Source organism: Triturus cristatus, chromosome 2_2 (assembly GCF_964204655.1).
Source record: "Triturus cristatus chromosome 2_2, aTriCri1.1, whole genome shotgun sequence".
NCBI lineage: Eukaryota > Metazoa > Chordata > Amphibia > Caudata > Salamandridae > Triturus > Triturus cristatus.
In genome coordinates, this window is record NC_140582.1 from 1249319585 (window position 1) to 1249607317 (window position 287733).

General features: G+C 50.0%; 1 protein-coding gene across 1 annotated transcript; it reads left to right on the forward strand.

The window, feature by feature from the left end:
• The first annotated feature begins 506 nt into the window (after nucleotides 1–506).
• On the forward strand, nucleotides 507–164455 carry C2_2H2orf81 (chromosome 2_2 C2orf81 homolog). Its single transcript, XM_085642948.1, has 4 exons — nucleotides 507–551; nucleotides 65318–65548; nucleotides 98844–99062; nucleotides 161698–164455. The coding sequence occupies exons 1-4, from the start codon at nucleotides 507–509 to the stop codon at nucleotides 162775–162777; spliced, it is 1575 nt and encodes a 524-aa protein (XP_085499074.1). The 3' UTR covers nucleotides 162778–164455.
• The last annotated feature ends 123278 nt before the right edge of the window (nucleotides 164456–287733 follow it).

Below are 287733 nucleotides of genomic sequence, written 5' to 3' on the forward strand. Positions count from 1 at the left end.
AGATGTCCCCAGGTCAGACACGAGGTGAGCCAGTGGTTGGATGGATGCATGCTTTCAGACCTGGTACAAAGAGAACTTCGACATGGGTGGAGCCACTAGAGCAGACTAGAGGTGAGCTAGTGGGTGGATGCTTTCAGTCCTGAGAGAAAGAGAACTAAGGCGTGGGTGGATGCAACCAGAGCAGGCTGAAAGTGAGATGATGGATGGATGGATGGATAGATGGATGCTTTCAGAAGAGGTACAAAGAGAACTAGTGGATGGTAGCTCTCACCAGAGCAGGCTGGAGGTGAGCTAGTGGGTGGATGCTTTCAGACCAGCTACAAAGTGAGGTAGGGGGTGGTGGATTCTATCAGACCTGGTGGGGAGAGAGTTAGGGGATGGGTGCATGCTATCTGAGCTCCCTGTATGCTCTGCCCTCAGGACCAGGAGGCAGCACATGGTGATGGATTGCTTTCTTTGTAACATCTTTCTCTCCTCACATCTGTTTCCCACATACTTTCCTAGCCATGAATAAGTCACCAGTGTCTAATCGATCAGCACGGATTGCCCAGGTGAGTCGCTATCAAGCAGTTGAGAGAATTAGAGGATGAGGATGTGTGGAAGAAAAGGCCCGTGTATCATGGCTGGCACCAGTATCCATTAGTGCTTCGATGACATGTCATGGCTGGAGTCATTCAGTTTCTGGTAATAACTCAGTGGACCACAAGCCATGACACCTGCCGGTGTCCAGTAACACCTCAGTGGACCACGTGTCACAGCTGGCACAAGTCTGTGTCCAGTAGCATCTCAATGGACCACATGTCATGGGTGGCACAAGCCTGTGTCCAGTAACACCTAAGTGGACCACATGTCATGGCTGGCACCAGGTGGTGTCCAGTAACATCTCAGTGGACCACATGTCATGGATGACACCAGCCGGTGTCTGGTAACGTCTCAGTGGACCATGTGTCATGGCTGGCACCAGTCAGTGTCCGGTAACATCTCAGTGGACCACAGGTCATGGCTGGCATCAGCCGGTGTCCAGTAACATCTCAGTGGACCTCATGTCATGGCTGGCACCAGCCGGTGTCCAGTAACATCTCAATGGACCACATGTCACGGCTGGCACCCACCGGTGTCCAGTAATGTCTCAGTGGACCACATGTCACGGCTGGCACCAGCCGGTGTCTGGTAATGTCTCAGTGGATCACATGTCACGGCTGGCACCAGCCGGTGTTTGGTAACATCTCACACCAGCCGGTGTCCAGTATAATGTCAGTGGACTACATGGCATGGCTGGCACCAGTCAATGTCCAGTAGCATCTCAATGGACCACATGTCATGGGTGGCACAAGCCTGTGTCCAGTAACACCTAAGTGGACCACATGTCATGGCTGGCACCAGGTGGTGTCCAGTAACATCTCAGTGGACCACATGTCATGGATGACACCAGCCGGTGTCTGGTAACCTCTCAGTGGACCATGTGTCATGACTGGCACCAGCCGGTGCCCAGTAACACCTCAGTGGACCACATGTCATGACTGGCACCAGCCGGTGTCCGGTAACATCTCAATGGACCACATGTCATGACTGGCACCAGCTGGTGTCCAGTAACACCTCAGTGGATCACATGTCATGTCTGGCAACATATAGTGTCTGGTAACATCTCAGTTGACAACAGGTCATAGCTGGCACCAGTCAGTGTCCACTAACATCTCAATGGACCACAGGTCATGGCTGGCACCAGTCAGGGTCTGGTAACATCTCAATGGACCACATGTCATGACTGACACCCTCTGGTGTTCAGTAACACCTCAGTGGACCACATGTCATGGATGGCACCAGCTGGTGTCCGGTAACATCTCAGTGGACCACATGTCATGGCTGGCACCAGCCGATGTCCAGTAACATCTCAATGGACCACATGTCATGACTGGCACCAGCTGGTGTCCATTAACACCTCAGTGGACCACATGTCATGGATGGCTCCAGCCGGTGTCTGAAAACATCTCAGTGGATTGTCCGGTAACACCTCAGTGGACCACATGTCATGGATGGCACCAGCTGGTGTTGGTAACACCTCAGTGGACCACATGTCATGGATGGCACCATCTGGTGTCCAGTAACATCTCAGTGGACCACAGGTCTTGGCTGGCAACAGCCGGTGTCTGGAAACATCTCAGTGGACCACATGTCTTTGCTGGTGCCAGCCAGTGAACAGTAACGTCTCAGTGACCATGCCCATGCCCCTCACAAGGTCTCTCACTCATGCACAATTCCCCCTGGCTTGGTCATCCAACTGAAGTCTCTGTTAGAAGGTAGTGTGGGAGGTGAATGGTCACAATGCTTATTTTTAGTCTGTATATTTCTTACCATCAGGGTCATTCTTTTGCAATAAATCTCCAGGAGCATGGTACTTAGTAAGATATGTGCAGTGTGTCAAGACCAGGCTGCCCAGTGTTGGTGACACCCGGGTAGTGTCCTCCAAATGTGGAAACCTGTGCTGTTGATTCCCACTTGACTAAGGTCTGAGAAAAATACATACCGGATCCCTTTAAAAGCTATGACAGTCTATCACTCTTTAGAGTAGCAACATTCCACAGGCCTGGTACATGAAGAAAAAAAAGATTTGTCAAAGCCAATAGTTCAAGCTTTTTTTTTTTTTTACAGTGAAAAGCTTTTTTATGCTGTGCTGTATGGTGTTCAGTGAGAGGAGGGATGACATTGGGGCTGAGACTTGAAAGCATGAGGCGACAACATGTGCTCAAGCTTGGGGTGGTGGTTACTGACAGATGAGCAAACCTTAAAACTGATCACCCTGTTACCCCCCCCTGGACATGGTGGCACGATACGCCTAATTGCCCACTCCCGCCAAAAAAAACAGCATCAAAAAAACTAAATGTTAGTGTCACAGAAATACCATGGCCCCAATGTAGAGGCAGCAAACCAGCATCATAAGTAAGAGGGTGCAGGAAGAGGGAGGATTTGAATTTAAAATCTGCGGGGCATCCTTACGTTTCTTCCTAGCGTGAAATACATGGTGCTGGAAGAAGCTGCTACTGTGGCCAACTCCTCCCATCTTAACGTAAGACATAGTTAAACATCGTTTTTTTGGAACCAGTCAAAAGATGCACACTGTTTATTTTTATTTTTAAAACTCACATTTGCAGAAGTAATTGTGGTGTTAAAAGGATTTTGTTCTATGAACAGAAGAAAAAAGGTAACATAAGGAATGGTTTATGTATTTGGTTTTGCTTGTTTGTTGCATTAAGTCAACCAGTGATCAGTGCATCGTAGGACTTAGGCGACATTACTGACCATCCTTGTACCAAGACGGTGACGAGATCATGAGAACAATGTTGTCCATGGCTCCTGGGTGTGTCAATGCATGGCTACCCGGAGACAGATCACTTGCGGTCCACTAATGACCCTTCCATTCATTCCTTTGTTGTCCAGCTTCCCTCTGGGAAGAGGACCCACTCTGTGCACCTCCATCTTAGCCCAGCCTCGAGGAAGCAGCAGAAACAGTGAAGGAAAGAGCAATACCTTGAAAAAACGACAGTGAATCAAAGAAGGTCCATCGTAAAGCGGAACAAGAGTAAAGTGCAGGCCATATTGAGTCTGTGTCTCCGATTAAAGGGATGTGGGCTGAATGGGTGACACCGGCAGTCTTGGTTGGACAGCCTGTGGTCCAAGGTTCACATCACCATCTTAGCTTTCTTTAAGTAACAAGCCTCAGGGTGGGGCAGTAAAGGAGATATCGCGAGGGTGGGAGGAGGAAGTGAGAGGGTTAGAAGAAAGTTAATCCATGGGAGAAGTGGAGATGGCTAGAGAGGAGGGACAGTAACTGGGAGAATGAGAAGCAGGGTACACCACAGGAAAATGGTCAGTACATAAGAGAGAGAGGAGTCCTAATACTTGACAAAACACCAGATGCTAGAGAGGAAGGTCAGAAAATGTAGAAATAGATGGCCAGAGAAGAAATAAGAATAAAAGGAAGATAATCAGCTAGCCAAGTAGGAGGAAGAGGTGGACAGAATGTAAGTACAGCCAAAGGGTGACAGAGAGGAAGGGTTGCCAAGGAGTGCGAACAAGACCTAAATGAGGGGCAGTCAATGATGGGGAACAGGGAGATGGAAGGGCGGGAGCAGAGAGATAAAGGGGTGAGAATCATTTATTATTGGCAGAGATGAATCATGGGGCTGTGGAGGTAACAGTGAGTAGATGGAAAGAGAGGGAATTTAGTGGTTGAAAAGATTCATTGGGGGGCTGCAGGGCAGGAGAAGAGGTCAAGGGGCAGCCTACCGTCTTTCTCTCCTGATCGACCAGTCGTGTGATGAGTATGAGGTGTTTGTATTGGGTAGGATTTGTTACAAGATAGTATATTCTACCCAAGCCGTGCCCTCGCTGGGTTGTATGCAGGCTGCGAGGGAATCCTTAGCTGGTAACCTACCCGCGAAGAGATGAAACAGGGAGCACAACCACCCTCAGAATAGGTGAGGACCACAATAGATCCTGGCCTATCCATAGGTGAAGCTGGAGAGGTGAGTCTTGAGTTCGGAGGAGAATCACAACATTGCAGAAGGTCCTGGGAGACATGTCTCCATTGGGTCTAGTAGAATGTATGGCGAGGACGTCTGCTGCAGAACCTAGGCTGCAGGCCGTTGGTAGTTTGTAGCTCCTTGGAACTGTGTTTGGTATGATGCATAGAGTCTTGAACTGCGTCCTCTTTTTATCAGCAGCTAGTGGACATCTTCAGGGCGGTAATTGTTTGAATGTATCACTGGAGGCCAGCCGCAGCCCATGCAGGTAAGAGCGGTGGGGCCGGGTGGCGAGGGGGATTTCCACAGACTACGAGGGAAAATTAAATAATAATGACTTTTCCCTCGTCGCCAGCTGTCAAACTACCGCACACCCCCCCCCCCCCCCCCCCCCGCCCCGCAGCTCATGCATGCATGGGCCACGGCTATTGGAGGCCATTTCGAGCCTTCCACATTATCCTGGACTCTGAAGTGTGGAGAGTTGTTTGCCTTGTTCATAGGTCTGAAATGGTATCTCAGCTCAGTATTCTGAGCAGGGGCTTGTTTCTACAAAGAAGACCCCTATAGCAGACAGCCATGATAGAATGCATTTCTGGTGAGTGCATTTATTGACTGGACGCAGAAGGGTTGCCTTCTAAGAGGTACACCAAGTTGCAAACGTTTTGTGCTGGTCAGATAGGTGAAATCTCATAGGTTTGGAGAGTTGAAAGGAAGATGTAGGGTCGAAGGGGCTCAACATCAACATTTTGGACTTTCATCCTTTCAGGCAGAGACAGTACTGATGCATCCATTGTTGGATGGGTTCTAGACCGGCCGCCACCTGATGATTGTCAACAGACCCCTCGTGAAGGGCGTCTTCTGCGTACATCCTATAAAAATTCTGGAAAAGGCTGTCAGCAAGTCTCTGTCGAGTTATCTTGAAGACAACCATCTATTGGACAGGGATCAGTTTGGTTTCCGCCCAGGTCATGGGACGGAAACTGCTTTGGCAACCGTGTTGGATAATCTGCGAATGCGAGCCGACAATGTTAACTCTTCGGTTGTTAGTGCTACTGGATATGTCGGCCGCATTCGACACGGTAAGCCACGCAGTGCTGATAGGAAGGATGGAGAGACTGGATGTTAAAGGTCGTGCCCTGAAATGGCTGCAATCGTACTTGTCAGAAAGACAACAGTTTGTAATCATGACACCGTTCGCCTCTCCCAAGTCTTCGGTATGTCACGGAGTGCCTCCGGGTTCGGCAATAAGCCCCATCCTCTACAATATATACCTACGCCCTTTGATTCCCATTATAAAATCATATGGGATTGATTTGGTCGACTATGCTAATGACACCCAACTGGTGTTTTCCCTGGAAGGGAAGCACGCGGTGACTATGGACACCTTCCAGGAATGCATGCGTCGGGTTTCTGGCTGGCTTAAAGTAAACTCTTTGCAGCTCAATGGGGGGAAAATGGAGATGGTATATTGCTCTGCTGCTAGAATGACACAGCTCCTACTGTGTGAGTTTAGACTCACCCCGGAGGATGACCCCCTGGTCCCAGTCAAAACAGTACGTAACCTGGGTGTCTTGGTTGATGAAAATCTTCAAATGATGTCACAGGCTAATAAAACGATCAGTGTGTGCTTTGCCCTGCTAAAAGCGCTTCGGCAGATTCTACCACTTCTACCCAGTGAGGCTAGACCCCTGGTGGTGAGGAGCATAATTCTGTGCAGACTGGACTATTGCAACTCCTTGTATTTGGGTGCTCCTCATTATATACTGCAGGGGCTGCAAAGAGTCCAGTCTATAGCAGCTAAGCTGGCACTTAACAGGCAGCGCAGCTCCTCTACCACAATGGCTCTGAGAGATCTTCACTAGCTGCCCATTAGGGACAGTCTGCTGTAAATCTCTATGCATTGTATATAGAGCATTGCATAGCATGGGCCCTCTATCTATGCAAGAGAGATTTACCTGGTATAAGCCTACTAGACACCTTCGCTCCTCTAGCGTAAATCTGGTAACAACTACTAGATTTAAGAAATCGAGGATGGGAGGCAGGGCCTTCGGTACAGCAGCATCACGCCTCTGGAAGGAGCTACCCCAGAGCATCAGACAAGCGAACTCTTTGCTCGGTTTCAGAAAGAGTTTGAAGACCTGGCTATTTCCCAGGAATGAGAGCAATGCTCCTCGCTAATATTCAGGCCCGTTTCTGTTGACTCCATCTGTCTAGGTTAAAGCGTCAGGATACCCGTAGGGTGACAGTCTGCGCTATATAAGTGTGCAATACAATACAATGCAATGCAATACATGTGACAGCTGATGGTGCAGAGTGATGATGTAGGCCAGAAACTCCACAAATATGTCAAAAAGGACTTGGGGGAGATCTAACGTTTAGGGGTGCTACAAGTTAAAAAGACGGTTTTAGAGTGCATTGTGCTAAATCTAGCCTGGTGTGTGTGGTTATCCAAGGAAGAGGTTTCCAGCTTATGACTGCCCCCCCCCCCCATTACTTTTATCTCTACCAATGAGTCCAACAGCCCTCTGTAGTAGGCTTCAGTTGAGTAGGATACGGGTCAGACACGCAACCAGTGTCTCAAACAGCTAGGAGTTCAGCCTTGGTGTTAAGTAGTTGAGGAGGCCATTGGGCGCCAGTCATCTGAAGAGCTGTGTGATGACTCTGTTTGACTCAGTGACTCAGTTTCACAATTGCACTGTGCTTTCTGTGTCCTCTGGTAGTATCGAACTAGCACTTGGAAGGCTCAGTTTAAAATTGAAGCTATAGAAAGCGATGGAAGAGACCATTACAAAGAAAGAAACTCCAGCAAGAACGTCTACAGCTTGAAAATGAGAGATAAGTCCAAGAGCAGCAGATGAGACAGGAGGAGAGGGTCAGAGAGAAAGAGCTGAGGCAGAAAGAGAAAGACAGTGCTGCCAAACTTAGGAAGTTAGAGGTGGAAAGAGCTGGGGTAGGATTCATCGAAGTACCAAGCACTGCACTTGAGAAGAATAACCACTGTATCCGAACCCTAGGAACAATTGCACACTAGCAGCTGACGTAATCGTATGGATTGATGGCTTTGAGTTGGCATGGGTCATAAAGAACTTAAGTAAGGTGGAGAAAATGTTACTCCACTATTTACATAACAACTAGCGTGTAATAAATTTGTGACGGATTGTATGACAGTAACAGAACCACCTATGAATGCATGAAGGATGCTGCTGTGATTGACATTTGTGGACTAAAGCCTAAGACTAAGAGTGCAGAGAAGGTGACGGGTGTGAACTGGGAGACATTTATGCAGAACATCCATAAGAGTATGAGGGCGAGTATAGGAAAGATGGTATCCACTTTTGACAGCTTCTTTAATTGGCTATTAGTTGAACACCTTTGGGGCATTTATCCAGTACGGCAGCGTTAATATCTAGCTAATGACAGATCCCGGATCCAGAGGAACGTCCAGCACATGCTGTTATCTGAGTAATAATCCAGATAGGTCAGAAGAAGCGAGGTGGTCAGATGGTGAGTACCTTCCAGCAGTTGCAAGTTTCAAAGAGTAACCTAAGTTGTTCCCAGGTGACTCCACAAGGGGAAAAGCTTACATTGAATGGATGTGTTTCAGATGGTGACATGGCTAGGAATAATGTATGTGACCAAGGGGCGTCTCAGACCGAATTGAGGATGGTTGTTACAGCTGTGCGGCACCAGGCCACATGAACAGTAGCTGTGCTAGCATGCCTCACACACTGCATGTGATGAGACTACTTTTGGTCTGGTTGACAGAGAGCTGCTCAGACGTAGGGCTGGCATCTGTAGATGCCTGTGAGGGCATGAGGGAAATCAAACCTAAAGTGCCTCCCAAGACCCAGGACTCTCTGGAACCTGCATGGGTTTATGGTACCAAGAATGGCTGGCATGCAAGACACTGGTGCTCATCAGATTATTCTTGGTGCATGTATAGTAATCTTGTCCAAGGTTATTCTTGGTGTCTCCCGTCATGGCTTCTGGTGACTGGTGCAGGTTTTTATTACACGGTTACCAATGCAGAACTACCGACCGATGCCTAGGCCTAACTGCTCAGTATGGGCTGCCTGCTGTGGAATGGAGCAGTGCAGGGTGTCCCGGGGCACAGGCTTTCACCAGAGCAGACTGAGAGACGAAGAAGCCTCCACTCTGAGAGTCGGTGTCTCTGGGGAGGTCTAGTGATACGCTGCCGTCTGAGAAACTGATCTCTTTGGAGGAGGAGAAGCAGCTGACAGCAGCAGACCTGGTACTAAACCTGGTAACCTACCAGAATTCCAGGAGGTGCTTGAAGCTGAAGGCCTTGGCATGCCTGAGTTTGAGAAAGCTCAATCAAAATGTCATCCTCTGGGAGAGTTCTGCCAGAATGCCTGAACACTAACCCAAAGATAGGAAGTTAGAAGCTGGCCTCTGTGTAGTGAGCCCTCCGGTTCAAAATCTGAAGCCAGTAGAAGCTTGCTAGTTACCCTTGATGCACCAGAACATCATTTGCACGTGTCCCTTCAGGATACTTTGTCTGGATGAGTTGTGGTTAAAAGGACTAAGCAGAGTGTTTACCTCTGATTTCTGTTGGACTGACTCTTGCCTTGCATATCCTACTTGTCAGTTAAGTGGCAAGTCTGAAGGTCAGACCGGCACACCACCAATACCACTGCCAGTGGTCGTTCCTTCGAAGACTGATTGATAAAGTCACTCCCCTGATCCTCCTATGAGTTCTGAAAATAAACATATCTTAGTGGGCGTAGAAGTGCAACAAGATATCTAGCTGCAGTTCCATTGCAGAGGACAACTTCCCCGGCAGCAGCCAGCGCTCTGACTGGCATCCTTTTAAGATTTAGATCCCTCAAAGAAGAGCTTTCTGACCATGGAAGAAACTTCATTTGGACCTACTTGAAGGCCATTTGGGCAGAGGTTCGTGTAAATCACAATGTTTCCATGTGGAATCACCCAGACATGAATGAACTGGTTGAAAGCTCCAATAACATTTTCAAGAGCTTGATGGGTCCTTTGGAGCAACCATTGAGCAGAAAGAGGGACGTCCTCCTGCCATACTTTTCACATATCAGGAAGTGCCACAGAAGGGTATGAGTTTGTGCCCTTTTCAACTTTTGTATGGGCAACATTCTCATAACCCCCTCACTTTGTGGACGGACAGCTAAGAAGGAAACCCAAAGTCCTCCAAAAATGACCTGGTTGAATGGCCTTTGCGCAGGATTGCACTGCTGATACACAAAGTCGTAAGGAACTTTCAGGCAAACCAGGAGCTACTGATGAAATTGTATGACTGGAAAATGAAACTGATTGTGTACCAGGTACAACAATTGGACCCTTATTTATTTTTTAGGTGGTTTAGAAAGAGCTTATTGTCATCTCATGATAGAGTTGCAGTCCTGAGTTATACAAACAAGGACAAAAATGTGGGTGTGGAAGATAACCAGACCATAAATGTTCATACAAGTGGGTTGGGCTTCACTCCAACATCCTTTGATCATAGCCCCTAAGCAGACAATGAGTCTTTCTTTGAATGTGTGTTTTTCAGATCTTTTATGAGTTGTCTGTAGTTCCATTTAGCTTGTAGTTTTCAGTCCAAAGCTTGTCACTCTTTTGTACCTAAGACTTCAAAGGCTTACGACGGGTGAACGGGCATATGTGATGACACTGTCAGTAGGTTCCTAGTGGGGATGTGGGGTTGTGATAGCTTTTGAAGGTAGGCCTTATGGATGATGCAGAGTGCCTTGAATTCAATACTCGCACCCACCTGAGCACTTTTAGAGCCGCAAAGATATTTGTGTAGAGGCACATCTTAGCAGCTTGGTTTGGAGTATTTTGAGCCTCTTGCCCAAGCACTTTGACAGCCCTGTACATATCAGATTACAGCATCCTTTCCACATCAAAACAAGGCATCTTGCAAGTTCAGCTCAGTGAGATGTTTGCATGAAAGAGAGGACTGTATAAAGTAAGGAGAGTTGCATGTTGACCCTCCTGTCTCTAAGGTGTTGATTTAAGGAGTGAAAGACAGCCTTGAGTCAAAGATGATGGTCTGGTTTCATGCTATCTGAGTGGTTAGAGGGGCAGGACCTAGGCTAGAAGGCCACTGAGATGGTAGCGATGTGGTGTCTTGTCTTTCTAGGATTAGAGTTTCTGCTTTAGCACCGTCTAAGCCAAAAATATTTGTTTCGTCCATAGTTATATGCCATCTAGGCCCTCAGTGATGGTATAATGGCCCTCCAAATTGTTCTCCAGGAAGGTGTAGATCTGTGCGCCAACAGTATACATCTGGAAGTGATTCAATCAATCAGGGATTTATAGAGCGCGTCAAATCACCTGTGAGGGTCTCAAGGAGCTGGAGTAGCTAACTACTTTGTGGTGATTTGTACATTTGAACAGCTAGGTCTTGAGTCCTTTCCTGAAATCCAGTAGCAGTTGGGGCAGTCTAGAGGTGCAGGGGAAGGTCGTTCCAAGCTGTGGCTACCGGGTGTGGGAAGGAACGTCCCCCGCTGTTGACTCGGCAGATCCGGAGGATGCCTGCGAGGAAGAGGGAGGCGGATCGTAGGTGTCTGGTTGGTTGATGGAAAAGGTCATGCATTTGTTGATGTATGCAGGTCCATCGTTGTGCGGGGCTTCGTATATGTGGTCAGCATCTTGAACTGGCATCTCTTCTGGATTGGGAGCCAGTGAATCTTCTTGAAATGCTGTGTGATGTGGATCCGCCTGGTGAGGTCGAGTGTGAGTCTTGCCGCTTAGTTTTGTGTTGTCCGTATTATCTTCAGGAGGCTGAATGTAGCCCAGATAAGGGCAACATTTGAACAGAATCAGAAAAAGATGGTGGAGCCTTTTGCACCACTGCAGAGACATTTACAAGTATGGACTCTGGAGAAACATGATCACTTGCCGAGTATGACCATGAAATATTGAACCCGTTCATTTTAGAGTGATACTCAATCTGTTGCCCAGTCTGGACAGCAATAGGTTATGATTGCCTGGGGCATATGGTGCAAGGGATACTGGCATCATGATAATTAATGCTTACATTCAACCGAACCAGACAATCAAGGCAGCAAAGGAACTGTGCCACTTTTTGGAAGTATGTATAGTCGAAGGGCCCACAACTGACCTTATTCTTACTCGGGACCTAAACTTCAACTTAATGGGTTCCTCCTCGGGTGAAGAAGTGTCACTCCAAAATACAATCTGGAACATTCCACCGCAAGGGAAACCACAAATAGGTAAACAGACTAAGGCCGGACAGTTGGTTCTGGAAGAACTGGAACATCTTAACTTAAGAGCAATAAATGGAAGATCCGCAGGGGATAACCCTTCTGCAGCAACACATAGCTCAACAAGAACGAATACAATACTGGACTACACCTTCATCTCCCTAGATCTGTTTAATCAAATTACTTCGTTCCAGCTGGGCGACAAAGGTGATAGGGACCATCGGCCTCAAGAATTTGAGCTCAGAACAATCATCCCTATGTTTGAACGCTCTTCGGCTCCTCAAGGATCAGAATTCACCATCAACCTTAAAAGAATTAAGTTTATGCAAGCCACAGATAGCAGGATGGTGGAAATCACAAAACAGCACTTTGAATCGAGGCTCGGATCAGGTGAAGTTGGGAAATGGGAGAACTTCACCACAACTATGGCAGTATATTCAACCAGTATCAAAGCACCAACTCAACAGAGATCTAGGAGCGTGAAGCCTATGTCATAAACTGCCAAAAAAGAAATCAAGCTCACAAAAAATTCCATCTATCGATCATTGAGACAACTTCGCTGTAATCCAAATAATAAAATACAACTACTACAAAAGCAAAAGGCGCTGTTGAGAAAACAAAAACAGGGCTCAATTAGATCTGCAGGGGACAATCTCTGGGCAAAATTACATGGCGATATTAAACAAGGTAACAGCGCCAGTTTCTAGAGAACCATAAATCAATTAATCCGTCCTGCCCACGAGGGAATCTCTTCTAACATTTCAGAGGAATTATGGGTAAATCATTTAAGGTCCCATTTCCACCAAGATACTCAGTTCAGGGTTTGGGGTCAAGATACTCAAAATGTATCAGAAGGTGAAATAACCACCAATGCCTGGGCTGTAAGTAACCATACAGTACTTGGGAAACTAGAAGGACATTTACCAACAGAGGACCGGTCGAGGAGCCAAATTAGTACCATCACACAGCAGATAGGGAAGGGAAGGGAAGGAGAGAAGGGGCTCCTGGCCCAAATGGAATACCGCCAGCCCTTTATAAACAAGAGGCAAACTTTTGGGCAGAAGCACTGGAACCACTCTTCAGAGAACTAAGGATGTTGAACATTCTGCCGTGCTTCTAGAGAGGATCAATTATCTCACCAATTTATAAGACAGGTGAAAAGTCAATACCATAGAACTATTGGCTAGTGGCCCTAATGGACAATGAGGCAAAATTCTTGGCTGGAATGTTACTTGGGAACTTCTGGCACGGGCTAACGAGAAATCTGCAATCCCATTAAATCAGACTGGATTCACAAAATCAGTCGGGACAACCACAGATATACTTACTATGGCAATGCTTATGGATAAGGCTGAATCTGCAAAGATGCCCCTACAACTATGCTTAATAGATTATAAGGCAGCCTTAGACCATGTGAATCGCTACAGCCCATGGTCCAAATTGCACAGCTGGGGGTTGCCACAGCCCCTATTAAACCTGCTGATCAATCTGCACACTGATACATGGGTTCAGATAAAGCTGGATGAGGGGTCACTCCTGTCAAGACGCATACCAGCGGAAAAAGGGCTTAAACAAGGATGTGTTTTAGCACCCACGCTATTTAATTTATTTCTAGCGGACCTTGTCCCGCTCCTAAATAATTGTACCTCACACACCCGAAAACTAGGAGGCATATTATTGCCATGTCTCCTATATTCGGAAAACATAGCCCTGATCAGCTAAACGCAAGTAGGGTTACAACATCTTTTAAAAGTTACACAGGACTTTTCTAAAGTAAATGGTTTAACGATAAATCTGGAAAAAACAAGAACCATGATGGTCAGCAAAAAAAGGAAAAATCAGTTGCTTGGTTCTGGGGAAAGACTCGAATTGAGGACACTTTGGAATATAAATATCTTGGTGTGAAGATAGACAAAGGTGGCCGACTTTTGGCACAGAAAAACAGCATCAGGCAGAAAGGCCTTGCCCTGGCAATTTCTCTAAAAGCATTAAACATCAAATGAAATGGACCATTGATTCTGCCCTTGGAACAGGTGGCTCGTGCTAAGATACTGCCAACAATTACCTATGGCAGTGAGGCGCAGAGAGGAAGAGATGCCAAAATACTCACTACTACAGTAACAGCTTCATACAGGGTCATTTTCGAGCTGCCCAAATATACCTCAACTGTGAAAATCAGGCTAGAATTTGGAATCCAGAAACAATCTTTTGCAAGACAAGGGGTATATATTATCACCTGGAACAAAGTGCGGAAATCCGCTCATGGAACTCTAAATGAACATCTGTGGAAGGAGTTACAGCAACATGCCGTTTTACCTGCTGCGAAATATCTTAAAAGCAGCTCACATAATATTGGGCGGAATCAGCTTTGGGAAACCCCTACAAATACCACCACATTTAAAAAACTGGATTGGAAGACGGTCAAACATCTCCCATGGGTGGAAGACAAGGCATCTCTCTCAAAAAGGGCTCCTGGATGGATGACGCTGAACACCTACACGGAGCCAGCCACTCAAAATGACTTAGACCTGGGTTATGCTAACACTACAAAATCATATTCTTGAAGTACAGACTGGGTCTGATACTCTGTATACAGCATCTTCAACCCTGGCAAAAGGAGAAGGCGGGCTCTACTCGCCGCCTTTGCGACTCAGCGCCAGAAGATCTGCTGCATCTACTATGTTCATGTAAAGAACCCTTACAAGAATGGAAACCACTGTTAAAACGCCAATTTAATCACCGGGGGGTACGCACCAGGAGACAAGCGATGTCGGCATGTTTTGCACCTAGCGACCCACAATTGAACTGCTGTTTAGTAAAGTTCCTGAGGTTATGTGAAAAGAAAATGCCAGCACTGTAGTTATTAAACATTGTAATCATCTGGAATAAGTGCAAGTCCAACGAGGAGGCTTGAAGAGGACGCCTCCATATACCTCTTTTCTTGGCACTAATGCACTTTATCTAAGTCTAAAGCACCTCTAACTGAACATGGGCATAATTAGTGAAGGGAAGCACGGACTGGAATTACGTTTATCTGCGCCTAACAAACCACAAGTGAACTGTTGTCTAGCAAAGTTCCTAAGGTTATGCGAAAAGAATATGCCAGCACAACAGCTACTAACGACTTGAGCTTTTATAAACAGGTGCAAGTTTAACACGGAGGCTTGAAGAGGATGCTCCCTTTTTGGCACTAATGCACTTTATTCAAGTCTAAAGCACTTCATTGCACTTTTTACAGAATTCTGGCATAGTTAGTGAAGGGAAGTACGGACTGGAATTAAGTAGCTTAACCTATAAATGTTATGTGCAAAATCAAAAAATAATTTGGCTAGGAAACTTGTTTCTTCACTTGGCTGATTACAACACAGACTCAAAGAATTATAAATATAAGATATATGAACTATGACATTTATATATGTATATTTGGTTTTAAATGAAGCTATTTTGTATTGCAATGGTTTTAATTAACTATGCAAATAAATTAAACTTGAAACTTGAAACTGTGGCATATGGTGCGATACATCAAGGAGGCTCAGTGCCACATGATGTCCCTCATCAAACGTGACGAGGAACTCCTCTCTGTTGGGAGCCAGGGCTGTGTCTGTTGCTCGAATATGAATTTACCTTGAAAAAACTAAAGACAAGAGGCTTTTGACAAAACAGGAACAGTTGGTTTAATCAAACACTTCGGCCGGGAGAACTGTTACAGAGACGGGGTCTGAAGACTGTTTCAAAGTACAATCGATCTGAACAAGGTTTCATGCGTTTCTTTGGGTATCATAAAATGTTTCAGTTTATCCTTTTTTGGTAAAGACTGCGGGCCTTGTCTCTGGAGTCATAAATATGGCCCCTAATAACACAAGCAGGTGGCCTCAACCATGCATGGACACAATGTGGGCCAGTGGGCAACGTGTCCAGATGTCAGGCATGAGGGGCGCATGATCACTGCATGTACGGTGTGTGCAGCGTCCTGATTGGCTGTGTGTTCCTAACATAGTGTGGCATCTGACTTCATGATGTTTTGGGAATTCATGCACCCCTCTGGCCAGGTGTGCTTTATTGGGGCCAATCTCCCTGGACCATTGTGGTGTCGCTGCACCTATCTGTGGGATGGATCTGAGTTTCCTGTTCGCTTGTTTGTCTGCCGGCTACATGCCACTCCACCTGTGACCTGTCAATCATTAACCTCAGGCCTAGATTTCAGAACCTGCCTGACCACGTATATGTGATGGAGAGTTTATGACATGTGAATTCGATAATGATGATGCGATCTTGTTCATATACTTAAATGTATCATTGTGCATAGCGACATCGACTTTTTCAAAATTAACAGATGGACACCTGATTGGAGGTCATTTTACTGCTGGGTTTGTTTGATGTGTTTTTGCCTCTATTTGCAGGGTTGTGCTAATAAGCAATTGGTTGAAAGTTGGCCTGCACCTGTGAGTATGCAGTGACATGCTTCAGTTGTTTTGAGACTCTGGCCCTTATAAGCGAGGAGTTTATCAGAAAGTTCATGTCAGGTGACGATGTAGGACAAGCAGGTCTCTTGCAGGATGCATGGTGAGGTTCCTATGAGAGATTAGATGATTTGATCTTAAAGGCTAACTTGGTTATTTCCTTGTCAGTGAGCAGGTTTAAAGTGGGAAAAGACAAGTGTCATGAGTTTGGCTGGACGGCCGGATGGAGAGGGGACTGAGGTTTGTTTAGGATAAAGTCCCGGATCTTTATTTTGCATCAAATAATTGTAATAGGTCTTCACAGTGTTGTGGTGTTGAGCATGGATTGTTTTGTAAGACTTTTTGGTTTTTCAGTTCGTTAAAGATATTGAAAACTTCCCTGGGTTGGTCGGCAGCCTCATTAATGCCTTTGGCAGCTCGAATTTCTTTCTCTCCAGATGGATTTCTGATAATCGTCTACATTTCTTGTCTGTCTGACGCATTGTAAGCTTTGGACGGGGTTCACATTATTGCTGACCATTGGAGCAGAGATGGTTTTCTAGAACAGATTGTTTGCACAGATCCATTTATTGGATGCTCTGGGTCCATAGTTGTTTTCCTCATTTTTTGAGGTGGCGGTTTCACGACAGGGGTGATGTTGTGGTTTACTATCCCTACCTGTCATTCTCAAACAACGTGTTGTGATGAAAGGGAATTTGCCACTTTATATCCTTGATTGAACTCTGCTGTGATGAGATTTTTGAGAAATGAAGTGGTGGTCAGTCTTTGCTCGAACATATAATCCTGCCACCCTCATGTCCAGAGGCTTTAGAGGAGAAGCCTGCTGGACTCTTCACTGTTGTGGAAGATGCCACTGAAGCAAATTACCTACCTGACCTGGGTAAAGGCCATGAGCCCCACAGGGTATATGAAGTGTACTTGCTTGAGAGTAAATGGTTGCAATCTTAGTAGTTGGTGGAACAGATGAGGAGGAAAGGTAGCCCCTACCCAGCTTTCTTTGCGGCTATCCCAAGGATGCGTGCATTTCGGGAGTCAATCTCCCTCCAGATGTGATACCTCCACAGTACGATGAGTGCAAAGCTCTACTGAGACCATTGTCAGACTTGTTCTTGGTGACCCAAGGTGACCCAAGGTGCAATACGCATGCATACCATCCACACTTTGAGTCACATCTGCAGGATGTGACCCAAGGTACATTGTGCAACATCTACAGGATGTGACCCAAGGTGCAGCGCACACACATGCCATCTGCACTTTGAGGAACATCTGCAGGATATGAGACCAGGTGCAGCACACACGCATGCCATCCGCACTTTGAGGAACATCTATAGGATGTGACCCAAGGTACATTGTGCAACATCTGCAGGATGTGACCCAAGGTGCAGCGCACACACATGCCATCTGCACTTTGAGTCTCATCTATAGGATGTGACCCAAGGTGCAGCGGGCACGCATACCATCCACACTTTGAGTCTCATCTACAGGATGTGACCCAAGGTGCAGCGGGCACGCATACCATCCACACTTTGAGTCTCATCTATAGGATGTGAGACCAGGTGCAAGGCTGCATCAAGGCTGAAGTAGCCAAGATACTGGATCTTGGCATCGTTCACAAGCCTGTATTCGATGGGCAGCTCAGAGTTGTCGGTGCCTAAGCAAGCTACCTGGACTTGAGATTTTCATGGACTACCATGGTCACAATGAGTACACCAAGACCTTAGTCAGATAAGCTTGTGAACAAGTTAGGTGCTGCAAATAATTTAAATATTTAGCAGGTTTGATTTGGCCTGTGACTATAGAAAGTGTGTGCTTACACTCTGGAACAAAAGAAAAAAATTCCTTTTGGAACATCATTGGGACTTTACCAGGTCTGAGTTATGCTGTCTGGACAGAAGAATGCCTTGCGATCTTCAAGTGCTTGAGAATGTCAGCTTCACTGGGCTGCAGGATTTCTGTGTCACCTACTTCGATGACATCGCAGTGGTCATCACTGGCTGGCACGTAAACCACCTGAGCCGGGTGCTTCAGACACTATATGCAAAGCTCACCTTCAAGTGTCAGATCTGGCACGTAAACCACCTCAGCCGGGTGCTTCAGACACTATATGCAAAGTGTCAGATGGTCCCGATCTTGGTGGTTTACCTTGTGCTCTTGCACTGGGAGGTTGCCTGGACCTAGACGCAAAAAATGGGTCAATCAAGAACTCGTGGAGTATTACTAGAATTTTGGGTAGAATTGAGGATTGTATTTGCTCCATTGACAGTCGTGACTTCCAAGAAGCTGACCAAACGCGTCATTCGGACTGTGAAATGTCAAGACGTTTTTGACAGGCACAAGAACACCCCATTACTTCTAGATCCTGCCTACTTTAGGCAATTTGAGGGCTGATGGATGTTTATGACATGGATTCCATTTTAGCACGACGGAATGGCATCGTCAGAGGTGTGAGAAGTATGCTGTCCACTAATTAAAGTGGGCCCCTTGTACCAGTCCAAAAAAACCCTTATGGTGAATAGGTTAAAGACAACCTTTATTGAAAGCTATCCTAGTGGTAGCTATGGAGAGCAGCCTTCAGGCTCAATCTTGAAGGAATGTAAAGCAGCTTGTTTTACCAGATTATAACCTCCTGAATGAACAAATGAAAGGACAACCACACAAGAGATATATAAAATATATGTCTTTATTACTAAATACTCTACTAACCTCTTTATGAGATTAGAGCACAAAGCACACAATATTAATCACTAGAACGACAGTAAATAGCACAATACACAGCGGGGTCCAGGGGGAGACCGAACTATAAACTAAGAAAGTGGTACAACAACCACGACTTAACAAGACACAGTCCCTAGAGCACGTACAATCGCTGGGACCCCAAGGAACCACCCAAAGTAGTGACACTGGAGACCACGGAGGACAGGTGCAGTGTGTGAACACATGCGTGAGCGCCGTACAATCCTATGGGAAAGTCACGGTTGGAATTTTAAAGATTAAGGACACTTCGGAGAGTACTTTAAGCAAACCTTTTCAAACATAGAAGGTTCTAAGGCCAGCACCCTTGAGAGTACCGAGATACCCGTGTTACCTATCCCAGAGGAGCCGGGTGCATAGGGGTCAAGTGAAGTCGGAAACCTTTGTCGTTTTCAATGGCGTGATGCGGAAAAGTGCTGCTGCCGGGAAGATGAAAAGTGTCCAGTGGGATCCAAGCCTGGATCCGAGGTGAGAAGAACCTGAAAGCAGAGGGGACAGAGTCTGGGTCACTTCAGGGTGACCAGGGGCACGATAGACTAATGCCCACCGATGTCGGGTGCTTCAGATGAGATGATGCGTTGTTTGACTCTGCAACCACGGGGACCAGGAGACGTCGACGGTGACCAAAGTCTGGAGGTGAGCTGTCCCACGAAAGATGTCGAGTGCTGGGGGGGTCAGTGTCCGGATGGAGCACCAACAAGCCTTGGCAACTGCCCCCCACGCGGGCAGAGTAAATAAGCTTCGGTGAGACCCAGCAAGGTCCTGGGGTCTCTCCAAGCTATGAAGAGTCAGGGCACGTCTGGAGCAACCAGGAAAGCCCACTGAAAGTCAAAATTACCTTCACAGGGACTCACAGGCCAACGGACCAGGGATCGCGAAGGGACCTCGAGCTGAATCACAAACTACAGCCCACGGAACACTCATGGAGTGTAGGCCGGAAATCTTCGGTGGAATTACTGTTCGAGGTCAAGACTACAAGTAGCCCAAAGCACAGCCTCAGGGATCGCCGAAAAGCATATGCTGCAGCAAAAGTACACGTGCACAGGGGTACGGGTTGCACAGTCTCCACGAGGGATACGGGTCTCAGGATTGTTGAGAGAACTGATCGACCTCAGAGACGCTCGAGAACCCACCTCCTGTGTTGCAGAAATCTTCTGAGTCCTCGGGAGATGCAAACCAGTCAGATGCGTTAAAGGTGCCTGTCTTGCAGGGGAGTAACTCCTTTACTCCAAGGGAGATTCTTCAGTCATACAGGGTAGTGTGGATCGTCGAAGTACTTGGTTTCTGTAGCAGAGTTTAGTCCAGGTAAAATCTTAAGTCCTGTAGTCAGGGGTTCCTACATTATACCCAAGGAAGGGGTGGGACAAACTCCTGGGACCCACCTATGGGAGGGTCGGGACAGAGGGGTGGCTACACCCATGTCCTTTGTCCAGTTTCACGCCAGAGCAGTAGCAAATGGCTCCTGAAACTGGTTTGAACTGGACTATGCACAGGGACACCAAATGTGCCCCCAGTGCAGACTTCAAACACTCTAATGCACCCACCCAGCCCCAATACACTAAATCCTGTCTGGGACGTGGTCACACCTCGTTGTGACAGGAAACCTATTGTCAAGCCTTCCCCTGCTCGAGCTTGGCTCAGCAGCAGGAGGGCAGACTCGCGTCTGTGGCTGGCAGCATCCATTTTGTGATGCCCAGGTCGAGAAAGCTGGTGCTGGGTAGCCCGGTGTGTCACATAGGTCCCTCTAGAAGGATGGAATCATACCTCCCACACCAGTTACTCATTTGGAGGTATGATTCCAAGGTGTTTGACACCAAACACGACATGTTTCTAAGCAGCTGTTTAAAAGTTAGCATTTACCGCGAGGTTATAATGCACTTAAATATATATGGTTGGCCGCATCACAAACGACCCCGGAAAATAGGTTCCAAAGGCTGCAGAGGGACTCTGCTCATGCAGGTGCACCCTCTCACATAAAACCCAGCACCCTACCTTCAGGATTGATAAGGCCTGCCATAGGGGTGACTGATAGGTTTATATGTGCAGTGATTTAGAATAGATATAGTGAACCTATATCTAAGTAAGGGGTGCATGCACCACCTTACATAGGCTGCAGTAGCAGACCTGTTGTGTCAGTTTGAATGGTCTCTCAGGGGTGGCATAATACATGCTGCAGCCCCTTGGAGGCCTCTGGGGTACCTATGCCCTGGGTACATAGTATACCATATAGTAGGGACTGATAAGGGTACCCCCAGAATCCAATTTAGGGAGATAACAGATAAACTGGGGTCCAGACTAGTCAAAAACCAGCAAAACACCAGGAAAAAAGTGGGGGTAACCATGCAGTCAGATTCCACATTCCTACAAGAGGGGCTTTCTTTTATCTGCTACTAAGAAATCAGTAGTGGGTGACGGCAGAGGAAGAGGATTACACCATAATCTAGGCAGTGAAGAGGTTGTGTTCCTCTGCTTGTGTCAACCTCCCCTGCCCGAAGGACCATAAGCCCTTGTCCATAGGCCATGGAAAGGTTCTGAAGTTACTTCAGTGGTCGATTTCCTTGGGAGGTTTAGACCTTACAGTAGAGCATAGGGCCGGATTACCTACTCCAACTAGAGTATGCAAGGAGGGCACCAAATGTGCCCTTCAAAGCACCCTGCCTTCAGGATTGAAAGAACCACAAGTCTTTACCTTTGACCTTTTTCTCCATCAATTGGTTTCCTTTCAAATTGCATGACTTCTCTCTAAACCTTTACTTTTAACTTCGCAGATACGATTAGAAAGGAATGATCTTAGCCAAGACTGAACATGTGCAGGAAATATTCACTATTGTTCCTTTTCTACGCGTGTGCGGGGAATTAACGCTGCTTGTCACCACACTGAGCATGAGCAGAAAAGGATCCCTGCAGAATCGAGAACTGAAGAGATTGACGTCTTTGTCCTGGTCTTGTACAGACAGTATTTCTTCCTTCTGATTGCGCAGAAAATCTCGTTATGAAACAGACTTGCGAGTCTCACTCGCCCAAACAAACATGTAAATCTGTGCGCACTGCACACATGCAGATATAGAAACACACTTTCTCTCTAGGTCCTTAAATTTGGTTTCTGAGAGAAAGCGCGGAGTAGAGACACTACCGGTCCCTGTCAGTTTACAGTTGAAGTGCACAGCTCTTCTCTCAAGCGTGCGCGCCGAAGCCTACAATGCTCGCTCCTGCTGAAAAAACCAGACCGCTCACCTCCAGTCTTGGAACTACATCCAGGAAGAGTCTGAAATGTATACAAACATTGCCTCAAAGCGATTATGGACGATGACTGAATACTTTCCAATGCTGATATTTCAGTGCCTTCAATTAGTTGACATTCCTTTTAGATTTGCTGTCTTTCCTAGCAACTAAATTAATAGAAGTCCTCAACCAGGCATAGCATCTAACAACTACCAATGTGGCAATCGTCCTGCACAGTGAGTCGGAGGTATCCTGTCCACATCGTATGACGAATTTGGTAAGTCTCTCCCGTCTGCCACTGCTTGAAAGAGAACTGCCCGGGCCTCCTCTGAACACTGAGGCAGCGCCTGCGTGACTGTATCCCAGATAGTATGAGAGTAGCAGCCCAAGAGGCATGCGGTATTCACTGACCTCAATGCCAAGCTGGAGGAAGATAACATTTTCTTCCCAAGCTGGTCCAGCTTCTTGGATTCCTTATCAGGGGGAGCCAAAGGGAATTTGCCTTTTGATGAAGAGGCTTGGACTACCAAGCTCTCAGGGGAGGGGTGTTTAGTCAGGAACGCTGGGTCGCCTGGAGCGGAGCAATGGCGGCTGGCAATCGTCCTATCCACAGGAGCCCCTGTGCTGGGCTTGGACCAAGTGCCAAGGAGGAAGTCCGCGAGGGCTTCATTGAACGGCAAAAGGGGCTCCGAAGAGGAAGCTGCAGGCTGAAGCACTTCTGTTAGGAGGTTAGTCCTGACTGTCCACGTAGGGAGCTCGAGGCAGAGGACCCCGCCTGCCCTCCTCACCCCCACAGCATAGGAAGCTCCCTCCTCCGTAGCAACGGTAGGGGGAGAAAGCTGGCCAGTGTCAGCGGAAGTGGACAGACCACTGGCATCACCCAGGTCCATTCTCCAGTCTGGTTCCTCAAGCTTTTCAGTTAAAGGGATCAGGAGCCCCTCCCAGTCCTCTTCCTCACCTTCTGGTCCAAAGGGAATGACAGGAATGGACACGGGGATGAAAGTCCTTTCTGGCTTTGGAATCGACGTCGGTCCGGCTCGGTGTTAAATTCGGGGATGAGGATGGGGTCGCCGCCGAGCAGGGGCTTTGCCGACGCCAGGAGCATTGACGTTGGGAAAGGTAGAGTGAGATACACTGGCATCAATTGAGATCTGGGCCTGGATCCACGGGGACCCTCCGGAGCCACCCGCGTCGAAGTCCCAGTGCCCCTGACTGACTCGCTGGCCCTGAAGGCACGCCAGCAGAGCCGGGCTGCCCAAATATGAGGTACAAGGCCTCATAGAACTTTTGGATTTGGGCAGGAGATGCTCCAGCTCCCAGAAAGGGAGGAAGGCGCGGAGCCGTCTCAGAAATAGTCTTCGGAAACAGAGCCTTCGAGTGACGACGCTCTGGACCGCGGGTCGCGCTGGTTGACCGACGCAGAGAAGTCAAAGAACGCCTGTGCTTCTTCGACTTCATCTTGTGTTTCCCTGACTTACTCAAAGATCTGCCCGATTACTTCGAGTGCGAGGAGTGTGCGCTACTGACTGTTCTCGAGATCTTCCCCTCAAACGAGAACAGGAGTGACAAGGAGCAGAGCGCTGGGCCTCCAGCAGCTTTCAGGACTGCTCCCGCAAAGCCTTCAGGTTCAAGGCCCGGCACTCGTAGCATGACTTTGGTGTTTGGAGTGCGACCACAACCCAAAGGCACATGAGTTGCAGACCCATCACAGGCATCATCCGGAGGCAGCAACCGCAGTGCTTGAAGCTGTTTCTACGCTGGGATATCCTTGATGCACCAGGAGTCTACGAATCGAAAAAGAGGTCAACAAGAATTCAAACAAAGTTAGCCAAGAGTGGCTAGGGGTAGCACTCTACGGATCTGCACTAGGCAGGCACGGAAAATGAAATACCTGATGTCAGCGCGCATGGGCAGTGTCTATGTAGGTCCCGTGAAGTCATCCTGGTGCCCACAACGCCAGCAACGGATGCTGAGCCGACTGACAACACCCAACGGCGCACAGCGGTACTGCTGAAAGAAAAATCTGCGAATCCAGACTGACTCCTGGGGGAAATTCTAAGTTAAGGAATCTACAACTAACAGTGTCTATCAGATAAGAAGTTTTATATAGTGCTCAGCTACCCTATTGGGGTTTCCTGGCGCTAAAAGTCAGGTCAGGTCCATCCAAGTCTCGCTAGCTCAGAACAGCCAGGTCTTCAGCTGTTTTCAAAAGATCATCAGCGATGAGAAACTTCTTAGAGGCTCTGGGAGGGCATTCCACAGCTTGGAGCCCTGAAATGCAAAAGACTGGCCTCCAATACATGTGCATTTGACTGTGGCGACAACGCACAAGTAAAGTTCACTGGAGCGGAGGGAAAGGGAAGGTTTGTAAGCTCTTTATGAATTCATGCAGATATTGTGGGCCAGCCCTGATCTTGCTCTGTGAACATAGCACAAGGCTTTAAAGTAAATTTCCTTTTCCACTGTAAGTCAGTGGAATTCCCGTAGACGACAAGAGGCCGGGGCACTTTTTGGAGAGTCTATAGAGCATCCTAGACGTGGGGTTCTGGGCCACTTGCAACTGTTTGATGGAGGCTTTATACGCTCCCAGATAAAGTACGTTGCCATAGTCCAGCCTTGACATAATGAGTGCCTGAACCACCATCCTTTGAGCTGGGAATGGGATTAGCCAGATGATTTTCTGCAGACATTTAAGGAAGGTGAAGCATGTGGCGTCTGCCTTCACCACCTGGGACTCTATGGACAACTTGTCGTCCAACAGGAAGCCAAGAATCTTAACCTTGGGGGCTGGATCCGGAAGAGCGCCCAGGATTTCAGGCCAGTGTTGGGGACCCAAAGGGACAGATTTTTTTCCCAGCACCAGTAACTTGGTGTAGGAGGCTGTCTTAGTATATGGTGCTCACTTATGTAAGTGTAGCACCCTTCCCTAATCCAGACAACCCTTATGGGGATTTTAGTGGTCTTAGACAACCTTAGAAAGCTCTCTAATTGGTAGCTGTGGAGAGCAGCCTTCAGGCTCTGACCAGAAGGAGTTTAAAGCAACTTGTTTTACCAGTAATTAAAAAGAACCACACAGTGTAGTTATTAAAATATGTATTTTATTATTAACACTCTTTAACACATTGAAATATCTCCTACCTGGAGACATAAACACAATACACACAAATACTTAGGAAATAGCACATGTAAGTAGCACAAATACACAGTGGTCTCCAAGGGGAGACCAAACCATAAACTAAAATATTGGAATGCGAGCCACAACCTAAGTCGAGGCTGGACCTAGGAGACCTAGACGTGTTTGGGACCTAGGGAACCACCCAGGAACCCTACGAAGGCCGTGTGCAGAGCGTGAACACGACCGCGTGATCAATACAAGTCAATAGGTAAGTCACGGTTGCAGTTTTAAAGAAGTAGGACCCTTTCCAGGGGACCCTGAAGAAACCCTGTGGAAGACAGAAGATTGAAGAGTCACCCCGCACGTGTATACCCCAGGAACCAGGATACCTACACCAGGGTAGACGGGTGCATAGGTGTGAAGTGACTTCGGAAACCACCATAGACCACAATGGAGGACTTCAGAAAAGATGCCGCTGGAGAAGAAGACGAAGGAACCAAAAGGTGGATTCAAGATGAAAAGAACCGGCAAGCAAAGGGGACAGAGTCTATGCCACTCAGGAGTGACCAGGAGGCATGGAAGACGAATGCCCACCAATGTCGATAGATGCAACAGAGTTGACGTTGCCCTTGAAATTGCAGCTCTGCGGAGCAGGCGATGCTGCGGTAGACGAGGAGCTGTTTATGAGCTGTCCCACGTCGGATGTCGAGAGCCAGGGGGTCAGTGTCCTGCAGGGGCACCAACAAGCCTTGGCAGCGACAGCCAACGTAGTTGTCGAAAAAGGTGCAGTGTTGGGACCAGCAAGTTCCAAGTGACTCACCACAAGCAGGTAAGTCAGATCAGGCTATGTGCAAGCAGGAGAGCCCATTGGAGCAAAGAAGACCCTCGAGAGGACCACAGGCTGGAGGCACAGGAGTCACAAGAGGACCTTGAGCAGCTCACAGTGCAAAGGATGCGTTGCAGATGAAGATCTTGGCTGAAGGAGATGCTTGAGGCTGGAGCTTCTTGGAGCCCGAAAACCTCTGGAGGAGAGAGTCAATGAGCCTTGGCAACGGCAAGTCGACATGGTGCCCAGGGGTTCTGTTCCAGCAGTTCCGACAAGGGATATTGGCCTCACACTCGGTATGAAGTCAGTGCAGGCCTCGAGGCAGTTGCAGAACCACCTCCAGTGTTGGTGAGCCTTTGAGTCCGTGGGAGCCCAGGATCAGCAGACCGGTCAGCTGCATTGTGGTGCCTGCCGATGCAGGGTAGTGACTCCTTCACTCCAAGTGAGAGTCCTTCAGGTGTCTTGGATGTCCACAGGCCCTGTGAAGAACCTGTTGCAAGACTTGCAGGATGATGAGACCAGGAGCAGCAGGAGTCTTCCCAGTTGCAATCTCGGTTCCCAAAGCGAAGCCCAGCGAAATCCAGAGTACCCAGACGGTTGAAGTTGAAGTGGTTTCGGATCTGAATCCAACAACATATCTAGGGACCCACAAACAGGTAAGCCCTTAAGTACCCTAAGGAAAGGGTTGGGACGATTCAGGTGTGCCTCCCAGAGGAGGGGTCGGTCAGTGGGGAGGATCCTCCCATGTCCTTGTCCAATTTCGCCCCAGAGCAGGAGCCAATGGCTCCCTGAACTGGTTTGAACTGGAGTATGCAAGGAGGGCACCAAATGTGCTCTTCAAGCAGTCTCAGTGGTGCTGGCAAGCACCCCCACCCTGTCCTAAAACACTAAATCCTGTCTGGCTGGTGGTCACACCTCCCTGTGACAGGATACCTATTGTCCTGCCTTCCTCTGCTCAAGCTTGGCTCAGCAGCAGGAGGGCAGAATCGTGTCTCTGGTCGGCAGCAGCCGTAGTTTGCTGTCCGGGTCTGGAAGACCGGTCCTGAGGGCCTCCCCGAGGACTTTTACAGTGCAGGGATTCATGGGGGTATGATTCCAGCATGTTTGATACCAAACACAACAGGGTTCGTACAGCCAGTTTAGAGATGATCATTGCGTAATGATGCATGGCCACTCTATCTATCTTAATGGCTGATGCACTTACAACCCGGGAGAATGGACTCCGAAGGTTGTAGGGGTGTTCTGCTCATGCAGAGGCACCCTCACACTTATACCTAAGCACCCTGTCTTCAGGATTAAAAGGCATGCCTTAGGGGTGACTTATAGGTTTTAAGCGAAGTGACCTCAGATATAAGGAAAGTTATATCTTTCGTAAGTGGTGCTAGCACCAGCTTACTCGGGCAGCAATGGCAGGCCAGTAGTCATAATTTGAGTGGTCTCTCATGGGTGGCATAATACATGCTTCCCCCCATTGGAGACCTCTGGTGTACCTATGCCCTGGGTACCTTAGTACCATATACTAGGGACTTATAAGGGTGCACCAGTAGCCAATCTGGAGAGTACCTAATACTCACCATGTCCAATTTAGGGAAGAAGCCGGAGGCTGGGGTCCTGATTAGCAGGATCCCAGTCAGACTGGTCAGTAAAACATAATGACACCAGCAAAAATGTGTGGGTGACCATGAAAGCAGATCCTACTTTCCTACACTTGGTCTTATCTCTGTTGAACTTGTGTGAATTCACTCCGTGACCATGCCCAAACAGGAGTTGAAGGCCTCAGAGATGTTCTGCTGCGCAGATGGCAGGGAAAAGAAAGATGATTTGCTTGTCATCTGCATATGAAAATAAGTTAAGGCCACAACTGTCCACCAAGTCAGCCACATAGATGTTAAATCGTGACGAACTTAGGGAGGATCCTTGGCGAACTCCTGAGGTCAGGGCATGCCGCTCAGTGGAGGCAGTGGCTGAGAACACTTGAAAAGACCGGTCCTTTTAAAAGGATGTCATCCAAGAAAGATCTGTTCCCTGAAGTCCCAAATCAACCAGCCTCTCTAAGAGAGCAATGTGAGACACAATGCTGAAGGCCGCGCTGAGATCGAGTAGAATCAGCGCGACCATCTCACCACGTTCCAAGAGCTGCAGCAGTTGTACTGAGTATTACCCATACACTGTGTCTGTCCCAGGCCTTGGATCTTGTACCATCATTAGTCACACCCTGTGTCTGTCCAGGGTCTCTATGAGACCAGATGACCCTCTTGTTCCTCTGTGATGTCTCTGCTGCACAAACAAGCACAGTTAGGGCAACAATCAGCCTTAGCCACAGATCACTAGGGATGCTGGGAGCTGTGCACATCAGAGGGTCAGTAGTGGGTTGATACATTTCCAGCTGTACTAAGATCCACCGAGCGGTAAACTATGGAGCTTGAGAAGATAGAAGACTTGGAAAGCAGCTTAATTGGTGAGTTCTGCCAGCCCCATACTCGTCCTGGACATCCCCTGTTGTCCTCAGAGGGATTCTAGCACGTGGAAATCCTTTCCATCTCTGTCTAATCCAACACAACTAGGAGAGAATGCTGTGTGTACCAGGGGGCCTCACAGGATCATATCCTAATGTGAATGACTTCTGTGATAATGGACCCATCCAAGAAGGACCTCACTCACAGGACTAACATCAGTCCTGTGGCACAGTCTTAATGGACTCCACAGTAGACCCATCCAAGAGGAACTTCACTCACAGGACTAACCTCAGTACTGTGGCAAAGTCTTATGGACTCCACAAGATACCCCATCCAAGAGGGACCTCACTCACAGGAATAACCTCAGTCCTATGAAACAGATTAATGTACTCCACAAGATATCCCATCCAAGAGGGACTTCACTCACAGGAATAACCTCAGTCCTATGACACAGATTAATGTACTCCACAAGATACCCCATCTAAGAGGGACTTCACTCATAGGACTTGCCTCAGTACTGTGGCAGAGTCTTATGGACTCCACACAATACCCCATCCAAGAGGGACTTCACTCACAGGACTTGCCTCAGTACTGTGGCACAGTCTTATGGACTCCACAAGATACTCCATCCAAGAGGGACTTCACTCATAGGACTTGCCTCAGTACTGTGGCAGAGTCTTATGGACTCCACACAATACCCCATCCAAGAGGGACTTCACTCACAGGACTTGCCTCAGTACTGTGGCACAGTCTTATGGACTCCACAAGATACCCCACCCAAGAGGGACTTCACTCACAGGACTAACCTCAGTACTGTGGCAGAGTCTTATGGACTCCACAAGATACCCCATCCAAGAGGGACTTCACTCACAGGACTTGCCTCAGTACTGTGGCACAGTCTTTTGGACTCCACAAGATACCCCATCCAAGCGGGACCTCACTCGCAGGAATAGCCTCAGTCCTATGAAACAGATTAATGTACTCCACAAGATACCCCATCCAAGAGGGACTTCACTCACAGGACTTGCCTCAGTACTGTGGCACAGTCTTATGGACTCCACAAGATACCCCATCCAAGAGGGACTTCACTCACAGGACTAATCTCAGTCATATGAAACAGATTAATGTACTCCACAAGATACCCCATCCAAGAGGGACTTCACTCACAGGACTTGCCTCAGTACTGTGGCACAGTCTTATGGACTCCACAAGATACCCCATCCAAGAGGGACTTCACTCACAGGACTAACCTCAGTACTGAGGCACAGTCTTATGGACTCCACAAGATACCCCATCCAAGAGGGACTTCACTCACAGGACTTGCCTCAGTTGTGCGGCACAGTCAGCTTGCAGCTTCTCTTTAAAGGACCCGCTTAGGAGACAAATCCATGCTTGAATATAGTGGTTGATCATTCACCGAACATTTATCCAGCTGAACCTGCAGACCCAGTTTTTGTTCGCCATTATTCCTTCCATTTGAATGTGGACTTTTCACGGGACAAGGACTAGGGCTTAGAGCTTGTCACGTAGTGAAACACTAGATTTGCCACAAACCCATTTGATAAATAAATAAAGCACAGAGTCTGTGAGGAGCCTGGTGGCAGTACTATGAGGAATCCGGCTGGAGTGTAGGACCAGAGAGCCTCAGTGACTACAGACCTGAAGCTCTTGAGAAGAGGTACCAGGGTAAAGCGAGGGTGTCATGGGCCTGTCCCTCCTCCCAGTTTCAGGACCCCTGCGCACACGCGTGCTCTGGTGCTACTGCGCCTTCTGTACTTTTGACATCTACAGCCCTGAGAAGTAATATGCAAGTACACTTCATGTTAATATTATGATATTATTATTAGAAGTAGTAGTAGTAGTAGTAGTAGCAGCAGTAGTAGTAGTAGTAATTGTAGTAGTAGTAGTAGCAGTAGTAGTAGTAGTAGCAGCAGTTGTAGTAGTAGTAGGACAGCTGGCTTCTGAGGGCTGCAATGGTTGTTTAAAGCCCTGAACCTACGTTGCAGGCCTAAGCAGCAGGCGAGGGCCTATAACCTGATGCAGAAGCACTGTAAGGCTATTAGAACATTCCACTCCCTGAGGCTGTAATGCTCTAAATTAAAAAGGGAGAAACAGAGAGACAAACCTGGGAATGTTGGAGCCGAAGGTTTGTGCCGGTCATTATTGGTCCTGAGTCACTTCATTGTCCTCAATGGAGCTCTCAACATTCCATTGCTATTGCCTGCTGTGGCGGCCAATAATGGTTCTAAGCTGCTTGCGATCCTAATGACTGCTAAGACTGTGACCCTCTCATGATTACCGTTAGGACCCTTGTGTCAGCTGACACCCTGGGCACACATGGCCAGTAATCAGTCCTGTGCAGTAAGATGTAAACATCAAACCAGCACCGTTCTTCTTCCCAGAATATTTCTCCACAAACGGATACGGACCGCGTTGTAGGGTGCTTAACCTCTTCTATGCCCATGACGAGATAGTCTCGTCATGGAGCACGGTTGCGCTGTGCCCATGACGAGACTATCTCGTCATGAACCCCGCCCGCTAATATAACGCCCGGCACAGGAGGGGGAAAGAGCGGGGCACTGAAGGGGTTAATAGTCTTTAATGGTGCAAGTCGCCATGATGCGTTTCAGCCCCTCCTCAGGCCTCGATCACATGACACGGTTCGACATTGTCAAAGGTTATTTAAAGTGACAGTGCAAACGTAACAGTGACCCCGTGACTCACCACGCAAAGGACACTGAAAAAAAGACTTTAAAAGAAAATTTCTTTCTCTTTAGTCATTGGAGTCCTATATCACGGATGCCATGCTGATATAACCATTATTAGCCTGGTATTTTAGATACATTCTCAAAATGTTACTTTCAGTATAAATACATATTCAGTAATGTTACTGTGATAAAACCATGAATGTCACGTTATTTGACTCCACATTGCGAAAAATAAACGTAACTGTGCAAAATAGTGCTAAAGTGCAAGAGTGGATGTGTTATAAACGTTGCGTGAATATAAAAACACTTGATCAGCAAACCAACTATTCACATCTCCAATGCAATCTAATCCATTATTGAATCATTAGTCTCATTGTCTTGGTACTGGAGCCCCAGTCACCAGATCTGAATTACCCAGCAAAGGGTGGTATGGTTAATCATTTGTGTACCAAACAAGGGGGACAATGGGGCGAGTTTAACGAGGTCCAACACACATGCCCCACATGAACAGTGAGCAGAAAGGGGTGTGGAGTTCCTCAGAGACTGAGTCAATGAACGTAAAGGAACAGGTGGGAGTGACACCAACTGATGTTAGTCCCACCTGGAGAAGAAAGGGAGTGGGGATCTCCATTGTCGGAACTAGGGCTCTCACACACCTAGCAGGCTAGGTGTCATGCTTCATCATATGTGCCTGCTCCTCGTCAGGTTGGCGCTGCAATACCTGACGGGCACCCAGAAACGGGCTCTTTGGCGGGGATCTTCTGTTCCTGCCATTGGGTGAGGTGGGGGTAAGAGGCCTAGTGTGTGTAGATGTGAAGTGAGTGGATTAAAACAGGTCAGATTGTCCTCATCTAATTTTATTCGGGAAAGTATACTACCTGGCTATAACAAGAAGCAGTGGCAGTGAACTAGATAATAGGTTACTAGCTGAGTATGCTCTACTCTTTGATGGTTCCTTTACGTTCATTCACTCGGCCTCTGAGGAACTCCACACCCCTTTCTGCTCAATGGTTAATCATTTGTCATGTCGGTATCAAGACCATAAGTTTCCTTAGTTCTATCTAGAGTTTTATCATTGATTATTGTTTAATGACTATATATATGTGTGGCGTGGTGGAGAAGCAGACCAAGACAATGAAATAAGTTTTTCACTAGGGAGTTTATTTTGTGAATTTAAATAGGGGATTATGGGAATTGTAGGCGAGTCCCAGATCTTCTTTCCTCTCTGTCTTTGGAGTGTATGGGGTTTTCCGCCTTCTTCCTCTTTCAAGCTTGTGGAATCAGGTACTCGGCGAGACCCGGTGGAGCATATGGGGGGAAAACAAAGGAAAGAAAACACCCGGTAAGGGTAACATCCGTGTTCTTTTAGTGTGCGCGGGGAGCGGGGAAGTGCCAGGAAATAACACCTGATTCCATCACAAGTGAGGCAGGCGTGCTTTAGGCAGTAAGTGCTCTGAACGGAGCGGAGCCCTTCACTCTCCCTCCCCTCTTGCACCCCCTCCCTTAGGGTTCTCGGCCGTACTGCCCCAAACCACCCCAAGGCGTCCCCGTACCTTGTTAAGCCACAACCCTCCTGGGCCGTGGCGGGCTTCTGCGTGTTGCCGGATGGGGTCCGGCGGCCTGTCTGTGGCTCTTCGTCTCCCGAGATGGTTCGCCGGTCTCTCAGCTTGGGGCTAACAACAAAGGTCTGAACTTGGTGGCAGTCTTTTCCGGATACTCTGTTCTCCTCTCCCAGAATTCCAGATCCGAACCCACCTCCTTCGCAGTCTTCCTTTTTGAATCCGAGCGGGTCGTCTGACTCGGTCACATAACCCAGCACAGACGGGCCAAAGACACAGTGTTCCGACTGCACACTCTGTAAATAAAGAAGGCGACATGGAGAAAGGTAAGCAGGAAAGCGTTCTTTTCCCATTTTCCGTACCTTAGCGGTGGATAACCTCAAAAGAGAAGGGCTGAAGGGAAAGGAACCAGCACAGGATTTGTGGGTTGTTCCCCTTGTTGCGGCTCATCCAGAGCAGTGGGGCATGGTCTGTGTACAGAATGAAGTGGGTACCCTCCAGATAATATCTTAGTTTGTCCACCGCCCACTTAATCGCAAGGCACTCTTTCTCAACGATTGGGTATCTCTGTTCTCAAGAGAAGAGCTTACAACTGATAAAGAGGATCGGGTGTTCTACTCCTTCGGGAGAGGTTTGCAACAGGACTGCCCCTAGCCCATGGTCAGAGGCATCGGTGTGCAACACAAAGGGTTTGGAAAAGTCCGGTGAGCGCAGTATCGGGGCTCAAGTGATAGCGGCTTTTAAATCCAGAAAAGCCTTTTTTGCTTCTGGTGGTGGCTGTTGGAGGTCTTTGGTCTTGACATGTTTTTAAGGCAAATCTGTAAGGGGGGTGGCCAATTCGGAATACTGCGGTATAAAACATCTATAATAGCCAAGGAGGCCCAAAAACGCCCTGACTTCTTTTTTTGTAGATGGAAAAGGGGCCCTGCTATTGCTTTTATCTTTTCGGTCTGTGGCTCAATCAGTCCGTTTCCAAAAAGGAACCCTAGGTATTTCACCTTCTGGAAGCCTGCCCTTGATTTCTTTGCATTGATGTGTAGTCCTGCGGACTGAAGGGCCCGTAGGACAACAATGCTGGAGATGTAAATCCCAAGTGGGGCTGTAGATGACCATATCATCAAGGTACACAGATGAGTAGTCTTGATGTTTTGACAATACTCTGTTCATGAGCCTTTGGAATGTGGCAGGTGCGCCGTGTAAACCAAAAGGCAAGACAGTGAATTCATACAAGCCTGTAGGTGTAGAAAAGGCCGTCTTTTCTTGATCTTCTGGTTTAAGGGACACCTGCCAATACCCTTTAGTAAGGTCAAGGGTTGTGATGAACTGAGCCTCACCTAATTTTTCAATCAATTCATCGACACGGGGAATGGGATAGGCTTTGCATTTGGAAATGGAGTTTACTGCTCTGAAATCAATACAAAAACGGACAGAACCATGCAGTTTCGGGACTAAAACAATAGGGGAGGGCCACTCACTCTGAGCCGGTTTTATGGCACCCAGGGCGAGCATGCTTTTCACCTCCTGGTTTATGGCTTCTCGGTGAGCAGCAGGTATGCAATAGGGTTTTTGTTTAACAACCTTCCCTGGTAGGGTATGAATGGAATGTTCTGCCAGAGAAGTCCGTCCCGGGAGGTCGGAAAATAGGGGTGCAAAGGGACGCAGTGTCTCTTGAAGGGATTTTCCCTGCTCTTAAGACAACTCCGGATTAACGACCAGTTGTTGTAAGGTGGTCTCGGAGTGTGATGCCTGATCGGTTGTGTGCACATCTTTGGGAGGGGAACCAAGCCATTTTTTTGAGAGGTTTATGTGATACAGCTGTATCCGTTTAGGGGTGACCTGTATTTGATATGAGGTCAAGCCTACCTTTTTTACTACTTTGGATGGTCCTTGCCAACCGGCTCTTGTCTTTGTTAGGGCAGAGGGCATGAGGACCAACACCCAGTCTCCTACATCTAAGTGTCGCCACTTTTTTCCCCTATTATAGAGCAACTGCTGTTTTACCTGGGCCTTTTCTAGATTGGCATCTGCAAACTCCCTCAGTTTATGAAGCCGAGTGTGAAGACTATTCGTGTATTCAAGAAAGGATCTGGTCTCTTCTTTTTCATTTTCCCAGACCTCTTTAGTGATTTCTAGCAAGCTGCGGGGTTCCCTTCCATAAAGAAGTTTAAAAGGAGAACATCCGAGACTGGTTTGGGTTTGACTTCGGATTACATACAGAGCTAAAGGTAGTAACATGTCCCACTCCTGGCTCTCTACGGTCAACGATGTTTTTAAGGTCAACTTTAAGGTGGCGTTGTAGCGCTCACATAACCCGTCCGTCTGCGGATGGTAAACAGAGGTTTTGATATGTGATATGTCCAGTGATTTACATATCTGTTTCATTAATTTAGAAACAAAAGGGGTCCTCTGATCAGTGAGTATCTCACGGGGAAAGCCAACCCGGGAAAACAGCTTAAGCAACTTCTCAATGATGTTCCGAGTTGTGGGCGTACGCAAAGGAAAGGCCTCTGGATATCCTGTGGCATAATCTACCAAGGCATACAGATGTCCTTTCTTGGTTCGTGGGAGAGGACCAATGGGATCCATGCCTATTCTTTCAAAAGGGGTACCCACAACTGGGAGAGGTTGCAGAGGGATGGCCGGAGGATTAAATGGGTTTTTCTTCTGGCATACTTCGCATTCTTGACAGAAACGGGTGACATGGGAAAAGATCCCGGGCCAGTAGAAGTGTTGTAACAACATCTGCATGGTCTTTTGTGCCCCCCTATGACCTGCCAACAGATGCGAGTGTGCAAAAAAAAAAAGGACCTGGTCCCGAAAGGCCTGTGGTACCACTAACTGTGGCATATCGCCCTGTCTTCCGACCCTGTATAGTAGCTCATTCTTAATCTGAAACAAAGGGTAAGTGGGAGTAGCCTGAAGAGCGGATTGGCGGGCATGGTCCCAAGCTGGTTGGAGGGTCGTATCATTTCTCTGAGTGTACCTAAAACCTCTGTCTTCAATCCAGGGGGCCTGGGTTAAGAGGAAATGGTGTTCCTGATCTTGTGGCTTTAAGAACTGTAGCTTATCCTTTAACATTAGCAGGAAGGACGGGTTATCCTGTCCTATGATTATTTGTTCCGGGAGGGAGGGTACAACGCCAAGCTTAGCCTCTAGAGTTTGCCCATCTGGTAGGGTTATTGGGAGTTTTACTAGGGGATAGACACGGATATCTCCATGTACGCACCTAATAGGTACAGTCTCCCCTGTCAGACTAGCTCTAGGTAGGATTACCAATTGTAGGACTACAGATAGTCGATAACCTGAATCGAGGAGAGCCCTTAACTGCACTCCTTGTACTGTTACACTTATTTGAAAACTATGTCCCAATTCTGCCATGTAAAATATGGAGCGTGGTATACAACCAATATCCATTGTCTCTTCTTATGATTTTTTCCGTAGACAGTTTAGGGCAAAATAACCCCATTCCCCCCCACTCAAAACATTGTAGGTTCATTAGGGGAGGTGGATCAGGGCAGAACTGTCGGGGCTTCGGTGGTTCTGGGTTGGGTTTCACAGGTTTTCTTTCTTGTTTTGCAGGGGGGCCAGCTGAACGTGTGGACTTCTCTGTGTCCCAGGGAAAAGCATGGGGTTGGGCCCTATAAAATGAAGTGGCCATCTCTACTGCTTGTTCGGCTGTTAGATTGTGGTGTTGCTTAAGCCACCGTTGGATGGGGAAAGGAAGGGCTTCAATGAACTGCTCCAAATATATCATGGACATGATTTCTTCTTTGGTGTGGGTCTGTGGTTTCAACCACTTATCTGTAGCGGCTTTCAATTTAAAATACAGGGTTTTCGGATTGTCCGTAGAGGAACCCCGCTCCCTTGTGAAGTGAACCCTATAGGCCTCCGCATCCATGCCCGTGTGATCTAGGATAACCTCTTTTACTTCCTGGTATGGCGTGTGGCCATTGGGGTTAGTGACCTGATAGGCCGCCTGGGCTTCTCCGGTAAGGAGGGGGGCCAAAAAGAAAGGCTACTTAGCTTCGGGCCAAACGGACGCTCGTGCAGCGCTTTCGAAATTTAATAAGAAAGCGTTGGGGGCCTCACCCGACATGTATTTCTGTAAAGACAAATTGGGGCCATTCCCTGCGCGGATTTGTAGTTGTGTTGTTAGTTCCAGGCGATCGTTAGCTACTTTCAGCATTTGTTCTGCTTGATTCGCCATACTGTCTTTCAGTAATGCCCTGTCTGGTTGAGCTGAGTTCATCTGTTTCTCGACCGCCCATCCTAATTTTTCTGTCCCCGGATTAACTGCTGAATTAGGTTTTCCATAACTGATAGGGTGGAGGCGTACACTATATCCCACTTCTGACACCACGTGTGGCGCGGTGGAGAAGCAGACCAAGACAATGAAATACGTTTTTCACTAGGGAGTTTATTTTGTGAATTTAAATAGGGGATTATGGTAATTGTAGGCGAGTCCTAGATCTTCTTTCCTCTCTGTCTTTGGAGAGTATGGGGTTTTCCGCCTTCTTCCTCTTTCAAACTTGTGTAATCAGGTACTCGGCGAGATCCGGTGGAGCATATGGGGGAAAACAAAGAAAAGAAAACACCCGGTAAGGGTAACGTCCATGTTCTTTTAGTGTGCGTGGGGAGTGGGGAAGTGCCAGGAAATAACACCCGATTCCATCACCAGTGAGGCAGGCACGCTTTAAGCCGTAAGTGCACTGAGCGGAGCGAAGCCCTTCACTCTCCTGCCCCTCTTGCACCCCCTCCCTTAGGGTTCTCGGTCATACGGCCCCAGATCGCCCCCAGGCGTCCCCGTACCTTGTTAAGCCACGACCCTCCTGGGCCGTGGCAGGCTTCCGCGTGTTGCCCGATGGGGTCCGGCGTCCCATCTGTGGCTCTTCCTTTTGCTCCCGAGCTTCGAGCTCCTTCTTCAAGTTGTGGCTCTTCGTCTCCCAAGATGGTTCTCCGGTCTCTCAGCTTGGGGCTCACAACGAAGGTCTGAACTTGGATGCAGTCTTCTCTGGAAACTCGTTTCTTCTCTCCCAGAATTCCAGATGCGAACCCACCTTCTTCAGCGTCTTCCTTTTTGAATCAGAGCAGGTCGTCTGACTCGGTCACGTAACCCGGCACAGACAAGGGATTAAAGACACAGTGTTCCAACGGCACATTCTGTGAATAAAGAAGGGGACATGGAGAAAGGTAAGCAGGAAAGCGTTCTTTTCCCGTCGCTGGCGCATCAGTCTCCGTGAGCAGTGCTTCGTCGTCACAATATGGTTCCCTTTTTAAGTCTCCAAAGTATTGCCTGACATTTTACCATGCATGTATAATATATACTTCAAAATCAAATAATATAATCCCAATTGGATAAAAATCATTTGAGTCTATATATATATATATATATATATATATATGCAGCAAATCAATCTCCTCGAACCTCCGCAGCGGTGCGCACGCAGCAGCAGCGGCGAACAGAGGAAAACGGACCCCGATATAATAGCAGGTAGATTTTATTCTGCTCCTTCTCTCAGTGACGCGTTTCGAGCACAGCCGTGCCCTTGTTCACACACTAGGAAACAGTCCGCCATTACATTTTAGATATGCTCAGTGAGTTTGCTTGCTGTGTCACGTGACCATAAACACAGAAGACAGATTGCGTGAAGACACTTAAACGAAGGCCATGAATTTCTATACACAGATTGTGAATTGGATAATGTGCAAAATATTGCTGTATAAATACAAAAGCATCGCATAAAACATATATCGGTAGGTTCAAATTATAAATAAAAAATGAACATGACCTAAATGCAAATATATATGGTTATATATATATGTCGACACTGGAATGGATTAAAAAGTAACACATTGTTAAAAACTGTCAATAAATAGGATATAAAATATCGCTAATACATACAGTATCAATATAGTGCCACAGAATCCAGACATGAGCCAGCGAAAGTCATTTGTATATGCAATTGATAATAATATCAGCCTAAATGCTTGTTAAATATACTATGGTGTAATTGTGGCCCAAATTTAGTTTAATTTTGTGTCTTTCACGTCATACATTGTCATCTGGAATATGTTAGAAAGTGCCATTAAATATGTGCAAAATATTACTAACAATATCCTTTTCTGTCAAATATCATCTCCATTAAGAGAAAGGATATTCTAGTGCAAGTAAAACCCCTAAAAAATTGTAAAACGCCAAATGTGCAAAGTCTCTAAAAGCAGCTAGAATTTCATAATGTATAGTGTGTACAGACAAAAACAATATCTACTCTTAAAAATTAGCTACCAATAAAGGAGTATTGAGAAACAAATAGGGAGGGAACTAGAAGGATCAATGAATACAATGCAAGAGAGAATATCCAATGTGTCACAGTGATCTCCACCACATGTTCCTATAGGAAGTTATGCATGTCCTCGGTCGTATTCAACCCATGTGGTGCTTTACTGTCTAATTCCAGAATAATGCAAGATTCTAGTTGTCTTAACTTCTTTTCTTTGTTGCCACCCCTCCTTAGGGGTGAGATGGCATTAATCACAAAGTATGAGAGGCTGCTCAAGTCATTGTCATGTTCCCGTTTAAAGTGTCTGGCTACAGGGTAAGATGAATCATTATTCACTATAGCTCTGATGTGCTGTAAAATCCTGACGTGCACCTGTAGCTTGGTACTGCCTACGTAACGCATACCACAGGTGCACGCCAGGACGTACACAGCAAACTCAGTACGGCAGTTATAATTTCCTTGAATGGCATATTTCTCATCCGAGAATGGAGTAGTGTAATGCGTGGTATTGACACCAAACTTGCACGCCCGGCACGAGGAACATTTAAAAAAACCCTTCCTAGGTTTTAACCAAGTGCTAGTGATTCCTGTCTCTGGACTATTTTTGACTAGCTGGCTCCTCATTGACCTCCCTTTTCTGTAAGTTATAATGGGAAAATTGGGGAGGCGTGGTCCCAGTACCCCATCCGTAAGTACAATAGGCCAATTTTTCCTTATGATTGATTTAATTTTTCTCTCCTGCCTGCTGTATGTTGTGATCAGTCTAGGACAGGTGTCAACCTCAGTTTCACTGACTACCTTAACTGTCTTGTGCAAAAGGGTATCTTTTGCTCTGTCTTGGGACTTAACAAGGGCACGAGTCAAGGTTTTGTCACTGTATCCTCTTAACTTTAGTCTCTGTATTACATTGTGTGTGCACTTCTCCAGTTGTTCCGCCGTACTGCAAATACGCTTAATCCGCAGTATTTCACCGAACGGAATACTGTCTATCAAATGCTTAGGATGGCTACTGCTGGCATGCAGAATACTGTTGCCCGCTGTGGGCTTTCTGAATAAAGTTGTTTCTAGTTTGTTGTTTGAGACCAGCACTCTAACATCAAGAAATTCTATTGTAGTTGCGCTGATTTGGGAGGTGAAATGCAAATTCATGCAATTGTGATTAAGAGTGGTAATAAAATTAATTGCACCCTCCTCATCCCCTCTCCAAATCAAAAAAACATCGTCAATATAACGTAACCAATGTACCACATGGTGATTAAAGATTTCCAGATGTTGTTTCTTAAGGACCTGTTCCTCCCACCAGCCAACATGTAAACAAGCGTAGCTGGGGGAGAAACAGGATCCCATAGCCACGCCTCTCAATTGTTTAAAAATGTCATGCCCAAACAGAAAAAAGTTGTTATGAAGACACCATGATATCAAGTTAATCAGCATTTTGTTGTGTTGAAAGAATTCACCACCCCTAGTGTCAAGAAAATGGTTAACAGCATTGAGACCATTCGTGTGATTGATGCTTGTATATAATGATTCAATGTCCAAGGCAATCAATAAGAAACCTGTCTCCCATGTAATATCTTTGATCTTATTTAAAAAATCACCAGTGTCTTTGATATATATATATATATTTATATATATATATATATATATATATATATATAAATAAAATGCTAAAAAGACCATAAATATTAGATAAAATTCAATTAGACTTCATAATCATAGTAAAATACTTTGATAAAAACTATTAAAAAACTGCATATATATCGACATGATGTTCAACAACTTATTAAAGACAAGTAAAAAGGTCCTCATTTATGTTTAATCCTGATGGTTGTTTTGTGTTGAGCTCTAAAATGTATCTTGTTTCTAGTGGACACAATGTGTATTCTCTTTTACCTCCTCTCCTGCTGGGTGGTATCGAGTCAATAACAAAGTACCTAAGATCCTGACTTCTAGATTCATGTTTACTTTTAAAATGGCGTTCCACAGGGTAGGTGCTGTCTAGGTTGTTAATTGCCCTTAAGTGCTGTAAAATCCTTTTATGCACCTGTAATTTGGTGCTGCCCACATATTGTAGGTTGCACGGGCAAGTTAAAACATACACTGCATATTCAGTTTTGCAGGTAAGTAATTTAGTTATTTTGATATTTCTAGTACTGAATGGAGTAATGTAAGTTGTTTTGTTGTCTCCCTGTTGGCACGCTTTGCAGCTCTTACATTTAAAAAAACCCTTTATGCATTGGAAGCCAGTTAGTTGACTTAATGATCTCGGGGCTGGTTTTGGCCAAATCATCACGCATTGATCGTCCCCTACTGTAGGTGATTGATGATCTGATAGGTAGTTTAGATCCAATCACTGGGTCATTAAGTAGCATGGGCCAATTTTGGGAGATAATGGATTGAAGTTGTTTATATTGTTGGCCGTATTGGATGATAATTCTGAATTCCTTTTTAGCCTCACTATTAACAGTATCAGCTTTTGGCATTGTTTCCTCGTGATTAATTTGTTTACCAGCCAGCATTTCATATCTGTCTCTACACATAGATTTTAAAATTGCATTATCAATGACTTGTCTGGAATATCCCCTGTCCAAAAACCGCAGTTTGCTTTCCGCTTGGGCTATCACTAAATCCCTGTCATTGCTGTGAATCCGCCTCGGGCGAAGCATTTCCCCATAAGGAATACTCGTCACCAAATGTTTAACATGGGAACTGCTTGCGTGGGGCGTAGAGTTGCCAGCCGTTTCTTAGCGATATAATTTAGTTTCTATCTTGTTGTCTGCTATATAGACATTAGTGTCTTGAAAGCTAGCTTGTGTAGAACTAAAATTCGCTGTAAAGTGAAGGTTCAAGTTATTCACGTTTATGGCTTGTACAAAATCACGAGCATCATTTTCATTACCATCCAATACAACAAACAAATCGTCAATAAAAACGTAACCACAATTTAACTTTGGTTTTCATTATGTCTTGGTGCTCGATCATGAGGACCAGCTCCGCCCACCAAACAATGTGTAAACACGCATAGCTGGGAGAGAAGCTGGCCCCCATCGCCACCCCTCTGACGTGTCTGTATAGTAAATTGTTAAACATGAATACATTATTCATCAGGCAAAACTCAACCGTCTTCATTATCATCTTGTGATCCATAGCACTGTCCGATTGTTTTTCCAGAAAATGGTTCAAAGCTCGCAGTCCGTCAATATGTTGAATGCTGGTATACAGCGAGCTTACATCCAGTGCTATAAACAAATAGCCCTGTTCCCATTCGAAATCTTTCAGTTTTCTTAAAAAGTCGCTAGTATCACAAACATACGATGGCAATGTTTTGACACTATTCTGAAGAAAAAAATCCACATATTGAGAAGTATGTTCAAGTAACTCAATCCTGGCTGATATTATAGGTCTTCCAGGTGGTTTCTTTGGGTCTTTGTGGATTTTAGGGATAAAATATATTGTCGGTACAACTGGATGGTTGTTTCTCAAAAATTTGAATTCCTGGACAGTAATCAACTTGTAATTTTTCCATGTCGATAATTTTTTGTAGAAGTTCGTATACATTATTTTTAACTCTGAGACTTTACTCTTGGTGAACTCCTGAGTCACTTGATTGTCCTCAATGGAGCTCTCAACATTCCACTGTTCTAATGATTGTTATTGCCTGCTGCAGCGGCCAATAATGCCTCTAAGCTGCTTGCAGATCCTAATGACCGCTAAGACTGTGACCCACTCATGATTAACGTTAGGACCCTTGTGTCAGCTGACACCCTAGGCACCCATGGCCCGTAATCAGTCCTGTGCAGTAAGATGTAAACATGTTTACCGTCCATGCCAACCCACACTGCCATCCCACCCAGAAGCTCACCCCCACTTTAAACTTGCCCTTAAATCAGTGGTGTAACAATAGCCCCCATAGCTCCTGCATTGCGGGGGTGACCCAAGCTCCAGGGGGCCCCATCTGGCACTGTGCACGGGCAGCAGGACCTGGCCTGAGAGCTCCTGACTGGGTCCAAAGTGTGATGCCCCCCTCCATGTACTTTGCAGTGGGCCTCCCTCAAGTTTCGTTATGCCACTGCCTTAAACAGACGATCATACACTCAGCCACGGTCTCCTCTCTTTTAGGATGCATGAAGAGCGCCATGCTTTCCACGTGCTCCAACCTGCCACCACACCTCGAGAGTGCAGACAGTAACTACCAGCTGCACGGCTCCCTCGCCAGAAGTAGGTGCAGTCCCTCCGAAGGAACAAAGAGGCACTGACAAGGGGTCAAGACAGATGTGCACTCAAGGGAGGTTGGGAACAAATAACACTAGTTATTGTACTCCGTGCTGGCATTCTGATTGGCAGTTGAGATCTTAATATTTGACTCTGCGCACTAATGAATAATTAAGAAACCTAAGAAAGATACTTACTACTGAGAGCCTGAGCCCTGCTGCCAGACTTGTGGTTCCCGCGCTTTATTTAGAGTCAGCGGAAGTGCTATGTTTACACCAGCAGAGCCTCCCGTGTAAGCCGTCTGTGAGAAGGTGGCCTGATATATGCTATCCACTAGTTCTAGTGGGCACCTTGTATCAGTCCAAACAACCCCTTATGGTGAATGGTTAAAGACAACCTTATGTGAAAGCTATCCTAGTGGTAGCTATGGAGAGCAGCCTTCAGGCTAAGTCTTGAAGGAATGTAAAGCAGCTTGTTTTACCAGTCTATAATCTCTTGAATGATCAAATGAAAGGACAACCACACCAGGTATATATTCAAAATATATGTATTTAAGGTTAAACACACCCCTCTAGTCTCTTTATGAGACTGGAGTTCGAAGTACTTTAGTTACAAGTGATCAAGCATCAGTAAAAGCACAAATACACATTTGGGCCCTAGGGGCGTACCAAACCATATACTAAAAAAGTGGTATAAGAACCACAACTGTAATAGGCACTAGGCCTATTGCCTCTAGAATCGCTGGGACCCCAAGGAACCACCCAAGGTAGTGACACAGGGGACCCACGGGAACTGTATGCAGTGTGGAAACACAACCGCGGGTTCCTATTATCTTCTATGGGGAATGTCGCGGTTGGAATTTTAAGGATTAGGGACACTTCTAATCGAGTCAGAACCAAACCCTCTTGGACATAGGTAGTTCTAGGGCTAGCACCCACGAGAGTACCGGAGTACTCGAGTTACCTCACCCAGGGAAGCCGGGTGCATAGGTGTCTTTTGGTGTCGGGTCGCGTCGTCGATTTCAATGGAAGCCTGCAAGGAAATGCTGCTGCCGTGAAGAGGAGAAGTGTCCAGAGAGATCCAAGCCTGGATCTAGGATGTAAGGAACCTGAAAGCAGAGGGGACAGAGTCTGGGTCACTTGCCAGTGACCTAGGGCAGGATGGACCAATGCCCACAGATGTCGGCTGCTTCAGGTGAGTTGATGGGTGTCTTGACTCTTCAGCCACGAGGTCCAGGAGGCGTCGACGAAGTCCATGAGCCGGATTTAGCTGTCCCACGAAGTCTGTCGAGTGCTGCAGTGTCGGTGACCAGAAAGGACCCAACAAGCCTTGGTAACGGCAAGTCACAGGAAATCAGAGAAAGGACTGCGGTGCAGACCCGCAAGGTCTGATGGACTCACCCAGCAACGGTAAGTAAGGGCAAGTCTGGAGCAACCACAAAAGCACCAGCAGAAGGGGAGTTGCCTTCGTGGGGACATGCTAGCCAACGGGCTAGTGATCGCGAAGGAGCCTCGAGCGGTCACACTTGGAGCTGGCCCATGGGTCACTCGTGGAGTGGAGGCCAACAATCTTCGGTGCAGGAGGTGCTCAAGGCGGGGGCTACTCAAAGCCCAAAGTACAACTTCGAGGATGACCAGGAAGATAGCGTTGCTGCAAAAGATCACGGTGTCCAGGGGTCACTGTTCCACATCACCCACGATAGCCACAGGCCTCAGCTTTGCTGTGGACTCAGGGTAGCCTCGGGGAAGTCTGGAAATCCACCTCTGGGGATGCAGAGATTTCGGCGTCCGGCGGGAGCTTCAGAATTGCAGACCGGTCAGTTGCTTCTTTGGTGCCTGCCAAGCAGGGGAGTCACTCCTTGACCCCAAGGGAGATTTCTTCCATGGAGAAGTGTGGATTTCTTGTAGAGAAGTGTGGCTCAATGATTAGAGCGGCAGACCCTGATGCAGAGGTCTAGCCCGGGACCAGGGTTCAATTCCCCGCCTCGGTGGGTCTTGGGCTCAAAAATTCCACGGACCTGATAATTCTCGCCTCGGTGCCATTCCAATCATGGAGTCCCACTCTGCAACTCTGGGCAATAGCTTGCTTAATCTCCACAACGGCCCCCACAACGCTAAGGATGCCTGGCCTCCACCTTGGGGGTGCCCAGGAGTGGACGCCTCACAGGGAAAGCCAGGATGGGTTCCACAGCGGTATTCGTACAAGCGCCTTGAGACCCTTGCGGGTGAGTAGTGCGCTATACAAGTATCAATTTACATTTACAATTTACATTTACATTCCATCCTCTAGTCGTGATAGAAAGTCGAAGGTCCAGGATATATGTTGCAGGGGTTCGTCCAGGGTAAACTAAGGTCCTAGGGACAGGATTCCTATACTTATACTAAGTTTAGGGGATGGACTAACTCTAAGGCTCCACCTATGGGTGGGCCTGGGGTGGGGGTGGTTACACCCCTTCCCCTTTGTCCAGTTTCTCGCCAGAGCAGGGGCTGAGTGCCCCTGCAACCGGTTTGAACTGGGCTATGCACAGGGACGCCTTGTGTGCCCCAGGCAGTGTCTCAAATGCATTCTCTGAATGCACCCACCCTGCCCCAATACACATCTGCCTGTCTGGGGAGGTGGTCACACCTCCCTGTGACAGGAAACCTATTGTCCAGGCCTTCCCTGCCGGAGTTTCCCTCAGCAGCAGGTGGCCAGACCCGTGTCTGTGGCAGAGGCATCCATTTTGTGATGCCAGGGCTCAGGAAAGTCCTACCGGGTTTAGCCAGTGTGAACATGTCTCTCCCTCTAGAAGGGTGGAATGCTACCCCCGCTTCCAGAACTGGTGGGGGAGGGTAGTATTCCAAAGCGTTTTACACCAAACACGACATGTTTTGATGCAGCCATTCCAAAGTTAGCATTTACCGCGAGGTTATAATGCACTTAAGAGTATATGGTATGGCTGTATCACAGAACAGCCATAAGGAAGTATTTCCGAAAGCTGCAGAGGGGCTCAGCTCATGCTTGGGCACCCTCTCACATAAAACCAAGCACTCTGCCTTCAGGATTGTCAAGGCCTGCCATAGGAGTGGCTTATAGATGTATATGTGTATGTATATATGTGTGGATATAGGTAGCCTATACCACTGTAAGGGGTGCAAGCACACCCTTAACCAGACTGCAGTAGCAGACCTGTGGTGCCATTTTGGAGTGCTTCCTAGGGGTGGCATAATATATGCTGCAGCCCCCTGGGAGGCCTCTGGGGTATCTATGCCCTAGGTACATAGTATACCATATACTAGGGGCTTATAAGGCACTCCAGGATCCAATTAGAAATGTACCTAAGGTACATGGAAACCATTTTACAGAGAAAGCTGATAGACTGGGGCCCTGAATAGCAAGATCCCAGTCCAACTAAGTCATAAACCAGTAAAAATCCAGGAAAAAAGTGGGGGCAACCATATAGTCAGATTCCACCTTCCCACACCCTTTGCCCTTTCTCAAAGAGCGCATCAACACACAAGTTAGTTCCCTTCAGTGCCAGTGTTTTTGTTTTTACTTAAGGACTTTAGTGTTGCCTTTGTGTTTAGAGTCTGATGGGACAGCAGGATGCTTCGGATGCACATTCCATCTTATCAGATACCATCACCTGCCAATGCTGTTGTAAATTCCTTTTTGAGTATTTTGCTTTTCTGACGGCTGATATTTGGCAGCATTCCAGATTGTGTCTTTTTAGAACTGTTCCGCATTAAGTTATCTTTTTTCTACTTTTTTCTTTCTCTCCTTCTTTCTTACCTTTTTCTTTAGTAATTTCTTTCCTTTCCTTCCCTTCTTTTCTTTCTTTCTATTTCCTTTTTTGATTCTTGCCTTCTTTAATTCTTTTTCTCTTTCCTTCATTTTTCTGTTTTCTTCTTTGTCTTTCATTTCTTGCCCTCTCTTTTTTCTTTTTCTCTTCTTTTCTCATTCTTTCTTTCTTTCTTTCTCTCTCTCTCTTTGTTTCCTTCTTTCTCTTTCTTTCTCTTGCCTTCTCTCATTCTTGCCTTCTTTCATTCCATCTTTCCTTCTCACTTTCCTTCTCTTCCCTTGTCTTTTTCTTTCCTTTTTCTCTTTCCTTCTTTTCTTTTCTTTCTTTCTTTCTCTTTCATTTCTTTTCTTCTCTTGCCCTCTCATTTTTCCTTCTTTCCTTCTCTTTCTTTAATCCTTTCTTCCCTTCTCTCTTGCTTTTTTCTTTCCTTTTTTACTTCTCTCTTGCTTTTCTACTTTCTTTCCTTCTCTTTTGTTGCTTCTTTCCTTCTTTCATTCCTTCTTTCCTCTTCACTTGCCTTCTATTTCCTACATTCTTTCCTTCTGTTTTCTTGTTTCCCGCTTTCTCAAAGACAAAGGCTAACAGCCAACGCCATCCTGATTGACGTTTTGAGGTCTGTGTTAGCCAAGATCTTTTGATTTTACTACAATTATATGTATAACGTAGCTACTTCTAGTGGTTTCAGCCAGACTTCCTTCACTAGTTTGTGGTTGGTGTCATTCACATGTTTCTTCCACCCACTCCGGCGTGCACTAAGGGGCACTGCGTCCACTCACTTCAGTCATTGGCAGACTTTACTGTGAGTTATGGTATGCTTTCCTTTAACAAGGAACACACCCACGCCCAAAGTAGTTCCCTTCACTGCCAGCGAGTAATATGGTAATGTGTGGTTTTTTGTCACCCACATTTTTGTTGTTGCCTGTAGCAAATGGTTTTTTAGAGGGTAATGAGGGCCCGGCGTATACCCAACCTATACGTTGTGCAAAAACCATGACAAAACAAACATGACCAGAAGTCTGTCAGGCAACGCCAGAATTATTGGCTTTGACAATGCTTGTTTAGCTTGCACGATGCACACCATGGTTCTTCTTGCTCTCCCAGTGGGCTTCTTCTATTGTGTATTCACTTTGAACTAATCACACATCTGATCAAATTAACTTTAGGCTGTTGGGTGCCTTTGAATCTGGACCTTCTAATAGATACTGCGCCTCGGTGTTTCTGCCAATCAAAGAGATGCTCTTTCACCCATTTCTGCTTCTGGCACTGCTGAAACAGCCCTCAGTGTTCCCCTCATAGGCCCTGATGGCGAGTGGTTCTGTTTTTGGTGTGGGGATATCAGAAGGCTGAAATTCCTGACTCTGGTCAGTATTGTGGCACCAAACACCAGATATTCTGAGTTTTCTCCCCATAATGAGAATAACTGAGTGGACCAAGAAATACCAGGTCCTTTATTGGGCATTTTTCGCCAAGCACAAGAAAAAAACACAGACATTTACCATCTGGTGTGGGGATCAGGGGTGCAGGGCTGTCTGCTCTCGGTGGATTGTCTGCACCCCCCATACTGGTGGAAAGAGAGGTTCCATTAATTAGGCACTGGGAATTGTGACCCAGAGTTATTGCTCCTGTGAAATGTCTCAACTGATCACCAAACCCTTATTTATCTCTTAATCCATTCATTGGGAGTCTCATGATGCTTGCTACTTTGCTACTGTCCAGCCTACTCAAGCCGTAAGCATCCTCCAGCATTAAATCCTAGACCCTCCCTTCTCCTGCCTCTACCCCACCCCACGTGAATGTCCTGCCATGGTCCCCTCTGTGGTGAAAGCTCCTTTTGCTTCCATGTTCCCTGCCATTGGTACAACTGAGGGTACAACTGTGGTCTCTGTTGTAAGGACAGCTCTAGTCCATACTGAACTACAGGGACAGCTGTGATGGAAGATGTCATCGCTGCTGTGGTCCCAGTTGTGATGACAGCTGTGGTCCATACTGAGCTACAGGGACAGCTGTGATGGAAGATGTCATCGCTGCTGTGGTCCCAGTTGTGATGACAGCTGTGGTCCATACTGAGCTACAGGGACAGCTGTGATGGAAGATGTCATCGCTGCTGTGGTCCCAGTTTTGATGACAGCTGTGGTCCATACTGAGCTACAGGGACAGCTGTGATGGAAGATGTAATCGCTGCTGTGGTCCCATTGTGATGACAGCTGTAGTCCATACTGAGCTACAGGGACAGCTGTGATGGAAGATGTCATCGCTGCTGTGGTCCCAGTTTTGATGACAGCTGTGGTCCATACTGAGCTACAGGGACAGCTGTGATGGAAGATGTCATCGCTGCTGTGGTCCCAGTTGTGATGACAGCTGTGGTCCATACTGAACTACAGGGACAGCTGTGATGGAAGATGTCATCGCTGCTGTGGTCCCAGTTGTGATGACAGCTGTGGTCCATACTGAGCTACAGGGACAGCTGTGATGGAAGATGTCATCGCTGCTGTGGTCCCATTGTGATGACAGCTGTAGTCCATACTGAGCTACAGGGACAGCTGTGATGGAAGATGTCATCGCTGCTGTGGTCTCAGTTGTGATGACAGCTGTGGTCCATACTGAGCTACAGGGACAGCTGTGATGGAAGATGTCATCGCTGCTGTGGTCCCATTGTGATGACAGCTGTGGTCCATACTGAGCTACAGGGACAGCTGTGTTGGAAGATGTCATCGCTGCTGTGGTCCCAGTTGTAAGGACAGCTCTGGTCCGTACTGAGCTACAGGGACAGCTGTGATGGAAGATGTCATCGCTGCTGTGGTCCCAGTTGTGATGACAGCTGTGGTCCATACTGAGCTACAAGGACAGCTGTGATGGAAGATGTCATCGCTGCTGTGGTCCCAGTTGTAATGACAGCTGTGGTCCATACTGTGCTGTAGTTACAGCTGTGATAGAAGATGTCATCGCTACTGTGGTCCCAGTTGTAATGACAGCTGTGGTCCATACTGTGCTGCAGTTACAGCTGTGATGGAAGATGACATCACTGCTGTGGTCCCTGTTGTAATGACAGCTGTGGTTCATACTGTGCTGTAGTTACAGCTGTGATGGAAGATGACATCACTGCTGTGGTCCCAGTTGTAATGACAGCTGTGGTTCATACTGTGCTGTAGTTACAGCTGTGATGGAAGATGACATCACTGCTGTGGTCCCTGTTGTAATGACAGCTGTGGTTCATACTGTGCTGTAGTTACAGCTGTGATGGAAGATGTCATCACTGCTGTGGTCCCTTTATAGTGAGAGCTGTGGTCCATACTGTGCTGTAGTTACAGCTGTGATGGAAGATGACATCTCTGCTGTGGTCCCTTTATTGTGAGAGCTGTGGTCCATACTGTGCTGTAGTTACAGCTGTGATGGAAGATGTCATCGCTGCTGTGGTCCCTTTATAGTGAGAGCTGTGGTCCATACTGTGCTGTAGTTACAGCTGTGATGGAAGATGTCATCACTGCTGTGGTCCCTGTTGAAATGACAGCTTTGGTTCATACTGTGCTGCAGTTACAGCTGTGATGGAAGATGACATCACTGCTGTGGTCCCTGTTTTAATGACAGCCGTGGTTCATACTGTGCTGTAGTTACAGCTGTGATGGAAGATGACATCACTGCTGTGGTCCCTGTTGAAATGACAGCTTTGGTTCATACTGTGCTGCAGTTACAGCTGTGATGGAAGATGACATCACTGCTGTGGTCCCTGTTTTAATGACAGCCGTGGTTCATACTGTGCTGTAGTTACAGCTGTGATGGAAGATGTCATCGCTGCTGTGGTCCCTTTATAGTGAGAGCTGTGGTCCATACTGTGCAGTAGTTACAGCTGTGATGGAAGATGACATTGCTGCTGTGGTCCCTGTTGTAATGACAGCTGTGGTCCATACTGTGCTGCAGTTACAGCTGTGGTCGAAACGCCATCACTGCTGTGGTCCCTGCAACTATTGCTACATCAGTCATTGCTAATGTGGTGGTCGCAATTGTTGTTGTTTTGGTCTCTGCTGTGATAAACTGTACTGTTGCTTCTGTTATTGCATCTATGGTGATAGCTCCGATTCATTTTTTGGCCCCTGCTGTGCTTGCAGCTACTGTTGCTGTGGTAGTGACTATTGAGGCAGCTGTTGTCCCTGCTGTGGTGACAGCTGTTGTTGCTGCTGTTGTCACTGTTGTTGTACAGCTCTGGCCATTGCTGTAGTCCCTGCCGTGCTGGAAACTGTTTTTATGGCTGTGGTGGTAGCTGTGGTGGATGCTGTTGTCCCTGTTATGCTTGCTGTTGATATGGTGGTTTACTGTAGTGGCAGCTGTTGTCCCTGCTGTGGGTGACAGATGTTGTCACTGCTGTGGCACAACTCTGGCCATTGCTGTAGTCTCAGCCGTGCTGGAAACTGCTGTTGGGGCTGTGGTAGTAACTGTGGTGGATGCTGTTGCCACTGTTATGCTTGCTGTTGAAGTGATGGTGACTGTTGTGGCAGCTGTTGTCCCTGCTGTGGTGACAGCTGTAGTTACTGTTGTCCCTGCTGTGGCCCAACTCTGGCCCTTGCGGTAGTCCCTTCCTTGATGGAAACTGTTGTTACAGCTTTGTCGCTGCATTTTCAAGGCTGTGGGCCCTGCTGTAACACTGCCATGGCCAGTCCCAATCCCAGCAGCGAAAGGAGGAGGATTATGCGTGGGGCTGGCTACCGCACCATGTAAAAGAATACTAGCTACAGAAATGTCAACCAAAAGACATCCCGGCCGTGGGGAGAGAGGAATCTCCTTCACAGTGAGCTATGATGCCTTGTGGTGGAAGCCACAAAGCCGCTCCACCTGCTTTCGACCAGGACCATCACCATCGAGACATGGAGCATGAGGACCATGTATGTGACAGGCAAGACAGCCCAAGTGGCAGCGGACATGAAAACCTACAACCTTGCCCTGCTTGGCATCAACGAGACCAGATGGACAGTCTGGACAGCAAAGACTGGCTCCAAGAGGAATGCTACTGTATTCTGGACACGAGGAAGAGAACGCCTCACACACTCGGGGAGTAGCGCTGATTCAAACGCCAGCAGCCAACTGAGCTCTGATTGGATGGGAAGCCCACGGTCCCAGAATCATCACAGCGACCTTCCGCAGAAAGAAAAAGAATATCAACATGCATGTTATCCAGTGCTATGTACCTACAAATGACTGCAAAGAAGAGGAACAAGGACAGTTTTACAACAGACACCAGTCCATCCTGGAGAAATGCCTTGTGGGGGACCTCAATGCCAAGATTGAAAGCGATGACACTGTGTGCAAAGAACTCATGGGCAACCATAGTCGGCGCCATGAACGAGAATGGTGAAAGGCTCCAGATCTCTGTGCCATGAACTCTCTGGTGATGGGTGGTTGTCTATTCTCACACAACAAAATACAGTATGGGTGTCACCAGACCGTTCACAAGAGAATCAGATCAACCATGTCTGCCCTTCCAAGAAGCTCTAGAGTTAGCTGCTGGAGGTGAAAGTGATGAGAAGAGCAGACCTCTCATCACAGCAAGAATGGATGGAACCGATAAACCAACGCCAGCGATATAACACCAGCCTCCTCAAAGATGTGCAGCAATGGAGTGAATACTCAGTCGCCCTCAGTAACGAGTTTCATGTCCTGCAAGAACTAAAGGAAGACAGAGACCCAGTTGAAACCCAGTGGGAGAAGATCAAAGAAACAGTGACATCAAGCTGCCAAGGGTTACTGAGCCCCAAGAAACACCAGCATAAAGAATAGCTCCACCAAGATTCTCCACAAAATGCAAGAGAGAAAGGAAAATAAAGTTTCCGAACAAGAGCAGGAAAAGCGAAACTCAAGGCAAATACACCAAAACCAACAAAGAAGCAAAGAGAAGCTTAAGAGCAGACAAGCTAAGAGTCATCGGTCATTCTACATAATCCCAGGAAGCAGCGAGGCATGGAAACTTGAAAGAACTCTACGACATAACATAGAAACTCTGTGGCAGATACAGCAAGCCAGAAAGACCTATTAAAGACAAAGCTGGGAAGACAATCATGTGTAACAAAGGTCAACAGCAAAGATGGGTGGAGCACTTTGAAGAACCGCTGAACCAATCCATGCTGCAGTCTCCACCAGACATAGAGCTCGCTGACAAGTACTTGCCAATTGACTGCAGCAGATCAACCAAGGAAGAACTATGGCAAGCCATAAAACATCTGAGAAATGGGAAGGCAGCAGGACCTGACAATGTTCCTGCGGAGGCACTGAAGGCAGGCATTGAAACATCAGTAGAAATGCTCTACCCCATGTTTGGAAGGATCTGGGAGGAGGAAAAGGTGCCGTCAGTCTGTAAGGAGCGAGATCTCATCAAGATCCCCAATAAAAGTGACCTGAGTAACTGCGCAAACTACAGTGGTATAACTCTTCTATCAACCCCAAGGCAAAGTGTCCAACAAGAGTTATCCTGAAGAGAATGCAGGAACAAGTTGACACTTGCGGATCTATCTTCCACAAAGATAGATCCTGCACAGACCAGATTGGAACAGTGCACATCTTCAGTGAGCCACCGATTGGAATGGAACTCCCCGCTCTATGTCAACTTCATCACCTATGAGAAGGCATTCAACAGCGTTGACAGGGAGATCCTTTGGAAACTCCTCCACCACTATCGTGTGCCAGAACTCATAAGAATCACCAGGAACTCTTACAAGGGAATAACTTGCAAGATAGACCATGGAGGACAACTCACGGAAGCCTTCCAAGTGAGGACTGGAGTCTGCCAGTGTTGTTAACTCTCACATTTTTTCTTCCTGCTGGCCATAGTGTGGATCATGGAGACATCCACGGCAAGGAGAAGAAATGGGATCCACATGAGACCTTAGATGCAGCTTGATGACTTGTACTTTGCAGACTACCTGACCCTACTCTCCCATAACCATCTGCAGATTCCAAAGAAGACCAACAAAGTGGCAGCCTCATCAGCAAACCTTTGCCTCAACATCCCCAGGGGAAAAACCAAGATCCTGAAGGCTAACACTGCCAGCACGACTGCAGGCACTCTGGCAGGTGATGCACTGGAAGAGGTTGAGGCCTTGACCTACATGCGCAGTCATAGACGCGCATGGTGGCACAGACCTATGTCACTGAAAGTATCAGCAAAGCAAGAGCTGCCTTCGTTCAGCTAAAGAAGATCTGTAGCTCCAAGGACCTAGTGCTGCAAAACAAAATCAGAATTTTTAACACCAACTTAAGACCAGTCCTTCTGTTTGGAGCAGAAAAGACGCTAAGGCTGGATAGCTCACAAACTTCGCAAGCCCTCATCAAACACCACTAGACCTGGAACCCTCAAGGGAAAAGAAAAAGAGGAAGCCCAAGAAACATCTGGCATCGAAACCCTCAATGCTGACTGCAAGGAGATGGTTTATATCTGGAGTTAGAGTGAAAGAAAAGAGATGGCTGGAGAGTCCTGGTTGATGGTCTATACCCCAGATGGGGTAGTAGGCAAAAGAAAGTAAGTAAGGTCCCTTCTGTCCTGACAGCTATTGTTGCCCCTTCATGGTGACAGCTGTGATTGCTGCTATCATTATAGCCGTTTGCTGTTGTAGCCACTGCTGTGGTGATAGGTGTGGTATTGCTGCTGTAGTCCATGCATATTGGGCACAGGGTCAAGACTGATTTGCATATGGCTGGGTTCAAACTGGAATGGCATGGTGAGCAAAAAAACGATGCATTTAGGCCCAGATCTCTGTACTGGGGTGAATGTATGACATTGTTCTGCATTCTGTCCATCAATACTTCTTTTTGCATTTGTCCATGCCGTGGTTGCAGTCGTTTAGGCTGCTGAGATACCTGCTGAGCTGCAATCCTTGCTCTGGTTGATGCTGCAGTCCCTGTCGTGAGGGCAGCTGTTGTTACTATTGCGCTGCCTGCTGTGGTTACACCTCTAGTGGCAGCAGTCATCACTGTTGGAATCCCTGGTGGAATTCCTGCTGTGCTTGTAGCTTTTGTTGCAGTTGTTGCCTGCCGAGCTGCAGTTGTTGCTCTGGTTGCTGCTGCAGTCCATGTCGTGAGGGCAGCTGTAGTTACTCTTGTGCTGCCTGCTGTGATTACTCCTCTAGTGGCAGCAGACATCACTCCTGGAATACCTGCTGTGCTTGTAGCTGTTGCAGTTGTTGTCTGCCGACCTGCAGCGGTTCCTCTGGTTGCTGCTGGAGTCCCTGTCCTGAGGGCAGCTGTAGTTACTATTGTGCTGCCTGCTGTGATTACACCTCTAGTGGCAGCAGACATCACTGCTGGAATACCTGCTGTGCTTGTAGCTGTTGCAGTTGTTGCCTGCCGAGCTGCAGTCGTTGCTCTGATTGCTGCTGCAGTCCATGTCGTGAGGGCAGCTGTAGTTACTATTGTGTTGCCTGCTGTGATTACACCTCTAGTGGCAGCAGTCATCACTGCTGGCATCCTTGCTGTGCTTGTAGCTGTTGTTGCAGTTGTTGCCTGCCGAGCTGCAGTCGTTGCTCTGGTTGCTGCTGGAGTCCCTGTCGTGAGGGCAACTATTGTTTCTATTGTGCTGCCTGCTGTGATTACACCTTCTAGTGGCAGCAGACATCACTGCTGGAATACCTGCTGTGCTTGTAGCTGTTGCAGTTGTTGTCTGCCGACCTGCAGCGGTTCCTCTGGTTGCTGCTGGAGTCCCTGTCCTGAGGGCAGCTGTAGTTACTATTGTGCTGCCTGCTGTGATTACACCTCTAGTGGCAGCAGACATCACTGCTGGAATACCTGCTGTGCTTGTAGCTGTTGCAGTTGTTGCCTGCCGAGCTGCAGTCGTTGCTCTGGTTGATGCTGCAGTCCGTGTGATGAGGGCAGCTGTAGTTACTATTGTGCTGCCTGCTGTGATTACACCTCTAGTGGCAGCAGTCATCACTGTTGGAATACCTGCTGTGCTTGTAGCTGTTGCAGTTGTTGCCTGCCGACCTGCAGCGGTTGCTTTGGTTGCTGTTGGAGTCCCTGTCATGAGGGCAGCTGTAGTTACTATTGTGCTGCCTGCTGTGATTACACCTCTAGTGGCAGCAGACATCACTGCTCGAATTCCTGCTGTGCTTGTAGCTTTTGTTGCAGTTGTTGCCTGCCGAACTGCAGTCGTTGCTCTGGTTGCTGCTGCAGTCCCCGTCGTGAGGGCAGCTGTCAATCAATCAATCAATATAAACTTTATTCGGATACAAATACATATCCATAAAAATGCAGACAAACAGCAGCATATTCACCGAAAGATATCAGCAACAAAAGGACAGTTAAAAAGAATCCAGTTGAAATTAAAATTAGTCCTCCAGTTGTACAGTACACAAGATAGAAAGTGCAGAATCCATTAAAATGACATATATCTTAAAAGTTAAAATATCAAGGTACAATACAAAGGATTCAGCAGGGGCACATAGAGTTACGAGTACGTACCGCCGCCTTCAAGAAAGAGCAAACCCGAAAGGTTAGCTCATCATTTTTTAAAGCAATAACCTTCCCATATGCAGCCTTATAGTCAGTCTCCAGTGAGGCTTTAAAACACGGAAGTAAAAACCTTTTAGTGAGTATTGAATAATAGCAGCAGAAAAATAAAAAGTGCAACATCGATTTGTTTCTGTTGGCAATTACATGGACATGGCAGTAGATCAAGGTTAGAGGTAAACCCAGCGGGAAAGGAGAGCATACATTTCATGGTGTCAGTCCTCAGCCGGAAGAGTAGCCCCCTTTCCCAGCTACTAATTGGTTTTAATAAATAGCTAGAAGGTGTACGTGAAACATTCTCAATACACATATACCTAGCGACTGACACTTTCTTGCGCTCTTTATCCAATCTGGCATCCCTATAGAATGCATAGAGAGCCATCTGAAGGGATTTACTGCTAATAGTGCCGAGGTCTAAAGGATTTAAAAATAAGTGTTCGCAATTCACACTGGATAAACTTTTGTGTACCGCTGCCAACCAAGGTATGTTCATTTCCCTTATCACATTTCAAACAGTCTGATATTATCTCTCTGGTTAGTTGGGCCGCGGGATTTCTCCAAACTCTTAGCCAAAATAATGCTGGGCGAGCCTTAATGTAATCTTCAATATATGGCAGGTTAAGTTCACAGTGACAGGCATATTTAGAGGAATGAATAGGTGCACCCAGGATTTTACGACAGAATCTATTCTCCACATCCTGGATGATGCCACTATTAGTATGTCCCCAAACTTCAGCGCCATAAGTGGCAATAGGTATACATTGGAGTCTAAAAATGTTAACAGTGGCAGACACCACCTCTGTATTCCTCGGCTTTGATAGCCCGAGTATCGTGTTAGTAGAGTTTGTGAACTTCCTCCTGCAATAAGCCACATGGTCCGCCCATAATCCATTTGAGGCAAATACCAGACCAAGATATGGGAAAGTGCGAGTGCTCTGTAAACTATTGGAATTTAAAACTATTGATGACTTAAAATACTTCTTTGACCCACACGCCATTAAAAAAGATTTTTTGAAATTAGTGCATAAATCCAAGGCGGCCATAAACTCTACAAAACCACGCACCAGAATTCGAAGGGCTTTTGGGGTGCGGCCCATCAGCACCGCGTCATCGGCATATAACGGGGCCGGAAGTTTATTGCCGTTAATGCGTGGGACGTCTTGGGTCAATGTTATCAGAGACTTATTCAGATCGTTGATATACAAGATTAATAAAAGAGGGGCCAGGACACATCCTTGCTTGACCCCTCTACCAACTTCAATAATTTTTTAGACCTCCCCGTCCCTGCTTATGCGCACCCGGGCGTGTAGGTCTTTACGCAGATAAGCTAAAAAGGATACAAGGGACTCATCCAGACCATAGTTTAAAAGGGTAGTCCACAGCCAAGACCTGTTAACAAAGTCGAAGGCCGACGTGAGATCCATGAATGCCAAATATATAGGTGTTTTCTTAGCTACATTATATTTGCTGATTATCAGGTTGAGGTATTGTTCGACAGTACCGATATTACTCCTAAACCCCAACTGGCAAGGATGTAAAATCTGACACTCCTGGGCCCATGACCTGATTTTGTTATACAGGACCCTCCCCAAAATTTTCAGCGTATTATCTTTTTTTTTTTTTTTTTTTTTTTTTTGAAAACCTTTATTGACAGTTCTATCAAGAACAAGTATGGGCCTACAACCCCCCGGGGCCGGCCGCTAAGCAATCAGAGCAAAAACAGGCAAGTGTAAACACAGGCAGCACTTCGGGGAGCAGAATCGTAATGCTACTACCGTGAACAAAGTAGGTAGGGCACCAGGAGAAAAAGGTTTTCATTTTATAATGAAACAAGGCAGAAGGATCAGGTGTCAAACAATTTTCAAACAGCAATTACAGATATGCAGAGTAATAAACGTAAGCGATTTACAGCAATCCATTAGGTCAATGGCGCAAACACAAGAACATCAGGATGGGGAAAATATCATAAGCAGTTGCGCCTGCAGTCCTACGCCAGAACTCCCGGAGAGCGCCCCGGAAATTGCGGTACACACGGAGCGGCAACGAGTCATAGCAAAGGAGGTGTATCACGCTGATCCCAGAAAAGAAAAACAAAAAGAATCAGAGAAGAAAAAGGAGGCCATGGAAAAAGAGATAAAAAGACTAAAGAATCCCCTCCCCCAACCCCCACCCTGCACCTCTGCAGATGAGTACGGCCCCTCCCCCAGCAGTGTGCCTGTCGCCCTGGAACCAGACCCGAAATATAGGAGAATAGGGAAAAAGAAGTAGGAAAAGAACCCCACCAGACGGGGGGGGTAGAGAAAGTATTAATAAACTGGAGGAGGGCCTTCAAAACATACCCCCGGCTTCTCCCTCCCGCACGGTAAGTTTCCCCCAAAGTGAACAATAAACGGCACAAAATCTATCTTCTCAAAGAAAAATGGGGAGCATTATGCACCTATTATGCTGTTAGCTATGCCAGGAGAGCACGCAACCCCTGAGCCCGCCCGTCCACTAGATGACCACCCCTGAAGGATCAGCCTCATCCCTGACCACTCTTTGGGAGTCTGCCCATGACTACCCCTCGACCCAGCACCATATCCGATGTTCCAAGGTAGAGGATTGTCCAAAAACGTCCGAGAAGCGACGCACACAGGTGGGGTGGAAGTCTCTGAGCATCAACACAGTCCGCAGCGTGGAGAAACAGGCTTCCCAGTGCTGCACAAGGATATGAACTGCACTCCAGGTCCAGGAAGGCAGAAGCAGCCAAAGCAGACAATAGTTGCTGGAGTTGTCTCTGGGTCGCAGGAGGGCACGTACGGGACGAGGCTACCACATCCCACTCAGGTCTAGTGCCTCCGGGGCAGATCAGGTCCTCAGCTGGACGAACACACTGTAGCATACTGGCCGGAGTGTCCAGCTGTGCACTAACCTCAGGGGTGGCCGCCAAAGTGTCCTCCTGTGCGCAGTGTGGGTAGTCCCTGTGTACGTGCGGACAGGCGGGCCGCCACTGCCCCAACGGCGACGCCACACCGTCGAGCTTACTCCCCAAGACCCCGACACCATGAATCAAGGAGGAGTGAAGAGCACCAAGGGCCTCGAGGAGGTCGCCGTACCCCAGCACAGCTCTCTGCGATCGCGCCGCCACACTCCCGAAAGTCGCACTCTCACAATCCCGCTGCGGCCCAGCGGACAGGATGGTAGGCTTCATTGCAACAAGATGGCCGCCAAGTATGCCCGACCCTCACCGGGGCTGGGACCCTGGGACAAGCGTCTCGATGTCCACGTCGCTGGTGACCGGGTTCCGGGGGCAGGCGAAAAGTTATCCGTTGCGTGGTCACGGGCAACAGTCGTCCCCACTACGGACCAGCTCCCGTAAAAATTCGGGGGCGGCCCGCAATGATCAGGGCAGGATACGGGCGGCGGCCGGGCAGCTCACCATCAAAGGAAGGGGCAGCCACCGGAGGGTCTGAGAATTGCACCCCCGGGCATGCACTCGGTCCGCTACGCATGACAGTAGAGACGACCACGACGAAATGTAGGCCGAGTTTGGCACCGCTCCGGTGGACCGACTCCACCCAGTCACAACAGGCCGCTGTTGTTGAACTGCCACCCGGCCACGGCGTCCACTCGAGGTCCCGGCTCCAGGGCCGCACAGGCCGCAAAGTTCAAATGCACATTTCTCCGGCGATACCGCAGCCAGAAACCTCGGAGTCACACAGTCGGGTGCCTCTCTCCTTCAGAAACACGACCGCGTAGCACAGGTTAAGGATCTTGTGCAGGATATCCGTGCGGGATGCGGAGGTTCACGGAGCCGGGAGTCTACGCTGCCGTCCCGGTCGCCATCTTGGCTCCTCCCCTTTCAGCGTATTATCAATCAGGGAGATCGGCCTGTAACAACTTGGGTCTGAGCGGTCCCCCTTTTTAAAAATAGGCACAATAATACTGGAGGACCAAGTATGGGGTATAGGGGAATTAGTTAAATTATTAAAAACATTCAACAATAGGGGTGCCCAAAAATCAGGATGACTTTTGATAAGGTCGATGGGCAAGCCATCTGGGCCAGGGGCTTTACCTCCCAGACTCTGATCGATAGCCTCCTCTACCTCCGATAGGTCAATCGAAACCCTGTTAGTCATTATATACTCATTGATGATTATAGGTACAGCCGGAGCAGAATAGATCTTACTAAAATGCGCTTCCCAGGACTCACTAGAGATATTGCAACTAATAGGAGACATAGGGTTCCCTAGAGACCTCATGCCTTTAAGGGCCGACCAAAAATCCTTACCATTTTTTAACGCGGTAGCCCGTGCAAGATTGTCCCAATGCTCTCTTATGATTGCCTCCTTTCTAGTTGCTATAGCTCTTTTATAACATAATCTGAGTGATTTACTAAGGGAACTATCTCTGGGTTTGTTAACAAGTGCCCTGTGCAGGGTTCTATTAGCTGAGGAGCAATCAACATTGAACCAACCTCGGTCCAGGTGGGCTTTCTTATTAGGCCTAGACAACAAGGTTTTAACTCCTGCACAAAGCTGTGAGAAGGTGACGACTACCTCCGGGTTATGTTCCTTAAACGACAAACAAGTATCGATCAATTCAGGGTGAGTTCTTACCATCCTGCCAAATATGGCTTTGTTGTCTATTCCTCGCCAGACCAATATGAGATTGTCAGTAGAGGGGGACAAGTCCCTAGCACCACACTCTATATCATAGATTGGTCTAGACATAGAACTCAGGGTTAGATTGACAGGATTGTGATCCCCCTGTAGTGTGGGAATCACCTCAGCTTTTAATACACAATTCCCTAAAGGGGCAGTAGTAAAAATATAATCAATAGTGGAAGTCGAGCCCCTGCCTCTATAGGTGGGTTCAATATGGCCCGCTCTAGTCGACACTTCTGCGAGCTCCATTACGTTTGTAAAGTTGTTAATACTTATGAGGTCTAGTAATTGGGCCCCCCTATGACATAATGGTGCCATGTTCATAGGATAGATAGCAGAGTGGATGCCCCTCGGGAGCTTGACATTAAAATCACCCCCTAGGCAAATGCCCTCAGGTTTAATGCTGCGGTTAGATATCTAAATATTAGAGATAAAGTTAAACAGATCAATATAGTTCATATTGGGAACATTCTTAAAAGCATTATTATAAAAATTAATTAAATAAAACGAAATTCCCCGTTTGTAGACCAGGGCTTGAAATTTGTCGTTATTGGTGGTGAGCGCCCTGGCACGGCCCCCTGCCCTAATTTTAATCCAAATTGAGAGGCCTCCAGCTGGTCTTCCAGAGTCTGGAATGGGGGATACAGTATTAAAGCATTCAAACCCCTCTAAAAACAGCTCTTGAGTTGGCCAGGTCTCTTGGAACATTACAATATCTTGTTTGTGAATTAACTCCAACCAGTCAGGCAAATTCATTTTAGACGCGAGACCTGCCACATTCCAACTCAGTATTTTGAGAGTGGGTTCAACGTTAAGAGTGGCTCGGGTGTCGAGTTCACAAGACGGGGATACAATTAGAGAGGGGACTAGCTCTACTAAATCTAATTCTGGTCAGGGAGAAGATAGTCAGTCCTGGCTATCCAAACCAGATAAGGGCATGAATCTGTTGTGTAGCGAGAGGGGGTGGGTGGCAAAAGGCAAATCAATAAGTGATGCCTTCTGTCCATCAATACTTCTTTTTGCATTTGTCCATGCCGTGGTTGCAGTTGTTTAGGCTGCTGAAATACCTGCCGAGCTGCAGTCCTTGCTCTGGGTGATGCTGCAGTCCCCTGTTGTGAGGGCAGCTGTAGTTACTATTGTGTTGCCTGCTGTGATTACACCTCTAGTGGCATCAGACATCACTGCTGGAATACCTGCTGTGCTTGTAGCTGTTGCAGTTGTTGCCTGCCGAGCTGCAGTTGTTGCTCTGATTGCTGCTGCAGTCCATGTCGTGAGGGCAGCTGTAGTTACTATTGTGCTGCCTGCTGTGATTACACCTCTAGTGGCAGCAGACATCACTGCTGGAATACCTGCTGTGCTTGTAGCTGTTGCAGTTGTTGTCTGCCGAGCTGCAGTCGTTGCTCTGGTTGCTGCTGGAGTCCCTGTGATGAGGGCAGCTGTAGTTACTATTGTGCTGCCTGCTGTGATTACACCTCTAGTGGCAGCAGACATCACTGCTGGAATACCTGCTGTGCTTGTATCTGTTGCAGTTGTTGCCTGCCGAGCTGCAGTCGTTGCTCTGATTGCTGCTGCAGTCCATGTCGTGAGGGCAGCTGTAGTTACTATTGTGTTGCCTGCTGTGATTACACCTCTAGTGGCAGCAGACATCACTGCTGGAATACCTGCTGTGCTTGCAGCTGTCGTTGCAGTTGTTGCCTGCCGAGCTGCAGTCGTTGCTCTGATTGCTGCTGCAGTCCATGTCGTGAGGGCAGCTGTAGTTACTATTGTGCTGCCTGCTGTGATTACACCTCTAGTGGCAGCAGACATCACTGCTGGAATACCTGCTGTGCTTGTAGCTGTTGCAGTTGTTGTCTGCCGAGCTGCAGTCGTTGCTCTGGTTGCTGCTGGAGTCCCTGTGATGAGGGCAGCTGTAGTTACTATTGTGCTGCCTGCTGTGATTACACCTCTAGTGGCAGCAGACATCACTGCTGGAATACCTGCTGTGCTTGTAGCTGTTGCAGTTGTTGCCTGCCGAGCTGCAGTCGTTGCTCTGATTGCTGCTGCAGTCCATGTCGTGAGGGCAGCTGTAGTTACTATTGTGTTGCCTGCTGTGATTACACCTCTAGTGGCAGCAGTCATCACTGCTGGCATCCTTGCTGTGCTTGCAGCTGTCGTTGCAGTTGTTGCCTGCCGAGCTGCAGTCGTTGCTCTGGTTGCTGCTGCAGTCTGTGTGATGAGGGCAGCTGGAGTTACTATAGTGCTGCCTGCTGTGATTACACCTCTAGTGGCAGCAGACATCACTGCTGGAATACCTGCTGTGCTTGCAGCTATCGTTGCAGTTGTTGCCTGCCGAGCTGCAGTCGTTGCTCTGGTTGCTGCTGCAGTCTGTGTGATGAGGGCAGCTGTAGTTACTATAGTGCTGCCTGCTGTGATTACACCTCTAGTGGCAGCAGACATCACTGCTGGAATACCTGCTGTGCTTGCAGCTGTCGTTGCAGTTGTTGCCTGCCGAGCTGCAGTCGTTGCTCTGGTTGCTGCTGCAGTCCGTGTGATGAGGGCAGCTGTAGTTACTATTGTGCTGCCTGCTGTGATTACACCACTAGTGGCAGCAGACATCATCACTGGTATCCCTGCTGTGCTTGCAGCTGTCGTTGCAGTTGTCGTTGCTGTGGTAGTGGTGCCTGTGGTCACAGCTGTTGTGGCTCCTCAGGCGGTTCTTGTTGAGGTTGAGGTTGAGGTTATTGTGGCTGTTGTTGATGTTGTGGTGGAAGCTGCTGTGGTCACAGCTGTGCTTTCTGTTCTTTTAGTGCCTGCTTACAGTTGTTGATGCTGATGTGATGGTGGCTGTTGTTGCTAAGGTTGTCGCATTTGATGCTGTGATCCCGGCTATGGTAGCAATTGTTGTTGGTGCTGTGCTCTCTAATGTGGTTCCATATGTGATCACTACTCTTGTTTCTGCCTCGATGACAGTTGTTGTTGCCCTGTTATCTCTGCCACTGCGTTACCTGTGGTCACTTACTTGTTTCCTGCTGTGGGTGCATCAGTGGTTAATGCTGGTATCCCTGCTGTGTTGGCAGATGTTGTTCTTTTTATCGTCCCTGCCATGGTGGCATCTGTGGTTGTTGCTGTGGTCACTGCTGCTGCCATGAGTCTGTAGTCACAGTTGTAGTGACAGCTTCTCTTCTGTGGTGGCAGATGTGGTACGTCACAGATACCAATGGTGTCAGCATTTCAGTCAGGAAAGAAGCATGGTGCAATGGTAGAAAGAGATGACTTTTTTAGCCCCCTCTGCAAACACAAAGGGAAATGAGTAATGACTTTAGTAAGCACTGAAAAACCCTCTCTTATTCTTTTATTTGTAATCCCATGAGCTCTGGCAAGCATCTTAAGCAGCTACTGGCCAGATCTAAAGAACAACTGTGTAGATGGTTGGAATTATCCACTTCTTTACACAAAATATACAAAAACCAGGCAGAGCGAGCATGGCTGACAAGTATCTTACAGGCGTCCCTCACAGTGAGTGTGAGAAACACACCTCTAGCTTTACTTAAAAGACCCCTCTCCCACCAGCCTAGTTGGTGGCATGCTTCTTCAGTGGGGTCCCACACCGGACACCTAGTGCATCACGGATGGGCTTCAACGCCTGATTATAGTGGAGCGGTGTTTAAATTGGCAGCGATTCTTTTCCTTCAGAAGAGATGAAAGGGTGAATTAAAACTGCCTCACATGATGTATTTTTAATAATGGTCCCCTTAGACAAGCTTGGAATCAGTGGTGGATGTGTGACCTCTTACATCCTATAAAGAGGTCGACATGTTTCAACCAAGATATCAATGCCACTCAGTGTGACTCAGTGTGACGGACACCCTCAAGATATTTGGTAGCAGTGCTGGCTCCACTTTGGTTTTCAATATTATGTTGGGAAGGTGAGTGAGCCTTCTCTCTTCTCACTCTCCCCTTTGTTGTTTAGCTTACACAAAGTATAAACATGGAACCTATTTCTTTGCCATATACTTGTGCTGAGGCATTGTGTATTGTAGGGGATGGAAGTGGGAAATCATTATACATAAAATGAAATAATCTCTTTGTTTCCGGCAGACAATGTCTCGAGCCGCGTTCTCGAAGTCTCGGCTGGATAAGTCTCGGGGACCGCCCGTCCTGATGCAGGCCCCACCGGTCTCAGCGGACATTGTGCCTGGTCGCCTGACAGAGTCCGACTGGAACTCCCTGGTCGAGCGGGAGGATGCGGACGAAAATGTCTGTGACATCATTGAGGACCTGATGAACCGAATCATGGATGAGTGCTTTGCAGCATATCTGGAAAAACAGGTAAGTAAGGAATGGGCACCCACAGCATCTCCATTGACCCTCATCCCAACACTACAATCATGAGGCATCTGCAGCATCTCCAGTGACTCTTATCCCAACACTACAATCATGAGGCACCTACAGCATCTCCATTGACCCTTATCTCAACACTACAATCATGAGGCACCTACAGCATCTCCAGTGACTCTTATCCCAACACTACAATCATGAAGCACCTGCAGCATCTCCAGTGACTCTTATCCCAACACTACAATCATGAGGCACCTGCAGCATCTCCAGTGACACTTATCCCAACACTACAATCATGAGGCACCTGCAGCATCTCCAGTGACTCTTACCCAACACTACAATCATGAGGCACCTACAGCATCTCCAGTGACTCTTATCCTAACACTACAATCATGAGGCATCTACATCATCTCCAGTGACTCTTATCCCAACACTACAATCATGAAGCACCTGCAGCATCTCCAGTGACTCTTATCCCAACACTACAATCATGAGGCACCTGCAGCATCTCCAGTGACTCTTACCCAACACTACAATCATGAGGCACCTGCAGCATCTCCAGTGACTCTTATCCCAACACTACAATCATGAGGCACCTACAGCATCTCCAGTGACTCTTATCCCAACACTACAATCATGAGGCACCTACAGCATCTCCAGTGACTCTTATCCAACACTACAATCATGAGGCATCTACATCATCTCCAGTGACTCTTATCCCAACACTACAATCATGAGGCACCTACAGCATCTCCAGTGACACTTATCCAACACTACAATCATGAGGCATCTACATCATCTCCAGTGACTCTTATCCCAACACTACAATCATGAGGCACCTACAGCATCTCCAGTGACTCTTATCCAACACTACAATCATGAGGCATCTACATCATCTCCAGTGACTCTTATCCCAACACTACAATCATGAGGCACCTACAGCATCTCCAGTGACACTTATCTCAACACTACAATCATGAGGCACCTACAGCATCTCCAGTGACACTTATCCCAACACTACAATCATGAGGCACCTACAGAATCTCCAGTGACACTTATCCCAACACTACAATCATGAGGCACCTACAGCATCTCCAGTGACTCTTATCCCAACACTACAATCACGAGGCACCTGCAGCATCTCCAGTGACTCTTATCCCAACACTACAATCATGAGGCTCCTACAGCATCTCCAGTGACTCTTATCCCAATACTACAATCATGAGGCACCTGCAGCATCTCCAGTGACTCTTATCCCAACACTACAATCATGAGGCTCCTACAGCATCTCTACTGACTCTTATCCCAACACTACAATCATGAGGCACCTACAGCATCTCCAGTGACTCTTATCCCAACACTACAATCATGAGGCACCTACAGCATCTCCAGTGACTCTTACCCAACACTACAATCATGAGGCACCTACCGCATCTCCAGTGACTCTTACCCAACACTACAATCATGAGGCACCTACAGCATCTCCAGTGACTCTTATCCCAACACTACAATCATGAGGCACCTACAGCATCTCCAGTGACTCTTACCCAACACTACAATCATGAGGCACCTACAGCATCTCCAGTGACTCTTATCCAACACTACAATCATGAGGCACCTAAAGAATCTCCAGTGACTCTTATCCCAACACTACAATCATGAGGCACCTACATCATCTCCAGTGACTCTTATCCCGACACTACAATCATTAGGCACCTACAGCATCTCCAGTGACTCTTATCCCGACACTACAATCATGAGGCACCTACAGCATCTCCAGTGACACTTATCCCAGCACTACAATCATGAGGCACCTACAGCATCTCCAGTGACTCTTACCTAACACTACAATCATGAGGCACCTACAGCATCTCCAGTGACTCTTATCCAACACTACAATCATGAGGCACCTACAGCATCTCCAGTGACTCTTAACCCAACACTACAATCATGAGGCTCCTACAGTATCTGCAGTGACTCTTATCCCAACACTACAATCATGAGGCACCTACAGCATCTCCAGTGCCTCTTATCCCAACACTACAATCATGAGGCTCCTACCGCATCTCCAGTGACTCTTACCCAACACTACAATCATGAGGCACCTGCAGCATCTCCAGTGACTCTTATCCCAACACTACAATCATGAGGCACCTACAGCATCTCCAGTGACTCTTATCCCAACACTACAATCATGAGGCACCTGCAGCATCTCCAGTGACTCTTATCCCAACACTACAATCATGAGGCACCTACAGCATCTCCAGTGCCTCTTATCCCAACACTACAATCATGAGGCTCCTACCGCATCTCCAGTGACTCTTACCCAACACTACAATCATGAGGCACCTGCAGCATCTCCAGTGACTCTTATCCCAACACTACAATCATGAGGCACCTACAGCATCTCCAGTGACTCTTACCCAACACTACAATCATGAGGCACCTACAGCATCTCCAGTGACTCTTATCCAACACTACAATCATGAGGCACCTAAAGAATCTCCAGTGACTCTTATCCCAACACTACAATCATGAGGCACCTACATCATCTCCAGTGACTCTTATCCCGACACTACAATCATTAGGCACCTACAGCATCTCCAGTGACTCTTATCCCGACACTACAATCATGAGGCACCTACAGCATCTCCAGTGACACTTATCCCAGCACTACAATCATGAGGCACCTACAGCATCTCCAGTGACTCTTACCTAACACTACAATCATGAGGCACCTACAGCATCTCCAGTGACTCTTATCCAACACTACAATCATGAGGCACCTACAGCATCTCCAGTGACTCTTAACCCAACACTACAATCATGAGGCTCCTACAGTATCTGCAGTGACTCTTATCCCAACACTACAATCATGAGGCACCTACAGCATCTCCAGTGCCTCTTATCCCAACACTACAATCATGAGGCACCTACAGCATCTCCAGTGCCTCTTATCCCAACACTACAATCATGAGGCACCAACAGCATCTTCAGTGACTTTTATCCCAACACTACATTCATTAGGCACCACCAGCATCTCCAGTGACTCTTATCCCAACACTACAATCATGAGGCACCTACAGCATCTCCAGTGACACTTATCCCAACACTACAATCATGAGGCACCTACATCATCTCCAGTGACTATTATCCCGACACTACAATCATGAGGCACCTACATCATCTCCAGTGACTCTTATCCCGACACTACAATCATTAGGCACCTACAGCATCTCCAGTGACTCTTATCCCGACACTACAATCATGAGGCACCTACAGCATCTCCAGTGACTCTTATCCCAACACTACAATCATGAGGCACCTACATCATCTCCAGTGACTCTTATCCCAACACTACAATCATGAGGCACCTACAGCATCTCCAGTGACTCTTATCTCAACACTACAATCATGAGGCACCTACAGCATCTCCAGTGACTCTTATCCCAACACTACAATCATGAGGCATCTACATCATCTCCAGTGACACTTATCCCAACACTACAATCATGAGGCATCTACATCATCTCCAGTGACTCTTATCCCAACACTACAATCATGAGGCATCTACATCATCTCCAGTGACTTTTATCCCAACACTACATTCATTAGGCACCTACAGCATCTCCAGTGACTCTTATCTCAACACTACAGTCATGAGGCACCTACAGCATCTCCAGTGACTCTTATCCCACCATTACAATCATGAGGCACCTACAGCATCTCCGGTGCCTCTTATCCCAACACTACAATCATGAGGCATTTACAGCATCTCCAGTGACTCTTATCCCAACACTACAATCATGAGGCACCTACAGCATCTCCAGTGACTCTTATCCCAACACTACAATCATGAGGCACCTACAGCATCACCAGTGACTCTTATCCCAACACTACAATCATGAGGCACCTACAGCATCTCCAGTGACTCTTATCCCAACACTACAATCATGAGGCACCTACAGCATCTCCAGTGACTCTTATCCAACACTACAATCATGAGGCACCTACATCATCTCCAGTGACTCTTATCCCAACACTACAATCATTAGGCACCTACAGCATCTCCATTGACCCATATCCCAACACTACAATCATGAGGCACCTGCAGCATCTCCAGTGACTCTTATCCCAACACTACAATCCTGAGGCACCTGCAGCATCTCTAGTGACTCTTATCCCAACACTACAATCATGAGGCACCTACAGCATCTCCAGTGACTCTTATCCCAACACTACAATCATGAGGCACCTACAGCATCTCCAGTGACTCTTACCCAACACTACAATCATGAGGCACCTACCGCATCTCCAGTGACTCTTACCCAACACTACAATCATGAGGCACCTACAGCATCTCCAGTGACTCTTATCCCAACACTACAATCATGAGGCACCTACAGCATCTCCAGTGACTCTTACCCAACACTACAATCATGAGGCACCTACAGCATCTCCAGTGACTCTTATCCAACACTACAATCATGAGGCACCTACAGAATCTCCAGTGACTCTTATCCCAACACTACAATCATGAGGCACCTACATCATCTCCAGTGACTCTTATCCCGACACTACAATCATTAGGCACCTACAGCATCTCCAGTGACTCTTATCCCGACACTACAATCATGAGGCATCTACATCATCTCCAGTGACTCTTATCCCAACACTACAATCATTAGGCACCTACAGCATCTCCAGTGCCACTTATCTCAACACTACAATCATGAGGCACCTACAGCATCTCCAGTGACACTTATCCCAACACTACAATCATGAGGCACCTACAACATCTCCAGTGACTCTTATCCCAGCACTACAATCATGAGGCACCTACAGCATCTCCAGTGACTCTTACCCAACACTACAATCATGAGGCACCTACAGCATCTCCAGTGACTCTTATCCAACACTACAATCATGAGGCACCTACAGCATCTCCAGTGACTCTTATCCCAACACTACAATCATGAGGCTCCTACAGCATCTCCAGTGACTCTTATCCCAACACTACAATCATGAGGCACCTACAGCATCTCCAGTGACTCTTATCCCAACACTACAATCATGAGGCACCTACAGCATCTCCAGTGCCTCTTATCCCAACACTACAATCATGAGGCACCTACAGCATCTCCAGTGCCTCTTATCCCAACACTACAATCATGAGGCACCTACAGCATCTTCAGTGACTCATATCCCAACACTACAATCATGAGGCACCTGCAGCATCTCCAGTGACTCTTATCCCAACACTACAATCATGAGGGACCTGCAGCATCTCCAGTGACTCTTATCCCAACACTACAATCATGAGGCACCACCAGCATCTCCAGTGACTCTTATCCCAACACTACAATCATGAGGCACCTACAGCATCTCCAGTGACACTTATCCCAACACTACAATCATGAGGCACCTACATCATCTCCAGTGACTCTTATCCCGACACTACAATCATGAGGCACCTACATCATCTCCAGTGACTCTTATCCCGACACTACAATCATTAGGCACCTACAGCATCTCCAGTGACTCTTATCCCGACACTACAATCATGAGGCACCTACAGCATCTCCAGTGACTCTTATCCCAACACTACAATCATGAGGCACCTACATCATCTCCAGTAACTCTTATCCCAACACTACAATCATGAGGCACCTACAGCATCTCCAGTGACTCTTATCTCAACACTACAATCATGAGGCACCTACAGCATCTCCAGTGACTCTTATCCCAACACTACAATCATGAGGCATCTACATCATCTCCAGTGACACTTATCCCAAAACTACAATCATGAGGCATCTACATCATCTCCAGTGACTCTTATCCCAACACTACAATCATGAGGCATCTACATCATCTCCAGTGACTTTTATCCCAACACTACATTCATTAGGCACCTACAGCATCTCCAGTGACTCTTATCTCAACACTACAGTCATGAGGCACCTACAGCATCTCCAGTGACTCTTATCCCACCATTACAATCATGAGGCACCTACAGCATCTCCGGTGCCTCTTATCCCAACACTACAATCATGAGGCATTTACAGCATTTCCAGTGACTCTTATCCCAACACTACAATCATGAGGCACCTACAGCATCTCCAGTGACTCTTATCCCAACACTACAATCATGAGGCACCTACAGCATCACCAGTGACTCTTATCCCAACACTACAATCATGAGGCACCTACAGCATCTCCAGTGACTCTTATCCCAACACTACAATCATGAGGCACCTACAGCATCTCCAGTGACTCTTATCCAACACTACAATCATGAGGCACCTACATCATCTCCAGTGACTCTTATCCCAACACTACAATCATTAGGCACCTACAGCATCTCCAGTGACTCTTATCCCAACACTACAATCATGAGGCACCTACAGCATCTGCAGTGACACTTTTCCCAACACTACAATCATGAGGCACCTACAGCATCTCCAGTGACTCTTATCCCAACACTACAATCATGAGGCACCTACAGCATCTCCAGTGACTCTTACCCAACACTACAATCATGAGGCATCTACATCATCTCCAGTGACTCTTATCCAATGCTACAATCATGAGGCATCTACATCATCTCCAGTGACTCTTATCCAACACTACAATCATGAGGCACCTACAGCATCTACAGTGACTCTTACCCAACACTACAAGCATGAGGCATCTACATCATCTCCAGTGACTCTTATCCAACACTACAAGCATGAGGCACCTACAGCATCTCCAGTGACTCTTATCTCAACACTACAGTCATGAGGCACCTACAGCATCTCCAGTGACTCTTATCCCACCATTACAATCATGAGGCACCTACAGCATCTCCGGTGCCTCTTATCCCAACACTACAATCATGAGGCATTTACAGCATTTCCAGTGACTCTTATCCCAACACTACAATCATGAGGCACCTACAGCATCTCCAGTGACTCTTATCCCAACACTACAATCATGAGGCACCTACAGCATCACCAGTGACTCTTATCCCAACACTACAATCATGAGGCACCTACAGCATCTCCAGTGACTCTTATCCCAACACTACAATCATGAGGCACCTACAGCATCTCCAGTGACTCTTATCCAACACTACAATCATGAGGCACCTACATCATCTCCAGTGACTCTTATCCCAACACTACAATCATTAGGCACCTACAGCATCTCCAGTGACTCTTATCCCAACACTACAATCATGAGGCACCTACAGCATCTGCAGTGACACTTTTCCCAACACTACAATCATGAGGCACCTACAGCATCTCCAGTGACTCTTATCCCAACACTACAATCATGAGGCACCTACAGCATCTCCAGTGACTCTTACCCAACACTACAATCATGAGGCATCTACATCATCTCCAGTGACTCTTATCCAATGCTACAATCATGAGGCATCTACATCATCTCCAGTGACTCTTATCCAACACTACAATCATGAGGCACCTACAGCATCTACAGTGACTCTTACCCAACACTACAAGCATGAGGCATCTACATCATCTCCAGTGACTCTTATCCAACACTACAATCATGAGGCACTTACAGCATCTCCAGTGACTCTTACCCAACACTACAATCATGAGGCATCTACATCATCTCCAGTGACTCTTATCCAATGCTACAATCATGAGGCATCTACATCATCTCCAGTGACTCTTATCCAACACTACAATCATGAGGCACCTACAGCATCTACAGTGACTCTTACCCAACACTACAAGCATGAGGCATCTACATCATCTCCAGTGACTCTTATCCAACACTACAAGCATGAGGCACCTACAGCATCTCCAGTGACTCTTATCTCAACACTACAGTCATGAGGCACCTACAGCATCTCCAGTGACTCTTATCCCACCATTACAATCATGAGGCACCTACAGCATCTCCGGTGCCTCTTATCCCAACACTACAATCATGAGGCATTTACAGCATTTCCAGTGACTCTTATCCCAACACTACAATCATGAGGCACCTACAGCATCTCCAGTGACTCTTATCCCAACACTACAATCATGAGGCACCTACAGCATCACCAGTGACTCTTATCCCAACACTACAATCATGAGGCACCTACAGCATCTCCAGTGACTCTTATCCCAACACTACAATCATGAGGCACCTACAGCATCTCCAGTGACTCTTATCCAACACTACAATCATGAGGCACCTACATCATCTCCAGTGACTCTTATCCCAACACTACAATCATTAGGCACCTACAGCATCTCCAGTGACTCTTATCCCAACACTACAATCATGAGGCACCTACAGCATCTGCAGTGACACTTTTCCCAACACTACAATCATGAGGCACCTACAGCATCTCCAGTGACTCTTATCCCAACACTACAATCATGAGGCACCTACAGCATCTCCAGTGACTCTTACCCAACACTACAATCATGAGGCATCTACATCATCTCCAGTGACTCTTATCCAATGCTACAATCATGAGGCATCTACATCATCTCCAGTGACTCTTATCCAACACTACAATCATGAGGCACCTACAGCATCTACAGTGACTCTTACCCAACACTACAAGCATGAGGCATCTACATCATCTCCAGTGACTCTTATCCAACACTACAATCATGAGGCACTTACAGCATCTCCAGTGACTCTTATCCCAACACTACAATCATGAGGCACCTGCAGCATCTCCAGTGACTCTTATCCCAACACTACAATCACGAGGCTCCTACAGCATCTCCAGTGACACTTATCCCAACACTACAATCATGAGGCACCTACAGCATCTCCATTGACCCATATCCCAACACTACAATCATGAGGCACCTGCAGCATCTCCAGTGACTCTTATCCCAACACTACAATCATGAGGCACCTACAGCATCTCCAGTGACTCTTATCCCAACATTACAATCATGAGGCACCTACAGCATCTCCAGTGATTCTTATCCCAACACTACAATCATGAGGCACCTACAGCATCTCCAGTGACTCTTATCCCAACACTACAATCATGAGGCACCTACAGCATCTCCAGTAACTCTTATCCCAACACTACAATCATGAGGCACCTACAACATCGCCAGTGACTCTTATCCCAACACTACAATCATGGGGCTCCTACAGCATCTCCAGTGACACTTATCCCAACACTACAATCATGAGGCACCTACAGCATCTCCAGTGACTCTTATCCCAACACTACAATCATGAGGCTCCTACAGCATCTCCAGTGACACTTATCCCAACACTACAATCATGAGGCACCTACAGCATCTCCAGTGACTCTTATCCCAACACTACAATCATGAGGCACCTACAGCATCTCCAGTGACTCTTATCCAACACTACAATCATGAGGCACCTACATCATCTCCAGTGACTCTTATCCCAACACTACAATCATTAGGCACCTACAGCATCTCCAGTGACTCTTATCCCAACACTACAATCATGAGGCACCTACAGCATCTGCAGTGACACTTTTCCCAACACTACAATCATGAGGCACCTACAGCATCTCCAGTGACTCTTATCCCAACACTACAATCATGAGGCACCCACAGCATCTCCAGTGACTCTTACCCAACACTACAATCATGAGGCATCTACATCATCTCCAGTGACTCTTATCCAATGCTACAATCATGAGGCATCTACATCCTCTCCAGTGACTCTTATCCAACACTACAATCATGAGGCACCTACAGCATCTACAGTGACTCTTACCCAACACTACAAGCATGAGGCATCTACATCATCTCCAGTGACTCTTATCCAACACTACAATCATGAGGCACCTACAGCATCTCCAGTGACTCTTATCCCAACACTACAATCATGAGGCACCTGCAGCATCTCCAGTGACTCTTATCCCAACACTACAATCACGAGGCTCCTACAGCATCTCCAGTGACACTTATCCCAACACTACAATCATGAGGCACCTACAGCATCTCCATTGACCCATATCCCAACACTACAATCATGAGGCACCTGCAGCATCTCCAGTGACTCTTATCCCAACACTACAATCATGAGGCACCTACAGCATCTCCAGTGACTCTTATCCCAACACTACAATCATGAGGCACCTACAGCATCTCCAGTAACTCTTATCCCAACACTACAATCATGAGGCACCTACAACATCGCCAGTGACTCTTATCCCAACACTACAATCATGGGGCTCCTACAGCATCTCCAGTGACACTTATCCCAACACTACAATCATGAGGCACCTACAGCATCTCCAGTGACTCTTATCCCAACACTACAATCATGAGGCTCCTACAGCATATCCAGTGACACTTATCCCAACACTACAATCATGAGGCACCTACAGCATCTCCAGTGACTCTTATCCCAACACTACAATCATGAGGCACCTACAGCATCTCCAGTGACTCTTACCCAACACTACAATCATGAGGCACCTACAGCATCTCCAGTAACTCTTATCCCAACACTACAATCATGAGGCACCTACAACATCGCCAGTGACTCTTATCCCAACACTACAATCATGGGGCTCCTACAGCATCTCCAGTGACACTTATCCCAACACTACAATCATGAGGCACCTACAGCATCTCCAGTGACTCTTACCCAACACTACAATCATGAGGCACCTACAGCATCTCCAGTGACTGTTACCCAACACTACAATCATGAGGCTCCTACAGCATCTCCAGTGACTCTTACCCAACACTGCAATCATGAGGCACCTACTGCATCTACAGTGACTCTTATCCCAACACTACAATCATGAGGCACCTACAGCATCTCCAGTGACTCTTATCCCAACACTACAATCATGAGGCACCTACAGCATCTCCAGTGACTCTTATCCCAACACTACAATCATGAGGCACCTACAGCATCTCCAGTGACTCTTATCCCAACACTACAATCATGAGGCACCTACAGCATCTCCAGTGACTCTTACCCAACACTACAATCATGAGGCACCTACAGCATCTCCAGTAACTCTTATCCCAACACTACAATCATGAGGCACCTACAACATCGCCAGTGACTCTTATCCCAACACTACAATCATGGGGCTCCTACAGCATCTCCAGTGACACTTATCCCAACACTACAATCATGAGGCACCTACAGCATCTCCAGTGACTCTTACCCAACACTACAATCATGAGGCACCTACAGCATCTCCAGTGACTGTTACCCAACACTACAATCATGAGGCTCCTACAGCATCTCCAGTGACTCTTACCCAACACTGCAATCATGAGGCACCTACTGCATCTACAGTGACTCTTATCCCAACACTACAATCATGAGGCACCTACAGCATCTCCAGTGACTCTTATCCCAACACTACAATCATGAGGCACCTACAGCATCTCCAGTGACTCTTATCCCAACACTACAATCATGAGGCACCTACAGCATCTCCAGTGACTCTTACCCAACACTACAATCATGAGGCACCTACAGCATCTCCAGTGACTCTTATCCCAACACTACAATCATGAGGCACCTACAGCATCTCCAGTGACTCTTATCCCAACACCACAATCATGAGGCACCTATAGCATCTCCAGTGACTCTTATCCCAACACTACAATCATGAGGCACCTGCAGCATCTCCATTGACCCTTATCCCAACACTACAGTCATGAGGCACCTGCAGCATCTCCATTGCCTCTTATCCCAACACTACAATCATGAGGCACCTACAGCATCTCCAGTGACTCTTATCCCAACACTACAATCATGAGGCACCTACAGCATCTCCAGTGACTCTTATGCCGACACTATAATCATGAGGCGCAACATTCCTGGTAGAGACAGGCGGCCACAGATGTTGTCCACTGGAGGAATAGTCATACACCATTCCCTTACCACTGTGTCCTGTTAATTCTATTTCAGAATTGATTTTTTAAAAATAATCTTTATTGTGCATTTTTGCCTTTTTATAACAATACCCCCCCTCCAAAATAAAACTGCCCACCTACCCCTCTCCCCGCCCCCCGGTTATACCATCGAACCGTACACATTAATTTTAAGACATCAATTGGAAAGAAAGCAGAGTGAAATCAGCTGTAACAAAGTACAATTATCAACAACAAACCATTATTTAAAGTGCAATTTGCGGAGTAAATATAATGACGGGACTGACATAAATAATGATTGATTGGAGTAAAAACCGGAAGTAGTACGGCACAAGATGTAAACAGCAGACTATTCTTCAAAGTGCAAGTGTGCAAAAATAAATATAATTGCAAGGCTAACATTAATGAATATTAACAGTACTCCCAACTTTGCACGCGCCCTTACCCTAGCGCTCCGTCACAATAATGCGGTTCAAATGCGCTGTACCTTGAGGCATACGAAAAATGGACCTAAGTCTGATGTATAAAGTGCAAGGTGCCAGGGCAATCCCTCCTATTATTTCAAACCCCCTCAAATTTCTAATCTAGATAAGGGCGCCCATATTAGCAGTTCTTTTTTCTTTTTTTTAACACCGTTTCTGGCATAGATTGCTTTCTCTAGACTGGAAATGGCTAATAGGCGGGCAAGCCAATGTCGGAACTGTGGGGGTTGTGGATCTAGCCATGCTGTAGCTAATACCAGTCTAACGATTGTCATAGCGACTGCAACTCCAAGCAAGATCACCTTTGGACTCAATGCAACCTTAATATCTAGCTTGGTGCGAAAAAAGTTCTGGATTTCATTCTTTAACTGGCTCAAAGAAGAACATGTTGCAAACATATGCACAATGTCAGCACTAAACATGGAACAACGCGGGCACTTAGTACCCTGCCCCGAGCCCCACTTGGAAATTCTTGCTGGAGTATAATGAAGCATAAAGCAAGTTTTAAAAAACTGTACTTGCAGATTGGCCAACAGCAACACTGTTTGGGATAAGTTGAGGGCTTTTGCAAATTCTTTTTCATTCACCGACAGCTTATCCTGCCATTTCATGCACTGTTTGTCGAGGTCATCTTTCATTTCACCATTCAACATCTGATAGATTGACCCAATACGGATTGTGACCTCTGCTATTAGCTGACCCACCAGGACATTCTGACCAAAGCCTCTCAGGCCCCCGCTTTCCGCTGAAGGTAATCTTACTTGCAGGTACTTAAAAAACTCTTTGTTATTCATACTGAATTTTGTTTTTAACTCGTCAAACGAGACAAGACCCGCCGGGGAGAGAAAGATACCCAGTTTATCTATACCTGCCCCAAACCATACATACATATAGCCGTCATTGAAGATTCCAGGTAGGTTTTCATTATTTAAAATCAGGGTATGAAAATTCAGTCTCCCCAGGCCCAGAATCTTCCGTATTGCAACCCAGGACTTTGCCGTGCCCAAAAGACACTTGAATGTACCTTTTTTTATAGTAGCTATATTCGACTTGTCTTAGCAAACGCCCCCAAGCCTCTTCCCCAAGCCGTAACTCGTAGATGGAAGGCATAGTATTGGGCACTGCCACTTGTGGGGGTTCCCTCAGTAGGACTCAGCCATATTGCAATAGTGAAACCCAGTAGTACAATCTAGGGGTATGGGAGTGCCCCCCTTTCTCTAGGAAGTGAAAGATACCTCAGCGCTCTCCTTGGCTTAGAATACGCCCATAAAAATCTAGTAAATATCACATCAAAGATTTTAAACGATTCGCCTGGGAATTCTAATGGGATTGCTCTAGAAAAGTACAAGGTTTTTCAGGAAATAAATCATCTTTATCAGATTGCAGCGGCCTATCATAGTAAGGTACAAATTATTTAATCTTGCCGAACCTTTCTTAGTTCCATCTACCAAGGGATCTAGATTATTATTAATGATAGATTCAACGTTTGAGGAGATATAAACACCCAGATATAGTGCTTTCTCCACCACTCCGTTATCCGCTAATACAATCTTTTCGTTAATAACAATCTGTGTCTTTTCTTTGTTTAGCGACATATCTCCAAATATAGCGGCTTCTGAATCTATTGCCTTACTAGCAATTTCCGGATTAGGTGTTAGAACTGCCACGTCATCGGCATAAGCCAGGAACTTGGTCTCATGGCCATGCATAATTATTGGTTGAATAATAGTACTTTGCCCTATTTTCCTTAAAAAAGGATCAATGTACAATGCAAACAGGAGTGGGGAGCAAGTGCACCCCTGTCGGGTTCCCCGAGTAATCGTCATTGCTCCTGTCATTCTACCCGAAATACAAACCCTAGCCGTAGTGTTGTGATATAAGGCCTTAATTCCACTCACAAAACCTGGTCCAAAGTCACCTTGCATACATTGCCTGCCAAAGGAACTGCCAGCAGACCCTATTGAATGCTTTATCGGCATCTAACAAAATCAGAGCCATAGGGGTTGCTGTCACTTCCGCAGCGTCAGAGACGAATATGGTAGGTGGTGTCCCTACCAGTGATGAAACCATGTTGTTGCTGAATCACCAATTTTTTTACGACCTGGGCTAATTGAGCTGCCAGTAGCTTGGATTAAACCTTTGAATCACTGTTTATTAGCTTGATTGGCCTTTAAGAGCCAAGCTCGGCATAACGTTTATCCTTCTTCAAGTAAGACAGCTATTTTTGCCACCGACCATGAATCAGGAGGTATAGATCCATTGAATATATGATTAAAAAGTGGGACCATCTGATCTTTCAGCTGGGGGACAAAGGTTTTGTAAAACTCTGAGGGGATTGCGTCCATACCAGCCGTTTTGCTGTGGGGAAGGCTAGTGATAGCTAGCAATATCTCATCCATTGTTAGCTCTTCTTCTAGGGTTTCACGTTCTTCTAGGGATAGTTTGCTTAAGGGTACTGCTTCCAGAAACCCCTTAATTCGTTCAGGACATACCCGATTTGCCTCTGTGTTCAGGTTTTGATAAAACACTTGAAATGCCTCTCTGATTTTATTAGTATCGGTAACCACCCCAAGAGTAGGATTGTGTATTTCTCTAATCTCTGTCTTGCTCTTACTGCTAGATGGTGCCCTACCTGATGACTCTGCTCATAAGATCTTTCCTTCCAGGCAATACTTAGCTGCTGCCCTGTCTGCAAAAATTGCCTCCAGGTCTGTCCTTGCAAGTACTACCTTAGTTTGTGCTTTACTTATATCGCTTGCTTGTTGTATGGTCCTCGCTAAGTCCTCCTCGGCTACTGCTAAGTTATCTTGTTTAACTTGAATCATTAGCCTATCTTGCTTTCCCTTATTCGATGAGAATTTTAAGGTCTCCCCCCTTAGGCAGGTCTTAAAAGTATCCCACACCATACAAACAGAGGCACTGCCATTGTTCGTCTCGAAAAAGTTGGGATCCACCTACTAATATACTCACAGTACTCCTTATTGGTTAAAACCACATGTTCAAAGCTCCATGAGCTAACCTGCTTCCCCCCTTTTCGATGCAGCACTAAGACAAGAGGATTGTGGTCCGAGAGGAACCGTGAGTATCGTTCGATCTGGCAGTCCGTGATAAGCTTGTTGGACACAAAAAAATAATCAAGACGGGCATGTGTGCCGTGTGGAGCTGAAAAGAATGTATACCCGTCTACAATCTGATTTTTTTTAATGCCAGGCCATGATCCTTGCATACCCCTTTTAGGGTTTGATACACCTTAGGGTTCTCCCAGTCTACCGTTACTGTCCACCTATATCAAAACTCCCTGGAAGGTTAAGATTAAAATCCACGCACAAAACCACAGGTAGGGGGCGGCCCGTTAACCCCTTAGAAACCTGCATTAGGGTGGGGGGATCATCGAACATGCTGCCATAAACTGAATATAGCGTGAACTTGCCTCCGCAGGATGAATGACAAACTACGACTACCCATCTCCCCCTAGGATCATGCCCTACTACGAATTTCAGCAGGCTTCCTCAGGCCAAAACTGCCACACCAGCAGTACGCACACCTTGGGAGGTGCAAGCTACCAGCCTATAGCCCAAGGAGTTAAGAATATCTCTCTGTGAAACTTCAATATGTGTCTCCTGGAGGCAGACAACGTCCACACTCAGAAATTTTAAACCTGGAGAAGTTCTGGGTCTTTTCTTAAGGTAGGCCAGGCCGCATAGGTTGATAGATGCGATACGGATCAATCATTCATTAATTAATGTTCCTCCCCCACACCCTAAGCACCAACCCTTCAAAATAACAATGTGCTCAGGACCACCTCCATGGGTCACCACCTCCACTCTATACCTCTTCCACACATGCTTCGTTCATGCTGGTTTGTTTGGCCTTCTTTCCTCAACCAATCCCCCCTGACTGTCCCCCCTTCCCTCCCACCCCCCACCCTCACCACTCTACTGAGCAACCTGGCCTGTATGATGCAGTCTAGCATCACAGACCCCACTCCCCCTCCACCTACCCCTTGGTATTTTTTATTTTTATTTCACCCCCTTTTTTATTTTTTCTCTCTCCCCCGTGTTTTTTCCCAGGATTCAGAAATATATTTCAGAGTGTTTCCCCCTGAATCAGACACCACCAGTTGATCCGTGAGAAATTCCTGTGCCTGAACCTCCGAAAAAAAGGTACGGGTATGGCCCTTCCATACTACCGTCAATCCTGCCAGATATTGTAGGTACACTTCGGCACCTATTTTCTGCAGGGGGGCAAACATCTGCCTTAATGGCCATCTGCGCTCTACAGTAGCATGAGCAAAGTCTGGCCGTGCAAAGAAGGTAACACCCTCAAAATCCCTCTTAGCATTGGGGCGGGCCAAATCAAAAATACTTTGTCTCAAAAGAAAATGTCCAAAATAAACCAACATAGCCCTAGGATATGCATACTATCCGCCCGTTGATTTTGTGGGAATCGGTGTGCCATCTGAATTTCTCGTGTCGAATCCCATCCGGTAAGTTCTGGGAATGCACCCTTTAGAAGCTTAACAACATAGTCTCTGGGGTCCCCTCCCTCTCTCCCTTCTGTAAAACCCGGTAACCTTAAATTGTTCCTTCTCTGCCTGCTTTCATGGTCCTCCATCTTCTGCATCATGTCCGTGAGCTTAGGGTCCTGGAAAGAGCTTGTTTCCTTTAACTCCGCGACCTCTTGTTCGAGAGTATCAGTCCGAGCCTCTATACTGGTCATCCTGTCGGAAATTGCTAATTTTCCTGACCGTGCCCTGTATTTTTTTAGAGGCTTGCTGGGCCCGCCGGTTATCTGTCCACACTTCAGCTTGCATTTGCTTAATCGTAGCCAAAATTAGGGAGTGTTGAGGTTCCTGTTTTGTTGGCGATCCGGCTGTAGCACCCTCCATACCCTGGGCGGGCTTGGCCAAAAGTTGAACAGCTGAATAATCCCACCTAAGCCTGGGGGACCCTTTCTTTGAATGCTCCTTCCGGTCCTTAACAGCCTTATCGTTACTCAACTGCTGCTTTTTATCTCGGCTGTGGGCCTTTCTTTTTGCCTCTTGATCCCCCTGATCGCTTTTTCCCATCAGCAGAGATAACTGATCCATCCGTTGAACTGCTGCTCACAGATGTGGACTGGGATGATGTTGACAAACCTAAGTCAGGCATTGAGGAGGCTGAGTCCTTGGCTAGGGACAGAAAATTCTCCCAGCCCCCAGTCCGGTCGGGTGAAGCCAGTGGACCAGGGACCCCCAGACAGTCGGAGTCAAAGGAGATAGGATCAGCTTCCGTTGGCTGTAAGGAGGGGGGATCCGAGGCCCCCCATGAACACCACGATCATTCTCAAGGCATTCCTCCCCAAAGATATTCTGCTTGTCCTGCCGATTCCCCCTACCTCATCCTCGGGGGGCCCTGCGCGATTCTCCTTTTCATATAGTTTGGAGTTTCTGGTGTCATCCCCCTCTGTGATGATTTCCGGCACTGTTTCCTGCACTTGGGTGATGACAGGCGCAGATGTCGACACTGAAACTAGGGAGAGAGTTACAGTAGCAGAGTCCTGGGTTTTGTTGATCTGCGATAAAAAGGTCCGAAATTGCGGGCTGGACTTCCGCTGCCACCAACATATTGCTCCCTCGGGTAGCCCTTTTACCTGCAATGTCAGGCTTGTTTATGGTATTGTCAGGCTCATCCCCTTTTTTCTTGGTCTTCTATTTCAAACCAGTTTCCTTAAGGCCCCCCTGGTGCATGCTGGTCTTTGCAGTCCCGGCCGGGCCGGGAGCAGTGGCAGCCACATTTATTATTTTAGCCTTGGAGGCTTTAGAGTTCCTGCCAGCCATCAATGCGTAGCACCTGGACCGTCTGGCAGCAATGATTGTGCCTGCCTGTCTCAGCACGCCTCCCAAGGCTACACGCCGTCCCTTTACACAGGCGGCCTCGCGGAGTCTCCTGCTGTATCTCCCGCTGCCTCTCCACCCCTCTCATGTGCCGCCGTGCCGGATCCAGAAAGCACCAACAAGAAACAGACCCTCAAGCATTCCTCGCCCGCTCCCGGGGCCATCTCCCGCTGCCCGGGATCACTGCCAGCGCATCATCGGGAAGAGGAGGGGAGGGAGCCCTTGGTTAGTGAGCCGCTTAGCTAGACGTCATCTTTGCTCCGTTGTGTTTGCACTGCCTGTATTTCAGAATTGAGATGCCACTTTCAGTCGTGTGTCCACTGCCATAGACCCAAGACCTCCATCAGTTTTCTCAACTGGCAGTGCACCCTTAAACCTATTTTGAAAGGCTTTATCAAAGATCCAAGTTAGCATCACACCCATCTCCGGGCTGTCTATTTTCACCACATCTTTGGCCTGCCGGATACTACTTCACGCCTGTAAAAATGCTTCCTTGCGGATTTGATAAGCTCACACATTATGCTTCTTTTTAGGTCTCGCCTGAGCCAGCGCATGCGCTGCTCTGGCGAGACATTTAGTAAGCGGGGTTTTGAAAGTGCTACCCCATGCTTTGGCTGGCCTAGCGCTTGCGTCCAAGCAAACGTGCACGCGCGCAGCCACCATCTGTCTTTCATGGGTCATTAAGTGAAGTGCATCGCGATCACTTTCCCTTTCGCAACGCAGAGGCGCCATCTGGCTTAACTCTCGCTCTCTCTGTGCGCGCGCGCACCACTCGCGTTTTCAGGTACTTTCTTTCTCAGCATATACTTGTTAGATGAGCCGCCATGGTTGCACAAGATAGGGTGGCGCACTTAATGCAGAGGTACAACATATATATAATAAGATGCTAAGAAGGAAAAAATTTGCCTCTGACATTTCAGGATATGTTTTTGTGCCTTTAAATAACACGAATGGCGCGAGGAAAATCTATTTGGGCAGTACTTATAACCCTCTCCAAATTAAACCATTCCAGACATTGGCTAAAAGAACTAATGAGCTTTTCATGTAAATCACGCAATTTCCAGCCGAATTGTCCTTCCACCAACAGGCACTTGCGCGGAATAGCAATGAAGGCAGGGCTTGGAGAGCCGGGGCTTTGCTGTCGCCTGTTTGTAGCTAGACGCTGCCGCCAGCTTCTCTTTCGGTCACTGACGCGGGATAAACCATTTCAGAGCGAAGCCCGCTTTGGCGAGAAACAACGCGAGCTTCATCTAAGGAATGTTTACATCCCCAGACTTGGGGCTTTCAGACATTATTGAAAACGTCAGCCTTCCTAATAAACGTGGGATCGAGCTGCATAGCGCTGCAAGTAATGGAGGCATCCATCAGCAAAGACCTGGAAAAATATGATTGCCGTGCATGTCAATGTATAAATAATGTAAATGTGAAATGAATGTTTTTTTAAAGCATGTTCAGTGCTGACCAGATGTGGCAGTTTGATGGCAGCAAAAGCCAGAGGGATCCACATTATCAAAGATTAAAAATAATGCATGGCTGCCATTTAATCTCCTACAAAGTGCCGTATTATTATATTAGAACTGTACAGTGACTGATGTCTTCTGACGCGTTTTATGGACCTCTGTCTGTTCCTAAAAATGCCAGGGGTAGCTGCAAGCAGTCGTCCGGAGATTGCTCCGCCTGAGGGTAATCTAAAATCCTTACATTTCCTTCCTTCTCTTTATCCTTTTTTCAGTATTTTGTCTTTTTGTCTCTCCATCTTTCTTCCTGTTTTTCCCATCTTTCTTTCCTTTCTCTTTTCCTACTTTCTGTATTTATCTGTTGGTACATACTTCTTTTTATTTTTATTTGTTTTTAACATCAATTCCTGTCTCCATTGATTTTTGACCTTGTTCTTAATTTCTTGTTTCAGTCGTCCATTCTTCCTTCTCACATCCATCAATCAACTCTATCATCCGTTTCCATACATTCTTCTCTCCATCCATCCCTTCACCCTCCTGTCCATCCATCTATCACTGCATCCATTCATCTATCCTCTCTGTCCTTTCCTCATTCATCCCTCTCGCCATCCATGCCTGCATGCATCTATCTTTCTCTGTCCTCCCTGCCCATCCCTCCCTCAAATAAGATAAGCCCTGCCCACTCCAGGTTAGCATAGCTGTAGTTTGTCTGCTGTGTGATTTTGTGATTCTCTCAGATACAAATAACCTGCCGTTTATATAGTGTTTTATGCAGCCATTTTAAAGCACTCCGAGATGTTATTATTGTATGTAAGGATACTTCATTCAATAACCTTGGCTGATGCAGACCAAGTCAGCCTTGGTGGGTTTCAAACATGTGACTTCCTTATTCCCACATATCTAGGAGTGAGTGCCTAACTGACTTAGCCAGCCTACCATCTTGTTAAATGATTACAAGATCACTGTTCAAGATAGAAATGTAGCTACATAGTGTTTCCAGGTGAATACTACTCTGCCCATGGCTGGCTGGCAGGATCACTGAAGAGAAACATTTAAGATAAATCCCAGGAACAGCTCACACATCTCACCAGGATACTGAAAAGCCAGGAGTTTAGGCTCTAGGGAGAGAGTGAAGGTCACAGGCGGCCGCATGCGTTTCACAGGAAAGGGTCTTCTGCAGGGCACTTCCTTTTTCGTGCCCACTGGAATGTTTTGTTACAACCTAGCCTAAGGCTACATATCCTAACATGAAGATGTCAAAAGAGCAGCCATGGTCTGCAAAGCAACGATTCATTACCCTCCAGCCTCTATGGCACAGATGACTGTGAGAGGCCTGTGAGTCAACAGAGCTTCGTCAATAGCTTGTGCTTTTTGGCTAGATGCGTTTTTTTGAAAGTTAAAAACATTGTAAAAGACATTTATATACACAATTTAATCAATCACTATCTAAACTTTATTTAGCTTTAGAAATAAAGCCCCTAAAAGAGCAGCACATCATTATATATACATCAGTTCAAAAGCCGACCTCAAAAAGTTACAACAAATGTTGTTTAAGTAATACATAAAAACAAATATAAAAAAGGCAATTTTACAAACCACCAATACAATTATGAAGAAAATTCCTAAAGAAGGCATTACGAAAACAGGGTTTAGCTTAGACACCCAAGGCTATTAATCACAACTAAATCTAAGGCTGGCAGCAGCTTAAAACAAGCATTGGCATAGCCAATAGGGCTCGCTTTTGGGACCTTATAAGTGTTTAGCCATGCAACAGTTGGTGTTGTTGCACTCAGGATATTGTGCTGCATACCTAAATACTTATAAGGTCCCAAAAGCGGGAAACAGCCTTTACCACGAAGCATTTTCTACGCGTTACCTTTACAACGGTACACTTACCTCGTAATCGTTGTCACAACGCGTATTGCTTCAACGACCGTCTTTACCACGCAAGCAACGTCATCACGGAACAACGTCTTCATCAACCAAAAAAATGCGTCAGTCCCTTTTTAGTGTCGGCGAAGAGCTAAGAAAAAGGCAAAAAAAAGAAGAAATGGGGCTTGGGGGGGATCTCCCCCCCAAAAAAGAAAAAGCGGGGTAAAGGAAAAATCGAGGTAAAGGCAATGCGTATAAAAAACATTCCGTTGTAACGCATGCGTGGCAAAGGCATGCGTTGCAACGGAATGCGTAGTAACGACATATATTCCCCAAAAGCGAGTCCTATTGGCTATGCCAATGCTTGTTATTACTAGCTTTATAAATAACCCTTAGTTCGGTACAATGTTTATCGTTATGGGTATATTGTTCCACACCCATAACGAGGACCGCCACGCCTTTGCATCGCTTATTCTTCCAACTCTTTTTTCTTTCAACAGCCGCCCCCAGAGTACTCACTTTATGGTCAATATCGATCTTCAACTTCCCCACAGAAGCCCCAGAATATTGGATTCCCTCGGCAATACTTATTACCTCCCCACCACTCGATGTGTTATGTTATGTCGATTTGTAGAGCGCTCTAATCACCCTTCAGGGTATCCAGGCACTGAGCAGGCGTGTTTACCTGTGGTCCCGAAGAGCCAAGTCTTCTTGTGAAACTCAAGTAGTGGCGAGGAGGAGGCTGTCGTGTGTTGTGGGAGGTAGTTCCACGCTTGGTGTGGGATGTATGAGAACTAACAACCTTCTGCTCTGCTTTTGTGAATGCAGGGTGTGTACAAGTGAGATTGAGGCAGAGCGTAGGTCTCTGTATGGACTGTGAAAGTGCATGCTGTTATTGAGATATGCAGGTCCAATGTCATGTAGAGCTTTGAGGTGAGCGTGTGTAGTTTGAACTGGCAGTGTTTGTGAATGGGGAGCCCGTGAGGCAGGCTATGTTGACGATGAGTTTAGCGGCAGTGTTCTGAATGGGCTGAAGTCTGTACGGGAGCTGCTTGGAGATTCCGGCACACAATAAGTTGCCGTAGTTGAGTCTGCTTGTGATGAGTGCATGCCTGATGGCTTGTTAGGTGTTCTGTGGGAGCCACTTTAAGATTTTCTGCAGCATCCGCAGCATGTGGAAGCAGCGTTGACTTGTGCCGTCATGCTGAGGTTGTCGTGCAGGATGATCCCCAGATTTCTGGCGTGGTCGGTGGGCATTGGGTTCTACTTCTGTCAGCCACCAGGTGGCTTCCCAAGACTAATACTTCTGTTTTGTTGGATGAGTTTCAAGTAGTTGGTTTTCATTGTTTTCTACCAAGGTCATGCATTTGGTAAAGTTGGTTCTGGTGGTGGGTGTCTTGTCTGTCAGGAAGGTAATGAGTTGGGTGTCTTCCGCATAGGAGATGAAGGTGATGCCTTCGAATCTGATGATGTGGGGGAGAGGTGTGATGTAGACATTGAACAGGGTCGGCTGAGGGATGATCCCTGGGGGACTCTGCATATTAAGTTCTTGGCCTTCTTGAGCGGGGAGATAGAGGCAGAGCCCATAGCTGTTAACTCTTGGCTACCAAATATGGCCAATACATCAACCCCAGTGAAAAAGTAGAGGTCAGTGGCACCCCTTCCAGACGACTTTAGTCTGCTCCTTGGTTTAGCGTAGATTAATAGCACTATTAAAAAAACTTTCAGGGAATAGAAGAATGCTGAATAATTTTAGGCCACTTTCACTGTTACTAGCTCTGTTGGAGATGTTGGAGAAACGTATTAATGGGCAGCTCTCCAAATATTTTCAACAAGGTCAGTTGTTGCATCAGTCTCAGTCAGGCATTAGTGGAAGTGACAGACTCTATCAAGCTGGCTGTGGATCAAGGGAAACAGGCACGTTGATATCACTCAATCTATCCGCAGCCTTTGGTACAGTGTCCCACTCTATCCGCAGCCTTTGGTACAGTGTCCCGCTCTATCGGCAGCCTTTGGTACAGTGTCCCGCTCTATCCGCAGCCTTTGGTACAGTGTCCCGCTGTATCCGCAGCCTTTGGTACAGTGTCCCGCTCTATCTGCAGCCTTTGGTACAGTGTCCCACTCTATCCGTGGCCTTTGATACAGTGTCATGCTCTATCCGCAGCCTTTGGTACAGTGTCCCGCTCTATCCGCAGCCTTTGGTACAGTGTTCCGCAGCCTTTGGTACAGTGTCACGCTCTATCCGCAGCCTTTGGTACAGTGTCCCACTCTATCCGCAGCCTTTGGCACAGTGTCCCACTCTATCCGCGGCCTTTGATACAGTGTCCCGCTCTATCCACGGCCTTTGGTACAGTGTCCCACTCTATCCGCGGCCTTTGATACAGTGTCCCGCTCTATCCGCAGCTTTTGGTACAGTGTCCCACTCTATCCGCAGCCTTTGGAACAGTGTCCCACTCTATCCGTGGCCTTTGATACAGTGTCCCGCTCTATCCGCAGCCTTTGGTACAGTGTCCCGCTCTATCCGCAGCCTATGGTACAGTGTCCCACTCTATCCGCAGCCTTTGGAACAGTGTCCTACTCTATCCGTGGCCTTTGATACAGTGTCCCGCTCTATCCGCAGCCTTTGGTACAGTGTCCCGCTCTATCTGCAGCCTTTGGTACAGTGTCCCACTCTATCCGCAGCCTTTGATACAGTGTCCCACTCTATCCGCAGCCTTTGGTACAGTGTCCCGCTCTATCCGCAGCCTTTGATACAGTGTCCCACTCTATCCGCAGCCTTTGGTACAGTGTCCCGCTCTACCCGCTCTATCCGCAGCCTTTGGTACAGTGTCCCGCTCTATCCGCGACCTTTGATACAGTGTCCCACTCTATCCGCAGCCTTTGGTACAGTGTACCGCTCTACCCGCTCTATCCGCAGCCTTTGGTAGTGTCCCGCTCTATCCGCGGCCTTTGATACAGTGTCCCACTCTATCCGCAGCATTTGGTACAGTGTCCCACTCTATCCGCAGCCTTTGATACAGTGTCACGCTCTATCCGCAGCCTTTGGTACAGTGTCCCACTCTATCCGCAGCCTTTGGTACAGTGTCCCGCTCTATCGGCAGCCTTTGGTACAGTGTCCCACTCTATCCGCTGCCTTTGGTACAGTGTCCCACTCTATCCGCAGCCTTTGGTACAGTGTCCCGCTCTATCCGCAGCCTTTGGTACAGTGTCCCACTCTATCCGCAGCCTTTGGTACAGTGTCCCGCTCTATCCGCAGCCTTTGGTACAGTGTCCCGCTCTATCCGTAGCCTTTGGTACAGTGTCCCACTCTATCCGCAGCCTTTAATACAGTGTCCCGCTCTATCCGCAGCCTTTGATACAGTGTCCCGCTCTATCCGCAGCCTTTGATACAGTGTCCCACTCTATCCGCAGCCTTTGGTACAGTGTCCGACTCTATCCGCAGCCTTTGGTACAGTGTCCCGCTCTATCCGCGGCCTTGGTACAGTGTCCCGCTCTATCCGCGGCCTTGGTACAGTGTCCCGCTCTATCCGCAGCCTTTGGTACAGTGTCCCGCTCTATCCGCGGCCTTGGTACAGTGTCCCACTCTATCCGCAGCCTTTGGTACAGTGTCCGACTCTATCCGCAGCCTTTGGTACAGTGTCCCGCTCTATCCGCAGCCTTTGGTACAGTGTCCTGCTCTATCCGCAGCCTTTGATACAGTGTCCCGCTCTATCCGCAGCCTTTGATACAGTGTCCCGCTCTATCCTTCTCCATCGTTTGGGAAACATCGGAGTCAGTGGCTCCCTGCTGTCTTGGATCTGTTCTTTTCTTGCTGACAGCGGTTAATCTGTTTGGCTGGCACCATTTGCATCTAACCTTAAAGAGATCAAGTTTGGAGTCAGACTCCATTTAATATCTACATGACTCCTCTGGCCTCCTTAGTGGAGTCCTTTGGGGTCCAGATTGTGTCATATGCTGACGATATGCAGCTTCTCCTTACTATGGACAACAACTCACCTGATGCCTCTAGGACGTTCAAGAACTGTTTGACGGCCGTCTTTTAGTGGATGCCGGCTAGCAATTTACAATGCAATGCCAGCAAAAATGAGAATCTGTTATGTGGCTTGCTTTCACCTACTTCGGAAAAGGAGTGCTGGCCAAGCTATGTCCCATCACCTCCCCCTCTCCCTCTAGCTATAGTAGGCCGTAACCTAGAAGTTAAGGTCGACTACCAGCTATCCCAGGTACGCCGGTGGCGACTGTGGTCAAATGCAAATAAATAAATGTATATATATGTTTTAAAACATTCATTGGAACAACATCGATGATCCACTCATGAACAGCTTCAGATCCTTCCTACAGGACCTCAACCTTATCCAACCCTGCAACGGTCCGGCCCATGAGAAAGGAGCTACCCTTGACCTAATCATAGCTAATGGGAACACCCTACATGTTGACTCTATTCTCCCATGTGATTGGTCTGACCACCACAGCATCACCTTCTCCCTAAATAATAAAGCAATCACCTCCAAGTGACAGTCCAAGAAAGCCAAACACTGGACCTGTGAAACCTGTAACATTTACTCTCTCTCTATCCACTGAGAGCTGTGAAACCCTGTTCCGTCCTCCCACTGCGATAGACATCCAAGGCCTCACTGATCACTACTTCAACTCTCTGTCAATCATCATGGATACCTTAGCCCCCAAACAACTACACAGAATCCCGTCCAAACGATCCAACCCCGATTCAATAGTGATCTTAATGAAGGACAGCGTCTCCTTAGGTTTGCTGAAAGAGCCTGGAGACACACACCCTCCTTGACCAACCTCACACTCCTGTGTCAAAGATGCCATGTCTACAATAGACTCATTAGGAACTCCAAAGCATCGTTCTTTCAAAATCAACTTGACACTGCCACAAATAGACCTAAGAAACAGTTCAACATCATCAGAAATCAGTCCTCCTGCAAAAGCGATCCTGCTTCTTCAAACAACAAAGCACCCCCTAAGTGTGAAACGTTTGCCTCCTTTTTCACTGAGAAAACATCGATAATCACCAACGACATCCAGACTGCTTTCAGTCTCCTTCCGCACCAACCCCTCCCATTCCCCCACAACGGACCGAGAAGTTTGCCTGTTTAACCACCACTTCTCGCCCAAAACGTATGCCTCCTAATCAAGTTTCACAACAGTTGATGAGATTGTCACTCTAAATCTTCTGACCTCCTTGACATTTTCTAACCACTTCATTGATCCCCTCCATTCTAAACTTCTAAATGAGTCCATTCAGATAATTAATGCCTCTCTCTCCCAGGGCTTCCTGCCTGACTGCCTCAAAATGGACAGGTTTCCCCTAACCAAAAAAAACCTAACTACAACCAGTCCAACCCCAGGAACTACCGCCCCATCTCCAACAGCTCTACTCTGGCCAAACTCCTAGAGAAGTGTGTGCACTTACAGCTCCCCAACCACATTGAACAATTCCAACTACTTGACCATTGCCAATTGGGCTTCCGATCGGGTCACAGCACTGAAATGGCCATGGTCCATTCTGACGATGATGACCTGTGCTCGCTGGACCGGAATTAATCTTGTCTCTTGATCCTATTGGCTCCGTCAGCAGCCTTTGACACCATCGACCACGCTACCCTGCTTGAACTGCTAGAACAGAGGATGGGCTTCTCCGGCACGGGGCTAAACTGGTTCTCCAGCTGTCTAAACAACAGGTTGCATCCCTCTCTAATTAATCACACCTTATCCGAGCTGGCCCTTCTTTCGCTGGGAGTCCCCCAAGGCTCAATCCTCTCCCCGACAAAGTTCAACCACTACATGGAGCCCCTAACCGATATCCTTAAGTGCTCCTGCATCTCTTACCATATGTATGCTGATGACACCCAACTCTCTATGAGATTTACCTCAGTTGAGGACATCCACTCCCTCAATGCCACCCTAATAATAACACAACAATGGCTGACTCACAATTGCCTCAAACTCAAAGCCCTCAAAGTGAATTCCTACTGATTGCTCCACCTATCTCCACCTCTAACATCAAAGAATGGAAGTCCCTTCTGTCTGCCTTAAACTGCACCCCACACATCGTCGACTCCGCCAAATCCCTACGTATCATCCTAGACAAAGACCTCTCCATGCAGAAACACATCAGCGCCATCACCAGAGGAGCCAACCATCAGTTGCATATCCTTAGGAAAACAAAACCTTTCCTCCCTGCGGCTGACCTCAAACTGCAATCCAGGCACTTGTGCTTCTGAATCTGGAGTAAGGTAGGACTGCCCTTGTGGCTCTCTCAAAAACATCGGTTGAGCCTCTTACGGCCACTCTTAATTCTCCAGTCAGGCTCATCTCAGGAATATAAAAAAGTTATCACATCACTTCTGCCCCGCGCACGCTGAAGTGGCTGCCACTTGAGGCCAGGATGTATCTAAAAATTGCTTCCATGACGCATAATGCATTGCACCACAACACCATCTCCTACCTGGCCCAGAAACTGACCCTTTCGGGCGGGAACAGATGCTCCAGAAGTGCAAGCTCCTTACTGCTCTAACCACCAAAATTAAAGAAAAAGAAAACATAATACCATTCCTTCTCCCAAGTGGCCCCTAATATCTGGAACACTCTCCCCACCGAGATCACATGTAACCCCTCCACATCCCTCTTCAAGAAAGAAGCCCAAAACTTCCTATCCAACAAATTCCTTTCTTACTGAAGACCTGGCCTCGCCCCCACTCCCTGGTTCACTGCACCCTATATTTTGCCAGCTGCCTCCGACACTCCCCAACCTCCCCGAATCTTGAACCTATGCTTCACTTCCCACACCTTATTTCATGCATCGCTATAATGGGATTATTGTGCCACTAATACCCCCACTCTGCACTCGTCCCCCCGCCCTCCTTCCTTCCTCCTTTACTTCATCAGTACTTTTTTGTTCACTGCTGATCATACTCCTCATTGTGTACTGCTGATCTGTGTGGCCATTTTATACTTTCTTGTTCCTAGAGTGCTGCTGCTCTTCTGCTTATACACTCCCACTATCCCTGGAGCACTATTTATTTGTTATCTTCTCTCGCTGAATCTCGTGTTACTCTTTTAGTTCCTACCTCGTAAAGTGCCAAGCTGCCATGAGCTCCAGCACTAAGATGCGTAGTGCCGTTACTACCTCGGACTAATCTGTGCATCTACTTTCCCTTTCCTTGGCTTCTCCCTTTTCCTAGCTACCTCAGGACTTCCAATCTTCATATATCCCACTGTCCTTATGTACCTCATGTTATTATTGTTGTATTTATTTTCTACCTCATGGTATTTATTGCCATTGTGCATATTTTTTGACCATTATTATATTTATCTTGCATTTCTACCACTACACTATATATATGTTATTATCATTTTGCTTCTCTTTTACTGTCCCTATGCATATTTCTATGCACCCACTAGGTACCTTATGGTATTATTGCTGTGATCACTCTGTAAAGCGCTCTGATACCTTCGGGTCAAGTTCATGCTATATAAAACGCACAAATAAATACATAAATAAATAAATAGGGTTAAGGATGAGACACAGTGACGAAGCATGGCAAACACATGGAGATGATGGACGTAGTGCTGAAACTTTTCAGACACTCACCCCCAGATGTGGGTTGAATCCATCATCGTTCTTTAGCTTACTCCGCCAGCCCAGTTCAGCCCTAGTCCTATGCAAATCAGTGTGAACCCTATGCCTCATGGGAACAGTCCAGCCCGAACTGTCAAGTCAGGTCTTCCCTGACCCGGAAACAAGCATCCTGGGACTGGTTTCGGGGTAACACCTCTCATCAGCCAGGCTAGCTTGAATCCAGTGCTAAAGTGAGCAAGGGAACCACGTCTGGGCATACCCTGCCAACTTAGGGCGAACAAAGCAAACAGAAGGAGATGATGGACGGAGCGCTGAAACTTTCAGACACTCACCCCCTGTCACAGATCTGGGTTGAATCCATCATCCTTCTTTAGCTCACTTTGCCACCTCAGTTCAGACCCAGCCATATGCAAATCAGTCTTGACCCTGTACCTCATGGGAACAGTCCAGCCCGAACTGCCAAGCCAGGTCCTCCCTGGACCAGAAATAAGCATCCTGGGACTGGTTTCGGGGTAACACCTCTCATCAGCCAGGCTAGCTTGAATCCAGTGCTAAAGTGAGCAAGGGAACCACGTCTGGGCATACCCTGCCAACTTAGGGCGAACAAAGCAAACAGAAGGAGATGATGGACGGAGCGCTGAAACTTTCAGACACTCACCCCCAGTCACAGATCTGGGTTGAATCCATCATCCTTCTTTAGCTCACTTTGCCACCTCAGTTCAGACCCAGCCATATGCAAATCAGTCTTGACCCTGTACCTCATGGGAACAGTCCAGCCCGAACTGCCAAGCCAGGTCCTCCCTGGACCAGAAATAAGCATCCTGGGACCAGTTTCGGGGTAACACCCCTCTTTAGCCAGGATAGCTTGATTCATGCCATTACTAGAGGTGTGAGTGTGAGAAGTTGGCCTGGCATATGCTGGTCACTAGTTATAGTGGCCACCTTGCACCAGTCCAATTCGACTCTTGGTAGATAGGTTTAAAGACAACCTTTTAAAGAAAGCTATCCTAGTGGTAGCTGTGGAGAGCAGCCTTCAGGCTAAGTCTCTGAGGAATGTAAAGCAGCTTGTTTTACCTTATAATCTCTTGAATTACCAAATTAAAAGACACCACACAGGTATATATATCAAATATATATGTATTTATTTCTAAATATACTCTACTAATCTCTTTATGAGATTAGAGCCAGGTAAACATTCAAAAGATCAACAGTTCTCAATAAGTTAAGCACAAATATGGCTGTAGCCCTAGGGGCGTACCAGACCATATACTAAAATAGTGGTTTAACAAACTCGACTTGCAATATGAAGAGGCCTAGGGCCTTGGGAATCGCTGGGGCTTCACTTCTGCAGTGTTAGCAGGTAAGTAATCAGCCCACGGGAGACGCGTGCAGTGTCTAAACACACACGCGGGTTTTCAATGCGTTTCAATGGCAAATGTCGCGGTTTGTATTTTACAGTTCTAGGGCACTTCGGAGTGGACAACAAGCAAACAACTTACAGGGTAAGTACTTCGAGAGCCAATGCACACTTGGGCACCGTAATGCAAGAGTTACCTCACCCAGGGAAGCCGGGTGCATACGTGTCCTTTGGTGTCGGGTCGCAATGCTGTTTTCAATGGAGATCGCTGAAGACTTGCTGCTTGTGTCGTCGAGAGAAGTGTCCGCTGGAATCCGAAGATGGATTGGAGTTGCAGAAGACCTAGAAATTGAGGGGACAGAGTTCAAAGTCACTTGCCAGTGACCGGTGGCCAGCAAGATGGATGACCACAGCTGTCGCGCCTCTTCAGGTCGCTGATGTCATTTTGTCTCTTCACTCACGAGGACCAGGAGGGATCGATGAAGACCAGCAGCTGGATTCGGAGGGTCCCACGACGTCTGCAGCTGTTGACGGTGTCGGCACTCGGTTTGGAGCCACCAAGCCTTGGCAACTGCAAGTCTCGTGTGGATGGAAGATTGTCGATGGAGCAGACCAGCAAGGTCTGATGGACTTACCCAGTGAGGGTAAGTGAGGGCAGGCCCAGAGGAACCAGGCGAGCCCTTGAAGGTGATGTGGAAGTCTTCTGGAGAGTCACTAGCCAACGGGCAAGCAACCGCGAAGACGCCTTTGCTGGAAAAGTTCACCAACGGCCCACGGTCACTTGGGACGAGGTAGGCCGCTGATCTTCGGTACTAGACCTGCTCGGGACTTGGACAACAAATGGTCCAAAGCACAACTTTGTTGGACGTAGATTAGGGCTTGCACTCGAAATCAGTGCACGGTTCCCTGGTATTGCTGTTCCTCGTCACTCGTAGGGTCCAGATGCCACAGCTTCGCTGGGGACTCAAAATGGCCGTCGAGAGGTCAGGAAATCCGCTTCAGGGGACGCAGGGACTTCGGGCTCCGGCGGGAGCGGTAAAGTTTGCAACCGTAGTTCAGTAGTTTTGGTGCCTGCCAAGCAGGGGAGTCACTCCTTGACTCCAAGGGAGATCCTTCGGTCTTCTAGAGATAGTAGAAAGTTGAAGGGCCAGGATTCTTCTTCGTAGAGCGTCGTCCAGGTGTAATCTAAATTGCATTGGCAATGTGTGGTATCTTATAGTGAAAAGATGGGAGGGACTAGCTCTATGACCACTCCTCTAGGAGGGTCAGGGTAGTGGGTGGTTACACCCACTTCCCTTTGTCCAGTTTCGCGCCAGAGCAGGGGCAGGTAGCCCCTGAACCGGTTTGAGCTGGCATATGCACAGAGGAGCCTACTGCTCCCCCAGTGCAGGACTTCAAAGCACTCTAAGAGTGCACCCACCCAGCTCCAATACATTAAATCCTGTCTGGGAGGTGGTGACACCTCCCTGTGACAGGAAACCCTTTGTTGAGCTCCTCCACTGCGAGTTTCGGTCAGCAGCAGGAGGGCAGCCCGGTGTCTGTGCTGGTGGCATCCATTTTGTGATGCCAGGGCTCTAGATGATTTCTACCGTGTAGTACAGTGTGTACATGTCGTCCCCTCTAGAAGGGTGGGATCCTACTCCCACACCAGTTACTGGTGTGGGGGTAGGATTCCAAGTTGTTTGACACCAAACACGACATGTTTTGATGCAGTCATTCCAAAGTTAGCATTTACCGTGAGGTTATAATGCACTTAAGAGTATATGGTTTAACCGCATCCACAAACAGCAGCAGAGAATAGACTCTGCCAGCTGCAGAGGGGTCCTGCTCAGGCAGAAGCACCCCCTCACATAGTAAACCAAGCACCCTGCCCTTGTGATTGATAGGGCCTACCATAGGGGTGACTGATAGGTTTATATGTGTGTGTATGGTGAGATATAGGAACCTATACCTCAGTGAGGAGTGCTAACACTACCTCACACAGGCTGCAGTAGCAGGCCTGTGGTGTCAGATTGTGAATGCTTCCCAGGGGTGGCATAATACATGCTGCAGCCTCTGTTAGGCCTGTGAAGTACCAATGCCCTAGGTACCTAAGGTACCATATACTAGGGGCTCATAAGGTACCACAGTATCCAATCACTAGTGCACCTAATATGCACACCAAGTTGTTTAGAGAGATCAGTTAGACTGGGTCCCTGATTAGCAGGGACCCAGCCAGACTATAGCCAGAAACCAGTGTATACATCAGAAAAAAAGTGGGGGCAACACAAGTGCAGATCCTACTCTCCTACAGTGAGGGTCTAACAAAAGAAAAGGACAGGGTACTTATTCGTAAAGGAAAGCCCCTTATTCAGGGACTAGATCCTTTTTGTTGTTAGTTCTGATTAAAGTGGGGAGAGTGTATCCCAGGTCTCCCCTCCCTCTCTAGGAGTAGGGTCCCAGCGTGGTCCCTGATTCAGGTTTATTGGTTTAAGATCAGAGATGTGTGCAGCCATTGCAGTAACTCAACCCATGATGTATCAGCTCCATCTTCACACAACCTACTAGCCCTCTGATGCTTGTAGACTGGATTTGGAAGGAACCATTTGTGGGGCCATCAGAGCAGGGGCAGACGTATCCAACGGCGGTAAGCGAGCCAACCTTTTCTTTTAGGAAGGAGTAAGGACATCTCCTCGGAGTGCAGAAGTTATTACAGTGAGTAACATGTAGCCATTTAAGGAAGACGCTGCTTGGGGTTCTGTTGCTCATGCTCTTGCCGCGTGTTTTTCAGAGTATTCCGTTCACGATCGGCCAAGCTAAGGAGGCCATGATCAAAATTGCAGAATGGCGGTTCTTGGTGCGCGATGAAGGGGAACCGGGTCTTACCCCGGACTGCTTGTGTGACTGGAAGGAAGATGAGGAGCCCCTACAATGCATCACCGATTCTTGGGCACAAGGATCCGTGCCCGTAATCCACACCGGCTTAACTCCTCGGCCCGACGACACTCAGGTAAAATGTCTTTTTACTGACTTGTTTCATTGCAAATTTAATAATGTTATAACATTGTAATTAATTAACTTTTTACATGAACAAAATATATATTTAAAGGTTGGAGACTCTGCTGAAAATTTTAATACAAAAGTGCAGGAAAACTGCAAAATCAATGATTGCTCATCCAGTTTGCCCAGCTGAGGGCTTGATCTCTATTTCAGAAGCACTTTGGTTTCCCTGTACATGTCTCTTTATTTTCAATCAAATCTTTGTTTTAGGGCAGATGTGTGTGCATTACAACTTGCAGCCCCACGCCTTTTGGATACAACATTGCTGTGTTTCTGAACGGTTTCTTTGCACAGCATTGGATGGAAATTGATAAGATTTTATTCTATTCCCTTTATCCACTGGAAGCCAAGGGAGCTCTTTCAGAGCAGGTTCGCCTCGATAAGTTGACCGTGACCAGGTACATGTTGGCACCTTGATTGTGTATTCTTGGGAGTCTCTCACTTGGATTCCTGGGCTGGCCTGTGTACATCATGGTCAATTCATCCCAAAAAGACTGATTTTTTCAGTTCAGTTTGAGGAGTTGTTTGCTAGGTGGGGGGTTCTGCAGAGCAAGGAGATTTCAGTTTGACCCCTTGAGCTTGACAGCTGTTAGACGGCGACCTCAGAGGAGCCCGGAAAGGGGTCCTGACTTCCCTGAGTCCCACCCGTGTAGTATTGTAGCCGGGCACCGGCGAGAGATTCCCCAGGGGGAGGAATCTCGCAGCTAGGATCGTACTTCTGGCACCACACGACACAGAGAGACCACACTGGGTATTCTCAGAACAAGCTTTATCAAATAGGTATCACTGCAAATATGTACAAGGTGAGCACGGGCTCAAGAGTCTCGGAAAGGTAGGGGGTAGCGGGACTGTCTCTGGTAACGGTTCAAAGCAGGGACGTATCCGGCGCACAGCTCACAATCCTCGAGCTGGGGGATACGTGGTCGGAGTTGGGGTCCGGCGGGACCGTGAGAGTCTGGGGGAGCCGCGAGTCACTCAGCAGGGCTCAGGTACCAGTTCGGAGGTCTTACGTTCTTCAGGGAGCCGCGAGTCACTCAGCAAGGCTCAGGTACAAGTTCGGAGGTCTTACGATCTTCAGGGAGCCGCGAGTCACTCAGCAGGGCTCAGGTACAAGTTCGGAGGTCTTACGATCTTCAGGGAGCCGCGAGTCACTCAGCAGGGCTCAGGGGAGTTCCAGTTCCAGGAGCCGCGACCACGTCAGCAGGCTCTCGTTGTTCCAGCGTCGAATCTGCCGGACAGTCTCAGAGCACCCCTTGTTATAGGTCGACCCTGCTTTGATGTCCGGAGTCTGCGCAGGCAGGGGTCTTGTCACCTGGGGGCCGCTTGTCGGGGTTTCCTGCTATTGTCTTTTGATCCTTTCAGGGCCGGGTCGGGAGGAGTCCCAGACACCCAGCAGGCACGGAGCCAGCCTGCAGGGAGGCCGGAGGGCCGATCGAAACCCATCGTCCCAGGGGAGTTCAGAGGTGCGATAGAAACTGCTCCTCCCTCTCTCCTCCCCTGGAAGCGTGATGTCCTCCAGCCGGAGTGGCGCCTCTAGGCCTGGGTCGCGCTGGGGCCGGGCGGCCATCTTGTTGCAGGGAGTGGGCACGCGGGCCCGGGGTGGCCGAAAGGAGAGAGGCCATGGACGGGGATGTCCGGAGTTGGTGCAGGTGTCCTGGCGGGAAAGGTCGGCTGGGCCGCGTGCTAGGGCTGCAGGCACCAGGTTTCGGTGGTGCGGGGGCACGGAGGGCCATCCTACGAGGCCGGGTCAAACAACAGCTAATTGTGGAGTGAATGAGAGATTGGAGTCCAAGATGAGCTCTAGAAATTTTGTTTTCTGAACTGTAGGAGCTGTGAGGCAGTCCTCTTGTCCTCTGGGTGGGTGGGAGGCAGTCCTCTGGGTTGGAGGCAGTCTTCTGGGTGGGAGGCAGTCTTCTGGGTGGGAGGCAGTCTTCTGGGTGGGCAGGACACGACACAGTCCTCTGGGTGAGAGGTAGACCTCTGGGTGGGAGGAATTCCTCTGGATGGGAGGCAGTCCTCGGGGGTGGGAGGCAGTCTTCTGGGCTCGGATGCAGACCTCTGGGTGGGAGGCAGTCTTCTGGGTGGGCATGACGCAGTCCTCTGGGTGAGAGGTAGACCTCTGGGTGGGAGGCAGACCTCTGGGTGGGAGGCAGACCTCTGGGTGAGAGGCAGTCCTCTAGGTGTCCTCTGAGTGGGAGGCAGACCTCTGGGTGGGAGGCAGACGGAGGCAGTCCTCTGGGTGGGAGGCAGTCCTCTGGGTGAGAGGCAGACTTCTGGGCCGGGAGGCAGTCCTCTGGGTGGGAGACAGTCCTCTGGGTGAGAGGCAGTCCTCTGGGTGGGAGGCAGTCCTCTGGGTGAGAGGCAGACTTCTGGGCCGGGAGGCAGTCCTCTGGGTGGGAGACAGTCCTCTGGGTGAGAGGCAGTCCTCTGGGTGGGAGGCAGTCCTCTGGGTGAGAGGCAGACTTCTGGGCCGGGAGGCAGTCCTCTGGGTGGGAGACAGTCCTCTGGGCCGGGAGGCAGTCCTCTGGGTGGGAGGCAGTCCTCTGGGTGGGAGGCAGACCTCTGGGTGGGAGGCAGTCCTCTGGGTGGGAGGCAGACCTCTGGGTGGGAGGCAGACCTCTGGGTGGGAGGCAGTCCTCTGGGTGGGAGGCAGACCTCTGGGTGGGAGGCAGTCCTCTGGGTGGGAGGCAGACCTCTGGGTGGGAGGCAGACCTCTGGGTGGGAGGCAGACCTCTGGGTGGGAGGCAGTCCTCTGAGTGGAAGGCAGTCCTCTGAGTGGAAGGCAGTCCTCTAGGTGTCCTCTGAGTGGGAGGCAGTCCTCTGGGTGGGAGGCAGTCCTCTGGGTGGGAGGCAGACCTCTGGGTGGGCAGGAGGCAGTCCTCTGGGTGGGAGGCAGACCTCTGGGTGAGAGGCAGACCTCTGGGCTGGGAGGCAGTCCTCTGGGTGGGAGGCAGTCATCTGGGTGGGAGACAGTCCTCTGGGTGAGAGGCAGTCCTCTGGGTGAGAGGCAGTCCTCTGGGTGGGAGGCAGACCTCTGGGTGGGAGGCAGACCTCTGGGTGGGAGGCAGACCTCTGGGTGGGAGGCAGACCTCTGGGTGGGAGGCAGTTCTCTCTCCTTGGAGGCAGTCCTCTGGGCTGGGAGTCAGTCCTCTGGCCTTGGAGGCAGACCTTTGGCCTGGGACGAAGTCTTCTGGGTGGGTGGGAGTCAGTCTTCTGGACTGGGAGGCAGTCCTCTGGCCTGGGAAGAAGTCTTCTGGGTGGGCGGGAGGCCGTCTTCTGGGAGGGTGGGAAGCAGTCCTCTGGGCTGGGAGGCAGTCCTTTGGGTTGGAGGCAGTCTTTTGAGTGGGAGGCAGGCCTCTGGGTGGGAGGCAGTCCTCTGATCTAGGAGACAATCCTCTGGCCTGGGAGGCAGTCTTCTGGGCTGGGAAGCAGTTTTCTGGGCTCGGAGGCAGACCTCTGGGTGGGAGGCATTCTTCTGGGTGGGCGGGAGGCAGTCCTCGGGGGTGGGAGGCAGTCCTCTGATCTTCGAGGCAATCCTCTGGCCTGGGAGGCAATCTTCTGGGCTGAGAAGCAGTCCTCTGGGTGGGAGGCAGTCTTCTGGGTGGGAGGCAGACCTCTGGGTCGGACGCCCACCTCTGGGTGGGAGGCAGTCCTCTGGGTGAGAGGAAGTCCTCTGGGTGGGAGGCAGACCTCTGGGTGAGAGGCAGTCCTCTGGGTGGGACGCCCACCTCTGGGTAGGTGGCAGGCCTCTAGGTGGGAGGCAGTCCTCTGGGTGGGCGGGAGGCAGTCTTCTGGGCGGGAGGCAGTCTTCTGGGTGGGAGGCAGTCCTCTGGGTGGGAGGCAGTCCTCTGGGCGGGAGGCAGTCCTCTGGGTTGGAGGCAGACCTCTGGGTGGGTGGCAGGCCTCTAGGTGGGAGGTAGTCCTCTGGGTGGGTGGGAGCCAGTCTTCTGGGTGGGAGGCAGTCTTCTGGGTGGGAGGCAGTCCTCTGGGCGGGAGGCAGTCCCCTGGGCGGGGGGAAGACCTCTGGGTGGGAGGCAGGCCTCTAGGTGGGAGGCAGTCCTCTGGGTGGGCGGGAGGCAGTCCTCTGGGTGGAAGGCAATTTTCTAGCCTTGAAGTCAGTCCTCTGGCCTTGGAGGCAGACCTCTGGCCTGGGACAAAGTCTTCTGGGTGGGTGGGAGGCAGTTCTCTGGCCTTGGAGGCAGTCCTCTGGGTTGGGAGTCAGTCCTCTGGGAGGGTGGGAAGCAGTCCTCTAGGCTGGGATGCAGTCCTCTGTGTTGGAGGTAGGTCTCTGGGTGGGAGGCAGGCCTCTGAGTTGGGAGGCAGTCCTGTGGGTGGGAGGCAGTCCTCTGGGTGGGAGGCAGTCCTCTGGTTGAGAGGCAGTCCTCTGAGTTGGGAGGCAGTCCTCTGGGTGGGAGGCAGTCCTCTGGGCGGGAGGCAGTCCCCTGGGTGGGAGGCAGACCTCTGGGTGGGTGGCAGGCCTCTAGGTGGGAGGTAGTCCTCTGGGTGGGTGGGAGCCAGTCTTCTGGGTGGGAGGCAGTCTTCTGGGTGGGAGGCAGTCCTCTGGGCGGGAGGCAGTCCCCTGGGCGGGGGGAAGACCTCTGGGTGGGAGGCAGGCCTCTAGGTGGGAGGCAGTCCTCTGGGTGGGCGGGAGGCAGTCCTCTGGGTGGGAGGCAGTCCTCTGGGTGGAAGGCAATTTTCTGGCCTTGGAGTCAGTCCTCTGGCATTGGAGGCAGACCTCTGGCCTGGGACAAAGTCTTCTGGGTGGGTGGGAGGCAGTTCTCTGGTTGAGAGGCAGTCCACTGAGTTGGGAGGCAGTCCTCTGGGTGGGAGGCAGTCCTCTGGGTGGGAGGTAGTCCTCTGAGTTGGGAGGCAGTCCTCTGGGTGGGAGGCAGTCCTCTGGGTGGGAGGCAGTCCTCTGGGTGAGAGGCAGTCCTCTGGTTGAGAGGCAGTCCACTGAGTTGGGAGGCAGTCCTCTGGGTGGGAGGTAGTCCTCTGAGTTGGGAGGCAGTCCTCTGGCCTGGCAGGCAGTCTTCTGGGTGGCCGGGAGGCAGTCCTCTGGGTGAGAGGCAGTCCTCTGGGTTGGAGGTAGTCCTCTGAGTTGGGAGGCAGTACTCTGGGCTGGGAGGCAGTCCTCTGGCCTGGCAGGCAGTCTTCTGGGTGGCCGGGAGGCAGTCCTCTGGGCTGGAAGGCAGTCCTCTGAGCTGGAAGGCAGACCTTTGGGCTAGGAGGCAGACCTCTGGGTGGGAGGCAGACCTCTGGGTTGGAGGCAGACCTCTGGGTGGGAGGCAGACCTCTGGGTGGGAGGGAGACCTCTGGGTGGGAGGCAGACCTCTGGGTGGGAGGCAGACCTCTGGGTGGGAGGCAGTCCTCTGGGCTGGGAGGCAGTCCTCTAGTTGGGAGGCAGTCCTCTGGCCTGGAAGGCAGTCTTTTGGGTGGCTGTCCTTTGGGCTAGAAGGCAGTCCCCTGGGTGGGAGGCAGCCCTCTGGCCTGGGATGCAGCCCCCTGGCCTGGGTGGCAGTCATCCTGGTAGGAGGCAGTCCTCTGGGCTGGGAGGCATTCCATTGAGTGGGAGGCTGTCCTCTGGGCTGGGAGACTGTCCCCGGGGTGGGAAGTAGTCCCCTGGGTATGAGGCAGTCGCCCTGGGTAGGAGGCACTCCCCCTGGGTGGGAGGCAGTCCCCTGGGTAGGAGGCATCCCTCTAACCTAGGAGGCAGTTGTCTTGGTGGGAGGCAGTCATCTTGGTGGGAGGCAGTCATCTTGGCGGGAGGCAGTCATCTTGGCGGGAGGCAGTCCTCTTGGCTGGGAGGTAGTCCCTTGGGTGGGTGGGAGGCCAATTAAATGGTAGAGAGGAAATGTCTTGTCCTCCAAGGACGAGGATTTCCTTGTTGGCATTGCCTAAGGCAAGGAAGGTATATCTGATTCATTGTTGACCTTGTCTTGGCAATTACTGATGTTGTTGTTGCCCTCAGAATTGTCCTCCAGGCGGGTATAGGTGAGTGTTGATGTGTGTCATCTGCACTCCTCTGAAATATATCTTGTACTGATGAAGTAGCTGCGATGGGGCCACTTGTACCAGTTGAACGGGAGTGGTAAAAGATCAGTGCCCAGACAACAAGGCATATCATCTTAAATTAAATTCAACTGTACAGGAGTGAGCTGCTCCATTTTTTGTAGCGCTGGAAAGCCCAAACCATTCGCTCAGTCTGAACAAAAGAATATGTCGATTGATGGTGTCCTAGGCTGCCACCAGGTCAACGAGAGTCGTGGCTTCTTACTCGCCTTCATCGGGTGTCTTCAAGCTCTTCTCTTATGTTGACCAGAGCTGATCCCATTCCACCTGCATATCAGAACCTGGTTGAAGATCTTGAATCAACTGGTTCTGTTTCATGTAATCCTGTAGTTCACTGGTTACAACTCTCCCCAGAACTGCACTGGAACCATGTACTTTGGTCAGGACTTGAGGATGTGCAGTAGATTGCTTTTGAAGTGGACAGACTATGTTTCAAATGGTTTGGGCCAGGGCCTCATGAAAGTTAGTCAAGAAAGTAATGTTGGATAACAGGAATCAGAATACTGGTGTGCTGTTTGACCCCGTTACTCACTTTCCGCTTTTCGTATTTGGAGAAGCGAGTCGGAATGTATACATACTTCAACGATAAATGCCACTTGGCTTTCTGACTAGAAGGATATATTCGTAACTCATATCGATGGCCTTATCTATACTTTTCCATTGAACATCCAAATATCTTAGTGCTGTGAAAGACATCTTTATTATTTGCTTTAATTCACATTGTTGAATTCTCTACCTTATCGTGTGATAATATCTGATTTATTTACCGTATGGAGCCATACTGATAATAGCATGTATCCCACATCGTCAAAGTAGAGCCCTGAAGAAGTTCTTGCCTCTTAGAACGAAACGCGTTGGCTGATGTCTGTTTTTATGAAAAAATACATACAAGAATTAAAGGAACTTTAAGGACTTGCTATCATGTTTGGACTTCTCACTGGTGCACCTTCCTCTTTCGTTAAAAAAGGAATCAGAAACGTGTTTTAAGTACAGTAACATTCAAGAAACATTAATTAAATAAAGGCTGCTAGCAAACAGAATCAAACAGCGGACACCAATCAGGCAGGGTCTAATGACCCCCACCACCTCTGCGATGAACCCCACAGAGACAGCCCTAACAACAGCTGAGTCTCACACAGGTTAGGCCTCACGTAGCAATGATTCCTCCTCCCTTTGGGAAGGTGAAAGCCAGCATCTACATCAACACCACTCTGTATATTGTGCTTGGTCTGTCCATCAACAGCCCCACGGATAACTCTCTGTGGGTAGACGCATGGGTGTAGACCCACAACCACACACAACTAATGGGCAAGTCATTTGCAGACACGCACTATGTAAAAACCACGGTATCTGGAAAAGAAAGATGTTGTGCCTCTGAGGAACACCACAATTTACTGGATTTAGTCTGATGCTGAATTATCCATATGGATGAAAACAAAGTAAACTTATCACTAGCCTGAACACAACCCGCTCCAATCAACTCCCCCATCTGTGTCAACAAGAGGGGCCGGGGGAGGAGCCTAGCGCGCATCCAAGATGGTCGCGTGAGCACAGGGCTCCCCGAACCCTCGCTGCTCCTCGGAACTTATCCTGACTTTATCCTGACTTGGTTGACGGATTCTGGAAGATGAACGTTGGCTGAACCCTAAACTCTTTTCAGAAACCAAATCGGACCTGGGAGACCTGATCTATGGTGGTTTGAATTTTTGAGGCCCAACTGATGGCTGTGCCCGGTGCGAAGGTGAACTGTGGAGCCGGGGCATAGTTGAACAACAACGGCATCGGGGCTGTGCCAGCGGCCGTTCCATCACTTTCGGTTTCACTTTTGGATCTCTGAGTGGCTGGACCGTGGAGTTGCTTTGTGCGGCTGGGTTTTCACTCGGCCTTCGCTTGGTGCCTTTGCCTCCGCCTGATACCAATCTGCCCATTGACTTTGATCCTCTCGCACCGCCACATTGCGGTCTCTGGTACGGCTCGTGTCGGCTTCGCCTGTGCCCCTTCGACGCTTGCTCGGTGGTCCCCTTCGGTGAGCGTGGTTCAACATGGGTGGCAAGGGGGATCCCGAGAGGCGTAAGACCAAGACATCCCTACGTGGGGGACCGGTCCAGACTAACAACATGGACCGCTACACTCAGGGTAAAGGGTCCCCTGGGACGGCCAGTGTTCTCACGGACGACGCTGATGGTGTTCCGTCCGTCCCTCCGGATTTGTCATTGCAGGACATCATGGGCGCCATTAACGGCATCAAGGAGACCATCGCTAAGCAGTACGAGGCCTTGGCCCGTAAAATCGGCACGGTGGCCATTGATGTTACGCTAATTCGGGCGGATCTCTCTAAGACCAATGAGAGGGTTCAATCGCTGGATTTACGGACGTCCACCCTTGGTACGGATGTGTCGGACCTGCAGACTGCTCTTGGCGACCTCAAGTCGGCCAACGACCTGATGGCCCGGCGGCTGGAGGACTTCGAGGGACGGGCTCGACGCAATAACATCCGCGTCATTGGTGTTCCAGAGACCTTCGACAATCGCCCGGTTGATCTTATGGTTGAAGATATCATCCTCAACCAGCTTGCCCCCGCTGGCCTGAGTAAGTTCTTTGCCGTGGAGCGGGCCCATCGAGTCCCAGGCGGTCGGCCGCGACCGGGAGCTCCCCCGAGGCCTATTGTTGCAAAACTTTTTCACTACAGAGACCGAGATGCGATTCTGCAGGCCTCACGGGTACATGGCCCGGTCCGATATGAGAACTCATCCGTTAACTTTTTCCCGGACTTCACCCAACTTGTCCAGAAACAGCGGATGGGCTTCCAGGGGGTGAAGCGCCATCTCCTGGACCTGGGTTTTAAGTACTCCATGCTTTTTCCTGCTAGGCTCCGAGTGGAATACGAAGACCGGACTACCTTTTTTGACTGTCCTGCGACTGTAAGTGACTGGTTGGATTCTCTGCCGGACCGGGGTGACCGGCCTGGGCCTTCTGGTGGTACCGAGGGTGGCGGGCCTCCTTCGGAGTGACTTTTGGTCCTTGACTTTGACATTGTGTTTTGTTCGGCTGGGTTCTACTTCTTTTGTACATTCTGTTTAATTAGGATCTGTGTTGGGGGCGGGCAGGGCCGGGTCCCTTTCCTCCTCCGGGGTCTTTTCGTAGAATGGGGTTTGTAGGGCGACAGGCACACTGCAAGTTGGGGGGGTTTTTTGGACCGCAGGGGTGCAGGGTGGGGGGAGTTGAATTCGGGGGGTTGGTGGGTGGGAGGGGTTGTTTGGATTTGTTTTTTTTGTTTTCAAGGCGAGGTATTGGCTCTGTTTCAGTTTCAGGTGTCGCGCTATTTGCTGGGGGACCCTTGATCTATTGGGGGGGATGGGGGGGGACGGGTTGAGATTGATGTCTTGGAACGTCAACGGATTGGGGGATCGTATCAAACGGGGTGTTGTGCTGCAATATTTGCGTCGTTTGACTCCTGATGTGGTATTCTTACAGGAGACGCATTTGGTTGGTAATGTTTGTCATGCCATGAACAGGGGGGGCTACCGACTTGTGGCCCATTCCGGTTTCACCACCGGCTCTAGAGGGGTGGGCATTCTCCTACGATCTTCATTTCCGCTAGAGATCACTAGGGTTGTCCTAGACGATAGAGGGCGCTATGCGGCCCTGATTGGGAGGTGGGAGGGACAGTCCCTTTCCTTGGTTTCGGTTTATGTTCCCCCGGGCCTCCAGAACTCCACTTTCTCAGACATGGGTCGTATGCTGCTTGAGCTTCCTGACAGTCTTTTGCTTATGGGTGGGGATTTTAATTCGGTTGTTTCGGGTGATCTGGATCGCCACCCGCCCAGGGCCCTCCCTGCTGCCCAGGCGTGGCTCGGCGGGCTCTTGGATACCTTCGGTCTGGTGGATTGTTGGAGGTTAATGCATCCGACACAGTGTCAGTACACATTTCACTCTGGGGCCCATGGGAGTCTCTCCAGATTGGATTCTTTTCTTATGCCCGCGGCCCAGACTGCCCGGATTCGAGAGGTTAAGCACCTGGCCCGGGGTATCTCTGATCATTCCCCACTGTGGTTGCTTTTCGACACCGGGACGCGGTCCGCTGGGCGGATCGCCCCTATTAACCCTTGGTACTTGCGAGACCCCAAGATTCGTGATAGCCTTGTTAAGTCGATTGATCAGTATTTTCTCGAGAATGAGGGGTCGGTGTTGTCCTCAGTGTCCCTGTGGGAAGCCTTCAAACCAGTGCTCCGCGGGCATGCCCTATCCCAGATAGTGGAGGCTAAGAAGGTTAAGAATGAGGCGGTGGTGAAGCTGGAGACTGAAATATCGGGGCTGGAGGCAGCTTTGGAGACGGGGGTCACTCAGAATGGGCTTCATGCCCTCAGCTTGAAGCAGTTTGAATATAAGTCTCTTGTTATGGACGCTGCCAAGACCATGTATAGGGAGCAGCAGGGTAGGTTGTATGATGCCGGGGACAAGGCGGGTAAACTGATTGCTTGGTTGGATAAGAAGGAGAGAGTGAATCGTGTGGTCCCGGAGCTTCGGAATTCGGATGGAGTGTGTGTGACTGACCCTGGTGAGATTGTCGAGTGTTTTGCTGACCACCTCCGGGCGGTGTACTCCCCGGTGTCTGATAGAGATGAGGATGACTCTCGTCTCTTGCTGCGGGATATTGCCTTGCCCGGCTTGTCCGTCGAGGACCGTGAGCAGATGGAGGCCTCACTGTCTGTCGACGAGATTGCTACCGCGATTCGTTCCCTTCGCTCGGGCAAGGCTATGGGCCCCAACGGACTGCCGATTGAACTGTATAAACTACGCCCGGATAAAATCGCGCCCTTCCTCCGTCATATGTTTCTGGAGTCGCGCGAGCGGGGTTCCCTTCCCGACGACCAGCGTCTGGCTACTATAGTTGTGATTCCCAAGGACGGTAAGCCACGAGACCGCTGTGCCTCATATAGGCCTTTTTCCCTACTAAATGCCGAACCGAAAATCCTTGCCAAGGTCCTCGCTAATCGCTTGCTGAGAGTTATATGTGATTTGATACATCCGGATCAATGCGGCTTTATCCCTCATCGTAATACCGCTCTCAACTTGCGGCGTCTACACGGCGTCCTCGCTAGGGCGGAGTACTTCTCTGAACCGGCCATATTGGTTTCCTTAGACGCCACGATGGCCTTTGATACCATCGAGTGGCCATTCCTTTGGGCCGTCTTGGCGAAGTTTGGCTTTGGGGAGGGATTTATTAGTTGGGTTAAGCTCCTATATGCTGGACCAATGGCTCAGGTTGTTGTGAATGGGCGGGTTTCTCGGCCCTTCGCTCTCGGGAGGGGTACTAGGCAGGGGTGTCCGTTGTCCCCTCTGCTCTTTGCTCTCGCCTTGGAACCGCTCGCGGCCTGGCTCCGCTGGGAGCCCTCGATCAGAGGGATCCGGTGGGCCCCGGGCTTCGAGGATCGGGTCTCGTTGTACGCGGACGACATTCTTTTGTACCTCACCTCTCCGCGGAAGTCGCTCAATGTGCTTTTTGATGTCCTTACTTCCTTCGGGAGAAATTCGGGGTTGATAATTAACTGGTCCAAATCTTGCGTGTATCCTATCTCCGGTGGCCTTCCTCTCTTGCCGCCTCGGCTTCCGATTCCAACATCTCAATCCGGCTTTAAATACTTGGGGGTGTACGTTTCGTTGGATCCGGCGGTCCGCTACGAGCAGAATCTCCTGTCTCCCCTCCGGCGTTTGAGGGTGGATACGGCTCGGTGGTGTAAGTTGCCCTTGTCTCCACTTGGTCGCGCAGCGCTGTTTAAAATGATGTCCCTTCCCAGATTTCTTTACGCACTCCAGAACTCCTTCGATATCATTCCGGCGGCCTACTTTAGGGAAGTGGAGAGTTTGCAGAGGAGACTGGTTTGGGACGGTCGTGCGCGTATCGCTTTGGCAAAGCTGACTCTTCCCTGGTATGACGGGGGCATCGCGCTTCCTGACATTAGAAGGTACTATTGGGCCTCCCAGCTGTCTGCCATTAACCATGCTACGTACGCTCCTGGTTCGAACCCGGCATATGAGATGGATAAATTCCTGCTTCCCGGCGGTAACTATGACAGAGCGCTTTACTCTCGATCTGCCGGGAGGACCCTCACGGGCCCTACTAGGATTGCGGTACGTGTGTGGAAGGCGGCGACTGTAGCTGTGGGCTGGAGTGAGCGTTTAACGTGTGCTACTCCTTTATTCGCCTCAGAGTGCTTGGGAAGCCTCTGGACAACGAAAGGCTTTGAGCACTGGGATACGATCGGCATTAGCAGAGTGGGGGACCTATGGGTTAAAGGCGCGGTTAAATCCTTCGCGGCGCTTCAGAGCGAGTACGAGCTTAGTGAAAGGGAGTTCTTCCGCTATGCCCAGGTTCGGCACGCCCTACTCTCTGTCTTTGGGGAGGGGACCACAGTCCCTGTTTCTTCGCCTCTCGAGGACCGTATACTCGACGGATACGTCCCCGACAGTACTATCTCCCCGATTTATAAAAAACTAATAAATAATCGGGCTGATCTCTTGGCGCGTCTTCGGGAGGCGTGGACGGGGGATGGGGTGGAGTTGGACGACGAGGACTGGCAGTCTGCGCTGTCATCCCCTAAGGAGGTTGCCATCCCGGCCCGTCTCCGTCTGGTCCAGCTTAAGATTCTCCATCGTGTCTATGTGACGGGTCCCCGTTTGGTCTCGATGGGGTTTTCTGACGACGGGCTCTGTAAGCGTGGCTGCGGGCTCAGTGCCATCTTTCTCCACATCCTCTGGGAGTGCCGCGAGGTGGCGGAATATTGGCGCCAGGTGCATGATGTTATGAAACGAGTCACCGGGGTCGCTCTGCTGCCGGAGGTGCGCCGATGTGTTCTGAATGTGTGGGAGCCCAATGACTATAATGCGGCCCAGGCTCGGTGGGCGGCCCTTGGGAACATGATTGCAAAGAGAGATATTGCGCAGCTTTGGGGTTCCCAACGGCCTCCCACCGTGTCAGTATGGAAGGAGAACATGGACTGGTGCATGTTTAGGGAGAAGACGGTGTATGTGGCTCGTGGTAAACCGGGGGCGTGGGGTAGAATCTGGGGTCAGTGGAATGTGTATCGAGGGACTATCTGTTCTCCCCCCCTGGTGGATACGTCTGAGGTTGCCTTATCCCCCTGATCCTTGAGGGTTCCTTGCTTCATTTGTTCATCTGTGTATAGGTCTGGTTTTCCCGTGGCCCCCCCCTCCCTCTCAGACCCCCTTTTTATTGACCACCCTATGGTGGTCGGGTGTGGAGTTCCTCTGCGGTGGTTAGACGCCCTTTCAATGTTTTTCGCCTTGCTTTTTTTTTGTTTTTTTGTTTTTTTCTTTACTTTTGTTGATATTTATGTAAAAAGGGTGTATCCTGATGTCCCTTATGTGCAGTCTGATCTCCTGTAATTTAGCAGAGCCCCTGTGGGCCAGTCATTGTTTTTTGAACTGCTTGACCATTTCTGAATACTAGCGGCCGGCCCAGGTGGTTGTAGGCCCGTGCTTATACCCCTTTTTCTCTGCACAATAAAGCCTTTTTTACCCAAAAAAAAAAAAAAAAAACAAGAGAGGGGCCACCGATGTAAAATGAAAGATCTAGCGCATCAACATCGTGGCTGGCCCACGTTCATGGTCTCCAAGATGGTTGACTGCGGACTGCTGTGTCTGTACCTCGTTTGGTCTGATGCCGACTGTCACACTTGTAGAATACTACGTACACCTGTGAATGCCTGCAGTTCACCTTTGTGAGGAGCAGAGTACTGTTAGAAATAGGACAGTAATTATTGTAAGTGTAAGGATCTGAACAAACTATATTCAATACAGACTTTGATCCCTCAAGTGTGATTTAATGAACCTGGATTAAAAAGGATGATGAAATGGTTGAGAATGTTTAGCAAAACCTCAAGACACTCTTCAACCAATGGAGACAGACAAGGGTCACCATTGCAAAGAGTCAAATTAATCATGTTAATCCCAGTCCATACATCTAAACCAGCAGCGTCCTGCACTATCTCAACCACAGGTGGCTAGTACAACCCCAGCATTCAGTGCCCCCCACAACCCGTACCACTATTGTCTCCCACAACCACAGCCCCCCAGGTCTTCCACAATCTCAGCCTACACAGTCTTCCACAATCCCAGTCTTCAGTGCCTTCCCCATTCACAGTGTCTATTGTTGTCCACAATCCCAGCCTCCACAGCCTTCTACAAATCCAGCATTTATGGTCTTCCACATTCACAGCCTCCACAGTCTTCCACAGTCCAAGCCTCAACGGTCTTCCACAAATCCAGTCTTCAGGGTCTTCCGCATTCACAGGCTCTATTGTCTTCCACTACCCCAGCCTAAACAGTTTCCTAAAATCCCAGCCTCCATAGTCTTCCACAAGTCCATTCTTTAGGGTCTTCTACATTCACAGCCTATACTGTCTCCCACAACCCTAGCCTCCAGGGTCTTCCACAATCCAGTCTTCAGGGTCTTTCACATTCACCCCTATATTGTCTCCCACAATCCCAGCCTCCATGATCAATCAATCAATCAATCAATCAGGGTACTTGTAAAGTGCGCTACTTACCCGTGAGGGTCCCAAGGCGCTGAGGGGTGGAGGGGGGGGGGGGGGGGGGTGGAGTGGCGCTACTGCTCGAAGAGCCAGGTCTTGAGGAGTCTTCTGAAGGCGAGTAGGTCTTGGGTCTGTCGTAGGTGGGTTGGGAGGGTGTTCCAGGTTTTGGCTGCGAGGTAAGAGAAGGATCTGCCACCGGCGGTCGTACGTTGGATGCGGGGGACATCTGCGAGGGCGAGGTTGGCGGAGCGGAGCTGGCAGGTGGGGGTGTAGAAGCTGAGTCTGCTGTTCAGGTAGGCTGGTCCGGCGTTGTGGAGTGCTTTGTGGGCGTGGGTGAGGAGCTTGAAGGTGATCCTCTTGTCGATGGGGAGCCTGTGACGGGGGTGATGTGGCTGCGGCGGGGGGCGTTGACGATCAGTCGGGCGGAGGCATTTTGGATGTGTTGTAGCCGCTGTTGGTGTTTGGCTGGTATTCCTGCGTAGAGTGCGTTGCCGTAGTCCAGTCTGCTGCTGACGAGGGCCTGTGTCACTGTTCTTCTTGTTTCAGTCGGGATCCATTTGTAGATCCGGCGGAGCATGCGTAGAGTGTTGTAGCAGGAGGAGGAAACGGCGTTGACTTGCTTGGACATGGAGAGGGAGGAGTCGAGGATGAATCCTAGGTTGCGTGCGTGGTCGGTTGGTATCGGTGCTGTCCCCAGGGCGGTCGGCCACCAGGAGTCGTCCCAGGCTGAGGGGGTGGGTCAGAGGATGAGGACCTCCGTCTTGTCCAAGTTCAGTTTCAGACGGCTGCTCCTCATCCAGTCGCGATGGCCTTCATGCCCTCGTGAATGTTGGTTTTGGCGGTGTGAGGGTCCATGGTGAGGGAGAGGATGAGCTGGGTGTCGTCGGCATGATCTTTCACAATCCCAGCCTCCATGGTCTTCCACAATCCCAGCCTCTGTGGTCTTCCACAAATCCAGTCTTAGGGTCTTCCATATTCACAGCCTTTATTGTCTTCCACGATCCCAGTCTCCAGGGTATTCCACAATCCCAGCCACCAGGGTCTTCCACAATCCCAGTCTTTAGGGTCTTCCACAATCCCAGCCTCCATGATCTTCCACAATTCCAGCCTCCACAGTCATCCACAATCCTAGCCTCCATGATCTTCCACAATCCCAGCCTCCATGATCTTCCACAATCCCAGTCTTTAGGGTCTTCCACATTCACCCCTATATTGTCTCCCACAATCACAGCCTCCATGATCTTCCACAATCCCAGCCTCCATGATCTTCCACAATCCCAGCCTCCATGATCTTCCACAATTCCAGCCTCCACAGTCATCCACAATCCTAGCCTCCATGATCTTCCACAATCCCAGCCTCCATGATCTTCCACAATCCCAGCCTCCATGATCTTCCACAATCCCAGCCTCCATGATCTTCCACAATCCCAGCCTCCATGGTTTTCCACAATCCCAGACTCTGTGGTCTTCCAGAAATCCAGTCTTCGGGTCTTCCACATTCACAGCCTTTATTGTCTTCCACAATCCCAGTCTCCAGGGTATTCCACAATCCCAGCCACCAGGGTCTTCCTCAATCCCAGTCTTCAGGGTCTTCCACATTCACCCCTATATTGTCTCCCACAATCCCAGCCTCCATGATCTTCCACAATCCCAGCCTCCATGATCTTCCACAATTTCAGCCTCCATGATCTTCCACAATCCCAGCCTCCATGATCTTCCACAATCCCAGCCTCCACAGTCTTCCACGATCCCAGCCTCCATGATCTTCCACAATCCCAGCCTCCATGGTCTTCCACAATCCCAGTCTCCACAGTCATCCACATTTCCAGCCTTCATGGTCTTCCACATTCACCCCTATATTGTCTCCCACAATCCCAGCCTCCATTATCTTCCACAATCCCAGCCTCCATGATCTTCTACAATCTCAGCCTCCATGGTCTTCCACATTCACCCCTATATTGTCTCCCACTATCCCAGCCTCCATGATCTTCCACAATCCCAGCCTCCACAGTCATCCACAATCCCAGCCTCCATGATCTTCCACAATCCCAGCCTCCATGGTCTTCCACATTCACAGCCTCTACGATCTTCCACAAATCCAGCCTCCATTGTCTTCCACAAATCCAGCCTCCAGTGTCCCTGCATTCCCAAACACTAGGGTCTCCCACACTCAAACCACAAGTGCTTTCCTGCTAGCATGCATCTTTGTGTCCACGTGCGAGCAAAGCATGTGGTGCCCAGCACACTGTTTTATGGTGCTGAGAAGACATTTGTTTTAACAAATGTTGATCTCTCCAGACTCCCAGTGGTCTTGCTTTGCCGAGTTGATGAGGGTTGTGTGGGTTTGAAATAGACTTGTTTGAACCCTTTGCCCACATGGTGAAGGCTGGTACCAGACCCCCGGGCCCTGGAAAGAGAGAGTGCTGTTAGCAAGAATGCGCAAAAATAAAGCACAAACATCTTGCACCTTCTGCTTTGGTTAGTCGAGTGTTTGTGGGATCAGACGCATGCTCAGTAAGAAGCTGATGGATTATTATTATTATTACTCAACATTTGTTGAGCGCATAGCTAGCGAAGGCATCCCTGCAGATGAAGTGGTGGCATCGTCAAGGTATCCCGAGGGAGGTGGGAGCAGAGCCCGCGTCGCATTACTCTGCAGACACTCGCGTGGCCAAATCCGGCTATTGTGCAGAAGTGAGCCAGTTGTTCTGTGTCCTTCGGGTGAACTGGGTCTGTTTGTAAGTTGCAGACATGGACTGGAAATTGAATATTGTTTGTACACAAGAAGAGAAACAGCTCAGACCTCATTAGTACATGCAGTCTTCCCATAAGGGACAGATGCACTAAACCCACAGGGCTATCTCTATGGCAATCCAAGAGCAGTTATGCAGGAAGCCCTTGGTGAATCACTCACACCACCCATCACAGAGATGCCACAACAAGCCCAAGCAAATCACTGGAGAGTATAGGCGTGTCCTTAGCTGGCACTGCATCCTTCCTGCTCTGGCGGGACCCTGCTTGGCACCATCTCCTGATAACACATCAATGAACAAAATTCGAATTCATCGATCTAGCCCTTTGGTCGATGCTTTATGGCAGTCCCTGATGAATTATGTAAATTCTAACTGCAATAAATATTTATGGTCGACCCTGGAAAAAACCAATCAATGTATTTATGGGCCTTAAATCTGTCACACCCAACCTTTTGTTGTATGATCAAAGATGCCTGAGTGGTGCTAATTCTGCGAGTTGATGCCTATTGTGTAGAACAATCAGAAATAATGCAATAAGGATATTTATATGCAAAACGGCACTTGAAATTGTTACAGCAATGATTTAGTACAACACAAATATTAACCGTCTATTACAGTATCATTTTATATTTTGATCTGATAATTGTAAACTATTTTCCTATGAAATCATTAATTGAAGTGGTAAAGAAATTTCCTTGAAAATTGGCAAACACACATTTTTCTGTTTTGAATTTTAATATTTTCTTTTAACATGTATCATTTGGAAATATTGTGATGGTTTTCATTCACAATAAATTGAATTGAACTGAACATCAATAAACAAGCCTTGGCTGAGTTGACTCCTCGCCAACATTGCATTCAGTCTTCTTACCCTGGCAGAGGGTACTCTAACCAGTGTAAAACCACACCATCTCCCATACTGGCCTCACTGGTCACTGCAGCCGAGGTGACCACCCAGCTTTGAATGGAAGCGGCCTTGGTAGGAGGCACTCTAACCAGTGTAAAACCACACCATCTCCCATACTAGCCCTACTGGTCACTGCAGCCGAGGTGACCACCCAGCTTTGAATGGAAGCGGCCTTGGTAGGAGGCACTCTAACCAGTGTAAAACCACACCAGCGCACATACTGGCCTTACTGGTCACTGCACCCGAGGTGACCACCCAGCGGTGAATGGAAGCGGCGTTGGTAGGAGGCACTCTAACCAGAGTAAAACCACACCATCTCCCATACTGGCCTTACTGGTCACTGCAGCCGAGGTGACCACCCAGTGGTGAATGGAAGCAGCCTTGGTAGGAGACACTCTAACCAGTGTAAAACCACACCATCTCCCATACTGGCCTCACTGGTCATTGCACCCGAGATGACCACTCAGCAGTGAATGGAAGCGGCCTCGGTAGGAGGCACTCTAACCAGTGTAAAACCACACCGTCTCCCATACTAGCCTTACTGGTCACTGCAGCCGAGGTGACCACCCAGTGGTGAATGGAAGCGGCGTTGGTAGGAGGCACTCTAACCAGTGTAAAACCACACCGTCTCCCATACTAGCCTTACTGGTCACTGCAGCCGAGGTGACCACCCAGTGGTGAATGGAAGCGGCGTTGGTAGGAGGCACTCTAACCAGTGTAAAACCACACCGTCTCCCATACTAGCCTTACTGGTCACTGCACCCGGGAGGACCACCCAGCTTTGAATGGAAGCGGCCTTGGTAGGAGGCACTCTAACCAGTGTAAAACCACACCATCTCCCATACTGGCCTTACTGGTCACTGCAGCCGAGGTGACCACCCAGCGGTGAATGGAAGCGGCCTTGGCAGGAGGCACTCTAACCAGTGTAAAACCACACCATCTCCCATACTGGCCTCACTGGTCACTGCAGCCGAGATGACCACCCAGCTTTGAATGGAAGCAGCCTCGGTAGGTCTAACCAGTGTAAAACCACACCAGCGCCCATACTGGCCTCACTGGTCATTGCAGCCGAGGTGACCACTCAGCGGTGAATGGAAGCGGCCTTGGTAGGAGGCACTCTAACCAGTGTAAAACCACACCATCTCCCATACTGGCCTTACTGGTCACTGCAGCCGAGGTGACCACCCAGCTTTGAATGGAAGCGGCCTTGGTAGGAGGCACTCTAACCAGTGTAAACCACAGCAGCGCCCATACTGGCCTCACTGGTCACTGCAGCCGAGGTGACCACCCAGCGGCGAATGAAAGCGACCTGTAGCTAGAGGCAGCTTGTCGCTTCCTATCTAAAGGACCTCCACTTGCACCAAGTCCAACCTTCTCTCTGGGATATCAACTCAACAACCCCTCCACATCAGCCACAGTTCCTATATTCTTCAACCTTTCGCACAGGCCTTGGTCGTGGCTCCTCAGCTTGTTTTCTCTACAGTTTACCTCATTTCTTCTGTTCAATCACATTTGTGAGTCTAGGCATCTGGGTCTGAGTGACAATACAGAGTTATTTGGGGTCTGTGTAGTGGACCCCTAAAAAATCTTGTAAGATTTCCAGCAGATTGAGCCTTAAAGGTTTCAAGACGAACTTCCACATCTTTCATTACTGTGGCCACTCTCGCCTGGGATGACCCTCTCAGACAGCAGGAGGTTGGAAGTGGCTGCTGCACTGAGCCCCCCAAGCTAACGGGTCCAGTCTTGGACAAATACTCCCCAGAGTTTAGTTTAGGCACTTTAAGCATGTTAAGATTCTGTAGCAGAATTGATAGATAAAGTGGCTTTGATAACTCCTTTCTTAAGCCAGTCAACATAGAATAACTTGATCTCTGCAATCTTCAGAAAGCAAGTTATTTGGCAGGGAAGCCTGAATCTCAGCACAGCCTGCGGCATCCGTGGAGCATCAGATGAAAGGTGCCCAGGGGTTCTAGAGGTTACCTGTGTGTCATCGACACGGTCTGGAGCCGCACCACTCAATGGTAACACTCTTTAAGGCATGGTTGGACGTATATGTTGACCATCATGGGAGAAAGCCAGGCACCTTGGGGGGGTCCACGTGAGACTTGGTGACCAGGCATAGCCCACTCCTTCCAAGGCCCACAACTCTGCCATCTAGAGAGAAAGAGGGATCCTATCCCCCCTCTGGCCTGCCTTGACCCCCCACCCTCTCTTCCAGGTCATCCATCAGCAGCATCGAGTAGTCACGAGTATCAAAGGAGGATAGATGAAGCATTCTCGGGCAGGAAGCCTCTCCCTATGTATCAGTTGGAGTGGGCGATCCCTGCACAGCAAGACAAGGCTTCACCAATCGACTGGTTTTATCGTTTTGTGTTATAGCCTCAAACTGGTGCATCAGACAGTCTCGGTAGACATGACCGATTCGGCCAGATTCAGTCAGGTTTGCATTTATGACATGAAATCACATGTTCAGAACAAAGGTGGGATCTGGGGTCTGCTTCTTGTGGTTGAGGGACCCACCCCTGACGCATCAGAGGAAGGGTAGATTGCCTCAGTCCATCACTCTTGATCCGTTTTCACCCTCTAGAATGAACCTGGGCGAGGAAACTTCCCCCTTCACCTCACTTCAACAGATATCCACACAGGGTTTAAGGACCACAGCCAGCTTCAGGGCTGTGTTTCTAGGGTTGAAATTATAAGGATGAGATCACAGCAACATGCTGGCTTGTAGCGGAAGCAGGCAGATACCGAAAGGAGGGCACCACCCGCAAGGGGGTTATCACAAACCAGCACAAATTTCAGCCAGAGCACAACCAGCAGCATGGGCGTAACCAGCAGAAGATGCACAACCAGCAGCACGGGCACAACCAGCAGCACAGGCACAACCTGCAGTTGGATCACAACCAGCAGCACAAGCACAAGCACAACCAGCAGCTTGGGCACAACCATAAGAACGGGCACAACCAGCAGCACAAGCACAACCAGCAGCATGGGCACAACCAGCAGCACAAGCACAACCAGCAGCATGGGCACAACCATAAGCATGGTCACAACCGGCAACACGGGCACAACCAGCAGCACAGGCACAACCTGCAGTTGGAGCACAACCAGCAAAATGGGCACAACCAGCAACATGGGCACAACCATAAGCATGGGCACAACCAGCAGCACGGGCACAACCATCAGTAGTGACACAACCAGCAGCATGGGCATAACCAGCAGAAGATGCACAACCAGCAGCACAGGCACAACCAGCAGCAAAGGCCCAACCAGCAGCACAGGCACAACCTGCAGTTGGATCACAACCAGCAGCACAAGCACAACCAGCAGCTTGGGCACAACCATAAGCATGGTCACAACCGGCAGCACAGGCACAACCAGCAGCACAGGCACAACCAGCAGCTTGGGCACAACCATAAGAACGGGCACAACCAGCAGCACAAGCACAACCAGTAGCATGGGCACAACCAGCAGCATGGGCACAACCAGTAGCATGGGCACAACCAGCAGCATGGGCACAACCATAAGCATGGTAACAACCGGCAGCACGGGCACAACCAGCAGCACAGGCACAACCTGCAGCACAGGCACAACCTGCAGTTGGAGCACAACCAGCAAAATGGGCACAACCAGCAGCATGGGCACAACCATAAGCATGGGCACAACCAGCAGCACGGGCACAACCATCAGTAGTGACACAACCAGCAGCTGGAGCAAAACTGGCAGCAGGAGCACAACCGGCAGCCAGAGCACAACTGGAGGCCATAGCACAACCAGCAGCACAGGTGCAACCGGCAGCATGGGCACAGCTGGCAGCAGGAGTACAACAGGCAGCACAGGAACAAACTGCAGCACAGCCACAACCATCAGCATGTGCACAACCGGTAGCACAGGCACAACCAGCTGCCGGATTGCAACCAGAAGCAGGATCACAACCAGCAGCACGGGCACAACTGGCAGCATAACAGAGGTCCAGTTGTATGAATGCGGTGGTTTGTCCTCGGTCCAGTAAGGGTTGGGTCTTATCTGTGGCTGCGATGAGTGCTGTGGTTGCTGTGAGAGCCGGATTGGGTGTTGTCAAGAAGGTCATGGAGTTCCAGGTGATTGGTAAGTTGATGGTTGATTGCTTTCTCTTTCACTCTTGCTGGGTATGGTAGTACAGAGATGGGGTGGAAGCTGCTCATCTTGTTAGAGTCTCCCAAAGGTTTCTTGAGGCGCGCCGTGACTACAGTATGTTTCCAGTCTTCAGGGAAGGTTGCGGATTCAATAGGGGAATTGGTTATGTGCATGAAGAATTTACTCATCAAAGGTCCTTCTAAGTTGTAAATATGATGTAGACACAGGTCTGTGGAGACCCGGAGTGGACATTTTTTCATGATTGAAGATGTGTCTGCCTCGGTACCTGTTTTCCAGTTGGTTTTGGTGTGTGTCTAAGTGCGGGGTGGACAGGGTGCTGATGATGTTAGGGTTAAGGTGTTTTTCAAAGTTAATGTAGATCTTTTGCTTTGTCGTAGAGTGGGAAGGAGTGATGGAGTTGGCTAAGGCTGCTGGGGTAGCGAACTTCTTCATTTTAGCAAAAATCTCTTTGCCATTGTTGGAGCTAGTTTCGATCCAATCCGTGAGGGATCTTCTATTGGTGTCTCCCAGATGGTGGTTGTACTGCCCGAGTGCTGCCTCGTAGAATGAGCTGGTGTTGGTGTTGTGGTTGGCTCTCCATTTCCTTTCCAGCTGTTTGAAGTATCTTTTGGAGTCCCAGAGTTCATCCGTGTACTAGGAGGCCTGTTTGTTGGTTCTGCGGTGTTTGCAAGTTTTGATGGGTGGAAGAGCGTCTGCACAGTTTGGGATCCACTAGTGATGTCCTCGACTAGTTTGTCAGTGGGGCTGGGATGGTCGGTTTCAAGTGCACTGCCTGACCACTGCTTTGTACCCAATCTCAGGAGGACATCATGATGTCTTTCATCCTGGAAAGTCAGCAGCAGGGTACGTTGATGTTCCCTATCACCGCCCTATTTCTTGCCAACAGCCTCACAGCCAACATGACCGCCTGGGCCATGTCTGGGAACGCTAGAGATGTATGTAGAAACGTCTCCACAGAGTTCCTCGGGTCTGCCTCTCTGTGAGGATAAGGGCCATTAGTTGTGTGGCTTGCTCAAGTAATGGGTCCACATTCACCCCTTCACTGGGAACCAAATACCCCATTGCAGCGATTGACTCTCTCAGGGAAGGGAAGCAGAGCAGACCAAGCCCTACTCAAGGGAGGCGGTGTGGGCTGGTAACCGACCAAGCCCTACTCAAGGGAGGCGGTGTGGGCTGGTAACTGACCAAGCCCTACTCAAGGGAGGCGGTGTGGGTTGGTAACCGACCAAGCCCTACTCGAGGGAGGCGGTGTGGGCTGGTAACCGACCAAGCCCTACTCAAGGGAGGCGGTGGGCTGGTAACCGACCAAGCCCTACTCAAGGGAGGCGGTGGGCTGGTAACCGACCAAGCCCTACTCAAGGGAGGCGGTGTGGGCTGGTAACCGACCAAGCCCTACTCAAGGGAGGCGGTGTGGGCTGGTAACCGACCAAGCCCTACTCAAGGGAGGCGGTGTGGGCTGGTAACCGACCAAGCCCTACTCGAGGGAGGCGGTGTGGGCTGGTAACCGACCAAGCCCTACTCAAGGGAGGCAGTGTGGGCTGGTAACCGACCAAGCCCTACTCAAGGGAGGCGGTGTGGGCTGGTAACCGACCAAGCCCTACTCAAGGGAGGCAGTGTGGGCTGGTAACTGACCAAGCCCTACTCAAGGGAGGCGGTGTGGGCTGGTAACCGACCAAGCCCTACTCGAGGGAGGCGGTGTGGGCTGGTAACCGACCAAGCCCTACTCAAGGGAAGCGGTGTGGGCTGGTAACCGACCAAGCCCTACTCAAGGGAGGCGGTGTGGGCTGGTAACCGACCAAGCCCTACTCAAGGGAGGCAGTGTGGGCTGGTAATTGACCAAGCCCTACTCAAGGGAGGCGGTGTGGGCTGGTAACCGACCAAGCCCTACTCGAGGGAGGCGGTGTGGGCTGGTAACCGATCAAGCCCTACTCAAGGGAAGCGGTGTGGGCTGGTAACCGACCAAGCCCTACTCAAGGGAAGCGGTGTGGGCTGGTAACCGACCAAGCCCTACTCAAGGGAGGGGGCGTGGGCTAGTAACCACCATTTGCTGGCATGCAATATTAGCACTCAATAAATGATGACCCAGCCTGTGCTTTTTCTTTCGAAAAGAGAAAGTACATCTATTAAACACACTCTACTCAATGCCAGGCAGTAATGTACAAATATACTTATGGCTGGTGCAAATAGCTTTTCCAACATTACATTTGGACCCTAATGGGCCATGACCACAAAAATCACAGTCCCCTCACCACCCCATGTACAATCCAGCATATAACCATATGGAGGCTGTCCGCTTCCACCAGGTCAATGTTAGCACACTTCAAGAGCAGAGTCCTTCCATCACTGACGTCAGTAACCATAATCCCGCTGCACTTATTATGAATAATGCCCCTCTGTGAACGAGTGCTGACACTGTCATTATTAAAGTATTGCAATCTTTCAGAAGTGTGCATTACTATCAGCATCAGTAAGCGTGGTAAATAACCTCCTTAAATAAAGATTTGTTCAAACCCTTGTGAAAACAGTTTTAAATAAAGGAGTTTTCAACCATGCACAAGTCTGTCTTTTTAACAACATTCAGGCCACATAAATGCAGCCTCAGCCCCTCTCTCTTTTTCTTTTGTCGGGGGTGGCCCCACCATCCTAGAGCCACCACAAGGGATGGAAAGCGCGTTGCTAGCTTCAAGCCCTGCAGGGCATTATGGGACGCTCACATGTGGAAAGCTTGGCTTCTTGATGAGCGGCTCTGGACAATTCTCCTTGTTGTGCCACGTGGCCTTTTTGCTGCAGGCTTTCCTTTTTTACGTCACGGCTGGCGAAAAGCAGCGCATGCGCTGCTCTGCCATGCAGAGGACTTTTGGAATCGATACGATTCCAGCGTGTACGTGGGGAGACAAACAAGACAAAAGATGTGCATGCGGGTATTGTCCCCTTTACTGGCGGCGTGATACTCTGTGGACTTTTTTTCTCGCCACCAGTGAAGCCAGTCCCCGATGCACATCTTCTGTCCCACCGAATCCATACGCAGTACTGAAGATTGAAAGCCTTTTGGGGTCAGGCATTGACACGGGGATCTCTGGTGTTGCAACAGGTAACCATGTTCAGGCAGAGTGGTGAAAACAAAGCGCTCTGTTTCCAAACAGTAACTCAAACCCTCGTGGGACTTTGTAAAGTCGGCAGCAGCCCCAAGAAGCCATGTCCCACAATGTTGGTGTCCACTAGCACAGTGTGCAGTGTGGTTGTGTGTAAAGGGTCAGACAAGATGAAATGCGGGTTCAAACCCAGAGCTAGACTTGTCTTTAATATTGGAGAACTGAAGGCCTAGCTATGGACAGAGGCCTGTCTCTCTTTAACCCTCGCAGACTGACGTCCCATCTCTTGACAGAGGCTAGTCTCGCTTCAACCCCCACAGACTGAAGTCCTCTCTCTCGGCAGAGGACAGTCTCGGTTTAACCCTCACATTCTTAAGTCCTCTCTCTCGGCAGAGGGCAGTCACGGTTTAACCCTCACATTCTTAAGTCCTCTCCATCGGCAGAGGCCAGTCTCGCTTCAACCCCCACAGACTGAAGTCCTCTCGCTCGGCAGATGACAGTCTCGCTTCAACCCCCACAGACTGAAGTCCTCTCTCTCGGCAGAGGACAGTCTCGGTTTGACCCTCACATTCTTAAGTCCTCTCTCTCGGCAGAGGACAGTCTCAGTTTAACCCTCTCATTCTTAAGTCCTCTCTCTCGGCAGAGGACAGTCTCGGTTTGACCCTCACATTCTTAAGTCCTCTCTCTCGGCAGAGGCCAGTCTCGCTTCAACCCCCACAGACTGAAGTCCTCTCTCTCGGCAGAGGACAGTCTAGGTTTGACCCTCACATTCTTAAGTCCTCTCTCTCAGCAGAGGACAGTCGGCAGAGGACAGTCTCGCTTCAACCCCCACAGACTGAAGTCCTCTCTCTTGGCAGAGGCCAGTCTCGCTTCAACCACCACAAACTGAAGTCCTCTCTCTCGGCAGAGGACAGTCTCGGTTTAACCCTCACATTCTTAAGTCCTCTCTCTCGGCAGAGGACAGTCTCGGTTTGACCCTCACATTCTTAAGTCCTCTCTCTCTGCAGAGGGCAGTCTCGGTTTGACCCTCACATTCTTAAGTCCTCTCTCTTGGCAGAGGACAGTCTCGGTTTGACCCTCACATTCTTAAGTCCTCTCTCTCGGCAGAGGACAGTCTCGCTTCAACCCCCACAGACTGAAGTCCTCTCTCTCGGCAGAGGGCAGTCTCGGTTTGACCCTCACATTCTTAAGTCCTCTCTCTCGGCAGAGGACAGTCTCGGTTTGACCCTCACATTCTTAAGTCCTCTCTCTCGGCAGAGGACAGTTTGGTTTTAATCTTAACAGACTGAATTCCTATCAGGAACTGGGTTTGCTCCGATAAGTCCGCGAGAGTCGCCTCTTTTCTGTCTCTCCCTCAGCCCACAGGGAGTCAGTTGTGTCTCTCGCACACCCCGTCACTCTCAGGGTCCACCCTCCTTCGGCCCATGGCTGACTCTCTCGTTCTCCCCAGGGAGTCTCGGTCCCTCATCGACCTACACCACCGCAGGGAGGGGGTGGTAGTTTTCTCTCTCTCGCTCTCAAGCCTTTGTAGGCCCGCTCCTGTCTCTCTCTGAGAGCTGTTTTGGTCTCTCAGTGAGACGCCTGTCTCCCCGCAGGCAGGCACTAGCCTCCCGCGCGGTCTCCGCCTGTCTCCTCCCTCGGTCACGCCTGTCTCACCCGCAGTGCGTGGGCGATGCGCGAGGGGAAGTGCTCTGACCGCGCTCGGCTGATAGGAACAGAGGGAGGCGTGCCAGCGCTCCCTCCGCGGCAGGTACCGGACCTCCCTGGGCTGACATGACGCACTGACCCTGCTCCCGAACCGGACCCGAGGAGCGGCTGGAGCAGACCGAGCCGAGCCATGATGGAGAAACACCTGAACCCCATGCGGCAGCTGCCCAATCACACAGCGGGCAGGTAGGAGCGTCCCCCACCCCATAGCTGAGGGGGTTACTGCGCCTGCTGCAAAGATGTTTATGCATATATGTCGCTAGACCCGATTTAGGCAGGAGACTCCCGATTTTATCATCAAGACTGCTTTTCTTTCAGCTCTCCCCAGCCTGAAATCGCCTTTGTTTCAACAGAAATCAATGTGGGAAAATACGTGGCGCGATTTTTTTATTGTTGTTGTTAAATGTCCCACTTTCCTGTTGTAAAAAGTTGGCGTGCATGTTTACGTAACTTTCGTTTAGCCCTCCCTGTATTCGTGGCCGGGGGGGTTAAAGTGCCCGATGCAGAAATCTGTGTGAAACTTCCCAGTCACGTGGACCAACGCTAGTAAGGTATTGAGGGCACGGGGTTCACATATGTTTATTCGGTATTTATTATGCTAAGAGATGTTCCCAGCCAGTAGGTTTTCATTCGACCATACCAATGCACCGCGTTCCACACACTGGCGTGAATCAACCTTGGAGTCATGCCGCTAGGGTGCCACATGTTGTCTCACAACAAAGGGATGCTGTTCAATTTGTTTGTTTCAACAGAATTAGTTTGCGACCAAGAGCTAAAAAAAAAAATGCATTGAGTATGAAACAAGCTATGCTGCTCATGACGTGACGATCCATTAGTTTTTATTCTCTATTAACAAATCATTATTGCAAGGAGGCAACTTCTCAAAACATGAGCTTTTGGTAACGGAGTCATACTATTTTATTGGACAGAGATCCAAAAGTAATTTTGACCCGCTTGAGGCGGGGGGGGGGGGGGGGGGGGGGAGGGGTGATAGAATAGCGAGAGATAGGAAGATAGATGAGAGACGGTTGAAGGCTAGCTAGATGGAAGTATCGCTAGATAGGTGCTAGAACAGTGTCTGTTGAGATAGCGGGAGCGCTGTGGACATGATTCTTCGCCTGTATGGTAGCACACCTTCCTCTATGGTGGCAGCTCATCTCATTTTACCATCCCCTCCCCTCGAGTCCCTTACACATCTCCCCCCCACCCCCGCTACTTCACAGATTCTCACTAGTGAGAAGGAGCTGGCACTGCACCCCCAGAGAAAATCACAAGCACATGCAGAGAGATGGACGACTCCGATAATTTGCTTAAATTAAAGGCATTGCTTTGCTATACAATACCATTAGCAAAGCAAATGGCTTTAACTTAATCAAAGGCGAGGCCTGTTGCATTTTCAATGCTTGTTTTTTTTTTGAGGGTGCCCAGTCCCACCTAGGCACCTTGCACACCTTTTCCATTGGGGGCAGCTCAGAAAATGCACCCTTGGCTGCCCTGGCCAGCTCCCTGAGCGGGCAGCATCTCTTCCCCTGCCCACTCCTGCAGGCAACGAGCTCCTCTTCTATGGGGGCCGCCTGTTACCCTCAGGCACGACCACAGGGTGCGGGGCAGGTCCACCACTGCTGGGGGAGCTTGAGGGAAGCTCCGGGAGCACTTTAAGATCGAATATTTTTAAAATCAATGTGATATTTCTGTGTATCTGTTTTTAAAACAAACTAAGCCTACCACAAACAGCTGAGAGCGCTCCTTAGCGCCGGCTGCAACGATTCCTTGACGCCATTCCGGCGAGACTCTAGGCCACGCCCATTTCCAGGCCACGCCCCCTCAGGCAGCATATTTAAGCGCCAAACCGAGCGCCGCACTCAGAACTGCCCAGGACTCCGCAGGCACACGCCGGGAGCACTTTAAGATCGAATATTTTTAAAATCAATGTGATATTTCTGTGTATCTGTTTTTAAAACAAACTAAGCCTACCACAAACAGCTGAGAGCGCTCCTTAGCGCCGGCTGCAACGATTCCTTGACGCCATTCCGGCGAGACTCTAGGACACGCCCACTTCCAGGCCACGCCCCCCAAATCCGCCTATAATATGTGCTACCAGAGGAAGCGCAGCGGACGAGCGCAGCGGGAGCGCCGTTTGCGCGCCTAAGGCAAGCCCGTCTGCGCCCGTCCGCGCCAGGACAGAGCCCAGGGCCAGACCCCCTGCTCAAAAGGATAAAGAAATCGTTCATAGGAAATACACTTCACAAGAAATCTTGTCGTTAAGATGCTCCGCAACTTGCCCACCAATAGATCTGCAGAAAGAAGGTAAGCAATGTCCTTGCTGCCCTCTTAAATTCGATTTCGCCACAATAAATAACACAAATAAGATTTCTATAAATAACAATATAGAGAATACTAAAATGTGTACTATCAAGGCAGGGCTAATAAACGCCAGATCAATGGTAAAACACAACACCCACATCGCCTATTTGATCGAAAACCAAGAAGTCGATGTATTGTTTGTAACGGAAACATGGGCGGATGAAGCATCCGACGCCGACCTCTCATTAGCAATACCCGAAAAATACTCATTATATAGAGTAGATAGAAAAATGAAACGGGGAAGAGGGGTAGCGATTATAGCTAAAGAAAGCCTCAGGATTAAGAGCTCTGAAAAAGGTAGCCACCCTGACTGTGAAACCATGACATTTCAAATTATGGTTACAAACAAGTATACTTTCAATGGGCTACTAATCTATAGACCACCAAATGCAAAAAAACCGCTCATTGAATTATTAAGTCCCTTCCTTGAATCTTGTGTAATGAACCAGGACTATACAATATTGGGAGACTTCAATTTACATTTGGAGAAATCCACAGACCCCAGAATCAACACCTTTAAAGAGGCAATGGCTAATTTTGATCTAGACCAAAAAGTCCTTTTAGATACACATGTAGCAGGACACACACTTGATGGTATCTTTACATCCTGCCAAAAATTAACAAAGGTAGATGTCCACCCGATCGCATGGACAGATCATAAATTAGTATCCTTCCAGCTAGAGACTATAGAGGACCTGGGAAAACCAACTGAAATTCCCAAGAGAGTCACTTATCCTGATTGGTCAAAAGTAGACCCTCAAATATTAGTAGAGGTAATGAACTCCTCATTGCCAACGCTAGAAAGTGACAGCAATATAGCCTGCACGCAATTCAACGATTGGTTAAAAACAGCCACTCAGAGTTCCGTACCACAGAAAAGAGCGACCGTCAAAAGGAAGTCACCTTCACAACCCTGGTACTCGGAAGCTTTAAAAACACAAAAACAGACCTGCAGAAGAGCAGAGAAAAAGTGGAGATCGCAATATGACCCCAAATTAAAGGTAGACTATAAAAATGAACTGGCCACCTATAAAAATATGATAATCGCAGAAAAAAGCAAATTCTTTGTACACAAAATAAATGAATCCAAGAACTCGAGTAAAGATCTGTTCGCAGTAGTCAAGAGAAGGTTGATCTGGCAGCCGAAGGAAGGCAGAGATGGCTGAAAGATAGCCCTGGACAGTGCCCAGTGCAGAGCCCTGCTGGGCTAAAGAAAGAAGGAACAAGAGAACTTCAGTAAGAGGGGCAGAAAGGGAAACCACAGCCTTTGCTGTGCACCATGCCACAAACTTGTTCCACCGGCAGGTGTATACCGTCTAAGTGGAGGGATGCCTGGCTGCCAAGATTACATCAAAGACTTCGGGAGGCAGGTCGAAAAGACGTCAACTGCCGTCGCTCAATCTCCACGCAAGGAGGTGGAGACTGGACAGGTTCTGGTGGAGGACATTCTCCTGCTGCTGTGACAAATATCCTCCCGAAGAGGCAGTCGGATCAGAGAATCGATGGCCATGTTAAACCGCTCGGTATACCAGACTCTTCGTGCCCAATCCGGAGCCACAAGGATGACTTGGGCCCGGTCGCCCCATATCTTCTTCAGCACTCTGGGCAGAAGTGGTATAGGCGAAAAGGCGTACAACAGACCGCAACTCCACTGGCGACGAAAAGCGTAGCCTAGCAAGTGCCGCCTTGGAAATTCCAACATGCAGAATTGCTGACATTGCGCGTTCTCTTCGGTGGCGAATAGATCTAACCAAGGCTCTCCCCACTGTCTAAAGAGACCTTGCACCACCTCCAAGTGAAGCCGCCATTCGTGATCCATCATGCACCTGCGGCTGAGTTCTTCCGCCATGGCGTTCAGGGAACCTGCCAGGTGTTGTACCACCAGGGATATGCCCTGATGTTTTAGCAATGTCCAAAGGCGGAGGGCCTCCTGACATAGGGTCCACGATCCCACCCCGCCCTGTTAGCTGCAGTACCACATGGCGGTGGTGTTGTCCGTGAACACCTGCACTACTCTTCCCTGGACAGAGGGAAGGAATGCTTTCAGTGCAAGACGAATTGCCCGGAGCTCCAGAAGGTTGATGTGAAGCCCGGAATTCGCCGGAGACCAGAGGCCTCTGATCTCCGCCTCTCCCATGTGGCCGCCCCATCCCAGAAGGAATGAGTCCGTCACCATCATGCGTTCTTGTTGGGGAAGCGAGAGGGATCTGCCATTGACCCAATCCTGGTTCATGAGCCTCCGCTGCAGTGGTTGAGCAGTGCCCTCGAAGATCTGGACGCAATCGGACAGATTCCCCTGATGCTGCACCCACTGGAACTTCAGGTCCTACTGCAGACCCTGCATATGCCACCAGGCATTATCAACCATTAGGAGGCCATGAGGCCCTGCAGCCCCATAGTCATTCTGATCGAAACCTGGGGTAGAGGCTGAAAGATCGGAATCATAGCACGAATATCCCGGACTCGCTGTTCGGGAAGATAGACCCGAAACCGCATTGTGTCTCGAACCGCTCTGATAACAAAGGAGTTCTGAGAGGGGATCAGATGTGACTTCGGCACGTTGATGGAGAACCCCAGCGAATGCTGTAGTCTAAAGGTGGGAGACAACTGCCTGAGGCGAGCCCGCCTTTAACAGCCAGTACTCTAGATAGAGGAAGACCCCTGATCTGCGCAGATGAGCTGGGACCACCGCCATCACTTTCGTGCACACCAGAGGGGTAATGGTAAGGCCAAGGGGGAGCACGGTAAATTGAAAATGCTCGTGCCTACAGTGAACCATAGGTAATGCCTGTGGGCCGGCAGGACGGGGATGTGAAAATAAGCGTCCTGCAATTCCAACGCTACTATCCAGTCTTCTGGGTCGAGGGCAGACAAGACCTGAGCCAGCGTCAACATCTTGAACTTCTCCTACTGGAGGAAGCGGTTGACGTCCCTGAGGTCCAAGATATGACGCAGGCCCTTGTCCTTCTTGGGAACCAGAAAGAAGTGGGAGTAACAACCACGACCTACTTCTGGGACAGGAACGCGCTCAATGGCTCCCTTGGCCAAGAGAGCCAAAACTTCCTGCTGGAGAAGGGCCAAGTGATCTTCCGACATGCGGTGGTATGGCGTGAGGGGTAGTCTCAAAGGGGAGGGAGTAGCCCCTTCGAACTATCTGCAAAACTCACCTGCCCTAAGTGATGGTGAGCCAATGGGGGGAGGTAATGGCAAATCCTGCCGCCCATTGGTGTTTGATGGGCCTGAAAGGTTGGACTAGGAGGGTATGGAGGCTGCTGCAGAGAAGGGGGGCTTCCCCCCTCCCCCCTCTGGCCCCCTGAACAACGTCCCCAACCGCGCAAAGGTTCGGTAACTTGCTCCGGCCTGTGGCTCTGGGCAGGACATAGCGGGGCACCCCTTCCGTAGCCACAACAGAGGCAAAAAGCAGACTGCGCAGGGCGGGTGGAGAGGCCCAAGGACTTGGCCGTAGTCTGTGAGTCCTTGTAGCGCTCTAGGGCGTTGTCTGCTTTGTCGCCAAAAAGGAGACGGCCATCAAAGGGCATGTCCATCAAGGTGTTCTGGACATCCCCTGAGAAACCAGTCGACCTCAACCAGGCGTAGCGATTAAGCGCTACTGATGTTGAAATGGTCCTGCCCAGAGAGTCGGCGGTGTCCAAACTACAATGTATCGCAAACTTTGCTGCATCCCTCCAGGCGGCGACAGCCTGGGAGAGCACTGCCTGGGCCTCCTCCGGACACTGAGGCAGCACTTGCGCCACCGCATCACACACAGAGTGGGAATAACAACCCAAGAGACATGCGATGTTTACGGACCGCAGCTCTAAGCTGGCGGAAGAGAACATTTTCTTTCCAAGATGGTCTAGCTTCTTCGATTCCCTTTCCGGTGGAGTGGTGGGGAAGGCGCTTTTGGAAGTGGAGACTTGGACCACCAAGCTCTCCAGGGTGGGGTGGTGGGAAAGGAAAGTGGGTCACCCGGAGCCGGGCGGTGGTGTCGGGCAATCATCCTGTCAACGGGAGACCCCGTGTTGGGCCTGAACCATGTGCCCAAAAAGATGGGAAGACCTCATTAAACGGTAGCAAGGGCTCTGTAGAGCTTGCAGCATTTGAAGCATCCGTCAGGAGGTTAGTCCTGACCGCCACTGAAAGAAGCTGGAGGATGAGAGATGCGGCTGCCCTACACAACAACACTGTGTAAAATAATGAACTATTTAAAAACAATCAGATAGACCATATAACTCAAAACCCCACAAATAACACAAAACTAGACAACCAACCCAGCGGCACCCCATCCTTTCACTGGTCCTTACCTTCAGTGGAACAAATTATTAAGGAAATAACGACAACCAACTCAGGCAGTGCCTTAGACCCATGTCCACCGAAGATATTGCAAATATGTTCAGAACAAATAGGACCAGCACTTCAAAAATTGTTTGAAGTAATTCTGAACACCAGCATATTTCCAAATGACTGGAAAACCATTTCAATCAGGCCACTACTGAAAAAACCTCATCTGGACAGTGAAGTCCCCAGCAATTACAGACCCATAGCTAGGATTCCTTTCGCCGCAAAAGTGCTGGAGAAACTGCTGAACAAACAGTTCTCAAGGTACCTACTGGACAACAATTGGCTTGACCACTCTCAATTCGGATTCCGGGAAGGGCACGGAACAGAAACAGCCCTCCTCACGGCCACCGAGGAACTTAGAAGTATACTAGACAAGGGGGAAAAGGCCGCCTTGGTGCTATTGGATCTCTCGGCGGCCTTCGACACGGTCAGCCACGAGATACTAATAAAACGCATTAAGGAAGCCGGAGCTAGCGACCACGCGTGCAATCTCATCGTATCCTACCTCAAGGACAGAAAATTCACAGTTGAATTAGGAGAAGCAAAGTCAGACTCCTTTAAAGTACCATGCGGTGTCCCACAGGGCTCTTCATTAAGCCCAACACTTTTTAATTCATATGTGGCCCCCCTTGCTGAAGTAATAAGAGAAAATGGCTTTACACCAATATCCTACGCCGACGATACACAAATTGTCATTTTCATAGGCAAAGACAATAAAGTAACAGCCAAGAAATTCCAACTATGCATGCTAAAAGTTAGTCAATGGATGCAACAAAATTGCCTCAAACTCAACGGAGAAAAGAGTGAGGTAATGATTCTGGGAGGTAATGCTGATATCTGGTCCCCAGAGTGGTGGTCTCCTGAACTGGGAACATGACCAGAACCCTCAGAGAAGGCTAAAAACTTGGGATTCATGATAGACACCAAATTAACATACGAAGCCCAAGTAAACAAACTAGCCTCGTCTTTCTGGCTGATATTAAAAATGATAAGAAAAATACTCCCATATCTGCCTCAAGACACACGCAGAACGGTAGTGACAGCCCTTGCACTGTCTCGATTGGACTACGGTAACGCATTATATGCGGGAGCCAGAGTAAAAATCATGGAAAAAATGCAGCGACTCCAGAATGCAGCGGCACGACTGATACTGGAAATTCCAAAGTTTCAGCCTATTAGTCATAAACTAGAGACACTCCATTGGCTACCTGTGGCCAAAAGAGTCAAGTTCAAATCACTGTGCTTAACCTACAAGGCACTGCAGGGCAAAGGCCCTCACTTCCTGAAAACACACCTGAAACATTACGAACCTTCAAGGCTTCTTAGATCTGGTAAAAAAAAACTGATAGCGATACCCAAGTTTAAACGATCAAACTGGGGAGGAAGAAGTTTCCTCGTTCACGCAGCACGGACATGGAACTTACTACCACTTGATGTAAAAAACAGCCCAACTCTGGAGATATTTAGAAAGAAAATCAAGACTTGGCTTTTCACCGCATAAACTACACTAACTCCAGACCTGCACCGGAAACTGGACAATTCATAGCATCAAGACACCTCCGGGCATTCGTGCGCTTTAGAAATGGACAAATCAAATCAATCAAATCAAATCCCTCTTCTCAATTTTTTCTGTTTGGCCCAGAGTTGGAATCCCGGTCCCCTCCTGCTCTTGGAGGAGCTCGACAGCACTTCCCCTTCCACAGCAAAGTTGGGGGCCCAGAGTTGGGATCCTGGGCCCCTCTCTCAATCAATCACATTTGTAGAGCGCACTACATACCCGTGAGGGTCTCAAGGCGCTGGGGGGCGCTACTGGTCGAACAGCCAGGTCTCGAGTAGCCTCCTGAAGGTCAGCAGGTCTTGGGTCTGTTGTAGGTTCAGTGGGAGGATGTTCCAGGTCTTGGCGGCGAGGTGGGAGAAGGACCTCCCGCCGGTGGTTTTCCTTCGTAAGCGCGGGATGGTGGCGAGTGCGAGGTCGGCGGAGCGGAGCTGGCGGTTGGGGGTGTAGAAGGAAAGTCGTCTGTTGAGGTAGGCTGGGCCGGTCTTGTGGAGTGCCTTGTGTGCGTGGATGAGGAGCTTGAAGGATATCCTCTTGTTGACGGGAGCCAGTGCAGGTTTCTCAGGTGGGGGTGATGTGGCTGTGTCGTGGTACGTTGAGGATCAGTCGTGCCGAGGCGTTTTGGATGCATTGCTGTTGTTTGATGAGCTTGGTCGGGGCTCCTGCGTAGAGGGCGTTTCCGTAGTCGAGTCTGCTACTGACGAGGACATGGGTGACTGTTCTTCTTGTTTCTGTCGGGATCCACCTGTAGATTTTGCGGAGCATGCGGAGGGTGTTGAAACAGGAGGAGGAGATGGCGTTGACTTGCTTGGTCATGGAGAGCGTTGAGTCGAGAATGATTCCTAGGTTGCGTGCGTGGTCGGTGAGTGTCTGGGCTGCCCACAGTGCCGTCTCTTCGTTTCTTGGGAAGGAGTGCTCCCATCTTCCTTCGTTGCCAGGCCTGGAGTTGGGATTCCGGGCCCCCGGTACAAAGACGGGCCCGGACCTCTCAAGCTCTGGGGAGGGGGTCCCATGCACACCCCCTCCCTGGGCCCAGGCCAATCCCGAGGGTTGTTTCAACATCAGCAGCACAGCTCCACATGCTCTGTGTCCTCGCTGGAGGGGGGGGGGGTCAAATCCTTTCATCCTTTCTCCTTCCATATCTTGGGCCCACACTTCATACTCAGGAGCTAAATGAAGCACTGTTTATTGCTTCCTTTCTTTTGGGTGGCCTTTGTTCCTGCTGCTGGACAGCAATGTAATTAACTTGGCCCAGCAGGGTGACAAAAGGCCCAGGCTGAGCCAGAGAAATATGACAGTACTGGATGGCTCATAAGATGTACAGATATCTTCTTGGATCTCTCAGGTGTGATCTTGGCGCACATGTTTCGTCCCATTTTGATATGTGCATGGACTTTGTAGGCCAAAGGAAAGTGAAGCTGCACTCTAAGGCAGATTTCCTTATATGTGTATAATAAAGTGTCACTTCAGACAAAACAGTAACCCACACTGTCTTTCCCTCTGAGTGTACACTAACATTATAAGGTCAATATCTAATCCTGCAGAGTCCCCTCTGCGCCAGGCTACCTGTGCACAGTTACTAGCTACGCACAAGGGTAGCCACCCAAGTGCAGCCCTCACATGTGTGTACACACTTGTTCACATGTAACCAGCCAAGTGCTTCCTTACCCTTGCTGCGTCGCAGTGGCCTTATCTTAAAAGGAAGACACTGGTGGTAAACATATTCAGTCCATTTACCATGTGTTTACTGTGGGTGAGTCACCATATGGGAGGCTAACCCACAATCCTGGGGTAACTCTTGCTGCCATCACCTCCAGCTTCTCTTCAACAGCTGTCACCTTCCTTTCTGTTGGACCCGGCCTCGTAGAATGGCCCTCCGTGCCCCCGCACCACCGAAACCTGGTACCTGCAGCCCAAGCACACGGCCCAGCCGACCCTTCCCACCAGGACACCCGCACCAACCCCGGACATCCCCGTCCATGGCCTCTCTCCTTTCGGCCACCCCGGGCCCGCGTGCCCACTCCATGCAACAAGATGGCCGCCCGGCCCCAGCGCGACCCGGGCCTCGAGGCGCCACTCCGGCTGGAGGACATCACGCTTCCAGGGGATGAGAGAGGGAGGAGCAGTTTCTATCGCACCTCTGAACTCCCCTGGGACGATGGGTTTCGATCGGCCCTCCGGCCTCCCTGCGGGCTGGCTCCGTGCCTGCTGGGTGTCTGGGACTCCTCCCGACCCGGCCCTGAAAGGATCAAAAGACAATAGCAGGAAACCCCGACAAGCGGCCCCCAGGTGACAAGACCCCTGCCTGCACAGACTCCGGACATCAAAGAGGGGTCGACCTATAACAAGGGGTGCTCTGAGACTGTCCGGTAGATTCGACGCTGGAACAACGAGAGCCTGCCGACGCGGTCGCGGCTCCTGGAACTTGAACCCACCTGAGCCCTGCTGAGTGACTCGCGGCTCCCTGAAGATCGTAAGACCTCCGAACTTGTACCTGAGCCCTGCTGAGTGACTCGCGGCTCCCTGAAGATCGTAAGACCTCCGAACTTGTACCTGAGCCCTGCTGAGTGACTCGCGGCTCCCTGAAGATCGTAAGACCTTCGAACTTGTACCTGAGCCCTGCTGAGTGACTCGCGGCTCCTTGAAGATCGTGAGACCTCCGAACCTGCACCTGAGCCCGCTGAGTGACTCGCGGCTCCCCCAGACTCTCACGGTCCCGCCGGACCCCGACTCCGACCACGTATCCCCCTGCTCGACCTACCCCTCTCCCTGCAGACCTCCTACAGCCACATGAAAGAGGCTCTCCTCACAAGATACGGCCTCACCCCAGAAATGTACCGCCAACGGTTCCGGGACTGCAGGAAGATCCCGGGCACCACCTGGGTGGAGTATGTAAACTTTTTTAGTAGGGCCTTCGATGGGTGGGTCAAGGGCAGCAAAGTCACCACCCTTGCCGAACTCACTGATCTCATGTTATGGGAACATCTGGCTGCGAACTGCTTCATAGAGCTACGTCAACATCTGCTGGATAGCAAGCTCACAGATCCCCGGAAGCTGGCTGTGGAGGCCGACCGCTGGACCAACACCCGGGTCTCCCGGGGCATGGTAGGAGAGTACCCCCGAACCAGTCAGGGACCACCCCGCCAGAGAGGGGGAGGGAACCAGGGAGGGCCGAGAGAGTCCCAGCCTAGCCCCCCGAAGACACCACCTCCACCTTTCCCGGCGCCCCCCCCACCAGTGACCGGGCCCCCGGGGAGACGGGGACACCGGGTGACCGTCACATGCTTCCGTTGCCAGAAACCCGGGCACTACGCCAATGACCCAGAGTGTCCCATGGCCACCCAAGTCCCCCCTGCGAGACAGATAGCCAACGTAGCCCTGGGGGAGGAGGTTGAGGAAGCCGATGAGTGGGAACCCGCCGCGATGGCCCTAGTATCCCTGGGAGATAGGGAAATGATCCCTGGTAGCCTCCTACCCTCCAACACACAGAAATATGGGCAGCTCGTCAAGATCAATGGCCACCAGGTAGAGGCCCTGCGGGACACCGGGGCCAGTATCACCGGTGTCCTCAGGCACCTAGTCCCCGAGGAGCAGATCCTTCCCAATGTCTTTTGCCCCGTAATATCCGCAGACAATAGGGAAAGTATGTGTCAAGTAGCCCTGGTGCCATTTGAGTGGGGAGGGGTGATAGGTAAACTCAAGGTGGCCGTAAGAACCTCCCAGCCGGTCGACTGCCTCCTAGGGAACGACCTGGAGAGTTTCCCTGGAAGCACGTAGAGCGCAAGGCCCACCTAGGAATGATGGGACTCCCCGAGTGGGTGTGTGCCACCACCCGATCTATGACAGCCCGACTCACTCCCCGGAGAGAAGTCGAGAGCACCCCGGTCGAAGAAACCAGTACCGTCCCCGCCGAGGGTCCTCCTGTTCCCCCATCAGAAGGGTCCGTCGCCAGCGACGAACCCGCACCATCCGACCCCGCCCCGGTCCCCGAGTTGGGGGATCTACCAGAGTTGGCCCATCGGCGCCACGAGGGCGGGCCCACTCGGGAAGAATTTTGCCGGGAGCAAGCCACCTGTCCTTCCCTGGTCGGGCTGCGGCGCCAGGCCGAGGGCCAAGCCGCAGGTGACCAGACCGGAACGCACCGAATCTATTGGGAGAATAACATCCTGTATAGTGAGCAGAAGTCGGTGGAGCTGGGATCCGGACGGGTACTGGTGGTACCCCTCCGCTTCCGAGATTTCCTCCTGGGCTTAGCCCACGACGTCCCCCTCGCCGGCCACCTGGGTCAGGACAAGACCTACAGCCGTCTCGTGACCCATTTTTATTGGCCTAAGATGAAAGCAGCGGTAGAGGCACACTGCAAGTCCTGCCCCACGTGCCAGGCCAGTGGGAAGAGTGGGGGGAAGCGCAAGGCTCCCCTCCAACCCTTCCCGGTCGTCAGTACCCCCTTCAAACGAGTCGGAATCGACATCGTGGGGCCACTGGACCCCCCCACCTCCCAAGGTCACCGTTTCATCTTGGTCCTAGTAGACCACGCCACCCGCTATCCAGAGGCTATTCCCCTACGCACCATTACGGCCCCCGTGGTGGGCCGGGCCCTGATGGGGATCTTTTCCAGGGTGGGTTTCCCCCGCGAGGTCGTGAGCGATCGCGGAACTAATTTTATATCAAGGTATATGACGTCCCTGTGGCAACAATGTGGGGTGTCCTATAAGTTCACCACCCCGTACCATCCCCAAGGGAACGGCCTAGTAGAGAGGTTTAATAGGACTTTGAAAGGGATGATCGCTGGCCTAGAAGAGCCCCTCTGGCGTAAGTGGGACGTCCTGCTCCCCTGCCTCTTGTTCGCTTACCGAGAGGTCCCCCAGAAGTCCTTAGGGTTCAGCCCGTTTGAATTACTCTATGGACACCCCGTCCGAGGTCCCCTCAGTTTGGTTAAGGAAGGGTGGGAGGCAGCACCCCAGACCACCCCCCGAGATGTGTTCCAATATGTCCTGGCCCTCCGGAACCAGACCAGGAGGTTCCGAGAACTGGCCGAGGCCAACCTGGAGGCGAGTCAAGAAGAAATGAAGCGCTGGTACGACCAGAATGCTACTCTGGTCGAGTTCCAGCCGGGCCAGCAGGTGTGGGTCATGGCCCCCGTGAAACCTGGCGCCCTCCAGGACCGATGGACTGGGCCCTACAAAGTGGTTGAGAGGAAGAGTCAAGTCACCTACTTGGTGGACGTCCAGTCGCCTCGGGATCCCCTCCGGGTCCTGCACGTGAACCGCCTCAAGCCTCACTTCGTGCGGACAGAACTGAGCCTCCTGCTGGCCACCGATGACGGGGCCGAAGATGAGTCGGATCCCCTCCCGGACCTCCTGTGTGTCAAGGAGCAGGATGGCTCCGTGGAGGGAGTGAACCTCTCCCCAGCCCTCACTGCCCAGCAACAAGCGGACTGCCGCCAGCTCCTCAGACAATTTTCCGACCTCTTCTCCCTGACCCCCCGGGTCACCAACTGGTGTGTTCACGATGTGGACACCGGGGACAGCCCGCCGGTGAGACACCGAGCCTACCGGGTTCCTGACCGGGTCCGGTCCTGCATTCAAGCTGAAGTCTCGAAGATGTTGACCCTGGGGGTGATCGAGCCCTCTGACAGTCCCTGGGCCAGCCCCGTGGTCCTGGTTCCGAAGGCAGCGGCCCCCGGTGTCGCCCCCGAGCTCCGGTTCTGCGTGGATTACCGGGGGCTCAATGACATTACCCGAGCCGATGCCCACCCCATTCCACGAGCCGACGAACTCATTGACCGACTAGGGGCCGCCCGGTTCCTCAGCACTTTCGACCTCACCTGCGGATACTGGCAGATTGCGCTCACCGAAGGGGCCAAGGAGCGGTCTGCTTTCTCCACCCCCGATGGGCACTACCGCTTCCGCGTGATGCCCTTCGGGATGAAAAATGCCCCGGCCACTTTCCAGAGACTGGTGAATAGGGTCCTGGCCGGGCTAGAACAGTTCAGCGCGGCCTATCTGGACGACATTGCTGTCTTCAGTTCAGAGTGGAGTGAGCACCTCCAGCACCTCCGGAGAGTGCTAACCGCCTTGCGCCAGGCAGGCCTCACCGTAAAAGCCAGCAAGTGCCAGATCGGGCAAGGATCCGTAGTCTACCTGGGGCACCAAGTCGGGAGTGGCCAGGTCGCCCCTCTACAGCCAAAGATCGACGCCATCCTGGCATGGGAACCACCCATCACCCAAACGGAGGTCCGAGCCTTTCTGGGACTCACGGGCTACTACCGCCGATTCATTCGGGGGTATGGCAGCCTGGTCGGCCCTCTCACTGAACTCACGTCTAAAAAACAGCCAAAGAAGGTGCAGTGGACGGCTGCCTGCCAGGAAGCTTTCGATGCTCTAAAAAAGGCCATGTGCACTGCCCCCGTCCTCCAGGCTCCCGACTACACCAAGGAGTTCATAGTCCAGACCGATGCCTCCGAGCATGGCATTGGGGCCGTCCTGTCCCAAGTGAATGATCAAGGCCTAGACCAGCCCGTCGCCTTCCTCAGTCGGCGGCTGCTGCCCCGAGAACAGAGGTGGAGCACCATAGAGCGCGAAGCCTTTGCCGTGGTCTGGGCACTCAAAAAACTACGACCCTACCTGTTCGGCACTCATTTCAGAGTCCAAACTGACCATCGGCCCTTGCGATGGCTCATGCAGATGCGAGGAGAAAACCCCAAGCTACTGCGGTGGTCAATCTCCCTCCAGGGAATGGACTTCACCGTAGAACACCGCCCTGGTACGGACCACGCCAACGCTGACGGCCTCTCCCGGTTCTTCCGCCTCAGCGAAGAGAACCTCCCAAGGTGATGGGCAGTTCTCTCCGGCTTTCAGCTGGGGGGGACGCGTGTTGGACCCGGCCTCGTAGAATGGCCCTCCGTGCCCCCGCACCACCGAAACCTGGTACCTGCAGCCCAAGCACACGGCCCAGCCGACCCTTCCCACCAGGACACCCGCACCAACCCCGGACATCCCCGTCCATGGCCTCTCTCCTTTCGGCCACCCCGGGCCCGCGTGCCCACTCCATGCAACAAGATGGCCGCCCGGCCCCAGCGCGACCCGGGCCTCGAGGCGCCACTCCGGCTGGAGGACATCACGCTTCCAGGGGATGAGAGAGGGAGGAGCAGTTTCTATCGCACCTCTGAACTCCCCTGGGACGATGGGTTTCGATCGGCCCTCCGGCCTCCCTGCGGGCTGGCTCCGTGCCTGCTGGGTGTCTGGGACTCCTCCCGACCCGGCCCTGAAAGGATCAAAAGACAATAGCAGGAAACCCCGACAAGCGGCCCCCAGGTGACAAGACCCCTGCCTGCACAGACTCCGGACATCAAAGAGGGGTCGACCTATAACAAGGGGTGCTCTGAGACTGTCCGGTAGATTCGACGCTGGAACAACGAGAGCCTGCCGACGCGGTCGCGGCTCCTGGAACTTGAACCCACCTGAGCCCTGCTGAGTGACTCGCGGCTCCCTGAAGATCGTAAGACCTCCGAACTTGTACCTGAGCCCTGCTGAGTGACTCGCGGCTCCCTGAAGATCATAAGACCTCCGAACTTGTACCTGAGCCCTGCTGAGTGACTCGCGGCTCCCTGAAGATCGTAAGACCTCCGAACTTGTACCTGAGCCCTGCTGAGTGACTCGCGGCTCCTTGAAGATCGTGAGACCTCCGAACCTGCACCTGAGCCCGCTGAGTGACTCGCGGCTCCCCCAGACTCTCACGGTCCCGCCGGACCCCGACTCCGACCACGTATCCCCCAGCTCGAGGATTGTGAGCTGTGCGCCGGATACGTCCCTACTTTGAACCGTTACCAGAGACTGTCCCGCTACCCCCTACCTTTCCGAGACTCTTGAGCCCGTGCTCACCTTGTACATATTTGCAGTGATACCTATTTGATAAAGCTTGTTTTCTGAGAATACCCAGTGTGGTCACTCTGTGTCGTGTGGTGCCAGAAGTACGATCCTAGTTGCGAGATTCCTCCCCCTGGGGAATCTCCCGCCAGTGCCCGGCTACGATACTACACGGGTGGGACTCAGGGTAGTCAGGACCCCCTTCCGGGCTCCTCTGAGGTCACCGTCTAACACTTTCTATAGAGGGTGATCACTTCCTCCCAGGTCATAACAGACACACTACCAGTCTTGCCTTTGACTGGGAGCAGAGAGGAAGGCTTTGGGAGAAAATGTTAACCATGGGTATTGATCCGTCCATTGTGCACTTTCTGGCAGCTATGCACCAGGAAGTGATGGAGAGAGTTCATTATGGAGCAGGCAGCGAACTTACTGCCCTATTAAGGATGGATCGCGGGGTACGCCAGGGCTGCGTCCTTGCACCCTTTTTATTTTGTTTATATTTGTAGGAAGGTGGAATCTGACTATATGGTTGCCCCCACTTTTTTCCTGGTGTTTGAATGGTTTTTGACTAGTCTGGCTGGGATCCTGCTATCCAGGTCCCCAGCCTATCTGCTTACTCCCTTAAATGATTGGTGTGCATATTAGATGCACTAGTGATTGGATACTGTGGTACCTTATGAGCCCCTAGTATGTGGTACCGTAGGTACCTAGGACATTGGTACTTCACAGGCCTACCAGGGGCTGCAGCATGTATTATGCCACCCCTGGGAAGCATTCACAATCTGACACCACAGGCCTGCTACTGCAGCCTGTGTGAGGTAGTGTTAGCACTCCTCACTGAGGTATAGGTTCCTATAGCTCACCATACACACACATATAAACCTATCAGTCACCCCTATGGTAGGCCCTATCAATCCCAAGGGCAGGGTGCTTGGTTTACTATGTGAGGGGGTGCTTCTGCCTGAGCAGGACCCCTCTGTAGCTGGCAGAGTCTATTCTCTGCTGCTGTTTGTGGATGCGGTTAAACCATATACTCTTACGTGCATTATAACCTCGCGGTAAATGCTAACTTTGGAATGACTGCATCAAAACATGTCGTGTTTGGTGTCAAACAACTTGGAATCCTACCCCCACACCAGTAACTGGTGAGGGAGTAGGATCCCACCCTTCTAGAGGGGACGACATGTACCCACTGTACTACACAGTAGAAATCTTTCAGAGCCCTGGCATCACAAAATGGATGCCACCAGCATAGACACCGGGCTGCCCTCCTGCTGCTGACCGAAACTCGCAGTGGAGGGAGCCCAACAAAGGGTTTCCTGTCACAGGGAGGTGTCACCACCTCCCAGACAGGATTTAGTGTATTGGAGCTGGGTGGGTGCACTCTTAGAGTGCTTTGAAGTCCTGCACTGGGGGAGCAGTAGGCTCCTCTGTGCATATGCCAGCTCAAACCGGTTCAGGGGCTACCTGCCCCTGCTCTGGCACGAAACTGGACAAAGGGAAGTGGGTGTCACCACCCACTACCCTGACCCTCCTAGAGGAGTGGTCATAGAGCTAGTCCCTCCCATCTTTTCACTATAACATACCACACATTGCCAATGCAATTTAGATTACACCTGGACGATGCTCTACTAAGAAGAATCCTGGCCCTTCGACGTTCCACTATCTCTGGAAGACTGAAGAATCTCCCTTGGAGTCAAGGAGTGACTCCCCTGCTTGGCAGGCACCAAAACTCTCTACTACGGTTGCAAACTTTACCGCTCCCGCCGGAGCCCGAAGTCCCTTCGTCCCCTGAAGCGGATTTCCTGACCTCTCGACGGCCATTTTGAGTCCCCAGCGAAGCTGTGGCATCTGGACCCCACGAGTGACGAGGAACAGCAATACCAGGGAACCGTGCACTGATTTCAAGTGCAAGCCCTAAACTACATCCAAAGAAGTTGTGCTTTGGACCACTTGTTGTCCAAGTCCCGAGCAGGTCTAGTACCGAAGATCAGCAGCCTACCCCGTCCCGAGTGACCGTGGGCTGTTGGTAAACTTTTCCTGCAAAGGCGTCTTCGCGGTTGCTTGCCCGTTGGCTAGTAACTCTTCTGAAGACTTCCACATCGACTTCAAGGGCTCGCCTGGTTGCTCTGGGCCTGCCCTCACTTACCCTTGCTGGGTAAGTCCATCAGACCTTGCTGGTGTGCACCATTGCCAATCTTCACTCTACAGGAGACTTGCGGCTGCCAAGGCTTGTTGGCTCCAATCCGGCTGCCGACACCGTCGACAGCTGCAGACGTCGTGGGACCTCCCGAATCCAGCTGCTGGTCATCGTCGAGCCTTCCTGGACCTCGTGAGCGAAGAGACAAAACACCATCACCGACCTGAAGAGACGCGACAGCTGTGGTCATCCATCTCGCTGGCCACCGGTTACTGGCAAGTGACTCTGAACTCTGTCCCCTCAATTTCTAGGTCTTCTGCAACTCCAATCCATTGTCGGATTCGAACGGACACCTCTCGAGTCGTCACAAGCAGCAAGTCTTCAAGGATCTCCATTGAAAACAGCATCGCGACCCGACACCAAAGGACACCTATGCACCCGGCTTCCCTGAGTGAGGTAACTCGTGCACTCCGGTGCCCAAGTGTGTGTTGGCTCTCGAAATACTTACCCTGTAAGTTTCTTGCTTGTTGACTTTTGCGAAGTGCCGTAGAACTGTAAAATACAAACCGTGACATTTGCCATTGAAACGCATTGAAAACCCGCGTGTGTGTTTAGACACTGCACGCGTCTCCTGTGGGCTGATTACTTACCTGCTAACACTGCAGAAGTGAAGCCCCAGCGATTCCCAAGGCCCTAGGCCTCTTACTTTTGCAAGTCGAGTTTGTTAAACCACTATTTTAGTATATGGTCTGGTACGCCCCTAGGGCTACAGCCATATTTGTGCTTAATTTATTGAGAACTGTTGATCTTTTGAATGTTTACCTGGCTCTAATCTCATAAAGAGATTAGTAGAGTATATTTAGAAATAAATACATATATATTTGATATATATACCTGTGTGGTGTCTTTTCATTTGGTAATTCAAGAGATTATAAGGTAAAACAAGCTGCTTTACATTACTCAGAGACTTAGCCTGAAGGCTGCTCTCCACAGCTACCACTAGGATAGCTTTCTTTAAAGGTTGTCTTAAACCTATCTACCACAAGAGTCGAATTGGACTAGTGTAAAGTGGCCACTATAACTAGTGACCAGCATATGCCAGGCCAACTTCTCACAGTTGGTCCCAGGGTTGGGAAGCCAGGGTCAGGTGTTGTCTGACCTGGAGGGTGGGACAACTGTAATCAGTGTCCTGACCCAGGTTGCTTCTAGGGGTACCACTCCAGTTGGGAGGGTACAGCCATCTGGAAGGGGGCGCAGAGGGAGGGAGTCCTCGCCTCTGACCCCGGCTCAACTGAAGGGTTTAGACCCTAGGTTGGAGGGCCAGGTTCAGGGTGTGCCCCCTGACCTGGACGCCCAGTTGCAGGATAGAACCCCTGAACTGGTGGGGAAATTGTGCAGGACAGCTGCCCCAGGTGCCCTGGCAATTCTGGAAGGGGGTACCACTCCAAGTGGGAGGGTACAGAGCCCCAAGGAGGAGGACCAGGTGTGGGAGAGGCCACCCCAGTCTTTGGTCCAGCCGCCGGATACAGTCCTGGGGCTGGTGGGTCAGTGCCAGGATGTCATACCTGACCTGACAGGAGGGGGAATGGACAAAGGTTGCCAAGCACCTGGGGCTACTGCCCCCGCTCCCTGGGGCTACAGAGGTTTGAGAGCCCTGAGAGGCATACGGCCTGGGTCTCATCCCTGACTACTGGCCACTGTAGCATTTTGCTGTCTGTCTGTTGGGACACACCTGTGGGCCAGTTAAGATTAGGTGTTGCACAGGTGGTGTCCACAGGTGAGGAGAAGGGTTCCCCATGGATTGGCTTGGTGGGCCCTGAGAGTATGGACAGAGGGAGTCCAATAGGTTCAGATTGGCGTAGAACTGGAGTCTGCCCCTGCAGTTGCGGGCCAGGTCCTTGTTCTATCGCCCCAAGCAGGGAAGACCATCACGGTGGTGATTGGTCTGCCCTGCGTTTTGGCTGGAAGGGGGTTGTATTGGACTTGGCCCTTTTTGCAGGGTCATCCCTAAACTTTTTGCCTTCCTCCTGTATTTTTTCTGACCTGTTGTTGGCTGTTTTATGACTCTGGGCACCTTACCACTGCTGATCAGTGCTAAGGTGCATATTCTCTCCCTATGGTAAAATGTATACATTGATTGGTGTCCATGTTTGGCTTATTCGGTTTACTATCAGCCCCTAGTAAAGTGCACCAGGAGTGCCAGGGCTTGTAAATGCAAATGCTGCTGGTGGGCTTGCAGCACTGGTTGTGCCTCCCACAGAAGCCGCCTAGTAAAATGTGTCTAAGGTCTGCCATTGTAGAACCTGCATGCAGTCTGGTACTGTCATGCTGACTGCGCAAGTGCACCTACTTGCCAATCCCTAAACCTTCCCTTAACTACATATTAGTCACCCCTCTGGTAGGCCCAAGGGCAGGGTGCATTGTAGGCATAAGGTAGGGCATGCCCTGATGTGTGTGGCATGTCCTAATAGTGAATTACAGCAATTTTCGTTTTTCAATATTGAAGGCTACCTGCTCTCCATAGGCCAGAATGGGCTGCTGGAATTACTACACGCTGTAATCCCAGCAGACTCAGAGAGCATGGTAGAAAGTCAAGTTTAGTATGCCTGAACTCAGAATAATAAAATACTTCTTTTAGTAAAGTTTATTTTAATATCCTGTGTTTGTAAAACTACTTTTAGAAAGTTAGTATTTACTTGCTTAGCCATTTCAGTCCGCCTCTGCTGTGTGTGTGTGTGCTGCCTAGTTCCAGTGAGGGGCAGGGCTGGGGAATTCCAGGAGACAGGCTGGCTGCCATGTGGTGGGTAGAGAGATTACACCAGGATGGGTGGGAGGAGTACACCTTGACTCTGAATAGACCTGTGCTCTGCCACCACAATGCTGGCGCCGCCCCCTGTGGAGCGGCTGATGTCTCTGCCCTGTGCACTGAAAGGAAAGAGCAGAGTCACCACAACAAAGTGCTCCAAAACCAGACTGAGCCAGGCACAGGCCCCCTGGCGACAAAGAACAAAAGAAACTGTGTATAAAAGAAGGAGCCCTGCTCCTAAGAAATCAGATCCTGTTTATGCCAAGAAGAACCTCTGCCCGAAGAGAAGGACCTGGGAAAGCTGCATGGAGGAGTAGTGTCTCTAAGCCTGAGAGACTGGCCTGTGGTGGGTGCCTTGCTGCTGAAGGAGGGGAGGAAAAGACTGAGAAAGACTTTAAATTCAACTTGTGCTTTGAAAACAATCTCCAAGGGCTTGCTTGTGAACTTGCCCCCTGAACTGCGCCCCAGGAACAGTGGGCGCTACCCCTCCCTGGAAGAGAAGGAAGCTGCTGTGGGTGGATTGCTGATGCTGACCCCAGAGAACCTGTGTGCCCCCATCTCGCTGAGCAACGCGACTTCTGCCCGCCTGTGCTGCTGTGAGCACCGTGAAGGTCTGCCCTGCCTGGCTGAAACAAAGTAAACAGCTGCCCCCTCGAGCCGTAGCTCGCAACGCGAAGAAGAGACTACCGACGTCCAAGCGCCGAGCCTCTGCGACCCCTGGCCGTGGAGATCACTGTGAGGACCGACGGTGCCCTGGTTCGCCGAACCTGGTAGACGCGACAGCGCAGCTTGCTGAGAAATCACCCCCGAGCTGCCCCTCCTGCTTCTGACCCCCGAGGTGTGCTGCGACGTCCGGAAGCACCCCACGAAGCATCGTCGTCCACTGCCCAAGCGGGACTACAACGCGACGTGGGACGCCCCTCTACGGACTTCTGAGGCCGCCGCGAACTTCCTACAAAAGACTAAGGTACTGTTTGCCCCTGTACGACGCGTACTTCCACTTGTACGGCGCGTACTTCCACTGCGCGGCCCGGACCGTACGCTGACCCCCGCGAGAAGCGTGAGCAACTGCAGGGGAAGCGGCCCTGAGGGTACGGAGCGTACGGACATCTGTACGGCGCGTACTTTCACCTGGGCGGCCCGGACTGGTTGTCCCGTACGCTGACCCCAGCGAGAAGCGTGAGACACTGCAGAGGAAGCAGCCTTGGGTGTACGGAGCGTACTGACCTCTGTTCGGCACGCGTACGCCGATTCACGCGGGTAGCGTGAGCAATCGCAGGAAGCGTCCAAAAGACTGTATGGCCCGTACGAAGAGTGGTACGATGCGTACCAACACCCGTACGAACCGTACGAAAGACGCTCCGACGGGCACAGACCTCAAGAAAGCGAATATTGCCCCCAAATTGCCTTTTAAGAACTGTGGCCTCATGGAATATTGAGTACAAGTAACTGGAACCCTCTTAAGAAGTGAAACCCTGTATTTTGAAGCCTGCTTGAAGAAGTATATATATAAAGAACTTTATTTTTACAAAGTACAGCCTTGTGTCTCTGTGTGGTGGGTTGGTGGTTATTGTGGGACGCCTTGAATGCTTAACCTAATGCCCTCTGGAATCTAGCCTGACTGCTCGCGCCACGTTACCTAGAGGGTGAGCAGGGGTTATTTTCTTAGAGTAATCCTTTGCCCTGACTTAGAGGAAAGGGTCCCTGCTTGTCGCAAGTGCATACCTGCGCCAACCAGAGACCCCGGATTCTAACAGAGGGTACTGATGTAGGCGCACTCTTGTGCAGCACTGGTAGCAGCTGTGTAGGTAGGGGAGGGTACTGATGTAGGTGCACTCTTGTGCAGCACTGGTAGCTGCTCTGTATGTAGCGGAAGGTTCTGATGTAGGCGCACTGCAGTACAGCACTGGTGGCAGCTCTGTGAGTAGCGGAAGGTTCTGATGTAGGCGCACTGCATTGCAGCACTGGTTGCAGCTGTGTAGGTAGGGAGGGTACTGATGTAGGCGCACTATAGGAGGACAACCTGTGCCTGTGGCTTCTATTGTGGACATAGGAGGACAACCCAGGCCTGTGGCTTCTATTGTGGACATAGGAGGACAACGTGGGTCTGTGGCTTCTAATGTGGACATGGGAGGACAACCTGGGCCTGTGGCTTCTATTGTGGACATGGGAGGATAGCCTGGGTCTGTGGCTTCTATTGTGAACAAGGGAGGACAGCCTGGGTCTGTGGCTTCTAACCTGGGTCTGTGGCTTCTATTGTGAACAAGGGAGGACAGCCTGGGTCTGTGGCCTCTAACCTGGGTCGGTAGCTTCTACCACTAGGATAGCTTTCAATAAAGGTTGTCTTTAATCTATCACCATAAGGGGTTGTTTGTAATGATACAAGGTGCCCACTAGAACTAGTGGACAGCATATATCAGGCCACCTTCTCACAGTGGACATAGGAGGACAACCTGGGTCTGTGGCTATTAACCTTGGTTTGTTACTTCTATTGTGGACAGAGGACGACAACCTGGGCCTGTGGCTTCTAACCTGGGCCTGTGGCTTCTAACCTGGGTCTGTGGCTTCTAACCTGGGTCTGTGGGTTTGAACGAGACTGAGAAGAGGTCTAGCATGAACCACGAGGCAAGGGACTCAGGGCGCTTAGCGGGACCTCTCCTTAGGAGCTCTGTAGGTGGCATTGATGTAGGTGCACTTAAGTGCAGCACTGGAAGGTGAGTAGGGGCCCTCAACTGCAGCATTGGTTCAGCACTGGTTGCAGCTCTGAAGGGTGGGGTGATAGTGATGTAGGCACACTCCAGTGCAGCACTGGTAGAAGCTCTGTAGGTGGGAAGAGTACTGATGTAGGTGCACACAATTGCAGCACTGGAAGCAGCCCTGTAAGTGGGAATGATACTGATGTAGGCACACTCCAACGAAGAACTGGTAACAGCTCTTTAGGTGGTGAAGGGTACTGATGTAGGCACACTCCAGTGCACCACTGGAAGCAGTGCTGTAGGTGGCAAATTATACTGATATGGGTGCACTGCAGTGCAACACAGGTGGCGGCTGTGTAGGTGAAGAAGGGTACTGATGTAGGCGCACTCCTGTGCAGCACCGGTTGCAGCTCTGTAGGTAGGGGAAGGTACTGATGTAGGCGCACTCCTGTGCAGCAGTGGTTGCAGCTGTGTAGGTAGGGGAGGGTACTGATGTACGCGCACTCCTGTGCAGCACTGGTTGCAGCTCTGTAGGTAGGGGAAGGTACTGATGTAGGCGAACTCCTGTGCAGCAGTGGTTGCAGCTGTGTAGGTAGGGGAGGGTACTGATGTAGGCGCACTGCAGTGCAGCACTGGTTGCAGCTCTGTAGGTAGGGGAGGGTACTGATGTAGGCGCACTCCTGTGCAGCAGTGGTTGCAGCTGAGTAGGTAGGGGAGGGCACTGATGTAGGTGCACTGCAGTGCAGCAGTGGCTGCAGCTGTGTAGGTAGGGGAGGGTACTGATGTAGGTGCACTCCTGTGCAGCAGTGGCTGCAGCTGTGTAGGTAGGGGAGGGTACTGGTGTAGGCGCACTGCAGTGCAACACAGGTGGCAGCTGTGTAGGTGAAGAAGGGTACTTATGTAGGCGCACTCCACTGAAGCACTGGTAGCAGCTCAGAAGGCAATGAAGGGCACCAATGTAGGCGTACTCCAGTGCAGCACTGGTTGCAGCTGTGTAGGTGACGACGGGTACTGATGTAGGCCCACTCCTGTGCAGCACTGGTAGCAGCTCTGTAAGTAGCGGAAGGTTCTGATGTAGGCGCACTGCAGTGCAGCACTGGTTGCAGCTGTGTAGGTAGAGGAGGGTACTGATGCAGGCGCACTCCAGTGCAGCACTGGTTGCAGCTGTGTAGGTAGGGGAGTGTACTGATGTAGGCAACATCCTGTGCAGCAGTGGTTGCAGCTGTGTAGGTAGGGAAGGGTACTGGTGTAGGCACTCTTGTGCAGCACTGGTTGCAGCTCTGTAAGTAGCGGAGGTTTCTGATGTAGGCGCACTGCAGTGCAGCACTGGTAGCAGCTGTGTAGGTAGGGGAGGGTACTGATGTAGGCGCACTCTTGTGCAGCACTGGTAGCAGCTCTGTAAGTAGCGGAAGGTTCTGATGTAGGCGCACTGCAGTGCAGCACTGGTTGCAGCTGTGTAGGTAGAGGAGGGTACTGATGCAGGCGCACTCCAGTGCAGCACTGGTTGCAGCTGTGTAGGTAGGGGGGGGTACTGATGTAGGCACTCTTGTGCAGCACTGGTAGCAGCTCTGTAAGTAGCGGAAGGTTCTGATGTAGGCGCACTGCAGTGCAGCAGTGGTTGCAGCTGTGTAGGTAAGGGAGGGTACTGATGCAGGCGCACTCTTGTGCAGCACTGGTATCAGCTCTGTAATCAGCGGAAGGTTCTGATGTAGGCGCACTGCAGTGCAGCAGTGGCTGCAGCTCTGTAGATGGGGGAGGGTACTGATGCAGGCGCACTGCAGTGCAGCACTGGTTGCAGCTGTGTAGGTAGGGGAAGGTACTGATGTAGGCACACTCTTGTGCAGCACTGGTAGCAGCTCTGTAAGTAGCGGAAGGTTCTGATGTAGGCGCACTGCAGTACAGCACTGGTAGCAGCTCTGTAGGTAGCGGAAGGTTCTGATGTAGGCGCACTGCAGTGCAGCACTGGTAGCAGCTGTGTAGGTAGGGGAGGGTACTGATGTAGGCGCACTCTTGTGCAGCACTGGTAGCAGCTCAGTAAGTAGCGGAAGGTTCTGATGTAGGCGCACTGCAGTACAGCACTGGTATCAGCTCTGTAAGTAGCAGAAGGTTCTGATGTAGACGCACTGCAGTGCAGCAGTGGTTGCAGCTGTGTAGGTAGGGGAGGGTACTGATGTGGGCGCACTCTTGTGCAGCACTGGTAGCAGCTCCATAAGTAGCGGAAGGTTCTGATGTAGGCGCACTCTTGTGCAGCACTGGTAGCAGCTCCGTAAGTAGCGGAAGGTTCTGAAGTAGGCGCACTGCAGTACAGCACTGGTATCAGCTCTGTAAGTAGCAGAAGGTTCTGATGTAGACGCACTGCAGTGCAGCAGTGGTTGCAGCTGTGTAGGTAGGGGAGGGTACTGATGTGGGCGCACTCTTGTGCAGCACTGGTAGCAGCTCCGTAAGTAGCGGAAGGTTCTGATGTAGGCGCACTCTTGTGCAGCACTGGTAGCAGCTCCGTAAGTAGCGGAAGGTTCTGATGTAGGCGCACTGCAGTGCAGCACTGGTAGCAGCTGTGTAGGTAGGGGAGGGTTCTGATGTAGACGCACTCTTGTGCAGCACTGGTAGCAGCTCCTTAAGTAGCGAAAGGTTCTGATGTAGGCGCACTGCAGTGCAGCAGTGGTAGCAGCTGTGTAGGTAGGGGAGGGTACTGATGTAGGTGCACTCTTGTGCAGCACTGGTAGCAGCTCTGTAAGTAGCGGAAGGTTCTGATGTAGGCGCACTGCAGTACAGCACTGGTAGCAGCTCTGTAAGTAGCGGAAGGTTCTGATGTAGGCGCACTCCTGTGCAGCACTGGTTGCAGCTGTGTAGGTAGGGGAGGGTACTGATGTAGGTGCACTCTTGTGCAGCACTGGTAGCAGCTGTGTAGGTAGGGGAGGGTACTGATGTGGGTGCACTCCTGTGCAGCACTGGTAGCAGCTCCGTAAGTAGCGGAGGTTTCTGATGTAGGCGCACTGCAGTGCAGCACTGGTTGCAGCTGTGTAGGTAGGGGAGGGTACTGATGTAGGTGCACTCTTGTGCAGCACTGGTTGCAGCTGTGTAGGTAGGGGAGGATACTGATGTAGGCGCACTCTTGTGCAGCACTGGTAGCAGCTCTGTAAGTAGTGGAAGGTTCTGATATAGGCGCACTGCAGTGCAGCACTGGTAGCAGCTCTGTAAGTAGCGGAAGGTTCTGATGTAGGCGCACTGCAGTGCAGCAGTGGTAGCAGCTGTGTTGGTAGGGCAGGGTACTGATGTAGGTGCACTCTTGTGCAGCACTGGTAGCAGCTCTGTAAGTAGCGGAAGGTTCTGATGTTGGCGCACTGCAGTGCAGCACAGGTTGCAGCTGTGTAGGTAGGGGAGGGTACTGATGTAGGCACACTGCAGTGCAGCACTGGTTCTAGTCACTTACTGAAAGTGGGATTTAAACTGCTTTATATGAATTTGTCCGAGATCTTCTTGTGGTGTGAGGCTGGTCATGGTCTGAAAACTGAGGGGAACTATTTGGGATATTTTGCCAAAGATGTAAAATGCTCTCCCTTAAGTCTCCTGGGGAGGCAAACAATGACTATACTACTGGCCCAGTATTTCTGGAAACCAAAACGAAGCCCACCAGGGACCGAGTGCCCAGGGGGTGTAATGGGATTCAGGGCATGATGCTCAGGGTAGATGATGTTAGGATAAATGAACAAAATCATGAAATACAAGGGCAACCGACGAGCCTCCTAGGGCCAGGCAACCTCCTTGATGCCCTTCCTGATATTGGAAACTTAGGGGCTTATTACAAGCCCCTTGCGCCGCCGGTGCATCACTTTTTTTTACGCTCTGGCAACGCAGGGTGTAGACCCATATCTAACTAACTAACACGGTATTTGTAAAGCGCAAACTAATCACCCCTAAGGGTCTCAAAGCGCTGGGGGGCGTCGGGGAGATTAAGTGAGCTATTGCCCAGAGTCACAGGGTGCTGGCGCCGGGAATCAAACCGTGAGACCCGTGCTCCAGAGTCAGCCGCCCTGGCTACTGCGCCACACCTCTCCCTTGAGGCCACGCAAGCCACTTAACGTGGCTTTTCATGGCCCTATAGATATGGAGTAAGACAAAACAGTGCAAGTTGCTACCTTGCTTAACTCTGCATCAAGGAGGCGTTCCATGGGCGTTGCAGTGGTTTTTTCACGCAACACCCGTGGGTTTTGACACATTCCCAGATTTACAAGGATGTGTAAACCTGGGAATACGTCAAACTGTACGCCTCCTTGTTTTTCCTCTTTTTGTGTGTGCTGCATTATGCAACTCACATAGAAAGAAGAAAAAGCCTCTTGTGATTCTTTTTGTGCAGGAACAATCCTACCAACAACGCAGACACCCATGCACCATGGTGCAAGGGTGCCTGCATTTGCGATAGACATCTAATTGTGCACCAACGCTGGCTGAATGAACAGGAATGTGCTGTATATCATAAATATGGGACATTACTGCCCTTTTCTTTTGACGCAGTGAATAGCAGCAAAGTGACTTGCTGTGATGCCCTTAGCCACAAACTTGAAAATTAGACCCCTTATGGGGAAAGGGTTAGCAGAGTAGTATGGGCACCTAGTTTCGATCCCTGTCATGACCTCGAGCTATTTTAACCCTTTTGCTGCTAGGCCTCCTCCCTGCCCCACCACACCCACCTGCTCTCCATCTGCCCTTCCACTCACCCCCACCCCCCGCCCGTGCTAAGCCTTTTTTTTTGACTATTTGAAGTAGTTTGCGTTTAGGCCTCAGTACATTTTTTATCACAAAAGCCTTCCACACCAAATATGCGTCCTTTTTCTCCAATATGCTGGGGATTTTAATGGTAGCCAGGGTCTGCGGATTTACCTGAAGGGGACTGAGAAATTAGGCAAATAGATCTAAAACAAATTGTGGAGAGGAAAAATGGTAAAAGAGTGTTGCAGAAGAAAGTGTCTGTTTTATTTCCTGCAAAACAATGTAAATAACAAGGACCCCCTGCAATAACTTGAAATTCCTAGGGCAGGGCAAATATGCAATTGAAGAAAAACCCCATGGCAACTAAAGGTCTAAAACAGTTAACAGAACATATGGTCTAGCAACATGATGTAGTCAACTCAGTGTACACGGAAGTAATATTTAAAAGTTCATTTCTTTAATTCAAATAAGTTAAAAACATTTCAAGACATGTATCATAGGCGGGATTCGTTTAGGGAAAGATCAAAATGTACCCAAATCACAAGGAGTGTGTACCGACTCGGCCAGTTGGCACACGAGTGCGGATCGTTTCCCTACGGCTTAAACACAGATAGCAGGGCATTGTTTATTGATATGTCTGCTATGTAAATAAAACTTACAATAAAATCATCCTTTGAACCTTATCCTTCATAAACCTTCCGTCAAAATTGATTTGAACTTGATTATTAATCCCAGCTTTTATAAGACTGTGTTTATTTGAGTAAAAGCCTACCTACATCTACAAGACTATAATCGAGATATACACATCCGTATGCTTCGCACAAGACCCTGGTACACACTCCTTGTGATTTGGGTCTATTTTGATCTTTCCCCAAACGGATCCCACCTTTTGACCATTGCCGAAGAATTTTGTGGCTTTCCTGATGAAGGCGCAGTGTGTGCCGAAACGTACGTAGAAGATCCATCTAGTAGCCACCTTTTGTTTATTATTGTTGTGTATGTTTTTCTAGATTTGCACTAATCAAAAAATATTTGTTGTCTGTATCTTCTATGTATGTACCAACTTTTTTGTATTCTATCCAATTGTATTATTGTATATGGTGTCCTCTTGTATTATGATTAGAATATGTTTAAATGTATTGGTCACTGTGATACATGTTTTGAAATGTTTTTAACTTATTTGAATTAAAGAAATGAACTATTAAATATTACTTCCGTGTACTACATCATGTTGCTAGCCCATATGTTCTGTTAACCGGTATAGACCTTTAGTTGCCTAGGGGTTTTTCTTCAATTGCTTATTTCCTGCAAAATCTTCCCAGCTTTCAGGAACAGGCAGACTTAATTCAGAAAAAAGAAAAAATCCCAGTTTTGGAAATTTACTGTGAAAATTCCCATTTTACTTATTTTTTTGTGCTTTCAACCTCCAGTTTGTGGTGGAAACGGGTATGAAACCCATGGTGGATCCCGGAAAGCAATATATTTCCGAAAACCAGGCTAAATTCTGAATTCAGCAAGGGGTCATTTGTGTAGCTCATTCAAGGTTTTCCCAAAGAAAAAAACTGTTGAAATAAATAAATATTGAGAATTTGTAAGAAAAAATGTCTATTTGTGACATTTTTATTTGTAACTTCTCGTCACGATGGCAGATTTATGAAAGCAATATACCATTACATCTGCTAGACCTTTCTGGTTGCGGGGATATATAGGGTTTGTGGGTTTGCCAATAACTCGAGGTCCCCAGAGCCAATAACTGAGCTGCACCTTGTAATGGTTTTTCATTGTGTACCTGATATAGAGCAATTCATATGGTAATTTATACAGAGTGAAAAATAGGTATCAAGGAAACCTATGTATTTCCAAAATGGCCACAAGGTATGGAGTTTAGAAGCAGTGGTTATTTGTACACCTCTGAATTTGTGGGTACCCATACTAGCATGTGAATTAGAGGGCGTTTCGCAAAATGTCTTCTTTTTTACACCCTGGCTTACATTTGGAGGAAAACACATGTTGAGAAATGTAATTGGTAATAACTCTTCCTCTACTATTCTGTGTTCCCCTAAGTCTCCTGATACAAATGGTACCACAATTGTGTAAGTAGGCCTAGTGCCCAGAATAAGAAATGGCCCAAACCTAACATGGACACCACATTTTCCACTGAAAATGGACCCTTTTTGCAATGTGGCTAGCTATAGAGTTTGGTCCCTAGCTCAGCCAGCACACATGGAAACCTAGCAAACCTGCACATTTTTTAACACTAGACACCCAGGGTAATCCAGGATGCGGTGACTTGTGTGGCTCTCACCAGGGTTATTTTACCCAGAAGCACATGCAAACCTCAAACTTTGACTAAAAAACTAATTTTCCTCACATTTCTGTGAGGGAAAGTTCTGCACTCAGCAGAAAGCAACTAGTTCCCTACCTCCTACCATTCCCCCAAGTCTCCCGATAAAAATGGTAACTAACTTGTGTGGCTGGGCCTAGTGCCCGCGACAGGAACAGATCAAACCAAGGCCAATGTGTACCCTTGATAGGACTCCCACTGATGTTGGTGTGATCCTTTCCTGTCATGGGCCCTAGGCCCAGCCACACAATTGGGCCAGCATTTTTATTGGGACAAGTGAGAAAACGCTGGGTGGTAGGAATTTTGTGGATTCCTTCTGATTCTGGAAGAACAGGTCACAGAAATGCAAGGAAAATGTATGATTTTAGTCAACTTTTGATGTTTGCAGGACATTGTGGGTACGGAAACTTTTGTGGGATCCACGAGAGGCACACACCCTGCACTCCCCAGGGTTTCTAGTTTTCCAAAATGCCTGGGTTTGGTAGGTTTCCCTGGGCTGCAGCCAAGCCCAGGCACAAAAACTGCAGCTACCCCTTTTGTTGATGTTGCCACACCGCGGCTTGGACCCCGCTCGTCTGCAGGCACTAGGCCAACCCACACAGGTGGGGTACCTTTTTTATCAGGAAATATGTGGGAACTCTGGGTGGCAGAAAATTTGAGGCTTCAAGCAGATTCCAGTACTTCGAGGGATGCACACAAGCCACACTGGAGTCCCCCTGGTGTCTAGTTTACGAAAATATCTAGAGATAGATTTTCCCTTGAGACAATGTATACCTTGGCAAAGAAAGACAGAAAAGACCAATATTAATGTACAACCATCAACTCCTCAAGTATTCACACATACTGGGTGGATTTGGCACGAGTGCGAGTGAAAAGTTCAAAATGTACATTTTATTGACCAAAGATTTCATAAAAATGAAATGCATTGTTAATAATATAACTGAAAGTTCAGATTACTGAACCAGCGACTCACAGCTCGTAAGCTGTAAAGCTACGACAAGGCACCAACCGCTTTACAGGCCATTCACACACCTTTCATGCGTCACACACACAATACCATTCACACTGCCAGCCGCGGGCCCAGCACATTACAACACTCAGATCAACAACGCGACATTCAAGGTCCCATCGGTTTCATACGCCAACAGGACTGACACAGCAATCACACAGCCAGGCAGCTGACTGAGTATGTGGATTGGCTTTTGGCTGACAGTGTGTGTCTAGTGACGAGTAGCAGGTCACTACACACACCCCACCAACTACATGCCAGCTCATACACTCCACCAGCTGGATGCCAATCACACACACCGCCAGCGCACACGCCACCAGCCAGATGCTAGTTCAGACACAACAGTCACACCGCCTGGAAGCTGGTGGAATGTGTGGACTGGCATTTCTGTGGTGGTGTGTGTATGTAGTTGCTTGCTGCTGGTCAGAACGCACACTCGCTTGCAACCAAATACCAGTCCACCCCCACCGCCAGCCAAGCACCAGTTCACATACACCACCAGCCAAGCAACAGTACACGCCAGCCAAACGCCAGTTCACGCATTCCGCCTGCCAAGTGCAAGTCCACTCACCTCCAGCTAAGCGCCAGTCTACACACACCACCAGCCCAGCCCCAGTCCACACACACCACAAGGCAAGCCACAGTCTATACACACCACCATCACATTTTTTTTTACAAACAAGAAAACAAACCAAGTTGAAAGAGATTAAAAACTAACCATGACTACAAACACAAGAGGCCTAACTCAAAACATCAAACAACCGCCAACTGTGAAACTGAACAAAAAATATAAAACAATATAGACCAGTCAGTTCATTTTTACTCTCACGGTTGCTCCCACAACTTGAGTGGCATGTGGTGTGGTTTAAAACATGCAGGCACACATAGCTTAGGTTTAGAAAGAAACATGGGGCAGTACATACAACTCTGCCTCTTCAGACACAGACTCTACATCTCCTACAGGAAAAGGTGTTTTTGGGCGTGGGAGGAATGTGATCAGGAAAGTGGCGATCTTTCAATCTAGCCATATCCTCCACCACTCCAACTCTAGGAACACTTGCCTGTTCCAATACAACAAGGCTGCTTATCAGAGACTGCTGTACTGATCAAAGTCATCTTTGAATCTGGAGAACAATCCTTGAATACAACAAAAGCATTGACGATGCCAAATGAAACAGATGGATAGCCAGCTTTTTAAACCAAACGTAAGCCTTACGAAGAGCAGTGTAAGGTTCCAACCTCCGATCCACTCCATCAACACCACCCATGTGCTTACTGTAGTCTAAAATGCACACATGAAGAGTGCTTGTGTGACCGCTTGTCTGGTGTTCTGTGACAGGCATTTGAAGATTGTTTTGCAGCATATGTAGGATGTGGAAGCAGGTGGTGCACACTGTGTTGACTTGTGCCTTCATGTTGAGCTTGTTGCCCAGGATGATCCCCAGATTTCTGGTGTGGCCGTTGGGTGTAATACTTTTGTCTTGTCCAAATTGAGCTTCAAGCCGTTGGTTCTCATCCAGTCTGCTACCATGGTCATGCAGTTGGTGAAGTTTGTTCTGGTGATGTTTGTCTTGTCCGTCAGGGATAAGATGAGTAGGGTGTCATCAGCATAGGTTATGACGGTGATGTCGTATGATCGGATGATGTTGGCGAGCAGTGTCATGTATATGTTGAAAAGGGTAGGGCTGATGGACGATCCCTGTGGAACACCGCATATCACTTTCTTGGTCTCTGTTGTAAAGGGTGGCAGCCTGACCCTTTGGTTCTTCCCTTGAGGAAGGAACAGATCCATTTGAGTGCGGATCCTTGTTTGCTAATATCAGGAAGTCTTCTGATGATGGTGTTGTGGGAGACAGTGCTGAATGCCGTGGAGAGATTGAGCAGGATGAGGGCCGCTGTTTCTCCTCAATCCAGGATGTTTTGAATTTTGTAGTTGGCCATGATGAGTGCTGTTTCGGTGCCTTGGTTCTTTCTGAATCCTGATTGAGTGTTATAAAGAAGATGGTGAGGTTCGAGGTGGGTTATGAGTTGCTTGTTGCTTTGGCAGCTCACAGAGCAGAGTTAGAAGCCTGCCCGCAAGGGTCCTTGGAGGGACATCCTTATTGCTGCAGTAGATGTAGCAGAAATGAAATATTTCAACTTGGGCCCTCAGGGGCATTTAAAGTGCCCTCTGATGATATCGTGGGGTGGCTATACAATCGCTGACAGGAAGCTCCGATACCACAGTCCTATCTGGTACCGAAGACCTCTTGATGAAATTCGGAATGAATAGTCTGATAATTGTATTTGTTCTGATCTTGGTGCTAGAAAATCCTGAACATGAGGCCTCCCAGTGCACTCCACTGAAGTCCCCAGCATCAGTGTCTGTCACTGGGACCCCCTCTTCTGGAGAGGAAAGTGAACACATGTGGTTCTATAGCTAACTTGGAGAAGAGACAGTATCCAGGACCATTCACTGATAGTCTGAAAGAGAAGAGGATGACCAGCGTCCACGGCATAAACCAGTTTATTGTGCCAATAGGAGGCATGTGGCAGATCACAAGACAGGTAATCTGTTACCCAGTGCTCTCAAGATATGAGAAGGGGTGGGGGGGAGGTAATGCGCCCACGCCCAGTGGCTGGATGACAGAGCTTGATAGATGCATGCTGGCGGAAACGGAGGTTTATGTAACTAGGGGATGCCCAAAAAAATGGGATCGAAAGTGGGAAAGGTGGAACAAATATCGAGGGGAACCTGTAACACCCCCCATGGTGGAATTGGAAATGCGTCAACAGACAGAAAGAGCAGGTTGCTTCTAATGTATATTTTGTTTAATGACTTGGTATATACGAAAGTAGGGTCCGATAAGAATTTACCGTCAGTCTACGATGTATAATGATGTGGTTAAACCAATAAACAAATTTAAACAAAAAAAAAAAAGGATATGAGAAGGGGTGGAACGACCGAACATCTTCACCGCTCTTTGTTGGGACAGTAAAAATGAACCGTAAGGTATAAAATGTACACACAGGAAGACCTGGAATGAGGCTTGGACTTCACTGACCTGTAGATTGTGTCAGTTTGTAGGAGAGCAGAAGCACGAATCTCATTAGGAAGAGGATTAACCCTCCTTTCTTCTTCACTACTAGTCTCCCTTGTAATCAAATGTCTTTTATGTACAAGTGGTTGTTTTGGTCAAAACACAAACATGTTAGATTGCCATTCCTTGCCCTTTACATCCGATTTAGCAGCAGAGTGGTATGACCGTTGAACAGCTTGAATATAAAATAACACTGCCATGTTAGATGCGGCTCACTGGCTTTCCTGCCACAGGCTACTGAGAATGAGGTTCTCGCTCATGGCTCACGACAAAGGCACCATAAATAATATTTAGATAAGAGCTTGATGACTGCAACCCCACCAGTTGGCATTTCCACAACCCTTCACGTAGCAGTCACAGCCCTCCCTGTATGGTTTTCTGAATGTGTTATCAACATATGACTAACACAGTTCCCAGTTTTGTGTCTGAACATGTTGTCTCTTCTGTTTAAGCAGGTGCTTCTCCCTGAGCCAAGTGGACATCTGCCTCCAGAAGCGAGTGTCACTAGTGTGCCCCGATCAGATGAAGAACTCGCACCAGAACCAGAAGGTCCTTCACCGGAGCTGGAGTCGGAGCCAGAGAGCCCGCCGCAGCCAGAACCACCAGAAGTGAGAAGGTCGAAATCTCTCTGTAAGGCACAAAAAACAATTCTTCAGCCTGCTCCTCCTCCCAAGCAAGAAAAGCCCAAGAGAGGATTCCGTCCTTATCGTGGTCCGCTCCGCTCGGCTGGCCTGAAGAACATCACCAAATCCCTGGAGGACACGGAGAAGGAGATGCTGCTGCAGCAGCTGTCGCAGTCCTTGCTGATGGGAGCTGCAGAAGAAGACTTTAACAACATCAACCTGCTTCCAACATCCTTCCACAACATCCTGAGGATACAGCTGAACAGGCCCACTCAAAGCAAGGACGTCGTTTATGATGAATTTGGCAGGATCATCTCTGTGCCCAAGCTGGACCCCGCACGCTTACCAAGGCACACAGTCAAGCCTCAAGTCGAAGTCGTTGACCCACACATGGAAGCAGAGCGACAACCTAAAGTAATGTCCAAAGTGGGAGGCACTGCCACTCTTCTGCCAAGTAAGACAAGCAAGACCTCCAATGCAAGCAGAGGATTTCAACGCAAGAAAATCAGCTTTGAAATCAACACTTCTCCAGATGCCTCGTCAAAACTCAAACACATCTTCCAACCACTGGACCAGAGCATCCAAGACAAGGCGAAACATCAGCCATCTTTGTACAACTCCCTGGACATCAGCAGGCCAATCTCAATAAAAGCTGGTGTCCTATTAGAGTCCATGAAGCTAGCTCCTGGTGTGATCATCAGAGGGAGCGATGGCACAGACCGCAACTCCTGGCGTGCCACACACCAGCAGGAGTGTGAGGAATGGGAGTCCGAGGCCAAGTTGAGACCCATGCGCACCACCGTGCCTTGCCCAAGCATTACCGTGGAGCAGCTGCTCAAGAATCACATGCCTCAGGTGCGTGCCGTAGCCTCCAACTCAGCCTTTCTACCTCCTCTTAGAGGGCCTTCATAAACATGCCCAGAATGTGTGCCCTCTCTTAGGGGGGCTTCACAGGCACTTCCCAGCCTTCCTACCTCCTCTTAGAGGGTCTTCATAAACATGCCCCAGACTGTGTGCCCTTTTTTACGGCGGCTTCACAGGCACTTCCCCAGCCTTTGTACCTCTCTTAAGGGCCCCTCATAGGCCTGGTTCCTCTTCCATTGGTAGTTCAGCGAATGACGATCTAGGGTGGTGTCCAGCAGAATGAGCCTGTCTTACTAGCAGCCATCAGAGACCTGCTTTTAATTCAACATGTTTCTACAGCTGATGGACCACAGCTGTGGTTGCCGTGTAGACTATGCCAAGTACGTCCGGTGCATCATTCATACATATATGGCTCTGCTTCTCCAGGGTTACCCTACTTCTGCAGCAAGATACCAAATATTATGTGTATATCTGTAAATCAATAAATAGAGCATATTTATTAATTGGGTGTGATCTGCATTCTTGCTGCACAGAGTCGTCCTACTCTGTGGGGGACTGCTCGCCCACTGCACTCTGGACTTTGTACTCTTCTTTACACAGCTTCTGCCCTATAGTTCTGTCCTATAGTTTCATATATTCATTAACAAAAGTCCTACGTGTCTGTCCTCTCACTGTGTGACACTGGGGCACTGTGAGTAATGTAACCAGCCCTTCGCTGTGATCACAGGTGCCCAAATGACAGCGATCTCTCCAGCGCGTCCATCTTTGTCATCCCCGGCTCTGTGTCTAGTTGGACTCTCTGTGTACGGAGCATGGCCAACGATAGCAATAATACTACTTGTTTGAACCCTACAGACCCCCATTATTACCTCTATGACCGGCTCAGTCAAAGTCTAGGATTGTTAAGAACACCACACAAGTTGGCTTTGGCAAAGCGAAGCCTTCTGCTGATAAACAGATGCCACAGTAGTGTCTATGGGGTCAACCAGGAGCGGCCTAGGACCCCCTGATGATAAACAGATACCACAGTAGTGTCTATGGGGTCAACCAGGAGCGGCCTAGGACCCGCTGATGATAAACAGATACCACAGTAGTGTCTATGGGGTCAACCAGGAGCGGCCTAGGACCCGCTGATGATAATAAACAGATACCACAGTAATATCTATGGGGTCAACCAGGAGCGGCCTAGGACCTGCTTATGATAAACAGATACCACAGTAGTGTCTATGGGGTCCACCAGGAGCGGCCTAGGACCCGCTGATGATAAACAGATACCACAGTACTGTCTATGAGGTCAACCAGGAGCGGCCTAGGATCCGCTGATGATAAACAGATACCACAGTAGTGTCTAAGGGGTCAACCAGGAGCGGCCTAGGACCCGCTGATGATAAACAGATACCACAGTAGTGTCTATGGGGTCCTACCATCAGATCCATGAGGGTTCCCACCAGTGTTCCCCTGAACGTGCGCGCCTGGGCGCCCGCACACCTCAGTGCCCCCGAGCGCACCCTGCTGTGTGTGTGGCACGCACACACATTCCCGAGAGCATTCGCGCCGCCGAAGCAGCGCGAAAAACGGGCATTTGTAACTTGCTGAGGAAGAGGCATTTAGCAAGTGCTCTCTCCTAAGGAGGGAACACTTGCTAAATTCCTTTTTTTTTTCTAGAGTGCGGTTGTGGGGCTGTGCTCATTGTGTGTTTTTGTTTAAGTATTCATGTTAATTGCAGAGCGTGAGGAGCTGCAATTAACATGAATGCTTTAAACAAAAGCACACAATAAGCCCCACAGTCACACTCTAGAAAACACAAGAAATGCAGCACCAAACACAGCGTGTACTTTTAGAAACAAAAGCACACGCTGTGTTTGCAGACTTGCTGCATTTCTTCTCTTAATTGAGCTGGGCCGCGGGGCGAGTGTGTGCCTTTTTTAAAGTTTTCATGGACGCTGCCTTTAACATGAAAATGTTAACAAAGGCACACACTCACCCCGCAGCTGCGCTCTATTAAGATAAGAAATGCAGGAAGCCTACAAACGGGGCATTTGCTTCCAGGTGCATATGCGGAAGCGCAAACCACATAGCTGCCCAGGTTTCAGATTGCCATGTGTGACATTTTCATAATTTCAGAGTAATTAACGAGTATGAGTGATACTTTCTTACAAGCAAAATCAAGCTATGAAGAAGAGGGAAACAGATAAATATGAAAAATGACACTCATTTGAGGACTGGGAAACTCCGAATTAACTGGTGCACAGCGTTAGAAATAATTGTTAAATTACTTCCTTTTATCAGAGTCATGTCTAAGTCATATACTTAGAATCATACAAATATCAGAGCACTCCTTTGCAATATATGATAAATCAAGGCGTTTCACACATGCTCAGGAGCTGTTTTTTTGGGTTGTTTGTTGTTTTGAGGCTTGTGCTTCCAGCCTTTCCCAAACAGAGATTGTCAGCCTTTGTGGTGGGTCCCTCCCAGGGCCGGACTGGGAACCAAAACCGGCCCTGGCAAAGTGCTCGGCCGTCCCCCCCCACCTCACCTCGAAGGGTTGGGGGTGTTGCCGAGCTCTTTGCCAGGGCTGGTTTTCAGCCGATTTTGTTACAGGGCAGCAAATACGGCCCTGTCGCAAAAACGGCCCACCAGGGCCCAAAACCGGACCCCACCTGTGCGGCCCACCAGGGGATTGCCTGGTGCCCGCTACAGCCAGTCCGGCCCTGGTCACTCCTTCCCAGCAAAATCAGTAGAGCTTAGGGTCTGGGCCTCTCGGACGTTACGTGGGTTACCTGCCAACAGGGACCCAATGTCAGGGAGGCACCAACAACATGAAACACTCAGTTAGTTACACACATTCCAGGGTGCCAGTTGAGCCACCTTTGTCCCCTTATGAGCATTAACACCAGGAGGCAACGCAGGCTGCAGCTGCCCGATCGCGTTCTGCAACATACAGGCTAGACACTTTAACTTTATTAGGTCGCGGCTGCAGATGGGAGTCAGTTCGGACTGCGGTGGTGGTGCCGCTCCATTGGAGGCAGTGATGCAGACTCTTCCGAGGCTGGCCAGGAGGCTGGTGTGAGCTGCAGTAGGCAGCGCAATGCTGCGATCCCCATGCTTCAATTTAGCGCTGCCTGCATAGCCAGCCCCTTTCAACAAACTCAACTCCTGCTGGCAGCATGGTGTGACGTCCTCCCTGCGGCGCCAAGACGCAGTATAATGAATGATTTCTGCTGCATTGTAGCAGTGAGTGTTAGCCTTCAGGCGAGCTCCAAGCCTCCCTGCGCACACCGCGGTAGGCGCGCTGCGAGCTGCCACACTTTTAGGCAGCCTTCAGTACAGTGACAGATGCTGACACGCTGACTATGCATATGCCTGACAATGCATTTCAGTGCGGTGATGCGGAGCACCACACTGAAATGCGTTAGTCTAACGCCTGATGCGTGGGACTTGGCAGGACTGAAACCATTTGTCTCCGAGCCATGCAGCTTCTGTCATCAGCACTTCTCCCTTTTTCCACAAGAGCAGTTCAAGCATTAATGGCAAAATATCCTAGTTTGCAAATGTTTTCTATATAATTCTGGTTCTGCAATATTTACAGCATAATGCATCATCTGCTGCAGAATTTGGCAATTTTAACGAATGAATCGTTTGTAGCTCAACCGGATCAAATGTTACTATAAAATGTGACTTGTGTTTTTGCAAAGTGGACGGCCCTTAGCAAAGGTTGACGATCACCTTTGGCACTGCTGGACTTGTATGTTACACTGGTACTACTACTAATAAGGCAACATTTTTCCAGAAACTGTTAGCGTCGGTAAAAATAATAAAGTTTCAGAAAATATACTGCATTACATTCTAGCCTCTTTTTTGCTGCACAATTTAGTCAACACTGCGGCATCATTTTGTCCTCCATTGGTGCATAATTCCAGTGGCCCCAAAGCAGGCAGCACATGTTAAGAGTGCTTGTGCATGAAGCAGAGAGACTGTGAAGATTGTGAACTTAGTTTGGTGTGCTTGAAAATCTTGCATTGCCGACCCCTGGTGAGTTACAGCTGCTACGGCTGAAACAAGGCCAACGGAGGGGCCAATGGGTGAGGCGACCTTGCCTCACGGGCAGGGCCTGCATGAGCGCTGGTGGAGCCCTGTGCGACAATGTTTGTTGGTGCCCTCTCAATGACTCCCTCCACCGCTGATTCCCTCACTACCACCCTTTAACAGTGCCCCTCAAGTCTCCTTAACCATACTCTCGCTCAGATGAATTTAACTTGATTTACAGCGCCGCTCATACCAGTGTAGGGTGGCAGAGCACTTTACATCACACTCATTACACAGAGATAATTAATCATATGTGTGTAAATCTCTGTGTAGGAAATGTTGCATAAGACAAAGGACTACAAGGTGTAGGAGTCACATGAGATCCATATTAGTAGGCAGTATAGTTTAATAGTGATTGGTTTGGAGAAACACACTGAAATTAGAATGTAATACCATGATTGGGGGTTCTCTTTAATAACCAGAATTGATTTCTATTCAAATGAACCCTTTTTGCAACAATAGGGTTATCAGACTGGGGAAAAACATGCAGCTTTTAGATGAAAGTTAATAGCTCACTGTTCTATTTTAAGGATTTTGACTTATAAACTGCAAGTACCAAAAGGATCTCACTGACAAAAGCAGTAACCCACTGACCCATTTACATTATTTGCACTTTGTGATCTGGGTGGTACATGTTCTTTGCAGCAGGAAAATTAGCCCTCTGCGCTACCTTTACATGAGTCAAAACTTCCACTTGACAAAACTCCATCTCTCTCTAGGAAGAATATTAATCACCGGCGTTATCATGACATTTTTATTGTTGCCTAAAATTGCTAGATGCCAGGAAGGAGGCAGCAAGTGCTTTTAGAAACATAATATACTTGCAAGCATGACACCCCACCCGAAGTCAGCGCCCAGTTCGATCGCACCGCCATAGAGCCACCCTGCTCAAGTGTCCTGTGACCTCAGTGACTGTCGCACTAGGGTGTGCTGCTTCATAGGCCTGCCCGCAAGACTGGAGGTGAACTTCAGAATGGATTGTGGTGGACAAGATTTTAAGGTTAACCCACAATTGCCATGGCTAGGGTCCACATGCTGGTGCCAAGACACCAGAGCTTCTAAGGTCTAGCAAGGGAATGTGCTCCGTCAGGAGAGTGGCCTGGTGGACTGGTCATGAAGGCCGAACCTGGTTCCCCAGTTCCAAATTCGGCAGCTCTGTCCTTAGTGCCACATCCTCTCCTCCACTGAACACCATCTTGCCCAATTGAGAGAAACTTGCTCTGTCTTCAGCCACAACCCAATTGTGCCCTGCTATAAACTCCTGTATGCAACACAATTCAAATTATGCATTAGACAAGAGTAATATGCTGCCTAAAAAAAAGTAACAGTATCCTGGAAAACCAAACACTCATAGGGAATGCAAGTTTAAGTAAAGCATGTGAAATGTAAGCAGGAACAACATGGTTACCTTAAGGCTTTTACATTCATTATTCAGAAATCAGTGAGTGCTTTTGCCAGCGGCAGAGCAGAAGTGAACACTGTCCTTGTCTCCTCTGGGCAAGAAGGAAGACAGAGTCCTTTGCCTTCTCTACCTGCCACGAACGCCGAGCCTGATCTGTGGGCCTTGGCTATTTCTGCCATCCTGGGACGCATGTATGAAATAAAAAAGCAGGGAAACGGAATCTATTAAATTAACGAAGTAGGGGCATGTCTTGCCCTGCCGATCCCGCCCACTTCGACCCCTGCATGTGTGGTGCTTTTAGGAAGCAAGCACACTACTTCGAGGGTTAATGATCGTCTTGCTACTAGAATGGCTGAGCTGAGTGCATGAGGTGAATCAACATGATTGGACAGAGTCACTACGAAAAATGTTTCTGCTTGGAGTCGGAAAAGAAAGGGAATCTGATGGACATAGTTTGTTTGGCAGTGAGGGGAGAAAACCCCGGCAGAGCTGCATTTTCATTCTATTGCTGAAAGGTGTTTAATTCCCTTCTCTGTGCAGCATGCAGAGTATTCTAATGAAAGCTCTACTTGTTACTCTTGGGTTCCTGATTCACGTGCACTTGGAATTACCAATCCCATTCCCTCTCCCTGAAAACCTAAATCTTGATCCCTGAAATGATGTGCCCTCAACAGCAGCTACCGCGTGACAAGGCAGTAAGACTGCGGCGCCCCATCCTTGTGGAGAAGGTAGTAGCTGAGGTAGGGGTTGAGTAACGACCTGAATCTCCAGAAGTCCATTTTCCCAGAAAAAAAGTTGTCTTTTTGAGAGGTAAAGCAAGGTTCATTGACGGTGAGACAAGTTAAACGACGATGATTCGAAAAGTGTAGCAAAGCAGATTATTTCCACAACAAAGTGTTTTGGAGTATATAAGCGATTATTGCTTTAAACCCAGATCATACAAACAGAATGTCTGAAAATATAGATTAGAAGTTTGCTTTTAAAAACGCCTCCTACCTCTGCTGGTCGCACTTAAACACTTGTGTGCCGCTCTGACGACAATCAATACTGTGCCTCCGGTTCACAAAAGTACACATGTTCAGAGGGCACAGCAGGGGCTGAGAATTTGACTGTTTTGTCAATAATCTCTGTCCAGGCTGATGCGGGTGCTTAGGAGGGAACAGGCCCAGCAGGCTGTAAAACTATAACATCCTGCGCAAGAGGCTCAGGTAATGTGACTTCTCTGCTGGGGGGTGCAGAAAGGAAAACCAAGCTACCACCCGCCGGAGTGTCCAATCTTCGAAGTATGTGTGTGCTTCTGGTCACCAAAAGGCTGATTGTGTGATTGTGGGAAAACAGCAGGCAAGACCCGCTCCTTGGATCAAGCACGTGATGGCTGGTACCCCCAGACCAGACTCACAGGTAAGCTGGTTGGGGCACGGCTAATTGATCTGTTAAATTCTAGCCCGCCTGCTCAGCGCTGTTCTGGTGCTGCCTCATTGGCAGTTTACCTCAATTGCAGTATTGTCAGAAGGGCGCTAGAATACGGGACTAATGTATTTTAATGCGTTCGTCGAAAGGCTGATGCAGCCCTACCCTAACACAGTGCTGAAACTGCGAAAAGTAAAATTATAATAACAATGTTATTATCATTTTATTTTTCCTGCTCAAAGAGAGCATTTGTTAAAGTTTTCATGTTAATCGCAGCGCCCATCATGAGCTGAATTTAACATGAAAACTTGAACAAATGCACACAATCAACTCGCAGCCCAGCTCTATTAAGAAAAGAAGTGAAGCAACATAGCTGCCAAGGTTTCAAATTGACACGTGGGACGGTTTCAAATCTGCCTTAACAACATTCACTATGATCTGTTCGTGAGAAAATGCACTGTCTTCACTTTTTTTAAGCAAAAGTTTGGAGTGATATTTGACGCTGCACCCACAGGCGCGATCTGGTTACTGGCGCACATAGCCTTGGTTGCAGAACACATAGACCTTACACTACCGCACACAGAGGAAAAATATTAGAGGGAACATTGGTTCCCACCTCACTCACACTGCAGCTAGACAGATGTGCACCCTGGATCCACGAGGGCTCCCGCTCCACTCTCACACTGCGACTAGACAGATGTGCAACCCGTATCCATGAGGTATCACTCCCCACTCTCACACTCCGACTAGAATGATGCCCACCCAGGATCAATTGGGGCTCTCGCCTCACTCACACAATGCAACTAGACTGATGTCCACCCAGTATCCATGAGGGATCCTGCCCCACTCTCAAACTCCGACTACAATGATGTCCACCCAGGATCAATTGGGGCTCTCGCTTCACTCACACAATGCAGCTAGACTGATGTCCACCCAGTATCCATGAAGGATCCTACCTCACTCTCACACTGCGACTAGAATGATGTCCACCCAGGATCAATTGGAGCTCTCGCCTCACCCACACAATGAAACTAGACTGATGTCCACCCAGTATCCTTGATGGGGTTGTAGGTGGCTCGAGGGCCAGACAAACGGGTATGAACAGGACGTAGCCAGTAGGTGGATTTCAACAAGAGGACTGGTCATACTTGATAAAGGGAAGGCCTCGGGATATCGGCTGGTATAGTCTACTATGACAAGTATGTAGCGGTGCGCTCTGGCTGAGGTGGTTAGGGGGCCAACTAGGTCCATCCCAACCCGTTTAAAGGGGACGTCAATGATAGGTAGAGGTTGTAGGGGAGCTTTTGTGATGGCCCCAGGACTCGTATATAGACACCGCACGCAAGCAGCACAGTGTTTGGCGACATCCCTATAGACACCTGGCCAGTAGAACCTCTCTAGGAGATATTTTAGAGTATTTTCCTTACCATAGTGTCCGCCCTCCATTTTGTTATGGGCCAACAGGAGTACATGTTCCCGGAAGGGAATTGGTACAATTAGTTGGGTTTTGACTTGAGAGTCCTTTTTTTCAGCTCTGTACAATAATCCCTTTTTTACTATAAAATAAGGTCCTACCTGGTCCGGTGGTTGCTCATGGACCTGTTCCCAGGCGTCTACGAGTGAATTGTCCTCCCGTTGGGCTGCCCGGAAGCTACAAGGTGTTGCTCCATCTGTGTCTGAAAGGGAAATAGGAAAGGCAGTCCGTGATAGCTGCGAACAAGAAAAGTCCCTTTTCTCCCTTCGCCTTTCTCGTCTACTCTTCCTAGCTCGGGTGTCTGGTTTTTCTATCTCAATACCACTAAAAGGGGCTTCTTCTAGCCAGGTAGGGGCGTTTCTTTTTGTTCCCTCCATGTAGGTCTCAAATTTAGGGTGGTCAGTCCCTATAATAACTGCTTCTGGTAAGGAGGGAATCACACCCACCCTCTTCAGGTGGGGGTCGTTATCCACTTCTAGCAACTTCCGCCATGGGATATGTTTCTGTATCCCCATGTACGCAGGTTACCCTCACTTGCTCGGTGTTCTGTAGCTGGGGGGGCCCAATCAGGGATCTGTCTACCACCGTAACATGACACCCGGTGTCTAACAGCGCCTGTCTCTCCTTACCATTCAAAAACACCTCTGTTTTATAGCATTGGGGACCCTTCCTCGTTAAAAGGATTCTGCCTCGGGTATACCCCACCTCCATAGGCTCTGCGGGAGGGGTCCGGTGAGGACATTGTCTAGCTATATGGCCCCACTCCGCGCAGCTAAAACATTGAGGACCTTGCCTGCTGGCACCAGAGGGAACTGCGATTGGTCTAGGGACGGGACGAGGTGGTATCAATGGCTTAAGGTCGGGTTTTAAGGGGAGCCTTGGGGAGGAATGCAATTGAGGTTGTGTGGGGGGAAGTGGAAATTGGGGTCGTGTGTTGCCTGCTCTAAAGTCTGGGGCCCTATGGAAGGCGCATGCGATTTCCACCGCTGAGGAGGGAGTGAGATTCGGGTGCTGCTTCACCCATGATCTTGTAGTGGGTGGTAAGGCATCCAGGAATTGTTCCAGGTAGACTTTTTCTACTACTTCTTCTATTGTGGATGTGTGGGGAGTTAGCCATCTATTGCCCATGTCCCTTATTCTATAATATAAAGCTCGAGGATTATCCCCAGCAGACCACTTTTCCTTTCTGAATTTGTTCCGGTAATGCTCTTGATCGAATCCCAGTCTCTCTAAAATCGCCTTCTTCATGTCATCCTCGACCGTAGCCCCAGCCGGATTGGCGGCTTGGTATGCCACTTGTAATTCTCCAGAGAGAAGTGGGGCGATGTATTGACCCCATCTTTCTTGGGGCCAGGCTGCTGTGGATGCTACTCGTTCAAAATTTAAGAAGAAATAATCAGGATCTTCCCCTTCCTGATACTTTTGTAGGACCGTTCCTGGGACGTTGAGATGAACTCGGGTGTTCACTATAGCGTCAGTGAGTCTTAAGATGACTGTATCCTGAACATGTGGATTAGTAGTGACTAGGGTGGCCTGGTCCTTTAGGGCTGCCTGTAAGGCTTCCCTCTCCATTCTTGCCGACTGTAACTGTTGCTCAAACACTATCTGTAAGTGTCTTTGTCCTTCAGCCAACTGTGTAACCACATCTCCCAGAGGCACGGGTTGTGTCATGGCTTGACACGTAGGGACCGGGGAAATATCCCACTTCTGACACCAATTTGTAGGTGGCTCGAGGGCCAGACAAAGGGGTATGGACAGGACGTAGCCAGTAGGTGGATTTCAACAAAAGGATTCTTTTATTTTGCAGGAACTTGTGCAGTTAAAGTGAGGTTTAACAGTTCCATATACTGGACAGGTCTTCAAATAAAAAAAAAGAAAAGAGAAAACAAAAGTATCCGGATTTAAGAGTTGAATTCTGGTATGGGCCCGCTCCTCACTCCGGGGCGTACTTGACTTCCAGCTCTCTGGGGCTTGTTTTCTTCCCACGTGCTCCAAAGAAGGGGAAAGGGAGAACAAAGAAAATGCCGGGATTGGCTTATGTCCATCCGTATCAAGGCTTACCGTACTACCATCACCAAACGTTGTGCGGAAACAGGGAAGGGATCGTTTAGGGAGTGAAGGAGGTGTGTGGGGGAAATGACGGCAGGAACTAGCAGTGGACTAGCTCCCTGTGCCACCCCACCAACCCCACCAAAATGATCCCCTTAACGACACTTGCCTTGAGCCACGACCCGTAAGTAGGGCCGTGACGTTGGGACCCGGGGTGTCCTCTCCCTCCTTTGGGCCGCCGGGTTTGTTAGCGTTGTACTTTATCTCCGGTGTCCTCAGGTCTTTGGGGTTCCTTCCGTTCTGCTCCTCGCTTCCCTCTGTTGTCTTCGGTTTCCTCGGGTCTTCAGGGGCTCTTCCGTTCTGCTCCCCGCGTGCCTCGTCTTTTTCTCCTCGACTCCTTGGCACAGTTTTCCTGGCTTCTCAGTCACTCTCCACATCCGCGCTGTTCCGCCCTCTTGTTTCAAACTCTCTGACCTTATTGTCCTCCGTTTGCGACGACGTCCTGACGTCACGCTTCCCCAGCGCGACTAGACCACTGGCTACTTCCGGTTCCCCCCTTGCATCCCAGTCCGTCTTGTCCCACTTCCGCTGGGCCCAGTCCTCGTCCTTCTCACAGATTTGCACAGTCTAAATATTGAGTTTTAAATATCGACCTACAGTAATATCAAGTTTTAAATATCGTAGGGATAGAATATCGAAATCAAGAATATCGACGACCAGAATAGCGACCTGAAGGTAAGAAATATCGTTTTTGTTAATATCGAAGTTAGTAATATCGATGGCAAAAATATCGATGTTTATATTAGTGTTATGTGTTTTATTATGTATTTTATATGTATGAGTTATATATTTTTTGTTAAGTATTGTACTGGTTTTTATATATGTATATATATAACATTTCTAGAAGTTAGTAACTTTTTTAAAGTAAATTATGCATTTTTATTTATTGGTATTGATAATTAATTCATTGTTAATTCATTGTTAAATGATTATTAATTGGTAATTAATTTTTATTAATAGATTAATAGGTAATTATGTTTCGTGTATTAATTTATTATTGGAGCAGGTTGTGAGTTTATATTGGAATAGGGTAGGAAGTAATTTAATTCTAATTAAAGAATTATTAATTTTATTGTTGGGTATTGATAATTAATTTGTTAATTATTAATTGGTAATTTATTTGTAATAATTATTATTTTTGGGTATTGAAAATTAATTTATTGTTCATGAATTATTAATTGGTAGTTAAAATGCATTATTGATTATTTATTAGTATTTCTTATTAATGTATTGGTAATTATTAATTGGTAATTACTTTTTAATAATCATTATTGTTTTGGATTGGAAATTCATTTGTTAATTTTTATATGGTAATTAATTTTTATTTATTATTTATTGGTATTTATAATTAATTTATTGTTAATTCATTGGTAATTACTTTTTAATAATTATAATTTTTTGGTATAGAAAATTAATTTGTTAATTGATTTTTATTTGGTACATAATTTTTATTAATTATTATTTATTGGTATTTATTGTTAATTATTAATTGGTAAAACATGTATTTATTATTTATTTGTAGTGATAAATAATTTATTGTTATTTAATAATTAAATAATTATTTGTTTACAAAAAATATTTTAATTATAAGTATGTTATGTTTAACCCCTACGCTATCCAGCACTTTCCCTACAGCTGCTCTCACTGGAGTGGGAAGAGTAATTTTTACCCCTACGCTATCCGACACTTTTCCTACTGTTGCACTCACTGGACTGGGAATAGTATTTTTTATCCCTACGCTATCCCACAGTTTCCCTACCGTTGCACTCTGTGGAGTGGGAATAGTAATTTTTACCCCTACGCTATCCCACACTTTCCCTTCTGTCGCACTCTCTGGAGTGGGAATGGTAATTTTTGCACCTACGCTATCCAACGCCTTCCCTACTGTTGCACTCATTGGAGTGGGAAAAGTAATTTTAACCCCTACGCTATCCAACATTTACCCTACTGTTCGGATTTGGAATAGTAATTTTATTCCCTCCACTATCTAATATTTTTTTTATTATTTTAGCTAATGTAGTATATATTTAATTTTAAAAAGATTACAAATATATTTTTTTTATTTGTTACATATATTTATTTATTTAATTTTTATTTATATTATTGGTTTATGTGTATAGATATATTTATAATTTATAAAAAATAAAATAAAATGTTATTAAAATAATTATTAAAACATATTAATAAGTACGTGTATATAATATATGTATATATTTAATGTATTTATCCATTACATAAATATTATTTAGCATTTTTAAACATTTTAAAATATTTTTAACTATGTTTATTTGAATTATATGTATTATTTACTTTATTTTACATTTTTTTAACTAGAAAAAACTATATTTTTAACAACGATTATTTTGACAACGATATTTTATTTCTCGATATTTTTGTACTTACCATTATGTAGATAGGATGTCGATATTCTTGACTTCGATATTCTTCCTGCGATATTGTTGTAGGTCGATATTCTAACCTTGGATATTCTGTCAGTGATCCCCTTGAGAGATCCTGCTTCACTCTCACACTTCGACTAGAATGATGCACACCCAGGATCCATTGGGGCTCTCACCTCACCCACACAATGCAACTAGACTGATGTCCACACAGTATTCATGAGGGATGCTGCCCCACTCTCACACTTCGACTAGAATGATGTCCACCCAGTATCCATGAGGGATCCTGCCCCACTCTCACACTGTGACTAGAATGATGTCCACCCAGGATCAATTGTGGCTCTCGCCTCACTCGCACAATGCAACTAGACTGATGTCCACCCAGTATCCATGAGGGATCCTGCCCCACTCCCATACTGCGACTAGAATGATGTCCACTTAGGATCAATTGGGGCTCTCGCCTCACCCGCAGAATGGAACTAGACTGATGTCCACCCAGTTTCCTTGAGGGATCCTGCCTCACTCTCACACTGCGACTAGAATGATGTCCACCCGGGACCAATTGGGGCTCTTGCCTCACCCGCACAATGCAACTAGACTGATGTCCACCCAGTATCCTTGAGGGATCCTGCCTCACTCTCACACTGCCACTAGAATGATGTCCACCCAGGATCAATTGGGGGCTCTCGCCTCACTCACAAAATGCAACTAGACTGATGTCAACCCAGTATCCATAAGGGATCCTGCCCCACTCTTACACTCCAACTAGAATGATGTCCACTCAGGATCAATTGGGGGCTTTCGCCTCACTCACACAATGCAACTAGACTGATGTCCACCCAGTATCCATGAGGGATCCTGCCCCACTCTTACACTCCGACTAGAATGATGTCCACCCAGGATCAATTAGGGCTCTCGCCTCACTCGCACAATGCAACTAGACTGATGTCCACCCTGTATCCATGGGTGATCCTGCCCCATTCTCACACTTCGACTAGAATGATGTCCACCCAGGATCTATGAGGGATCCTGCCCCACTCTCACACTGTGACTAGAATGATGCCTACCCAGGATCCATGAGAGCTCCAGCCTCACTCACACAATGCAACTAGACTAATGTCCACCCAGGATCCATGGAGGATCCTGCTTCACTCTCACACTGTGACTAGACTGATGTCCACCCAGTATCCATGGAGGATCCTGCTTCACTCTTACACTCCGACTAGAATGATGTCCACCCAGGATCAATTGGGGCTCTCGCCTCACTCGCACAATGCACCTAGACTGATGTCTACCCAGTATCCATGAGGGATCCTGCCTCACTCTCACACTGCGACTAGAATGATGTCCACCCAGGATCTATGAGGGATCCTGCCCCACTCTTACACTCCGACTAGAATGATGTCCACCCAGGAACAATTGGGGCTCTTGCCTCACCCACACAATGCAACTAGACTGATGTCCACCCAGTATCCTTGAGGGATCCTGCCTCACTCTCACACTGCCACTAGAATGATGTCCACCCAGGATCAATTGGGGGCTCTCGCCTCACTCACACAATGCAACTAGACTGATGTCCACCCAGTATCCATGAGGGATCCTGCCCCACTCTTACACTCCGACTAGAATGATGTCCACCCAGGATCAATTGGGGGCTCTCGCCTCACTCACACAATGCAACTAGACTGATGTCCACCCAGTATCCATGAGGGATCCTGCCCCACTCTTACACTCCGACTAGAATGATGTCCACCCAGGATCAATTGGGGCTCTTGCCTCACTCGCACAATGCACCTAGACTGATGTCCACCCAGTATCCATGAGTGATCCTGCCCCATTCTCACACTTCGACTAGAATGATGTCCAACCAGGATCCATGAGAACTACAGCCTCATTCGCACAATGCAACTAGACTGATGTCCACCCAGGATCAATTTGGGGGCTCTCGCCTCACTCACACAATGCAACTAGACTGATGTCCACCAAGTATCCATGAGGGATGCTGCCCCACTCTCACACTTCGAACTAGAATGATGTCCACCCAGGATCAATTGTGGCTCTTGTGTCCCTCGCACAATGCAACTAGACTGATGTCCACCCAGTATCCATGAGGGATCCTGCCCCACTCTCACACTTCGACTAGAATGATGTCCACCCAGGCTCCATGAAAGCTCCAGCCCCACTCGCACAATGCAACTAGACTGATGTCCAACCAGTATGCATGAAGGATCCTGCCCCACTTTAACACTGCGAGTAGAATGATGTCCACCCAGGATCAATTGTAGATCTCGCCTCACCCGCACAATGCAACTAGACTGATGTCCACCCAGTTTCCTTGAAGGGATCCTGCCTCACTCTCACACTGCGACTAGAATGATGTCCACCCAGGACCAATTGGGGCTCTTGCCTCACCCGCACAATGCAACTAGACTGATGTCCACCCAGTATCCTTGAGGGATCCTGCCTCACTCTCACACTGCCACTAGAATGATGTCCACCCAGGATCAATTGGGGGCTCTCGCCTCACTCACACAATGCAACTAGACTGATGTCCACCCAGTATCCATGAGGGATCCTGCCCCACTCTTACACTCCGACTAGAATGATGTCCACCCAGGATCAATTGGGGCTCTCGCCTCACTCGCACAATGCACCTAGACTGATGTCCACCCAGTATCCATGAGTGATCCTGCCCCATTCTCACACTTCGACTAGAATTATGTCCACCCAGGATCTATGAGGGATCCTGCCCCACTCTCACACTCTGACTAGAATGATGGCCACCCAGGATCCATGAGAGCTCCAGCCTCACTCACACAATGCAACTAGACTAATGTCCACCCAGGATCCATGGAGGATCCTGCTTCACTCTCACACTGTGACTAGACTGATGTCCACCCAGTATCAATGAGGGATCCTGCCCCACTCTTACACTCCGACTAGAATGATGTCCACCCAGGATCAATTGGGGCTCTCGCCTCACTCACTCAATGCAACTAGACTGTTGTCCACCCAGTATCCATGAGGAATCCTGCCACACTCTCACATTGCGAGCAGAATGATGTCCACCCAGGAACAATTGGGGCTCTCTCCTCACCCGCAAATTGCAAGTAGACTGATGACCACCCAGTATCCATGAGGGATCCTGCTCCACTCTCTCACTTCGACTAGAATGATGTCCAACCAGGATCCATGAGAACTACAGCCTCATTCGCACAATGCAACTAGACTGATGTCCACCCAGGATCAATTGGGGCTCTCGCCTCACTCACACAATGCAACTAGACTGATGTCCACCAAGTATCCATGAGGGATGCTGCCCCACTCTCACACTTCGAACTAGAATGATGTCCACCCAGGATCAATTGTGGCTCTCGCCTCACTCGCACAATGCAACTAGACTGATGTCCACCCAGTATCCATGAGGGATCCTGCCCCACTCTCACACTGCGACTAGAATGAGGTCCACTTAGGATCGATTGGGGCTCTCGCCTCACCCGCACAATGGAACTAGACTAATGTCCACCCAGTATCCATGAGGGATACTGCCCCACTCTCACACTGCGACTAGAATGATGTCCACCCAGGATCAATTGGGGCTCTCGCCTCACCCGCACAATGCAACTAAACTCATGTCCACCCAGTATCCATAAGGGATCCTGCCCCACTCTCACACTTCGACTAGAATGATGTCCACCCAGAAACCATGCGAGCGCCAGCCCCACTTGCACAATGAAACTAGACTGATGTCCAACCAGTATCCATGAGGGATCCTGCCCCACTCTCACACTGCGACTAGAATGATGTCCACCCAGGATCAATTGGGGATCTCGCCTCACCCGCACAGTGCGACTAGACTGATGTCCACCCCACCCAGTATCCATGAGGGATCCTGACCCACTCACACTTTGACTAGAATGATGTCCACCCAGGATCCATTGGGGCTCTCGCCTCACTCGCACAATAAAACTAGACTGATGTCCACCCAGTATCCTTGAGGGATCCTGCCTCACTCTCACACTGCCACTAGAATGATGTCCACCCAGGATCAATTGGGGCTCTCGCCTCACCCGCATAATGCAACTAGACTGATGTCCACCCTGTATCCTTGAGGGATCCTGCCTCACTCTCACACTGCCACTAGAATGATGTCCACCCAGGATCAATTGGGGATCTCGCCTCACTCACACAATGCGACTAGACTGATGTCCACCCCACCCAGTATCCATGAGGGATCCTGCCCCACTCTCACACTTTGACTAGAATGATGTCCACCCAGGATCAATTGGGGCTCTCGCCTCACCTGCACAATGCAACTAGACTGATGTCCACCCTGTATCCATAATGGATCCTGCCCCACTCTCACACTTCGACTAGAATGATGTCCACCCAGGATCCATGAAAGCTACAGCCCCACTCGCACAATGCAACTAGACTGATGTCCACCCAGTATCCATGAGGGATCCTGCCCCACTCTCACACTCCGACTAGAATGTTGCCCACCCAGGGTTCACTGGGGCTCTCACCTCACTCACACAATGCAACTAGACTGATGTCCACCCAGTAGCCATGAGGAATCCTGCCCCTCTCTCACACTGTAACTAGAATGATGCCCACCCAGGATCCATTGGGTCTCTCGCTTCACTCGCACAATGCAACAAGACTGATGTCCACCCAGTATCCATGAGGGATCCTGCCCCACTCTTACAATCCGACTAGAATAATGTCCACCGAGGATCAATTGGGGCTCTCGCCTCACTCGCACAATAAAACTAGACTGATGTCCACCCAGTATCCTTGAGGGATCCTGCCTCACTCTCACACTGCCACTAGAATGATGTCCACCCAGGATCAGTTGGGGCTCTCGCCTCACCCGCATAATGCAACTAGACTGATGTCCACCCTGTATCCTTGAGGGATCCTGCCTCACTCTCACACTGCCACTAGAATGATGTCCACCCAGGATCAATTGGGGCTCTTGCCTCACCCACACAATGCAACTAGACGGATATCCAGCCTGTATCCATAATGGATCCTGCCCCACTCTCACACTTCGACTAGAATGATGTCCACCCAGGATCCATGAAAGTTCCAGCCCCACTCGCACAATGCAACTAGACTGATGTCCACCCAGTATCCATGAGGGATCCTGCCCCACTCTCACACTCTGACTAGAATGTTGCCCACCCAGGATTCACTGGGGCTCTCGCCTCACTCACACAATGCAACTAGACTGATGTCCACCCAGTAGCCATGAGGGATCCTGCCCCTCTCTCACACTGTGACTAGAATGATGCCCACCCAGGATCCATTGGGTCTCTCGCTTCACTCGCACAATGCAACAAGACTGATGTCCACCCAGTATCCATGAGGGATCCTGCCCCACTCTTACAATCCGACTAGAATGATGTCCACCCAGGATCAATTGGGGCTCTCGCCTCACTCGCACAATGCACCTAGACTGATGTCCACCCAGTATCCATGAGGGATCCTGCCTCACTCTCACACTGCGACTAGAATGATGTCCACCCAGGATCAATTGGGGCTCTCGCCTCACTCACTCAATGCAACTAGACTGTTGTCCACCCAGTATCCATGAGGAATCCTGCCTCACTCTCACATTGCGAGTAGAATGATGTCCACCCAGGAACAATTGGGGCTCTCGTCTCACCCGCAAATTGCAAGTAGACTGATGACCACCCAGTATCCATGAGGGATCCTGCCCCACTCTCTCACTTCGACTAGAATGATGTCCAACCAGGATCCATGGGATCTACAGCCTCATTCGCACAATGCAACTAGACTGATGTCCACCCAGGAACAATTGGGGCTCTCGCCTCACCCGCAAATTGCAAGTAGACTGATGACCACCCAGTATCCATGAGGGATCCTGCCCCACTCTCTCACTTCGACTAGAATGATGTCCAACCAGGATCCATGAGATCTACAGCCTCATTCGCACAATGCAACTAGACTGATGTCCACCCAGGATCAATTGGGGGCTCTCGCCTCACTCACACAATGCAACTAGACTGATGTCCACCAAGTATCCATGAGGGATGCTGCCCCACTCTCACACTTCGAACTAGAATGATGTCCACCCAGGATCAATTGGGGCTCTCGCCTCACTCGCACAATGCAACTAGACTGATGTCCACCCAGTATCCATGAGGGATCCTGCCCCACTCTCACACTGCGACTAAAATGATGTCCACTTAGGATCAATTGGGGCTCTCGCCTCACTCACTCAATGCAACTAGACTGTTGTCCACCCAGTATCCATGAGTGTTAGAAGGCGACCTCAGGGGAGCCCGGAGGGGGCCCTGACTGTCCTGAGACCCACCCTCAAGGTATCGTAGCCGGGCACTGGCGGGAGATTCCGCAGGGGAGGAATCTCGTACCTGGGATCGTACACTTGGCACCACACGACAAAGAGACACCACACCGAGGGTTCTTAGGATTCAAGCTTTATCAAATCGAAGTGGTAGGATCTTCATGATCAGCAAGGCAGATATTTATAAGCAGAGCGTGGGCTCACAGAGTCTTGGCGGGGGTAGGAGGTAGCGGGACAGTCTTTGGGGGGATCGGATCAAATGCAGGAGCGTACCCAGCGCACAGCTCACAATCCTCGAGCTGGGGGATACGCTTGTCGTCGTGGGGTCCGGCGGGACCAAGAGAGTCAGGGGGAGCCGCGAGTCACTCAGCAGGCTCAAGCACCAGTTCGGAGGTCTTACGATCTTCAGGGAGCCGCGAGTCACTCAGCAGGCTCAAGCACCAGTTCGGAGGTCTTACGATCTTCAGGGAGCCGCGAGTCACTCAGCAGGGCTCAAGCACAAGTTCGGAGGTCTTACGTTCTTCGGGGAGCCGCGAGTCACTCAGCAGGGCTCAAGCACAAGTTCGGAGGTCTTACGATCTTCAGGGAGCCGCGAGTCACTCAGCAGGGCTCAAGCATAGGTTCGGAGGTCTTACGTTCTTCGGGGAGCCGCGAGTCACTCAGCAGGGCTCAGATGTTCCAAGGCGAAGCTGCCGAACAGTCCCAGAGCACCCCTTGTTATAGGTCAACCCCTCTTTGATGTCCGGAGTCTGTGCAGGCAGGGGTCTTTTCACCTGGGGGTCGCTTGTCGAGGTTTCCTGCTATTGTCTTTTGATCCTTTCAGGGCCGGGTCGGGAGGAGTCCCAGACACCCAGCAGGCGTGGAGCCAGCCCTCAGGGAGGCCGGAGGGCCGATCGAAACCCATCGTCCCAGGGGGGTTCAAAGGTGCGATAGAAACTGCTCCTCCCCCTCTCATCCCCTGGAAGCGTGATGTCCTCCAGCCGGAGTGGCGCCTCTAGGCCCGGGTTGTGCTGGGGCCGGGCAGCCATCTTGGTGCACGAAGTGGGCACGCGTGCCCGGGGTGGCCGAAAGGAGAGAGGCCATGGACGGGGAGGCCCGGGCTGCGTGTGTGTGTTCTGGTGGGAAGGATCGGCTGGGCCGTGTGCTTAAATGTAAATGTAAATGTAAATGTAAATGTAAATGTACAGATATTTATATAGCGCAAATCACCAACCGGTCTCTAAGCGCTTGCTTAGGGAACCCGTCCTGATATTCCCCTGTGAGATAACCCAACAAGGTGAAAGCCAGGCATCCCGCCGCGAGGGGCCATTGTGGAGATTAAGCAAGCTATTGCCCAGAGTCGCAGAGTGTGAACCCATGAATCGAGTATGCACTGGAGTGAGAATTATCGAGTCCATGGACAATTTATGGACTCAAGACCCAGCCGAGCCGGGAATTGAACCCTGGTCCCAGGCTGACCTCTGCATCCAGGTCTGCCTACTCTAACCAGTGAGCCACACTTCTCCACTTCTTGGGGTCCCTGGTACCAGGTTAGGTAGTGCGAGGACAGGAAGAGCCATGCTACGAGGCCGGGTCTAACACGCGTCCCCCCCAGCTGAAAGCCGGAGAGAACTACCCATCATCTTGGGGGGTTCTCTTCGCTGAGGCGGAAGAACCGGGAGAGGCCGTCCGCGTTGGCGTGGTCCGTACCAGGGCGATGTTCTACGGTGAAATCCATCCCCTGGAGGGAGATTGACCACCGCAGTAGCTTGGGGTTTTCTCCTCGCATCTGCATGAGCCATCGCAAGGGCCGATGGTCGGTTTGTACTTTGAAATGGGTGCCAAACAGGTAAGGGCGCAGCTTTTTGAGAGCCCAGACTACGGCAAATGCTTCGCGCTCAATGGTGCTCCACCTCTGTTCTCTGGGCAACAGCCGCCGGCTGAGGAAGGCGATGGGCTGGTCTAGGCCTTGGTCATTCACCTGGGACAGGACGGCCCCAATGCCATGCTCGGAGGCATCGGTCTGGACTACAAACTCCTTGGAGTAGTCGGGAGCCTGGAGGACGGGGGCCGTGCACATGGCCTTCTTTAGGGCATCGAACGCTTCCTGGCAAGCAGTCGTCCACTGCACCCTCTTGGGCTGTTTTTTTGATGTGAGTTCGGTGAGGGGGCCAACCAGGCTGCCATACCCCCGGATGAATCTTCGGTAGTAGCCAGTGAGGCCCAGGAAGGCTCGGACCTCCGTTTGGGTGGTGGGTGGTTCCCAAAGGTCGATCTTTGGCTGTAGAGGGGCGACCTGACCGCTCCCGACCTGGTGCCCCAGGTAGACTACTGATCCTTGCCCAATCTGGCACTTGCTGGCTTTTACTGTGAGGCCTGCCTGGCGCAGGGCGGTTAGCACTCTCCGGAGGTGCTGGAGTTGCTCACTCCATCCGGAACTGAAAACAGCGATGTCGTCTAGATAGGCCGCACTGAACTGTTCCATCCCGGCCAGGACCCTATTCACCAGTCGCTGGAAGGTGGCCGGGGCATTTTTCATTCCGAAGGGCATTACGCGGAAGCGATAATGGCCATCTGGGGTGGAGAAGGCGGATTGCTCCTTGGCTTCCTCTGTGAGCGCAATCTGCCAGTATCCGCAGGTGAGGTCGAAGGTGCTGAGGAACCGGGCCGCCCCGAGTCGGTCAATGAGCTCGTCGGCTCGGGGTATGGGGTGGGCATCGGCCCGGGTGACGTCATTGAGCCCCCGGTAGTCCACGCAGCTCGGGGGCGACACCGGGGGCGACACCGGGGGCCGCTGCCTTCGGAACTAGGACCACGGGACTGGCCCAGGGACTATCGGATGGTTCGATCACCCCCAGGGCCAACATCTTCGAGACTTCAGCTTGAATGCAGGACCGGACTCGGTCAGGGACTCGGTAGGCTCGGTGTCTTACCGGCGGGCTGTCCCCGGTGTCCACGTCATGGACACACCAGTCGGTGACTCGGGGGATCAGGGAGAAGAGGTCGGAGAATTGTCCTAGGAGCTGGCGACAGTCCGCTTGTTGCTGATCAGTGAGGGATGGGGAGAGGTTCACTCCCTCTACAGAGCCATCCTTCTCCTTGACACACAGGAGGTCCGGGAGGGGATCGGACTCATCTTCGGCCCCGTCATCGGTGGCCAGCAGGAGGCTCAGTTCTGTCCGTACGAAGTGAGGCTTGAGGCGGTTCACGTGTAGGACCCGCAGGGGATCCCGGGGCGACTGGACGTCCACCAAGTACGTGACTGGACTCTTCCGCTCAATCACTTTGAAGGGCCCGGTCCACTTGTCCTGGAGGGGGCCAGGCTTCACGGGGGCCATGACCCATACCTTCTGGCCCGGCTGGAACTCGACCAGAGTGGCATTCTGGTCGTACCAGCGCTTCATTTCTTCTTGGCTGGCCTCCAGGTTGGCCTCGGCCAGCTTTCGGAACTTCCTGGTCTGGTTCCGGAGGGCCAGAACGTATTGGAACACATCTCGTGGGGGGGTCTGGGGTGCTGCCTCCCACCCTTCCTTAACCAAACTGAGGGGACCTCGGACGGGGTGCCCATATAGTAATTCAAACGGGCTGAACCCCAAGGACTTCTGTGGGACTTCCCGGTAAGCGAACAGGAGGCAGGGGAGCAGGACGTCCCACTTACGCCGGAGGGGTTCTTCTAGGCCGTGGATCATCCCCTTCAGAGTCCGGTTAAACCTTTCTACTAGGCCGTTCCCTTGGGGATGGTACGGGGTGGTGAACTTATAGGACACCCCACATTGTTGCCACAGGGACGTCATGTATTTCGAGATAAAATTAGTGCCGCGATCGCTCACGACCTCGCGGGGAAAACCCACCCGGGAAAAGATCCCCATCAGGGCTCGGCCCACCACGGGAGCTGTGACGGTGCGTAGGGGGATCGCCTCAGGGTATCGGGTGGTGTGATCCACTAGGACCAGAATGAAACGGTGACCTTGGGAGGTGGGGGGATCCAGGGGCCCCACGATGTCGATTCCGACTCTTTCGAATGGGGTACTGACGACCGGGAAGGGTTGGAGGGGAGCCTTGCGCTTCCCCCCACTCTTCCCACTAGCCTGGCACGTGGGACAGGACTTGCAGTGGGCTTCTACAGCTACTCTCATCCTAGGCCAGTAAAAGTGAGTCACGAGACGGCTGTAGGTTTTGTCTTGACCCAGGTGGCCGGCGAGGGGGACGTCGTGGGCCAAGCCCAGGAGGAAGTCTCGGAAGCGTAGGGGTACCACCAGCACCCGGCCGGATCCTAGCTCCACCGACTTCTGCTCACTGTACAAGAGGTTATTCTCCCAATAAACTCGGTGTGTCACGGGGCCAATTCGGCCAGATCGCTTAACTCGGGGACCGGGGTGGTGTCGGAGGGTTCGTCGCTGGCGACTGACCCTCCCGATGGGTGGACGGGAGGACCCTCGGTGGGGACTGCTCTGACTCCCTCGTCGGGGGGTCCTCGACTTCCCCCAGGGGGGTGAGTCGGGCAGACATAGATCGGGTGGTGGCGCACACCCACTCGGGGAGTCCCATCATCTCTAGGTGGGCCTTGCGCTCGACGTACTTCCAGGAAGAACTCTCCAGGTCGTTCCCTAAGAGGCAGTCGACCGGCTGGGAGGTTCTCAGGCAACCCTCAGTTTACCTATCACCCCTCCCCACTCAAACGGCACCAGGGCTACCTGACACATACTATCTCTATTATCTGCGGAAATTACGGGGCAAAAGACGTTGGGTAGGATCTGCTCCTCGGGGACTAAGTGCCTGAGGACACCGGTGATGCTGGCCCCGGTGTCTCGCAGGGCTTCTATCTGGTGGCCATTGATTTTGACGAGCTGCCCGTACTTCTTCGTGTTGGAGGGCAGGAGGCTACCAGGGACCATCTCTCTGTCTCCCAGGGACACTAGGGCCATAGCTGCGGGTTCCCACTCCCCGGTGTCCTCAACCTCCTCCCCCAGGGCTACGTTGGCTATCTGTCTAGCAGGGTTTGCAGCAGGGGGAACCTGGGGGGCCATGGGGCACTCCGGGTCATTGGCGTAGTGCCCGGGCCTTTGACAACGGAAACAAGTGATGGTTACCCGGTGCCCCCGTCTCCCGGGGGGTCCGGAGACTGGTGGGGGGGGCGCCGGGAAAGGTGGAGGTTGGGCCTTCGGGGGACTCGACTGGGACTCTCTCTGCCCTCCCTGGTTCCCTCCCCCTCTCTGGCGGGGTGGTCCCTGACTGGCTCGGGGGTATTCTCCTACACTGCTCCGGGGGACCCGGGTGTTGGTCCAGCGGTCTGCTTCCACAGCCAGCTTCCGGGGATCGGTGAGTTTGCTGTCGAGCAGATGCTGGCGTAGTTCCACAAAGCAGTTCGCCGCCAGGTGTTCCCACAACATGAGGTCGGTGAGTTCCTCGAGGGTGGTGACCTTGCTGCCCTTGATCCACCCATCGAAGGCCCGACTGAAAAAGTTTACGTACTCCACCCAGGTGGTGCCCGGGATCTTCCTGCAGTCCCGGAATCGCTGACGGTACATCTCTGGGGTGAGGCCGTACCTAGTGAGGAGAGCCTCTTTCATGTGGCTGTAGGAGGTCTGCAGGGAGAGGGGTAGGTCGAGCAGGGTGTCCCTTCCTTCGCTCAGAAACCGTCCCCACAGCCCTGCCCCCCAGTCCTTCTGCGGGACCCGATGAGAGGTCATGGCGACCTCGTAGGCCCTGAACCATTGTTGAATGTCATCCTTTTTATAATATTCTTTGACCACGTCCTTGGGGATGTGGACCTTCTGTTCCGCCGGGGAGGTCGCCTCTCGGTTCCCCGGGGGCCTCCCTTCCTCATTTCTGGCTTTGAGCTCGATCTCCTTCAAGCTGCGTTCGTGCTCTAGTTGAAGCTTCCTTCCTTCGTGCTCCCGTTGGAGCTTCTTCTCCTCCAATTCGCCTTGTACGCGCATTTGTTCTACTGCTAGCTTTTTTTCTGCTAATTTCAATTCGCCTTCGATTTTGAGTTTGGCTAACTCGAGTTCGTGATTGCGACTTCTCTCTCTGTCTGCGAGCTCTTCCGGGGAAAGGCCCCCGTCTGGCACGAAGCCTCGCACCTGATTGCTGCTGCTTTCGCCTTGGGTGGGTTCTGCTTCGTCGTGTCGCTCCCCCATGCCTTCTGGGCGGGAGGCCCCGGCATCCACCCAAGCTTTCAGTGCTTTCTGCAAATCTTCTTTGGTGTTGAGACCGGTGGTAGCGATTTTAAGTTCTTTGCAGAATTGCTTCAGTTCTTTGTGCGTGTATTCTTCTAGTTGTTCCACCTGGAACACCCTGTTGGTGTTGGTTTCTGCGGGGCTCATGGCGCTTCCTTCTGCCATCTTTGTCGGTAGTGTCAGTCGTTCACGGTACGATCTCTAGGTTATGGGCCCGAATCCCGTCGCTTGCCACCAATGTTAGAAGGCGACCTCAGGGGAGCCCGGAGGGGGCCCTGACTGTCCTGAGACCCACCCTCAAGGTATCGTAGCCGGGCACTGGCGGGAGATTCCGCAGGGGAGGAATCTCGTACCTGGGATCGTACACTTGGCACCACACGACAAAGAGACACCACACCGAGGGTTCTTAGGATTCAAGCTTTATCAAATCGAAGTGGTAGGATCTTTATGATCAGCAAGGCAGATATTTACAAGCAGAGCGTGGGCTCACAGAGTCTTGGCGGGGGTAGGAGGTAGTGGGACAGTCTTTGGGGGGATCGGATCAAATGCAGGAGCGTACCCAGCGCACAGCTCACAATCCTCGAGCTGGGGGATACGCTTGTCGTCGTGGGGTCCGGCGGGACCAAGAGAGTCAGGGGGAGCCGCGAGTCACTCAGCAGGCTCAAGCACCAGTTCGGAGGTCTTACGATCTTCAGGGAGCCGCGAGTCACTCAGCAGGCTCAAGCACCAGTTCGGAGGTCTTACGATCTTCAGGGAGCCGCGAGTCACTCAGCAGGGTTCAAGCACAAGTTTGGAGGTCTTACGTTCTTCGGGGAGCCGCGAGTCACTCAGCAGGGCTCAAGCACAAGTTCGGAGGTCTTACGATCTTCAGGGAGCCGCGAGTCACTCAGCAGGGCTCAAGCATAGGTTCGGAGGTCTTACGTTCTTCGGGGAGCCGCAAGTCACTCAGCAGGGCTCAGATGTTCCAAGGCGAATCTGCCGAACAGTCCCAGAACACCCCTTGTTATAGGTCGACCCCTCTTTGATGTCCGGAGTCTGTGCAGGCAGGGGTCTTGTCACCTGGGGGTCGCTTGTCGAGGTTTCCTGCTATTGTCTTTTGATCCTTTCAGGGCCGGGTCGGGAGGAGTCCCAGACACCCAGCAGGCGTGGAGCCAGACCTCAGGGAGGCCGGAGGGCCGATCGAAACCCATCGTCCCAGGGGGGTTCAGAGGTGCGATAGAAACTGCTCCTCCCCCTCTCATCCCCTGGAAGCGTGATGTCCTCCAGCCGGAGTGGCGCCTCTAGGCCCGGGTTGTGCTGGGGCCGGGCGGCCATCTTGGTGCACGAAGTGGGCACGCGTGCCCGGGGTGGCCGAAAGGAGAGAGGCCATGGACGGGGAGGCCCGGGCTGCGTGTGTGTGTTCTGGTGGGAAGGATCGGCTGGGCCGTGTGCTTGGGGTCCCTGGTACCAGGTTAGGTAGTGCGAGGACAGGAAGAGCCATGCTACGAGGACGGGTCTAACAATGAGGAATCCTGCCTCACTCTCACATTGCAAGTAGAATGATGTCCACCCAGGAACAATTGGGGCTCTCGCCTCACTCGCACAATTCAACTAGACTGATGTCCACCCAGTATCCATGAGGTATCCTGCCCCACTCTCACACTTCGACTAGAATGGTGTCCAACCAGCATCCATGAGAACTACAGCCTCATTTGCAAAATGCAACTAGACTGATGTCCACCCAGGATCAATTGGGGGCTCTCACCTCACTCACACAATGCAACTAGACTGATGTCCACCCAGTATCGATGAGGGATCCTGCCTTACTCTCACACTGTGACTAGAATGATGTCCACCCAGGATCAATTGTGGCTCTCGCCTCACCCACACAATGCAACTAGACTGATATCCAGCCTGTATCCATAATGGATCCTGCCCCACTCTCACACTTCGACTAGAATGATGTCCACCCAGGATCCATGAAAGTTCCAGCCCCACTCGCACAATGCAACTAGACTGATGTCCACCCAGTATCCATGAGGGATCCTTCCCCACTCTCACACTCTGACTAGAATGTTGCCCACCCAGGATTCACTGGGGCTCTCGCCTCACTCACACAATGCAACTAGACTGATGTCCACCCAGTAGCCATGAGGGATCCTGCCCCTCTCTCACACTGTGACTAGAATGATGCCCACCCTGGATCCATTGGGTCTCTCGCTTCACTCGCACAATGCAACAAGACTGATGTCCACCCAGTATCCATGAGGGATCCTGCCCCACTCTTACAATCCGACTAGAATGATGTCCACCCAGGATCAATTGGGGCTCTCGCCTCACTCGCACAATGCACCTAGACTGATGTCCACCCAGTATCCATGAGGGATCCTGCCTCACTCTCACACTGTGACTAGAACGATGTCCACCCAGGATCAATTGGGGCTCTCACCTCACTCACTCAATGCAACTAGACTGTTGTCCACCCAGTATCCATGAGGAATCCTGCCTCACTCTCACATTGCGAGTAGAATGATGTCCACCCAGGAACAATTGGGGCTCTCGCCTCACCCGCAAATTGCAAGTAGACTGATGACCACCCAGTATCCATGAGGGATCCTGCCCCACTCTCTCACTTCGACTAGAATGATGTCCAACCAGGATCCATGAGATCTACAGCCTCATTCGCACAATGCAACTAGACTGATGTCCACCCAGGAACAATTGGGGCTCTCGCCTCACCCGCAAATTGCAAGTAGACTGATGACCACCCAGTATCCATGAGGGATCCTGCCCCACTCTCTCACTTCGACTAGAATGATGTCCAACCAGGATCCATGAGATCTACAGCCTCATTCGCACAATGCAACTAGACTGATGTCCACCCAGGATCAATTGGGGGCTCTCGCCTCACTCACACAATGCAACTAGACTGATGTCCACCAAGTATCCATGAGGGATGCTGCCCCACTCTCACACTTTGAACTAGAATGATGTCCACCCAGGATCAATTGGGGCTCTCGCCTCACTCGCACAATGCAACTAGACTGATGTCCACCCAGTATCCATGAGGGATCCTGCCCCACTCTCACACTGCGACTAAAATGATGTCCACTTAGGATCAATTGGGGCTCTCGTCTCACTCACTCAATGCAACTAGACTGTTGTCCACCCAGTATCCATGAGGAATCCTGCCTCACTCTCACATTGCAAGTAGAATGATGTCCACCCAGGAACAATTGGGGCTCTCGCCTCACTCGCACAATGCAACTAGACTGATGTCCACCCAGTATCCATGAGGTATCCTGCCCCACTCTCACACTTTGACTAGAATGGTGTCCAACCAGCATCCATGAGAACTACAGCCTCATTTGCACAATGCAACTAGACTGATGTCCACCCAGGATCAATTGGGGGCTCTCACCTCACTCACACAATGCAACTAGACTGATGTCCACCCAGTATCGATGAGGGATCCTGCCTTACTCTCACACTGTGACTAGAATGATGTCCACCCAGGATCAATTGTGGCTCTCGCCTCACTCGCACAATGCAACTAGACTGATGTCCACCCAGTATCCATGAGGGATCCTGCCCCACTCTCACACTGCGACTAGAATGATGTCCACTTAGGATCAATTGGGGCTCTCGCCTCACCCGCACAATGGAACTAGACTAATGTCCACCCAGTATCCATGAGGGATCCTGCCTCACTCTCACACTGCGACTAGAATGATGTCCACCCAGGACCAATTGGGGCTCTTGCCTCACCCGCACAATGCAAGTAGACTGATGTCCACCCAGTATCCTTGAGGGATCCTTCCTCACTCTCACACTGTCACTAGAATGATGTCCACCCAGGATGAATTGGGGGATCTCACCTCACTCACACAATGCAACTAGACTGATGTCCACCCAGTATCCATGAGTGATCCTGCCCCATTCTCACACTTCGACTAGAATGATGTCCACCCAGGATCAATTGGGGCTCTCGCCTCACCCGTACAATGCAACTAGACTGATGTCCACCCAGTATCCTTGAGGGATCCTGCCTCACTCTCACGCTGCCATTAGAATGATATCTAGCCAGGATCAATTGGGGCTCTAGCCTCACCCGCACAATGCAACTAAACTGATGTCCACCCAGTATCCATAAGGGATCCTGCCCCACTCTCACACTTCGACTAGAATGATGTCCACCCAGAAACCATGCGAGCGCCAGCCCCACTTGCACAATGAAACTAGACTGATGTTCAACCAGTATCCATGAGGGATCCTGCCCCACTCTCACACTGCGACTAGAATGATGTCCACACAGGATCAATTGGGGATCTCGCCTCACCCTCACAGTGTGACTAGACTGATGTCCACCCCACCCAGTATCCATGAGGGATCCTGCCCCACTCTCACACTTTGACTAGAATGATGTCCACCTAGGATCAATTGGGGCTCTTGCCTTACTCACAGAATGCAACTACACTGATGTCCACTCAGTATCCATGAGGGATCCTGCCTCACTCTCACACTGTGACTAGAATGATGTCCACCCATGATCCATGAGAGGTCCAGCCCCACTCACACAATGCAACTAGACTGATGTCCACCCAGTATCCATGAGGGATCATGCTCCACTCTCACACTCCGACTAGAATGATACCCACCCAGGATCCATTGGGGCTCTTGCCTCACTCACACAATGCAACTAGACTGATGTCGGCCCCGTATACATGAGGGATGCTGCCTCACTCTCACACTTAGACTAGAATGATGTCCACCCAGGATCAATTGGGGCTCTCGCCTCACTCACTCAATGCAACTAGACTGTTGTCCACCCAGTATCCATGAGGAATCCTGCCACACTCTCACATTGCGAGTAGAATGATGTCCACCCAGGAACAATTGGGGCTCTCTCCTCACCCGCAAATTGCAAGTAGACTGATGACCACCCAGTATCCATGAGGGATCCTGCCCCACTCTCACACTGCGACTAGAATGATGTCCACTTAGGATCAATTGGGGCTCTCGCCTCACCCGCACAATGGAACTAGACTAATGTCCACCCAGTATCCATGAGGGATACTGCCTCACTCTCACACTGCGACTAGAATGATGTCCACCCAGGACCAATTGGGGCTCTTGCCTCACCCGCACAATGCAACTAGACTGATGTCCACCCAGTATCCTTGAGGGATCCTTCCTCACTCTCACACTCATACTGTCACTAGAATGATGTCCACCCAGGATCAATTGGGGATCTCACCTCACTCACACAATGCAACTAGACTGATGTCCACCCAGTATCCATGGGTGACCCTGCCCCATTCTCACACTTCGACTAGAATGATGTCCACCCAGGATCAATTGGGGCTCTCGCCTCACCCGCACAATGCAACTAAACTCATGTCCACCCAGTATCCATAAGGGATCCTGCCCCACTCTCACACTGTCACTAGAATGATGTCCACCCAGGATGAATTGGGGGATCTCACCTCACTCACACAATGCAACTAGACTGATGTCCACCCAGTATCCATGAGTGATCCTGCCCCATTCTCACACTTCGACTAGAATGATGCCCACCCAGGATCAATTGGGGCTCTCGCCTCACCCGTACAATGCAACTAGACTGATGTCCACCCAGTATCCTTGAGGGATCCTGCCTCACTCTCACGCTGCCATTAGAATGATATCTAGCCAGGATCAATTGGGGCTCTAGCCTCACCCGCACAATGCAACTAAACTGATGTCCACCCAGTATCCATAAGGGATCCTGCCCCACTCTCACACTTCGACTAGAATGATGTCCACCCAGAAACCATGCGAGCGCCAGCCCCACTTGCACAATGAAACTAGACTGATGTCCAACCAGTATCCATGAGGGATCCTGCCCCACTCTCACACTGCGACTAGAATGATGTCCACCCAGGATCAATTGGGGATCTCGCCTCACCCGCACAGTGCGACTAGACTGATGTTCACCCCACCCAGTATCCATGAGGGATCCTGCCCCACTCTCACACTTCGACTAGAATGGTGTCCAACCAGCATCCATGAGAACTACAGCCTCATTTGCACAATGCAACTAGACTGATGTCCACCCAGGATCAATTGGGGGCTCTCACCTCACTCACACAATGCAACTAGACTGATGTCCACCCAGTATCGATGAGGGATCCTGCCTTACTCTCACACTGTGACTAGAATGATGTCGACCCAGGATCAATTGTGGCTCTCGCCTCACTCGCACAATGCAACTAGACTGATGTCCACCCAGTATCCATGAGGGATCCTGCCCCACTCTCACACTGCGACTAGAATGATGTCCACTTAGGATCAATTGGGGCTCTCGCCTCACCCGCACAATGGAACTAGACTAATGTCCACCCAGTATCCATGAGGGATCCTGCCTCACTCTCACACTGCGACTAGAATGATGTCCACCCAGGACCAATTGGGGCTCTTGCCTCACCCGCACAATGCAACTAGACTGATGTCCACCCAGTATCCTTGAGGAATCCTTCCTCACTCTCACACTGTCACTAGAATGATGTCCACCCAGGATGAATTGGGGGATCTCACCTCACTCACACAATGCAACTAGACTGATGTCCACCCAGTATCCATGAGTGATCCTGCCCCATTCTCACACTTCGGCTAGAATGATGTCCACCCAGGATCAATTGGGGCTCTCGCCTCACCCGTACAATGCAACTAGACTGATGTCCACCCAGTATCCTTGAGGGATCCTGCCTCACTCTCACGCTGCCATTAGAATGATATCTAGCCAGGATCAATTGGGGCTCTAGCCTCACCCGCACAATGCAACTAAACTGATGTCCACCCAGTATCCATAAGGGATCCTGCCCCACTCTCACACTTCGACTAGAATGATGTCCACCCAGAAACCATGAGGGATGCTGCCCCACTCTCACACTTCGAACTAGAATGATGTCCACCCAGGATCAATTGTGGCTCTCGCCTCACTCGCACAATGCAACTAGACTGATGTCCACCCAGTATCCATGAGGGATCCTGCCCCACTCTCACACTGGGACTAGAATGATGTCCACTTAGGATCAATTGGGGCTCTCGCCTCACCCGCACAATGGAACTAGACTAATGTCCACCCAGTATCCATGAGGGATCCTGCCTCACTCTCTCACTGCGACTAGAATGATGTCCACCCAGGACCAATTGGGGCTCTTGCCTCACCCGCACAATGCAACTAGACTGATGTCCACCCAGTATCCTTGAGGGATCCTTCCTCACTCTCACACTGTCACTAGAATGATGTCCACCCAGGATGAATTGGGGGATCTCACCTCACTCACACAATGCAACTAGACTGATGTCCACCCAGTATCCATGAGTGATCCTGCCCCATTCTCACACTTCGACTAGAATGATGTCCACCCAGGATCAATTGGGGCTCTCGCCTCACCCGTACAATGCAACTAGACTGATGTCCACCCAGTATCCTTGAGGGATCCTGCCTCACTCTCACGCTGCCATTAGAATGATATCTAGCCAGGATCAATTGGGGCTCTAGCCTCACCCGCACAATGCAACTAAACTGATGTCCACCCAGTATCCATAAGGGATCCTGCCCCACTCTCACACTTCGACTAGAATGATGTCCACCCAGAAACCATGCGAGCGCCAGCCCCACTTGCACAATGAAACTAGACTGATGTTCAACCAGTATCCATGAGGGATCCTGCCCCACTCTCACACTGCGACTAGAATGATGTCCACCCAGGATCAATTGGGGATCTCGCCTCACCCTCACAGTGCGACTAGACTGATGTCCACCCCACCCAGTATCCATGAGGGATCCTGCCCCACTCTCACACTTTGACTAGAATGATGTCCACCTAGGATCAATTGGGGCTCTTGCCTTACTCACAGAATGCAACTACACTGATGTCCACTCAGTATCCATGAGGGATCCTGCCTCACTCTCACACTGTGACTAGAATGATGTCCACCCATGATCCAAGAGAGGTCCAGCCCCACTCACACAATGCAACTAGACTGATGTCCACCCAGTATCCATGAGGGATCATGCTCCACTCTCACACTCCGACTGGAATGATACCCACCCAGGATCCATTGGGGCTCTTGCCTCACTCACACAATGCAACTAGACTGATGTCGGCCCCGTATACATGAGGGATGCTGCCTCACTCTCACACTCATACTGTCACTAGAATGATGTCCACCCAGGACCAATTGGGGCTCTTGCCTCACCCGCACAATGCAACTAGACTGATGTCCACCCAGTATCCTTGAGGGATCCTTCCTCACTCTCACACTCATACTGTCACTAGAATGATGTCCACCCAGGATCAATTGGGGGATCTCACCTCACTCACACAATGCAACTAGACTGTTGTCCACCCAGTATCCATGAGGAATCCTGCCACACTCTCACATTGCGAGTAGAATGATGTCCACTCAGGAACAATTGGGGCTCTCTCCTCACCCGCAAATTGCAAGTAGACTGATGACCACCCAGTATCCATGAGGGATCCTGCCCCACTCTCTCACTTCGACTGGAATGATGTCGAACCAGGATACATGAGAACTACAGCCTCATTCGCACAATGCAACTAGACTGATGTCCACCCAGGATCAATTGGGGCTCTCGCCTCACTCACACAATGCAACTAGACTGATGTCCACCAAGTATCCATGAGGGATGCTGCCCCACTCTCACACTTCGAACTAGAATGATGTCCACCCAGGATCAATTGGGGCTCTTGCGTCACTCGCACAATGCAACTAGACTGATGTCCACCCAGTATCGATGAGGGATCCTGCCTCACTCTCACACTGTGACTAGAATGATGTCCACCCAGGATCAATTGTGGCTCTTGCCTCACTCGCACAATGCAACTAGACTGATGTCCACCCAGTATCCATGAGGGATCCTGCCCCACTCTCACACTTCGACTAGAATGATGTCCACCCAGGCTCCATGAAAGCTCCAGCCCCACTCGCACAATGCAACTAGACTGATGTCCACCCAGTATCGATGAGGGATCCTGCCTCACTCTCACACTGTGACTAGAATAATGTCCACCCAGGATCAATTGTGGCTCTCGCCTCACTCGCACAATGCAACTAGACTGATGTCCACCCAGTATCCATGAGGGATCCTGCCCCACTCTCACACTGCGACTAGAATGATGTCCACTTAGGATCAATTCGGCTCTCGCCTCACCCGCACAATGAAACTAGACTGATGTCCACCCAGTATCCTTGAGGGATCCTTCCTCACTCTCACACTCATACTGTCAGTAGAATGATGTCCACCCAGGGTCAATTGGGGGATCTCACCTCACTCACACAATGCAACTAGACTGATGGCCACCCAGTATCCATGAGTGATCCTCCCCATTCTCACACTTCGACTAGAATAATGTCCACCCAGGATCAATTGTGGCTCTCGCCTCACTCGCACAATGCAACTAGACTGATGTCCACCCAGTATCCATGAGGGATCCTGCCCCACTCTCACACTGCGACTAGAATGATGTCCACTTAGGATCAATTGGGGCTCTTGCCTCACCCGCACAATGGAACTAGACTAATGTCCACCCAGTATCCATGAGGGATACTGCCTCACTCTCACACTGCGACTAGAATGATGTCCACCCAGGACCAATTGGGGCTCTTGCCTCACCCGCACAATGCAACTAGACTGATGTCCACCCAGTATCCTTGAGGGATCCTTCCTCACTCTCACACTCATACTGTCACTAGAATGATGTCCACCCAGGATCAATTGGGGGATCTCACCTCACTCACACAATGCAACTAGACTGATGTCCACCCAGTATCCATGAGTGACCCTGCCCCATTCTCACACTTCGACTAGAATGATGTCCACCCAGGATCAATTGGGGCTCTCGCCTCACCCGCACAATGCAACTAAACTCATGTCCACCCAGTATCCATAAGGGATCCTGCCCCACTCTCACACTTCGACTAGAATGATGTCCACCCAGAAACCATGCGAGCGCCAGCCCCACTTGCACAATGAAACTAGACTGATGTCCAACCAGTATCCATGAGGGATCCTGCCCCACTCTCACACTGCGACTAGAATGATGTCCACCCAGGATCAATTGGGGATCTCGCCTCACCCGCACAGTGCGACTAGACTGATGTCCACCCCACCCAGTATCCATGAGGGATCCTGCCCCACTCTCACACTTTGACTAGAATGATGTCCACCCAGGATCCATTGGGGCTCTCGCCTCACTCGCACAATAAAACTAGACTGATGTCCACCCAGTATCCTTGAGGGATCCTGCCTCACTCTCACACTGCCACTAGAATGATGTCCACCCAGGATCAATTGGGGCTCTCGCCTCACCCGCATAATGCAACTAGACTGATGTCCACCCTGTATCCTTGAGGGATCCTGCCTCACTCTCACACTGCCACTAGAATGATGTCCACCCAGGATCAATTGGGGATCTCGCCTCACTCACACAATGCGACTAGACTGATGTCCACCCCACCCAGTATCCATGAGGGATCCTGCCCCACTCTCACACTTTGACTAGAATGATGTCCACCCAGGATCAATTGGGGCTCTCGCCTCACCTGCACAATGCAACTAGACTGATGTCCACCCTGTATCCATAATGGATCCTGCCCCACTCTCACACTTCGACTAGAATGATGTCCACCCAGGATCCATGAAAGCTACAGCCCCACTCGCACAATGCAACTAGACTGATGTCCACCCAGTATCCATGAGGGATCCTGCCCCACTCTCACACTCCGACTAGAATGTTGCCCACCCAGGATTCACTGGGGCTCTCGCCTCACTCACACAATGCAACTAGACTGATGTCCACCCAGTAGCCATGAGGGATCCTGCCCCTCTCTCACACTGTGACTAGAATGATGCCCACCCAGGATCCATTGGGTCTCTCGCTTCACTCGCACAATGCAACAAGACTGATGTCCACCCAGTATCCATGAGGGATCCTGCCCCACTCTTACAATCCGACTAGAATGATGTCCACCGAGGATCAATTGGGGCTCTCGCCTGACTCGCACAATAAAACTAGACTGATGTCCACCCAGTATCCTTGAGGGATCCTGCCTCACTCTCACACTGCCACTAGAATGATGTCCACCCAGGATCAGTTGGGGCTCTCGCCTCACCCGCATAATGCAACTAGACTGATGTCCACCCTGTATCCTTGAGGGATCCTGCCTCACTCTCACACTGCCACTAGAATGATGTCCACCCAGGATCAATTGGGGCTCTTGCCTCACCCACACAATGCAACTAGACGGATATCCAGCCTGTATCCATAATGGATCCTGCCCCACTCTCACACTTCGACTAGAATGATGTCCACCCAGGATCCATGAAAGTTCCAGCCCCACTCGCACAATGCAACTAGACTGATGTCCACCCAGTATCGATGAGGGATCCTGCCCCACTCTCACACTCTGACTAAAATGTTGCCCACCCAGGATTCACTGGGGCTCTCGCCTCACTCACACAATGCAACTAGACTGATGTCCACCCAGTAGCCATGAGGGATCCTGCCCCTCTCTCACACTGTGACTAGAATGATGCCCACCCAGGATCCATAGGGTCTCTCGCTTCACTCGCACAATGCAACAAGACTGATGTCCACCCAGTATCCATGAGGGATCCTGCCCCACTCTTACAATCCGACTAGAATGATGTCCACCCAGGATCAATTGGGGCTCTCGCCTCACTCGCACAATGCACCTAGACTGATGTCCACCCAGTATCCATGAGGGATCCTGCCTCACTCTCACACTGCGACTAGAATGATGTCCACCCAGGATCAATTGGGGCTCTCGCCTCACTCACTCAATGCAACTAGACTGTTGTCCACCCAGTATCCATGAGGAATCCTGCCTCACTCTCACATTGCGAGTAGAATGATGTCCACCCAGGAACAATTGGGGCTCTCGCCTCACCCGCAAATTGCAAGTAGACTGATGACCACCCAGTATCCATGAGGGATCCTGCCCCACTCTCTCACTTCGACTAGAATGATGTCCAACCAGGATCCATGAGATCTACAGCCTCATTCGCACAATGCAACTAGACTGATGTCCACCCAGGAACAATTGGGGCTCTCGCCTCACCCGCAAATTGCAAGTAGACTGATGACCACCCAGTATCCATGAGGGATCCTGCCCCACTCTCTCACTTCGACTAGAATGATGTCCAACCAGGATCCATGAGATCTACAGCCTCATTCGCACAATGCAACTAGACTGATGTCCACCCAGGATCAATTGGGGGCTCTCGCCTCACTCACACAATGCAACTAGACTGATGTCCACCAAGTATCCATGAGGGATGCTGCCCCACTCTCACACTTCGAACTAGAATGATGTCCACCCAGGATCAATTGGGGCTCTCGCCTCACTCGCACAATGCAACTAGACTGATGTCCACCAGTATCCATGAGGGATCCTGCCCCACTCTCACACTGCGACTAAAATGATGTCCACTTAGGATCAATTGGGGCTCTCGCCTCACTCACTCAATGCAACTAGACTGTTGTCCACCCAGTATCCATGAGGAATCCTGCCTCACTCTCACATTGCAAGTAGAATGATGTCCACCCAGGAACAATTGGGGCTCTCGCCTCACTCGCACAATGCAACTAGACTGATGTCCACCCAGTATCCATGAGGTATCCTGCCCCACTCTCACACTTCGACTAGAATGGTGTCCAACCAGCATCCATGAGAACTACAGCCTCATTTGCACAATGCAACTAGACTGATGTCCACCCAGGATCAATTGGGGGCTCTCACCTCACTCACACAATGCAACTAGACTGATGTCCACCCAGTATCGATGAGGGATCCTGCCTTACTCGCACACTGTGACTAGAATGATGTCCACCCAGGATCAATTGTAGCTCTCGCCTCACTCGCACAATGCAACTAGACTGATGTCCACCCAGTATCCATGAGGGATCCTGCCTCACTCTCTCACTGCGACTAGAATGATGTCCACCCAGGACCAATTGGGGCTCTTGCCTCACCCGCACAATGCAACTAGACTGATGTCCACCCAGTATCCTTGAGGGATCCTTCCTCACTCTCACACTGTCACTAGAATGATGTCCACCCAGGATGAATTGGGGGATCTCACCTCACTCACACAATGCAACTAGACTGATGTCCACCCAGTATCCATAAGTGATCCTGCCCCATTTTCACACTTCGACTAGAATGATGTCCACCCAGGATCAATTGGGGCTCTCGCCTCACCCGTACAATGCAACTAGACTGATGTCCACCCAGTATCCTTGAGGGATCCTGCCTCACTCTCACGCTGCCATTAGAATGATATCTAGCCAGGATCAATTGGGGCTCTAGCCTCACCCGCACAATGCAACTAAACTGATGTCCACCCAGTATCCATAAGGGATCCTGCCCCACTCTCACACTTCGACTAGAATGATGTCCACCCAGAAACCATGCGAGCGCCAGCCCCACTTGCACAATGAAACTAGACTGATGTTCAACCAGTATCCATGAGGGATCCTGCCCCACTCTCACACTGCGACTAGAATGATGTCCACCCAGGATCAATTGGGGATCTCGCCTCACCCTCACAGTGCGACTAGACTGATGTCGACCCCACCCAGTATCCATGAGGGATCCTGCCCAACTCTCACACTTTGACTAGAATGATGTCCACCTAGGATCAATTGGGGCTCTTGCCTTACTCACAGAATGCAACTACACTGATGTCCACTCAGTATCCATGAGGGATCCTGCCTCACTCTCACACTGTGACTAGAATGATGTCCACCCATGATCCATGAGAGGTCCAGCCCCACTCACACAATGCAACTAGACTGATGTCCACCCAGTATCCATGAGGGATCATGCTCCACTCTCACACTCCGACCAGAATGATACCCACCCAGGATCCATTGGGGCTCTTGCCTCACTCACACAATGCAACTAGACTGATGTCGGCCCCGTATACATGAGGGATGCTGCCTCACTCTCACACTTAGACTAGAATGATGTCCACCCAGGATCAATTGGGGCTCTCGCCTCACTCACTCAATGCAACTAGACAGTTGTCCACCCAGTATCCATGAGGAATCCTGCCACACTCTCACATTGCGAGTAGAATGATGTCCACCCAGGAACAATTGGGGCTCTCTCCTCACCCGCAAATTGCAAGTAGACTGATGACCACCCAGTATCCATGAGGGATCCTGCCCCACTCTCTCACTTCGACTAGAATGATGTCGAACCAGGATCCATGAGAACTACAGCCTCATTCGCACAATGCAACTAGACTGATGTCCACCCAGGATCAATTGGGGCTCTCGCCTCACTCACACAATGCAACTAGACTGATGTCCACCAAGTATCCATGAGGGATGCTGCCCCACTCTCACACTTCTAACTAGAATGATGTCCACCCAGGATCAATTGGGGCTCTTGCGTCACTCGCACAATGCAACTAGACTGATGTCCACCCAGTATCGATGAGGGATCCTGCCTCACTCTCACACTGTGACTAGAATGATGTCCACCCAGGATCAATTGTGGCTCTTGCCTCACTCGCACAATGCAACTAGACTGATGTCCACCCAGTATCCATGAGGGATCCTGCCCCACTCTCACACTTCGACTAGAATGATGTCCACCCAGGCTCCATGAAAGCTCCAGCCCCACTCGCACAATGCAACTAGACTGATGTCCACCCAGTATCGATGAGGGATCCTGCCTCACTCTCACACTGTGACTAGAATAATGTCCACCCAGGATCAATTGTGGCTCTCGCCTCACTCGCACAATGCAACTAGACTGATGTCCACCCAGTATCCATGAGGGTTCCTGCCCCACTCTCACACTGCGACTAGAATGATGTCCACTTAGGATCAATTGGGGCTCTCGCCTCACCCGCACAATGCAACTAGACTGATGTCCACCCAGTATCCTTGAGGGATCCTTCCTCACTCTCACACTCATACTGTCACTAGAATGATGTCCACCCAGGATCAATTGGGGGATCTCACCTCACTCACACAATGCAACTAGACTGATGTCCACCCAGTATCCATGAGTGATCCTGCCCCATTCTCACACTTCGACTAGAATAATGTCCACCCAGGATCAATTGTGGCTCTCGCCTCACTCGCACAATGCAACTAGACTGATGTCCACCCAGTATCCATGAGGGATCCTGCCCCACTCTCACACTGCGACTAGAATGATGTCCACTTAGGATCAATTGGGGCTCTCGCCTCACCCGCACAATGGAACTAGACTAATGTCCACCCAGTATCCATGAGGGATACTGCCTCACTCTCACACTGCGACTAGAATGATGTCCACCCAGGACCAATTGGGGCTCTTGCCTCACCCGCACAATGCAACTAGACTGATGTCCACCCAGTATCCTTGAGGGATCCTTCCTCACTCTCACACTCATACTGTCACTAGAATGATGTCCACCCAGGATCAATTGGGGGATCTCACCTCACTCACACAATGCAACTAGACTGATGTCCACCCCACCCAGTATCCATGAGGGATCCTGCCCCACTCTCACACTTCGACTAGAATGATGTCCACCCAGAAACCATGCGAGCGCCAGCCCCACTTGCACAATGAAACTAGACTGATGTCCAACCAGTATCCATGAGGGATCCTGCCCCACTCTCACACTGCGACTAGAATGATGTCCACCCAGGATCAATTGGGGATCTCGCCTCACCCGCACAGTGCGACTAGACTGATGTCCACCCCACCCAGTATCCATGAGGGATCCTGCCCCACTCTCACACTTTGACTAGAATGATGTCCACCCAGGATCAATTGGGGCTCTCGCCTCACTCGCACAATAAAACTAGACTGATGTCCACCCAGTATCCTTGAGGGATCCTGCCTCACTCTCACACTGCCACTAGAATGATGTCCACCCAGGATCAATTGGGGCTCTCGCCTCACCTGCATAATGCAACTAGACTGATGACCACCCAGTATCCATGAGGGATCCTGCCCCACTCTCTCACTTCGACTAGAATGATGTCCAACCAGGATCCATGAGATCTACAGCCTCATTCGCACAATGCAACTAGACTGATGTCCACCCAGGATCAATTGGGGGCTCTCGCCTCACTCACACAATGCAACTAGACTGATGTCCACCAAGTATCCATGAGGGATGCTGCCCCACTCTCACACTTCGAACTAGAATGATGTCCACCCAGGATCAATTGGGGCTCTCGCCTCACTCGCACAATGCAACTAGACTGATGTCCACCAGTATCCATGAGGGATCCTGCCCCACTCTCACACTGCGACTAAAATGATGTCCACTTAGGATCAATTGGGGCTCTCGCCTCACTCACTCAATGCAACTAAACTGTTGTCCACCCAGTATCCATGAGGAATCCTGCCTCACTCTCACATTGCAAGTAGAATGATGTCCACCCAGGAACAATTGGGGCTCTCGCCTCACTCGCACAATGCAACTAGACTGATGTCCACCCAGTATCCATGAGGTATCCTGCCCCACTCTCACACTTCGACTAGAATGGTGTCCAACCAGCATCCATGAGAACTACAGCCTCATTTGCACAATGCAACTAGAATGATGTCCACCCAGGATCAATTGTAGCTCTCGCCTCACTCGCACAATGCAACTAGACTGATGTCCACCCAGTATCCATGAGGGATCCTGCCTCACTCTCTCACTGCGACTAGAATGATGTCCACCCAGGACCAATTGGGGCTCTTGCCTCACCCGCACAATGCAACTAGACTGATGTCCACCCAGTATCCTTGAGGGATCCTTCCTCACTCTCACACTGTCACTAGAATGATGTCCACCCAGGATGAATTGGGGGATCTCACCTCACTCACACAATGCAACTAGACTGATGTCCACCCAGTATCCATAAGTGATCCTGCCCCATTTTCACACTTCGACTAGAATGATGTCCACCCAGGATCAATTGGGGCTCTCGCCTCACCCGTACAATGCAACTAGACTGATGTCCACCCAGTATCCTTGAGGGATCCTGCCTCACTCTCACGCTGCCATTAGAATGATATCTAGCCAGGATCAATTGGGGCTCTAGCCTCACCCGCACAATGCAACTAAACTGATGTCCACCCAGTATCCATAAGGGATCCTGCCCCACTCTCACACTTCGACTAGAATGATGTCCACCCAGAAACCATGCGAGCGCCAGCCCCACTTGCACATTGAAACTAGACTGATGTTCAACCAGTATCCATGAGGGATCCTGCCCCACTCTCACACTGCGACTAGAATGATGTCCACCCAGGATCAATTGGGGATCTCGCCTCACCCTCACAGTGCGACTAGACTGATGTCCACCCCACCCAGTATCCATGAGGGATCCTGCCCCACTCTCACACTTTGACTAGAATGATGTCCACCTAGGATCAATTGGGGCTCTTGCCTTACTCACAGAATGCAACTACACTGATGTCCACTCAGTATCCATGAGGGATCCTGCCTCACTCTCACACTGTGACTAGAATGATGTCCACCCATGATCCATGAGAGGTCCAGCCCCACTCACACAATGCAACTAGACTGATGTCCACCCAGTATCCATGAGGGATCATGCTCCACTCTCACACTCCGACTAGAATGATACCCACCCAGGATCCATTGGGGCTCTTGCCTCACTCACACAATGCAACTAGACTGATGTCGGCCCCGTATACATGAGGGATGCTGCCTCACTCTCACACTCATACTGTCACTAGAATGATGTCCACCCAGGACCAATTGGGGCTCTTGCCTCACCCGCACAATGCAACTAGACTGATGTCCACCCAGTATCCTTGAGGGATCCTTCCTCACTCTCACACTCATACTGTCACTAGAATGATGTCCACCCAGGATCAATTGGGGGATCTCACCTCACTCACACAATGCAACTAGACTGTTGTCCACCCAGTATCCATGAGGAATCCTGCCACACTCTCACATTGCGAGTAGAATGATGTCCACTCAGGAACAATTGGGGCTCTCTCCTCACCCGCAAATTGCAAGTAGACTGATGACCACCCAGTATCCATGAGGGATCCTGCCCCACTCTCTCACTTCGACTGGAATGATGTCGAACCAGGATCCATGAGAACTACAGCCTCATTCGCACAATGCAACTAGACTGATGTCCACCCAGGATCAATTGGGGCTCTCGCCTCACTCACACAATGCAACTAGACTGATGTCCACCAAGTATCCATGAGGGATGCTGCCCCACTCTCACACTTCGAACTAGAATGATGTCCACCCAGGATCAATTGGGGCTCTTGCGTCACTCGCACAATGCAACTAGACTGATGTCCACCCAGTATCGATGAGGGATCCTGCCTCACTCTCACACTGTGACTAGAATGATGTCCACCCAGGATCAATTGTGGCTCTTGCCTCACTCGCACAATGCAACTAGACTGATGTCCACCCAGTATCCATGAGGGATCCTGCCCCACTCTCACACTTCGACTAGAATGATGTCCACCCAGGCTCCATGAAAGCTCCAGCCCCACTCGCACAATGCAACTAGACTGATGTCCACCCAGTATCGATGAGGGATCCTGCCTCACTCTCACACTGTGACTAGAATAATGTCCACCCAGGATCAATTGTGGCTCTCGCCTCACTCGCACAATGCAACTAGACTGATGTCCACCCAGTATCCATGAGGGATCCTGCCCCACTCTCACACTGCGACTAGAATGATGTCCACTTAGGATCAATTCGGCTCTCGCCTCACCCGCACAATGAAACTAGACTGATGTCCACCCAGTATCCTTGAGGGATCCTTCCTCACTCTCACACTCATACTGTCAGTAGAATGATGTCCACCCAGGGTCAATTGGGGGATCTCACCTCACTCACACAATGCAACTAGACTGATGGCCACCCAGTATCCATGAGTGATCCTCCCCATTCTCACACTTCGACTAGAATAATGTCCACCCAGGATCAATTGTGGCTCTCGCCTCACTCGCACAATGCAACTAGACTGATGTCCACCCAGTATCCATGAGGGATCCTGCCCCACTCTCACACTGCGACTAGAATGATGTCCACTTAGGATCAATTGGGGCTCTTGCCTCACCCGCACAATGGAACTAGACTAATGTCCACCCAGTATCCATGAGGGATACTGCCTCACTCTCACACTGCGACTAGAATGATGTCCACCCAGGACCAATTGGGGCTCTTGCCTCACCCGCACAATGCAACTAGACTGATGTCCACCCAGTATCCTTGAGGGATCCTTCCTCACTCTCACACTCATACTGTCACTAGAATGATGTCCACCCAGGATCAATTGGGGGATCTCACCTCACTCACACAATGCAACTAGACTGATGTCCACCCAGTATCCATGAGTGACCCTGCCCCATTCTCACACTTCGACTAGAATGATGTCCACCCAGGATCAATTGGGGCTCTCGCCTCACCCGCACAATGCAACTAAACTCATGTCCACCCAGTATCCATAAGGGATCCTGCCCCACTCTCACACTTCGACTAGAATGATGTCCACCCAGAAACCATGCGAGCGCCAGCCCCACTTGCACAATGAAACTAGACTGATGTCCAACCAGTATCCATGAGGGATCCTGCCCCACTCTCACACTGCGACTAGAATGATGTCCACCCAGGATCAATTGGGGATCTCGCCTCACCCGCACAGTGCGACTAGACTGATGTCCACCCCACCCAGTATCCATGAGGGATCCTGCCCCACTCTCACACTTTGACTAGAATGATGTCCACCCAGGATCCATTGGGGCTCTCGCCTCACTCGCACAATAAAACTAGACTGATGTCCACCCAGTATCCTTGAGGGATCCTGCCTCACTCTCACACTGCCACTAGAATGATGTCCACCCAGGATCAATTGGGGCTCTCGCCTCACCCGCATAATGCAACTAGACTGATGTCCACCCTGTATCCTTGAGGGATCCTGCCTCACTCTCACACTGCCACTAGAATGATGTCCACCCAGGATCAATTGGGGATCTCGCCTCACTCACACAATGCGACTAGACTGATGTCCACCCCACCCAGTATCCATGAGGGATCCTGCCCCACTCTCACACTTTGACTAGAATGATGTCCACCCAGGATCAATTGGGGCTCTCGCCTCACCTGCACAATGCAACTAGACTGATGTCCACCCTGTATCCATAATGGATCCTGCCCCACTCTCACACTTCGACTAGAATGATGTCCACCCAGGATCCATGAAAGCTACAGCCCCACTCGCACAATGCAACTAGACTGATGTCCACCCAGTATCCATGAGGGATCCTGCCCCACTCTCACACTCCGACTAGAATGTTGCCCACCCAGGATTCACTGGGGCTCTCGCCTCACTCACACAATGCAACTAGACTGATGTCCACCCAGTAGCCATGAGGGATCCTGCCTCTCTCTCACACTGTGACTAGAATGATGCCCACCCAGGATCCATTGGGTCTCTCGCTTCACTCGCACAATGCAACAAGACTGATGTCCACCCAGTATCCATGAGGGATCCTGCCCCACTCTTACAATCCGACTAGAATGATGTCCACCGAGGATCAATTGGGGCTCTCGCCTGACTCGCACAATAAAACTAGACTGATGTCCACCCAGTATCCTTGAGGGATCCTGCCTCACTCTCACACTGCCACTAGAATGATGTCCACCCAGGATCAGTTGGGGCTCTCGCCTCACCCGCATAATGCAACTAGACTGATGTCCACCCTGTATCCTTGAGGGATCCTGCCTCACTCTCACACTGCCACTAGAATGATGTCCACCCAGGATCAATTGGGGCTCTTGCCTCACCCACACAATGCAACTAGACGGATATCCAGCCTGTATCCATAATGGATCCTGCCCCACTCTCACACTTCGACTAGAATGATGTCCACCCAGGCTCCATGAAAGCTCCAGCCCCACTCGCACAATGCAACTAGACTGATGTCCACCCAGTATCGATGAGGGATCCTGCCTCACTCTCACACTGTGACTAGAATAATGTCCACCCAGGATCAATTGTGGCTCTCGCCTCACTCGCACAATGCAACTAGACTGATGTCCACCCAGTATCCATGAGGGATCCTGCCCCACTCTCACACTGCGACTAGAATGATGTCCACTTAGGATCAATTCGGCTCTCGCCTCACCCGCACAATGAAACTAGACTGATGTCCACCCAGTATCCTTGAGGGATCCTTCCTCACTCTCACACTCATACTGTCAGTAGAATGATGTCCACCCAGGGTCAATTGGGGGATCTCACCTCACTCACACAATGCAACTAGACTGATGGCCACCCAGTATCCATGAGTGATCCTCCCCATTCTCACACTTCGACTAGAATAATGTCCACCCAGGATCAATTGTGGCTCTCGCCTCACTCGCACAATGCAACTAGACTGATGTCCACCCAGTATCCATGAGGGATCCTGCCCCACTCTCACACTGCGACTAGAATGATGTCCACTTAGGATCAATTGGGGCTCTTGCCTCACCCGCACAATGGAACTAGACTAATGTCCACCCAGTATCCATGAGGGATACTGCCTCACTCTCACACTGCGACTAGAATGATGTCCACCCAGGACCAATTGGGGCTCTTGCCTCACCCGCACAATGCAACTAGACTGATGTCCACCCAGTATCCTTGAGGGATCCTTCCTCACTCTCACACTCATACTGTCACTAGAATGATGTCCACCCAGGATCAATTGGGGGATCTCACCTCACTCACACAATGCAACTAGACTGATGTCCACCCAGTATCCATGAGTGACCCTGCCCCATTCTCACACTTCGACTAGAATGATGTCCACCCAGGATCAATTGGGGCTCTCGCCTCACCCGCACAATGCAACTAAACTCATGTCCACCCAGTATCCATAAGGGATCCTGCCCCACTCTCACACTTCGACTAGAATGATGTCCACCCAGAAACCATGCGAGCGCCAGCCCCACTTGCACAATGAAACTAGACTGATGTCCAACCAGTATCCATGAGGGATCCTGCCCCACTCTCACACTGCGACTAGAATGATGTCCACCCAGGATCAATTGGGGATCTCGCCTCACCCGCACAGTGCGACTAGACTGATGTCCACCCCACCCAGTATCCATGAGGGATCCTGCCCCACTCTCACACTTTGACTAGAATGATGTCCACCCAGGATCCATTGGGGCTCTCGCCTCACTCGCACAATAAAACTAGACTGATGTCCACCCAGTATCCTTGAGGGATCCTGCCTCACTCTCACACTGCCACTAGAATGATGTCCACCCAGGATCAATTGGGGCTCTCGCCTCACCCGCATAATGCAACTAGACTGATGTCCACCCTGTATCCTTGAGGGATCCTGCCTCACTCTCACACTGCCACTAGAATGATGTCCACCCAGGATCAATTGGGGATCTCGCCTCACTCACACAATGCGACTAGACTGATGTCCACCCCACCCAGTATCCATGAGGGATCCTGCCCCACTCTCACACTTTGACTAGAATGATGTCCACCCAGGATCAATTGGGGCTCTCGCCTCACCTGCACAATGCAACTAGACTGATGTCCACCCTGTATCCATAATGGATCCTGCCCCACTCTCACACTTCGACTAGAATGATGTCCACCCAGGATCCATGAAAGCTACAGCCCCACTCGCACAATGCAACTAGACTGATGTCCACCCAGTATCCATGAGGGATCCTGCCCCACTCTCACACTCCGACTAGAATGTTGCCCACCCAGGATTCACTGGGGCTCTCGCCTCACTCACACAATGCAACTAGACTGATGTCCACCCAGTAGCCATGAGGGATCCTGCCCCTCTCTCACACTGTGACTAGAATGATGCCCACCCAGGATCCATTGGGTCTCTCGCTTCACTCGCACAATGCAACAAGACTGATGTCCACCCAGTATCCATGAGGGATCCTGCCCCACTCTTACAATCCGACTAGAATGATGTCCACCGAGGATCAATTGGGGCTCTCGCCTGACTCGCACAATAAAACTAGACTGATGTCCACCCAGTATCCTTGAGGGATCCTGCCTCACTCTCACACTGCCACTAGAATGATGTCCACCCAGGATCAGTTGGGGCTCTCGCCTCACCCGCATAATGCAACTAGACTGATGTCCACCCTGTATCCTTGAGGGATCCTGCCTCACTCTCACACTGCCACTAGAATGATGTCCACCCAGGATCAATTGGGGCTCTTGCCTCACCCACACAATGCAACTAGACGGATATCCAGCCTGTATCCATAATGGATCCTGCCCCACTCTCACACTTCGACTAGAATGATGTCCACCCAGGATCCATGAAAGTTCCAGCCCCACTCGCACAATGCAACTAGACTGATGTCCACCCAGTATCGATGAGGGATCCTGCCCCACTCTCACACTCTGACTAAAATGTTGCCCACCCAGGATTCACTGGGGCTCTCGCCTCACTCACACAATGCAACTAGACTGATGTCCACCCAGTAGCCATGAGGGATCCTGCCCCTCTCTCACACTGTGACTAGAATGATGCCCACCCAGGATCCATAGGGTCTCTCGCTTCACTCGCACAATGCAACAAGACTGATGTCCACCCAGTATCCATGAGGGATCCTGCCCCACTCTTACAATCCGACTAGAATGATGTCCACCCAGGATCAATTGGGGCTCTCGCCTCACTCGCACAATGCACCTAGACTGATGTCCACCCAGTATCCATGAGGGATCCTGCCTCACTCTCACACTGCGACTAGAATGATGTCCACCCAGGATCAATTGGGGCTCTCGCCTCACTCACTCAATGCAACTAGACTGTTGTCCACCCAGTATCCATGAGGAATCCTGCCTCACTCTCACATTGCGAGTAGAATGATGTCCACCCAGGAACAATTGGGGCTCTCGCCTCACCCGCAAATTGCAAGTAGACTGATGACCACCCAGTATCCATGAGGGATCCTGCCCCACTCTCTCACTTCGACTAGAATGATGTCCAACCAGGATCCATGAGATCTACAGCCTCATTCGCACAATGCAACTAGACTGATGTCCACCCAGGAACAATTGGGGCTCTCGCCTCACCCGCAAATTGCAAGTAGACTGATGACCACCCAGTATCCATGAGGGATCCTGCCCCACTCTCTCACTTCGACTAGAATGATGTCCAACCAGGATCCATGAGATCTACAGCCTCATTCGCACAATGCAACTAGACTGATGTCCACCCAGGATCAATTGGGGGCTCTCGCCTCACTCACACAATGCAACTAGACTGATGTCCACCAAGTATCCATGAGGGATGCTGCCCCACTCTCACACTTCGAACTAGAATGATGTCCACCCAGGATCAATTGGGGCTCTCGCCTCACTCGCACAATGCAACTAGACTGATGTCCACCAGTATCCATGAGGGATCCTGCCCCACTCTCACACTGCGACTAAAATGATGTCCACTTAGGATCAATTGGGGCTCTCGCCTCACTCACTCAATGCAACTAGACTGTTGTCCACCCAGTATCCATGAGGAATCCTGCCTCACTCTCACATTGCAAGTAGAATGATGTCCACCCAGGAACAATTGGGGCTCTCGCCTCACTCGCACAATGCAACTAGACTGATGTCCACCCAGTATCCATGAGGTATCCTGCCCCACTCTCACACTTCGACTAGAATGGTGTCCAACCAGCATCCATGAGAACTACAGCCTCATTTGCACAATGCAACTAGACTGATGTCCACCCAGGATCAATTGGGGGCTCTCACCTCACTCACACAATGCAACTAGACTGATGTCCACCCAGTATCGATGAGGGATCCTGCCTTACTCGCACACTGTGACTAGAATGATGTCCACCCAGGATCAATTGTAGCTCTCGCCTCACTCGCACAATGCAACTAGACTGATGTCCACCCAGTATCCATGAGGGATCCTGCCTCACTCTCTCACTGCGACTAGAATGATGTCCACCCAGGACCAATTGGGGCTCTTGCCTCACCCGCACAATGCAACTAGACTGATGTCCACCCAGTATCCTTGAGGGATCCTTCCTCACTCTCACACTGTCACTAGAATGATGTCCACCCAGGATGAATTGGGGGATCTCACCTCACTCACACAATGCAACTAGACTGATGTCCACCCAGTATCCATAAGTGATCCTGCCCCATTTTCACACTTCGACTAGAATGATGTCCACCCAGGATCAATTGGGGCTCTCGCCTCACCCGTACAATGCAACTAGACTGATGTCCACCCAGTATCCTTGAGGGATCCTGCCTCACTCTCACGCTGCCATTAGAATGATATCTAGCCAGGATCAATTGGGGCTCTAGCCTCACCCGCACAATGCAACTAAACTGATGTCCACCCAGTATCCATAAGGGATCCTGCCCCACTCTCACACTTCGACTAGAATGATGTCCACCCAGAAACCATGCGAGCGCCAGCCCCACTTGCACAATGAAACTAGACTGATGTTCAACCAGTATCCATGAGGGATCCTGCCCCACTCTCACACTGCGACTAGAATGATGTCCACCCAGGATCAATTGGGGATCTCGCCTCACCCTCACAGTGCGACTAGACTGATGTCGACCCCACCCAGTATCCATGAGGGATCCTGCCCAACTCTCACACTTTGACTAGAATGATGTCCACCTAGGATCAATTGGGGCTCTTGCCTTACTCACAGAATGCAACTACACTGATGTCCACTCAGTATCCATGAGGGATCCTGCCTCACTCTCACACTGTGACTAGAATGATGTCCACCCATGATCCATGAGAGGTCCAGCCCCACTCACACAATGCAACTAGACTGATGTCCACCCAGTATCCATGAGGGATCATGCTCCACTCTCACACTCCGACCAGAATGATACCCACCCAGGATCCATTGGGGCTCTTGCCTCACTCACACAATGCAACTAGACTGATGTCGGCCCCGTATACATGAGGGATGCTGCCTCACTCTCACACTTAGACTAGAATGATGTCCACCCAGGATCAATTGGGGCTCTCGCCTCACTCACTCAATGCAACTAGACAGTTGTCCACCCAGTATCCATGAGGAATCCTGCCACACTCTCACATTGCGAGTAGAATGATGTCCACCCAGGAACAATTGGGGCTCTCTCCTCACCCGCAAATTGCAAGTAGACTGATGACCACCCAGTATCCATGAGGGATCCTGCCCCACTCTCTCACTTCGACTAGAATGATGTCGAACCAGGATCCATGAGAACTACAGCCTCATTCGCACAATGCAACTAGACTGATGTCCACCCAGGATCAATTGGGGCTCTCGCCTCACTCACACAATGCAACTAGACTGATGTCCACCAAGTATCCATGAGGGATGCTGCCCCACTCTCACACTTCTAACTAGAATGATGTCCACCCAGGATCAATTGGGGCTCTTGCGTCACTCGCACAATGCAACTAGACTGATGTCCACCCAGTATCGATGAGGGATCCTGCCTCACTCTCACACTGTGACTAGAATGATGTCCACCCAGGATCAATTGTGGCTCTTGCCTCACTCGCACAATGCAACTAGACTGATGTCCACCCAGTATCCATGAGGGATCCTGCCCCACTCTCACACTTCGACTAGAATGATGTCCACCCAGGCTCCATGAAAGCTCCAGCCCCACTCGCACAATGCAACTAGACTGATGTCCACCCAGTATCGATGAGGGATCCTGCCTCACTCTCACACTGTGACTAGAATAATGTCCACCCAGGATCAATTGTGGCTCTCGCCTCACTCGCACAATGCAACTAGACTGATGTCCACCCAGTATCCATGAGGGTTCCTGCCCCACTCTCACACTGCGACTAGAATGATGTCCACTTAGGATCAATTGGGGCTCTCGCCTCACCCGCACAATGCAACTAGACTGATGTCCACCCAGTATCCTTGAGGGATCCTTCCTCACTCTCACACTCATACTGTCACTAGAATGATGTCCACCCAGGATCAATTGGGGGATCTCACCTCACTCACACAATGCAACTAGACTGATGTCCACCCAGTATCCATGAGTGATCCTGCCCCATTCTCACACTTCGACTAGAATAATGTCCACCCAGGATCAATTGTGGCTCTCGCCTCACTCGCACAATGCAACTAGACTGATGTCCACCCAGTATCCATGAGGGATCCTGCCCCACTCTCACACTGCGACTAGAATGATGTCCACTTAGGATCAATTGGGGCTCTCGCCTCACCCGCACAATGGAACTAGACTAATGTCCACCCAGTATCCATGAGGGATACTGCCTCACTCTCACACTGCGACTAGAATGATGTCCACCCAGGACCAATTGGGGCTCTTGCCTCACCCGCACAATGCAACTAGACTGATGTCCACCCAGTATCCTTGAGGGATCCTTCCTCACTCTCACACTCATACTGTCACTAGAATGATGTCCACCCAGGATCAATTGGGGGATCTCACCTCACTCACACAATGCAACTAGACTGATGTCCACCCCACCCAGTATCCATGAGGGATCCTGCCCCACTCTCACACTTCGACTAGAATGATGTCCACCCAGAAACCATGCGAGCGCCAGCCCCACTTGCACAATGAAACTAGACTGATGTCCAACCAGTATCCATGAGGGATCCTGCCCCACTCTCACACTGCGACTAGAATGATGTCCACCCAGGATCAATTGGGGATCTCGCCTCACCCGCACAGTGCGACTAGACTGATGTCCACCCCACCCAGTATCCATGAGGGATCCTGCCCCACTCTCACACTTTGACTAGAATGATGTCCACCCAGGATCAATTGGGGCTCTCGCCTCACTCGCACAATAAAACTAGACTGATGTCCACCCAGTATCCTTGAGGGATCCTGCCTCACTCTCACACTGCCACTAGAATGATGTCCACCCAGGATCAATTGGGGCTCTCGCCTCACCTGCATAATGCAACTAGACTGATGACCACCCAGTATCCATGAGGGATCCTGCCCCACTCTCTCACTTCGACTAGAATGATGTCCAACCAGGATCCATGAGATCTACAGCCTCATTCGCACAATGCAACTAGACTGATGTCCACCCAGGATCAATTGGGGGCTCTCGCCTCACTCACACAATGCAACTAGACTGATGTCCACCAAGTATCCATGAGGGATGCTGCCCCACTCTCACACTTCGAACTAGAATGATGTCCACCCAGGATCAATTGGGGCTCTCGCCTCACTCGCACAATGCAACTAGACTGATGTCCACCAGTATCCATGAGGGATCCTGCCCCACTCTCACACTGCGACTAAAATGATGTCCACTTAGGATCAATTGGGGCTCTCGCCTCACTCACTCAATGCAACTAAACTGTTGTCCACCCAGTATCCATGAGGAATCCTGCCTCACTCTCACATTGCAAGTAGAATGATGTCCACCCAGGAACAATTGGGGCTCTCGCCTCACTCGCACAATGCAACTAGACTGATGTCCACCCAGTATCCATGAGGTATCCTGCCCCACTCTCACACTTCGACTAGAATGGTGTCCAACCAGCATCCATGAGAACTACAGCCTCATTTGCACAATGCAACTAGAATGATGTCCACCCAGGATCAATTGTAGCTCTCGCCTCACTCGCACAATGCAACTAGACTGATGTCCACCCAGTATCCATGAGGGATCCTGCCTCACTCTCTCACTGCGACTAGAATGATGTCCACCCAGGACCAATTGGGGCTCTTGCCTCACCCGCACAATGCAACTAGACTGATGTCCACCCAGTATCCTTGAGGGATCCTTCCTCACTCTCACACTGTCACTAGAATGATGTCCACCCAGGATGAATTGGGGGATCTCACCTCACTCACACAATGCAACTAGACTGATGTCCACCCAGTATCCATAAGTGATCCTGCCCCATTTTCACACTTCGACTAGAATGATGTCCACCCAGGATCAATTGGGGCTCTCGCCTCACCCGTACAATGCAACTAGACTGATGTCCACCCAGTATCCTTGAGGGATCCTGCCTCACTCTCACGCTGCCATTAGAATGATATCTAGCCAGGATCAATTGGGGCTCTAGCCTCACCCGCACAATGCAACTAAACTGATGTCCACCCAGTATCCATAAGGGATCCTGCCCCACTCTCACACTTCGACTAGAATGATGTCCACCCAGAAACCATGCGAGCGCCAGCCCCACTTGCACATTGAAACTAGACTGATGTTCAACCAGTATCCATGAGGGATCCTGCCCCACTCTCACACTGCGACTAGAATGATGTCCACCCAGGATCAATTGGGGATCTCGCCTCACCCTCACAGTGCGACTAGACTGATGTCCACCCCACCCAGTATCCATGAGGGATCCTGCCCCACTCTCACACTTTGACTAGAATGATGTCCACCTAGGATCAATTGGGGCTCTTGCCTTACTCACAGAATGCAACTACACTGATGTCCACTCAGTATCCATGAGGGATCCTGCCTCACTCTCACACTGTGACTAGAATGATGTCCACCCATGATCCATGAGAGGTCCAGCCCCACTCACACAATGCAACTAGACTGATGTCCACCCAGTATCCATGAGGGATCATGCTCCACTCTCACACTCCGACTAGAATGATACCCACCCAGGATCCATTGGGGCTCTTGCCTCACTCACACAATGCAACTAGACTGATGTCGGCCCCGTATACATGAGGGATGCTGCCTCACTCTCACACTCATACTGTCACTAGAATGATGTCCACCCAGGACCAATTGGGGCTCTTGCCTCACCCGCACAATGCAACTAGACTGATGTCCACCCAGTATCCTTGAGGGATCCTTCCTCACTCTCACACTCATACTGTCACTAGAATGATGTCCACCCAGGATCAATTGGGGGATCTCACCTCACTCACACAATGCAACTAGACTGTTGTCCACCCAGTATCCATGAGGAATCCTGCCACACTCTCACATTGCGAGTAGAATGATGTCCACTCAGGAACAATTGGGGCTCTCTCCTCACCCGCAAATTGCAAGTAGACTGATGACCACCCAGTATCCATGAGGGATCCTGCCCCACTCTCTCACTTCGACTGGAATGATGTCGAACCAGGATCCATGAGAACTACAGCCTCATTCGCACAATGCAACTAGACTGATGTCCACCCAGGATCAATTGGGGCTCTCGCCTCACTCACACAATGCAACTAGACTGATGTCCACCAAGTATCCATGAGGGATGCTGCCCCACTCTCACACTTCGAACTAGAATGATGTCCACCCAGGATCAATTGGGGCTCTTGCGTCACTCGCACAATGCAACTAGACTGATGTCCACCCAGTATCGATGAGGGATCCTGCCTCACTCTCACACTGTGACTAGAATGATGTCCACCCAGGATCAATTGTGGCTCTTGCCTCACTCGCACAATGCAACTAGACTGATGTCCACCCAGTATCCATGAGGGATCCTGCCCCACTCTCACACTTCGACTAGAATGATGTCCACCCAGGCTCCATGAAAGCTCCAGCCCCACTCGCACAATGCAACTAGACTGATGTCCACCCAGTATCGATGAGGGATCCTGCCTCACTCTCACACTGTGACTAGAATAATGTCCACCCAGGATCAATTGTGGCTCTCGCCTCACTCGCACAATGCAACTAGACTGATGTCCACCCAGTATCCATGAGGGATCCTGCCCCACTCTCACACTGCGACTAGAATGATGTCCACTTAGGATCAATTCGGCTCTCGCCTCACCCGCACAATGAAACTAGACTGATGTCCACCCAGTATCCTTGAGGGATCCTTCCTCACTCTCACACTCATACTGTCAGTAGAATGATGTCCACCCAGGGTCAATTGGGGGATCTCACCTCACTCACACAATGCAACTAGACTGATGGCCACCCAGTATCCATGAGTGATCCTCCCCATTCTCACACTTCGACTAGAATAATGTCCACCCAGGATCAATTGTGGCTCTCGCCTCACTCGCACAATGCAACTAGACTGATGTCCACCCAGTATCCATGAGGGATCCTGCCCCACTCTCACACTGCGACTAGAATGATGTCCACTTAGGATCAATTGGGGCTCTTGCCTCACCCGCACAATGGAACTAGACTAATGTCCACCCAGTATCCATGAGGGATACTGCCTCACTCTCACACTGCGACTAGAATGATGTCCACCCAGGACCAATTGGGGCTCTTGCCTCACCCGCACAATGCAACTAGACTGATGTCCACCCAGTATCCTTGAGGGATCCTTCCTCACTCTCACACTCATACTGTCACTAGAATGATGTCCACCCAGGATCAATTGGGGGATCTCACCTCACTCACACAATGCAACTAGACTGATGTCCACCCAGTATCCATGAGTGACCCTGCCCCATTCTCACACTTCGACTAGAATGATGTCCACCCAGGATCAATTGGGGCTCTCGCCTCACCCGCACAATGCAACTAAACTCATGTCCACCCAGTATCCATAAGGGATCCTGCCCCACTCTCACACTTCGACTAGAATGATGTCCACCCAGAAACCATGCGAGCGCCAGCCCCACTTGCACAATGAAACTAGACTGATGTCCAACCAGTATCCATGAGGGATCCTGCCCCACTCTCACACTGCGACTAGAATGATGTCCACCCAGGATCAATTGGGGATCTCGCCTCACCCGCACAGTGCGACTAGACTGATGTCCACCCCACCCAGTATCCATGAGGGATCCTGCCCCACTCTCACACTTTGACTAGAATGATGTCCACCCAGGATCCATTGGGGCTCTCGCCTCACTCGCACAATAAAACTAGACTGATGTCCACCCAGTATCCTTGAGGGATCCTGCCTCACTCTCACACTGCCACTAGAATGATGTCCACCCAGGATCAATTGGGGCTCTCGCCTCACCCGCATAATGCAACTAGACTGATGTCCACCCTGTATCCTTGAGGGATCCTGCCTCACTCTCACACTGCCACTAGAATGATGTCCACCCAGGATCAATTGGGGATCTCGCCTCACTCACACAATGCGACTAGACTGATGTCCACCCCACCCAGTATCCATGAGGGATCCTGCCCCACTCTCACACTTTGACTAGAATGATGTCCACCCAGGATCAATTGGGGCTCTCGCCTCACCTGCACAATGCAACTAGACTGATGTCCACCCTGTATCCATAATGGATCCTGCCCCACTCTCACACTTCGACTAGAATGATGTCCACCCAGGATCCATGAAAGCTACAGCCCCACTCGCACAATGCAACTAGACTGATGTCCACCCAGTATCCATGAGGGATCCTGCCCCACTCTCACACTCCGACTAGAATGTTGCCCACCCAGGATTCACTGGGGCTCTCGCCTCACTCACACAATGCAACTAGACTGATGTCCACCCAGTAGCCATGAGGGATCCTGCCTCTCTCTCACACTGTGACTAGAATGATGCCCACCCAGGATCCATTGGGTCTCTCGCTTCACTCGCACAATGCAACAAGACTGATGTCCACCCAGTATCCATGAGGGATCCTGCCCCACTCTTACAATCCGACTAGAATGATGTCCACCGAGGATCAATTGGGGCTCTCGCCTGACTCGCACAATAAAACTAGACTGATGTCCACCCAGTATCCTTGAGGGATCCTGCCTCACTCTCACACTGCCACTAGAATGATGTCCACCCAGGATCAGTTGGGGCTCTCGCCTCACCCGCATAATGCAACTAGACTGATGTCCACCCTGTATCCTTGAGGGATCCTGCCTCACTCTCACACTGCCACTAGAATGATGTCCACCCAGGATCAATTGGGGCTCTTGCCTCACCCACACAATGCAACTAGACGGATATCCAGCCTGTATCCATAATGGATCCTGCCCCACTCTCACACTTCGACTAGAATGATGTCCACCCAGGATCCATGAAAGTTCCAGCCCCACTCGCACAATGCAACTAGACTGATGTCCACCCAGTATCCATGAGGGATCCTGCCCCACTCTCACACTCTGACTAAAATGTTGCCCACCCAGGATTCACTGGGGCTCTCGCCTCACTCACACAATGCAACTAGACTGATGTCCACCCAGTAGCCATGAGGGATCCTGCCCCTCTCTCACACTGTGACTAGAATGATGCCCACCCAGGATCCATAGGGTCTCTCGCTTCACTCGCACAATGCAACAAGACTGATGTCCACCCAGTATCCATGAGGGATCCTGCCCCACTCTTACAATCCGACTAGAATGATGTCCACCCAGGATCAATTGGGGCTCTCGCCTCACTCGCACAATGCACCTAGACTGATGTCCACCCAGTATCCATGAGGGATCCTGCCTCACTCTCACACTGCGACTAGAATGATGTCCACCCAGGATCAATTGGGGCTCTCGCCTCACTCACTCAATGCAACTAGACTGTTGTCCACCCAGTATCCATGAGGAATCCTGCCTCACTCTCACATTGCGAGTAGAATGATGTCCACCCAGGAACAATTGGGGCTCTCGCCTCACCCGCAAATTGCAAGTAGACTGATGACCACCCAGTATCCATGAGGGATCCTGCCCCACTCTCTCACTTCGACTGGAATGATGTCCAACCAGGATCCATGAGATCTACAGCCTCATTCGCACAATGCAACTAGACTGATGTCCACCCAGGAACAATTGGGGCTCTCGCCTCACCCGCAAATTGCAAGTAGACTGATGACCACCCAGTATCCATGAGGGATCCTGCCCCACTCTCTCACTTCGACTAGAATGATGTCCAACCAGGATCCATGAGATCTACAGCCTCATTCGCACAATGCAACTAGACTGATGTCCACCCAGGATCAATTGGGGGCTCTCGCCTCACTCACACAATGCAACTAGACTGATGTCCACCAAGTATCCATGAGGGATGCTGCCCCACTCTCACACTTCGAACTAGAATGATGTCCACCCAGGATCAATTGGGGCTCTCGCCTCACTCGCACAATGCAACTAGACTGATGTCCACCAGTATCCATGAGGGATCCTGCCCCACTCTCACACTGCGACTAAAATGATGTCCACTTAGGATCAATTGGGGCTCTCGCCTCACTCACTCAATGCAACTAGACTGTTGTCCACCCAGTATCCATGAGGAATCCTGCCTCACTCTCACATTGCAAGTAGAATGATGTCCACCCAGGAACAATTGGGGCTCTCGCCTCACTCGCACAATGCAACTAGACTGATGTCCACCCAGTATCCATGAGGTATCCTGCCCCACTCTCACACTTCGACTAGAATGGTGTCCAACCAGCATCCATGAGAACTACAGCCTCATTTGCACAATGCAACTAGACTGATGTCCACCCAGGATCAATTGGGGGCTCTCACCTCACTCACACAATGCAACTAGACTGATGTCCACCCAGTATCGATGAGGGATCCTGCCTTACTCGCACACTGTGACTAGAATGATGTCCACCCAGGATCAATTGTAGCTCTCGCCTCACTCGCACAATGCAACTAGACTGATGTCCACCCAGTATCCATGAGGGATCCTGCCTCACTCTCTCACTGCGACTAGAATGATGTCCACCCAGGACCAATTGGGGCTCTTGCCTCACCCGCACAATGCAACTAGACTGATGTCCACCCAGTATCCTTGAGGGATCCTTCCTCACTCTCACACTGTCACTAGAATGATGTCCACCCAGGATGAATTGGGGGATCTCACCTCACTCACACAATGCAACTAGACTGATGTCCACCCAGTATCCATAAGTGATCCTGCCCCATTTTCACACTTCGACTAGAATGATGTCCACCCAGGATCAATTGGGGCTCTCGCCTCACCCGTACAATGCAACTAGACTGATGTCCACCCAGTATCCTTGAGGGATCCTGCCTCACTCTCACGCTGCCATTAGAATGATATCTAGCCAGGATCAATTGGGGCTCTAGCCTCACCCGCACAATGCAACTAAACTGATGTCCACCCAGTATCCATAAGGGATCCTGCCCCACTCTCACACTTCGACTAGAATGATGTCCACCCAGAAACCATGCGAGCGCCAGCCCCACTTGCACAATGAAACTAGACTGATGTTCAACCAGTATCCATGAGGGATCCTGCCCCACTCTCACACTGCGACTAGAATGATGTCCACCCAGGATCAATTGGGGATCTCGCCTCACCCTCACAGTGCGACTAGACTGATGTCGACCCCACCCAGTATCCATGAGGGATCCTGCCCAACTCTCACACTTTGACTAGAATGATGTCCACCTAGGATCAATTGGGGCTCTTGCCTTACTCACAGAATGCAACTACACTGATGTCCACTCAGTATCCATGAGGGATCCTGCCTCACTCTCACACTGTGACTAGAATGATGTCCACCCATGATCCATGAGAGGTCCAGCCCCACTCACACAATGCAACTAGACTGATGTCCACCCAGTATCCATGAGGGATCATGCTCCACTCTCACACTCCGACCAGAATGATACCCACCCAGGATCCATTGGGGCTCTTGCCTCACTCACACAATGCAACTAGACTGATGTCGGCCCCGTATACATGAGGGATGCTGCCTCACTCTCACACTTAGACTAGAATGATGTCCACCCAGGATCAATTGGGGCTCTCGCCTCACTCACTCAATGCAACTAGACAGTTGTCCACCCAGTATCCATGAGGAATCCTGCCACACTCTCACATTGCGAGTAGAATGATGTCCACCCAGGAACAATTGGGGCTCTCTCCTCACCCGCAAATTGCAAGTAGACTGATGACCACCCAGTATCCATGAGGGATCCTGCCCCACTCTCTCACTTCGACTAGAATGATGTCGAACCAGGATCCATGAGAACTACAGCCTCATTCGCACAATGCAACTAGACTGATGTCCACCCAGGATCAATTGGGGCTCTCGCCTCACTCACACAATGCAACTAGACTGATGTCCACCAAGTATCCATGAGGGATGCTGCCCCACTCTCACACTTCTAACTAGAATGATGTCCACCCAGGATCAATTGGGGCTCTTGCGTCACTCGCACAATGCAACTAGACTGATGTCCACCCAGTATCGATGAGGGATCCTGCCTCACTCTCACACTGTGACTAGAATGATGTCCACCCAGGATCAATTGTGGCTCTTGCCTCACTCGCACAATGCAACTAGACTGATGTCCACCCAGTATCCATGAGGGATCCTGCCCCACTCTCACACTTCGACTAGAATGATGTCCACCCAGGCTCCATGAAAGCTCCAGCCCCACTCGCACAATGCAACTAGACTGATGTCCACCCAGTATCGATGAGGGATCCTGCCTCACTCTCACACTGTGACTAGAATAATGTCCACCCAGGATCAATTGTGGCTCTCGCCTCACTCGCACAATGCAACTAGACTGATGTCCACCCAGTATCCATGAGGGTTCCTGCCCCACTCTCACACTGCGACTAGAATGATGTCCACTTAGGATCAATTGGGGCTCTCGCCTCACCCGCACAATGCAACTAGACTGATGTCCACCCAGTATCCTTGAGGGATCCTTCCTCACTCTCACACTCATACTGTCACTAGAATGATGTCCACCCAGGATCAATTGGGGGATCTCACCTCACTCACACAATGCAACTAGACTGATGTCCACCCAGTATCCATGAGTGATCCTGCCCCATTCTCACACTTCGACTAGAATAATGTCCACCCAGGATCAATTGTGGCTCTCGCCTCACTCGCACAATGCAACTAGACTGATGTCCACCCAGTATCCATGAGGGATCCTGCCCCACTCTCACACTGCGACTAGAATGATGTCCACTTAGGATCAATTGGGGCTCTCGCCTCACCCGCACAATGGAACTAGACTAATGTCCACCCAGTATCCATGAGGGATACTGCCTCACTCTCACACTGCGACTAGAATGATGTCCACCCAGGACCAATTGGGGCTCTTGCCTCACCCGCACAATGCAACTAGACTGATGTCCACCCAGTATCCTTGAGGGATCCTTCCTCACTCTCACACTCATACTGTCACTAGAATGATGTCCACCCAGGATCAATTGGGGGATCTCACCTCACTCACACAATGCAACTAGACTGATGTCCACCCCACCCAGTATCCATGAGGGATCCTGCCCCACTCTCACACTTCGACTAGAATGATGTCCACCCAGAAACCATGCGAGCGCCAGCCCCACTTGCACAATGAAACTAGACTGATGTCCAACCAGTATCCATGAGGGATCCTGCCCCACTCTCACACTGCGACTAGAATGATGTCCACCCAGGATCAATTGGGGATCTCGCCTCACCCGCACAGTGCGACTAGACTGATGTCCACCCCACCCAGTATCCATGAGGGATCCTGCCCCACTCTCACACTTTGACTAGAATGATGTCCACCCAGGATCAATTGGGGCTCTCGCCTCACTCGCATAATAAAACTAGACTGATGTCCACCCAGTATCCTTGAGGGATCCTGCCTCACTCTCACACTGCCACTAGAATGATGTCCACCCAGGATCAATTGGGGCTCTCGCCTTACCTGCATAATGCAACTAGACTGATGACCACCCAGTATCCATGAGGGATCCTGCCCCACTCTCTCACTTCGACTAGAATGATGTCCAACCAGGATCCATGAGATCTACAGCCTCATTCGCACAATGCAACTAGACTGATGTCCACCCAGGATCAATTGGGGGCTCTCGCCTCACTCACACAATGCAACTAGACTGATGTCCACCAAGTATCCATGAGGGATGCTGCCCCACTCTCACACTTCGAACTAGAATGATGTCCACCCAGGATCAATTGGGGCTCTCGCCTCACTCGCACAATGCAACTAGACTGATGTCCACCAGTATCCATGAGGGATCCTGCCCCACTCTCACACTGCGACTAAAATGATGTCCACTTAGGATCAATTGGGGCTCTCGCCTCACTCACTCAATGCAACTAAACTGTTGTCCACCCAGTATCCATGAGGAATCCTGCCTCACTCTCACATTGCAAGTAGAATGATGTCCACCCAGGAACAATTGGGGCTCTCGCCTCACTCGCACAATGCAACTAGACTGATGTCCACCCAGTATCCATGAGGTATCCTGCCCCACTCTCACACTTAGACTAGAATGGTGTCCAACCAGCATCCATGAGAACTACAGCCTCATTTGCACAATGCAACTAGACTGATGTCCACCCAGGATCAATTGGGGGCTCTCACCTCACTCACACAATGCAACTAGACTGATGTCCACCCAGTATCGATGAGGGATCCTGCCTTACTCGCACACTGTGACTAGAATGATGTCCACCCAGGATCAATTGTAGCTCTCGCCTCACTCGCACAATGCAACTAGACTGATGTCCACCCAGTATCCATGAGGGATCCTGCCTCACTCTCTCACTGCGACTAGAATGATGTCCACCCAGGACCAATTGGGGCTCTTGCCTCACCCGCACAATGCAACTAGACTGATGTCCACCCAGTATCCTTGAGGGATCCTTCCTCACTCTCACACTGTCACTAGAATGATGTCCACCCAGGATGAATTGGGGGATCTCACCTCACTCACACAATGCAACTAGACTGATGTCCACCCAGTATCCATAAGTGATCCTGCCCCATTTTCACACTTCGACTAGAATGATGTCCACCCAGGATCAATTGGGGCTCTCGCCTCACCCGTACAATGCAACTAGACTGATGTCCACCCAGTATCCTTGAGGGATCCTGCCTCACTCTCACGCTGCCATTAGAATGATATCTAGCCAGGATCAATTGGGGCTCTAGCCTCACCCGCACAATGCAACTAAACTGATGTCCACCCAGTATCCATAAGGGATCCTGCCCCACTCTCACACTTCGACTAGAATGATGTCCACCCAGAAACCATGCGAGCGCCAGCCCCACTTGCACATTGAAACTAGACTGATGTTCAACCAGTATCCATGAGGGATCCTGCCCCACTCTCACACTGCGACTAGAATGATGTCCACCCAGGATCAATTGGGGATCTCGCCTCACCCTCACAGTGCGACTAGACTGATGTCCACCCCACCCAGTATCCATGAGGGATCCTGCCCCACTCTCACACTTTGACTAGAATGATGTCCACCTAGGATCAATTGGGGCTCTTGCCTTACTCACAGAATGCAACTACACTGATGTCCACTCAGTATCCATGAGGGATCCTGCCTCACTCTCACACTGTGACTAGAATGATGTCCACCCATGATCCATGAGAGGTCCAGCCCCACTCACACAATGCAACTAGACTGATGTCCACCCAGTATCCATGAGGGATCATGCTCCACTCTCACACTCCGACTAGAATGATACCCACCCAGGATACATTGGGGCTCTTGCCTCACTCACACAATGCAACTAGACTGATGTCGGCCCCGTATACACGAGGGATGCTGCCTCACTCTCACACTTAGACTAGAATGATGTCCACCCAGGATCAATTGGGGCTCTCGCCTCACTCACTCAATGCAACTAGACTGTTGTCCACCCAGTATCCATGAGGAATCCTGCCACACTCTCACATTGCGAGTAGAATGATGTCCACCCAGGAACAATTGGGGCTCTCTCCTCACCCGCAAATTGCAAGTAGAGTGATGACCACCCAGTATCCATGAGGGATCCTGCCCCAGTCTCTCACTTCGACTAGAATGATGTCGAACCAGGATCCATGAGAACTACAGCCTCATTCGCACAATGCAACTAGACTGATGTCCACCCAGGATCAATTGGGGCTCTCGCCTCACTCACACAATGCAACTAGACTGATGTCCACCAAGTATCCATGAGGGATGCTGCCCCACTCTCACACTTCTAACTAGAATGATGTCCACCCAGGATCAATTGGGGCTCTTGCGTCACTCGCACAATGCAACTAGACTGATGTCCACCCAGTATCGATGAGGGATCCTGCCTCACTCTCACACTGTGACTAGAATAATGTCCACCCAGGATCAATTGTGGCTCTCGCCTCACTCACACAATGCAACTAGACTGATGTCCACCCAGTATCCATGAGGGTTCCTGCCCCACTCTCACACTGCGACTAGAATGATGTCCACTTAGGATCAATTGGGGCTCTCGCCTCACCCGCACAATGCAACTAGACTGATGTCCACCCAGTATCCTTGAGGGATCCTTCCTCACTCTCACACTCATACTGTCACTAGAATGATGTCCACCCAGGATCAATTGGGGGATCTCACCTCACTCACACAATGCAACTAGACTGATGTCCACCCAGTATCCATGAGTGATCCTGCCCCATTCTCACACTTCGACTAGAATAATGTCCACCCAGGATCAATTGTGGCTCTCGCCTCACTCGCACAATGCAACTAGACTGATGTCCACCCAGTATCCATGAGGGATCCTGCCCCACTCTCACACTGCGACTAGAATGATGTCCACTTAGGATCAATTGGGGCTCTCGCCTCACCCGCACAATGGAACTAGACTAATGTCCACCCAGTATCCATGAGGGATACTGCCTCACTCTCACACTGCGACTAGAATGATGTCCACCCAGGACCAATTGGGGCTCTTGCCTCACCCGCACAATGCAACTAGACTGATGTCCACCCAGTATCCTTGAGGGATCCTTCCTCACTCTCACACTCATACTGTCACTAGAATGATGTCCACCCAGGATCAATTGGGGGATCTCACCTCACTCACACAATGCAACTAGACTGATGTCCACCCCACCCAGTATCCATGAGGGATCCTGCCCCACTCTCACACTTCGACTAGAATGATGTCCACCCAGAAACCATGCGAGCGCCAGCCCCACTTGCACAATGAAACTAGACTGATGTCCAACCAGTATCCATGAGGGATCCTGCCCCACTCTCACACTGCGACTAGAATGATGTCCACCCAGGATCAATTGGGGATCTCGCCTCACCCGCACAGTGCGACTAGACTGATGTCCACCCCACCCAGTATCCATGAGGGATCCTGCCCCACTCTCACACTTTGACTAGAATGATGTCCACCCAGGATCAATTGGGGCTCTCGCCTCACTCGCACAATAAAACTAGACTGATGTCCACCCAGTATCCTTGAGGGATCCTGCCTCACTCTCACACTGCCACTAGAATGATGTCCACCCAGGATCAATTGGGGCTCTCGCCTCACCTGCATAATGCAACTAGACTGATGTCCACCCTGTATCCTTGAGGGATCCTGCCTCACTCTCACACTGCCACTAGAATGATGTCCACCCAGGATCAATTGGGGATCTCCCCTCACCCGCACAGTGCGACTAGACTGATGTCCACCCCACCCAGTATCCATGAGGGATCCTGCCCCACTCTCACACTTTGACTAGAATGATGTCCACCCAGGATCAATTGGGGCTCTCGCCTCACCTGCACAATGCAACTAGACTGATGTCCACCCTGTATCCATAATGGATCCTGCCCCACTCTCACACTTCGACTAGAATGATGTCCACCCAGGATCCATGAAAGCTACAGCCCCACTCGCACAATGCAACTAGACTGATGTCCACCCAGTATCCATGAGGGATCCTGCCCCACTCTCACACTCCGACTAGAATGTTGCCCACCCAGGATTCACTGGGGCTCTCGCCTCACTCACACAATGCAACTAGACTGATGTCCACCCAGTAGCCATGAGGGATCCTGCCCCTCTCTCACACTGTGACTAGAATGATGCCCACCCAGGATCCATTGGGTCTCTCGCTTCACTCGCACAATGCAACAAGACTGATGTCCACCCAGTATCCATGAGGGATCCTGCCACACTCTTACAATCCGACTAGAATGATGTCCACCGAGGATCAATTGGGGCTCTCGCCTGACTCGCACAATAAAACTAGACTGATGTCCACCCAGTATCCTTGAGGGATCCTGCCTCACTCTCACACTGCCACTAGAATGATGTCCACCCAGGATCAATTGGGGCTCTCGCCTCACCCACACAATGCAACTAGACTGATATCCAGCCTGTATCCATAATGGATCCTGCCCCACTCTCACACTTCGACTAGAATGATGTCCACCCAGGATCAATTGGGGCTCTCGCCTCACCCGCAAATTGCAAGTAGACTGATGACCACCCAGTATCCATGAGGGATCCTGCCCCACTCTCTCACTTCGAATAGAATGATGTCCAACCAGGATCCATGAGATCTACAGACTCATTCGCACAATGCAACTAGACTGATGTCCACCCAGGATCAATTGGGGCTCTCGCCTCACTCACACAATGCAACTAGACTGATGTCCACCAAGTATCCATGAGGGATGCTGCCCCACTCTCACACTTCGAACTAGAATGATGTCCACCCAGGATCAATTGGGGCTCTCGCCTCACTCGCACAATGCAACTAGACTGTTGTCCACCCAGTATCCATGAGGGATCCTGCCCCACTCTCACACTGCGACTAAAATGATGTCCACTTAGGATCAATTGGGGCTCTCGCCTCACTCACTCAATGCAACTAGACTGTTGTCCACCCAGTATCCATGAGGAATCCTGCCTCACTCTCACATTGCAAGTAGAATGATGTCCACCCAGGAACAATTGGGGCTCTCGCCTCACTCGCACAATGCAACTAGACTGATGTCCACCCAGTATCCATGAGGTATCCTGCCCCACTCTCACACTTCGACTAGAATGGTGTCCAACCAGCATCCATGAGAACTACAGCCTCATTTGCACAATGCAACTAGACTGATGTCCACCCAGGATCAATTGGGGGCTCTCACCTCACTCACACAATGCAACTAGACTGATGTCCACCCAGTATCGATGAGGGATCCTGCCTTACTCACACACTGTGACTAGAATGATGTCCACCCAGGATCAATTGTGGCTCTCGCCTCACTCGCACAATGCAACTAGACTGATGTCCACCCAGTATCCATGAGGGATCCTGCCTCACTCTCACACTGCGACTAGAATGATGTCCACCCAGGACCAATTGGGGCTCTTGCCTCACCTGCACAATGCAACTAGACTGATGTCCCCCCAGTATCCTTGAGGGATCCTTCCTCACTCTCACACTGTCACTAGAATGATGTCCACCCAGGATGAATTGGGGGATCTCACCTCACTCACACAATGCAACTAGACTGATGTCCACCCAGTATCCATGAGTGATCCTGCCCCATTCTCACACTTCGACTAGAATGATGTCCACCCAGGATCAATTGGGGCTCTCGCCTCACCCGTACAATAAAACTAGACTGATGTCCACCCAGTATCCTTGAGGGATCCTGCCTCACTCTCACACTGCCACTAGAATGATGTCCACCCAGGATCAATTGGGGCTCTCGCCTCACCCACACAATGCAACTAGACTGATATCCAGCCTGTATCCATAATGGATCCTGCCCCACTCTCACACTTCGACTAGAATGATGTCCACCCAGGATCAATTGGGGCTCTCGCCTCACCCGCAAATTGCAAGTAGACTGATGACCACCCAGTATCCATGAGGGATCCTGCCCCACTCTCTCACTTCGAATAGAATGATGTCCAACCAGGATCCATGAGATCTAGAGACTCATTCGCACAATGCAACTAGATTGATGTCCACCCAGGATCAATTGGGGGCTCTCGCCTCACTCACACAATGCAACTAGACTGATGTCCACCAAGTATCCATGAGGGATGCTGCCCCACTCTCACACTTCGAACTAGAATGATGTCCACCCAGGATCAATTGGGGCTCTCGCCTCACTCGCACAATGCAACTAGACTGTTGTCCACCCAGTATCCATGAGGGATCCTGCCCCACTCTCACACTGCGACTAAAATGATGTCCACTTAGGATCAATTGGGGCTCTCGCCTCACTCACTCAATGCAACTAGACTGTTGTCCACCCAGTATCCATGAGGAATCCTGCCTCACTCTCACATTGCAAGTAGAATGATGTCCACCCAGGAACAATTGGGGCTCTCGCCTCACTCGCACAATGCAACTAGACTGATGTCCACCCAGTATCCATGAGGTATCCTGCCCCACTCTCACACTTCGACTAGAATGGTGTCCAACCAGCATCCATGAGAACTACAGCCTCATTTGCACAATGCAACTAGACTGATGTCCACCCAGGATCAATTGGGGGCTCTCACCTCACTCACACAATGCAACTAGACTGATGTCCACCCAGTATCGATGAGGGATCCTGCCTTACTCACACACTGTGACTAGAATGATGTCCACCCAGGATCAATTGTGGCTCTCGCCTCACTCGCACAATGCAACTAGACTGATGTCCACCCAGTATCCATGAGGGATCCTGCCTCACTCTCACACTGCGACTAGAATGATGTCCACCCAGGACCAATTGGGGCTCTTGCCTCACCCGCATAATGCAACTAGACTGATGTCCACCCAGTATCCTTGAGGGATCCTTCCTCACTCTCACACTGTCACTAGAATGATGTCCACCCAGGATGAATTGGGGGATCTCACCTCACTCACACAATGCAACTAGACTGATGTCCACCCAGTATCCATGGGTGACCCTGCCCCATTCTCACACTTCGACTAGAATGATGTCCACCCAGGATCAATTGGGGCTCTCGCCTCACCCGCACAATGCAACTAAACTCATGTCCACCCAGTATCCATAAGGGATCCTGCCCCACTCTCACACTTCGACTAGAATGATGTCCACCCAGAAACCATGCGAGCGCCAGCCCCACTTGCACAATGAAACTAGACTGATGTCCAACCAGTATCCATGAGGGATCATGCTCCACTCTCACACTCCGACTAGAATGATACCCACCCAGGATCCATTGGGGCTCTTGCCTCACTCACACAATGCAACTAGACTGATGTCGGCCCCGTATACATGAGGGATGCTGCCTCACTCTCACACTTAGACTAGAATGATGTCCACCCAGGATCAATTGGGGCTCTCGCCTCACTCACTCAATGCAACTAGACTGTTGTCCACCCAGTATCCATGAGGAATCCTGCCACACTCTCACATTGCGAGTAGAATGATGTCCACCCAGGAACAATTGGGGCTCTCTCCTCACCCGCAAATTGCAAGTAGACTGATGACCACCCAGTATCCATGAGGGATCCTGCCCCAGTCTCTCACTTCGACTAGAATGATGTCGAACCAGGATCCATGAGAACTACAGCCTCATTCGCACAATGCAACTAGACTGATGTCCACCCAGGATCAATTGGGGCTCTCGCCTCACTCACACAATGCAACTAGACTGATGTCCACCAAGTATCCATGAGGGATGCTGCCCCACTCTCACACTTCTAACTAGAATGATGTCCACCCAGGATCAATTGGGGCTCTTGCGTCACTCGCACAATGCAACTAGACTGATGTCCACCCAGTATCGATGAGGGATCCTGCCTCACTCTCACACTGTGACTAGAATAAGGTCCACCCAGGATCAATTGTGGCTCTCGCCTCACTCGCACAATGCAACTAGACTGATGTCCACCCAGTATCCATGAGGGTTCCTGCCCCACTCTCACACTGCGACTAGAATGATGTCCACTTAGGATCAATTGGGGCTCTCGCCTCACCCGCACAATGCAACTAGACTGATGTCCACCCAGTATCCTTGAGGGATCCTTCCTCACTCTCACACTCATACTGTCACTAGAATGATGTCCACCCAGGATCAATTGGGGGATCTCACCTCACTCACACAATGCAACTAGACTGATGTCCACCCAGTATCCATGAGTGATCCTGCCCCATTCTCACACTTCGACTAGAATAATGTCCACCCAGGATCAATTGTGGCTCTCGCCTCACTCGCACAATGCAACTAGACTGATGTCCACCCAGTATCCATGAGGGATCCTGCCCCACTCTCACACTGCGACTAGAATGATGTCCACTTAGGATCAATTGGGGCTCTCGCCTCACCCGCACAATGGAACTAGACTAATGTCCACCCAGTATCCATGAGGGATACTGCCTCACTCTCACACTGCGACTAGAATGATGTCCACCCAGGACCAATTGGGGCTCTTGCCTCACCCGCACAATGCAACTAGACTGATGTCCACCCAGTATCCTTGAGGGATCCTTCCTCACTCTCACACTCATACTGTCACTAGAATGATGTCCACCCAGGATCAATTGGGGGATCTCACCTCACTCACACAATGCAACTAGACTGATGTCCACCCCACCCAGTATCCATGAGGGATCCTGCCCCACTCTCACACTTCGACTAGAATGATGTCCACCCAGAAACCATGCGAGCGCCAGCCCCACTTGCACAATGAAACTAGACTGATGTCCAACCAGTATCCATGAGGGATCCTGCCCCACTCTCACACTGCGACTAGAATGATGTCCACCCAGGATCAATTGGGGATCTCGCCTCACCCGCACAGTGCGACTAGACTGATGTCCACCCCACCCAGTATCCATGAGGGATCCTGCCCCACTCTCACACTTTGACTAGAATGATGTCCACCCAGGATCAATTGGGGCTCTCGCCTCACTCGCACAATAAAACTAGACTGATGTCCACCCAGTATCCTTGAGGGATCCTGCCTCACTCTCACACTGCCACTAGAATGATGTCCACCCAGGATCAATTGGGGCTCTCGCCTCACCTGCATAATGCAACTAGACTGATGTCCACCCTGTATCCTTGAGGGATCCTGCCTCACTCTCACACTGCCACTAGAATGATGTCCACCCAGGATCAATTGGGGATCTCGCCTCACCCGCACAGTGCGACTAGACTGATGTCCACCCCACCCAGTATCCATGAGGGATCCTGCCCCACTCTCACACTTTGACTAGAATGATGTCCACCCAGGATCAATTGGGGCTCTCGCCTCACCTGCACAATGCAACTAGACTGATGTCCACCCTGTATCCATAATGGATCCTGCCCCACTCTCACACTTCGACTAGAATGATGTCCACCCAGGATCCATGAAAGCTACAGCCCCACTCGCACAATGCAACTAGACTGATGTCCACCCAGTATCCATGAGGGATCCTGCCCCACTCTCACACTCCGACTAGAATGTTGCCCACCCAGGATTCACTGGGGCTCTCGCCTCACTCACACAATGCAACTAGACTGATGTCCACCCAGTAGCCATGAGGGATCCTGCCCCTCTCTCACACTGTGACTAGAATGATGCCCACCCAGGATCCATTGGGTCTCTCGCTTCACTCGCACAATGCAACAAGACTGATGTCCACCCAGTATCCATGAGGGATCCTGCCACACTCTTACAATCCGACTAGAATGATGTCCACCGAGGATCAATTGGGGCTCTCGCCTGACTCGCACAATAAAACTAGACTGATGTCCACCCAGTATCCTTGAGGGATCCTGCCTCACTCTCACACTGCCACTAGAATGATGTCCACCCAGGATCAATTGGGGCTCTCGCCTCACCCACACAATGCAACTAGACTGATATCCAGCCTGTATCCATAATGGATCCTGCCCCACTCTCACACTTCGACTAGAATGATGTCCACCCAGGATCAATTGGGGCTCTCGCCTCACCCGCAAATTGCAAGTAGACTGATGACCACCCAGTATCCATGAGGGATCCTGCCCCACTCTCTCACTTCGAATAGAATGATGTCCAACCAGGATCCATGAGATCTACAGACTCATTCGCACAATGCAACTAGATTGATGTCCACCCAGGATCAATTGGGGGCTCTCGCCTCACTCACACAATGCAACTAGACTGATGTCCACCAAGTATCCATGAGGGATGCTGCCCCACTCTCACACTTCGAACTAGAATGATGTCCACCCAGGATCAATTGGGGCTCTCGCCTCACTCGCACAATGCAACTAGACTGTTGTCCACCCAGTATCCATGAGGGATCCTGCCCCACTCTCACACTGCGACTAAAATGATGTCCACTTAGGATCAATTGGGGCTCTCGCCTCACTCACTCAATGCAACTAGACTGTTGTCCACCCAGTATCCATGAGGAATCCTGCCTCACTCTCACATTGCAAGTAGAATGATGTCCACCCAGGAACAATTGGGGCTCTCGCCTCACTCGCACAATGCAACTAGACTGATGTCCACCCAGTATCCATGAGGTATCCTGCCCCACTCTCACACTTCGACTAGAATGGTGTCCAACCAGCATCCATGAGAACTACAGCCTCATTTGCACAATGCAACTAGACTGATGTCCACCCAGGATCAATTGGGGGCTCTCACCTCACTCACACAATGCAACTAGACTGATGTCCACCCAGTATCGATGAGGGATCCTGCCTTACTCACACACTGTGACTAGAATGATGTCCACCCAGGATCAATTGGGGCTCTCGCCTGACTCGCACAATAAAACTAGACTGATGTCCACCCAGTATCCTTGAGGGATCCTGCCTCACTCTCACACTGCCACTAGAATGATGTCCACCCAGGATCAGTTGGGGCTCTCGCCTCACCCGCATAATGCAACTAGACTGATGTCCACCCTGTATCCTTGAGGGATCCTGCCTCACTCTCACACTGCCACTAGAATGATGTCCACCCAGGATCAATTGGGGCTCTTGCCTCACCCACACAATGCAACTAGACGGATATCCAGCCTGTATCCATAATGGATCCTGCCCCACTCTCACACTTCGACTAGAATGATGTCCACCCAGGATCCATGAAAGTTCCAGCCCCACTCGCACAATGCAACTAGACTGATGTCCACCCAGTATCCATGAGGGATCCTGCCCCACTCTCACACTCTGACTAAAATGTTGCCCACCCAGGATTCACTGGGGCTCTCGCCTCACTCACACAATGCAACTAGACTGATGTCCACCCAGTAGCCATGAGGGATCCTGCCCCTCTCTCACACTGTGACTAGAATGATGCCCACCCAGGATCCATAGGGTCTCTCGCTTCACTCGCACAATGCAACAAGACTGATGTCCACCCAGTATCCATGAGGGATCCTGCCCCACTCTTACAATCCGACTAGAATGATGTCCACCCAGGATCAATTGGGGCTCTCGCCTCACTCGCACAATGCACCTAGACTGATGTCCACCCAGTATCCATGAGGGATCCTGCCTCACTCTCACACTGCGACTAGAATGATGTCCACCCAGGATCAATTGGGGCTCTCGCCTCACTCACTCAATGCAACTAGACTGTTGTCCACCCAGTATCCATGAGGAATCCTGCCTCACTCTCACATTGCGAGTAGAATGATGTCCACCCAGGAACAATTGGGGCTCTCGCCTCACCCGCAAATTGCAAGTAGACTGATGACCACCCAGTATCCATGAGGGATCCTGCCCCACTCTCTCACTTCGACTGGAATGATGTCCAACCAGGATCCATGAGATCTACAGCCTCATTCGCACAATGCAACTAGACTGATGTCCACCCAGGAACAATTGGGGCTCTCGCCTCACCCGCAAATTGCAAGTAGACTGATGACCACCCAGTATCCATGAGGGATCCTGCCCCACTCTCTCACTTCGACTAGAATGATGTCCAACCAGGATCCATGAGATCTACAGCCTCATTCGCACAATGCAACTAGACTGATGTCCACCCAGGATCAATTGGGGGCTCTCGCCTCACTCACACAATGCAACTAGACTGATGTCCACCAAGTATCCATGAGGGATGCTGCCCCACTCTCACACTTCGAACTAGAATGATGTCCACCCAGGATCAATTGGGGCTCTCGCCTCACTCGCACAATGCAACTAGACTGATGTCCACCAGTATCCATGAGGGATCCTGCCCCACTCTCACACTGCGACTAAAATGATGTCCACTTAGGATCAATTGGGGCTCTCGCCTCACTCACTCAATGCAACTAGACTGTTGTCCACCCAGTATCCATGAGGAATCCTGCCTCACTCTCACATTGCAAGTAGAATGATGTCCACCCAGGAACAATTGGGGCTCTCGCCTCACTCGCACAATGCAACTAGACTGATGTCCACCCAGTATCCATGAGGTATCCTGCCCCACTCTCACACTTCGACTAGAATGGTGTCCAACCAGCATCCATGAGAACTACAGCCTCATTTGCACAATGCAACTAGACTGATGTCCACCCAGGATCAATTGGGGGCTCTCACCTCACTCACACAATGCAACTAGACTGATGTCCACCCAGTATCGATGAGGGATCCTGCCTTACTCGCACACTGTGACTAGAATGATGTCCACCCAGGATCAATTGTAGCTCTCGCCTCACTCGCACAATGCAACTAGACTGATGTCCACCCAGTATCCATGAGGGATCCTGCCTCACTCTCTCACTGCGACTAGAATGATGTCCACCCAGGACCAATTGGGGCTCTTGCCTCACCCGCACAATGCAACTAGACTGATGTCCACCCAGTATCCTTGAGGGATCCTTCCTCACTCTCACACTGTCACTAGAATGATGTCCACCCAGGATGAATTGGGGGATCTCACCTCACTCACACAATGCAACTAGACTGATGTCCACCCAGTATCCATAAGTGATCCTGCCCCATTTTCACACTTCGACTAGAATGATGTCCACCCAGGATCAATTGGGGCTCTCGCCTCACCCGTACAATGCAACTAGACTGATGTCCACCCAGTATCCTTGAGGGATCCTGCCTCACTCTCACGCTGCCATTAGAATGATATCTAGCCAGGATCAATTGGGGCTCTAGCCTCACCCGCACAATGCAACTAAACTGATGTCCACCCAGTATCCATAAGGGATCCTGCCCCACTCTCACACTTCGACTAGAATGATGTCCACCCAGAAACCATGCGAGCGCCAGCCCCACTTGCACAATGAAACTAGACTGATGTTCAACCAGTATCCATGAGGGATCCTGCCCCACTCTCACACTGCGACTAGAATGATGTCCACCCAGGATCAATTGGGGATCTCGCCTCACCCTCACAGTGCGACTAGACTGATGTCGACCCCACCCAGTATCCATGAGGGATCCTGCCCAACTCTCACACTTTGACTAGAATGATGTCCACCTAGGATCAATTGGGGCTCTTGCCTTACTCACAGAATGCAACTACACTGATGTCCACTCAGTATCCATGAGGGATCCTGCCTCACTCTCACACTGTGACTAGAATGATGTCCACCCATGATCCATGAGAGGTCCAGCCCCACTCACACAATGCAACTAGACTGATGTCCACCCAGTATCCATGAGGGATCATGCTCCACTCTCACACTCCGACCAGAATGATACCCACCCAGGATCCATTGGGGCTCTTGCCTCACTCACACAATGCAACTAGACTGATGTCGGCCCCGTATACATGAGGGATGCTGCCTCACTCTCACACTTAGACTAGAATGATGTCCACCCAGGATCAATTGGGGCTCTCGCCTCACTCACTCAATGCAACTAGACAGTTGTCCACCCAGTATCCATGAGGAATCCTGCCACACTCTCACATTGCGAGTAGAATGATGTCCACCCAGGAACAATTGGGGCTCTCTCCTCACCCGCAAATTGCAAGTAGACTGATGACCACCCAGTATCCATGAGGGATCCTGCCCCACTCTCTCACTTCGACTAGAATGATGTCGAACCAGGATCCATGAGAACTACAGCCTCATTCGCACAATGCAACTAGACTGATGTCCACCCAGGATCAATTGGGGCTCTCGCCTCACTCACACAATGCAACTAGACTGATGTCCACCAAGTATCCATGAGGGATGCTGCCCCACTCTCACACTTCTAACTAGAATGATGTCCACCCAGGATCAATTGGGGCTCTTGCGTCACTCGCACAATGCAACTAGACTGATGTCCACCCAGTATCGATGAGGGATCCTGCCTCACTCTCACACTGTGACTAGAATGATGTCCACCCAGGATCAATTGTGGCTCTTGCCTCACTCGCACAATGCAACTAGACTGATGTCCACCCAGTATCCATGAGGGATCCTGCCCCACTCTCACACTTCGACTAGAATGATGTCCACCCAGGCTCCATGAAAGCTCCAGCCCCACTCGCACAATGCAACTAGACTGATGTCCACCCAGTATCGATGAGGGATCCTGCCTCACTCTCACACTGTGACTAGAATAATGTCCACCCAGGATCAATTGTGGCTCTCGCCTCACTCGCACAATGCAACTAGACTGATGTCCACCCAGTATCCATGAGGGTTCCTGCCCCACTCTCACACTGCGACTAGAATGATGTCCACTTAGGATCAATTGGGGCTCTCGCCTCACCCGCACAATGCAACTAGACTGATGTCCACCCAGTATCCTTGAGGGATCCTTCCTCACTCTCACACTCATACTGTCACTAGAATGATGTCCACCCAGGATCAATTGGGGGATCTCACCTCACTCACACAATGCAACTAGACTGATGTCCACCCAGTATCCATGAGTGATCCTGCCCCATTCTCACACTTCGACTAGAATAATGTCCACCCAGGATCAATTGTGGCTCTCGCCTCACTCGCACAATGCAACTAGACTGATGTCCACCCAGTATCCATGAGGGATCCTGCCCCACTCTCACACTGCGACTAGAATGATGTCCACTTAGGATCAATTGGGGCTCTCGCCTCACCCGCACAATGGAACTAGACTAATGTCCACCCAGTATCCATGAGGGATACTGCCTCACTCTCACACTGCGACTAGAATGATGTCCACCCAGGACCAATTGGGGCTCTTGCCTCACCCGCACAATGCAACTAGACTGATGTCCACCCAGTATCCTTGAGGGATCCTTCCTCACTCTCACACTCATACTGTCACTAGAATGATGTCCACCCAGGATCAATTGGGGGATCTCACCTCACTCACACAATGCAACTAGACTGATGTCCACCCCACCCAGTATCCATGAGGGATCCTGCCCCACTCTCACACTTCGACTAGAATGATGTCCACCCAGAAACCATGCGAGCGCCAGCCCCACTTGCACAATGAAACTAGACTGATGTCCAACCAGTATCCATGAGGGATCCTGCCCCACTCTCACACTGCGACTAGAATGATGTCCACCCAGGATCAATTGGGGATCTCGCCTCACCCGCACAGTGCGACTAGACTGATGTCCACCCCACCCAGTATCCATGAGGGATCCTGCCCCACTCTCACACTTTGACTAGAATGATGTCCACCCAGGATCAATTGGGGCTCTCGCCTCACTCGCACAATAAAACTAGACTGATGTCCACCCAGTATCCTTGAGGGATCCTGCCTCACTCTCACACTGCCACTAGAATGATGTCCACCCAGGATCAATTGGGGCTCTCGCCTTACCTGCATAATGCAACTAGACTGATGACCACCCAGTATCCATGAGGGATCCTGCCCCACTCTCTCACTTCGACTAGAATGATGTCCAACCAGGATCCATGAGATCTACAGCCTCATTCGCACAATGCAACTAGACTGATGTCCACCCAGGATCAATTGGGGGCTCTCGCCTCACTCACACAATGCAACTAGACTGATGTCCACCAAGTATCCATGAGGGATGCTGCCCCACTCTCACACTTCGAACTAGAATGATGTCCACCCAGGATCAATTGGGGCTCTCGCCTCACTCGCACAATGCAACTAGACTGATGTCCACCAGTATCCATGAGGGATCCTGCCCCACTCTCACACTGCGACTAAAATGATGTCCACTTAGGATCAATTGGGGCTCTCGCCTCACTCACTCAATGCAACTAAACTGTTGTCCACCCAGTATCCATGAGGAATCCTGCCTCACTCTCACATTGCAAGTAGAATGATGTCCACCCAGGAACAATTGGGGCTCTCGCCTCACTCGCACAATGCAACTAGACTGATGTCCACCCAGTATCCATGAGGTATCCTGCCCCACTCTCACACTTAGACTAGAATGGTGTCCAACCAGCATCCATGAGAACTACAGCCTCATTTGCACAATGCAACTAGACTGATGTCCACCCAGGATCAATTGGGGGCTCTCACCTCACTCACACAATGCAACTAGACTGATGTCCACCCAGTATCGATGAGGGATCCTGCCTTACTCGCACACTGTGACTAGAATGATGTCCACCCAGGATCAATTGTAGCTCTCGCCTCACTCGCACAATGCAACTAGACTGATGTCCACCCAGTATCCATGAGGGATCCTGCCTCACTCTCTCACTGCGACTAGAATGATGTCCACCCAGGACCAATTGGGGCTCTTGCCTCACCCGCACAATGCAACTAGACTGATGTCCACCCAGTATCCTTGAGGGATCCTTCCTCACTCTCACACTGTCACTAGAATGATGTCCACCCAGGATGAATTGGGGGATCTCACCTCACTCACACAATGCAACTAGACTGATGTCCACCCAGTATCCATAAGTGATCCTGCCCCATTTTCACACTTCGACTAGAATGATGTCCACCCAGGATCAATTGGGGCTCTCGCCTCACCCGTACAATGCAACTAGACTGATGTCCACCCAGTATCCTTGAGGGATCCTGCCTCACTCTCACGCTGCCATTAGAATGATATCTAGCCAGGATCAATTGGGGCTCTAGCCTCACCCGCACAATGCAACTAAACTGATGTCCACCCAGTATCCATAAGGGATCCTGCCCCACTCTCACACTTCGACTAGAATGATGTCCACCCAGAAACCATGCGAGCGCCAGCCCCACTTGCACATTGAAACTAGACTGATGTTCAACCAGTATCCATGAGGGATCCTGCCCCACTCTCACACTGCGACTAGAATGATGTCCACCCAGGATCAATTGGGGATCTCGCCTCACCCTCACAGTGCGACTAGACTGATGTCCACCCCACCCAGTATCCATGAGGGATCCTGCCCCACTCTCACACTTTGACTAGAATGATGTCCACCTAGGATCAATTGGGGCTCTTGCCTTACTCACAGAATGCAACTACACTGATGTCCACTCAGTATCCATGAGGGATCCTGCCTCACTCTCACACTGTGACTAGAATGATGTCCACCCATGATCCATGAGAGGTCCAGCCCCACTCACACAATGCAACTAGACTGATGTCCACCCAGTATCCATGAGGGATCATGCTCCACTCTCACACTCCGACTAGAATGATACCCACCCAGGATACATTGGGGCTCTTGCCTCACTCACACAATGCAACTAGACTGATGTCGGCCCCGTATACACGAGGGATGCTGCCTCACTCTCACACTTAGACTAGAATGATGTCCACCCAGGATCAATTGGGGCTCTCGCCTCACTCACTCAATGCAACTAGACTGTTGTCCACCCAGTATCCATGAGGAATCCTGCCACACTCTCACATTGCGAGTAGAATGATGTCCACCCAGGAACAATTGGGGCTCTCTCCTCACCCGCAAATTGCAAGTAGAGTGATGACCACCCAGTATCCATGAGGGATCCTGCCCCAGTCTCTCACTTCGACTAGAATGATGTCGAACCAGGATCCATGAGAACTACAGCCTCATTCGCACAATGCAACTAGACTGATGTCCACCCAGGATCAATTGGGGCTCTCGCCTCACTCACACAATGCAACTAGACTGATGTCCACCAAGTATCCATGAGGGATGCTGCCCCACTCTCACACTTCTAACTAGAATGATGTCCACCCAGGATCAATTGGGGCTCTTGCGTCACTCGCACAATGCAACTAGACTGATGTCCACCCAGTATCGATGAGGGATCCTGCCTCACTCTCACACTGTGACTAGAATAATGTCCACCCAGGATCAATTGTGGCTCTCGCCTCACTCGCACAATGCAACTAGACTGATGTCCACCCAGTATCCATGAGGGTTCCTGCCCCACTCTCACACTGCGACTAGAATGATGTCCACTTAGGATCAATTGGGGCTCTCGCCTCACCCGCACAATGCAACTAGACTGATGTCCACCCAGTATCCTTGAGGGATCCTTCCTCACTCTCACACTCATACTGTCACTAGAATGATGTCCACCCAGGATCAATTGGGGGATCTCACCTCACTCACACAATGCAACTAGACTGATGTCCACCCAGTATCCATGAGTGATCCTGCCCCATTCTCACACTTCGACTAGAATAATGTCCACCCAGGATCAATTGTGGCTCTCGCCTCACTCGCACAATGCAACTAGACTGATGTCCACCCAGTATCCATGAGGGATCCTGCCCCACTCTCACACTGCGACTAGAATGATGTCCACTTAGGATCAATTGGGGCTCTCGCCTCACCCGCACAATGGAACTAGACTAATGTCCACCCAGTATCCATGAGGGATACTGCCTCACTCTCACACTGCGACTAGAATGATGTCCACCCAGGACCAATTGGGGCTCTTGCCTCACCCGCACAATGCAACTAGACTGATGTCCACCCAGTATCCTTGAGGGATCCTTCCTCACTCTCACACTCATACTGTCACTAGAATGATGTCCACCCAGGATCAATTGGGGGATCTCACCTCACTCACACAATGCAACTAGACTGATGTCCACCCCACCCAGTATCCATGAGGGATCCTGCCCCACTCTCACACTTCGACTAGAATGATGTCCACCCAGAAACCATGCGAGCGCCAGCCCCACTTGCACAATGAAACTAGACTGATGTCCAACCAGTATCCATGAGGGATCCTGCCCCACTCTCACACTGCGACTAGAATGATGTCCACCCAGGATCAATTGGGGATCTCGCCTCACCCGCACAGTGCGACTAGACTGATGTCCACCCCACCCAGTATCCATGAGGGATCCTGCCCCACTCTCACACTTTGACTAGAATGATGTCCACCCAGGATCAATTGGGGCTCTCGCCTCACTCGCACAATAAAACTAGACTGATGTCCACCCAGTATCCTTGAGGGATCCTGCCTCACTCTCACACTGCCACTAGAATGATGTCCACCCAGGATCAATTGGGGCTCTCGCCTCACCTGCATAATGCAACTAGACTGATGTCCACCCTGTATCCTTGAGGGATCCTGCCTCACTCTCACACTGCCACTAGAATGATGTCCACCCAGGATCAATTGGGGATCTCCCCTCACCCGCACAGTGCGACTAGACTGATGTCCACCCCACCCAGTATCCATGAGGGATCCTGCCCCACTCTCACACTTTGACTAGAATGATGTCCACCCAGGATCAATTGGGGCTCTCGCCTCACCTGCACAATGCAACTAGACTGATGTCCACCCTGTATCCATAATGGATCCTGCCCCACTCTCACACTTCGACTAGAATGATGTCCACCCAGGATCCATGAAAGCTACAGCCCCACTCGCACAATGCAACTAGACTGATGTCCACCCAGTATCCATGAGGGATCCTGCCCCACTCTCACACTCCGACTAGAATGTTGCCCACCCAGGATTCACTGGGGCTCTCGCCTCACTCACACAATGCAACTAGACTGATGTCCACCCAGTAGCCATGAGGGATCCTGCCCCTCTCTCACACTGTGACTAGAATGATGCCCACCCAGGATCCATTGGGTCTCTCGCTTCACTCGCACAATGCAACAAGACTGATGTCCACCCAGTATCCATGAGGGATCCTGCCACACTCTTACAATCCGACTAGAATGATGTCCACCGAGGATCAATTGGGGCTCTCGCCTGACTCGCACAATAAAACTAGACTGATGTCCACCCAGTATCCTTGAGGGATCCTGCCTCACTCTCACACTGCCACTAGAATGATGTCCACCCAGGATCAATTGGGGCTCTCGCCTCACCCACACAATGCAACTAGACTGATATCCAGCCTGTATCCATAATGGATCCTGCCCCACTCTCACACTTCGACTAGAATGATGTCCACCCAGGATCAATTGGGGCTCTCGCCTCACCCGCAAATTGCAAGTAGACTGATGACCACCCAGTATCCATGAGGGATCCTGCCCCACTCTCTCACTTCGAATAGAATGATGTCCAACCAGGATCCATGAGATCTACAGACTCATTCGCACAATGCAACTAGACTGATGTCCACCCAGGATCAATTGGGGCTCTCGCCTCACTCACACAATGCAACTAGACTGATGTCCACCAAGTATCCATGAGGGATGCTGCCCCACTCTCACACTTCGAACTAGAATGATGTCCACCCAGGATCAATTGGGGCTCTCGCCTCACTCGCACAATGCAACTAGACTGTTGTCCACCCAGTATCCATGAGGGATCCTGCCCCACTCTCACACTGCGACTAAAATGATGTCCACTTAGGATCAATTGGGGCTCTCGCCTCACTCACTCAATGCAACTAGACTGTTGTCCACCCAGTATCCATGAGGAATCCTGCCTCACTCTCACATTGCAAGTAGAATGATGTCCACCCAGGAACAATTGGGGCTCTCGCCTCACTCGCACAATGCAACTAGACTGATGTCCACCCAGTATCCATGAGGTATCCTGCCCCACTCTCACACTTCGACTAGAATGGTGTCCAACCAGCATCCATGAGAACTACAGCCTCATTTGCACAATGCAACTAGACTGATGTCCACCCAGGATCAATTGGGGGCTCTCACCTCACTCACACAATGCAACTAGACTGATGTCCACCCAGTATCGATGAGGGATCCTGCCTTACTCACACACTGTGACTAGAATGATGTCCACCCAGGATCAATTGTGGCTCTCGCCTCACTCGCACAATGCAACTAGACTGATGTCCACCCAGTATCCATGAGGGATCCTGCCTCACTCTCACACTGCGACTAGAATGATGTCCACCCAGGACCAATTGGGGCTCTTGCCTCACCTGCACAATGCAACTAGACTGATGTCCCCCCAGTATCCTTGAGGGATCCTTCCTCACTCTCACACTGTCACTAGAATGATGTCCACCCAGGATGAATTGGGGGATCTCACCTCACTCACACAATGCAACTAGACTGATGTCCACCCAGTATCCATGAGTGATCCTGCCCCATTCTCACACTTCGACTAGAATGATGTCCACCCAGGATCAATTGGGGCTCTCGCCTCACCCGTACAATAAAACTAGACTGATGTCCACCCAGTATCCTTGAGGGATCCTGCCTCACTCTCACACTGCCACTAGAATGATGTCCACCCAGGATCAATTGGGGCTCTCGCCTCACCCACACAATGCAACTAGACTGATATCCAGCCTGTATCCATAATGGATCCTGCCCCACTCTCACACTTCGACTAGAATGATGTCCACCCAGGATCAATTGGGGCTCTCGCCTCACCCGCAAATTGCAAGTAGACTGATGACCACCCAGTATCCATGAGGGATCCTGCCCCACTCTCTCACTTCGAATAGAATGATGTCCAACCAGGATCCATGAGATCTAGAGACTCATTCGCACAATGCAACTAGATTGATGTCCACCCAGGATCAATTGGGGGCTCTCGCCTCACTCACACAATGCAACTAGACTGATGTCCACCAAGTATCCATGAGGGATGCTGCCCCACTCTCACACTTCGAACTAGAATGATGTCCACCCAGGATCAATTGGGGCTCTCGCCTCACTCGCACAATGCAACTAGACTGTTGTCCACCCAGTATCCATGAGGGATCCTGCCCCACTCTCACACTGCGACTAAAATGATGTCCACTTAGGATCAATTGGGGCTCTCGCCTCACTCACTCAATGCAACTAGACTGTTGTCCACCCAGTATCCATGAGGAATCCTGCCTCACTCTCACATTGCAAGTAGAATGATGTCCACCCAGGAACAATTGGGGCTCTCGCCTCACTCGCACAATGCAACTAGACTGATGTCCACCCAGTATCCATGAGGTATCCTGCCCCACTCTCACACTTCGACTAGAATGGTGTCCAACCAGCATCCATGAGAACTACAGCCTCATTTGCACAATGCAACTAGACTGATGTCCACCCAGGATCAATTGGGGGCTCTCACCTCACTCACACAATGCAACTAGACTGATGTCCACCCAGTATCGATGAGGGATCCTGCCTTACTCACACACTGTGACTAGAATGATGTCCACCCAGGATCAATTGTGGCTCTCGCCTCACTCGCACAATGCAACTAGACTGATGTCCACCCAGTATCCATGAGGGATCCTGCCTCACTCTCACACTGCGACTAGAATGATGTCCACCCAGGACCAATTGGGGCTCTTGCCTCACCCGCATAATGCAACTAGACTGATGTCCACCCAGTATCCTTGAGGGATCCTTCCTCACTCTCACACTGTCACTAGAATGATGTCCACCCAGGATGAATTGGGGGATCTCACCTCACTCACACAATGCAACTAGACTGATGTCCACCCAGTATCCATGGGTGACCCTGCCCCATTCTCACACTTCGACTAGAATGATGTCCACCCAGGATCAATTGGGGCTCTCGCCTCACCCGCACAATGCAACTAAACTCATGTCCACCCAGTATCCATAAGGGATCCTGCCCCACTCTCACACTTCGACTAGAATGATGTCCACCCAGAAACCATGCGAGCGCCAGCCCCACTTGCACATTGAAACTAGACTGATGTTCAACCAGTATCCATGAGGGATCCTGCCCCACTCTCACACTGCGACTAGAATGATGTCCACCCAGGATCAATTGGGGATCTCGCCTCACCCTCACAGTGCGACTAGACTGATGTCCACCCCACCCAGTATCCATGAGGGATCCTGCCCCACTCTCACACTTTGACTAGAATGATGTCCACCTAGGATCAATTGGGGCTCTTGCCTTACTCACAGAATGCAACTACACTGATGTCCACTCAGTATCCATGAGGGATCCTGCCTCACTCTCACACTGTGACTAGAATGATGTCCACCCATGATCCATGAGAGGTCCAGCCCCACTCACACAATGCAACTAGACTGATGTCCACCCAGTATCCATGAGGGATCATGCTCCACTCTCACACTCCGACTAGAATGATACCCACCCAGGATACATTGGGGCTCTTGCCTCACTCACACAATGCAACTAGACTGATGTCGGCCCCGTATACACGAGGGATGCTGCCTCACTCTCACACTTAGACTAGAATGATGTCCACCCAGGATCAATTGGGGCTCTCGCCTCACTCACTCAATGCAACTAGACTGTTGTCCACCCAGTATCCATGAGGAATCCTGCCACACTCTCACATTGCGAGTAGAATGATGTCCACCCAGGAACAATTGGGGCTCTCTCCTCACCCGCAAATTGCAAGTAGAGTGATGACCACCCAGTATCCATGAGGGATCCTGCCCCAGTCTCTCACTTCGACTAGAATGATGTCGAACCAGGATCCATGAGAACTACAGCCTCATTCGCACAATGCAACTAGACTGATGTCCACCCAGGATCAATTGGGGCTCTCGCCTCACTCACACAATGCAACTAGACTGATGTCCACCAAGTATCCATGAGGGATGCTGCCCCACTCTCACACTTCTAACTAGAATGATGTCCACCCAGGATCAATTGGGGCTCTTGCGTCACTCGCACAATGCAACTAGACTGATGTCCACCCAGTATCGATGAGGGATCCTGCCTCACTCTCACACTGTGACTAGAATAATGTCCACCCAGGATCAATTGTGGCTCTCGCCTCACTCGCACAATGCAACTAGACTGATGTCCACCCAGTATCCATGAGGGTTCCTGCCCCACTCTCACACTGCGACTAGAATGATGTCCACTTAGGATCAATTGGGGCTCTCGCCTCACCCGCACAATGCAACTAGACTGATGTCCACCCAGTATCCTTGAGGGATCCTTCCTCACTCTCACACTCATACTGTCACTAGAATGATGTCCACCCAGGATCAATTGGGGGATCTCACCTCACTCACACAATGCAACTAGACTGATGTCCACCCAGTATCCATGAGTGATCCTGCCCCATTCTCACACTTCGACTAGAATAATGTCCACCCAGGATCAATTGTGGCTCTCGCCTCACTCGCACAATGCAACTAGACTGATGTCCACCCAGTATCCATGAGGGATCCTGCCCCACTCTCACACTGCGACTAGAATGATGTCCACTTAGGATCAATTGGGGCTCTCGCCTCACCCGCACAATGGAACTAGACTAATGTCCACCCAGTATCCATGAGGGATACTGCCTCACTCTCACACTGCGACTAGAATGATGTCCACCCAGGACCAATTGGGGCTCTTGCCTCACCCGCACAATGCAACTAGACTGATGTCCACCCAGTATCCTTGAGGGATCCTTCCTCACTCTCACACTCATACTGTCACTAGAATGATGTCCACCCAGGATCAATTGGGGGATCTCACCTCACTCACACAATGCAACTAGACTGATGTCCACCCCACCCAGTATCCATGAGGGATCCTGCCCCACTCTCACACTTCGACTAGAATGATGTCCACCCAGAAACCATGCGAGCGCCAGCCCCACTTGCACAATGAAACTAGACTGATGTCCAACCAGTATCCATGAGGGATCCTGCCCCACTCTCACACTGCGACTAGAATGATGTCCACCCAGGATCAATTGGGGATCTCGCCTCACCCGCACAGTGCGACTAGACTGATGTCCACCCCACCCAGTATCCATGAGGGATCCTGCCCCACTCTCACACTTTGACTAGAATGATGTCCACCCAGGATCAATTGGGGCTCTCGCCTCACTCGCACAATAAAACTAGACTGATGTCCACCCAGTATCCTTGAGGGATCCTGCCTCACTCTCACACTGCCACTAGAATGATGTCCACCCAGGATCAATTGGGGCTCTCGCCTCACCTGCATAATGCAACTAGACTGATGTCCACCCTGTATCCTTGAGGGATCCTGCCTCACTCTCACACTGCCACTAGAATGATGTCCACCCAGGATCAATTGGGGATCTCCCCTCACCCGCACAGTGCGACTAGACTGATGTCCACCCCACCCAGTATCCATGAGGGATCCTGCCCCACTCTCACACTTTGACTAGAATGATGTCCACCCAGGATCAATTGGGGCTCTCGCCTCACCTGCACAATGCAACTAGACTGATGTCCACCCTGTATCCATAATGGATCCTGCCCCACTCTCACACTCCGACTAGAATGTTGCCCACCCAGGATTCACTGGGGCTCTCGCCTCACTCACACAATGCAACTAGACTGATGTCCACCCAGTAGCCATGAGGGATCCTGCCCCTCTCTCACACTGTGACTAGAATGATGCCCACCCAGGATCCATTGGGTCTCTCGCTTCACTCGCACAATGCAACAAGACTGATGTCCACCCAGTATCCATGAGGGATCCTGCCACACTCTTACAATCCGACTAGAATGATGTCCACCGAGGATCAATTGGGGCTCTCGCCTGACTCGCACAATAAAACTAGACTGATGTCCACCCAGTATCCTTGAGGGATCCTGCCTCACTCTCACACTGCCACTAGAATGATGTCCACCCAGGATCAATTGGGGCTCTCGCCTCACCCACACAATGCAACTAGACTGATATCCAGCCTGTATCCATAATGGATCCTGCCCCACTCTCACACTTCGACTAGAATGATGTCCACCCAGGATCAATTGGGGCTCTCGCCTCACCCGCAAATTGCAAGTAGACTGATGACCACCCAGTATCCATGAGGGATCCTGCCCCACTCTCTCACTTCGAATAGAATGATGTCCAACCAGGATCCATGAGATCTACAGACTCATTCGCACAATGCAACTAGACTGATGTCCACCCAGGATCAATTGGGGCTCTCGCCTCACTCACACAATGCAACTAGACTGATGTCCACCAAGTATCCATGAGGGATGCTGCCCCACTCTCACACTTCGAACTAGAATGATGTCCACCCAGGATCAATTGGGGCTCTCGCCTCACTCGCACAATGCAACTAGACTGTTGTCCACCCAGTATCCATGAGGGATCCTGCCCCACTCTCACACTGCGACTAAAATGATGTCCACTTAGGATCAATTGGGGCTCTCGCCTCACTCACTCAATGCAACTAGACTGTTGTCCACCCAGTATCCATGAGGAATCCTGCCTCACTCTCACATTGCAAGTAGAATGATGTCCACCCAGGAACAATTGGGGCTCTCGCCTCACTCGCACAATGCAACTAGACTGATGTCCACCCAGTATCCATGAGGTATCCTGCCCCACTCTCACACTTCGACTAGAATGGTGTCCAACCAGCATCCATGAGAACTACAGCCTCATTTGCACAATGCAACTAGACTGATGTCCACCCAGGATCAATTGGGGGCTCTCACCTCACTCACACAATGCAACTAGACTGATGTCCACCCAGTATCGATGAGGGATCCTGCCTTACTCACACACTGTGACTAGAATGATGTCCACCCAGGATCAATTGTGGCTCTCGCCTCACTCGCACAATGCAACTAGACTGATGTCCACCCAGTATCCATGAGGGATCCTGCCTCACTCTCACACTGCGACTAGAATGATGTCCACCCAGGACCAATTGGGGCTCTTGCCTCACCTGCACAATGCAACTAGACTGATGTCCCCCCAGTATCCTTGAGGGATCCTTCCTCACTCTCACACTGTCACTAGAATGATGTCCACCCAGGATGAATTGGGGGATCTCACCTCACTCACACAATGCAACTAGACTGATGTCCACCCAGTATCCATGAGTGATCCTGCCCCATTCTCACACTTCGACTAGAATGATGTCCACCCAGGATCAATTGGGGCTCTCGCCTCACCCGTACAATAAAACTAGACTGATGTCCACCCAGTATCCTTGAGGGATCCTGCCTCACTCTCACACTGCCACTAGAATGATGTCCACCCAGGATCAATTGGGGCTCTCGCCTCACCCACACAATGCAACTAGACTGATATCCAGCCTGTATCCATAATGGATCCTGCCCCACTCTCACACTTCGACTAGAATGATGTCCACCCAGGATCAATTGGGGCTCTCGCCTCACCCGCAAATTGCAAGTAGACTGATGACCACCCAGTATCCATGAGGGATCCTGCCCCACTCTCTCACTTCGAATAGAATGATGTCCAACCAGGATCCATGAGATCTAGAGACTCATTCGCACAATGCAACTAGATTGATGTCCACCCAGGATCAATTGGGGGCTCTCGCCTCACTCACACAATGCAACTAGACTGATGTCCACCAAGTATCCATGAGGGATGCTGCCCCACTCTCACACTTCGAACTAGAATGATGTCCACCCAGGATCAATTGGGGCTCTCGCCTCACTCGCACAATGCAACTAGACTGTTGTCCACCCAGTATCCATGAGGGATCCTGCCCCACTCTCACACTGCGACTAAAATGATGTCCACTTAGGATCAATTGGGGCTCTCGCCTCACTCACTCAATGCAACTAGACTGTTGTCCACCCAGTATCCATGAGGAATCCTGCCTCACTCTCACATTGCAAGTAGAATGATGTCCACCCAGGAACAATTGGGGCTCTCGCCTCACTCGCACAATGCAACTAGACTGATGTCCACCCAGTATCCATGAGGTATCCTGCCCCACTCTCACACTTCGACTAGAATGGTGTCCAACCAGCATCCATGAGAACTACAGCCTCATTTGCACAATGCAACTAGACTGATGTCCACCCAGGATCAATTGGGGGCTCTCACCTCACTCACACAATGCAACTAGACTGATGTCCACCCAGTATCGATGAGGGATCCTGCCTTACTCACACACTGTGACTAGAATGATGTCCACCCAGGATCAATTGTGGCTCTCGCCTCACTCGCACAATGCAACTAGACTGATGTCCACCCAGTATCCATGAGGGATCCTGCCTCACTCTCACACTGCGACTAGAATGATGTCCACCCAGGACCAATTGGGGCTCTTGCCTCACCCGCATAATGCAACTAGACTGATGTCCACCCAGTATCCTTGAGGGATCCTTCCTCACTCTCACACTGTCACTAGAATGATGTCCACCCAGGATGAATTGGGGGATCTCACCTCACTCACACAATGCAACTAGACTGATGTCCACCCAGTATCCATGGGTGACCCTGCCCCATTCTCACACTTCGACTAGAATGATGTCCACCCAGGATCAATTGGGGCTCTCGCCTCACCCGCACAATGCAACTAAACTCATGTCCACCCAGTATCCATAAGGGATCCTGCCCCACTCTCACACTTCGACTAGAATGATGTCCACCCAGAAACCATGCGAGCGCCAGCCCCACTTGCACAATGAAACTAGACTGATGTCCAACCAGTATCCATGAGGGATCATGCTCCACTCTCACACTCCGACTAGAATGATACCCACCCAGGATCCATTGGGGCTCTTGCCTCACTCACACAATGCAACTAGACTGATGTCGGCCCCGTATACATGAGGGATGCTGCCTCACTCTCACACTTAGACTAGAATGATGTCCACCCAGGATCAATTGGGGCTCTCGCCTCACTCACTCAATGCAACTAGACTGTTGTCCACCCAGTATCCATGAGGAATCCTGCCACACTCTCACATTGCGAGTAGAATGATGTCCACCCAGGAACAATTGGGGCTCTCTCCTCACCCGCAAATTGCAAGTAGACTGATGACCACCCAGTATCCATGAGGGATCCTGCCCCAGTCTCTCACTTCGACTAGAATGATGTCGAACCAGGATCCATGAGAACTACAGCCTCATTCGCACAATGCAACTAGACTGATGTCCACCCAGGATCAATTGGGGCTCTCGCCTCACTCACACAATGCAACTAGACTGATGTCCACCAAGTATCCATGAGGGATGCTGCCCCACTCTCACACTTCTAACTAGAATGATGTCCACCCAGGATCAATTGGGGCTCTTGCGTCACTCGCACAATGCAACTAGACTGATGTCCACCCAGTATCGATGAGGGATCCTGCCTCACTCTCACACTGTGACTAGAATAAGGTCCACCCAGGATCAATTGTGGCTCTCGCCTCACTCGCACAATGCAACTAGACTGATGTCCACCCAGTATCCATGAGGGTTCCTGCCCCACTCTCACACTGCGACTAGAATGATGTCCACTTAGGATCAATTGGGGCTCTCGCCTCACCCGCACAATGCAACTAGACTGATGTCCACCCAGTATCCTTGAGGGATCCTTCCTCACTCTCACACTCATACTGTCACTAGAATGATGTCCACCCAGGATCAATTGGGGGATCTCACCTCACTCACACAATGCAACTAGACTGATGTCCACCCAGTATCCATGAGTGATCCTGCCCCATTCTCACACTTCGACTAGAATAATGTCCACCCAGGATCAATTGTGGCTCTCGCCTCACTCGCACAATGCAACTAGACTGATGTCCACCCAGTATCCATGAGGGATCCTGCCCCACTCTCACACTGCGACTAGAATGATGTCCACTTAGGATCAATTGGGGCTCTCGCCTCACCCGCACAATGGAACTAGACTAATGTCCACCCAGTATCCATGAGGGATACTGCCTCACTCTCACACTGCGACTAGAATGATGTCCACCCAGGACCAATTGGGGCTCTTGCCTCACCCGCACAATGCAACTAGACTGATGTCCACCCAGTATCCTTGAGGGATCCTTCCTCACTCTCACACTCATACTGTCACTAGAATGATGTCCACCCAGGATCAATTGGGGGATCTCACCTCACTCACACAATGCAACTAGACTGATGTCCACCCCACCCAGTATCCATGAGGGATCCTGCCCCACTCTCACACTTCGACTAGAATGATGTCCACCCAGAAACCATGCGAGCGCCAGCCCCACTTGCACAATGAAACTAGACTGATGTCCAACCAGTATCCATGAGGGATCCTGCCCCACTCTCACACTGCGACTAGAATGATGTCCACCCAGGATCAATTGGGGATCTCGCCTCACCCGCACAGTGCGACTAGACTGATGTCCACCCCACCCAGTATCCATGAGGGATCCTGCCCCACTCTCACACTTTGACTAGAATGATGTCCACCCAGGATCAATTGGGGCTCTCGCCTCACTCGCACAATAAAACTAGACTGATGTCCACCCAGTATCCTTGAGGGATCCTGCCTCACTCTCACACTGCCACTAGAATGATGTCCACCCAGGATCAATTGGGGCTCTCGCCTCACCTGCATAATGCAACTAGACTGATGTCCACCCTGTATCCTTGAGGGATCCTGCCTCACTCTCACACTGCCACTAGAATGATGTCCACCCAGGATCAATTGGGGATCTCGCCTCACCCGCACAGTGCGACTAGACTGATGTCCACCCCACCCAGTATCCATGAGGGATCCTGCCCCACTCTCACACTTTGACTAAAATGATGTCCACCCAGGATCAATTGGGGCTCTCGCCTCACCTGCACAATGCAACTAGACTGATGTCCACCCTGTATCCATAATGGATCCTGCCCCACTCTCACACTTCGACTAGAATGATGTCCACCCAGGATCCATGAAAGCTACAGCCCCACTCGCACAATGCAACTAGACTGATGTCCACCCAGTATCCATGAGGGATCCTGCCCCACTCTCACACTCCGACTAGAATGTTGCCCACCCAGGATTCACTGGGGCTCTCGCCTCACTCACACAATGCAACTAGACTGATGTCCACCCAGTAGCCATGAGGGATCCTGCCCCTCTCTCACACTGTGACTAGAATGATGCCCACCCAGGATCCATTGGGTCTCTCGCTTCACTCGCACAATGCAACAAGACTGATGTCCACCCAGTATCCATGAGGGATCCTGCCACACTCTTACAATCCGACTAGAATGATGTCCACCGAGGATCAATTGGGGCTCTCGCCTGACTCGCACAATAAAACTAGACTGATGTCCACCCAGTATCCTTGAGGGATCCTGCCTCACTCTCACACTGCCACTAGAATGATGTCCACCCAGGATCAATTGGGGCTCTCGCCTCACCCACACAATGCAACTAGACTGATATCCAGCCTGTATCCATAATGGATCCTGCCCCACTCTCACACTTCGACTAGAATGATGTCCACCCAGGATCAATTGGGGCTCTCGCCTCACCCGCAAATTGCAAGTAGACTGATGACCACCCAGTATCCATGAGGGATCCTGCCCCACTCTCTCACTTCGAATAGAATGATGTCCAACCAGGATCCATGAGATCTACAGACTCATTCGCACAATGCAACTAGATTGATGTCCACCCAGGATCAATTGGGGGCTCTCGCCTCACTCACACAATGCAACTAGACTGATGTCCACCAAGTATCCATGAGGGATGCTGCCCCACTCTCACACTTCGAACTAGAATGATGTCCACCCAGGATCAATTGGGGCTCTCGCCTCACTCGCACAATGCAACTAGACTGTTGTCCACCCAGTATCCATGAGGGATCCTGCCCCACTCTCACACTGCGACTAAAATGATGTCCACTTAGGATCAATTGGGGCTCTCGCCTCACTCACTCAATGCAACTAGACTGTTGTCCACCCAGTATCCATGAGGAATCCTGCCTCACTCTCACATTGCAAGTAGAATGATGTCCACCCAGGAACAATTGGGGCTCTCGCCTCACTCGCACAATGCAACTAGACTGATGTCCACCCAGTATCCATGAGGTATCCTGCCCCACTCTCACACTTCGACTAGAATGGTGTCCAACCAGCATCCATGAGAACTACAGCCTCATTTGCACAATGCAACTAGACTGATGTCCACCCAGGATCAATTGGGGGCTCTCACCTCACTCACACAATGCAACTAGACTGATGTCCACCCAGTATCGATGAGGGATCCTGCCTTACTCACACACTGTGACTAGAATGATGTCCACCCAGGATCAATTGTGGCTCTCGCCTCACTCGCACAATGCAACTAGACTGATGTCCACCCAGTATCCATGAGGGATCCTGCCTCACTCTCACACTGCGACTAGAATGATGTCCACCCAGGACCAATTGGGGCTCTTGCCTCACCTGCACAATGCAACTAGACTGATGTCCCCCCAGTATCCTTGAGGGATCCTTCCTCACTCTCACACTGTCACTAGAATGATGTCCACCCAGGATGAATTGGGGGATCTCACCTCACTCACACAATGCAACTAGACTGATGTCCACCCAGTATCCATGAGTGATCCTGCCCCATTCTCACACTTCGACTAGAATGATGTCCACCCAGGATCAATTGGGGCTCTCGCCTCACCCGTACAATAAAACTAGACTGATGTCCACCCAGTATCCTTGAGGGATCCTGCCTCACTCTCACACTGCCACTAGAATGATGTCCACCCAGGATCAATTGGGGCTCTCGCCTCACCCACACAATGCAACTAGACTGATATCCAGCCTGTATCCATAATGGATCCTGCCCCACTCTCACACTTCGACTAGAATGATGTCCACCCAGGATCAATTGGGGCTCTCGCCTCACCCGCAAATTGCAAGTAGACTGATGACCACCCAGTATCCATGAGGGATCCTGCCCCACTCTCTCACTTCGAATAGAATGATGTCCAACCAGGATCCATGAGATCTAGAGACTCATTCGCACAATGCAACTAGATTGATGTCCACCCAGGATCAATTGGGGGCTCTCGCCTCACTCACACAATGCAACTAGACTGATGTCCACCAAGTATCCATGAGGGATGCTGCCCCACTCTCACACTTCGAACTAGAATGATGTCCACCCAGGATCAATTGGGGCTCTCGCCTCACTCGCACAATGCAACTAGACTGTTGTCCACCCAGTATCCATGAGGGATCCTGCCCCACTCTCACACTGCGACTAAAATGATGTCCACTTAGGATCAATTGGGGCTCTCGCCTCACTCACTCAATGCAACTAGACTGTTGTCCACCCAGTATCCATGAGGAATCCTGCCTCACTCTCACATTGCAAGTAGAATGATGTCCACCCAGGAACAATTGGGGCTCTCGCCTCACTCGCACAATGCAACTAGACTGATGTCCACCCAGTATCCATGAGGTATCCTGCCCCACTCTCACACTTCGACTAGAATGGTGTCCAACCAGCATCCATGAGAACTACAGCCTCATTTGCACAATGCAACTAGACTGATGTCCACCCAGGATCAATTGGGGGCTCTCACCTCACTCACACAATGCAACTAGACTGATGTCCACCCAGTATCGATGAGGGATCCTGCCTTACTCACACACTGTGACTAGAATGATGTCCACCCAGGATCAATTGTGGCTCTCGCCTCACTCGCACAATGCAACTAGACTGATGTCCACCCAGTATCCATGAGGGATCCTGCCTCACTCTCACACTGCGACTAGAATGATGTCCACCCAGGACCAATTGGGGCTCTTGCCTCACCCGCATAATGCAACTAGACTGATGTCCACCCAGTATCCTTGAGGGATCCTTCCTCACTCTCACACTGTCACTAGAATGATGTCCACCCAGGATGAATTGGGGGATCTCACCTCACTCACACAATGCAACTAGACTGATGTCCACCCAGTATCCATGAGTGATCCTGCCCCATTCTCACACTTCGACTAGAATGATGTCTACCCAGGATCAATTGGGGCTCTCGCCTCACCCGTACAATGCAACTAAATTGATGTCCACCCAGTATCCTTGAGGGATCCTGCCTCACTCTCACGCTGCCATTAGAATGATATCTAGCCAGGATCAATTGGGGCTCTAGCCTCACCCGCACAATGCAACTAAACTGATGTCCACCCAGTATCCATAAGGGATCCTGCCCCACTCTCACACTTCGACTAGAATGATGTCCACCCAGAAACCATGCGAGCGCCAGCCCCACTTGCACAATGAAACTAGACTGATGTTCAACCAGTATCCATGAGGGATCCTGCCCCACTCTCACACTGCGACTAGAATGATGTCCACCCAGGATCAATTGGGGATCTCGCCTCACCCTCACAGTGCGACTAGACTGATGTCCACCCCACCCAGTATCCATGAGGGATCCTGCCCCACTCTCACACTGTGACTAGAATGATGTCCACCCATCATCCATGAGAGGTCCAGCCCCACTCACACAATGCAACTAGACTGATGTCCACCCAGTATCCATGAGGGATCATGCTCCACTCTCACACTCCGACTAGAATGATACCCACCCAGGATCCATTGGGGCTCTTGCCTCACTCACACAATGCAACTAGACTGATGTCGGCCCTGTATACATGAGGGATGCTGCCTCACTCTCACACTTAGACTAGAATGATGTCCACCCAGGATCAATTGGGGCTCTCGCCTCACTCACTCAATGCAACTAAACTGTTGTCCACCCAGTATCCATGAGGAATCCTGCCACACTCTCACATTGCGAGTAAAATGATGTCCACCCAGGAACAATTGGGGCTCTCTCCTCACCCGCAAATTGCAAATTGCAAACTTCTCCCACGGGGCTCCAGAGCTGAGGTAGTGCGTAGTTTCATTCTTAGCAGGATTGACTACTGCAACGCACTACTTCTGGGTGCCCCGAAGACTCTGGTCCTAAAGCTACAAAGGATACAGAATATGGCCGCTAAACTGGCCTTGTCTCGACCACGGTCCGCCTCTTCATCGGCAGCTTTGGCCGATTTACACTGGCTCCCAGTCCAGCAGAGAATTGCGTTTAAGGCTCTCTGCCTTGTTTTTAGGGCCCTGCATGGACTGGGACCAATACCTCTTCAGACTCTCTTCCTCTGGTATCAGGCAGCCAGACCTTTAAGATCATCTTCGGCGTTCTTGGTAAAAGTCCCTAAAATTAATAGAACGAGAATGGGTGGTCGCGCTTTTAGTTTTGCGGCTGCCACGCTGTGGAACACTCTCCCCTTAGCATTAAGGAGCTGCCTTGATCTGCTCACTTTTAAAAAGAGCCTTAAAACTTACTTGTTCCCCAGAGTAATGTAGCTGTTTAATAGATGCACGGTTAGGTCTCAGCGCCAGGATACCCTTTGGGTGACAGCTGCGCTCAATAAGCAATAAATACAATACAATACAAGTAGACTGATGACCACCCAGTATCCATGAGGGATCCTGCCCCACTCTCTCACTTCGACTAGAATGATGTCGAACCAGGATCCATGAGAACTACAGCCTCATTCGCACAATGCAACTAGACTGATGTCCACCCAGGATCAATTGGGGCTCTCGCCTCACTCACACAATGCAACTAGACTGATGTCCACCAAGTATCCATGAGGGATGCTGCCCCACTCTCACACTTCGAACTAGAATGATGTCCACCCAGGATCAATTGGGGCTCTTGCGTCACTCGCACAATGCAACTAGACTGATGTCCACCCAGTATCGATGAGGGATCCTGCCTCACTCTCACACTGTGACTAGAATGATGTCCACCCAGGATCAATTGTGGCTCTTGCCTCACTCGCACAATGCAACTAGACTGATGTCCACCCAGTATCCATGAGGGATCCTGCCCCACTCTCACACTTCGACTAGAATGATGTCCACCCAGGCTCCATGAAAGCTCCAGCCCCACTCGCACAATGCAACTAGACTGATGTCCACCCAGTATCGATGAGGGATCCTGCCTCACTCTCACACTGTGACTAGAATAATGTCCACCCAGGATCAATTGTGGCTCTCGCCTCACTCGCACAATGCAACTAGACTGATGTCCACCCAGTATCCATGAGGGATCCTGCCCCACTCTCATACTGCGACTAGAATGATGTCCACTTAGGATCAATTGGGGCTCTTGCCTCACCCGCACAATGCAACTAGACTGATGTCCACCCAGTATCCTTGAGGGATCCTTCCTCACTCTCACACTCATACTGTCACTAGAATGATGTCCACCCAGGATCAATTGGGGGATCTCACCTCACTCACACAATGCAACTAGACTGATGTCCACCCAGTATCCATGAGTGATCCTGCCCCATTCTCACACTTCGACTAGACTAATGTCCACCCAGGATCAATTGTGGCTCTCGCCTCACTCGTACAATGCAACTAGACTGATGTCCACCCAGTATCCATGAGGGATCCTGCCCCACTCTCACACTGCGACTAGAATGATGTCCACTTAGGATCAATTGGGGCTCTCGCCTCACCCGCACAATGGAACTAGACTAATGTCCACCCAGTATCCATGAGGGATACTGCCTCACTCTCACACTGCGACTAGAATGATGTCCACCCAGGACCAATTGGGGCTCTTGCCTCACCCGCACAATGCAACTAGACTGATGTCCACCCAGTATCCTTGAGGGATCCTTCCTCACTCTCACACTCATACTGTCACTAGAATGATGTCCACCCAGGATCAATTGGGGGATCTCACCTCACTCACACAATGCAACTAGACTGATGTCCACCCAGTATCCATGAGTGATCCTGCCCCATTCTCACACTTCGACTAGAATGATGTCCACCCAGGATCAATTGGGGCTCTCGCCTCACCCGCACAATGCAAATAAACTCATGTCCACCCAGTATCCATAAGGGATCCTGCCCCACTCTCACACTTCGACTAGAATGATGTCCACCCAGAAACCATGTGAGCGCCAGCCCCACTTGCACAATGAAACTAGACTGATGTCCACCCAGTATCCATGAGGGATCCTGCCCCACTCTCACACTTTGACTAGAATGATGTCCACCCAGGATCAATTGGGGCTCTCGCCTCACCTGCACAATGCAACTAGACTGATGTCCACCCTGTATCCATAATGGATCCTGCCCCACTCTCACACTTCGACTAGAATGATGTCCACCCAGGATCCATGAAAGCTACAGCCCCACTCGCACAATGCAACTAGACTGATGTCCACCCAGTATCCATGAGGGATCCTGCCCCACTCTCACACTCCGACTAGAATGTTGCCCACCCAGGATTCACTGGGGCTCTCGCCTCACTCACACAATGCAACTAGACTGATGTCCACCCAGTAGCCATGAGGGATCCTGCCCCTCTCTCACACTGTGACTAGAATGATGCCCACCCAGGATCCATTGGGTCTCTCGCTTCACTCGCACAATGCAACAAGACTGATGTCCACCCAGTATCCATGAGGGATCCTGCCACACTCTTACAATCCGACTAGAATGATGTCCACCGAGGATCAATTGGGGCTCTCGCCTGACTCGCACAATAAAACTAGACTGATGTCCACCCAGTATCCTTGAGGGATCCTGCCTCACTCTCACACTGCCACTAGAATGATGTCCACCCAGGATCAATTGGGGCTCTCGCCTCACCCACACAATGCAACTAGACTGATATCCAGCCTGTATCCATAATGGATCCTGCCCCACTCTCACACTTCGACTAGAATGATGTCCACCCAGGATCAATTGGGGCTCTCGCCTCACCCGCAAATTGCAAGTAGACTGATGACCACCCAGTATCCATGAGGGATCCTGCCCCACTCTCTCACTTCGAATAGAATGATGTCCAACCAGGATCCATGAGATCTACAGACTCATTCGCACAATGCAACTAGATTGATGTCCACCCAGGATCAATTGGGGGCTCTCGCCTCACTCACACAATGCAACTAGACTGATGTCCACCAAGTATCCATGAGGGATGCTGCCCCACTCTCACACTTCGAACTAGAATGATGTCCACCCAGGATCAATTGGGGCTCTCGCCTCACTCGCACAATGCAACTAGACTGTTGTCCACCCAGTATCCATGAGGGATCCTGCCCCACTCTCACACTGCGACTAAAATGATGTCCACTTAGGATCAATTGGGGCTCTCGCCTCACTCACTCAATGCAACTAGACTGTTGTCCACCCAGTATCCATGAGGAATCCTGCCTCACTCTCACATTGCAAGTAGAATGATGTCCACCCAGGAACAATTGGGGCTCTCGCCTCACTCGCACAATGCAACTAGACTGATGTCCACCCAGTATCCATGAGGTATCCTGCCCCACTCTCACACTTCGACTAGAATGGTGTCCAACCAGCATCCATGAGAACTACAGCCTCATTTGCACAATGCAACTAGACTGATGTCCACCCAGGATCAATTGGGGGCTCTCACCTCACTCACACAATGCAACTAGACTGATGTCCACCCAGTATCGATGAGGGATCCTGCCTTACTCACACACTGTGACTAGAATGATGTCCACCCAGGATCAATTGTGGCTCTCGCCTCACTCGCACAATGCAACTAGACTGATGTCCACCCAGTATCCATGAGGGATCCTGCCTCACTCTCACACTGCGACTAGAATGATGTCCACCCAGGACCAATTGGGGCTCTTGCCTCACCCGCACAATGCAACTAGACTGATGTCCCCCCAGTATCCTTGAGGGATCCTTCCTCACTCTCACACTGTCACTAGAATGATGTCCACCCAGGATGAATTGGGGGATCTCACCTCACTCACACAATGCAACTAGACTGATGTCCACCCAGTATCCATGAGTGATCCTGCCCCATTCTCACACTTCGACTAGAATGATGTCCACCCAGGATCAATTGGGGCTCTCGCCTCACCCGTACAATAAAACTAGACTGATGTCCACCCAGTATCCTTGAGGGATCCTGCCTCACTCTCACACTGCCACTAGAATGATGTCCACCCAGGATCAATTGGGGCTCTCGCCTCACCCACACAATGCAACTAGACTGATATCCAGCCTGTATCCATAATGGATCCTGCCCCACTCTCACACTTCGACTAGAATGATGTCCACCCAGGATCAATTGGGGCTCTCGCCTCACCCGCAAATTGCAAGTAGACTGATGACCACCCAGTATCCATGAGGGATCCTGCCCCACTCTCTCACTTCGAATAGAATGATGTCCAACCAGGATCCATGAGATCTACAGACTCATTCGCACAATGCAACTAGATTGATGTCCACCCAGGATCAATTGGGGGCTCTCGCCTCACTCACACAATGCAACTAGACTGATGTCCACCAAGTATCCATGAGGGATGCTGCCCCACTCTCACACTTCGAACTAGAATGATGTCCACCCAGGATCAATTGGGGCTCTCGCCTCACTCGCACAATGCAACTAGACTGTTGTCCACCCAGTATCCATGAGGGATCCTGCCCCACTCTCACACTGCGACTAAAATGATGTCCACTTAGGATCAATTGGGGCTCTCGCCTCACTCACTCAATGCAACTAGACTGTTGTCCACCCAGTATCCATGAGGAATCCTGCCTCACTCTCACATTGCAAGTAGAATGATGTCCACCCAGGAACAATTGGGGCTCTCGCCTCACTCGCACAATGCAACTAGACTGATGTCCACCCAGTATCCATGAGGTATCCTGCCCCACTCTCACACTTCGACTAGAATGGTGTCCAACCAGCATCCATGAGAACTACAGCCTCATTTGCACAATGCAACTAGACTGATGTCCACCCAGGATCAATTGGGGGCTCTCACCTCACTCACACAATGCAACTAGACTGATGTCCACCCAGTATCGATGAGGGATCCTGCCTTACTCACACACTGTGACTAGAATGATGTCCACCCAGGATCAATTGGGGCTCTCGCCTCACTCGCACAATGCAACTAGACTGATGTCCACCCAGTATCCATGAGGGATCCTGCCTCACTCTCACACTGCGACTAGAATGATGTCCACCCAGGACCAATTGGGGCTCTTGCCTCACCCGCATAATGCAACTAGACTGATGTCCACCCAGTATCCTTGAGGGATCCTTCCTCACTCTCACACTGTCACTAGAATGATGTCCACCCAGGATGAATTGGGGGATCTCACCTCACTCACACAATGCAACTAGACTGATGTCCACCCAGTATCCATGAGTGATCCTGCCCCATTCTCACACTTCGACTAGAATGATGTCCACCCAGGATCAATTGGGGCTCTCGCCTCACCCGTACAATGCAACTAGACTGATGTCCACCCAGTATCCTTGAGGGATCCTGCCTCACTCTCACGCTGCCATTAGAATGATATCTAGCCAGGATCAATTGGGGCTCTAGCCTCACCCGCACAATGCAACTAAACTGATGTCCACCCAGTATCCATAAGGGATCCTGCCCCTCTCTCACACTTCGACTAGAATGATGTCCACCCAGAAACCATGCGAGCGCCAGCCCCACTTGCACAATGAAACTAGACTGATGTTCAACCAGTATCCATGAGGGATCCTGCCCCACTCTCACACTGCGACTAGAATGATGTCCACCCAGGATCAATTGGGGATCTCGCCTCACCCTCACAGTGCGACTAGACTGATGTCCACCCCACCCAGTATCCATGAGGGATCCTGCCCCACTCTCACACTGTGACTAGAATGATGTCCACCCATGATCCATGAGAGGTCCAGCCCCACTCACACAATGCAACTAGACTGATGTCCACCCAGTATCCATGAGGGATCATGCTCCACTCTCACACTCCGACTAGAATGATACCCACCCAGGATCCATTGGGGCTCTTGCCTCACTCACACAATGCAACTAGACTGATGTCGGCCCTGTATACATGAGGGATGCTGCCTCAATCTCACTCTCACACTTAGACTAGAATGATGTCCACCCAGGATCAATTGGGGCTCTCGCCTCACTCACTCAATGCAACTAAACTGTTGTCCACCCAGTATCCATGAGGAATCCTGCCACACTCTCACATTGCGAGTAAAATGATGTCCACCCAGGAACAATTGGGGCTCTCTCCTCACCCGCAAATTGCAAATTGCAAACTTCTCCCACGGGGCTCCAGAGCTGAGGTAGTGCGTAGTTCCATTCTTAGCAGGATTGACTACTGCAACGCACTACTTCTGGGTGCCCCGAAGACTCTGGTCCTAAAGCTACAAAGGATACAGAATATGGCCGCTAAACTGGCCTTGTCTCGACCACGGTCCGCCTCTTCATCGGCAGCTTTGGCCGATTTACACTGGCTCCCAGTCCAGCAGAGAATTGCGTTTAAGGCTCTCTGCCTTGTTTTTAGGGCCCTGCATGGACTGGGACCAATACCTCTTCAGACTCTCTTCCTCTGGTATCAGGCAGCCAGACCTTTAAGATCATCTTCGGCGTTCTTGGTAAAAGTCCCTAAAATTAATAGAACGAGAATGGGTGGTCGCGCTTTTAGTTTTGCGGCTGCCACGCTGTGGAACACTCTCCCCTTAGCATTAAGGAGCTGCCTTGATCTGCTCACTTTTAAAAAGAGCCTTAAAACTTACTTGTTCCCCAGAGTAATGTAGCTGTTTAATAGATGCACGGTTAGGTCTCAGCGCCAGGATACCCTTTGGGTGACAGCTGCGCTCAATAAGCAATAAATACAATACAATACAAGTAGACTGATGACCACCCAGTATCCATGAGGGATCCTGCCCCACTCTCTCACTTCGACTAGAATGATGTCGAACCAGGATCCATGAGAACTACAGCCTCATTCGCACAATGCAACTAGACTGATGTCCACCCAGGATCAATTGGGGCTCTCGCCTCACTCACACAATGCAACTAGACTGATGTCCACCAAGTATCCATGAGGGATGCTGCCCCACTCTCACACTTCGAACTAGAATGATGTCCACCCAGGATCAATTGGGGCTCTTGCGTCACTCGCACAATGCAACTAGACTGATGTCCACCCAGTATCGATGAGGGATCCTGCCTCACTCTCACACTGTGACTAGAATGATGTCCACCCAGGATCAATTGTGGCTCTTGCCTCACTCGCACAATGCAACTAGACTGATGTCCACCCAGTATCCATGAGGGATCCTGCCCCACTCTCACACTTCGACTAGAATGATGTCCACCCAGGCTCCATGAAAGCTCCAGCCCCACTCGCACAATGCAACTAGACTGATGTCCACCCAGTATCGATGAGGGATCCTGCCTCACTCTCACACTGTGACTAGAATAATGTCCACCCAGGATCAATTGTGGCTCTCGCCTCACTCGCACAATGCAACTAGACTGATGTCCACCCAGTATCCATGAGGGATCCTGCCCCACTCTCATACTGCGACTAGAATGATGTCCACTTAGGATCAATTGGGGCTCTTGCCTCACCCGCACAATGCAACTAGACTGATGTCCACCCAGTATCCTTGAGGGATCCTTCCTCACTCTCACACTCATACTGTCACTAGAATGATGTCCACCCAGGATCAATTGGGGGATCTCACCTCACTCACACAATGCAACTAGACTGATGTCCACCCAGTATCCATGAGTGATCCTGCCCCATTCTCACACTTCGACTAGACTAATGTCCACCCAGGATCAATTGTGGCTCTCGCCTCACTCGCACAATGCAACTAGACTGATGTCCACCCAGTATCCATGAGGGATCCTGCCCCACTCTCACACTGCGACTAGAATGATGTCCACTTAGGATCAATTGGGGCTCTCGCCTCACCCGCACAATGGAACTAGACTAATGTCCACCCAGTATCCATGAGGGATACTGCCTCACTCTCACACTGCGACTAGAATGATGTCCACCCAGGACCAATTGGGGCTCTTGCCTCACCCGCACAATGCAACTAGACTGATGTCCACCCAGTATCCTTGAGGGATCCTTCCTCACTCTCACACTCATACTGTCACTAGAATGATGTCCACCCAGGATCAATTGGGGGATCTCACCTCACTCACACAATGCAACTAGACTGATGTCCACCCAGTATCCATGAGTGATCCTGCCCCATTCTCACACTTCAACTAGAATGATGTCCACCCAGGATCAATTGGGGCTCTCGCCTCACCCGCACAATGCAAATAAACTCATGTCCACCCAGTATCCATAAGGGATCCTGCCCCACTCTCACACTTCGACTAGAATGATGTCCACCCAGAAACCATGCGAGCGCCAGCCCCACTTGCACAATGAAACTAGACTGATGTCCAACCAGTATCCATGAGGGATCCTGCCCCACTCTCACACTGCGACTAGAATGATGTCCACCCAGGATCAATTGGGGATCTCGCCTCACCCGCACAGTGCGACTAGACTGATGTCCACCCCACCCAGTATCCAAGAGGGATCCTGCCCCACTCTCACACTTTGACTAGAATGATGTCCACCCAGGATCAATTGGGGCTCTCGCCTCACTCGCACAATAAAACTAGACTGATGTCCACCCAGTATCCTTGAGGGATCCTGCCTCACTCTCACACTGCCACTAGAATGATGTCCACCCAGGATCAATTGGGGATCTCGCCTCACCTGCATAATGCAACTAGACTGATGTCCACCCTGTATCCTTGAGGGATCCTGCCTCACTCTCACACTGCCACTAGAATGATGTCCACCCAGGATCAATTGGGGATCTCGCCTCACCCGCACAGTGCGACTAGACTGATGTCCACCCCACCCAGTATCCATGAGGGATCCTGCCCCACTCTCACACTTCGACTAGAATGATGTCCACCCAGGATCCATGAAAGCTACAGCCCCACTCGCACAATGCAACTAGACTGATGTCCACCCAGTATCCATGAGGGATCCTGCCCCACTCTCACACTCCGACTAGAATGTTGCCCACCCAGGATTCACTGGGGCTCTCGCCTCACTCACACAATGCAACTAGACTGATGTCCACCCAGTAGCCATGAGGGATCCTGCCCCTCTCTCACACTGTGACTAGAATGATGCCCACCCAGGATCCATTGGGTCTCTCGCTTCACTCGCACAATGCAACAAGACTGATGTCCACCCAGTATCCATGAGGGATCCTGCCCCACTCTTACAATCCGACTAGAATGATGTCCACCGAGGATCAATTGGGGCTCTCGCCTGACTCGCACAATAAAACTAGACTGATGTCCACCCAGTATCCTTGAGGGATCCTGCCTCACTCTCACACTGCCACTAGAATGATGTCCACCCAGGATCAATTGGGGCTCTCGCCTCACCCACACAATGCAACTAGACTGATATCCAGCCTGTATCCATAATGGATCCTGCCCCACTCTCACACTTCGGCTAGAATGATGTCCACCCAGGAACAATTGGGGCTCTCGCCTCACCCGCAAATTGCAAGTAGACTGATGACCACCCAGTATCCATGAGGGATCCTGCCCCACTCTCTCACTTCGACTAGAATGATGTCCAACCAGGATCCATGAGATCTACAGACTCATTCGCACAATGCAACTAGATTGATGTCCACCCAGGATCAATTGGGGGCTCTCGCCTCACTCACACAATGCAACTAGACTGATGTCCACCAAGTATCCATGAGGGATGCTGCCCCACTCTCACACTTCGAACTAGAATGATGTCCACCCAGGATCAATTGGGGCTCTCGCCTCACTCGCACAATGCAACTAGACTGTTGTCCACCCAGTATCCATGAGGGATCCTGCCCCACTCTCACACTGCGACTAAAATGATGTCCACTTAGGATCAATTGGGGCTCTCACCTCACCCGCACAATGGAACTAGACTAATGTCCACCCAGTATCCATGAGGGATCCTGCCTCACTCTCACACTGCGACTAGAATGATGTCCACCCAGGACCAATTGGGGCTCTTGCCTCACCCGCACAATGCAACTAGACTGATGTCCACCCAGTATCCTTGAGGGATCCTTCCTCACTCTCACACTGTCACTAGAATGATGTCCACCCAGGATGAATTGGGGGATCTCACCTCACTCACACAATGCAACTAGACTGATGTCCACCCAGTATCCATGAGTGATCCTGCCCCATTCTCACACTTTGACTAGAATGATGTCCACCCAGGTTCAATTGGGGCTCTCGCCTCACCCGCACAATGCAACTAGACTGATGTCCACCCAGTATCCATAAGGGATCCTGCCCCACTCTCACACTTCGACTAGAATGATGTCCACCCAGAAACCATGCGAGCGCCAGCCCCACTTGCACAATGAAACTAGACTGATGTTCAACCAGTATCCATGAGGGATCCTGCCCCACTATCACACTGCGACTAGAATGATGTCCATCCAGGATCAATTGGGGATCTTGCCTCACCCTCACAGTGCGACTAGACTGATGTCCACCCCACCCAGTATCCATGAGGGATCCTGCCCCACTCTCACACTTTGACTAGAATGATGTCCACCTAGGATCAATTGGGGCTCTTGCCTTACTCACAGAATGCAACTACACTGATGTCCACTCAGTATCCATGAGGGATCCTGCCTCACTCTCACACTGTGACTAGAATGATGTCCACCCAGTATCCATGAGGGATCATGCTCCACTCTCACACTCCGACTAGAATGATGTCCACCCTGGATCAATTGGGGCTCTCGCCTCACTCGCACAATAAAACTAGGCTGATGTCCACCCAGTATCCTTGAGGGATCCTGCCTCACTCTCACACTGCCACTAGAATGATGTCCACCCAGGATCAATTGGGGCTCTCGCCTCACCCGCATAATGCAACTAGACTGATGTCCACCCTGTATCCTTGAGGGATCCTGCCTCACTCTCACACTGCCACTAGAATGATGTCCACCCAGGATCAATTGGGGCTCTCGCCTCACTCGCACAATAAAACTAGACTGTTGTCCACCCAGTATCCTTGAGGGATCCTGCCTCACTCTCACACTGCCACTAGAATGATGTCCACCCAGGATCAATTGGGGCTCTCGCCTCACACGCATAATGCAACTAGACTGATGTCCAGCCTGTATCCTTGAGGGATCCTGCCTCACTCTCACACTGCCACTAGAATGATGTCCACCCAGGATCAATTGGGGCTCTCGCCTCACCCACACAATGCAACTAGACTGATATCCGGCCTGTATCCATAATGGATCCTGCCCCACTCTCACACTTCGACTAGAATGATGTCCACCCAGGATCCATGAAAGCTCCAGCCCCTCTCGCACAATGCAACTAGACTGATGTCCAACCAGTATGCATGAAGGATCCTCCCCCACTTTCACACTGCGAGTAGAATGATGTCCACCCAGGATCAATTGGGGATCTCGCCTCACCCGCACAATGCAACTAGACTGATGTCCACCCAGTATCCATGAGGGTTCCTGCCCCACTCTCACACTCCGACTAGAATGGTGCCCACCCAGGATTCACTGGGGCTCTTGCCTCACTCACACAATGCAACTAGACTGATGTCCACCCAGTATCCATAAGCATACAATTGCCAAAAGAAATAGCAGTGGTCAAGTGTGCTGCTCACCAGTCAGGAAATGACTATGTGGCGGCAGGTAACGGATATACAGACCAAATTGCTCAATATTGTGCAAGAAATAACATGGCACTTAAGAGAAAGATTGAAACAAGTGAAATCAGCTGCCAACTTATGTTTTTCTCAGCTCTATTTATTTTATTTTATTGAACTTATATTGCGCGCAGCTACCCGCAGTGGGTTTCCCGGCGCCAGGGATAGACTGGAGGAGAAATCGGAAAACAAGTAATTGCAAGAGGGAGACACTAGACCGGAGGAATCTGGAACTAGAACAGGAGGGTCTTCAGATTTTTGCGGAAAGCCAGAAGACTGGTTTCTGTTTTAAGTGCCAATGGGAGAGCATTCCACATCTTGGGGCCCAGATATGCGAATGAACGGCCTCCCATTTTTGTCAGTCGGATTCTGGGAATCACAAGATTGCCACTGTTGGATGACCTCAAAAGGCGGCCAGGCTGATATGGCTGCGCAAGATTGTGCAAGTAGGCCGGAGCGGAGCCTTGGCGAATTTTGAAGAGGATGCACAAAGTTTTGAAGGCCACTCGATCCGAGATTTTTAACCAATGGAGGTCACGTAGAGCCTGCATTGCGGACATTCTCCTTGGGACATTACGCAGCAGGCGGGCGGCTGAGTTCTGTACAACCTGGAGTTTATTGATTGTAGCTTTATCTGCTCCTAGATAAAGCACATTGCCATAGTCGATATGGGACATCACAAGGGCCTGTACGACAGTTCTACGAGTGGACTCAGGCAGCATCCATATGATCTTTTGCAACCAGCGAAGAGTGTTAAAGCAGATCGCAGCAACCTTAGTTGCCTGCTGCCTCATCGAGAGTTTGTCGTCGATTAGGACACCGAGGTTGCGAGCAACAGGCACGGGGGTAGGCAGAGGACCCATGTCACTGGGCCAATGTCGTGGACCCCAGAGATCTTTTTGTTTGCCTAGTATGATCACCTCGGTCTTGTCTCCGTTGAGCTTTAACAGATGCATTTGCATCCAAGCTGCAACGCGGGAGAGGCCGATTTTGAGGGCAGAGGTGTCTTGAGCCCTGCTGCTAGACAAAGAGAACACAATCTGCGTGTCGTCTGCGTATGAGTATATAGACAGACCGGCGTCCTCTACGATGGAAGCAAGTGGTCTGATGTAAATATTAAACAACAGAGGGCTCAATATAGACCCTTGGGGGACGCCGTAGGCAGAGGAATGAATCGCAGATTCAGCTTTGTTTGAGAAAACTTGAAAGGTGCGCTCATTAAGAAATGAGGACACCCAGGCGAGCGCAGATCCAGCAACACCGAGGGAACCGAGAGACTCCAATAGAATGGAGTGGGACACGGTATCGAAAGCAGCGCTTAAGTCAAGAAGAATCAGCGCAAAGGTCTCACCGCCATCGATACCGTGTCGGAGTCGCTCAGTTACCCCTAGGAGTGCGGATTCGGTGGAGTAATTAGCGCGAAAGCCTGATTGGGACGGATGGAGATATCCCATGTTTTCAACAAACTCATTAAGCTGGGTGTTAACATGGCGTTCTAGGATTTTAGAACAGACTGGCAGCAGGGATATAGGCCTGAAGTTGGCAAGATTTGTGATGTCAGCACCAGATTTTTTAAGCAGGGGGACGACCATGGCATGTTTCCAGTCCTGTTCCACTCGAGATTCGGTGAGCGAGACGTTTAATAGCCTCATTAGGAATCTTCGTGGTTCAAGGTCAAGTTGTTTGAGTATCTTCATGGGGACTGGGTCCCGCGGAGATCCAGACCTGATGCTTTTTAAGCAGGATAGGAAGGAAGAGTCGTCAAATGGTGTCCAGTTGTAAATAAACTCAGTGGGGAAGGTGGAGGTATTACAATACGGACCGTGTAGAGAGAAATCAGTTGGAGAGGGAAGGGAAGCAAGAGATTGATGGATGCCCTCAACCTTAGATACAAAAAAGTCAGCAATGGCATTACATTGTGTGGCATCTAAAGCCGGCAGTGCGGGGACAGTATCAGCTCCTGTGAGTTTTTTAACTGTGGCAAAAAGAGTTCGGGGACAGTTTTGCACTGAAGTGATTGTGGAAACAGTGTAGGAGGCCTTAGCACGTTTGCAGTTTGCATGATAAAGTTTTAATTCTTCTTTGTAGATCACTTTAGAGGAAGCTGAATAGGACGCCCTCCATTTCCTCTCCAGGGCTTTGCATTTGGAGCGTTGGATTTTCAGCTCCTCTGAATACCAGGGTGCTGGTGGGCGCAAGGATCTATGTTTGCTCCTGGATTGAGGGACAAGAGTCGATACTGCATCTGTCAGCCAATCAGAGATGGAAACATTCAGATTCTGGTCAGTATTGATGGAGGATGGAATAGACTCAGTTAGACGCAGGTTAAAATCGGCTATATTGAGCTTGTCCCAGCGATACGATGATTTAATTTCATCCGCATGGACCCTGGCAGAGTATAAAGCAGGTGGTAGTACAAAGTGAACCGCATAGTGATCATACCAGACAAGCGGGCGGGCAGAGTGGATACAGTCAAATGAGAGAGTAGAGATGATTGGATCCAAAAGATGGCCAGCATTATGAGTGGCTCCAGAGTTACAGAGTTTGAGGTTAAAAACCTCAAGGTCAGAAAGAAAGACTTTATTGAGGGGGTTGTTGACATCATCGAAGTGAATGTTTAAATCACCAAGAATGGTGAAATTATTAGATTTTAGTAGTGTTGCTGATAAGCAATCAATAAGTGAGGGAATCCAAGGTGCGGCATTTCCGGGCGGCCGATAAATTAGCAAACCGGAGAGCGTCATTCGAGGATTAATCGTAAATTTGAACAGTGCAGCCTCACTACCTGGACGATGTAGAGATTCCAGTTTACATTGATAGATAGATTTATAAATGATTGCAATTCCACCACCTTTACCTAAGGGTCTGTCCTGATGCAGCACAACATAGTTAGGAGGGACGGCTGCGGCAATGTCCGGACCCGAGCTGGCCTGAATCCAAGTCTCGGTCAGGAACAGAGCGTCAGGTGATTCCTCAGTGATAAAATCGAAGATGTTTAGTTTGTTCCTAGGGAGCGATCTACAATTTAGGCTCCAGAAATGGAGAGGGGACGGGGAGGTGATAGGGCCCTTGGTGGGCTTTCTTTTTCCCCTATAGTGCTTAACGCTCTGCTGTGTCTTGGAGAGCTGCATTTTACCAGTAGTGAAGCCACAACCAGCACAAGTGAAATAATGGCAAGGCAGAATGCACAAGGAACAAAATAAGGGGGTGCAAGGTCGAAAAGACAGTAATGTCGTTAAAGAGTAGATGTACTTACGACCACCCTGAGTCTGATTGTCGAAGGGCATAATAATGAAGGACAGCCCGTCCTGCAGCCCGTCCTCAACGCGGACGAGCGCAGACGGGCAAGACTCTGGCCCGACTCCGGCACGAGTCTGGCACCACCGCTGCGCGTCACCGCTGCGCGACCACAGCGAGCTTTAAATAGGGCCTCCCCTCACCTCCGCCGGAGCACTAGAGCGCTCAGCGTGCTGGTGCCAGGACTGAATAGTCAAACCTTCCCAAAATGGCGGCCAAATACGAGTGTATCTGCCGATTTCAAACCCGCTAAAGGCAGCGGTGGGGGCACAATTTATAATGCAGGTATGTGGCCAATAAAGAGTATTAAAAACAGGGGAAAAAGTAAAATAAAACTAACAAAATAGAAAACCGGGGAACAGCTTAAAAACGGATTAAATTTACAACAGAGCAAAGATAGAGCGCTAGTTCAAGATGAAAACGCCGCGGTCAGTGGTATTACCTTACTCTCCGTGCGCGAAAACCCAATGCTCGTCTTAAATAGGGCCTCCCCTCACCTCCGCCGGAGCACTAGAGCGCTCAGCGTGCTGGTGCCAGGACTGAATAGTCAAACCTTCCCAAAATGGCGGCCAAATACGAGTGTATCTGCCGATTTCAAACCCGCTAAAGGCAGCGGTGGGGGCACAATTTATAATGCAGGTATGTGGCCAATAAAGAGTATTAAAAACAGGGGAAAAATTAAAATAAAACTAACAAAATAGAAAACCGGGGAACAGCTTAAAAACGGATTAAATTTACAACAGAGCAAAGATAGAGCGCTAGTTCAAGATGAAAACGCCGCGGTCAGTGGTATTACCTTACTCTCCGTGCGCGAAAACCCAATGCTCGTCTTAAATAGGGCCTCCCCTCACCTCCGCCGGAGCACTAGAGCGCTCAGCGTGCTGGTGCCAGGACTGAATAGTCAAACCTTCCCAAAATGGCGGCCAAATACGAGTGTATCTGCCGATTTCAAACCCGCTAAAGGCAGCGGTGGGGGCACAATTTATAATGCAGGTATGTGGCCAATAAAGAGTATTAAAAACAGGGGAAAAATTAAAATAAAACTAACAAAATAGAAAACCGGGGAACAGCTTAAAAACGGATTAAATTTACAACAGAGCAAAGATAGAGCGCTAGTTCAAGATGAAAACGCCGCGGTCAGTGGTATTACCTTACTCTAGAAACATGGGATGAGGTTAGACAGTTGCAGGATGAAGTTGAGGTGAAATAAAAGGAAATCTGGATAAGGTTAGGTTGTGAAAGAAGGACAGAAGATGATGTATGGGTATACACCGATGGCAGACCAGTCATGCCAGATTGCCTACTCTCTCAAATGGCAAGAGTATACCATGAAACAACACATATTTGCAGGGATTCAATGATAAGACTATTCAGACAGAGTTGGTACAATCCAAAGTTTAGGGTAGTCTCAGACAGCCTTTGTCAAAGATGCTTAATCTGTCAGCAGTTAAATCTAGGCAGAAAGACAGTGGTCAGTTGGGGAAAAATTGGAAAGGCAGAAGGACTATTCACGAGATTGCAGTTAGATTTCATTGAGTTGCTTCCGTTCAATGGATTGAGATATGTACTTGTGGCTGTTCCCAAGATAGGTAGAGGCATACCCCACAAGAAGAAATGATAGTCTTACAGAATTACTGTTCAGGGAGTTGATTCCACGTTTCGGTTTCCCAATCACTTTGGAATCGGACAGAGGACCTCATTTTAATAATGAAATAATTTGATTAATCTGTGAAGCATTCAAAATTGAACAAAAGCTGCACTGTGCATACCGCCCAGAGGCTTCTGGAGTGGTTGAGCAATTAAATGGCTCAATCAAGTCAAGGTTAGGAAAAGTGTGTGCATCCACATTGCTGAAATGGCCAGATGCATTGCCTCTTGTGCTGATGAGACTCCGAAGTATTCCTGATAGGAAAACAGGATTGCGTCCACATGAAATACTCATGGGAAGGGCAATGAGGCAAGCATTTATTCCTGGACATAAATTGATAAATATAACTGATGATCTGGTATTGGACTATTGCACAGGATTGGCTGACCTAGTGCGTTCTGTCTCTCACCAGGTTGGAGAAGACGCAGTTGCCAGGTAGCCAACACAGGCGTATGATTTGAATCCTGGAGACTGGGTGGTAGTGAAGAAACACGCCAGAAAATCGCAACTAGCACCCAGGTGGGATAAACCACGTCAAGTCATACTGGTCACTACCACAGCAGTGAAGTGTGCAGATTTACCCCACTGGATTCACGCAAGCCATACAAAAAGCGTTCCAGGGCCCACTGAAGAAGAACAGCCACTGATTGAACCAGTTGAAACAGCTGAAGGTTGTGAAGTCGGAGAATCTAGAGTGATATATTCTGAAGTAATAGACGAGGAACAACCGAGCACAGGTCAGGGGGAATGGATACCAATGATTGACATACCTGAAGTTGTTATTCAAACAAGAGGAAGAACCAGATTAGCGAGACAGGAAAGTAGTGAGGACCAGATAGGTGTAGAAGAACACGCTCAGGAAGAAGTGCATAAAGTTACTCAATACCCTGAGCAGGACCAGACAGGGAAAGAAGAATATACTCAGGCAAAAGTGAACAGAACTATTCAAAGACCTGAGCAGAGACAGATAGAGAAAGAAGAACACGTTCAGGCAGCAAAAGAAAAAAAATTGTAGTAAGACCTGAACAGAACCAGATAGAGGGAGAAGAACAGGTTCAGGCTGATGAAACACCAACATTAAGACCTGAACAGGAACAGGTAGAGAGTGATTCAGATCAAGAACAGATTGTGCCTAGACATACTGAAAATAAAAGAACCTTAGAAAAAGACGGAGAGGGTGAAAGTACAGTTCAGGTCAAAAGGGTCAGAAAAGGTGACAGCTGGCCAGGTGGAGTGAAAAGACAGAGATACTATCTGAGAAAAACAAGAGAAAGACGAGAGGAAGTGAATGAAATTACTAGTCAAACTCAGTCAAAACAGTCAATTGTGAGAAAAACACGAAGAAGCCCAAGACTGAGAATTTTGAACAATAAATACAAGGCCCCTGAGTGGACCTATGTCATATTAGAAGAATTTGAAAATTTAGATTTAAGTAAGGAATCAGAAGAAGTGGATGCTGCAAAGATTGATGAAATAAAATTGAGGCCACCTTGAAAACAAGAGTTTGAATTTCCAAGTGAAGAAAGAAAAAGAAGAAACATCTTCTTAAATTAAAATGGCGAAAAAAGAAGTCACTGAGCAACCGAGACGAAGTTTAAAACAAAGATGTTGTAGAGCTTGCATATGTAGCATTTTATTAGTGATCTCAGTATGGTTATTTCTAACAGTGGCGGTACCTTATTTTATGATAACAAATAAGAACAAGCATTTGCAATGCAATAGGCCTCGCATTTACGCGAGTTTGAGCTATTGGCATTGTAAATGACAATGCCTTTTATTTATGTTTTGGTTTTTAAAACAAAAACAAAACGCATTGTCATTTACAATGCCAATAGCTTAAACTTGCGTAAATACGAGACCTATTGCATTGCAAATGCTTGTCTTTAAAGCCTGTTTATGTACCGCGCTCACCTGCCTTGTTCTTTGAAAAGCCCTGTTTCAACAAACGGGTCATCTGACCGAAGTCCTTCAATTACCTCGGATAACTGCGCGATTGTGCTTTCTTCTGTAAATAGGTGACAAACACTGCTCGGTACAGAGGGTGGCAGCGGGTTCACTGCTCTCAGTACTTTGTGCTAAAAGAATTGAAAGAGTCTAAGCTCTAAAGTTTCATTGATGGCCAATCGCCACTGCACATCAGACACGTCTGCATTTCCGGTTTGAATGGACCCGGCAACTATCTGTATCAATGCCATACAAAATGGCACCATGCCATACTTTGTGAATCTACCGCTCTGTAATTAAAAATGCAATAGGTCTCGCATTATTGCGAGTTTGAGCTATTGACATTGCAAATGACAATGCCTTTTATTTTTGTTTTCGTTTTTTAAACATAAATAAAACGCATTGTCATTTACAATGCCAATAGCTTAAACTTGCGTAAATGCGAGACCTATTGCATTGCAAATGCTTGTTTCTTGAAGGCTCCATGAACAGGTTGGTGAAGCTCTGGGGCACCTTGCAGCCAGTGCTCTCTAACATGGCATGGTAGCTGCTGTTGAGTCTGAAAATGCACTGATGTAAAACAATGTGCACTAGCAGCTGAATGTCTTCACCCACATTGTTTGTTGTAACGCTTTTCGCCCTAAGTGGGATGGGTATTCCCAGACGTGGGACCCGTGCTCACTACGCCACTGGAGTCAAGCTATCCTGGCTGATGACGGCTGATAGCCAGAAACCGGTCCTAGGATGCTTGATTCCGGTCCAGGGAAGACATGGCTTGGCAGTTCGGGCTGGACTGTTCCCATGAGGCACAGGGTCAAGACTGATTTGCATATGGCCATGTCTAAACTGGGGTGGTGTAGTGGGCAAAAGAACGATGGATTTAACCCAGATCTCTTGACTGGGGGAGAATGTATGCATTGTCAGCATTCCGTCCATCATTTGTTTGTTGTAACGCTGTTCACCCACATCCATCTCCAGGCCAAAGGGGATGCAGTTCTGTGCTTTATTTACATCCATCCTGCCCAAAAGATCTCCTGATATGGTAATGGTGGTGCCTGGTACCGCTCAGGGATGCTGCAGCCCTGTGTGCAGAAGGAGGCGAACAAGACTTCATAAACTAAGATGAATGTTGGCAGAGAGACGGAAGCACTCGGGTGGTAAGATGGAGTTGGATGAAAAATGAACAGCTTGGCCCGTTAGTGAACGAAGAAGATGAAGAGTGGGGCAGAGAAGCAGTCACTCACGCCCCCTAGGGGTGGGGTATAGTATGGGAGTCCTGGCTGAATCAAAAAGCTGTGAAATCATTCTGGCAGTTTCTGCTTTGCATTTGCTCGGCCATGCGCCCTTGTCTCCTACAACACGATCAGCCGAGTCTTTTCCAAAAGTGCCTGGGTGAAGGTTTATGGCTTCCTGGAATTTAGAAAAACCTTTCTAGGTTATACTTGGAAACGGCCACAGGTTCAGCTTTCCTGGAATGCTCCTGGAAAAAGGTCCGAAAATTCATTTTTCACCTGCAAAAATCCCCCTTGAGATTTGTGTCTCTGGCATCGTTTCTCCGTCTCTCTCTCTCCAAGACTCTCCGCTTACAAGTGGCAGAAATCACGCGTGGGCTGCTGTTAAAACCATGGATTATACATTGACATAGAGTTGACCTGGATGGCAAAGATGGTTACAGTGAGAACATGACATACATCCGGCCCTCCTGGCTGGAGCTGGACACCCCTCCTCTAGAGGGCAGTCTTGTGCATACCGTTTGTCCCTAGGTGATTGGTTATGACTGGTCCACCCAGACCTCACAGTTCGCGAGGCAGGCCCTATAAGTCGGAATGAAACCCAGTGCGCTTTCAGAAGTCCTTGAAATTCGCCAGGCTGCAGCGTAGCACGTGAAAGTGAAGTTCTGCAAGAGAGCTCCGGGGCAGCCGGATTTGAATCTGGAGATGATCAGCTCCCTGCCTCCTCCCGCCCTCACACCCCTTTATCAGGAGCTTTCACACTCTAGTGTAGGCCGAGGAGCTCCACCTAGAAGCGCCCCTTAATTTGCTTCAGTTTCACGCCTCAAGCGCTGATGCTTTATAGGCAGCGTTGATAGCTACAGAGAGACTCCTCAGAGAGCTCCAACAATCACAGACACCGTTGTGCCGCTCCTGGATTATCACGATAATGAGCTGGAGGTGCTCTGAAGTCTGGAGAAACCGCTTCAACCACCCCAAGACTGAGTACAAAAGTGTGCTAGCTGTTCGATGAGCGCGATAAGTGGGTTCATCTGTATATCACGTGCTAGCGTTATTTCTACATTTAAAACTAGGGGCTGCCCCCCTCCCGCTTTTAGTACTCCATTACTGAGCGGGTGGCCTGCGCCCCAATTTATTGTATATGCAGCAGTGGTGCAAACTTCCTTACATTTAACAGAGAAAGTAAAGTATGGACAATATCAGTGCCCATTCGCACTATACATAGAGAGAATGTGCAACACGTGACTCAAAGCAAACGCAGCCAAGGCGAGAGATTAACAAAGGGGAGAGGAGGGGATATGAAAATGATATTTCCACTGAGTGCCAAGCGCTTGGTGCCATGCAGCATTCGCGGCGGTGCAGCCTGGCATGTCTTTTATCCCCTAATTAATCCCCCGAGTGCCGTGCCGGATGGAGAAGCCGCCTGCACTGCGAGTCTGCACAGTGCTTCCCGTAAGGCAGTCCAGGGAGTGGCGGCAGGGGGAGGCGAGGCTGCCCCTGCTAGAAGCAGGCACGACCAGACCACCCTGCCAGAGACACGACCACTGAGTGTGCCACTCGTGGAGGCCACAGCAGAGGTAATGAGTGAGTCACAGGGGAGTGAGAGCCCTGTATGAAGTAATGGTGAGAGAGAAAAGAGAGAACTGGAACTGAGGCAGGGAAGGGGGAAGTCAGTCAAAGAGAGGGTCAAGAGAGAGCAAAAGGTTGGAGATCACAGAGGGCAGCAAGAGAAAGAGCGACGAGAGGGCGGTGAAAAAGAGGTTGAACGGCGGGAGGGTCTCATGAGAGAACGAGTGGACGAGGGTGTCCAAAGAGAACCAACAGCCAGGGGGGGGTCGCGACTAGAGAGCTAAAGCGGCGAGAGGGATCAAAAGAGGACCCTTAATTGCAGACCACCCTACCCAACTAGGTGCCCAACTGAGCGGGGCTAGCGCTAGAAGAACTCCAGGGAGGGCATCAAGGCGCAGTGATACAGTAATTGAAAATCTAGACCCTGGCACCTAACGCCAGCCCCAGCCCCTTGACTGACAGTTCCGGGTGAGAGTAAGGGGTGCTGCGAAACCCCTGACAGCACCGTGATGAGGGGAGGACTCAACTGTGCTGGCAGTACCCAGGAAGATAATAAGGTGTGACTGACTCGGGGTCAGATCTTCCATCAGCGACAGTAAACATATCTGATCACGCCATGACTCGCGTACGGGCCTGAAGACCAATGCACTAGCTGCAGTGACTTGTGTTTGACCTCAGGATCATAATTTAAAAGCCTGTTGGTCTACTCAGCCTTTTCATCCTTCTGAGATCGATAAAATGAGTACCACTGCCGATTTAGCAATAAACATCTCCTATTCAGTAACAAGATACCCCTGAACGTGCATTTCACAAATGCACATAATCTGAAAAGCTATCTCAACTGAGCAGCGCAAGAATGCACTTGTTTGCATTTCACGACATATATCGGGTTGTGTAGGGTAAACCGTGAAGTTCAGTGTTCCTCTACAGTCAGCATTTATCAAGCTGTTTACCATAGGTGCTTATGCATCACATCGTGCACCTGATTATTTGATGAGTCACATTCCTGTTTACTACTCTATGCCTCCGTGGAGCTCTCTGCCTCTCCCGCTATATTACAAGACTTATGGGCTGGTAAGTGTTGAAAAGCTGGAACATAAGAGAAAAAAATGTTGACGCAGGTTTGAAAGCCGTACAAGTGGGACAACTAGTAACAAAGGTGGCAAATCTAAACAAGGAAGACAAAAGTAGCGTGTTGGGCTCGAGCTCCCCGTGCGCCAGATTGAAGTGTCACTTTAATCTCGCTAAACGCGGGCTTTGAAGCGGTAAGGGGCGGGGGAGCGCATTCCAGGCGGGGGAGCGGATCCTTTGAAGTAGGTGCACGCGCCGGTGGGCTGAAGCGCTTCCCCAAAAGTGGATTGCATGGCGGCACGATGCACGTGATTGTGCGCGTGCTCGCCATGCAATCCGCTTTTGTGAGCCCTTTTGGGAGCCCCTTACTAGAGTCTCGCATAGCGATTGCTATCGCAATAGCTAGGCGAGACCTAAAAATGATACAGATACTAATGAGAAAGCAGCTACTACAAAGGGAGATAGCGTAGAATTAGAAGCAGCAGATGAGACAGATTTGCATCACACAGTATTAGATAATGATACGTCTTTAAATGTTTTTACAAAAATGTTATTTCAATACGTAGATACAATGGAGATTAGAGATTGTTATGTCTGTATGAAATTACCAGCGTCAGTGTCAGAAGGAGTTGCATACCACTATTTACCTTTAACATATGGTATATCATGTAGTGTTCTAGCAAGTCTGTTTTATAAAACCGGAAAAGTTCAGTATTATTATTCAAACTTTGATGTAGTATTTTCAGACCTTCCTATTTGAAAGAATATGAATCCAGTACTTAGCAGCCAAGATGCACAGTTCATGGGTGAATTTTTCTTAACCATGAAATCAATAGACATGGTAACGACACACAAGAATAATCTAACATGGATATTACATGAAGAAGAGAAAGCGTTTTTGAATTTAGTTGAAGGAAGGAGACAGGATTTCAAAAAGAAAGCTATTGAACAGAAAGCTCATGTACCACCATGGGCTGGGAAAGAAGGAATTTATACAACTGGCAAGGCTCATGCGGCGATGTCCCTAGACTTTGTGAAGAAAAGGAAAATCTGAGTCCATAGGTTAAAGACAGATTATAATAACATATTTTTTGGTTCCAGTGAATGTGAACATAACTTCCTAATTTTGGAAGATTGTGGACTAAAAGGGGGAACTGATCCAGTATTTCCTGGGGTTTACTACGTGTGTGGTAATAATGCTTGTTATAAGCTGCCTGCACAGTGGTGCGGAAGCTGCTACTTTGGGATAGTATTTCCGAAAATGTATCGTGTAAAAAGAATCACTGGAAACAATGAAAACACTAATGGACTAACACGGAGAAAGAGAGCTAGTTTTTCAGAAATAGTAGGTGATATATTTGGTGCATTATTACCTTCAGTGGGAGTCATTCTGAAATCACATAGAATTTGTAAATTGTCAACAGTAGTTGATCGTCCCTCGACTGATACTGCTGGGGGTTTCTTGATGATAAATACAGAAATGGTTGCAATTAGGTCTATGGTTTTACAAACTCGACTTGCGCTTGATATTTTATTAGCAAAAGAGGGCGGAGTCTGTAGAATGCTGAAGGTTCAAAATTGTTGCACTTACATTCCTGTTAAAAGTAAGGAAATCAGAGGGTATTTTAAGAATATTACAAAACTTCATGAAGATTTGAAAACACTGAAGGTTGACAATGTATGGGAGAGACTAACAAAAAGTATTTCTTCAATAGGTACCTGGTTTTCTGATTTAGGGAAAAGTATTTTAGGTCAAATAATTCTTCCAGTAGTTGGTATATCAATACTAGTTTTAACAATAATGATTTGGTGTAAATGTTGCAGAAACAAAGGAAAAGTAAGGAAATATGAAGTGAATAGGAAAGGAAAGAAAAGAAAGAGGGAATACGGGGAAATACAAATGGAGGAAATGAAAGGGAGGATATACAAAAAGATGAAAGATTTAGAAAACAAAGATGAAAATGAGAAGGAAAAAGAAAAGAATGAGAAATGCTGAAAGTTGGCATCTGGTTTGGAATGGGTAATTTTGTGATGGCTCAAAATGCCATCAGAGAGGGGATTGATGGAGCAAGGACTCATAGAAAAGACACTTGCTCGAAAGCAATCTGCTCCCTTTAACTCATTAACAAGTTATTAAAATTGTTTTATGTAAAACTAATGCGCACCACACAAACACGCGGGTTAGTGAAGCTTGCTTATGTGTTTACTATGGTGGATAACTTGAACGAAGGACTAAAACCGCTTTAAACGGGAAATTTTTACTGCGCATGCGTCAACTGCATCTACATAGGATGACGAGTAAGGCTTGGAGGGAAAATTCTTGTGAATGAGCAGAAGCTACTAACATGGCGTCTTTAAGAATCGCGTGCATGGCATCTGCTTAGCTGAAATGAAAACAAGCTATTCTACTAACGCTGGGAAAGTATTAATAAGTAACGGGGAATAGAGTAGAGGTGGGTGGTATACAGTGCGAGCACTTTATTTGTGCGCATTTGGGCCTCTCTTGTATGACTGAAGTAAGCTGAGTAAGGGAGAGACTGCGCATGTCTATTGGATGCAGCCATGAAGGTCAATGACAGAACACTTGAACGGAAGCCAATTTGAGTGCCATACCCTGGGAACGGATGGTGAAAAGTTCAACGAAGAAGAAGTCTCATTCGAATATTATAATATTGTTTCATGTAAAACATAAAGGCGTGTGAGAACTGGAAATTATGAATACAAATTTAGGGGATGGGTTTACGAACAATAGTTGAATAGAATTTAATGTCATGTAAGCATGGTGTGATGGCGCTTCCCCCCTTGCCTGACCAATCATAGTTCAGATTTTTACGACATTGAAACTTTAGTGGGTGGAACATGGAAAGCGAAAGGTACAATTAAGATAGCCTTAGTTAGTTAGTCAGATGAAGATTTGCTGAATGCAGGAGCAGAGCTCGGGATGCTGCCTGCGTAGCGGGAGATGCTGATCCTGGGAGAGATTCAGTTAGATGCTGATGAAGAGCTGAATGCAGAACCTGAAGCAGAACTTTCTATTCTAATTTAATCGGGTTAGATCAGAAGATCGCGGAAGAATCTCGAGGAGGAAGAGAGTGTCAGAGAGGGGTGCGGCGCAGTTGTCGGTATTCTAGAGAGGTCAACTATCCTGCCCTGAATCGTCCTGATGTCTTTGTCGCCTGACCTATCCCGGGGGATCCTTACCAGCTCCTTGGCCAGGGGGTTGGTCTTTCACACCATCCTTGGTAACTATATTTTCTTGTTATTCTTTGCAGATGTACTTTTCTCTCTGACCTCTCTTTTCTGAGCATTGATCATTGTATGAGTCCGAAGTATATGCTTGGTGTTTAACAAATTGAATTTTCTCTCCAAAAAAATGATAGTGACTATACTGTATTTTTGAAGTGGTTCACATGCATTTAATTTAGATAAAAATGTAAAATTTCCATGATTCTGTGGTTATTTACTCAAAGTATAGATAAGCTAGTATTATGTTAATTATCACCATCAACTCGTTCAACTAATGGGCCATCGACCAGAGGAAACAACTTTTTGATCAGTAAAGGGTTAGTTAAAGGTGAATAGAGGTATTTTAGACTAATCCTAAACATTACGAAAAACTTACAAACCAGTCCAGCGGTTTACTCAATTGTGTGTGTTTATGGGCCCAGGTGAGCATATGGTAGTAGAGTATCGGTCGTTGGTACGCCGCTGGATCAGTGGGAGAGCCTGTTCCATTAGAGCCAAAATGGCTTTTATTACTGATTCGAGGCGATGCTGACTGGTCCAGATACGTGGGAAGACAGCTGGCTCTGTCAGCAGGTGTAGCAAAGCGCAATATTGCCAGGAGCTGAGGGGCACCTTCACCCCCGTAGGTGGAGGAGTAGAAACGATACCTTGATTGGTGCCAGAGGGCCAAAGAAATAGTGTATAAAAGTAGGGGATGTGTCAAAAAATGGGGAAAAGTGTGGATGCCGTGGTGAAAGTACAGAGGGTTGGGGGCAGGCGTCAGAAGGTTTTGATAACTGATGTACTTATGGAAATGCTTATGTATGATATCGTCTTTTGAGCTTTGTTAATAAAAAGACTGAACAGCCGCGATGTGCTGAACGGGAGCGAAATACATTGGAAGCAAGGAGTTTGCAGACAGCGAACGCAAAACAATGCAGCTTAAGGTTTCGCAGACAGAAATAGGGTGCAGCGTAACGTACTGTAGATGGGTACTCCATGTAACAGTAGGCAATGTGCCTAAAGCCCAAGGATATGGTGAAATGACCAGAGTTGCCAAGCAAGAAGTAGAGAACCATGTTAGAGATATGTACGGCGTTGGTTCACAGACATATATACGTTGCAGCATGTGGTTTTTGCTTTTAAATAATGTATGGCATACTGCAGATGGGAGCATAGGCGCACAATATGGCAGTAGGCAATCTCCCTAAAGCACAAGGATGTAACGAAACGACCTGAGCTGCCGAGCAAGAAACTAAAGAACCATGTTACAGTCACAACGTTGTCTCACCGTCTTGTAATTGTGGGCAAATTAGTTAATCTCCACGCGCCTTCAATGCAACTAAAGGTTTCACAGACATAAATACGTTGCATCATGTGGCTTTTTGCTTGTAAATAATGTATAACATACTGTAGATGGGTGCATAGGCACACACTACGGCACTAGCAATTTCCCTAAAGCAAAAGGATGTTGTGAAATGACCAGAGCTGCGGAGCAAGAAGCTAGAGAACTATGTTAGAGTCACGGCGCTGGCTCCCCGTCCTGTGATTCTGGGCA

What these genes read in the sequence shown, in the direction of transcription:
- C2_2H2orf81 (XM_085642948.1), top strand. Translation starts at nt 507, where the DNA reads ATGAATAAGTCACCAGTGTCTAATCGATCAGCACGGATTGCCCAG. An exon ending in GATCAGCACGGATTGCCCAG is followed by an intron (nt 552 to 65,317) that starts GTGAGTCGCTAT and finishes TGTTTCCGGCAG; the next exon opens with ACAATGTCTCGAGCCGCGTT. An exon ending in CAGCATATCTGGAAAAACAG is followed by an intron (nt 65,549 to 98,843) that starts GTAAGTAAGGAA and finishes CGTGTTTTTCAG; the next exon opens with AGTATTCCGTTCACGATCGG.